The sequence below is a fragment of the Tinamus guttatus genome, unplaced genomic scaffold (assembly GCF_059628265.1).
Source record: "Tinamus guttatus ecotype Peru unplaced genomic scaffold, ASM5962826v1 Tinamus_guttatus_pri_ptg000297l, whole genome shotgun sequence".
Lineage (NCBI taxonomy): Eukaryota > Metazoa > Chordata > Aves > Tinamiformes > Tinamidae > Tinamus > Tinamus guttatus.
In genome coordinates, this window is record NW_028288831.1 from 2803264 (window position 1) to 3091621 (window position 288358).

The 288358-nt window shown below is 44.5% G+C and overlaps 2 protein-coding genes and 1 non-coding gene across 3 annotated transcripts; 2 read left to right on the forward strand and 1 right to left on the reverse strand.

Moving 5' to 3' along the window:
• Positions 1–1211: 1211 nt before the first annotated feature.
• On the forward strand, positions 1212–9378 carry LOC104573347 (cholesterol 7-desaturase nvd; the record flags this gene model as incomplete). The annotated part of the gene is made up of 7 exons (XM_010220538.2): positions 1212–1338; positions 4121–4309; positions 6455–6633; positions 7386–7511; positions 7837–7956; positions 8640–8816; positions 9193–9378. Coding segments are annotated over 7 exons (1077 nt in total), but the record flags the coding sequence as incomplete, so codon positions are not given.
• A 10758-nt stretch (positions 9379–20136) lies between these two features.
• ZNF618 (zinc finger protein 618) lies at positions 20137–176872 on the reverse strand. The gene is made up of 15 exons (XM_088527978.1): positions 176776–176872; positions 101681–101724; positions 84448–84704; positions 78100–78177; positions 71572–71610; positions 56852–56941; positions 55447–55482; positions 54599–54676; positions 53501–53590; positions 46486–46674; positions 43795–43878; positions 42602–42658; positions 28195–28272; positions 23322–23423; positions 20137–22208 (listed from the first exon to the last, which is right to left on the reverse strand). The coding sequence occupies exons 1-15, from the start codon at positions 176815–176817 to the stop codon at positions 20695–20697; spliced, it is 2778 nt and encodes a 925-aa protein (XP_088384104.1). The 5' UTR covers positions 176818–176872; the 3' UTR covers positions 20137–20694.
• Positions 176873–286003: 109131 nt separating this feature from the next.
• On the forward strand, positions 286004–286076 carry TRNAT-AGU (transfer RNA threonine (anticodon AGU)). Its single transcript has one exon. It is a non-coding gene; the product is annotated as a tRNA-Thr (tRNA).
• The last annotated feature ends 2282 nt before the right edge of the window (positions 286077–288358 follow it).

Below are 288358 nucleotides of genomic sequence, written 5' to 3' on the forward strand. Positions count from 1 at the left end.
GTAAAATACTATTACCCTGCAAGTGAAACAGCTTCTAGAGAAAAAAGCACATGTACCATGCAGTAGACCAACCACCTTCATGTGTTCTCTGCTGTATTCTCAATTCCTTACCTAATTATTTCTGAAGCAGGGCTATTATGCCTGAACACTTGTCAAATTTTTCCAACTAAATCAGCTGACTTAATAGAAAATATTATTGTTCTCCTTGGATCTTACCTCTCAATACACTTATATCATCGTGGCTAAAAAAACTTTAATACCAGTTATTCCTAACATTGCCTTTGCGTTTCTGGGCAGCATGAAGCACTGAGTAGATACATACAGAGAACAAGTCAGGTAATGCTGGATTTCGTTGTGAGTGCTAAGTGATAGCTAACCCTTTCCTGTGGGTTTTCCTCACATGCATTATATTTCACTTGCAGAGGCTGTCATTCACTTGACAGTCACTTGGGAGATTTGTAAGGCTTTCTTTTGCATTAGTCAATGGTCAGCTTTGCATTTTACAATACTGAATAATTTAGCATCGTCTTAATCAGATGATTTAGACATCTAATGGTCTCGCTTGGAAGCTGCTTTATGAATATGCTGAAGACTGAAATAAAGGTTGATTCCTGCTCTCTACTGTAGCTGAACATTTAGGCCTTGTTTCCTACCTTCTAACCAGTTGCTAACACAGAAAAAGACCGTTTTTGTTTGTTTGCTTGCTTGCTTGTTTGTTTTCAGGATTATTTAAGGGCATTCTGCTGCAGACATTATGGGAAGCGCCTTGAAAAATCCACGTGAACAAAATACAAGCGCGTGAGCAAAGTTGTGCCTGGAGCAACTTCAGGAAGCCCGAGCAGAGGGGGAACAACCCCCTCCGCCACCCTCACGACGTGCCCGGGAGCCCCGGGCGGGAGCGGGGCCGGTCCCCGCGCTGCAGCCGCGCGGCGGGGCGGAGCGGGGCGGAGCGGGGCGGGCGGAGCGGCTATAACGGCCTGGTGGCCTGGTGGGCTATAAGGACTCGGGGCGGCGGGGCCGAGCGGGCCATGGGCGGCGGGCGGTTTCGCGGCGCGGCGCTGCTGGCGCTGGCGGCGGGGCTGGCGGCAGGGCCGGGGCGCGGGGCTCTGCCCGCCGCCGAGCTGCTCTTCCTCCTGCTCCTCCTCCTCGTGCTGCTCCTCGCGGCGGGCGCTGCGGCGCCGCGGCGGGGCCCGGGGCTGCGGGGCTGCCCGGGGGTGCCCGGGCCGCGCCGCGCCCGCCGCCCCGGGGCCGTCCCGCCGCCCTATCCCAACGGCTGGTACCGGCTGCTCGACTCCCCGCAGCTGCCCCGCGGCGCCGTCCGCAGCATCGCGCTGCTCGGTGAGTGCCCCCGCATCCCCCGCGCCGGCACCGACGGCAACTTGCACCGGGCTGCTCGCTGGGACGTCCTAGCCCGGCCTGTCTGCCGGGCACTGGTGCTGTCGCCACTCGCGCTCCTTGCCAGGATATCAGGGCATCTCTGCCCGAGCTCCTTGCCGGGTACCAGGGCAGCCCTGCTTGGCACCCCCCTACAAGGCACCTGGGCCCGGGATCCCCGCTGGAGGACCAGAGCATCCCTGCTCCATATGTGTAGGGACACAGGGCACCTGGGCATCCTGACCCGGGCTCCCCCAGGGGCTTCCTGCCCAGGGATTTTCCCTCCAACCAGGGACGTCAGTGCCCAGGTTCCCTGCTGGTCTGCAGAGCGTCTTGTTGCCTGGGCACCTCACTGTCCTGCTCCGCTGATGGTGGGGGCTCAGGCTGCTTCTGGAGGAATGCTGGGCTTGTCCAGGGTCCTGCAGTCCTGGCAATGGGTTTGGGCTTGTGTAAGTGCCTTACACCTCAGCAGGGTTGTTTCTGGGTTAAAAATCCCTCTGGCTCCATGGCGACCCTTCACTACTAAGGAATAGTGTTTCCTGAGTGTGTTTTCAAGAGCCTTCCTCTCTTGTCAAGCTTTTCTCCATATAGTGGTAACTATTTAATATTTGACTAGTTTGCTGAACTAATTTATGGTAAAAATGCAATTTTAATTTAAATTCTATTTGTTTAAAATAACTCTTTTTTCCCCCTATAACCATTACATTTGTCTTTTTTTTCTGACTTTTTAAATAACTGTCATGGTAAATTCCTGGGGGAAGGAAGAAGAGATGTCTGGTGAGAATGGGATACCAAAAAGGTGGTGCTCACAATCTAAGGTGCAGGACAGGAACTGCATGGGATGAATTTCTCAGCTTTAACACCCCTGGAGAAGGGAGGCAAGCACAGAAAAGTGCTCCCCTGCCAGGTGTAGCAGTGGTACAAGCACAGATAGGCTGGCAAGGAAATCTACCTTTACTGAGATGACTCCACCTGCCTGTGCGCCAGGGTTTCTTTTCATGTAAAACGCTGTAGGGCCAAGGGAGGGACGCGGTGTCCTGTCCAGTTGTGCACTGGTATGGAAGGGGAACACAACTGACCTGGAGAACTCAGAAGAACATTTAGATCTGGTCATATGGATGTGGCCACTGAGAGTGGGACTAGGTTTCTTGTTCAGCTAACTGTGCTACCCCGCGGTGGGGATGGAGAGAGACATCCCAGAACTGAACACTGACAAATTCTGGCAGGGCAAAGCTCCAGTGAGCACAAGGACACAGATCCAGCTGTGGCGAAAAGCCAGTCTGAGTGCCAGAGCCGTCCAGTCCAGCCCAGCTGTGACAGCTCCATCCCTCTCCTTTCCTCCCCTGCACAGGGCACTACTTCCTTCTGCTTAACTAGAAAACATCCATTGACTTCTACAAAACTCTCAGTGTTTTGGCTTATAGTCCTTGGCTCCCTCTCTCAGAGGGGTGGCAGTTCCTGCTGAGTTGCAATGCAGATTGCCCCTGCATTCCCAAACAAACCCTGGCACTGGTCAGAGCGTGCCCCTGTCAGCAGACATTACGAAAGCTCCCCCAGATATGCAAGGCCATACTTCCTCCTCCAGATGCCCCTCACCAAATGTGACCACGACATTGAAGCCTCACTTCTCGGGTATGTAGGGGAATGGGCTTCTCTTCGAAAGCAGCTATTGCTTCCCATGGCCGTGCTCTACTCTTTGTGGAGCCTCCTTTAGCAGAGGAACTTTGCAAATCTTTTAAAAAAATGTGTCCAACACTTATTAGGTGTGATATGAACAGGTGAAATGTGCTCCAAGAGTTTGCACACCAGGATTAGGGCCAAGAGGTTTTAGAGATGAGTGGGCAGAATTGTGCTGCCTGCTGCCCGGAGGAAGGAAAAGGCAAAGAATGAAGGAAGGAAGGAAATGAATGAGGAAGGAAATGAAGGAGGAAGGAAAAGGCTTCAGCACAGTTGAGTTTCTGCTCTCAGCAGCTTCCACGGGGAGCAGCTACCCAACTCTGTGAGTGCCAGTGTGCTACAAAACATCTGGCCAGTGTGCTACAAAACATCTGGCATGAAGAGCCCATGGCACGATGGGGCTCTGCAATGGAATGTGTTTGAAGCAAGGGCGATGAATCCATGGCCACCAAATTCGAAGTGTTTGCTGCAGCGTCTGCCACATCCCAACGGGGACCCTCTTTTCAGGCAGCAAATGCCTCCTGCCTCCAATTCACGGGCAAGGAATTCTGTCTGGGAATGCTTCCCCCGAGCCCACACCATCTCTTTCCCATACTATGGGCACTTGCAGGCTATCTCCAGCAGCAGCCTGATGCCATCTCGTGGCTGAATAACGGCTCTGGAAGAATCGTATTTCTGTCTTGCAGCTGCTTTTTCTCCAGAAAACTCCAATGTAAATTTTTAACAGTGTGTTTCTCCCCTCCCTTGGCCCTACAGCGTTTGACATGAAAAGAAACCCTGGTGCACAGGCAGGTGGAGTCATCTCAGTAAAGGTAGATTTCCTTGCCAGCCTATCTGTGCTTGTACCACTGCTACACCTGGCAGGGGAGCACTTTTCTGTGCTTGCCTCCCTTCTCCAGGGGTGTTAAAGCTGAGAAATTCATCCCATGCATCCTCTCCCAGGATGCTTCTGGATATCTTGGCACAGGCAGATGCATGCAAAGCATGCAAAAATGTGCCTTACCCGAGCGCTGCAGGTGGGGATGTTGTCTTCACAGAAGACCCAGTAACCTCGTGTTTCTGCCTCCAGGAGAGCAGCTGGCTGCATTTCGCACCCAGGATGGACGGGCCTACGTGGTGGACGCTTACTGCCCTCACCTTGGTGCTAACCTTGCCATGGGTGGTCGTGTCATGGGCAACTGCATCGAATGCCCATTTCATGGGTGGCGGTTTCGAGGAGAGGACGGGAAATGCACCAGCATCCCATATGCTGAAAAAGGTGAAACTTCCCCAAACCACATCTACATTAATGGCCTGGTGTGTCCTCATCCTCATAAAAAAAGCTACTCTACTAAGGAAATGCAGGGTTTTTAAAGGAACTTGCCCTCCATGCTGTCCCCTGATGTCATGCATTGCCCTAATTCTGCTCGAGTTTTCTGTGTCCTCGTGTAATTATCAGTGCTTTCACATGTTAGATGATAACTGGGACTTTAATCTGCTTAAATAACTAGCCTTTCCAATGTGGTAGTGCTGCATTTAGTGTATTTAGCAAGAAATGTATCATCAAAAGAACATTTTTAACTCTGAAAATTTCACCCTGAGCGGTGAAAACAAAAAACAGCCGAGTGATGGGTCCTGAGGAAATACTGGGTTTCAGAATTTCTTTTGTACTCTGCAGTAATAGCCCATACCATGTCAATACTTGGGAAAACAGTGTCTAAATGGCAATTTTCCCTCCTTTTCAGATTTGAAGAGGTCTGTTAGAATCTAGGCAAGCTCTTCAAATACCCCTATCCCTTGAATGCAGTCTGCATTGTGCAGGGAGAACATCTTACATAAAGTTCATATGTAGCAATTTATCTGCTTTCCATAATCATTTTAAATTGTTTCCATAATCAATTTAAAGCACCAATTTTAATGCAACTGGAATCAGCAAGCAAGTTTAAAACACTTTGAATTTTGCTTTGGCTTGGGTCTCAAATATTTTCTTAAATAAGTTCAGCAATCCCTGAGTGGGATAGCAATGAAAATATCAGTTAGTAGCAGAACTCAGCCTTTCTGTCAAACAAACCGTTTCTCTCAAAGCTGAAGAAACGTTTTTTCTATATGTTACAAAATAAACAATTTATACATCTCACCAAGCAATGATTCCTATTTTTTATTTTGCCAAAAAAAATCCAAATTTTTAATATTTTACTTTTTCCTACCCCTATTCACTGGAATTTGATTCCAAGTATCAAGCAGAGAGTTTTTCATTATGAAATGACAAGGAATATTCCAGTCATAGGCAACTGCTTGCCAAAATGCAGCGTTCCACCTGAACCTGCTTTATTAAAGCATTGTTATCTGCTGTGATTAAGTGTGCAAAGCTGCAGACAGCTGCCCTGCTGCTGCTGCCTCCCAGATGGGTTAGGTTGATTTAAACAGATTAAAAAGCCGTCTGTGTTCACCTGGGTCACTTTGAGAGAGGGCTGTGGTGGAGCACGGGGATGGGTGGCTCTGCTGCCCGGTTGGGTGCCAACCCCCTGCTCTGCACAGCGCTGCCCATGCTCCAGAACCCGGCCTGGGCTCCAACATCCAAGAGCAGCAGAGGCAGCTCCTGGCTGCCAGGAGCCTTCAGCCAGGCTGAAGAGCCACAGGGCACCAGATGTTGGCCAGCAAACGAAACCTTCTTTGGAAGAGGTGACCCCCCACCCTGCCATCATCACCAGATCTTCCATTAGCAAGAGCAGCGATGCTCACTTTCTGCCTTGTCTGGCATTCAGAGATTGGAAAAGAAGCATAAGCTCTCCTGTTATTTCACCTCCCAAGTCATTTTATAATTCTGAGTAATAAGGAAGTGTAAGTCTTTCTGCCCTTGCTTGCAAACCGAAGAAAAGCAATTAAGTATTTCCTTGCAGTAAGAAGCTAAATGTTCTGTCATTCTAGTAAATGTAAATATGAAAATGCATTTAATTGGAAAAGCTGCAGATACAGCAGCTGATGATATTACAACAGAGACTGACTTGAACTCAGGAGTTAAGGACAGCTTTTACTTAAATATACCTGTAACTAAGACTCTAACTTTTAACTTACCAAAGTTTGAGGAGGGTTCTTTGATGTATCATGAGTTTACTTATTTGAATGGTTTTAAGAGCACTAAAAGTAGCCTGAAGAGTAAATAGCCATAGTTTCAGCTTATTCCCTAGAAGATTTATGCAAAATCCTAAATTGAAATAAAATTGATGCAAGCAAATGACCTCCTACAAGTCTCAGGATCATATGCTGAGGCTCAGTATGCTGAAACTCCCCTAGAGAGCCTGTGTCACATTAACATCCCCCATGCAGATGAGCTCCTAGCTGCAGTTCCGGACAAGGTGATGTTTAAGCAACGTCAGCCTGGGAAACACCTTTTAACCAAGCAATGGATTAATTTCTTCCGCAGTGCCAGATTTTGCAAAGGTTCGGACCTGGCCCTCCTGTGAAGTGAATGGGATGCTGCTGATCTGGTACCACTGCGACGGGGTTGGCCCGACATGGGCTGTCCCTGAGCAGCGCGAGATCGCCACGAAGGAGTGGGTGTTTCGTGGGCAAACAGAGCATTTCATCAAAGCCCACATCCAGGTAGGGGAGTTGGCCAGGGCCTGGTCCCTCCATGGGTGACTTGGGTACTGAGAAACCATGTCCTAAGGAAGGTGCCAGAGGGCTCAGTGGTGATTCATGATTTAGGGTAACTTGCACCTCTTGCCTTTTCTTTCTTAAAAGCATCTTCCAAGGTTAAGCAGAGAGGAGTTGGAAGCACCATGTAGACACGGGGCCATGTCTGTGTCTGGTGCTGTCTTGAATAACCCAGTTCAGGCACAACTCTACCAGGTAACCAGTGCTCTTGCCCAGCATCACCAGCCAGTCCCAGCACTGACAGCAGAGTTCAGAGCTAGAATTATGTCGCTGTGATACACAGAGAATGCACCATATGTTCTCCAGACACAGAACTTGTACTTTTTGAATAAAGAACAGATGCCCTGTGTATTTAAATGAATTGGTTAATTTACTTTAACTTATAAATATTTTCAATCAACCAACCAAAAATAAAAAAAGATTCTTAGAGAATTGCAGTCAGAATTCTTTTCAATTGAATAATAGGAGTGGAAGATCATGGTTATTTTGCTGTTAATATTCATAATCATTGTTATATGCTGTCAAATGTGCCATGTAGAGCTACCCTTCTTCAAAATGCCTACCTCTTCCATTGGCTGTCTGTGAAAATGAAGAAGTGTGGAAATGTTTTTTGCTATCTACTTACTAAACCACTATGAAGTAGATGATGCAGGTAGGCAATATCCATCAGAAAACTACAAATTGTTCCCCAATGTCAGGAAATCCCAGAGAATGCAGCTGACGCAGCTCATCTGACTTTTCTCCATGGACCAGCTATTCTGAGTGGAACTGATTTGAGATACACAAGGTCCAAGCTGTGGGATTTTATGAAGCATATCTGGAAGGTAAAAGAATTATTATGACACCCCTACTAGCCTATTATTAGATGCAAGTCTCCCGAGCCAGGTCCCCTTTCTGCTTTAAAGCTTTCCATGAGTCTTGCCTTAGCTCCAGTTGCATCTGCTAGTTTTTAGTACAAGCCTCTTTCTCCTGTCTGTGAGACTTTTAGCCACCCTCTCCCCTCTGCTTGTTGCTATGTCATCTTCATAGCCACCCTCTTCTTTTACCACTGTTTTGGTGCTACCCTCACTTGTGATTGCAAAGGTCACACTGTCTTTGTTTGTCCTCTTGTTTTCTTGGATCTTGGGACTAATTTCTCTATCCCTTCAGGCTGAGTGGCAGCCAGAGCCTGAGCCCAACAAGCACTGTTCCCAGCTGCTGGTTAAACATCATGCCACTGTGTTTGGGAAACACTTCTCCTTGCTGGATTTGACTGTTTCAGCCAGGCAGGTAGGTAACACGGTCCATCAAGCACCTTCTGTAGGTACAAGGGAAAGCACATGGGTCAGTGATCCATAGACATGGGTGCCTGACCTCAACTAGCATTTAATCTTTACTGATAACCTTTAATTACCCATGACTGTGTTTCATATTCATAAAAAAATTCATTGCTGCTCTGACATATCAGGCCTGTGGAGACTGGAAGTTGCAGAACACTTGTGAAGATGCAAGGAAAAATATTCCCTGTGTTTCCTGTTGTATTGCTGGGAAGTTTGGTATCCATAGCAGTTTTGTGGGGCAACCCCAGTGGGTTCCACACTGAATCCTGCCTCTGAAGCTCAGGCAGGATGGCAAGAGCCTCCTGCTAATGCCTTGATCTGGAGGCTTTGCGCTAGGAAAGCTGCCTGTCCTGGATCTCTATCCCAGTTCTAGCTAGAACAGTCAATGGCTGCATAAACAGGATGCACTGGGCAGGAGAGAGATATTCACCCAACGCAATGAAAAGGTTCTAGGAGCAGCTCTTGTTGCTGATGGTGATCTCAACAAAGCAAGAGCTTTTTGAGGCAGATGCTCTGTCCTTCTCTGTAGCCCATTCCCTACCATCTTAAACAGCTCTCGGCTTGTGGGAGTTGCTGTACCAGAGGTCTGGGCCACTAGAGAATATTCCCTAAGGATGTTCTGTCATTCTGCAGGTAGGGCCAGGACTGGTTTTTCTGATCTTTGAGCATGCTTTCCTGGGCCAAGGGATCATCCTGCAGACTGTTACTCCCTTGGAGCCTCTCCTGCAGAATGTTGTCCACAAAATCTACTACCAGAAGAACATGCCAGCCATAATCCCCAAGTTCATCCTGAAAGCAGAGTGCATACAGGTAAGGTTTCTGAAGAAGACCAGCCAAAGATGGGCCTTCGAAGATAGCAGATAGAAGTCCCTGAGGAGGAAGAGCTGCTGTCTATCTGGGCTCAGATATATGCCAAAGTGCTGTGGGATAGATAATTTTAGTGCTCAGTATGATCTTTCAGTTTTGATAGCCCAAAGAATTAAACTGGTCACTAATTTTCACAAGATTTGGCAACTCTAGCCCCTCCAAAATGTCTTTCCAGCTTTAACGTTATCAGTTAAAAATAATATAAACATTTCTATATGGTCATTCGGGAGAAATGATAAAAATAAGCCTCATGTGCAGGTAGTGTGCACAGGTTGGTTCACCTTCCTCACCTTAATGTGACCCTCCTTCTTCACTACAGTTTGAACGCGATGTAACCATCTGGAACAACAAGCAGTATCTCCCTAAGCCCCTTCTTGTAAAAGAAGACAGCACGATCCAAAAGCACAGGCGTTGGTATGCTCAGTTCTACAGTGAGAGAAGCCTGAAGTTCACGGCGCCTGAGGACCTGGACTGGTGAGGCCCGTGCTCCCCTGTGCTGAAGGTGGCCAAAGCCACCAGGTGCCTCCTGCCCATTGGAGCTGGAGGACAGCAGAGTTGTGCAGACTTGAGTGATGCAATGAATTCAGGCACAGGGACGTGAGTCTGAGCCCTGGAGCTCCCCTTCATGCTCAGATCATCAAAGGGTGTTAACACATTTGCTCTTACATCTGCACTGTGATGTGTGAACATAAGGTGAACAGACCTCCCTCTAACATTTCCTTGTCTCTCACTGCTGCCATCCCTTCAAACATTGTATGAAATGCCTTTCACATGGCCTTCTCTTACCATAAGTTTCCCTTCCCAGCAAGGCCGGTTGTTGCTTCTGCACCAGCATCTTGACTGGTGCAGAGTTCAGCTCTGCAGAAGCCGTGGCTGAGGCCTACAGAGCAGTCACTATGACCGTAAGATCTGCCTTCTTCCTTCCTTCTGGCAGCAGTCAGGGCAGCCTGGGATTTAGCTTGTGACCATGTAGGGAACACTTGCCCTTACCATATCCATGGGCTTGCTAGCTCATCCTGAGCTCTGCGTGAATGATTCCTCATGCAACTGCTGCACCTGGCCAGGAAGTAAAGAGACTATCTTGATGATAAAACAAGACCAAAACACTCAGAGAACAGTTCTGCAGGTCATGGATGTGAATAAGATCCTGCTTTGAAACACGATGGATTTAGCACTACCAATTGGCTATAGACATTTTAGTCTATTAGCAAGATCACTGGTATCATCACTTACTGTTGCTGCAATCAAAAATTAAGTTCATATACAAAGACTAGGCTGCAAATCTGGGTAAACTGTTCAAATTAATGACCTTTCCAAATAGGATGGATGCTACTGGTGCTGACAGGGTAGGACCCTTGTGCCTTTCAAATTTTGCACTTTATTGAAGCTTTGCTTTCCTCGCTCACCATTAGCCCACAAAGCAGGAGTCAGGAGTGAGGAATGTGCCACCTTAGCACCCTGGATAACAGTGTGCCAAGCTGCCTCCTGACAGCCATTCTTTGCCTTTCATGCCAGGCTTGTGCACTGTTAGTATTTCACTATTAAAGTCTTTTTCTAAACTGATATCATGCTTGTGGATTGTTGTTTGTCACTGCTTTGTGGCATGAACCTAAGGAAGGATCTGTACATGGATGCATTATGCACGGGATGATATAAAGGTCACACGTGAAGAAGTGTCCTGGGAGGTTTCCTTGCATAGAAGATACGATTGTAGAGCCTCTGCTGTCCTTCAGGAGTCACAGGGAATCTCTAGCAGGAGACACTGGGCAACTCGGACAAGGAGCACTACCTGACCAACAGCTTGAGCCACTGTGTCCTAAAGGCACCAGCCTGAGCAGCCCTGCTCAGCCTCACCAGGGACATCCACACTCCTGCCCAGGGCCCAGGACCCAAGGCAGTCCATCCCAGAGCCATCAATTCCTGTCCCTGGGATGCGGTGCCAGTCTCCACCTCTGCCATGTCCCACCAATCCCAACCCAGATGTGTGGGCCTGTCCTGTCCTTGACTCATCCTCGTCCCCATAGCCCTCCCAGCCTTGGGCTGGCCCTGTCCGCACAGCCCTGCCCAGCCGTCACAAACTGTGGCTGTTGCTGGTTATTCTCACCAGATCTGGTCCTGACCTGGGACTTGACATCTCAGCTTGATCTTAGACCAGCTTCACCAATGCAACCTGCCTGACAGTCTGAAGCGGCCATGATCTCAGGATCTGCCCTGTCCATCACACGGTTGGGTGGTGGGACAAGCCCTGTCCTGTCAGCTGTGTTATCAGCTTGGCTCCTACCCCTTCACGTGCATGTTTGCTGGGCACAAGGCCAGCACAAACTCACACAGGTTCAGAGGCTTGACCTGCACAGCCCCCAGATCTCCATCCCTTGTGCAACACATTGGGCTGGGGTCTCCATTCCTCACTGTGCTCCCACCTGGAAGATCCCAAGATGAACACAAATCCAGGGAAGACAAATTGTAGATGACTAGATTAGAGCTGGTGAATTAAATTAGCTTCACTACATTCATCAGTCCCTCTGAAATTAAAGGAAACTATAGGTTATCTCCAGTAGAAACTGAATCCTGAGTTAACATCTTACATACCGTTTAGTTATCTATTATCTATTATACATACTTGGAATTCTAAACAAATCCTGCCTATAACATTTGGGCATCCAATCTTACTGTTTACTGAAATTACTCATTTACATCAAGTCTACTGCAAAATTGCACCCGTTCTTAATACTATGTTCTGATAGCTTTATTAGTGTGGCTCATCCTCACACTTGACTAACCAAGATAATTCTACCCCTTTGCCACAATTATTTTTGTATGATGTCTTTGGATTCTGTTTTTCCCTACCCTACAAATTCGCTGCTGACTTGCTAGAAATCCCCAAAGGAAATCAGAATAGGTCAAACAAAAGGATACATGAAGGGTGGTGGACAGTGCACCACAGATTCGACAGCAGAGGCTTGCACTCCATCTGCTCTGAACCCTGGTCTATATGCATGTTCCACTCAGGACAACTAGCACGTAGTTAGAGGTGGATCTTGGCGTTCTGGACAAACAGCATGAGCAGGACTCCATGTGCAGTGCCCAACATGGAAGTTCTGGCAACGCCATGGTGTTTATGGGCATGGCGTGTCTTCTTGATGGCTCCCAGGAGGTATTTTCCACACAAAGCCCTTGACAGTGCCAAGCCTCACTCTTGTCTTTGCGATCTTGTGAGACACGTTGCCACAGGTCAAGACGTGCATAGTCTCTAAGCAAAGACTTCTGTGCCCTGTGATATTTTAGCATTACCAACAGCTATTAAAGACCTTGTCTTGCAGAAAGAGGAATGAGCCAACCTAGCGCCTGTCGAGTGCCTGGTTGCTTCTTTCCTCCTAGGGCAAAAGCAAGCTGGCAGATGAACCTGCTGACATGAGGGAGAATCTGCAACTGTGCTGGACAGGAACATGGCACGTGTCACCTAAGATTGTTCTGCCCTGTATCAGCCCACATTGCTTTTGCAGCGTAAATTTGAGCAGGCCTGAGCCTGTCCTGGCAGTGTAAACGCAGATACTGCATTACAACAAGCCGACCACCCACCCATCCAGCTGAGCACAGAGCGCCTTGGTTCTCAAAGCACTTTCTGCTACACAAGGATCTTGGTGGTAGGAGAGAAGCACATTTCTGAACAGGCAGGTAGGCTTGAGACAGAAGATGTTCTAGAAACCGGTCTAGGGAGCGTTGAGTGGCAAAGGGATGCAGGGAGAAGCCCAGCGCTAAGTTTTATGACTGATGAAGTCCATCTAAGTGACTCCTGCTGCTCTGTGGGATTTAGCGATGGGTATTTTGTCTCTTCAGACTGAGATGTTCAGGAGCGAGTGAGGTCCCACACGTGTACTTGGAAAATAGAAAACCCCACACACTTCTTTTTTTTTTCCTAAAGGTTGTTTTATTGTAAAACCATAAATACAACACTGACATGAAAATCCTCAAGCAACGGATGCTTTCTTACAGTTACAGTTTGTCTTCTGCCTTGGCATCAACTCTGAAAAGAATGTTGCAGAAACATGTCTCTAAGATACCTCCAAATAACTGAACTCTGGCCTGGAGCTCTCAGCTAGTTTGGAACCTAAGTGGAATTATTCCTTCTCTCTTGTGGAACATTTCCATTCAGACAGCAACAGACTTGTAAAAACAGCAACATTTAAACACCTTGATTTTTTTTTTTAATAATCCTTTTCATTTGACGTCAGTCTAAGTTTCAAACAGCACTGAATTTATTTAGCTGTAAAAAACAAAACAAAAACAAAACAAAAAATCCTAAAAGGAAAAAAAAAATCAGAAGAACTTGAGTTGGCCTCAAGCGTTCATATATCACAATGAAAATCAGCAACTCAACCCCGTGCAATATTGCTCTCTATTGAGTCATTCGATCCACACCAACAATACATGAGACTTCAAACAGGTTTTGTTTTGTTTATTAACACAGCAAGTGTGACATTAGATAACCTTTTAAATACAGTACATGGTACAGTGCGGGGCCAGCTGCCCGCACATTTCCCCGTTATGAAGACAAAGCCAGCGGTGGCGGTTTATAAAAATATCGTGTTGCTACAAAAGTATAAATTAATGCTACCGGTATTAAGAAATATTAAACACATAAAACTTATAAGGATTAAGAAAAATATTCATTAATACCTGTAGAAAACTCTGGCCTAAAAAAGATATTTTTTGTATATTTTTTGTATATTTTTTTTTGTATTTTTTAAGATGACATGAGATTCTTGCACTCGCAGGTAGAGACACACGCAGGTGCATCTGTGGTATTGCCTAGAACATCTGCATCTACAGAAAGTAAGGAAATGCACAAAAGTTACTGAGGGAGGGGAGGGTGAGGAGGGAAAGGAGAACAGTGTTTTCTTGATGAAACAACAAGAATACAGCTCCCAACCGGAGGTTTCAAAAAAATGAACATATAAAGGAGGAACAGCTTCTCTTTTCAGACTGGCTGCAAAGAAGGATTTCCTGATGGTTTCATTTGTTGGTGTGACACTTTCTAGCTACAGCGTGGACCTGAATCCTCCCAGCCTGGACGATGTGTGTTCCTCCTGGAATTACAGCCTTGGCTAGTCACCTGTCAACAATGTTTCAGTTTATCCATTATAGGTTTTCCTTTTAAATAATTAAAAAATAAATTAAAGTCCCTCAAAGGTTAAAGGGACTTTGGAAAACAGCTCCTAAGACTGTTGCTCTTTCCAGAACACATGCCTCCTTCCTAGAGCAGAAAGGTCTTTCTCCGTAGATAGCAAGGAAAATAAAATAAAATAAAAAATCCCTCCCTTCTCCCCTGCCCCCTACATCCTGGAAAAAAAAAGTACCATCCTATCCACACACATTGTAGAGACCACCACAAGAACCCCCAGAAGACTGAAAACAAGCTTTCAAGGCTAGTGAGGCTGGAGGTGTCTTTTTTAAGGAACTTTGGTTGTAAAAAGCAAGGGTTTGACATGCCTGTACTCGTCGATTCCAATGTAAAATATTCCTATCTTAAGGCTGTGCTGCTCACCCGGGCACCAAGATACGCTGACCGCTGTCAGTGATGCTGGAGTAATGGGAAGAAAGAAAATCCTTTCAGTCAGTGGTTGCTGTTGTGCACGAACGAGCCATTTATGTGACTCATTTCAGAAGCTATTCTAAAAATTCAAACTCAGCTGCCTACAGATCATTAAACCCTAGAGGGTCTACTGGATACACCGTTGTCTAATGTGAGCAAAACTCTTCTGTCAAGTTATAAAACAAAGGACTCTAACAGAAATAGTAAAAACCCAGCTAACCAGCCAAACAAACAAACAAACAAATAAAACAGAAAGCCTCCAAACATTCAATATATAAAATTAAATTTTAGGGCAATACACTCTCATTGGTTTACCATTTCTGGCCTAGCATAAGCAAACTATCCCACAGTATTAAAGAGGCATTCAAACTGGAGCTGTGCTTGTTATACCTCCCTGTATTTTATTATTTACTGGTTTGTTCTGTGACATGCCCATAAGCCCCAGGGAAGATGACTGCCCATGGCACGTGGCCATGTCCCATGCACCATAAAAGGGGAGTTCTTATTGCTATAGGGCGACATCTTCCAAAGTATCTGACCAAGGGCCTTGAGTTCCATCCGATGGTTCTGGGGATCCACAACAGCTCCCAAGGACTCAAGACCATGGCGTAGCGCAGAAAAAGCACAGCAACAACAGCAGCAGCAAAATACTCCATACTCTTCTCCACCCCCAGTTTCCTTCACCTTGGCAGTGCAAGGTTTGACAAGACATTTGCTCTCAGAACTGGTGTCACATCCTCTGCCTCTCCTGCCAGTCAACTAGCTCCTTCCATTAGGAAACCTGATTAAGAAATATATTAAGTGCTGGGAAGGGTTTGGTGGTGATGTTCAACGGGAGGATGCGGAGGATGATGCTCTATGGACCATCCTGGACCTATCAGCTGTAGAGCAGGACTGATCTCAACCACCAGGAAAATTACGTCCTACCTCTACATCCAGTCCCTCTTGGCAAGGCCTAAAGCAGTGTGTTGTGCCTTACAGAGTCTGCTCCAGTTATTTGTACAGCTTTGTTTTAAATGACAGGGCTCAGAAAACACTCCCACGACAGATTATTCTTAGAACAGGTTTCTCCCCAGTGAAAGCTATACCAAAATCTTTTTTTAGAGTCTTTTTGTTCAGTGTCATCCATTTTTTTCCTAAGTATTCCATAGGGAACTTGTTTTCTCCTGTGTGTGTGCTCCTTCTGAATGCTCACAGGAGCTTCTCTCCTCCTCCTTTAGCCAAAGAGATTCAATTAGAGATATGATAATAGAAGGCAGAACTACTGCTCTTTCAGTAACTTTTTGGCTCTCTTTAACTTTCTTTTGATTTATCAGTAACTTGGTGCTTTCTAGAAATGAACATTTCAGTATTCTCTGAGTAGCACAATGTCTCGCTCATCCCATCCCTGTGCAACACTACATCCTGTCCCACCTACTGCAGGATTCAGCATGTGGAAATGGTGCTTCAGATGGGGTAAGGCCACACAGATTCATCTGCCTATGCAAGCACATGTAGCAATTCCTACTCGCACGAAACCTTCCATGTTATTGCAAGTAGTTAAAGAAAACAACCAATCAACCTGAGACATCTCACTGAATACTATAATAATACCCAGACATTACAACTTAGAGCTCAAGCAGTAGTTTCAGAATTGTCTCTGCTCTGTTTTCACCGATTCTTGGGCCTTTGAGCGTAATTGCCAAAAAATCATTTGCAAAATTCACTTAAAGGTCCTCATTCCCTGAGCTGCTTCTGAAAGCGTCCTCCAATCAGCAGCTGAAAACACCCAGCAAGTACAATCCAGTGAAACCAGTGCAGGTGGTTTATGTGGATGCTTATCTCAAAGATACATTGGTTTAACTGGTAATTAACAGACATCTGAGTTAGGCAAAGCTTAAACTCATTGCAGGCTTTCGGAGAAAATTTTCTAGATTGCACTAGCTCATATCAAACCAACCACACCAGTTTTCGTAGAGCAGAAAAAACTTTGACAAAAAAAAAAATTTACTTCTGTCTGAAACCTAGCCGGTTCCAAGACACCAACCAAGCCCATCTTGCAAGCCAGACCACTAGAGATATGAAGAGGAGAAAAGACACAGGGGAAAAAAAGATGGGCTCCACGTTCTTCTCCACTAACCATCTGGCTGCCATATTCCCACAGAAACAACCTTTGATTTTGAAGAATTCTACCTTTGTTTCCTACTTCTTGCGTTTTCTATTATTAACAAGGATCTTCAGACAGGACATGAAAGCCTTTCATTCTGAACAGTCCATTTCTGCTGGTGCTTGCTCCCCACCTGAAGACTGTAACCATTCTCAAGCAAGCGGTGAGGTCAGAAAGAGAAGCCTGCAGGTCAGGTGTGGAGCGAGCAGCAGAAACAAATGAATTCTTGGAGGACAGAGACATTTTACATGTCCCAAACACACTTTTCAAATGTCAAACAGAACAAGTGGAAGGTAAATTCCCAAAACCAATTACCACAGCGAGATCCCTCTTCCAAGGACTTCTCCTCCCAACTAAAAGGAAGAAGAATCTCACGATAACTCTTGCCAGCCTCTCCCCTTTCCTGCTTCCTGTCACAGGATGAGTAGCTCTTCTTACACATGTGCTGCTCTACAGAGAGAACTTCTGCTGAGTCAAATGAAGAGTTTCTGAAATTCAGACCTTGCTACAGTATCTGCACTTCCTGAATGAAAATATGATCCCTGAAAAGGGAAGGAGAAACGAGAGCAAAAATTTTGTACGTGGAGCAAGTACACATGGTCCAGATGTGCTTCTCTCCTTTGAACAGACACTAAGCACGGGGCACTCGTACTTCAGATACATGTCAGCCTGTGATCTGACAGAGTACTAATAAGCACTTTTGAGCAAAATACCCTGTGACTTTAAGTAGTCTCATGAAAAGCTATGCAATTTTCCATTGCCTAGATGGAGAAGTGGCTGGCCAGCCAGCTTTTCTTCTCACTGATTTTCCAGGTTACTCAATTTTAGGATTTTAGGTTTTATTTTGCTTTTTCAGTTGCTAAGTTGAGTTTCTAAGTCTTTGGGAGAATTGTGCCTAACAGATATTGCAATGCATTTGCTTAATCTCCATCTTAGTACTAGCACAACCAGAACCAAAGTTGCCTTGGAGGTGGTAGTAACTTGAATGGGGGAAGAGAGCCAGTCAGACCCTCTCTCTGCTCATCACAGCAAGAAAGCTCCAGATCTGATGCCAAGACCATACGGTAAGCTAGGAAAGAGGCAAATGGCTGGAGTTAAGGGTGGTGGTAGCCTCTGATTCTATGCTTTGGCTGTGAAGCCGAGGTCCAGCCCACTGCTATGTATAACCTGGCATAAATAGTTGCACAAACCACTGCAATCTCACCTCATTCTTAATGCCAGCACTTAAACCTATGCTAGTTCTATCTGCCCACTTCCCCATGCTTTATGCTTTGCAGATATAAACATGATAAGCTCTGGAGCTTTCTTTACAAAGGAATGCAAAGGTGTCCTGCCAGATTGACAAGGAGCTTGTGAGTGGCTCTTTGAGTCTCAGGATAGCCAGGTAAAAAGATGTAACATGCCATTAGGAGAAAGCTATAGATCCTGTGCCCAGATCTGCCCATCTTTTGGGCAGCACAATACATGCTCCAGAGCCTCAAAAGCTATTCTTGCTTTGGACTTCTCCTTCAGTGAAGTTTTCTTGCTGTAGCATTCCTTGTTTCCTACTCAGTGGGACCTACAGCATAGCACAAATGGTTTAAAATCAGTTAAGCTCTTGGCTGCTATTTTTTCTTCCTCTCTGTAGTCTGCGAATTTCTACAAGTTTCTCCTGCACTGCAAGTACCCACAGATGTGTTACCCATGTGTCCAGCTGTGCTTGCCAAGCAGGTAGTGTTTATATGGGAGAAAATAAAATGAGCAAGAAGTGACGGCTCTACAGCAAGCAGGTCTGCGAAAGCCACTACCAGAGAAATCAGACCTACAAGTGCCTCCCCTCGTTGGCAGTTCATCTTTAAGTTCTCTTACTCCTGAAGTTGGCAGCAGGCTGGCGTGACTGTGTCTTTTAGAAGTGGGTTAGGATGTCTACACCCAAAACTTGCATATAGGAGATCGTTGGTTTTGCCCTGATACCATTAACAGGGCTGAGAGGTGCTGCCAACCCAACATGTGGACTCTGGCTAATAGTAGCTCCAGCCTCCCAGGCCAAAAGGGCAAGAGTCACCTGGAGAAGACAGCTGGCTGTGAAGAGCTAATCCTCACTGATCTCTATCTAGGGAAGGTCTCTAGTATGCAAACAGTTCTTGTCTGAAGCTTGAGGATCAAGGTACCTGAACACAAGGCCTGAGATACCGGGTGGGTAGAGCTGCGAGCTGGCTGACCGTGTTTGCCATTTCTCCAGTCCTGAGTCTTAGAGCTTCTACTGCAACCAGAAATGGGCTGGTGGGACCTTGGCTTAATGTCTGTTCAACAGCAGCACTTTGAAGAAGGCCCCCAGTCTCACTACGGCGTTGTCAGCAATCAGAAAACACCCCTGCTCTGTTCAAGGGCAGTGTCCCTGGTCAGGGCTGACCGTGCTGCTGTCCAGTCCATCCTCCTAAACCTCCAGTGCGGCTCTGCTGCCTCTGTGACTGCAACTTCAGAGCAAACTATTGGAAGAAGGAGAGATTACTTCAAAAATAATAATTTGCCTCAATTGGCCTCTGGGATACAAATCCCAGTGATTAAAAAAAATAACAGTTTGGCACCAGAAGTTGGGAATCGTCCAAGAGGCACCAAATCTGAGAGCCTGCAGAAATCCAGTCCTGCAGCCCACTGAACTGTGCCTACAGGCACTGGGCACACCTGAGCGCTGGCCTTGGCTGACAACAGAGTGACTGAGATGTTTTTGCTTTATGATGATCTCTAATTGCATTTGGGGTGAGCCAGTACATGTGAATGTTTAAGGGCCTGTGGCCTTCCTAGCCAGAACGATTCAACAACATAACAAGTAGTGTAATGCACTATAGGTATTAAAAAGACATTCGTGCTACTAGAGGAAACCATTCCAAATAAAATGGGAAAATATTCTTTGCACTCAATTAGGAGCACTTACATTCAAAAGGATCTTTGAGCTGATGCACTTCTCTTAAGCTTCCTTCAAACCCCAAGTTCACAAAACTGATGATCTTTGTTCCCCTGAAAAATCATACACCTTGGTTTGTCCTTGGCCATGTGAAGGCTATTTTGAGTGTGTGTACAGGGAAGGTTTACAAAAATTTTAGGCACAAGGGTTCTCAACAGCAGCTATCAGACCCCAACAAGCTTTCTGATGCCCTGCAGACACCAGCATTGCCACTGCTTGCTTGGTTTTGTTGGTTTCCAGCTTTTCCACATAAGCAACTGCTGTGGTTCCAAAAATATGTTATTTAATCATAAATGAGCTGCTCTGTGAACAAGCTTGAGAACCCCTGTTGTGCAGAATTCACAGACAAGCTAATTTACACTGGGAATTTAGAAAAGAAATTATGTTAAAAAAATTCCAAGAAATGTTAACAGATGTTTTCTGCCATGAATCATTTCTCGTAATTTTAAATCAAGCTTGTAATCACTAGAGCTAACATGTTAAACTCAAAACTGGGAGTGGAGACAGAAGAGTAACTTTTGTTGTCTGGGAAATCCTTAAATGAAAAAGTTAAAATTAAAATAAAATAAAATAAATCCTTGAAGTCTCCCTTCCTGATTTCTAAAGATACTGGTGTTCGTAAAACACAGCTGCCCTGACAACATGCACCGTATGTCAAGAAGGCTGAAGACAAATGCCCTCAAGGTGTACAGTTATTCAAAGGAGCAAAGTCCAGTGCAGAACTGGTCTGTTCAATGTAGTCTGATTATCCATGGCAAGATGGCCCAGGGAACAAGAGGAAAAAGGTGGGGTGGAGGAGAAACAAAAGAAACTTCAAGTCACTTTAGATCTCAGCTGCCTGAAGACTTTAGAACATCAGCCTCCCACTGGTCTGCCCACTTGAAAACATTAGAAAGTCTGTCAAGTCCACACACTATCTATGGAAAGGAGCACGTTCCTGGCAGAGGGCTGTCTCTCTCACGTGCTCAGCTTTCCTTTCAAACTTAATTTTATATATATTTATATTTTTTTTATATATATAAAAAAGCACTTGGTTTCCAGGGGCATTCATAATGAGGTCCACAGTGTTTAGAACTTAAAATTCTTTTTCTTTGTTTGGAACAGTGTTTTAAAGTTTTGTTTTAATTAAAAGTGAGTCTTAAAGCATGTTGGACTTCAAAAACATGAGTTTGTTCATGTCTTCTGGACTGAGTAGCCGTCTCCTTTTGATTAAGAGAGCCTGCTCACACATATTTACACATTCACTTCTGGCACCAACAGCAGGCACTGCTAAGAGCCAAAAGGCTAGCTTGGCTAGTTTTGTATGCTTTTGGGTAACACACGACCAGTACTGAAACAGGTCAGGGGTGGTCTGGAAGAGAGGTTCTTGTAAATAATCATAGACTTCATTTTTCCCAAACCAATCTTCTTCCTGAGCTGCTGTGGTTTCCCCTGCTGCCCGCGCTTTCTTGGTTGATGGTTCAAATTCTGTTTCTTCTGCCCAGGACTCTTTCACCTCATTGATCAACTCACAGACCTTGCCAATTATCTCTTCATGCTGGTATGGCGGGACGGGCCGCAGCTTCTGCTGGGGGTCTAAGATCATGGCTACCTTGTGTGCCGAATGGACTTTGAAGTTCTCCTTCAGCGCTTCCAAGAAGAGGTGGCAGAGTTTGCTGACTACGCCAGCGTCATTGGCTTTGGAAGTGAACAGTTTCTCCAGTTTGACGTAGGTGGGCAGTACGAGCTGCAAGGTGGGCCGGCTCTCGTTGCTCAATTCAATCACCGCCTGCTTCACCGGAGCCAAAATGGCTGCAAGGTTGCTGAGCAGATGCTTGTTCAGGTTTTGGATGAGGTTCATCTTCTTGGCCCTGCTGTAAAACTCACAGATCTGCTCATAGCGCTCATGGACGAGCAGGAGGGAGTCGGTCACTGAGTTCCAGCAGGGAGGGGGCGAGGTCTCTTCCAGGGAGCCAAAGGTCTCCTTTGAGAGGCCTGTGGATCCTGCCAAATCTTCACAGACATTCAGGAGCTCGATTACTTCGTGCATATTGCGAGCCTGTAGTGTTCGCTTATTCAGCACACTCTGCACTACTGAGTTCAAGGCACAGGCCGAACACCGCAAGCACATGCCTGCCTTGGAGAACGCAGAGGAATTGACTTTGCAGTCTGTGACGTACACCGTCCTGATCTCTGACATCACAAACTCTGAGAGCACGTTCTGCACCCAATGGTGGATAAAATCACCGTTATCTCGAATATCTACACCTTTAATTCCCAGGACGTAGCTCTTGATGTGGTTGCCTTCCACCTGATAAGCTGTCAAGATGTAGCAAGAATCAGGACCGATGCTCTGAGAGTGGCAAGTGACACCTATGCCAAGGCACGCGTTGCTGCCCAGGGCGCAGGTGACTTTGACTTTCACTTGGTTGTACATCCGAGGCAAATGCTTCAGAGCCAGCGTGTTGAAATTGCCCAGGATTTCGGTGACTGAGAAGGCACCATAGCGAGCTCCGCTGTCCACCAGGGTCTGTGCTAGCTTGATGAATTCCTTCCCGCTCACCACACTCAGAGCCCCCAGGTCAGTGCACATCACCCTCAGGAGCCTCTCGGCAATGTTCTGCCGCTCCTTCTCTGGGATCGCGCTGTTGCCTACCGAACCACTCGCGGATGCTGCAGGGAGATATAAGGAGGGAGAGAAAGCACCAGATGAGAATTGCTCCTCTGCAACAGGAGCCGGGGGGAAGTCACACAACAATTCTGACAGAGACCTCAGGAGGTCCAGTGGCCTATACCACCCAGCAGGTATAACATGCCCAGATGATGAAAGAGGCAATTCCAACCTGGATTTCTTTCTTAAAGTGTTTCTGGATGGAGGCACTTCCAGGGACAGGTTTTGTCCTTGCTTAGAGGACAAGGAGCTTATTTGCATGCTTCCCCTGACAGGGGAACTGAAACTGAGCTCACATCTATTCAGAATTCAGCGCCGCACCAGCAGCATCTTTGTGTTGTTCATTTAGGAACTGCCTAGGTAAGCTTGAACCATGCGAGCTGTTTGCAAATCATGTCTACTGTAATCACAGCTCTACTCATATAGTTAGCCCAGCTGGAAGGCTGAGCTTCCTCCTGCTATTTGTAAGTTAGGCCTTGGTTTTGAGTCAGTTCTTTTTGGAGGAGTTGCTTCCTCCACCACCTTAAATGTGTTGAAGCACTACTTCCGAATTCTTCCTCTGTCAACCAGTGATTTATCTTTTTATCACTGACACTGATATCACTGATTCACTTTTTATCACTGATTCTGAGCTAAATGAATGTCACTTTTGGCCATATAAAACACCGTGTTTTCTTATCACCCTTCTCCCCAGCTGCTTAGCTCCAGAGCTTACAAACTGCCTTTGCTTGGGGCTGTATTTTCGTATTATCTGTGTTGAAATTAAGTTCAGAGGAGAAGTTGGGGATAAATCCACACATGTCTGCCTGCCACATGAAGCAACAGGTTATGCCTATACCACACAGTGCCAAACGGAGTCATTTCTTAACTCCAGGCTGATCTTTAATCAGATCTGGCTGGGAACCCCTGGCTTTAACCAGGGGTTCCCAGCACTTGTGTAAGGGGTATAGGTGTTCTGCTTTGCAGGGTACCATATGAACTACACATGAAATCAAGCACCGTCAGGTGAAGACACTGTACCATGCCCGAGTCACTGCTGCAACCATTTCTGGAAGAATCACTGCCTCAAAGCTGAGGGGTAAGCCCAGGACAGAAGAGCAAACAGCACTACGTACTATTGTTGGCATTGTTTCTTTGGAGCTGTGGTTTCCACTTTTCTTCAACAACAGCTAGAGGTGATCTGGGCTGGCTAGAGGCGATATTGTTTTCATTGTCAGCTGTGGGACAAGAGACACGGATGTGTTAGAAGCACAAGATACTAATGCTTAAAGTACAAAGAAGGGGAAATAGTATCTATCAGCTTAGCATTTACACCTGTGTTTCTCTTCGTGACATCAATCTACTATGCTCTCTTAAGTTGTGAAGTGGTTTTCAGTGAGATAACACAACCCAGTTAGAACCTTGAAAACCCCATCACCTCCCAAACCACAGCTGAACTGACACAGGGTTTTTTGGCATCAGCACAGCTTGAGAAACATCTCTCAGGCAACTGGAGCTGCACACTAGGAGGAATAAATCATGATGTTGCTTCTGCAGCCTGTCTTGTGCCATTTGCTTGTTTTGGAAATGAAAGCAAATGTAACACATTCATCCTTCTTTCTTTGCCCTACTGACTCTCTGCCCTGTGGCTGACTTCTCTTTTCTTTACTGCAACTACTTCAGTTTCCACACCAAATTGAGCCCCTTCAGAAACTTCCCACTCTAGCGAGAGGTCCATTCTCCTCTCAGGCTGTCCATTTCAGCCTCAGATTGGAAAAAAAAAAGAAAAAAATATATTTTTGGAAAGGAACCAAAACATGTTCCTCCTTAAGGCTGCAAAGATAGCAACTCCCTTAGGAGTCTTTGTGTTCATTTTCCTTATATGTGGTGGCTAAACACTTTGCCAGCTTTATGGGATTTTTCAGGTCAAGAACAGTAAATTTATTGTTGTATTCACTCCTTTTCCTCTCCTGGGCCCAAGAGCTTTGCCCCCACCCTGGTGAAGTTTGCCTGTTCTTAGTATACTCTACTACAAGATGAAATAGGCTATGAAATAAGCTGGGTAGCAAAAATAAAGTGTAAAATGAAGAGAGGTGGAAGAAGGAGAAATAATGAGAGAGATGACTAGGCTGAGTAGAGAGATGAAATTAAAAACAAGTAAGACAGAACAATTTCTTCACTCATCACAGCTGGGCTTATCTCACCTGATTTTGGACATCTCTATCAGAGGCACCTCTTCTCAAGATGGTCCCTTGCGACTCCTTTTACACTCAGTGGTGCAAAACAGAGACTGATTCATTCATCCAGCCTGAACCAGCTGACTCCTGTAGTATGAGATCTATCATACTCTGAACTCACCTGGAAACAGTGACCTCCTCTCCACTGATTAAAAAGGGAGTGGAAGGTGACCAGCTCAGGTGGTAACATCTACGGTCTCCAAATACCAACATTCAGTCAAATGAAACCTGCTCAAGAGGGCAGAGCAGTGGGCATCAGAATGAACAGGAGAGGGCAAAGTTACTTTCCTTTGTGCATGGCAATGACCTGGAGAGATCGGCAAGAGCCCAGGGACAAGCAATGTTGTGAAGAAACTCTACTGCTCTCTTCCATACAAACAAGTCCTCTCAAATTTGAGCTGCTCCACATTCTAGCTCAAATCTAGCTGAAGAACAGCTGCAAATCAAGTCCAGAAACACAGGAAAACACAGAGCCAGAGCCCAACCAGGGTAGATCCTGGGACTGCCCAGAGGACTGTACATGCCCGGACAATCCAGGGTATGGTGTCACGGTGGTTTTTTTGGAAGCACTGTCATGCTCAGGACTGTAGTCAGAGGCGGGTGTGGAAGGGACCAGCTCCAGTGAATGACAGCAGATACAGCACATCTGTTTCCCCCCAGCATTTGCTCTACAGCTTACGCCACAAGTGGCCTCAACTGCAACATCTGCAGGTAGGCAAAGGAGAAGGCTGTCCACTAAGTTTGTTCATTTATAGTGGTTCACTTCGGTTCAGGCCTATGAACATGAAGGCTTCCTTGTCTTGGTAGGAGGAATGGTGGGAGACATCCTCTGTTTTTCCTCCCCTCCAACACTTTATCTATTTCACAATAACAGGGGATTAATTATGTGCAAATATCCGTTAGCATTCTATATGGCATTAATGAGATTTGTGTACTTCAGCCTCATCTTCCTTATCAGGCAGTCTACAAACTATACAGATCATGCTTCTTTAATTTCTCTTCATGCCTCCAATCCTTTAATCCAGGTTCATCCTTAGTTGCCCTTCTATTTTTTTAGCTCTAGATTTTAGGGAAGGCATTATATGGTAGCATTCAACCTGAACAAAGTATCTTAAAGGGAGTCAAAGCTGTACATTGCACAGTATAATTACAGAACAAATTCTTTTGCTTTGTATTCTGCTGTTCTATTTCTGCCTTTCAACCTCCAATTTACATTCTAATTGCTTCTTCTCATTGTGTAGCTGTTTTATGGAGCTATAATTTCCCCTTATTACCTTTCAGCCTCCAGATTTAGCCCTCTGCATGACAGAAGTGCCAGTATGTCCCTGCATTTGCTCCTCAAAGCCAGCAGTGCATTCCCTCTCTTTAGTCACTTCCGAGAAGGGCTCAATCACACATTACTTTAAGTTGGCACAGATTAACCATTTGCCTCAAAGATGATCAAGCCAAACTGGGTTTCTGAATGCACTAGCTGAGAGAGGTTTGAAGCATTTCTTGAGCACGGGCAAATTTTCTTGTGCAAACTGCTGCTATGCCAGCGTGGCCAGTATGGGGACCCCCTGCCACCAATTCTGCTGACCACTGCAAGGCCTCTCAGACCAAAGCGATACTGGCGCTGAGCAGTGACTGTTTCTTGGATATCCCTAAGTGCTAACAGGCTAAAAGGTTGCTTAATCAGTCTGCTCTGATTAAGGAAGATTTCCAGAACCAGACACCCACCAAAGCCATCTGCGGTTCTTCCGTCTCATCATTTTGTTTTACCCTCATCCCACAAGAGCTGGAAAAAAAATATGGCAGAGCTCACATGAAGTTGCATGGATTTGGAGGAAAAAGTTGATATTTCCTCCAGACCAAGAGGCCTAAGCACAGCACACAGGCAAGCATCATGTACAGGAAAGGACAGGCTGCTTGTTCACATGGGGCGGTTTGGTGGATGGGCTGCAGAAAGCATTCCAGGAAGACAAAGACATGTTTGTTGTCACTGTACCATCGAGACACTGAGGGAAGGAGCTCAGGAGAACACAGCGACTAACAAACAGACAGAGCAGGGAGAGGTGAGAAAATACAGCTCAACCAGAATAACCCTGAGTAGGGGAAGATGGGATTACACATTGATCCACGTGCATGTCTGCTAATGCTACACATGACAGATACCTGCTTCCTTCAGACCTTTTCCTTGTCCAAAGTAACCGAGGTGGACAAGCCTGGAGGCCCTGGGTCATTTGTGAAGGAGAGAAGGAGGAAGCTGCAGATAGCACTAGCCTAAACTTCTCAGCATCTCACACCTTGCTGGTGAACCGTCATTCTTCCCTTTGATACCCCTAGCCTTGGTTCCATCTCTGCAGCTCCTCTTCTCTACAGTGTCACCAAAGAGCTGTAACTAAAAATGCTGCATTCATTACTGGAAACCAGAACAGGGACCAAGGTGGCCACGACACAGCTGGAAGGCACGCAGAGATTGCCTCTGACCAACGGCAAGGACAGACCCCGTCCGCATGGACCCCTGACAGCCACAACCCTGACGTGAGCTTCACTGCTCCTCCGTGTGCATAAAGTCCAATTACTCCACGCTAACCAGCTCGCACTCTAACATAACATAACATCCCCAAAGATCACCCATAGAGTTTCATAATAAACCGCTCTAAGCGTCTGTTCCTAATATTATGAAGATGACAAATAAAGGAGCTGCTGAACGGCACATGAACGATAACCAATGAGAACTTCACTTGAGAAAACATCTTTACAGATGAAGAACTCAAAGAACGCTTTCATATAAACTAGGATTAAAATTAAAACATGAAACAAAATAAGAACTTCTATTAATTCAGTGTCACAGAACTGAAAATACGCTTTCCCTTGAGCCGCTTGTCCTTCCTTGCCACATTACTCAGGGTCTATTTATAAAGTGAACGTAAATGCAAGCACTGAATATACCCCTTAGCAGAGCATCTGTCTGTTGGAGAACACCAGCCTATCAAAGGTGAAATAATTTCTAAACCTGCCTCAATTTACTTTAGTTTTCATTCAGGAGAAAAAAACCCAGATAATTCTATTAATATGCCAAAGAGTCTGTTTTGACATTTTTGAATATTTCGAATGCTGTGTTCAAAACAGCTTTTGTTTTGAAATCTAAAAATCTTCTCTTAATATTCAGGTAGAAAACAAGAGATGTATTAGGAACAAAATAATTGTTATTCCTCAGAGTACTATTTTGCAGAGAGGTTAGGATGAAATGAACACAACTTCTGAAATTGCACCCTTTTTTTTTACGAAAACACTTCAATCTTTTGTCGAACTCGAGGAAACACAAGAGGAGACTTGTGTAGATAAAGGCTCTGCTGCCCTGCAAGACTGTTTTGCTCTGTTTGCTTCTATGAGAACTACCCTTTCTGCAGGAGGAGGGGTATTATCTGCTGTCAAAGCGAGTGACCCATTAATACCTATGAAATGAGCATTTCCTTGGTACCTTGGGACAATGGGGAGTTTGAAGCGCTCCATGCTAGCGTGGCACACGTTTCTCTGCTCTTTCTATGCAAAGGAATAAAATATGATATGACACACCCTGAGCCTTGCACCGTTGCAGCCACTGCTATGTGCTCCAGGCTTTGAGTATCTTTCTTCTCTTTTTTTCTTTTTTTCCTGCAGGTGAAATTACTGGGGCTTGGGGAAACCGTGAGCACGGGAAGCTCTATTGACACACAACGGGGTCAACGTCAGGCAGCAGCGCAGAATTTGATTCTCCGCTCTAAGCGAGTCAAAGTGCCCAGCTTACCTGCGTGGGACTGCATGTGCTCCAGGAGATTGTTATAAAACTGGAACTGGATTCCACAAGCTCCACAGGTGTAAGGTTCTGTTTGGGAGAAATCAGTTCAGAAGAATTACACAGAGTATGCAGGGAAGCAGCACACGTGCATACTTGAGTTTGTACAGTAGCTGTGCGGTGTCCCAGCGCCCAGGCCATGTCACCTTGGCCAACTTGGGCCCTCGACAGCGCATTCTTAGAGCCCAACCGTCGAGGTCCAGGCTGGGACTCGGGGCAGTGCTAGGGCACATGTCTGCTTCCTGAGTTCGGGTCAAGCATGTAGGCATGTGCTTCACTTTGCACCCGTGAGAAGGTCCTGGGTGGCACAGGGACTGCTCAAGCACTAAAGTGAAGCACCTGCAGGTGTCTTTGTACGAGTGGGATCGTAGTCAACTAATGACTTGAGAAGCCTCAGGCTGACCAGCAGCAGGGTGTCCTAGCCCATGCCTGCTGCAGGTTGCTTTAAGCATATTCTTGTTCTTTTAAATCTCAACGCAAAGTAATGTGAATTCATTTTATACCCCGTTCTGTCAAATTCCAGCCCCTGGTGCCGTTTTGGAATAAGACAGGGAACACTGGGCTGTGAAAAATCCTTTTGCTTGGAACCCAGGACACAAAGACATTCCTGTGGGGAGGTCGGCGAACTTTTTGTTGCTGTCACCAAGTGCAGCAAGACTGGGGGATGGCGAGTGCTGCTGGGCTCAGTGCTGGCAAGTTGGCAGGGTAAGCAAAGGTGCAGGGGAGGAAGCACAGAAATCAGAGCTGTGCCAGAAGGCTGAGAGCAGAGCAGGAGAGCCGTGTTGCCGGAGTCATATGGATGAGCTGGAGCCAGGGAAGCGCTGGATGTACAATTCCTGTGTAAGCTGCAACATAGGCTTAGTTCTAATCTGCCAAGTAGACTGAAAAATCTTTTTTTTTCCAATGCATCAACCTCATCGTTCGTGTTTGCAGTTGCTCAGTTTAAACAGTAGGAGCTGAGTGCTTTGGCTGGCAGATGTACTACCAAGCTGTGGAGGGATACGTCAACATTGCAGCTTCCTTCTTTACCTGCAGGTATGCCAGCATGCTGCCACCATGTATGCTGTGCCACTGTATTTTGTAACAGCAGAAAGGACAAATGCGAGCATATGGCATATAAACAATTTTGCATGGAAATGCCTGACGCACACGGAGTAATTTTTGTTGCTACAATATATCAGAAATATGTATCTATGTTTTAAGGGAAAAAATATACCTTGATACATTCTGTATCAATGAAACAGAAGAAATCTATTGTTCATATGCAAAAGTGCAAGTATCCACTGTGCAAGAGCCAAAATACAGGAAAGCACAAGCCTGATTTTGCTGTAACCTATGAGATGTCTCCAGCAGGGAGCAAAGAGCATAAACAGTCCTAGAACAGTCACCCCAAGATGTAATTATAAGCCATAAGGTCAGACACTTTGCTGTGACTTTTTCCTAAAGTCTACAGCACTTTGAAACGATGACGCCAATTCCAAACAAAGGGGCTCTGCTCAATTCTTTATTTAACTTAACATACTTTCTTGTGATGCTACTGTTATGTTGATTCTAGTGACACAAATTGGAAATACCATAACTAGGTAACTCTAGGTTCTAGAGAAAAGCAAGAGATTTGGAGGCTGAGTGGCACCTACAGGGATTTCAGGTTGGTAGAGATCAACATATGGACTGGTTATTTCTATTGAAATTATTAGTAGTGAAAAAGTTGTGGTAAAATGCTATAAGAGATAGGATTCTTGCTCTGTTCAGAGCAAGACTGAACAGAGTTGTTATTTTATCATTTAAAATCCTTCTGTAATTATTGGAAAGGAACAGACCTGAAAGAGGTGAAAATCACCACTTTCAGCAAGTATTTCACTACACCAGATATTACAGACACACTTATTTCTCACTGCTGTTTATATGAAGGAAGTCCAGCCTGCTCATTTGGATGAAGAGGTCTCCAACCAAGCGAGACAAACCCCACTTCAGTGTCACAATTAATATTTGATTAATCTATCCAAAGGAGGTCACCTTCAAAGAGCCTGCTGAAGTTTGACAGATCTCTGGTGCCCGTAGCCAGAGCTGCTTGCAGAGCTACCAGTCCCTGTTGCTCTCGTGGAGAATCCTGCCCCAATGACTCCACTGGGAGAGCAGAACATGCTGCACATCTCTGAACATGCTGCACATCTCTGATGCTTCAGATAGTCCAGCACTAGCAGATGGTGAAGGTTGACCCCCTGGGAAACTTTCAGCACTCAGTGTGCCATTTAACACCAACGGGCATGTGCAGCTCCTTCTGCTACCTCTGCCTGCAGTAACCTTGGGCACAGAAGGAATGACCAAGCACTGTATCCTTGACTGTTGGAGTCCGAGGACTCCCTTCTCTCCTCCCAGAGAAGTACACAAACCCCATGATTCTCCTAAACACGTTCCCAAGAAGTCACCAGCACAATCCTTAACCAGCCTCACTTACAGGACACTCCTCTGGGAAGTGCAATTGCCCACATACATCCAATACTCTCCACACAGTGTGTTTCTCACATTTATAGTAAAATAGAAGAGGAAAAAATATCCTCACTGTTCCTTTCCAGTACGTTTTTTCTCACCGAGCTGCTTTATCTTCCTCCTATTTTATTCTCAGCTATTCTGCTGTCATAAAGCTCACCCTCCTTTCTTTCAGCCTCTCTCCTTGCCTCTTCACTCCCTTTCATCCATCTCTGCAGGGCTCTCTGCATCTCCATCCATCGTGTTGGGCCCATCATGGACTCCACAGCCCTCTGCCTCAGACTCTTCCCTATGCCACTACAACACACTGAGTGTGCTCCAGTGAAAGGCCTCTTATTTGGAAGTCTTTTCAGAAGAATCTTTTCCATATTTAACCTGTTTCTGAAAGCTCCCTCTTCTGCTTTGCTACAAAAACACCCAGAGCTGGAAACAAAATCAACTTCTCTATGTGCTTGTCTTTTGTTCTTACCTCTCCAGACCAGCCTAATGCTGGCTATAAGTATGGGTTCACCTAATAAAATGGGAAGAGAAATAGATGCTTTTGTGCTCCCAATTATGATGTTTTTTTTCTTTTTTGGTCATAAAGTATGTCTACCATTGGAGGATGGTATCTAAAAATAATTCATCTGAATGAAATAAATTTGAAGTATTTTTCTTTCAAAACATGCAAAAACTCTCAAGTGAAAAGTGGACTTGAAAGCTAATTTCTCATTCTAAAGAAGGTTCAACATATTCTAAATATTTCCTCCCAATATTCCCACGACAAAAATTCATATAAGTCTATGGTTTTCCACAAAAATAAAATAAGTTAAGGTAAAATCAGGGTAATATTTAAATTCATCAAACAAATCAAAAGTGATGCTTGGGGAAGATGTACAGAGTGCCTTTGAGAATGAACTAACTTTATTTCCCAAGGCTTTCTTGACACTCACACTTTTCAGATTCCAACCTCCACTCCTTTACGTTCCACACTGCAGAGAGCTGGGAATAGTTAGGCCACGTTGGAAAGGCGGTGAGGGAGGCATCCAGAGCTAAAGAAAGAAGGAAGATGGGTCTGAAAGACCAAGAGGAAAAAGGGGAGCTCTGTGTTGGAAGCCAGGCACAACTGGAAGAGAACTGCTCATCTCGGCTTGCACTCTCAGCAAGTAAATCCTCCATTTGATTTCTGCTTGCAGCTCAAAAGTGGAATTAACTGGAAAACCTGTTTGACAAAAAATGCTCTCAAAACTTCTCTCCCTTGGAGCAGAGCCCCTTTCATACCACTGCAGCATCTCTGCTTTTCTCTTCTCCAGAGGGAGTTTCAGCTCTCCTCCTCCTTGCTCAGACTGAGTTTTACAACATCCAGAGAGCTGTTGTCCAGCAAGTAGTTTGAACTCAGCCAGGCGCCCACAGAGTCCCCCCCAGGACAGCAGTCCAGGCCCAGACTGCTTAAGACCAATGCACCCTCTTGGGAGATTTAAACCAATCTCTCTCCTATGCAATGGAATAAAAAGCTTGGGAAAAAAAGGGGGGATTTTCAGACGCAGGCAAGGTGCACATGTGCTTCCCTGCTTCTAGGGCACCCTGATGCAACCATGCCCAGCCCTGCACCCAGCCTCCCCAGCACAGCACAGCACTCCTCCTTTGAGGACATTTCTTTCCACCTCCCATGGCTTTTCTGATCTGCTTGTTCCCAGACTTTTCCTGTCCCACTATTGCTCTTACAATAAGTAAATGCTAGTTAAAACATATGAGGTAAGGAATATAAGTTCTCTAATGCTTCTCCTCTGCAATAAACCTTCAAACTGACTAAGTTAAATATTCACATCTGCATCTCAGAGGGCCAGGAGTTGTGGCAGAAACAACAGTCCTTTTGATGAGAAGGGCAGCCATCCACCCGATGTGCTCAGACAGGCTCCTGGATCCACCCTGGAGCCATCAGCCTTTTTCCAGTGCCAGGTGCTGTGAACTTTCCCGCTCCGCTCCCTTGGCAGGAGCTCGGGCGCAGGGTGTTCCTCACTCTCCGGTTCCATTTCTCCCCGTTTCCACTCTCGCAGGCAGCTGGCGGCTGCTATAACCACGTGCTGCTGCCAGCTGCTCTCCAGCTGTGCACTTGCCTTGCTCGGGGGGTGGGTTGGGACTCTGCTCCACATCTGTAGTAACAGCTCCCAGACCCCACGAGCTCTCCTGGGCTCTTCTAGGGTGCTGGTTGGCAAACGGTACCAAGGGTACATAGGGCTTGGTGAGGGGACAAGCTCTCACACCCTGAACATCTTCCCGGCAGCCTCCCCTCTCCTCCTCTGAAACTGCTGTGCCAGGAAAGCCCATCACCAGTCCTGGGGCCAGGGGGCTTATCCACAATAAGAATTCAGGAAAGCCTGGATGAAAAAGCTGCACGTGTGCTGCCACTCTGCACCCGGACAGCCTCAATCCCATGGATGACTATAATTCACAGCAGGCTGATAGTGGCTGCCACACTCACAGACACCCAGAGCTTCATTGGTGGTACAGCCAGGACTAAAAACCAGCTAAAATTCTCCAGAAAACTGGAGCTGGGCCGGACCTGCTGGCCCTCAACCAGGGAACTCCAGGTGACAGGTTGGTTAGACCTCATTCGCCATGGCCACATAACGCTCTATCCCTTCTGTCTACGTCCTTCTTCCCCTGCTCTCAAGAGGGTGTTGCTGATCTCTGGTCTACAAGTCCTGCAATGCTGACCACTCAACATCTACCACAGCATTCTAGCACATCTCTAGAGGGCTCAGAAGATGAGACCGCAGGGCTGCTCTGTGTGTATTGGGCATCTCCTGCCTCTGCGCTCTGCCCATTCTCACACTTGCAGAAAATTGCCGCAGAAAGGGTTGAAATAGGCTCCAAGTCTTCACAAAAGAGTAGGCAGATCATGAACTGGGCCCTCAGAGAGTTCACGCTGTCACACTAGCTCTGCTGTCTCCTTGGCTCTGTTACTGCTGCATGTTTGGAAGCTTTCTGCAAGACATCAAGCTTGTAGCCCAAATTTGGCAGCAGAAAAGTCTGTTCGTAAAATGGCAAATGTTGCGTGGGCCGTTCCTGTCCACATGCCACCAGAGAAGGCAGGGAGAGTACTTGATCACGAACACATGACAGTTGCCTCACAGCACAGCACCTACTTTGGTCCCCCACTATCCTCCCACCCACCATCATCTCCCAGAACCTGCTTGAGACATCAGGTTAAAACAAGAGCAAACTGCTAGAGATCTCTAGTAGTTTCATTTCACCCTCATTTCCAGCGAGGATGACAGAGCACTGGAACAGGCTGCCCAGAGAGGTTGTGGAGTCTCCTTCTCTGGAGATCTTCAAAACCCGCTTGGATGCAGTCCTGTGCCACGTGCTCTAGGTGACCCTGCGTATGCAGGGGGGTTGGACTAGATGACCTCTAGAGGTCCCTTCCAACCTTCGGCATTCTGTAATTCTATGATTTCCCAGATTCCTGCATTGCTGTTACACTAGGACACAACTGACAGCAGGTCAAGTCTGTGACAAGCAGAACCCCACTGCTCTCACATGGTCATCTCCAAGGTGACAGCGCTGCTCTCCAACAACACGTGGATCCCACTGCACCGAGCTAAGAGCCCAACTCCATAGCTCTTCTGCTGCAAAACGTTTGGGAAATTAGAATGAGCAAAAAATTACCCCAAACATGTGCTGTCTTCCAGCAGGAAAGGGATGCTCTATGGACAGAAGACCTCAGTAGGGTCTGACTCTCATTTTTGAGCCATCAGCAGTGCCAGAGGACTGCAACCATCAAGCGCAGGGTGTTTCCAACAAACTCAGAAGTTCGGTTAGAAACTCAGGCACTGAGGTGTCCCTAGGCAAGGGCATTTCATTCTCCTGCCCAGCTCTGAAGAGCTTTCTTCTCCAAAATTGAGAGGCTACATTGGCTGAGAAGCACAAAACAGTGTTCCTTCCCAAGAAGACTCTTCACCCCTCTCTGCTCTGAACAAGGCTTGGGTCGCCCTGACTAGTTGGCCTGGTGCTCTCTGAAGCCATTACAGAACCTCAGAGCACCAGCAGTTGTTGAATCCTTTTAAATCTCCGGAGCCATGTGGAACTAACATTCACACACAGCTGCACAATTTGAAACATCCTTCCCTGGGGCTATTATTAGACGTTTTTATTAGTGCTTTTAGTATATATATCTGCAGTGAACAAAGCTCCAGAGTAAGACAGCAGGCTGCATAAGCCAAGACTGAGGAAAAAAAAAAAAAGGCATTTGTGCTTAGGTTAAATAAATCACCCTAATTCCCATGTTAACTCATGTTGCCACATCTAAGCCAGAGGAAAAAGCAGAACTCCGTTTGGGGCCAAGAGTGAATACGAGTCAAGAGCTTTTAATAGAAAGTGTCTTGCCATTTAGCAGAAATGCCCCGAGGACACTGTAGGCAAGCTCGATCCAGCAGGCAGCAAACAACCCGTGTCTGTGCAGGGAGGCAGACCCCCCAGCCGTGCACTCCTCCTCCCAGAGAGCGCCCACATTTCAACACTTCCATCCACACTTTGATGAAAAACAAATACAAAATGAGCCAGGAAAGCCTCTCATGGTTTTCTCTCCATTTCCACTAGCTAGTGACCCTGTATCTTCACACACCTCAGGTCCAAACTGATGAAATGATACATTCCAAATGAGCAGCAGTCTCTTAGAAAAATGTTACCATGCACCAGAACTGTGGAATGTTCTTGAAAGCAGAACTTGTGTCAATTCCACCAATCTCAAACAGTACAAGGTGCTACGAAGCATCCTTCAAAATGGGGAGCCTCAAACACACAGTTCTCAAATTTGCTAGCACTGAATTTGACTTCTGTTCCAATGGGAGTGCTCATCTTCTGAATGAAATTCTAATTTATTTCTCAGATTTGTAAATGGGAAGAGAAGAAGTGTTCTCTCCTACCCTGGCCATGTTCAGGGCCTACCACCCCGGAAGGTCCAGGCGCTCAGGGCTGGCTCACGGGAAGCAGTAGATGGTGAGCTTGGAATAGGCAGCATCCCCCCAAAAAACAGACAGGAGTCGAGCAGTAGCAAACCACATAATAACGTAAAGGATTAGAATCCACCTATTAGAAACATCAGGGAGATGGGGCAAAAATCTTGATCGGAGACCACCTGCCTCAGTCCTGAAGAACCTGCTCTGGTGCATTTGCTTGGCCCACACCCTGGGCTCCTGGTTCTCACGGGCAGACTCAGGCCAAAGGGAATCATCTTTGGGAAGCTGTTTAGTGAGTTCAGCCATCGGAACAAGTTTTCCCTTGTGCAAGTGTAAGTCAAACACGGGTTTTCAGTCTTCAAAACTTGGTGTTATAGGTATTGTTGGCATAGTTCACAAAACTGAGCTCCCAAAAGGCTGCGAGTCCAAGCGGTTTAGCACTGAAACACCCTGAAGGATCCTTCTGTCACCTTTTAACCTGAACCCGGGGCTACAGAAGTGAGGCCTTTTATTCTTTGACATCCGGACTCATAATGAAAAGCATTTTTTTCATGAAAAATGCTGCCAGGGCAGGCCAGTAAGGCCGCAGGGTGGGAGTCGCCGCCTATGCGAACCACAGACATCCATCACACTTACTTTGTAAAAGCGAGAAAGGATTTGAAATCAGGGAACTTGTGGTTTCTGCAAAAAAGAGATTTAAGTACTGAGACTGGCAGAGACCTTGCTGCATGCTACGCAGCTCTGCCTAGCTGCTCCCTTATCCTTCTGCTTGCTCTGCATTTCCAGATTTAACGGTGGCAGGACAGGGCTGGCCATTTGCAGCAAACTTCTTTGCATCCAGCTGTGAATTTTCTCTCAGCATCTTGGTCAAGTTTCTCATGAATGCGAAACTGCCTCTTTCCTTCCCATTTGCACATGTCCACATATTTTTTTCTGACATTTCTGACATCGACTGCAGCGAGAGCAGTTAAGCGGTGAGGACTGCTGACAAAATGCGAAGCTGTGGGGTGGGGAAGGAGCCCTTTGCAAATGCTCTAGCTGAGGCCCCAGGTGCCAATTCCCTGATACGTCGTGCACCTTCCTCCACCTCCCTGTGTGCCTGGAAGGCTTGGAAGGAAAACCGGAAGGTTTTTAACCTCGTTGGATGAGGTGACAAGGGAAATGGTACATGTTCCTAAGTGTACGTGTTACTTCAGGGTGAGAATATTTTCTATTGAGCACGGAGCACCGCGAATGGTATCTCTGAGACGTGGCTGAAAGCCTTTGGTCAACCTACAGGGGCTATTCGCACTCCAGGCCAAAGTGCCCTGGATCAGAAGTGGCAAATCTCAGCCAGGGTGGCAAATCTCACAGGGTGATCACCTCAGATCACCCTGTGCAGTTTCCTACAGCTGCAGGTTAGATCCTCTAGTGTCAAACCCATGTAGAGGGGAAGAAACCATGACTGCTAATTATTCAATCATCAGTTCCATGCAGTTGTGAAATGGTCCCAGGTGCAAAGTTCTAAACTGAAAGAGGCTCTCAGGGCTGACAAGACTGTTGCGGTTTGTTTGGACAAAAAAATGGGACTTTCTGGTCAAGCTCAGAGGTCAAGCAAGCTGAGGGTTTGCCCTGAATATGTCAGAAGTTGCTTCCAGAGAGGGCTTCAGCTGGCAGGGCCAGCTGGTGATGAATGGAAATGAAGGCATGGATGATGCTAGGCAGACAAGAACAAACAGTGCTATGGAAAGGTGATGCATGGAAGCAGGATACAGAATGCTGCCAATTGCTTCAAACATCCGTATTATCTGCTGAGGCACCGCGAGTGCCATTTACAGCTGCTAGACTCTGTATCTGGAAGATCATCTTCATTGAAATAGGTTGCTAAGCTGGTCCTGCTGAGCAGGTGAACATTGCAGACTGCTGTAGGTGCCACTCTTTTACCATTTGCGCTCTCGTCCGGTTTGGGGAGCATTGCACATATTCAGTGAGCACAGGGACGCTCACTAGTCAGTCCTGGAGCTTCAGTCTTAAAGGGCTCTCTCGGCATCCAGAAGTGAGAAAGCTTTTCAAGTTAAAAACCAGCACTTTACCCTCCAACCTAAAGCAAACCTGACCTGGAAGGGCAGGACAGGCATATATTATTTAATACATCCCAATGTATTCTCATGGGCACACTTGGCATGAGTTAAATTGTTTTCCAGCCAGTACTGTTAATACGGTCTCCGCTTTATGTTGACTTCCTCTACAAGTGAAAAGTGTTCTCAATCTGCAATAGGAGTTGAAGACACTCACCAAACAGTAATAGGAATTTTCTGATCTTTATAGTCTAGGCCAATGCTCTCCGTGCACTGTATGTTTCATACGCCCTATCCCAGTCAATTTTACCAAAAGCCACCAGCAACCGTGAAAAAAATTGCCAGAGTGTCATAGTTTGCCTCCCGATAATTCAGCTTGTTCTGGGTTTTGCTAATCTTTCACTCCGCAGATTCTCCAGGCTAGATAGAAATATAAGTTCATTCTTTCCTTGCTCACACCCTGGTCTATCAGCGATTCTTCTTCCTATGTCCCGTCCACCCTGGCATGGCACAGTATCTGTGCTTGAAGACCACAATCCCAAGGTTGTATTTCTGGCTGCTTTTTCACAAATCTGCTGACTGCTCACACTGCTGCCTCAACATCTTTCTTATTTATTGTCTTGACGTCCCTTCCAAAGAGCTGCTGTCTCAGAGCTCTTGAGGAACTGGCAGGTTTCCACTCACAGACAATTGCTGCTGAGAGGTTATTTTAACCAAGATATTTTTCTTCCTGTCTACAAATAATCCATTCAACAAGACAAGCCCACAAGTGCTAAACGAACATGGCACCAGAAATGAATAGTTCATTCTGGGAAAGCTTGATCCCAAGTGAATGCTAGGTGGAACCAATGTGGCATATTTATGTGATAGAGTAAAATGACTATTTTAAAAAATGCACAAACAACTGTGTTGCCCTATAGCACCTATAGGTTAGTTAAGACAACATGGGAGCTCCCCTAATGAGGAACCTTCCCCTCCTCACTCCTCATCCATTAGCAGGCTTGGACCTGGTGCCCCTCCAGCTCAAGGACAGCAGCAGCCGGCTCTTAGTCGTGAATCAGCCACCAGATGACAGATACCAAACAATGAATCCAGGCACTTGCATGGAATTTATATTTTGCACGAGTCCAGCTGGCATAACCTGCCAGACAAGCAGCTGTGTCTCCAGGGGCAGAGGCTCTAGCGCTGGTTGTGCTAGCGCCGTGCTGCAGTCAACGATCAAGAACTCTTATGCCTTAAGCATTAGTCACACTTACTTACTGAAGTTTATATCACACAAGTCTCCTATGTTCCAAAGAGGAAATCCAGTCGGACAGACTATATCATCACTGAACTACAGAGAGAGGCCGTAAGAGGATGTACAGTCAACAGCAAAAGATCCCAGTGTTATTAACACACCTGGCTGCCTCCACCTTCACGCATACCATGATTTCCTGCACTTTCAGTACAAAACTGCTTCTTTTTTTGGCTCTCTGGCAGCTGGAGAACCTGCACATTTTTACTCTGCAGCAAGAACATCCATCTGCTCACACCCATTAGCAAAGCACAACATGGATAACAGTCTCAACACGCAGTTTCCTTCACCTGGAAAGTCCGGCAAAAGCTCCTGCTCAGTGTCTTGACTTTTTCCTCTTGGTCACATTACAGGACTTGGCATCAGGACATGATAAGTGATACGGAACTAAACTTGCTGTCACTGCAATGGAAGTGGCACAGGGGGCTCAAGCAGACATTGCGTCTGCTTCCATCAGCACCCAGCGCAGCCTTAGAAAACATTTCAACCATGAGCTTAACATTGATCTGCACTCTGCCTTTTTGCCATTTGTGATAAACTAAAGCTCCATTCTGCTCAGTTATGAAGCACGAAACACTATCTATTTAAGGGATTACATAGTTTAACATTAGGATTTTTTTTCTGTGGCAAGTCGTGAATGAGACGGCTCCTTCCGCTTCAAATAGTATCATGTTGCAGCTGGATGGTAATCAGTATCCATAATATACACAAAGAGCATCCCACAGTGCATTTCCATTAGCTAAACGTAACTATCCTAAGTGTGCTGCATATACAGGAAAGTCAGAAATATTATCAAAAAGGTTTTGCGTTTAGAGCTGAACCACTGAAAAAGAAATACAGCATGTGAGATCAGGAAACGTGTGCTTATAGACCAGCTTCAGAAACATTCACTAAGCACATTCTTAAAATTCGATCCCAGGCACTTTATATTGTGACAACCGACACTTCTCATTCTTTTACAAACATTTTTTACTTATAAATTCAAAGAAGGAAATTAATTGTTTTCTCATCTCAAGATTCACCAAAATGACGACCAGAAGGAGCTTTATTTCTTGAAACCAGCTTTAAGACTTAGATGATCAACAGGTTATGCAATACAAAGGACCAACTCCATCTTTTGTAACTGGTTCATGTGATTCTTTTCTGGCCTTGCTTAGAATCATCATAGAATCATTACGGTTGGAAAAGACCTTCAAGATCATTGAGTCCAGCTCCTGAGTTCAGGAGTGAATAACCACAGGCTTCACGGGGCTTCATGGGACCTTTGGGTGGGCTGCCTGTGCTCCAGGGCAGCCTGGTGGGGCAACCTGCAGGTTCTGGTGGACACTTTGAAAACACTCTGAAAACAGGTCCAGCACTCACAAATTTAATCAAAAAGCAAATTACTGGGCTGAAGAGCCTCTTGCCTGTTAACACAAAGGTTAATACGCATTCACACAATGGGTGGCAGCTCAACAGTCCCTCTCCATCCACTGTGTGCCTAAACCATGCCCCCTGCAGTGATGACTTTCTGCTAGTAGACAGGTTCAAGCTCAGTCACAAAACGGTGCTTTGCCAAGCACAACCACTACACAAATTCTATCTTGATGTTGTTGCACAGGCATGAAGATCCCAGGGTTCCCAGCTAAAGGTACCAGGGCAGTTTGCATTCACTCTCACACGGAGTGGGGCTGTGTGAGATCTTGATTCCATCACTTTCAATTCTGGTTGTCTATTCCCATGTAAGACTCCCTACGGAAATGCTTCCAGGTTTCTTTTAGATGGTCTCAGCTGCTGGTCTCCTGCTCTGCCTGCCTTTCCTCCTCACTTGAGACATCCATCTGCACATTTTGAGAGGGAAAAGCAAGGAGCAGGATATGCTCAACCCCACAGTCCCAAAAGATGCTGCTGTTTTCTTCAGGATCACTACAGCCGAGCCTGTCACTAAAAGCTCCCATCCACATTAAGCAAATGTTACACAGAATCCAAAGTTTAAGGAAGCCACACAGCTCTCAGGCTCAGTTCACCTGGGAATCAACTCCCTACAGCAGCAGGAGTTTGGTGCTTGGCAGCATATGGGAGCAGAGAGGATGGAAGTGTCTGTCCCTGTCATTTGCAACCACATAACCAGCAGCTGCGTCTCTGCCTGGGTGGCATCTACTGGCTGGAGCACAACAGAAACGCCAGAGTTCCTCCTAGGAGCCTGTGCTATGCATGTGTACACTGAGCTCCATACACACCTACCACAACACCGTCACGGAAAAAAACGGGAATGGTGAGGAAAGAAACACATCAGCTTCTGAAAAGTGAAGGTATCTGCTCAGACACTCAAACCCTAGGAAGCCTGTAGAGATTTCCACGGCCTCTCTAATCACCAGTATCATTTATGCTAGGATGGCCACTAAAGCTGCTATCAGTGAGAATATCTGGGTTGACTCCTGAGAAAACAAATAAAAAAGAGATGGCTTGGAGGAAGAGCTGGAAAAGAAGAGCACTGAATGGGACACACAGGAAGCAGCACAGGAAATAAAGAGTCCAGGGAGAAAAAAACATGGCTGGAAAAAAAAAACAGAATGTGGGATAGATAAAGTAATGGGAAAAAGGCAAGAATTTTATATGCTCCCATGCACCAGTCTGTCTTTGAGCAGTGTGTTGGCTTCCTAATGCAGAAAGGAAGTGCTTCCAACCAAGGCCCAACTCCTCTCAAATGAGCCCCAAGCAGACCTCACGTTTTCTGGTTCAAAGACAGGTTTGGGTGAGCACCTTGCAATTCCCAGCAGCCTGCCAGGCCCTGGCATACATGCTGGTACACCTAGAATCACTTCTTATCATGAATGATGATGAGCAAGGCATATGAAACTCAATATTTAATTTATAAAAATGTCTGTATTTGGTTTGTTTTTTACTATGAGCTTTCACTCTTGTGTGTTTTAAAATTTACAGGTTACACACACAGTGATTCAGGAGAAAGATGAGTGTGATGTGAGCAGGTACAAGGAGATGGAAAGGAGGATCTGTGAGATGTGTCAGAGCAACAATGGGTCAGTATTTAAAAGATATTCAGGCCGAACTATATTCTTGACAATATATCATAGCCACACTTTTTTTTTTTTCTTGGACCCCTTGCCACAGATGCATCTCCCTCTCTGCAGAACTTAAGACTCTGCAGCAGGTTTGCAGCCAGAAGGTTTTTCAGTGCAGATTTCTTGGCTATAGGGATCAGTTGTTTGATACAAAGGAAGATGATTCCGTCCTTCTCCCAGCACTGTCTAAGAACAACCCAAAGCTGCTGCTGTTAAAGCGGCAACAGAGCAGTTCTTAGAGCAGTTAGGAACCCGTTTAAAGATGAACATTTAAACACTTGGAAATCCTTCACACAAACCACTCACACTACACACAGACAGGACAAGAACAGTCTTGCTGAGGAGCCAGGGGCCACTTTCCCAACAGCAAGTCAGCTAGTAACTCTGAACAGTCAACATCAGCGATGTCCATGTTCTGCCATTTCTAATGGCCTGGTTTGGCTGACTGAGGAGAGGCTCTGCCAAAGGGAACAGGAGAGGAGAGTATAAAGGCCTGAAACACAGAGACAAGCTCACCTGATGGATTCTGCTTACATCGCTTTTCTTTAGGTTTTTCTGTCCCCGAATGAACAGCTGCAATTGTGGTAAATGCTTGGATTAGTACAGGATCAATCCTCATTGCACAATAACCAGTATTTTAGTAACAAACAGGGTTTTTTTTTCCCCCTTTCAGAATCTCCCACTCTGCCGCATATGAGTTTTCCAACACCATTCCTTTTTCAGACAGTTCCACAAGAGCCCCCACGCGCTCCAGAGGTGGATATAAACCCCCCACATGTAACCTGCTGCGGGGACAAATTCCTTCCTAACTCTTGGCAGTTCCTGGAGAAGACAGCTCCATCTCTTACCTGTCCATTCCAGCTAGCAGCACTGTGAACACCACATGATTTAGTCCTCTTGAAAGCGTAAGGAAAGGAGACCAGCCTTTTATGCTAGCATATGATTTAGTTTGCATGAAGATGCCATTATATCTGGTATGTCTGTTAAACTCTAAGTGGGGAGTATAACAGTGGTAGTGTCCCACTTGAAATCAAGGAAATACATGGATGGGATGAAAGTAAGATCTTGCAAAGGAAGCTTTATAAATGTCCTACCTAAATAAAACTGTCTAGGATGGGAGGTTATGTTCAGTTACCATCATTTGGATGTAAAATTCGAAGGAAACCCAGGAAGTGAAGTAAATTTCAGTTCCTTCTGGCATATCTATTCTGCTCTCACATCTATACATCAGATACACTGTGACCTCCCCGGAGCAAATTCACAGGCAGCTGGATTCTTGTTTACAGTGAAGTGCAACTATATTGCCACATTTAGCGTCACCATAATATGCAAACTGCTATTTTATTTATAGTCCTCAGAATTCTCTTGCTTGTTGAAAATCGATTTGCTTCACAAGGACTTCACTACAAAGAATGAGTACAGCTTCATCCCTATCCATACTCCACCTTTTCTGCATCTTTGTTCCCCAGTAAAAAGACTGTGCTAAGATACCTGGATCTTGGCAGCAGCATCCACACACCACAATTCATACAGGCTCTGGAGTGCCAGAAATCAGGGGAGGATTGGGAAGAGGACTATACCCCTAGAAGGCCGACAGCTTGCAAGCTTTGCAGAAGGTACCCAACAGATAAACCACCACCAATCACAGCTGAATCCTGCCCTGGAGAGTGATGTAGTAAGCAACAGCAGGAGGGAACGGACACACTTACCGCTGGAGTTCTGAGAATTGCTGTTTGTTTCTTCAAAGTTGTTTTGCCCTTTGCCTTCCACTCTCCTGCTGAAAGCACTTTCTGCTGGGTGGAGAACAAAGCATGGATGGTGACTGGGCAATACTGGACACAGAATCACACAAACAGGAGGCAGACAACACGTTCCCGTGCCACATAATTGTATACCCTGAACACAGCAGAAAGGTTAAATTTCTCATTCTGGAGGCAAATGGGCCAGATTCATTGAAGAGATAACAGGCAGATATTTTTTTACAGTGTCTTCTGGCAGAGGTGGCCTGGATTAACTTCCAGGGAGCCCAGAAACACCAGTCCTGACTGAAGCAGAAGGGTCATGGCTTCCTCCCCGCCACCAAAAAGAAACCCCTATCACACCCCTGCTATGACAATAAGCTGCCCTCAAAGCCTCTGGCACAGGTGACTATGTCTGCAGGTTGAACTCGGGTCCTCACCACAGCTCACAACAGTGTCCCCTACTGAACCGCTATGCCAGCTCTCCCTGGGCATCCTCATCATCAGCATCCCCTTCCCAAACATCTTCCCTGAAGACCTCAAGGGGAGAAGTCACCAGTGGCCTGGAAGTCTGCCCACAACTTCGAGAAGGGCTAAGGCAGCCCTTGGCCCGTCGTGTTTTCCTCGCTATCTTGTGGCTGCCCAAGGCCCGGCGGGCAGGTCCCACTCCTCTGCGCCGCGCCAGCACGGCTCCACCAGGCTCAGCAATGTGCAAACTGCATAGCAAGGGAGTTCGGAGAGAGAAACCCTAATGCATGAGTGTCAGTGACATAAAACTCCTCTGAAGATCCGTTTCAGATCATTATTTTAATTCTGTGAACTGCCAAGCAGTCAGAAGCTCTGTCTTGACATTCATAAAGAGGTCCCAGGCACGTGCAGCCTCATGACCTCCTTGCAGTGAAGCACAGCTTAGATACAGGGTCTTATATCTCACTTTGGCTGGAAGAGACCTAAGTTGCATGAAGCTCCCAGCCCATGAATGCAACCCAGTCAGTCCTTAATGGGAATATCCACTGACTGGTCAAATCCTCCCAGTGTTGAAGAGGCTCCTGAAATTCTCCAACTGTAACATTCCTAATTCTACCCAAAACACAGGAAAACATAAGAGCTTGATAATCAATTCAGGAGTTAAGCAGAATCACATAAAACAGGGCTGAAAAGGACCAGGAGACATTATCTCATCCATCTCTTTTCACAGATAAGTAATAGCAATGAGAGGCCTTAAGCAACTGGCAAAACAGATGGCACAGTGGGAAGAGGAGGCCACGGCAAAAGGGATTAAACTATCCTTTCCTTCCCACCTCCAAGAGACCCGGGTTCAAATCCTGGAGACATGGTAGGACACTGGGGTTAAAAAGAGTTTCTTGGAGATCAGTGTTATCAGGCTCAAGCATCACAGTGATTCCTTCCTTCACATGGGGAGAGAACAAGTCTAACTTTTACTTAATGCATTGATATAGTTTTTGATTACAGAAGTAGGAAAAAACATCCCATTACAAAAAACCCCAAACATCTCCCAGTTACTGCTCGGATGAATCTGGCCCCTGACCCAGGAAGACTCCTAGTTAGGCTCTTTCTGTTTGTGTAAGAGACATGAAACTGCAAGAAGCTGTCACAAGTTTAGATAAACAATGAAAAAGGTTCCTCAGCTTGAACTCTTAACTTGGTAGAACTGGATGGACCTTCAAATTAGTAATAATAAAGTAAAGTGATTATTTAAGAGCTGCAATAACAGTATGGAATTTCAGGACCCACAAGCCATAGGAAGACAGGTCATTCACTGTAATATCTGGTAGCTGCAGATGTGCATGACAAAAAATACCCTTGTTCAGAGTACTGTGGCCTCTTCCACCACAGTCACTGGTGCTTCTCACATCTGTCCATGCCAGACATTTCAGGGGCTTTTAAATAGTATCTCATTAACTAGCCCTTCCTCTATATTAAATGGAATATATATCTACCAAATCCACAGATTTAAGAGAACACTTCCCTGCTGTGTGGTAACATGAACTGTGCATCTCTCATTTGTTAATAGTTTTTGACTGCTCTTTTTATTTTTTTTTTTAATTATATACTTGATCTTGTTTGGAAGGAGTGACTGGGGACATGGGGAGGAGCAACTCCAACCCGACTCTTCTGACCTCTCTGTAATGGCCCTGCACCCTTTACTTTGCTCCTGGAGCCCACGTTATCTCTCAGTGGTTCCTGTGAGGAATGTGCAAACACCTGCACTTCATTCCATTTGACTTTTCCCAGGCACAGGCCTGCCTCTGAAATTACCATTTGCAAGAAATACAAGCCAAACAAAACTGAAAGAAAACCAAAAAGCCCCGTAGTTGACAAGCCACTAAGCCAGTCTTGGGCAGCGAGCTCTCCTCTGTGACACCAGGATTTGAAACAGGGTCTTTTGTGCCTTGTCATTAGTATGATCCTTAAAAAAACACTTGCCACTGGAAAAAGGTTTTAAAAACCTACTGCTGATCTAAATTTGGATTTGTACTTTGCCAAAGGATATAATCCCCTCAACTGCTTCTGGGAATAGTTTTTCTGGGACAGTCATGGATGGAGCAGACCGAGTCCAGGAAGGGTCAAAAAGCCATCCCAGGGCAGGACTGGACACTAAGCAGTTAAGAAAGTTGATGGTAGAAAGGCAATTGGTACCTGTGATGGCCTTGCTTCCTGGGGATCCAGAATTTGGAGCGCGGAACATCTGGGATTGGGATGCCGGTGGGACACCGGAGGGGGTGCGGTGCAGGAGGGTGGAACATCGGTTTATTGAAGGCGGTGTTTTTTTGCTGGATTGGCTCGCCTGTGTCTTCACTGCCACGAAGAGTGGAGATCGAGAGAACTCTGGATATGAACACTCAGAACTAGTGCCTGGACAGTCAGTCAGCTCCCAGACCGTGTGTCCTCTGGGAGGATTGCTTTCTAACATCCATGCTCACGAATCCCTTGCACGGGGACCTGCAGCGACTGTGGATCCGCCGATCCCATATAACAAAATTGTTTTCCCATCACCCAAAGGGACAGATTCCTAAAGCTTATTAGTTCCACACCTTTAACTGCCACGTGACCAACCCACTTCTCTTCCAGTAGAAATCACCCCATCCATCTGGGAATCCTAGTTGGTTGGGGTTTCCCTGCACCTCTGTGCTCTGGTTTGACTTCAGTAAAGTCTGAACCTAGAAAGCAGGTTTCTAACGTGCTACTCAAGAGCTCTAAATGGGGAAAAAGTTAAACCTTTTATCCTTGAGCCTTACATATGTCCTAGAGATTTCCAGCTACATTTTTTGTCTCTCTAACCTAATATAAAGAAAAAAGGGTTGTTGGTAATGGGAGGGAAGTATGAGGGAGAGGTCTCATCCCACAGGTCAGGAGAGGTCTTTTGGCTCCCATCTCCAGAAAAATGCTGGCAAGTTATGGATAAATTCTGAGTATTACTGTGATACGCTCTTTGAATGTACCCCAACCTACAAGGAGACATTTTGGTCTCTGCAATGTGCAGGGTGAATATTCAGGAATTTTTAATGCCAAAATCATGTGAAAACTTTTTGGGAGGACAGCCCTTTGTCCAGGCTGAATGGATTAATAAAAATAAACATAATAAAATAGATAACACACACACACATGCAAACAAAAAAGGGGGGGAGGAGCAACCTAATAAGCCCCTACTTTCCTCAGTGGCTTCTTTCATGGAAATTTGGATATAGTTTCTGAAGACAAGTCCCACTCCAACCATCTGCCATAGAGATCCACTAAGAAACAAGGTTCTCATAACCCACAGCCCAAGCTCACTACCGTTAACTTCTGTGTCCAAGTGATCCTATGGAATGCCCAAAACTGGAGGGATAACACCAGCACCTGCTCACCTTGACGAGTCTAACTCAGAACTACCTATCCACGTTGAGCAATCCTCCATCACAGGCTGCTGCAGCAGCCCAGAAACCTCTCTGAAATGGGTGAGCAGAAAAGTGACCTGGACTGGGACTGCTCATCTGCAAATCCTGAGACATTCTAGACCTCCCACTGAACTGCTCTCATGTTTCCCTAACAGTGAATGGCAGCAACTGAGAGTGGTGATGGGTAGAATCGAAGGAACCTGCAAAGAGAGACTCAAACAAAGTATTTGTTTTGTTCGATCTGTTATACAGATTCAAGATGTTACTTCTAGCAAATGCTGGTATACTTCTACAGAACCTTCTATGACAGGTTTTCTTGCAGTCTAAGTGAAGATACTTCTCTGCTTGGTTTCTGGCCAGCTGAATGGGTAGGAGGCTTACTCTTGCTTCCTAGGCATCATTTCAATCCCCATGGATAATCTTCCTTCAGTTGCTGCCAAACTGACAGTAAATATGCAGCCAGGTAAGATAATTTCCTGCATGTATGACGACCAGTTTCCCAAGAGGTCTCTTCCCACTAGTTGCTGTTTTACTACCCATCTACACCAACTAAGAAAAGTAGCAATCAGCCAACAGCATCAGACACAAACAAGGTCATCAGAGATTCTCTGCAGTCCAGACTGTCTCTGGACTGTCTCTGTGAGATCTGAAGGGTGAAATTTCAGCACTATGAAGATCTCCAAAAATGACTTCTTTTTTTCCCATAATTCAAAAACAAAAATGGCTTTTATCTTACATAAACAGACTCACTGTTTGGCCTCAGACTTGCAGGAGCAAGACTCAGCTTTATTCCTATCCCTCTCCAGATATAAAGTTCAAAGATACTCCATCCAACACTAGGCCAAAACAAAGTTCAAGCTAGCAAGGCAAGACTGGATGAAAAGAAAATAATATTAATCCTATTAGTCTGGAGGTTGCTAAAAATGCATGGAAGAAAATGTTTTAGTCTTTAGCTTACCAGATAGTAAATTCTCTTTGAAGACTAAGCAACATATATAGACATGATCATGTAACTCCTCTGTCCTTGAAAACAAGTCTCCACTGTGAAACTCAATGCCTCAGTCTGAGAAAAAGGCCAAGTTCAAGCTATTTTTGCAGAAAAAAAAAATGAGTTGCTGAAAGGTTACAAAAACCTTAAAATCTGCAACCAGACAGTACAACTGGAGACAGCAATATGGACAGATGATCCCGTAGTGGTTGTTGTGGAATTTCTTAAACTTTCTCAGAATGCATCTCAGATTTGTCCCAGTTAAGGCTCATTAACCAGATAAGGAAGGGCAATAGAGCAAATCTAGCTGTTTGTCAGCTTTAGAGAAGGATCAATTCCTTATTCTCTCTTTCAAAAATCAGTAACCTGGAGGAAACTCCAATCTTTGGGGTTCATCCTAACCCAAGACTAGGAAAATAAGTGCAGAATTTAGTCACACTGAATAATCTACAGCTACTTGCAAAACTGTGTGCACTGTGTTAGGGCTGCACAAAACGGCATGTGGTGGGCTAAAAAAGACAGATGATACGTAAAAGATGGCAGACTCCTTCCTGGCAGCAGGACACAACTTAGTGTTTGCCGTGCATGGTGTGATGGCTGTAGAGAAGATCTCAGAGCAACGCTGCAGGCAAAAACACAGCGACCATCCTTGGGTATGCACACAGGGCGCTCCCAAAAGAGGAACAGGAAGGCAACCTGCACGCCCTGGGTCTAGCCGGTTCATGTCATTCAAAAAGCCTGTAAATAGACACAGAATATTCAAAGGAGAAGGCAAGAAGCTAAACAGAGGACGAGAACACCACACCTTCCAGTGGAAGTCCCAAGGCACTCAATGCAAGGCAAGGTGCCTAACTGGGAGAATGGTCACAACGAAGTGACTTGATGGTAGCTCCACCTCTACCAAAGGCAGAACTTTGGGAGTGTGGATTTCTTTCACCTAGCAGAAAAAGTTATAAATAAGAGCCAATGCCTCCAAGCTGGAACTGGATATTTTTAGTTTTGACTTAGGGAAGGTCATAAATCTAACTATCTACCTAACAAGTTGGTATATTTTCCCTCACTCTTAACAGCAAGATTGGATGCCTCTCTGAAAGGCAGACCTCACAGAATCACAGAGTGGATGAAGATGGAAGGGACCTTTGGAGATTACCTAGTCCAACTGCAACTTGAGCAATTATATCAAGGTAAACTCATAACCTATAATTCAGGAATGTCCAGATAACAGAGCAGTTCCTTCTGACTTTTTTGCTTTAATAAGACCTTTCAATGTCCAAGAGATGCATTAATCTACACGCTACGCAGTGGATATCAGATTTTATGACCTAGCTTATTCCAAGTAAAAGGTCTGGTTAATTTGAATATTAAGTTTTTTTTTTCAGAAAGATCTTGTCGGAATAGGTAGGGAAGTATGGCTGGAAAAAAATCATCAGGATGGATCAGACAGATTTATACCGTCATGTCTGGAAAGATTTATTTATTTATTTCTGGAAAAAGAACTACCTATCATGAATATAACAAAAAGAGATGACTTAACAGTGGGTTGAAATTCAATATACTGAGCTAAAACTTCTGGTATTAACAGGAGCTTCCATAGGAAAGATCTGTGCTCAGATCTATTAAATACTTAATGTGCCTTTTCATACACACAAACAAATATTGCCAGTGGGGCCTGTTTCTAAGACACTACGGAATCAGAAAGCAGGGAAAAACATCCTCAATCACAGATTTCACTCCCTGAGGTGGAGAAAGCAAAGAAAAATCATCCAACTCGAATGGGGATCTGTGCTCTTCTCAGTTTGGCAGCACTCACAGTCAAAATGCGACCTGATACCAACAAGGATTCCGCTGGCTAATGGAAAAAGCCACCACGGCCGCTGCCTTTAAGAAACACAGGAAGTGTGTTTTGAAGTACTTTGGATGAAAGCTATTATTTTGTTTCTTTCACAATAAAAGAGTAACTGATCAGACAGGCTTGGTGAACTTCCTCGAGCTTCTCCTGTGTCAGGGTGTAGCGAGGACTGACTGCTCCCTAAGGGACAGGGAGTCGGAGCTGATCACAATAATGACCAAAAATTATCCTGGAAGGTCCAATGAACCTTGCAAAATAGTAGTTCTTTTTTACTCCCATTCAATAATTTTAATTCATTTTTGCAGAAAACCAGAAAGACAGACTTTGAGAGGGAAGCATGGACTTGAGCAGAGAGACTCAGAAAGCTGGATGGGTAATAATAATTGGTGAAGCTCCTTCCTTACCTGCTCCCACTAAGGCTAACGTGACAGCTTTTGTCTCATGATAACAAGAACAAGGCCAGGGTCAAACCAGTCTTAGCTTTATTTCATCCCTTTCTTAGGGGATGAGAAAAGTCTGTTTTGCACAGCATCAAAAGCTGTTTTTTTTACAGCTTTTGTGGGACCTTGGGTTACAGGATGAGCAGAGTATGAGCTATAGTAAGCCAAGCATGTTCTGGCCAGCTTGCCTTGGGCACTAACCAAACCCTCTCCCTTATGCCACCTGGGTTAGTGATTTGTCACTGTAAATCACAAACCTGACTGGTCATGGCAACTAGGAGAGCACAAATGGGAAAACTGTCTATGGAGGAGATGTTTAAAGCTTATGAAAATACTCTCCAGAGTTGCAGCGTCTTCACAGCTGAAGAAAGGCCTGGAAGTCCTCTGCACGTGCTCTCTCAGGGACTGCTGGCTCTGGCCTGCAGTGGAGGCCCTTCTCTTTAGCAATGGCAATTCAGAACCCATGGTGCAAGAACAGCATCTACCCCAGTCTTCAACAACGTGCCTCTTCCTCCTACGAAACTGATGGCTACTGGAGAATCCACAGCTTCCTACACGACAGATCCTTGCTCAAGATAAGGGGAGGTCCTGACTCCTAACCTCTCTTTAGGGCCCAGGTTTTAACTCAGCAGCTTTCCCTTACCCAGTGAAATGGCTTTCTGCCTTCCGCGCATAATAGTCTCAGAGATCCCTAAACACAGGCCTCCAGCAGCCAAAAAGTGGGCATCAGGGTCACAGCACGAGCCCTTAGCCTCATGCTGCACAGATGAGCCACTCTACTCTGCACAGAAAGGAGGGGAGTGTCTGCATGGCCCATCTGTGTCTGCAGTCAGACCCATTGGAGTATCTTCAGGCAAGTAACTCTCACAGAAGACTTAGCTGTACTTTTTTTTTAATGCTGGATAACCAGGGCTGAAACCAGCAGCTGCAACCTACTGCAGGTACTTGGGAGGGTGGACAGATATATCCTCAGTAATAAATCCTCCTGAAATGAGACATGCTGGGAAGATACGAATCTGTTCTTGTTGAGCACAGATTACATGGTTGGTCCTCACAACACACTGCTCCTTAGCTATACAACTGTTAAGTCTCCTTCATTATCTGCACACAGTTGGACTAAAGCCACCAGAGCCTTGTGTTTGAGGGTCCATCTTTACTAGGAGATCAACCTACTGCTGATCACCACCACCAGGTTTTCTCAAGACCTGCAAACGTCTGCATTAAGAACACTGTCTACATTGAGAAGTGGAGTTTGAGGGTGCAAGCGTGTTTAGGAATGACTGCAACATGTGTGGTCACAGGCAAGTCAGTTCCCTTGGATAGATGGGAGATAGCAAGATTAAATCTGATGGCAGTCACAAAGGTAACCTGTGCCCCGAGCCTTCCTCCATCCTCCCAGTCCACCTCCATCCTCCAGAGAACCTGCATGGGAGCTGTCAGGAACCACCAAGACCTGGTTACCTTAAAAGCGATGGTCGGCGGACTATGTTCCTACTTTATTTGTGGAACCCAAGCTGCCTTATTATAATAAAACCTAATTAAAGCTGAATTTGGTGAGGGAGGAGCACGTGCTCCCTCTGCTGGCTGTGCAGCTGCAGAAGGCCACTAAACTAATCCGTCCTCTTCATGAGCCACAGCCCTGGCAGCCGGACAGACACGAACCAGCAAAGGGCACTCATGCTTCCTCCTACTATGAAAATCGCAATGCAGCACAGGGTGAGGCTATGAAAGAAGCATGAAGTTCAGCTGCAAATAACTTCTCTGCTTACTTTTAAAGCATCTGAAACCAGCATGTAGCAAAGACTTCTCTCGAATATTTTACTAGAATTTTGCACTGAATTACACTTAATTGCTTATTATAACCTCCCCTTTGTCTGAGGAGTGCAGATTGTAGTATCCCTCCAGAGTGCAGATCGTAGTGTCGTGTAGTGTGCTGAGAACTGCCTTTTCCTGAGCTCCCTGAAATAAATATTTCATTGCCCGTGATTTAATAGCAAGCTGCCACAGTAATTTACATGATTTTGAAAACCAGTTTGAACTCACTGTCTGCAACAGTTTCTTAGAAGCTTGTTAAGAAAGATGCTTCTCCTCTAGCATGTATATAGGGGAATCATTATATAGGGGAACTCATTATATAGGGGAATCTAGAAAAGTTTGTGCATTGGTTTATTAAGCGCACTTCAGGTACTAGAACTTCTACATAAACAACAAAATCAAACAGTAAATCTCCAGGGAACACATGAAGAATCACATGGATTTTGTTAAAAATTCAGTGACTTTACGGACCTGGCTAACACTACCAGTGCCCCTCTAAGAGGAGATTCCAACTTAGCGTTATAAAGCCCTCTCAGCACGTCATCTGCTGCCCGCCAGCTGCAATCCCACAGAGTCCAGTGGAAGGATCCATAGGAAGGACAATCTCTACTGCAACTCTCGTGTTTATCACCAACCACTCTAAACCACAGTACATAACAAAATAGATCTCCATGAGGATACTCACTAATAGGTGCATGCAGTGCCACATGTTCTTGGTAGGGAGTGTAGTATTTGTACTGCTTGCCACAGAATTCACAGGTATAATTGCCAGTTTCTGTGAAGATGAAATTAAAAGGAAACAAAATAAAAATCAGAAAGGAGGGCAGTATTCTCTCACATAACCATCAGCTTTTTGACTTGTAACACAGGAACCAGGCAGCTGACAAAAACACACAAAAGCATAGCCCCCGAGCACTGGCAACTTCACTGCCCTATAATTTACCCATAATTTTCCCTAGCAGATGAAATAATTTAAGACAATGTCCAGGCTGATATGCAGTATAAAAAGTCCATAAGAACCCAACAAGTTACAGAGGCTACCCCAAAATACAGTAGGTACATGTGCAAAACAAGGATAAGATCCACTTATAAAGTCTGTATCACAGATAACAAGCTCATATCTTCTGGTTGCAGATAGTGAGTGGTGATGGACCACAAGGACAATTAAATCAGGAAACAGAATTGTTAACTTTGATTCCTAATTACAGAACTTTTATATCGGAATTGCAGATTTCTCTTGCAGAAGGAAGGGCTTTTCTGCAACTACTGTGCTAATTCCTGCACGAGATACTTGAAATAATGCAGTGTTCACAGAACCAATAGCAAGGTGCGAACTGAAGTAAAACCTAGGGTTTTAATCAGCTCTTTCCAAAATGGAGGGGATTTCAGAGGGGTGCCTGGGAAAAGCCTGGTCCTTTCTTTGTTTCGCTCTGCTCTGTTTGATGAATGCGCCACAGACGGCGTGCAGGCAACCACCTGTCAACTCTGCCAGTACAGCTCAAGACCCCCTCTAATTGCTGCCAATTTGCTTTTCTCCTGAACCTCTTCCCTCTTCTCTTGGTAGAGCTCTTGTGCAGAAAACACCACAAGTTGCATTTCTTAGGGCCAGGCTGCTGATGTTGAATGTTCATTTGGATGTAGACACATCCTCCAGCACCCCTGAGGTTGCAGCAGCTCTGCGTAATGCAGCGCTCTGGTTTTCACAGAGACACTCCAGTGAGCGCCAGACTGGAAACCCCGTGTGCTACTTATCTAAACTTTGAAGCTGTGTAACAACTCATACTTGGACCAATCTTTTGAAACGGTTCCGGCTCCTCCTCCTTCACTTCATCGGCTGCTATGACGGCCTGGTCATAGGGGTCTGCAAGAGAACAGAACCGGCAAAGAGCTGACAACACCCCCGGGTTCTCCTTCTACAGCAGCCTGGGCACTGAATGCTCCCGCATGTTTAATGACATTTCAATCTGTAACAAGATTTCAAGGCATGAATTACAAACCCAGTGCCTGCTCTGTCTGACTTGTCCCTCCTCCTCCTCCTCAGATGCTCCAGGAAGGTAGCCCACCGCCCCTTCCAAGCCCAATAACGTACCTTGCAGGCAATTAACGTTCAAAAAGAAAAGTAAAAACTGAGGAAGACTGAAGAAACACATTTCAAAGCCTGATCTCTATTTTCTGATTTTCTTCCAGTGCATTTCCCACCTAAAGACGCTACTCTGTCTGAAAGCGGGCATAGTAATGCAGTTGGCAAGTCAGCTAACAAATACTGATCGGTGACATTTTACCACCTAACAGCGACGCTAGCAGCAAATCAGAACCCACCCATTTTGTAAAATAATTGAATTTATGCCTTGGACAATGCACTAAATCACCAGAGACATGAAACGCCTGCTTCTCTGATTTGCAGAAGCCTGATCAATGGTATGGACAACAAAACCCTGGTATCTACTAGGGCTGGGCATCAACCTACTGGCTGTCCGCTCGGCGGGAGGGAGGGAGGATGCTCCTCTCCCTCTGGAATCAGTGAGAAAACTTCCTCAACTCCTGCAAGGATGGAATCAGGCCTGCTGTGCCTGAAGTACTGAATGCTTGAAAAGGTTGGTGAAATAAAGCACACAAAGGATCTCAGCTTACCTGCCCGGTTTTCTGGGGCCCCTTCCACACTAAAAACTAACACAGAATAGAAGAAGGAAGGGAAGAAACAAAACAAAAATTAAATCCTCTTGAATGGCCTTGTTTTCCTCCTGTATTTCACACACTGCTTTAGCATACTTGAGCCCCCAGTCCCTCCGCTTCCCAGCAGCATCCATACAGGACCTACACGAGCGTGCCCAGCCCTAATGTACACAGACCCTCAAGGCCTTTGCCTTAGCACCGACACAGCCCATGTGAAGTGCAGCTGCACACCTGCCTTACGCTTGTGTTGCCGAGATGCAAACAGCCCCTCGGAGGAATTCACACAAATAGTGGCTTTGCAAAGCATGAGGGGGGCTGCTCCCGAAGCTGTGGCCCTCTCACAACCCTAGGCAGAGCTCCCTGAACGGTGGCTATGAAGACACGTTTCAGACAGGAGCAGACACATCCCTTCTCGCAGTAGTTTTTAGTTCCAGTAACTTAATTTTGGCAGTAGGGATGGAGTCCGCAGTGGTGACTGTAAGAGAACGCCAGCTGTACTTAGAACAGGTTTAGTTAGTCGCACATTCCAGTTAAAACCAGCAAACTTTTCTGGGCAATGCTTAGCGTGCAAAACGTGTGCTTTGCTTAGAGACTCCAGCCACCCCAAACTTTCTGCTTTCCAAGCAGCTACAGCTGAAGGTCTACCAGGCTTCCCTCTGCAGCCACATAGGCAGCAAACCTGACGATGTGGTGGTGGGCGCTGTCGGGGTTCACAGCATCCGTGGGCTCCGAGGCAGGGCGCTCTAGATGCCCAGCAAGTGGATGGAAGCAAGCCAAAGACAGCATGTCTTTCTAGTTCTACTATTTCCCCTGCTTTGGGGAAAAAAAAATAGCATCGCTGCTTCTGGAGCGGGATGTCTGCTCCTGTCCAAGTGTCACCAGCCTAAAGCGCATCTGTCTCACATAGGAAAAACTGGCCTCAAAGGTCCACTGACAATTCTATCGGTTCTCTACAAGAGTGGTTACCAAGAAAGAAAGAAAGACCACATCTCAGCTCTGAAATGTGGTTTCTCACAGAAGAACATGTTAGAAACAATCCTGTGAAGTCAGAAATGAAAGCACCACCAAATCTTGTCCAGTCACCAGCTGGGCGGACAGTTTATTATCGTGAGGCGTTGAGCTTTAGCATATCCATTTTAGCCACGAACCTTAATCCAGACAGGAGGCTTGCAAGGACCCCAGGTCCCAGCAGAGGGTGGTATTTTGATGCGTGCGAAGGGAAGCAGGCCCAGCCGCCTTCCTCCTGCAGCTCTGCCCATGGCAGGCGACACATCCGGGCACGCGCTCCCACAGAGCCCCCTTCGGCCTTCCCCGAGCAACCGCTCCTCACCCTAACGTGACCCAGGGCTGAAAGGGTACTCACCATCGACGGCGTGGAGGTCTCTGTGTTCTTGGAAGCAGCTATAATATTTATATTTTTTCCCACAAATGTCACACGTGTACCTAAAATTGTCTGTAGGAAGAAGAAAAAAGGATGCTTTAGAAGGCTTGAGGTGAACGGCGCGCGCCGCCGGCGCCGCGGCTCGGCGGGCAGCCCCACGCGCGTCCCTCTCCCGGCGCGCTCCCACGCCGAGCTCCACTCCGTATCGACCCCAGCACGCTGCACTGCACGGCTCGAAGCACCTCCCAGGGTTTTATTTCTTAGACGGGCAGTTCTACTCTACAGCTGATATAAAACACGCAGTGCTGAAGGCACCGAGCCAGCAGGCATCTCCAAAACCTCTCTGGGTAGGTCAGGACTACGGTGTGAAAGTGCTGGTCAGGACGGAGGGAAACTGGCAGAACTAAACCCAGTGCCAAGAGTTGAGCTGTTAAGGGGGCAAAGTTGTAATACGGAGCTAAGGTAAGGCCTGGATGTGTCTGCTTGCTCCTGCTGCTTGGTTCTCGCTGCTGCTGCTTACTAATCACTGTGTATAGCCACCAATGTACAGTTGTGTCGATCACGGACAGTTACACAGATCATGTAGAGCCAAACTGTAACAAATCCAAACACAACCAACACTCCAGTACACGAAGGAGCAGGCATGAAGCTGGTCTCACACAGGTTTGTACCCTAGACCCCCCTCCTGTCATTCCAGCAAGAGCAAATGCCCTTCCCCACAGCCATGTTCCCCCTCTCTTCATTCTCCACTGAATCCTGCATTCTTCCAGATGTACCAGCTCCTTCCCATGTCCCTGCTGTTCCAGCAGCCCATGCTCTCCCTGGCTCCATGCCACCGACACATCTATTTCCAGATAGGAGATAAAACACAGGCTTCCCATCCTCGGGAACACTCCCTGGGTCTCCCTTCTCTGCCTGGATGCCAACAGTCACCACCTTCATAGAAACACACCGTGTTTGGAGATCTCTGACTTTCCGTCCAATATGACTGGAACTTATCACGTGGGCAGACTGACAGACGATGGTACTAATGCTGTCCGTTTTGGAAAAGAGACTACAAGCCCAAAATACCTCCAAAAATAGAGTTTTATTCCCCCTGCAGCTCTAACAGTGCCATCTCTTAATTGATCTTTGGAGCAGACGTAACGAGTTTTGTGATGTTAGTCATGTTGCTTTTTATTCTTACTAGATCTGCTGTGTCAGGAGAACTACCTTCCAGCAGAGCCCTTGGGAAGCAGCAGGGAAATGCCGCTGGCACAGCTCAGGTTTTACAGGGAACAGGATCTAGGCTGCCCTATGGAGGTCTTAGGAAACTGAGGAAAGACCCTAAGTGATGCTCGGGCGTGTGGCCCAGGCTGCACGGCTGGCAATGCTGTCAGAGGGGCAAGAAGGGGCGATGCCAAAACCTGGAGATGACTATGAATTCTCTGGGGGTCGGGAATGACTTAGGCTCAGGTAACAGAGCACAGTCAGAGGAAAACCTGAGTCCGGGTGCCACAAATCTGAGAACATCTTTGCTTGTCTGCGTGGTGATTTTCCCCTCTTCCAACAGCCGACACAGATCTTGGCGTTCGGACTGAGACCATAAGTAATCACACTGCTGCAACGGGCAGTGTTTTGCTTGCCAGCTGGCCACGAGGCTATTATAGCCAAAAAGTAAAACACATCAAATTTGCACAGCCATAAAGGATCTTAATCTAACGTGTTTTACCTTGCAGTAGGAGGAAGCTAGGAGCGTAACTAAAAACTACTGCGAGCCCACAGAGCAGTTGCTTTTCAGTAAGATGCAGTTGCATCTCAGTTGTTTGTGTTCATGTAACCAGCCAATTAACAAAGTTAAAGTCTTGTTTATTTTTAGCTCTTTGACTCGTGCCTTCACACACACCAGAGCTGCATAGTAAGCAAGCTTTTATTTTGCTTCTTAATAATTTCATTTATTAAAGAAATAAATATTTTAAACTATCATGCATCAGCACAGGCTAAAAGCTCACTTGGGTTCATCACTGCAATCCATCAGTTTACAGTTTCAACACTAAATGAAGAATCAATTTCCACCCTTTTATTCTGTTAGGCAGAGTGGAAGTAGAAGCTATGGTGCTCTATCACAGAAAATGCCAAACAGAGTGAGTGTTAAACAGGTGGTCACCATAACTTTACTATCTGTAACTTAATCAGAGCACCTAGATTTTCCTAGATCTAGGAAATTTCTAAGAAGTCTGGGCGGAATAAGTGAGACAGAAACTAGGTCCATGTAGCCAGATGAAAAGGATTCTCTGCTCAGCCAGGCGCCGCTTAAGGAAGAGAAGGAAGATTAGCGAAATGCTAAGAACATTCAAGCAATAAAAACACTGGTGGGTCACTGAGAAGATACTAACATATCATTCATATTCATTATATAATCTTATGCACTCTACTTCTGGGGTCATGTAACAGCATTAAATCTCTAGATCTACCCAGAAGCTCTCCAATAATCAAAAGAATCTAATTATTGCCAGTATCTGTGTACCTGCTGCGGAAAAATAGAATCAATCTTGGCAGAGAAAATTCATAACATGCCACCACTAATAGGCCCCACATTACTGGGCATCCCCCAAAAAAGAAAGCAGCTTTGTTTTTCAAGTGTAATGAGATGGGTGGGTAAATTGTAGTCCAAGATGAAGGCTAATTCTTCAAAGGAGTACCAAATACTGAGCACTTTCAGTACCTCCATTTGGAGAAAGCAAGCTAATATGGTCTTAATTTGGAAGAGAAGTGCTCAATAAGTGCCAAAATTTGACCAAAACTAAATACTAGGAAAACCACAGCACTAGGACATCATCTTGCAGATTCACAGACATGATTAGTGGCATCCTCTGCAACTTTATAAAGAGCGTGCGGCTCATTTTAAGTGTCTGGAACTTGAAGAAGCCCCTGCTGGGCATGATCACTATCTTCCTTCCTTATGCAGCATGGGGAAAATGAAAATATAACAGAAAATGTTAAATTAACCACATACTCCTGGAGAAGAGGGTTTGCTCATCTGGTCAGGGTACCATTTTCCCTAAGAAGGACCAAACTCCAGAGATGATTATGGTGAAGCATGACATTATGAGGAGAAACAAGAACCTGTTCCACATGGTATAGGTACTAATCCCTTCCTCTGCTCTTTAAGGTAACACTCAGCAAAAGATGGCATGCGTTGGAAACAAGAAGGTTTAAATGCACACACCAAACTACAGCATCACCTGTTAACAGGAAAAAAAGGGCAAGCAACAAACTTGTTTCCAGACAATTGCTTCCCAGATGCTAAGGACTGACAGGCCTATATGGCAAACATAACTTTTTCCGGGTACCCCAAGAAATAACTACACAAAAGCTGGAAGCTTTTTGCCATTTGACTTACAAGTGCAACCTCACTCCTCTAGATCAGTGCTCAGCAAATGCTGCACCTGCAGGATCTCTCATGTGAGTGACCTCAAAACAATCAGACCACTAGCAAGAAAAGCAGCAGAAATCAAGACAAGACAACCCTCTAGACAGCGTATCTATCTTCTTTAGTGGGGTTTAAGTAATACAGTTTTTGGTTTATTTTTTATATAGGAGATCTGTCAGATCCAATAATTAAAAAAAAATTAAAGCAACAGGAGAGGGCTGTGCGACCACAAACCTGGCAAGATCCTACAGAGATCCTACATCTGCACAGAAGGACATCCTCAGATGCCAATCTCACCTGTTTTTCTTTTTTTCTGGAAGGTGAAGAGGGACAGAAAGAAGGTTTGGCAGGTTGATGTGACAACAAAATAGCAGCATCATCTCTCCAGCCATGGACAGCAGCTTGCCAGGCAGTCTGAGAGACACTGTGATGCTCAGTTTCATGGTCTTCAACTGTTTCCTGAAAACGCATGGGCAGATACTGGAGTCTGCAAGAGTCCTGCTGGTGATAAGCACAGTGAGCTGCACTGCCCAGGCATGACTGCCAGGGGAGGCACCAGCTCTCCTGGGATGCCTGCCTTACTGCGGAGAGCTATGGGCAACTCCAGCACTCTGGCGAAACCCTCAGGCAACCACCTTGACCAAACCACCTGCTTCAAAGAAACAGAACAGACGGGACACGTCTGGGACAGGTGCCACACGTTTGCCACGGGGCGACAAAGACTGGCCCCCCTTCCAGAACCACGTCCAGGGCACAGACCTGCCCAGGCAGCCTCCTCAGGGAGGACCCGGGGGAGCTCCTGCTTCCGTACAACCAAGCAGGGTGAGGAAAACCCCGGCAATGCTTCCTCACGTGCTTCTGGGGCTACCAGCCCAGGGCAGCACAAAGACGGCTCCGGAGAGGGGCTGCACCTTTTCAGCAGCCACAGGGAATCTTGGAGGGATGGACACGTTTCTGGCTTCCTGGGCTAGCAGGATACTCCCCGCGCAGGTTCAAGGTTGTTCCTTTGACCTACCATGTTCTGGGGCTTCCTTCTAGAAGCTGGGCTGGCAGCGGGGAGAGAGAAAATGTTTCTTGCCTGCAGACCTCCCCCTGCTCCACCTGCAAATGTTGTTACGAGATTTACACCTGCATTTTACAGTTCAGCAGAGAGATGCCAGGAAAATCAGTTTCAATACACATCAGAGCTCCGCTTAGAGGTGTCTAACAGCAAAGTTCCTTGAAAAGGGAACAGGAGCGAGCCCAAAGTCAGCAACAACTCCTTAAGAGGATTAAGGTATGCAGACTTACATCAGTGAGGATTAAATAATTGCAAAATCCAGAAATTTGGAAAGGGTAGAAACCCTCACGCACAATGGCACAAGCCAGCTCCTAACTGGTGGGGATTAGTAAAAAACCTTCCCCTGGCCAACAACTCCAAAATCACTCTCTTCACGGTCCCTTGTTACCTATCCACAACCACTTGGACCAGGTAACTGTGAGAAACGCAGCAGAGTCGCAGATGTCCACAGGCCTGGCCTAACATGGCCATTCCTGCGCTCCTGGAAGGGGATCCTCAGGCTTCAAACAAGCCGAGAACAAGACTACAAACCCTCACACATTTGGGCCAGACTCCCTGAATTTACGGACAAAGGGTCCAGGCTCTTAACTCAGCGCTGGGTTGATTAATGGCTAAGTGACAAGCCAGGGGACATGGTGCCACGGGCTCGTGCTCAGCTCCTCTGAACCGGTTCAGAGCTCAAACCCGACACCAAAAAGCAGCCGTTGCAGACACGTTTGGTAGCTACAGGATCAGCTTCACCGTAAAGGGCTTCCCAACTGCTGTTGAGGATGTGACCAGCGCATTGTGCACTGCTGCGTCCAACCTCTGCGGCGGCTGCTTGTACTGGCACAACACACGTTTAAACACAGACCATCCTGGGCTTTATGAAATCCTGCCACGTTCGGAAACTTGATGCCAGACTGCCAGGAAATTCCACACAAAAGGGAACATCCTGAATACGTTTCTGAAAGAAAGCTCCCTGCTTTGGGAAAGCCTGACAGTCACAGATTCAGAGCGGCTGTTTGCTTTGCCTTTTTTAAAATTCTTTTTAAAATTTGGGGGAAAGGTTTTGTGGGTTCCACTCACTGAACGTCAAGAGAGAAGAGAGTCTCCATGCTGCTACACATTAATGAATTCCCTTCTCCTGCTTGTTTCCCACTTAAAAATATCTTAATATTGAGTAAAAACACTAGCTGAGGCAGCAAGTATCAGTATCTTAAAGTGACCATATTATGGAGCTTTGCGTCCCCAAAATGAGCATTATGAACCCCGATATTCAGATCCATGACAGGATTCAGACACACCAGAAAATATAATTAACACTGGCAGATACTTTTGCATTCTGATGTCACTGCAGGACAATGCTGAATTCTTTTTTAGTTGCATTGTAAATAAGGGTAAGCTAAAGAATGAAGAAGAGAGAGTGATAACGTGCAGCAGGAGCAGGAATTTGACAAAGAACAGCATTAGTCTTGATTAAAAAAACAGATGCACTTATATATACCTAACTTGATTTTTAAATATATTTTTAAATAAATATTTTAAATACATGCATATATATATGTAAAGGATGCAGAATTTCCCTCATCACGGAGCTATGAACACAATAAAGACAATTCTATTCTACACTCTTTCAGGAATCAAAACGGCTTGGCTGAGAACATACACTACTGAGGCCACAATTTTACAGAGTAAATAGCACCACACAGAGCATCCCACAAAGGAAAAGCCAATCTCAGCTTGACTTTTTTCCCACTGCTTTGGCTTTGACAAGAGACTCTGGCTTTGCTGGGATTTCCAGATGGGGATTCACGGGTAGCATCACTGCCTGGACTACAAAGTAGAAATAAAGGGGATACCTAAATGTCTCAGTAGCACTGGGGAGCTAAAGAAAAGAGCCAAAATAAAATAAACTCGAAATGAAGGATACAGAATCCTCCTCACTATAATTTTCTAAGATAATCCAGACCTCTAACCTTTATGTGCAGGCCAAGAAGAGGTGGTTTTAAGAAGGTAATCCTTGTGTTACTTTGCTTTTCCTAGTTAAAAAGAGCTTTCAAAGTGAAAACAGTGAGAGGTCGGGTGAGGCAAGCAGGATTTAGTCAGCAGTATGAACCACTGCATCTTTTGGTTTTCTTCTTAGCTTGCAAGTGATTAGGAGGTAGTTTTCAATAAAGCACAGAGAAAATGCTTAGGACGTTTCGTTGTTTGTGGGCTCTTCAGGTTTAACATTGCTGAAATGCCAACCCGCGGCTCAGCAGAGAGAAGTTCAGTCTGAAAGAGGAATTCAGAATAAGGAAGAATATTGGTGTTCATTCGCATTTCTGTTGCTACATTTCAAACGAGGCTGGAAAGTGGAATTTAGATCACTCCCTAATGAACAGAAGCGGAATGTTTTTCAATCTTCGGGAAAGCTATCCTGGCATTTTCAGGACAAACTGATGAATGAATGGAACAGTTGGGGATTACTAAAATTCTTACTCTTGTTTTATTAGAATAAATGTCTCTCCATCAATTTTGCTGCCTAAGAGATTTTTTGCAAAGACTTAACACCCAGATGCCCATAAACACTTTCTAAAGGGCCAGTATTTAAGAAAGAGAGAAAATCTTAAATCTTATGTGTGTATTAGTAATTTTCTGCAAAAAAATCATGTGAAATTAATTAAAGACAATTTTAAAACCTCCTTTTCTAAAATGTAGCACAAAGACTGCACACAGCGATGGGTCCTTCCCAGAGCTGTGGAACGGCAGTGCGTGGCGGACACCACACCGCCAGTGCGACTGTATGTGTGTCACCCGCCGGAGCACACTGGGAATGGCGGTAAGGAAAGATCCTCGTGGCTCTCAACAGGCTATGCAAGTGGGAACATCTAGAGGGAAGCCCTGCTGAACAGTTAGGCCAGAAGAGAAAGATCAAATGCATTCTACTGAAAAGCAAAGATGGGAAACCAGCTACTTTCGTAGAATCATTATGGTTGGGAAAGACCTTTAGGATCGAGTCCAACCCTACACCCTTCCACACCATGCTCCTGAATGATGTTCCTAAGTGCCTCGTCCACACATTCCTTGAACATCGCCAAGGATGGTGACTTCCCCACTTCCCTGGGCAGCCTGTTCCACACTCTCCGTGCAGAAATTCTTCCTAACGCCTAACCTGAACCTCCCCTGCTGCAACTTGAGGCCATTTCCTCTTGTTCTATTGCTTGTTATTTTGGAGAAGAGATTGACCCCCCAGCTCACTACAACCTCCTTTCAGGTAGCTGTAGAGAGCGATAAGGTCTCCCCTGAGCCTCCCCTTCTCCACACTACATAACCCCAGCTCCCTCCGCTGCTCCTCATAAGGTCTGTGCTCCAGCCCCTTGCCCCGCTCCGCTGCCCTCCTTTGCACACGCTCCATCAACTCCATGTCCTTCTTGCAGCGAGGGACCCAAAACCAAACACAGTGTTCGAGGGGCGGCCTCAACCCCAGCAAACACTGCTCAGGCAGCGGTGGCACTAGGTTGGCACTAGCAAACACGCTCCCATACAAGCCCACCACTGCAGGAAGGACGGAACACAGTTCTGGCTCTAGGGTCAAAATTTCCTGCCCACTGTAGATACCAGAACATATAGGCCCAAGTTCCTTGTTATTTCCTTAGTGTCCTCTTCCTGCACAGAAATTTATCATTCATGGTCTCAGCCCACCGGTCATTTAAATTTGAAGATGAACATACTCATCTGCAGGAGTTGGGAAATTGGGAATCTAAAGAGACTTCCCCTACTTAAGATGCAAACACATTAGAAAAATAATATCCATTTTTACAGCTCTCCCCAAGGAGCAGCGGCATTATTAAATAAGAACACTGGAAAAATTAATCACACAGTTGTAAATGACTAACCATTCGCGTTAACATCTGTGTGTGGGTGTACGTGCACACACACACAATTTGCATTAGACTTTTAATTGTGTAAGGTATTAGTCAGCTTTACCAATGAACTCGCCAGCCTTGGCTCTGCTACCCTCAAAAAAAGGAAAGGAAATCAAAAGCTAAAATTTATTATAATGAAACATTAAGGTTGCAAATTTGAACATTTAAACTTAATCAAGAAGTGCAGATCATAAAGGTCTTCTTTAATCTTAAATTAACATTAACAAGCTGTTTGCACATCTTTGCACTGCTGGTCAGAACACTAAAATCTCCATATCTGCATGTGTAAGAGCTGGGCAAGAAAATCTTAATTTCTGAATATATTAATTTCATGGTTTAAAATTCACCACCCTCCCAATGCTTTTGCTCATACACTGCATTAGCCTTGCATTTGCAAGACGTATTCTAGCCCACATCCTTGCTTCTAACCTTTTACTGCTTTTCAAAAAAAAAAAAAATCACTTTTAGTCTAAACTTTCTCATGCTTAGTCAGAGCCCAAAGGGAAATACATTTTTAAAATATCAGGCCAATCATTTTTTATTTATGGGGTTGTGAAATATTTACTATGTATTCCATTTTGGGAAAAAAAAAAGGCATTTTTCTTTCTCCTGTAACTAAACAATATCACACAGTAGAGAGACGCCTTCCTCATGGATGTTGTTTTGTACATGGAGGATGAGTGTGAACATATTTGGCTAAGAAACCAGACAAAAAAAATCATTTTATTCCAAGCCTACAACATCCTTAGAGTCAGAGGAGGGTTAGTGTCCCTGTGTGGCACCTAATGTCCTATGCTGCTGGCCCAGCACTCAGGCATGAGCTAGTGCACACGAGCAAGCAGGAAACACAACTGTGTTCCAGTTACAAAAGAGTCCCCTCCTGACCCGTCAATAAATGGATGTGGATTGTAGGCAGCTGCCAAGCACCTGCAGAAAATCCCAAACTAAAACGTACCTCGCACCGAGACATGAAAGCTTTGCCATGCCCAGGCACTTGATAAGGGGGAGAGATCTCGCAAAGACAAATGAACTTGGACATCATCACAGCGCACCCGCTAAAGCAACGTGCCACCAGGCAGGGGCGCAGGAAGCCGCCGTGCCCCGCGCGGGCTGCCCCGCGGCACCAGAGCCACGAGCTTCCCCCAGCCTCCAGCACGTCCCTCTGAACCGGGACGGCAACAGCAGTCCAGCTAGTGCTCCGAGAGCCCCAGGGACACCAGGCTGCCCCAGCCTGCTTCACCACGCTGGGACTCGAGGGACATCGAGTGGCTTTGAATGACATCTAGTTTGATATCACTTCGGTATATAGATATCTATGCTTAAAAGCAGTTATTTTTAACTCTGACGCAGCAGCAGATACTGCAGCATTTCACGTCCTTCCTTGGCATTTGCTCCGACGCGTCACTGCGCGTAGCAGAAAGCTCCACTCAGCTTTTCCTTCCCTAGCTGGCACTGGCAGGACTACCAGCCCCAGAGCTGAAAACATCCTTCGCGTTTTGTTAACAGCAAAACGCTTGTGGTCGCTGCAAGAGGAGGTGGTCCCTGGAGAGCAGGAAACAGTGCAGCTCACCAGTTCCTCAGGCTCCTTCCGAGGGCCAGCTTTGCCTGGACACACTCTCTTTCAGCCTTCATCTCATCCATCCTGGAATAATTTCATATTGTGATGCTTTGGGAAAAAAATGCTTTTCGGGATGTACAGAATAGACCTAAAATCATCATGCAATATCCACAAACCACTTTTTTTTCCTGCTCTTGCATTAGGAAAACACAACAGGGAGATCTGCAATGTTGGGTAAATATAATTACCTGAGCAATGGTAATGCTAATTTCCAAAAATTCTTCGCAAACAGGAAAAAGAAGCTCCAAAACAGAACAAAGGCCAACAGCCACACAGGAAAAAAAAAAAAAAAGAAAAAAAAAAAAGAAAAAAAAAAGAAAAAAAAAAGATTTTTCAGAAGATTTGGGATCAATCATGACTTTGTGGGATTCAGCCCAGAAACTTTCAAGCTATGGCGCTGGCCACAGCAAGCACATGCCTTGCATAAATGGGCCAGGAAAGTTGTTCCCATTTTTCTGCTAGAATTTAAGGCATTAGTGTAGGAGGCTGCAGGGCACTGCCGGGGAAGGGGTGGCTTGGGCTGAGAGAGGGGCTTTGTACGCCCGGCTCACGGGGCTGTTCCTGCAGCGATGGAGTGTCCAGGAGCTGCCTGCGAGGAACTCTGGAGCAGAGGGATCTGCCTTTGAGAAAGGGCACAGAAACCCAGCCCAGTCCCTTCAACAGAACTACCCGTGAACAAAAGCAGGAGATGGGAGACAGGAAGAACAGGCTCTACCAGAAAAACAATCATTAGTGGTCTTCAAACCTCCAGAAAATGTCACACAACTGCCACAGTAACACACTGCGGTGCTGCTAAGAATGAAAGGCAGCAGAGTATCCAAACTAGGTTATTTTAGCAGAATTTCTTTTTCATGCTGTTTTCCTGGACAGCACAGGAAAAGCAAGCGGCTGGTGGCAAGCTAACAGCCTGACCAAGCAAATTTCACCCCCCTGGCTAGTACAGCCTCTGAGCACTGCCCGTTACTGCACTGCTAGACCTTTGTTTTGGTGGTCCTCAAGTTGGAACCAGAGCAGGAGAGAAAAGCAAAGCACGTTGGCAACAAGCTCCGCCGGACCCAGCAAACCCTGCACACTGCTTCCCAGTTTGTTTGTACGGTATCAAACCCCTCTGCAAAGTTACCCACGGCTCGCCCCTGCAAAAGGCTTTAAAGGGCAAGAGCCTAAGTAGCAATACTTTATTTACTATCATATGGTATCTTTAAGGCAGATATTAAAAGACTGCTAGGTAAGTAGTAGTCAAGCGAATGTCAAGACTGTGTGTTGCCAGAGCAAACTTAATGCTAATCCAATAAAGCAAAGACACTAAAAAAGGAAGTAGACAAAGACTTGGAAACAACGTCTACCCACTCCACAGGCTGAACTGAGATTTCGTGGACAACCATAAAACTCACAGTCTAACTTTGCACTCTGCAAGTCAATTATGGTTACCCTGCGTATGTTCTTGGACCCAATTTTCTCTTTCCTATTAAAAAAAAAAAAGAATAATACTGCCAAAATCCAATAGCCTGAATACTACAGTCCATGACGTGTAGCAGAGTTGCAAAACTAACTCGAACGGAACGGGAAGCAGAAGCCTAGTGCTTTCTGGAGAAAGGGATCAGGGAACCGTATTAGGTGACCAGTAACGAGCTATCAGAGAGTGTCCTGGATTTTCTTCCGAAGCAAAGAGCAGCTGGCAGAACAGGCACTGCCACGGGCAGCACTGCTGATAGTGCAGCTTGTACAACGGTGTCCCCAAACTACGACACCTGCACGGAGCACAACCTGTGTCAGGCCCCAGCACAGCGCACGGACCGGTGTATGCCCAAGGTGACGCTTCCCAAAGCCATGGCCCTGGCGCGCTGTCCTTGTGGGCTCCCCTGCTTGCCAGTGTTTTTGTTTAGCTCTATCTCAGGTTGCCAAGAATTCCCTGTGGAATGCAAGCAGCAGGAGGGAGACTGTTTTTTACAGAGTTTGTCACTCCAATAAATATGAATGGAATTTTCATGGAGAATGAAAGGCTGCAGCTCTAGTCCAAACACCTTCTCCCTGAGGAGTTCCAAAAACCAAAAGAACAGACATAAGAGCATCTCAGAAAACGCATGCCAGGCCCTTCTATGGGAACAGTCCATGACCAGGTGCCTAGGAATAAATATCAAATACTGTATTTTTGATCTCCTCCCTTCCTCTCCCCTGCCAGATAAAGTTTAAAGGTTAAACTAGCCTTTTTATTAACATATTAACACTGTGGGTTGCACTGATTTCTTCTCTCTACATTTGGGAATTCTGGTGCTGGACCCTGAGACAAGGCCAGGAAAGTAGCTCCCCAAACTATGTGCATTGTCCCCAAAAGCACATCCTATCTTCAATACCACATGTGTGTCACTTGAAGAATGGTCTGCAAGAAACAGAGTCACAGAGAAACAAACTATAGACTAAAAACTCCAAATGCTAACAAGAACCAACTAAGTGCAATAGTTTTCCCTCAACAGAGCCTTCACAGCTGGGAAGTCTAAATACCAACATTTGTCTTTGAGTAGGCAGTGACAAACCAACTGGCCTCAGCTGTGTCCCTGCACACCCCATAGCTCTGTGCTTCCCTTCCCTAGGGATCACAGCCAGGGATTCCTGCAACAGAAGCACCTGAAGGCCTGGGCCTTCAGAGCTTCACCCTCCATGTCCATCCTCTCAACCAGCCAGGCACAACAGAGACCCGCCGTGGCCAAACGCCGACTTCGTCTTCCAAGAACAAACGTTACCCGCTCTTGGGTAAGTCACTCTGCACCGTGTAGCCAACAGTCAGTACTGCTGTATTCCTTCTGGAACTAAGCCAGAGACCCCTGGCTATGCTGTGGAGATGCAGCATCTCAGATGTCCTCCCCACTCTACACAGAAGCTGCCTTCAACAAAACACCTCAGGTGCCCATCAGAGAAGACAGGAGTAACAGCTGACTCCAAAAAGTGCCCATGGAGATAACTTGAAAAACTTTTACAAACTTGCAGGTCTAGCCCTTGGAACTGATGCCATGGATCATGGCCAGGGAAGGGATAACCTCATCAACACCATTTTAGGAGAGATGCAATTTATGCCCCAGAGTGCCAGGGAGAGGCAGATAAGAGAAAACAAGACCTTCCTACATCCCTTAAACACTGAGGAATTTTGGAAGAAGGCAGGTAACTGTGTCTACACAGCCAAGGTTATCTGAAAGACTAGAAGTTCCCAACAAGACACAAATAGCAAAGGCAGATTTGAACAATGCAAACATCTGTAATAAAAAGGGTGTAAACAGCCAAATTGGATCACATGGGAATAGCAGTGCAGCAGCAAGCAAAACAAAAATAGCAGGAAAGGAAAGATAAATAAAAAAATGCCTAAAATACATGAGGAGCAAACAGACCGACATGGAAACAAGAGAGCCACTGAGTGCAAAATGGAGAAGAGCTGCGTGGAGGCAGCCAGGGTAGGTCAGGGATTCAACGCAGACCCTGAAGGGAAGGCCCAGGATGGAAAGAAGGCGGCTGAACTATTCTATCACAGCAACAAGGTGGGGGAAAGAGGAAGACATTTTTGTCAGGAAATTACAAACATCTGCGCTCAGAAAGTACAGCATTGTTTGAGCAACTTCGCGTAGAGCTGGAAGGCAGGTGCCACAGGCCTGTTCTTCACGGAGGTGGAGGGCTGTGGTGAACCAGCCTCTCCCCAGCCTACCCCTGTCTCCCTGGTATATGGCTTGGGTCCGCCAGCAGCTCTTCAGCCAGGAGAGGGTTTTGGGGGATAGCAATGAGTGTGGGCAGTAAAAAGCACAAACGATAACTCCTGTATCCTGGTAAGGGACCAGATTCCAGCAGTCCTACAGGAATCAAAACAAAGTAATTTCTGCCTTCCTTGCTGCTCCCTGCTTCTTCTCCTGTTATCAAGTGCCTCCTCCGAAGCCTGGTGTACAGAGCTACTACTTGTAGCTGTTGTCTGCTCCCAGTGATTTTTCTCTTTGTCGCTTCTGTTCTCTCCAGCTCACCATGATCCAGCCACAGGAGAGTGAATTTTGTCCATATTAATCCCTTGATGGCTCAGTCAGCACAGGCTTTGCCCATGTAGCAGGGCCACAGGCCCTCACCTTTTCCCTTCCATCCTTTGCTCTGCTTCATCTTTCTCAGCCCAACCATGCTCTCTTGACAAGGCAGAGGTGGCAATGGGGTCCTCTGGTGGCAACACCTCTCTGCCTCTGCTTCCAAGCTGGACTATGAAGGAAACTACCTCCAAAACCCGAGCAGCAGGGACAGGCAGGCTGTGCTCCAGACCCAGAGCGGCCTGCGCCAGCCTGGCTGCCTCGTCCACGCTCCCTGCTCCAGCCCGGACCACCCTCGGCTGAACTCGCCCCGTCTTCCCCGTCTCAGCAAGGAGGGTCCCAAAACACGTCTCAAATCCTACAAGTCCTGATTGCGCCGGGGCCCTGGCAGCACCTACTCGCTCTTCCCGCACAGCAACGGTTACTAAGCCGCCTGGGGAGAGGCTGGCCGTCCTGCGGCCGCGCTCGGGCCACCCGAGGTTCCTCGCGCTGCTCATGGCGGCCGCAGCAGCCAGGCCCGGCCCCGCCGTCCCCGCGGCGCCGCCATCCCCGCGGCGCCGCCGCCCTCTGCCGGCCGAGCGGCGGCGCCGCAGCGGGCGGCCCTGGGCGCGGGGGCCTCGCGCTCGCGCCGGCTCCGGCTCCCGCGGCCCCGCTCCCGCCTCGCGCTCGTACTTACTGCCTTGTGAGGCTCCTTCACCTGAGGCAGCTTCAGTGTCTGCAAAGAGAAAGAGCTGCACTTAGATTTGGCGGCGGGCCGAGTCCGTCTCCTCCGGCCGCCTCCTCCTGCGCAATGCCCCTGCCCGAGCTGATGGGTACAGGCTGCCAGCCGCTCCTGGGCAGCTGTTTTTAAAACACGGTTCCCCGCAGCTCCTAAGGAAAGACACTTGCTCACGTGCTTCCAAAACCTGGGAAGTTTTCCTGTTTTCTGAACTGCCAGAGGCTCGTTTGAAACGTGGTGGCTGCCACGTCCCTGCTTGGAGGCGGCCCGACGAGATAGCGCATCCCGGCAGGTCACAGTGTCCGTCACGCTGGGGTCTCCCTCTGCCAGCGAAAGCCCCGGCCAGCCCTGCGGCCTCCCCAGCCGGCCCAGGGCCGCGGCGGAGCCGTGCGAGCGGCCTGCACAGACGCATCCCCACGGGCTCCTCGGGGGAGCTCATGAACATGCACTCGGTGTTTGCTCCTAGCTGAAACTGCTACCGTGCTCTACGGCTGGGTGAGCGCTGTCCACCCGGGAGGAAGAGTGAGCCCAGGTGGGAACCGTCCTGCCACGGAGCCTCCACGCAAGGCCAGGCGAGCGCCAGCGGAGGCCTCTGCGAGGCCAGGCCACCCTGCTCTTAGAGAGGACACGGTGAGAAGATGGGAGAGGACAACGCGTGTGGTTGCGATAAGCACAGCGCACACCAGGCGACTTCCAAGACCTACAGAAACGCGACGGGCTGAGCTGCCGCCTGGAAAGCAAAACCTAGGGTTAAAAGCCAAGGATGGTGAATGATTCAGATTTCCTGGCCATGTGAACTGCTTCATATTCTTCCTAAACTGCATACATGGTATGTCAGATTATCCAATAACCCAACTACACTTCAAAATATTCCATTTGTGCCTCAAGATCATGTCAACATTACTATGAAACTCACAGCTGTGGAATTTCACAGCATTTTTTATTTTAAAATTTGCAACCTTAAGTAATTAACACCATTTGCATTTAATTTCCTTGCTGTTTCTTAAAAAATAATACAAAATAATGGTTAGGTTTTGTGAGTTTGTAAATTTGTGCACTTCTGCTTTATTAACCTGCTTGAAGTATGCAACTAATTTGGTGCAACTTCATAAACTGAAGAGCCAGATTAGAAATCTTCAACACTGAATGCAAAACCTACACCACCAGCCCCCTTTATTTTTCCACAGCTGCTACGTGTTTCAATTACCACCTATCACTCCAGGAAAGAGCTAGTTTTGGCACAAGGGAATTCTGCAACGTAGTGTCATGGTGTTCATAGACAACAGTGTAAAGAAACCATAAAAGACTTGTACTGCATATGCACCAGGCCACTTTCATCATTTAAACTGCTTTAAAAAAAAGTATTTTAGTCCACCTTAAAAGGGATTAAGCAACATGCAAAGATTTAAGGAGCAGCTATTTTTGAACTATATGTATTTAAAAAGGTTGCTAGTCATCAGATCGACTGAAGTCTTAATGAATAATAGAAAAAAATATGGCCAAACAGCTCACTCTAAATCACCTTTGGGCTGAGACCAAGTAATTACAGCTTTAGAACAAAAGAGTGACTTCTGAGAAAGTTGCAGGGAGGTCAGCAGAAGAGTCAGAATGCAACCAGAAAAGTCGGGAAAAAGTCAAGGGAGAAAAAAAAAAGTTACCTCCTGAATCTTGATTAACTTTGTTTCTAGATCTCCTGCTGCTGCTGAGTGGGAAATCGATACTGTAAAAGAACAGCAGCCTGTAGCACAGCAGGGCAAATGAAACCCCCTCTCCTCCTCCCCAAATGATTTATTCAGTAGCAATAATCATACCAATCAAACCTAACTTTCTTGAGTAGAAAGGCACCATCTTGCTTCAAGAATGGTTCTTTCTCTATCAAATTTCAGCTTCTTACCTCAAAATCATTTTAGTGCTAGAGCCGCTCTAACTCAGACTCCAAAAATATGCACAAGGAAAAAAATATTTTTCTGTATTCAGAGAGTTTGAACTATTTCTCTTCATAGTTTGGAAATTAGGCAAAAACTGTTCATGGAGAATACCAATCCAAAACTTGAAAACCTTGCAGAAGTTTTTAGATCATCAAACAACTGTTGAAATAGAAACTTTGGCTGCAGAAGTCAATTAAACTCTAGCACATTTAGCACTACTCTAACGATGCTAAATTTGACCCTGAGTTGATGCACCCCTGAAATATAACTGAGAGCTGCACTATTCATAGGGAGGCAACAGATTACACTATATAGATTTTAGATTACATTAAATAATGTAAATAAAGAAAAACAACTTGAGCAAAATCATCATTCAAAATCATCAGAAAAGCTTATCTGAAAACAGAGAACTTCCACCAATTATTATACCAAAAGTGATATATCCTGCGAGGGTTAAACTTTGGTCTTGCTATTTTCTTTCATTGGCATTCTGAAGAATTCTCCTTTGGGTAAAAATTTTCCTTCCTTGGCCTCAGTCCAGCGGTTTTAAAATTTACTCCTTGAAAGGCTAATAAACTAATTCCAGCCATTTTTGAGCTATCTAAAAGTGAAATAATTTCCCTGACTTAAAATACACGGATGTTTTGCTGCTGATGTTGCTTAAATACAAACGATACAAAATAAAAATTTCTCGATGACTAATTCCTGAAGGGAATCCAACCCTTTTTAATGGCTTGGAAAAAAAGAAAAAAAAAAAGGCCCACGCAGCCGAACAAAAGGCGCTGGCAGGAGCAGCCTGTTAAAGCTTGGGCTCCATGTGGGCAAAGCAGGCCCGTTTGCTCAGGCTGCAGCCCGGCCAGCGTCTACCACAGTCACCACCAACGTGCAGCCTTTCTGCTCCTGCTGAACTTGAGGGCGCTGCAGGAGGAGGAAGGAACCCCGACCCGGCAGGACTGCAGAGGTCCTCACAGAGGAGTCTTTCAGGTCTGTTGCAAAACTACATTTTATCTTTTGTGCCTTTTGAGGAAGCAAAGGGGAAAGACCACAACCTTCTCTTTCTTTCCTTGATGCAATTTCTTACCTACATTTCTGAATCTTGGAATAAAGATTTACGCAGGGTTTCCATGCCTTAATTTCAGCTTTCGTTATTCAATTTTCAGTTCTCGATTTTCAGTTCTTGATCGAGAGCTGCCTCAACCCCTCGCAAGTGCCAGCTACCAGATTGCTCCCTAAAATTCCCTAGCGATGCTGAGCACCCCTGGGAAGGCTCTATGAACCACAACCAGGCCCCATTTTCCAACAGAAACCGCTCATTCCAGAGCGCAGACAAGAAAAATTTCAGCCTAAAAGGAACGAAGTCTCCTCCAGCACAGCTTCTCTACCATGTAGATTTAGAGAGGAAGCAGATGCTGATTTTAAAACAAAACAAAAAACAGGAAATTTCTCTTGAAACTAATTAAAGATAGCTGTAATTTTTATTCTCTAATGTGATCATGAGTATAGGATTCTTAATGTGGAACTACATAGCTCAGAGAATAAAAAGAAATGCAAATTTTGTGAAGTTTTGCACAGGGAAAAACAAGCGACTAACAAGCGTGAGCTACGAGAAGGGAGCGGGTGAGAAAACTCCCGTCCACGAGCCCTGAGGAGGCAGCGCCAAGGGAGCTCTACAGCTCCAAACCTGTAAGGGCGCCATAAAAATAGAAAAAACAAAGATTAGAAATAATTCCAATTCTAAGTGGAGAGCATTTGGGACTTCTGCTACCTCCCAGCTTTATGACAGAATAGGCATTGCTGAATGATGTAGGAGTTTAGTTTTCCTGCTTCCCAAGTAATTCCAATCATCCCAATTACTTCCCAAGTAATTCCAATCATCAAGTTTAGACCCATCTCTTCTCCCAAAGGCCAAAGCCTCACGACCACCCGCTCTGTCCATCCGCAGGTGGGTTGAGTCCCGCTAGTGACAAAGAAAGCTCAAAGCAGAGCGAATCACCAAGGACCACTCCAGAGGAAGGGGAAGAACAGGTATCTTTCAGCAAGCAGCAAAGAAGTATTTCGACTTGAGACAGCACCCAAAAAGCACTGGAAGAAAGAACCTGTGGAAGGAAAAGAGCCCCTGAGCTTGCTGCAGCTACTCTGATGCTAAACTGGTGACTTTAACCCAGAACCTGGCAAACATTCAGGGAGACGCTGACATAATTTGACCAATTGGTGGGCCAGACTTTGGGAAAAGAGCATCGGATGTTCAGAAAAAACAGCAGGCAAAGAAAAGAAATGTCTAGGCCTTGTCACTGCCATGGCTCCTTCATGGCCCAGACAACAGAGCGGACTGGAAGGCTGCGGGTCCCCGGCAGCAGGAACAGGTACTGAGGGAGCCTCAGTCGTCAGTGCTGCAAGGACAAGCACGTCCAGGACCGCTGAATGCCAACGGGACAGGGTTTTAGCCAGGACATGGACTGCACATACAGCGAGACGAAATGCCAAACGAAGAACCACATCCTCAGCGTATCTGTGACCACAAGTTTATCTCACACTTGTTATGATGGTGCAATACCAGAAGCTTCTTCTATATAAAACCTTAGATACATGTTGCAAAAAAAAAGATTAAAAAAACATATCAAGTGCTGCAGTCATACGATTTTCAGTGTTGCTATTGATACAGGCCAATAAATAATTCTCATTAGATAATAAAATTTAAAAATAAAAGTTTTCCTTTGTCCAATTCTTAAAACTATTACATACATATTCCATAGCAGGCAGGTACACTTCTCATCTTTGATATCTCACATTCTCGGAGCATCACATTTATGGCGCTGCATCAAGTTTTCAGTTTGGTTTCTTGTTGACTAGTGTATATGAATATATATTTCCTTTTAATTTTCATCCACTTAAAGCAATTTCAATGTATTTTAAATGTTACTACTACACGCATCAATTTACAGCAATGTAAAAAGCAATTTTTTAGTTTCACATATATAAAGTGTGCTTCTCTACAACTATATTGAAAACTGCTAATAAAAATTTCCACATTCAAAATTAAAAAAAAAAAACTTCTTCTGTAGCTGCACGTTAAAAAGACTGTGGTGCAAAAGGTCTCTAACAAGTTCATAAGAAAACTATGGTATCAATGATAAATATATGTCAAAAGATCAGGAATGCAACCAGACCATTTGATGCATAGTTTTACTTCATGATCAAAAAATAAGTTGATTTATAAGGAAAAATAAACTGGATCACACACTAGCAGATGACCAATTGATTAGGTGTATTAGTATAGCTCCTGCAAATTCGAACTCAAATAAGGATCCCATAGGCTTGGAAGGGAGAGGGAATTTAAAAGCATTTTTTTGGTCCCAAATCTAAATATTTCAATCATTTTTGCAAAATTGTTGCAATGCTGTGATGCAATACTAAAGCCTCTGTAAGACAGCAAACAATGCTGCTTACTATTTTATGAATTTTTGCTTCAGCTGCAGAGTGCAGCTAAGAGTGCCCTTATTCAAAGGACTTCTAGGAATTTTGCTGGTATTTAGAAAGGAAAACAAGATATTGACAAACAATTCTGCATGTATCTAAGGACACAGAAGAAGGTCTACAGTACTAAACAGCGCCTGATAAACACGCAATCACATCCTTAAAGGATGTATCACGAGACTGATGCCAAACTGAGCATTTAAGAACGCAATTCACTTTTCAGCTGTGCATTTGCTGACTTCTGAGAGTTTAAATGTTTAGGCTTATTATGGCATTAGCATTCACTACATCTTACTCCTGGATTTTCAAAGCTTTCACGTGGAGATTCCCTTAGGCTCTTTTTAGACATTCCAATCAATCGTTATATTAAAGAACGTGTGTGCTGATAATGCTATTTGCAAATGAGGAGTTTAAGCTTCTACAAATCTGACACACATACTTCAAACTTGGGTGAGAGAAAATAAAAATACTGAAAGGCTCATGAAATAGCTTCAAGTCCCTATTATTTTGTTATTTCATATTCTTATTTCTTCAAATTACACTATTTGTAGGAAACGGCCATAGAAAAAAAATCCCCATTTTTGCAATTAACTGACTTAAAATTGGATCGTATTATAGAAAATTCAAATTGAAGTCACTTCTGACAAAGCATGAGAAATTTTGTTCCAACAACACATTCGGAAAGTGACCTCAGCTGAAAGAATGAGTATGGGGGTGGATTTAGAAAAATCATCTTAATTTTAAATACAAAAACAGCAGCATCCCACTGCCAAAATAAAGCAGGGTAAGCAATTGAGCAACCCCATATTACAGGTCTCTGTGAGTATTTAGTAGCAACCACCAGCACTTCGAGTCTTATCCATGAAGAATCTCTTTCTAGGAAGAACAGCAGCCCGCTGGACACGCAGGAACACCCCCGCACCCTCTCCACACACCGACACATCCCAAGAATTGGCCACCCAGCAGATACGTTACAGCCATGGAAAGAGCAGCAGCAGAGGAACCTTCAAGACCTTCCCCCAAAATACATCCTGAGCCTGAACATTACCCCAGGATTCCCAAAGTTTGAGCAGGAGAGAGATACCTCTATGCGCTCGCACATGGGTCTGGAAACAGTTGTAATACTTGTATTTCTTCCCACATATTCCACACTCATAAGACCCTGAAAAACAAGACAGAAAAGCATACATCACCATATTAGATCAGGAAAAAACAGCCTCACCACATACTTATCCGTAAACTGGGGACAAAAGAATGCAGTTTGCAGAGAAGTAATTTTTGGAAGGTTCATGGAGATAAATGCAGGAAATCACTATCCCAGACTCAATTCTTTTTTCAGCCTAATTTAAGATTCCTTGGCATATTACCCTGAACTTACATTTACAGTATATCTTTATAACTTTCTTAACATGAAAGGCTCACTCTCAAAATAGCCAGACTTATAATTTTATAATAATGACTAATATTTCCTATGAACAGAAATAACCTTGAATTACTTTTCAGTAAATTTCTAGGATATGGAAAGGAAAGCTTTTCAGCTGAAAAATAAAAAAAAAGGTAATATGTTATCTTCAGGCACGCAGTTTTCAAAATTTCTCAAGAAGTGCACAGTGGACAAATTTCTAAAGAAACCCACAAAGATTTGGTAAATATCCACCCAGAGGAAACCAAGCAGATACAACTGGAACTTTTGACCTTTGTAAGTAAAATCACATGACCAAAGTAGTCTCTTTTCTCAACTTGTGTATCTAATTCCAGAAAACACACATCTGCAAACAGTCATTTATAATGAAACCAGAGAAATGAGGCTGGGAGAAGAATTTGCAACGATGAAATTATGCAATGAATTTAGCCTGCTAACTTGGCAGACAGAAATTTCTTCAAATTTGTTATCTAAGTTTACTCTTTTTTTTTTTTTCTGCTACAAATTCGTGATTGGCCATCGTAAATTGGCCATCCAATTTATACATCCTTGCAATGTTTTGCATCCATGCAAAATCTACCGCATTTAGTTGCTGCCTATCAGCAGGAGGAAGTAGCTGTGATCCTAAAACAGCTTCCTGGCAGGGTAAGAGCAGGAGGAGAAAGTGAGAGAAGTAATAAGTGGTGAATATTGTTCTTTTGTGAATGTAGTATTTGATTTCCACAATTTTGTATGCAACGTAGCAACAATCCTTCACTGTTCATGCAAAACAGTAAAACTCAGGGACCAGTCACAACCAAATCCAGAGCATTCACACATATATCCTAACAAACCCCAAACATGCTTTTGCAGCAATACTTACCCACTGCAACTAAAGAGTGAGGTCTCTCCAAACAAAACTAACCATGCTTTAGGAATAGACTCCTTATTTTCTTTCCCTTTCCTATATTGCTCACAGCTTGGCAAGAAAATCACTTCCTCTGGCTCAGAGCAGTGCTGAACTCCCTATCCATCAGGAGCATCATTTGGGATTGCCTTCTGAGCTTTGGCAACTAGCTTCATCACTGATGCTAAAACAAACTATGGTAGAATTCACTACACACAAGAGCACACACCAAAAAAATACTCCAAAATACTGCTATTACCATCAGTTGACTATGTCTTGATTTGCTCCACAGACTTTTAATTATCAGAACTAGTTGTATTTTATGTACATAAATACATCTATGTGTGACAATCACCACCTCCGGTCATTCCATTCTGGTTTTTCTAAGCAAAATTCTGGACATCAGGAGGTCAGCAGTATCTGCTGGACCTCGTCTTCCATGTTCAAGGATTGATTATATTCATCATAGTCTCCAAAACTCTTTTCAGGAAACTCTTCCAAACTGGAGTCCAAAAGCCAGCATGGCCAGAAGACAAGCACCCTCCCAAGCACTTGGGCCCTACCAAGCAGTTAGCTTGTGCCCTGCTGTACCAACAGCAAAAACAACAGCGATATTCCCCAACAGCTCCGCACGCGCAGAGACCACTAAGACCTCAACAAAAAAAATGATCAATGAGGAGCTCTAGCCTCACTTTTGTTTCCATGTTTCTTTCTCGTATTGCTTGAGAGATGGACTGTAACACACAAGTTCAGTTCTGCAGTTTTCCATGAACAACATAATCTGTACAAGTGGCTTCTTAGTACCACCCCACTCAACCATGAACCCATGCAGTCCCCAGGGCAAGTGGTTCTGCTTGGAAAGCAAGAGCAGGAACTGAGGGCAGGTTGAGGACCATCCCATCCCATGGTCAGCACTTTGTGCGGATGTCCCTCAGCTCCTAGGTCTCAAGACAAACTGGGACACAGTCTCTGAGGAGGGCACCTCTACCCACATCCTACACACCAAGAGCCGAGCACTACACCACGAAGACAGTCTAGTTGGCAGAAGTTGTCAGAGAAGCTCATTACAGCATCAGAGTCCTCCAGGCACCAAGGGACAACTCAAAGACAAACACTGGGCACTCAGTACACCACGGAATTGAGGGGCAGGGATGCAGATCCTAGAATTACAGAAAGGAGGGATTCTTGCCTGAAAAATGTGATATTAAAAAGGAGGAGAGATGAAATGAAGAAAAGACATCCCCATGTTAAGGCCTTAAAATGAACATGACTGTGCTGCTTTGGACACCGCTGCTGTAGCCATAGTTTGCTCTGGCCTTCGTCCACATCAGGATGTGTCATGCAGGTTAAAGCTGTTCGTGGTAAGAGGGAAGGGTTTGGGTTAGTTGGTGCGTTTAGTTTTGCCAGGCTTTTACTGAGCCTTGCAGGTGGAATCTGTGCAACATTCCCATTGCATCCAGAGCTCGCCCTTGCTCTCTGAACCCTGGTTAGACTTTCACACCCTTCTGCCACGTACCAGACGTGTATCTCAATGCATGGTCAAAAATCCAGGCCTCTGAATATCCATTTTGTGTATAACCAGCTGGAGAGCCATGTTCCACTGCTTTTCCTTCTCAATTGTGCAAAATGAAAAATCAGAAAAGAACCCTTAAAGCAGATGCATTTCCAAAGGATAATGATGGCTGAAGCCTCTTCAAAACATGCAAGACCGATCTGCACCTGTGGCCTGGTAACAAGATGTCAGAGGCCACACAGTGTCTCAAGGCTTTTGCAGCACTCTTTTATTTAGTATAACTAGGGGGAATCCAAAGCACTTGTGAATTAAGCATGCCAAACAGCTCAGTAACTGCGACATGAGCACCATGACATGAATCAAGTACCTAACAGCGAGATTGATAGTCTCAAAGCAGTAGGATTCACTCTCTACTTTTTCTCCGTAACGTTACTGATTTAATGCACTACTTGAAAAATCCTCTCAAATACATTTCCCCCAGTAAATCATGGGCTGGACTGAGAGTTTAAATAGTCACATATAAAATTCCTCCCGATCAACTCTCAGCTATCTCTGGCCTCCAAAACACAAATACTGACCTGAAGGTATTCCCAATGTTACAAGAGGATTCGCATTAGGCAACTCCCCTGTTCTCTCATCTACAACAAAATAGCATTTTTTCTTTCCTTTCCCTTCCTTTCCTTTCCCTTCCCGCTTCATGGTAGACTTGTCTGCCGTTTTGCCCTGGCACGTGGCAGTGTGTTGGAATTATTCAAATGACACTGCTCCAAGGTACATGAAGAAAAACCCAAGCAGGAAACTGCATCTCTGAGCTGCGTGTTGTACACACCAGGTACACACCAAGGGAGAGCCACTTTGCGGCATCCGCTTTGATCCATCATGGGATTTGAGCTGTTTCAAAAGGCTGGAAACAAAGAGTTTGGAGTAGGCCAAAGTTCAGGGAGAGACACTGGTGCCTGTAACCAAACAGGAGGCAGCAGATACCAGGCCTAATTTGATGAAAATGTTAACGTGAGTAACAGTAACCAAGCTGGGAATCTCTTACTTTGCTTAAAGCAATAGTTAAAAATACGAACAGAGAATGCTCCTGCAGGAGAAGCGTGATCTGAAACAAGGCACAAAGGATTTCAGCCAGGTCCCAACGCTTGGTCCCTTGGGAATGTTGTCTGTCACTTGGAGCCACATGTGCTCGAGGGTCTTTGACACTGTCCCCAGCTCTGCCAACACCCCCATGCAGTTGCCAACCCCACCATCCCATTACCAAAGGTAGTGTCTGGGGGATATGCATGAACGTACCAGGAGACGGATGCATTTACTTCTCAGTCATGACTTCATCCTCCACTGAAGAGCACCATATAAAACAATCATTGTCAACACCTCAAATCTCAACTTCCCCGATGAAGGGGAATAAAATCCTACCAACGCCTTGCCTTTCTTCACTGCTGAAGTGATTCCAACACAAGGATACCGGATCGCTTCCCAATAGAGGCTTCAGCAGAGAACATGCAACCTTCACTCCAGAGGCAGGAAGTCCTTAGCTGTTAGCAATCTTGGGCTGCTTAAGAGGAGCAGCAGAAATGGACCGGGAAGTGGCAGGCATGGGACATTTCTATTGGAAGTTGCACAGATGTCTGCAACTATGGAAATGGGGCCTGTTTGTGGTTTCTGTGGGGAGAGGGGACCAGAAGAATTGGCTGGGAACCAGCTGAAGAAACCACAAAGAGCTGATATCTGGGCACTATGGTCTGGCCACACAGAACATACTTGTGGCCAAACAGAAAAGTTATTCAGAGCCACCTCCCCAACAAACAAGAATGACAGGGCTGGATGAACTGAGACACTTAATGGCCTCTTCACAAAGGCACCAGCTGCTAATGCCAATTCCCCCAGGATCAAGTTGCCTTTAGGGAGACCCAGGGTTGGGCTAGAACATCACAAACATGATGCACATTTCATGTGAAGAGGCACTCTGGGCTGAAAGTTCCCCACTTTTCCTTCTTCCAACAAACACTAACTCAGAAATAACTCCTCGCCCTTCTCCTCCACAGCCACCCCAAGCCAGTCCCGGTGCCACCCGTGCGTTCTGCAGGTATGACATTCCAAGGCTGCCCACAGCAGGAAGGCTGCCTGCTGCCTGTTTCCCACTTTGGGCAACAATATAGTCAACTTCATCCAGAAACCACCATTCTGCAGGGACATCATTTGTGGACTAGCTGCTGCTGCACAGCCAGCAGCCACGGGGAGAAAGAGGTGCAAGGTGGCAAACACCGGCTCTAAGGCTGCTTTCAGCAAAGGCTACTAACCACAGCTGAAGGAGATGTTCCCTCATGGCCCAGGCAACAGCCACCTCTCTACCCATTCGTCCTGGTGGGCTGGGGACACCTCCATCCAGGGCTGCCTTCTCTGCCATGCAGTCAGCACCCTCTCGAGGGCTGTGGAGGCACAAGAGTGCCACGTCCCTTCGACTGGCTCTGAAAATACTCAAGTATTTCCTCCCAAATTAGATTAAGTTGGAACAAGTTATGGATTAATGAGCTTTCCCTAAACATTTTTACTCTGCATAAACAGCAGCTATTTCCCACTCTGAAGAGGGAACTGTCTGAGTGACTGTCCTAGCTGGGGAAGGGAGGACAATGATGCTCCCAGAATAGTCTCTCACCTAATGACACAATCCAGGGTTTCTTTCCAACACTGTGGACGATGACCAAGCAAAAAGGAGGAGAAAACCTGAACATCAATCCAAATGGTTTCCCCATCTTTTCTAACCCCCCTCAAGTCAAAACAAACCCTGTGGCAATACTGGGAAGATAAAGTTAGTTTTCTTCCTAGCCCCTTAAAGAAAGCAAGGTCCAACGGTGTCCTCTCCTTTATGTCAACACCTGACTTTGGCTCTCCAACTGCTGTAGGGACCTGCTCCATCTTGGAGCCAATGGAGGAGTCACTGTCAACAAGACTGGTACCTCTTCCAGGATCCTGCAGGAAGACCCTTCCCTGGCGCATGAAGCAGGAGCGGGAGATGTTCTCCTTGTTCACAGAGAAAAACCCTGCTACTTCTCATCGCAGCTGGAGGTAGGGTAGGGACAGAAAAGACTTTTTTTGGAAGCAGCTGGTCTCATAGCCAGCCAAAACTCTTTTTTCCTACAGAATTACTAGTTATCAGAAAAAAACAAAAACAAAAAGCAACTTGTAAAAAAAATGGCTTGAAGCAAAGTCTAATTATTCACAGAAAGCACCCACTTCCCTTAAAATATTTCAACTTTTTCTCAAGCCTTCCTCTGAATTTTCTCATAATCTATGCTGAACCAAGACCTGGCCATGGATTTTGTATCTGACTGGTGAACAAGTGCTTTCAATACGTGAAAAGAGGAGGAGTCTTTCCCCCACAGTTACCCTAAGTTTGGTTGAGTCTTCAGATCAGGTACAAACAGATAACGACAGTTAAAGAAACAGGCAATAACCCGAAGCCAGGATCCAGGGATTAATGTGAAACCCAGCTCAGGTGCATCAAGCAGAGCTGGGCGTTCAGTAACCCGCTTTCCAGAGGTTTGTTCTGCTCCCCACACCTGGGACACAGGGAATCGACTGATGGGGCACGTAGCACAGAGCTTACCGAGTGTCTGCTGGTTGCGAACCCCACCTATGACCACACAGATCTCTGCAGGGACATCTCCCGGCCCATCTTTTATGTTCTTCTTGGAATCTTTGGTGTCATCCTGCCAGATCACCTCTTCAATATAGTCATCTGGTACCTCTGTTTTCACTTTCACCTCAGTCATCATTCCAGCTTCTTCACTGGGTGAGGACTGAGATGTCACAGAGTCAGAGCCCTCTGCCTTCGGGCTCCTTGGGCTCCTCTTCAAGCACTCCCTGAATGGGGGGAAAAAGGAGAAAAAATGAATTCTCATTTTCAAGCTCTCACTTTTTAATCGCTAGAACCTAATTAAAGGTACTTTTGCTTAATGTAATTTATTGAAAATGAGTATGTGAGGTGGTATGTGTGTCTGTCATATACAGAAAATAATTAAAATTTAACCAGATAAAAGTAATAAAATTGTTTGCTAGTAATGAAAACAACCTTAATAATCATAAACAACAGTAACAGTCATAAACAGACTGAATTATTAAAGAAGAACACAGAATTTTGCTCGGTTCCCACCAGGTCTAGGATCACTCCTCCAGCAGTCCTGACATCACACATAGTGCCAAGACTAACCCATGTGGGCAGAGGGAACAACGTATGGTTCTGATATTAATAATTTTGAGCTATCTTTTCCCTTGTGCACTCCTCCATTGGTTAACCTACCACTCTCTTTTAACCCTTCAAAGCAACCTAACTCTCATCCTATGGTATTCACTTGACCCTATTTAACAAATAGTGATGATCCAAAGGAGACAGTAAGCAGAATGTTTATGATACTTGGGGAGACAGACACAAATATCAGAGATGACAGAGAAAATGTGGTGGCCAGGAAGAGATGAGGAGAGGAAAGCAAGGGTCTGGAGAATTTAGAAACAAACTAAGGTAAAAAGCAGGTGCTTTCGTTTTGGAAACAGAATGCTATGAAATTAACTGAGGAAAATAATCTATATTAGTAAGCAATTATTCAAAATCCTTTAACCAAAGGAAGAAAACTGGAAACTCTGAAGTCTCAAGATAACATCAGCAAATTCGGTCTGCTAAGAAAATAGATATTCCGGCAAAAGACAGAGGGATTTTAAGCATGACAGATGAACATTGTGTAACAGGTCAAAATGTAGCTCCTTTTTCAAATGTACCATCCCCTTCATCTAGTATGAGCACCTGATTTTAGGACCGACTATTAATAATTTTCAATATGCAATGCAAAAATAAAATAATTGCTGGTTCATTTTGTACAGAAATCAGAAGAATGAAACATGTAGCAGCTCAGGCTACATAGAAAGAGACTTTTATAAAGAGTGCGATTATTTAGTCACATGGACATAAGGAACAGCTGAAGGTGTCTGAAAAAAATACAAGCAAAGATAATAGACAAAAATAATTTTTTTTTTTCTCTTGAAATGCGATTTACTGACAGGAGTTAGACCATTAAATCAAGAAATGGTTAAAGGGAAAGAATTCCTTGGAAGCCATTGCTTGGAATATCATGGAGAGGTAGAATAAAATGCAAATTAAATTGTTACAAAACTAACTCCTGAAATGGCTTCTGCCACTGGTTATGGAGTTAGTAGACAAGTCAAGATGCTGTAACTCAAAGAAAAAGCGTTGAGCAAGTGAGCCTGTGAGGATGGAGATGAGAGGAACAGATGAATGAAGTGAATGAAGAGGACCATCTTCTGCAATAATTACTGCACAGACTCCTACACTGGCGTGTGGCTGCTTTTCAAAATGGGTCACTCACATCGCACACTCATTATTTCATCCTCTCTTATTACAGAATGAAATGTACAATTAATAGCCCCCTTACAGAAAGAATTAGTCTTGACCTGCCTCCCCGCTCCTCCTCTTCCTCCTCACACATACTGCCTCCCATGCTCCCCCAATCACACCAGGCTTTTACAAGTGAGAAAGATGAATAAAGACAGAGAAAATATGGTTGAAAATCGGAATTTCTGTATGGTAATGTTATTGGATGTCCAAAAGGCCCATCCATCACACAGGACGGCAATGTGCCTAACAGTCCATTCTGCAGCCCAGAGAGAGGCAGCCAGCAGAAGCGAAGTACAAAACATGCAGCAATCAGAAACAGGGGGTATCAATTGCAATCAATCAAACCTTGGAAGTGTGAAATACAACACACTGATCACAGAGGTAGAGCTGCAAGGGGGGAATCCTTCCCTTGCTGAGGACAGGGGAGGAAGAGCAGAACAAATAAATCACTGACCCCACACTTGATGGGCCCCACAATACTCTCACCGAGGGGCAGAAAGGTAAAAGCCAGTAAAAGCCTGGCTTTGTACCTGAACCAAGGGGCAGATGATGGCACAGCAAGATGTTCTTGCTACCCAGCATCACGGCAGGAACCAGGGGATCTAGCAGTAAAATCTAACATAGCTAACAGTGGAGGCTGCGGATACAACTTTCTGAGGAGGCGACAAGTTTGGTAAGAATAGAGAGCCCTTCTGAAGGCACGTGGCTCTGCACCAAGTCACGTCCTGCCACGATACAAATTAACCACACACACCATGAAGGGTTCAAAGGCCACGCGATGCAAGAGAAAATGCCGCCTTCAGCATGTGCCACTACTGAACAGAGGTGTTTCCATAGGGCTTCTGAAGTGACTGATTTGGGGCAGTTTTGTTAATGCTCTGGAATTAAATTAAAGGTTATTGCTGCTGAAATGTATGGGTGACCCAAGGGGGAACTGGGCAGAGAAAAGTGGTTGTGACAAGGAGACCGAAGTTGTTGATCCCAATTGCTGTATGAACTGGGCCCACACAAGCCAAGCAGACCTGGTAGAGTCCAACGTCTTGGAGAACATAGGGTGGACTCACAAATACCCAACAGTGTGTAAATCTGCAAGCCTGGCGCACAGGCCATGTGGAAACCACATGGAGACGTGCTCTGACCTGAAGGACAACTGCAATTCTTGGATACACCCACCCAAGAACACCCACTCGAGAGCTCCAAGAGGGAACCAGGAGGTCATTTGATCTCTATCCGAAGCAGCGATGAAACCCCTCCTGGTGTACTGCATACAGACCGAGCGCCTCCGCTTTCAAAAGGAAATCGGTAAATGTCGAGAAGGTACAAAACAGAGGTACAGAAGTGGCTTGAGCATGGAAAAATAATTTTTTAAAAAAAAGCTTTATGACCTTATGAGACCAAAACAAGTTCAATCTATCACATCCAAAGGGAGACCGAAAGCTTATTTGATTGTGGCATATTATCAAATTCATGGAGAGAAAATAATGCCTTTCGTTAATTTGGCAAGGAACAGAAAAAGAGCTCATTGCTGGACAAAGAAGACAGCTTAAATGAGATAGAAAATATCAGCATTGATAGCGGCCCACTGGAACAACCATTTTTCAAAGAATATCTTGAGAGAAAACAAACCTCTTTTAAGTCTTCAAACCCAGAACATCTGTATCTGACTAACCCCTGGTTACTGGGCTCAGGACAATGTGCACGGGCTTGAAGCATGCAAGCAACCTAACTCGGTGGCCCCAAGCTCTAACGATACATAATCTGCTAGACCAGACTGACAGGCCCTCAAAAACTTTGCTCTTCACACACCCTGACTTTCCATCTCTGCCAAGAAAGTAACTTTTTGGTTGAATCACCTGGTCAGTGGGACAGGAAACCTAAATCTGCAATTAAAAGCAATACTATCCCTCTCACAATGGCCCATGCCTTGTAAATCTGAGCAGATACTCAAGTGTACAGAAGGACACCTGCTCCAAATACTTTAAGAACTGTACTCTGCATAATTTGTGAAGTTCACACCACAGAAAGGCTGAACAAAGCTTGCACATCCTCTCAAAAACAAAGCAAAGCAAAAAAACAAACCGAAACAACAACAAAAACAACCACAGCACTGCTGTTTTTTCCACACCAGATGACACCTTCTCTGTCCTCTAACACTTCCTAGGAGAGATGAGAGCACACGCCAGCAGATGCACGTGTCAGGGAAGCAAACCTGCAACCTCCCACCTTCCACGGCCCTCGTGTGAGCAGCCTGGCATCACGCACACGGTCAAGTGCCGCACGGTCTTTATATATCTTTATATATCTTTATAAAGACTAATACATAGTCTCTGAGAGCACTGTGCTTTGTTCACCACTCTCCTATTTCCTCCTGCCCTTGCAGCCCCGGATGCACCATCCCTAAATGCAGGCAGGTTCTGTTTCACAGTAACAAGGGCCCAGGCATCCGACTGCACTGATGCAAAATGCAACACACCATCCACAGGCGCAAGTGCAATCTGGAGAAGGGCTGTGGGGAGCTGCACCCCGCTGCTCCTGCTCCCACGCAACCCGTAAGCAGTTTTAACTGCCTTTCTCATGACCACTGCTGCTTTGTTTAAATAGGAAGAACTGTGGTCTTACGCCACTCTTATCATTTAACATCTCACAGAGATTTGCTAGCCACTAATTTCAGTTTTAGCAAAACTTTCAACTCACTCCAGTCAAATGGCCTGACAGAACCTTCACAGTTCTGCAAAATACTTTGGAATAAATGCAAGCAGAGGACAAAACCACCCCAGCTCCCGTCTTATGCAGGCACACTAGTCAAATGTGGGGCCCAGCAACTGCAGTTATTTCATATGATGCCCAGCAGTGGATTCATCAGGCCGGTGACGCAGCGGCCCCGTCCTACCTGCCGTGGTGTTTCCAGCCCTGCACACAGAGACCACCTTCCTCATCTCTGTCCTTCTGGCTTCTGCAAAACTGACTACACACAAGAACTTTTCTGAAGACTACGAAGCAGGATCCTGAGCTGGGCAATGGGATCGACTCTTAGCTGCCTATTTTTAACAGTGACAAAGGAAACAGCACCAAATGGCACAGTGTTTGTACCGGTTATTACCCGGACTATGGCTGTGCCTGTCCAAGGTGTTGTCAGGGGGTCCAATTCCTCATTCAGCTGGGACAGCATGACCAAATAATTCCCCAAGCACAAAGGTGGGCGCCTTTCCAGGTGGGGAGGTCCTGCGTGGCCAGACAGCTATGGAGACAGACAGCAGTGACCAAAGGGGCCGCTGCAACATCCCACAGCAGCACACTGCCTGTCAGCATGAGCAAAGCCTGTTTGCCTACGCAGATAACTTCTTCTTTGGAAGAAAAGAGCCCAGAGCCATTGCCATTAGGAGCACCTTCTCAAGCACAGCAAAGCTAGGATCAACCCACCTTCTTGGGTTTGAAGCCAGCAGTCGAGGGAGGGAGCACGGCTGAACAAAAGCTCCTTGCGAGACAGCAGAATCTGAAGCCTGTTGGTTTGGCTGGGGAAACAATGCCAACATCTTCCAGCAAAGCAGGAAAGAAAAGGAAATTACTGATACAGGAAACCTTAACAGGAGGAGAAGAGTGGGAGGACTGCAATTCTGGGAGAAGTAGGCCCTGGTCTCTCACAAAAAGGACAAAACCACCAACAACAGGCAAAAGCATCCACAAGAAAACAAAGTGTTGAATAGAAGAGATGACGCTGGGAAAAAAGGTTGTGAAGCTGAATAGCTGCCATGGTTTCTTTCACAGGGAACCTCAGAGTCAATAAGAAACGAAGAAAAGAAGGGGCAAAGAAACTGTGCTGCCTGGGTATGCCATTCTGAGGGCAAAACTTGTGGATACTGCAAAGGCCAAAGTCTTCTGAGCCCAGCACCAGGGTACAGGCACAGCCACAGCGGCAAAGCGAGTGTGCTCGTGCCTCCAAAACAGACTGTGCTTCTGGGGACAGCACATTCACAGCAGTCTCCAAGGGCAGCCTCAAGCCATCAGGGAACACATATGTGCTGGGCCAGGACAGGTGACCCAATAAAGTATAATTTCTTGACCATCCCTTTGGCTCTCAGATGTTGCATCCTTGCAAACCTGCTGTACAGCACTTGCCCTGCACTGTGCCAAATTTGGTCTCCTCTGTTGTCTAGTAACTCAAAGGGCCTCCATTCAGAGAGGAGGATAAGGCAGGGGCTGGTCCAGAACACACTCCTCCTCCAGAAATCCTATCAGTGCCGCAGCGACAAAAGACCCTTCACGCCTGGGGTAAGAGGCTGGGTGCTGTGCTCAGAACCGCTCCTGCCTTTCCTCCCCTGCTTGCCCCGTAACCAGAGCTGATGCACAACTGCCCACAGTTGGCTGCAAAGGTGCCCCCCAAAAGGGATGAATAAGAACAGCAATGAATTTATAGCTGTGCAGATCCCAAGGCAAAATCATACTGCATATGGGTGTGGGGCAGGCTGAGGAGCAGACTATGCAGCATCCAGACCTTCGGCTAGGTCACAACTTGGTATTGGGTCCTGGAAGCACAAATAGAGAGGTGACCATGTCTCCAAGACCTGTGACTGGGGTGCCCACGGCCAAACTGAGCTCACACTGTGCGAACCAAGACCAGCTCCATCTTCGGAAATCCTATGGGGTGATACCACTGGGACCAGGACAGGCTCTGATACGGTGAGAACTGCCACTTGCTGGAGACAGCCCTGCATGAAACTAAGGGAAAACCTACCCCAGGGTGAGACCCTTCTCCTGGCTAACTGCACCCCAAGGTCTCTCACGATGCTTTCAATGAAGTCCCCAGCCTCACATCATCACCTCTTGTGCGTGAAACGATGCAATTTTACAGTGATCAAATGTAATGATCTGGCGACCAGTTGCCATTCCCTGTGTGAGTCCAACTGCATGTGATATCCTTGGCATGACATCCCCTGGGAAGAGGATATTCTTGGAACAAAAACTATTTGTATAGGATAAAAACTTACAAGAGAAAACAGATTCCAGGTTAACAAAGTGCATAATCGCATCTAGTTTGGACCCTAGCCCCTTCTACAGGATGGATCTAATTTTTCCTCCATGCCCTTGGAATTTTCTATGGGAATGCCATCTCCTTTACCATTCATTGGCTTTTCTTTGTCGAGCTGTGTAGCTTGGAGATCCAGGAGGGGGGTCTTTGCTGAGGAGGCAGAAGCCTTGGGTCCCAGCACTGCCCACATCATGACCCAGTGCTGTGCCCAGACGTTCCTACTGGTGAGCTACTGTTTTCCCTTCCAAAACAGACCCTATGGATTTTAAACATTAAAAAGGTAAACAAACATTCCACTACCCCTGTATATATATCACTTCTCCTAAGTAGGCCACACAGCCAATTACTATATCACCAGTTTTATCATCTCACATTGCTCTTTTCAACACTGCCGCCTGCTTTGATCATCAGACTTTCATCTTCCGATGATGTTACAGTCACTTTAATCTCAAATACAAGAATCGGAAGGCAGAAGAGATTTAAAGAGGCCTTGATGAAGGCTCATCACGGAGAGCGGAACAGGTATGGGTGTGTATGTTCCTCGTCAGCCCGGGTAAGCTCCCCTTCACCGCACACCCCCTTCCTGCATGGGAGCTCACGAAGGCCTGAGGCTTCAGCACAGCCCAGCGACACAAGAACACCTGGATCAATGACTATGCAAGGAAAACATTGTAATTCTACAGAGCTAAGGAACCCAGACGCTGCCTCCCAGGGCAATGTGAGGACCTCTTCCAGATGGAAGGACAGAAAGAAAATAGGTAACACAACCGGTCTCTCTGCATGGTCACAACTTACCACCGAAGCTAACGGTCCCCTTTCTAGCTGCTCTCCTGTAGGAGAAGGGAAGGAGGCGAAGCGGGTTGCAATATGGAGCCACTTTTATCTTCGGGGAACATTTCCTTCAGACTGTGATAAGCGGAACCAGCAAATGGGACCTGTCAGCTGCTACAGCCAGAAGAAACTAGCATTTGCAGTTTGCTTTTTTTCTGATCTAGAGTAGCATTCTCATAAATAATGAAAGTGACTAAAAGCTACTTAAAAAACACACACTCCTCCCTTCTGAAAGAATGAGAGAAAAAAAAACAATTATAAAAGGACATTTCTTCCAGGTAGGAATAATTTGTCATGTAATTCTCTGAAGACAGCAACAGAAACATGTGTGCTCTGTGCTCCCTTTGAGTGATCTGTGATTGCATATTTACTCAGATGGCTTCTAATGAGGCTATTTTTATGGCATACATCCTGCTGAGCTTTTGGGGAGGGGCAAAGCACGACCACTTGAGAAACCGCCTTCCCCGTCAGCTCCTGTGCATCTCCTCCTCAAGAAGACAGGAGAGGGAAGGACATACTGCCTTCAAACAACACCTCCAGTCAAAGCTCTTCTCCCCTCAGCAGCATACTTGGAGCATCTTGATTTTTTTCTGGACATCATTCAAGCTGGAAGAATCAAAGACCCGTTGCTAATGCTTTGATGATACCAGTGGTGGTGATGCCCAGTTACTCCTTAGCAGAGGGCAATATGTGCCCATTTAAACCAGTCAAACAGACACTGATATGGCCAAGGACAGTCCTTGGTATGCTCGTACGGACTGCTGTAGCGAAGAGGCTCATAAAGGTACAGTAATGGGGATCCTATTGTGGACACTTGCAGGACCTTGTTTTGTGAAACCCACTCAAATAACCTCAGAAGGATGACACAGAACAAGCCTTCTGACATGGCGTGCACCAAAGCAAAAGGCTTGCCCAAAGCAAAACGGGCCTGCAATTGGGCTCAATTTTGTGATGTCTGTTGTGGTTTTGGAAGACCCAGTTCTTACCATGACTGCAGCTAAAGGAAGTGGAAAGAAGTAAATGAATTTTCATTTTACAAAGTGATGACGAAAGCAGAGGCTGAAAGATGTAAACATAAAACTTACTTGTTTGATAAACTGTTTGTGGTGGCCTCCCTGCTCCCTCCCCCTTGTTGGCTGCCCGGGTACCATGACTCACACCGAGAGGAGAGGAGGGAGGTGGAGCTGCTCAGGAAGCAGAGTGACCGTCTCGTGCCCTCCTTCGGGGACATATCTTTCTCAAACATTAATAGAAAAAAGATTTCCAAGTTCAAGGTCAAAAGAGAGAAATGACAAGAGTCATTTTTTCCCCGCTTTACAGATGAGCACTTTGTTTCTAGTTTCCGTTCATCTTGTTCCTGCTTTCAGACACTCCCTCACAGACTTCAAAGGCAGAGAGACTCCTCTCCCCATCGACTCCTCTAGCCCAGCCTCCGGAATCACGGCCTTCCTTCGCACCTTCACAGCACCCTGTATCACACCCACAACTACTGTTTGACTGGATCTTTTAGGGAGGCTCTCCTGACTTAAAGTGTACAGTGACCGCCACATTTCTAGGCCCCTCCTATGAGTAATGACCTTCTAAAAGAGGCAATGCACTTTTAAGATGGATTGCTGCCTCTAGCAAATAAGCCACATTCCACTTTGTTTGCCAGAAAAGAAAACCTGCTCCTCCTGGGAATCCCCCTCTACCAGGGCAAACAACCTCTCCTGCTGTCTCTTGAAGTAGAGCAACCCAGATTCCTTAACGTATACTGTAAATACTCTGAAATACTGCTTCCAAATCTTGACTCTTTCCATTAGAAGTGGGGAACTGTCCAAGCTGCATAGCCTGGATACCAGAGCAGGACGAATCATACCAGCAGCATTCTCAAAACGCACACGGCGGCAGCACATGCAGGTGCACTTGTCCAAAACCCAAACTGCCTTTTGGTGTACAGAATGGTAGAGAGAGTTCATGGTCATTGCTCCACTAGGACATTTCGGTTCTTTTCATAACCACCACTTTCCAAGACACCATTGCATAACCGCAAAGAATGGGTTTAACCTCCAAAAGTAAATGCTATAGAAAGAAAAGTGGAAAGAAATTTCTTAGGATATTTTAGGGCATAGAACTCCGATCACTTGCCTTTTTTGCTCTACCTGTGGTAGAGGAGTGAAGACTTGCTAATTACCAGTAAAAGAGCGAGCAAGCATTTCAGAGGGTCTTCCATGTACAATGTGCCCATGTGAACTTCATGCTTCTGCTGCTGCTGGTTACAAACTTTACTCGAGATCTCTGTACTTGTTTTGTTCATGGCCCAAGGCTCTATAACTGGTTGGTTGGTTTTCGTTACCAGGTGTACCCATCCTTTGCCATACAAGACGTTCTGAACACATTAATCACTAAAAAAGTAATCGAAATAAACTGAAGTTAACCAGAACACACATGCAGCTCCTGAGGGCTGTGCGGTCTATTCTCTGAGCAGAACAAATAGATCTGAGGAGATGACGCTAACTGGACATGTAAAGACAATTCCTAAGGAATGAAGAGCAATCTCAAATCTTTGTCGTACTTGGAAGACAAAATGTTTTTCTCTCCCCTCAGAAAACAATCTGAGGTCAGAACCCCACAAAACACCCCTATGCTGGCACAAGTGTAACAGTACCTGCCCTTTGGGTTTCCCTGGAAGAGAGCTTAACAAATATCAATGTTATTCTGGAATAAGAAGACTCAAGAGCTTCGCAGAAGAGAGATGCCTCAAGTAGGATCAGTATCCGCTTCTGAGGGCGGTCAGCTTTTAAGAAGGGAAAGGGCAGTTTTCAGCACCTAGAGCTAATGTGACACTTGAGGATATACAGAAGCAGTGTGAGCACCACCACCAGCCTGAGGACCCTGGATCATCTACCAGCAAAATCGCACGGGGGAAAAACAAACCAACAAACACGAACAACTGAAGTTGAGTCCTCTGCACAAACCTGAACAGAGATCCCCAAGTGCGTTCCATCCCTTGCAAACACCCCCGTGCTCTGACCTTTGCGTAGCAGTCCTAATGTAAACCCACATCATAGCTTAGCTGACTAGAGACGATGACAGCCAGCAGTTAGGGGGAATCCTCCTGCACAACAGAAGAGGGATCCCGAACTGCGGTACGTTCATCTGCAAAGAGGGCTCTTGGCATGCTGTATTAGCAGGGGTGTTGGAGCAGCAACAGCCTAAAGAGGTAATTGAGATGAGATGGTTTTTGAAGAGGTAATACCATTAATGAAACACACTAAAATTGCGGGGGAGGAGAAAAGGAGCAGCATACTCAATTTTTCCAACTATCTCCATCTACTAAAACACACAACCGTTCCTCACAATAAACACTGCTTCACTGAGAGTAACAAGAATTTAACTGTGTATTCATTCCTTGAGAGGTCCTCAGTAGTGAAAAATTCTTTACAACAGGTAAACTACCGGACCAAATGAGGTTGATTTTCACTTAGAAAATAAATATTAAAATAGAAAACAATATAATAGTCAAGAGCCACAAAAAAATTTCTGAAGTATTAGCAAAACAAATTCCTGTAAGTCCCTATTAGGAATATCTTGAGAATTGTTTGAAAAGTCTAACCGATTTTTTTTTTAATGCCTTATCCAATAAAGAATACTCAGTTTCCGCCAAAAGCAAAAGACTCTAGTCAGATAAAAAATGCAACATATGAACAATGCAGGTTAAAACCTTAATTTTAGATGATATTAAAATAGCTGCTAGCATCTTTAAATTTTCAAGCATGGAAATGTCAACAGAGACAAAGAAATTCAAGGAAAAAACAAAGAGAATAGATTAAGGGTTTATTTATATCAGTGAAAGAACGCTACACTGCTCGACTAAGAAATGATAGAGGGGGTGACAACTGTCCACAAACATTCGTAGGTCCTCCAAGAGGACCACGAGAAGCCTCCACTGGACCCCGTTCGCTTGACCCGCCGGTGACAACGCAGCAGAACCTGGCACAAGACAAATGGGATGAAAAAAGCGAAAGCAAAAGACAGACAGAAGAGGAGACAGGACCCTGCGAGCGGGTGAACACTTAAGAGTGATACAAAAGAGGTGGTAGACGTCTGGTTGCTGAAGATACATATGCATTAAGAGTAAACAACGCATGAGAGTATGTGCTACTACCAGAACAACCGCAAGCTGGCCAGGAGAGTAGATGACCTACGGAAAAATGATTTCCTGGAACCTCAGCTTTACTTAAGACATCAGTGCTACTGAGTGTCAGTGTTTTATGGCTCCAGAAAGGCACATTTCTCCACCTCACCGATTCTGAGGCCTTCCAAGGCTAGAAGATTTGGCAAGGTGGTGTGGATTACTCAGAAAACACGCCAGTCCCACTGGAGCCAGGACGTGTCAAAGAGCTATCATCTTTTCTCTTAACTGTATATTTATGGCACCCTGTCTGGCTTTCAGGTTTCAAAGGAACCTGCCTGGCTTTCCTACAGTTTTTCTACTGCTAGAAATACACTCAGCTACTCACTTCTCTTAAACCAGCTACTGGGAATTTTAGAGAGGTTTTTGTGGGGTTTTTTGCTTCTTTTTTAAGATGGGTGGTGAGATTTTTTCTCTAAAGGGGACCAAGATTCATTAAATATATTGCCTAATTACTAATAATTTTCTTTTTTTTTAGTGCAAGATGAATTTCAAGCTTTTCATGCTCTGCCATTGAAAACCCAACATGTTCCCTTCTCCACTTGCACTGTCTCCATCCACCTGCCTCCCCTGGGATGTGGAGCCCATCTCCAAGGATCAGGATGGCTTTATTTCCACGGGCTTCCCAAGGATGGGCCTACGCACACTCAGAGATCGGACTCCCTGAACACTGGGGGCCTGATGGAGCTTTCATCGAAGAGAAAGAGAAGAGCTGGAACCACTGCAGAGGTGACGTCCCCTGGGCTAAAGGAGCTGTCAGGGAGGAGGTGTCTGCAAGGGCAGAACAAGCAATGCTGGTAGCAAGGGAAGGAAACAGAAAGGATGCTACGGGATGAACTGAGAAGGAGAAAGCCAAAGCAGTGTGTGCACCCACCCGCTGTCACCTCCTCCTCCAGACAGAGGGCCATATCCTCTAAACAAGACTGGAACTGCCAGAGCACCAAAGCAGTGTGGCTTGGTCTGGTGTATCGGGAAAAATGTGCCGTGTCAGAGCAAGGAGAGCACCGGGGTGCAGCTTGGAGGACCTCTGGGGCCGCTCGTGCCAGCTCAGCTCCCGCTGCCTTCCTCCAGGTCACACTGCAGAGCCCTTCTCCTGAAGTCTCATGAGCATCAAAGCTTTAAACCCCTTTGGGTTCCCCATCATGGTGCTCTTGAACGCTGCAGTAAAGATGGGTCCCATCTGTCCCGTCACAACAGTCTGGAACCCAGAAGGGCCACGCGTTCAGCTCCCTTTTGGGAGCACAGGAACGGCTTTCTGCACAGCTACATCTGTGCTGCGAGTGGCTTTCCTGGTGGGTGACAGCCATGGTGTAGACAGAGGCTGAGCTTCCAGCTGGCTCTGTTCCCTCCCGCAAACAGATGCTGTTCCTATATCAGGGTCTGATTTATTCAGCAGGAGTCTCACACATTAAGTGCAGTTATGTCTGAAAACAAATCTAATGACTTTAAAATAAATGGCCAACGGAGGACTTAAAACTAAAATTCTTCCTTCCTCTGACACCAACCATATAAACAATAATAATTATATAAAACTGTGCCTAACACATGACTACACAAGGCTCTGGTGACCAAGAAAAGCACACACTGCTTGTCAGACATAATTGCACATTTGGTTTTTCAATTATTTCTTGTAAAGATCCAGAGCCCACCATCTGAATGCTGACATTAATTATTGGTAAGTAGTTAGTTTCACAATGGTATTACAGAGATTCCCAACAATTACCCTGAGGTCTGCTTTTCTGAACGATGTCCCCACACCACCCTCGACTCCCAGCAAAAGATCTTCAGAATTGTCATACAGGCTCATAGCAGTGAATGAATCAAATCCGGTCCATTCACTTTAGGGCTTCAGAAGAAGGTTCAGGAAATGTTCCAGCAGGCCCCTCGAGGATAACTGATGCCCAGGAAGCTCTCCTAATCCAAAAGAACCAGGTCACCTACAGTTGCAGGGAGTTTAGGTCCCTTCCCAGTCCCACTCAAGCATTGGTCTCCATCACTCAGACATATGTTCTAAGAGCTACGTGCCCATCAAGTAAGAAAAAAAAATATTACTACTTATTGTTTGTTACCTTTTCATTTTGTTGACTTTTTTTTTTCTTTCAGAAGAACAAAGTCCCTGATCTAGCTTTTCTAGACCATTCAGGAACATGCAAAACTTTCGTCTTGGTTGTCTTCTCAAAGGTAAACAACTATAACCTTTCTAGCTCCCATAAAAGAAAGGTTTTTTCTATGTAGTTATGTTGCACACTGAACAAACTTATTTCAAAGGTAACAGGTCAAATCAGAGCCGCGAAGGTGGTAAAAATCACAAAATCTTGGGCCTTCAGAGCGTTTAATATTTGCTTGAAACGATAAAACCAACTCAATACAATAAATAAATAAAAATAGGAGCAACATAATTATACGGTCACAATATTAAAATCAAACATACCCTAGTTTAAAAAATGCAGAAAGGTAAAGTTATCCTAGCAACCTTATGAAAAGCTTAAACTTTTCACTGATATAAATTAATAATAAAGCGCTTACACTATAGCTTGTCATTAATGGGACAGTTTCAAGCAGCAACACTGAAAAACAAAATCTTGCATCTCAGCCACTAAAGGCATCAGAGGAGATTTTGTCAAAGCCAATTTTCAACCTTTAGTCAGCAATACAACTTTCTGGAAATACTAGATTTTAATTCTACTTTATTTTTGAAATAGATTTTGCTATTCTTCTTTCTCACCCATCTTTTAGTCAGTCAGATAAATGATAAAATGGATTTTGTTTGCACTTTTTTAATGACCAACCTCAGCACTTATTCTCACTATATTTAAAGAGTAATAAGTCCTGACACTCTGACAGCTACATCTCTTATTAAGGGCATAAATTTGGTACCTGCTTTTGGGAACGTCAGCGTTCACAGCCAGGAAGGGGGCCAGGCCCACAGCGCACAGAGCATCTCCTGCACCCCAGGACAGGGAGGATGCCCACCAAGACCACACTCCCAAGGTGTCTGCTCCCACCTGCAGAACGTGCTCACTAACCCGCTTCACAAAACCGTTCAGCAAGAGCTACAAACTTGAATTTTAAGTCAAAAGAAAGACTTTGGTGGAAGGAAACAGTGTGAAGTTCCTTTCACTTACCTCTCTCTCTGGCTTTCCTGCCAGAGCTTTTTTTCCAGCTGTCCCAAGCCCACAGCACTGCACATACTAAATCACCATTGAACCTCTCCATAATATGATGGTGTGTCCTGGCTTTGCTCTGGACCCTTGTAAGTGTTGACTGAAGTTAAAGCACGCAGAGCTCCCACTGAGTGTGTTTTAGCAGGGACAGTAAGAGCAGCTGACCCAAAGCGCAATGCTCCAGCCTGAGGAAAGGGCAAATGTGCCAGTGGCACTCGGAGGAGCTGCCTTTTCCTGGGGCAGGTACGTGTCCTTTGCTCATCTCTAGGAGGGCCATCAGAGAGCAGGGTCCTCTGCACAAGAGGCCCAACGCTGGCGTGGTTCCCCACTGCGGGAAGCTGCCCTTGCCCTCACCCAAGCCCTACTCTTGTGGGCAACCAGGAGTCCTTCAAAGCTAGGCAATATTCTGCATTACTAAAGAACTCCCGATAAATACAAAACAGCGTTTTATTCCAAAATGATTTTTTCTTACACCCCTAAGATGCTGACACAGGGCGCCGCGAGGAGTGATGGAAGGGAAAGTGGTTGTCACCGCAGGGGAGCAAACGATGCACGAAGTGGAAGGAGGACCTCGCGTGAAGGATTTCAGAGATCAGAAGAACAGAGCTGAGTTTTAACGTGGAAGGAAGAGCTTCACCTGACAGATAAAACTTTAGCAGTGCTTTTAAGTCCCCGACAGCAACAAGAGGGTGTTCAGGAATACTATTAGTAGACACATTATTGCTTGCTAGTGCAAAGGGGAGGGCATGAAACACAGATCGAGCTTTAGAAGAGGAAGGCAGCGTGGTAGAAAAGTGGTGATTCCAGCTGCCTGGCTTCAAGGAGCTTTGGGTCCCCAGATAAAAGCCTCCCGTCTCAAAGGAGATCAGTTAAACTGCAGTGCTCGTGGGCCTTCCCCCAAGGCCAGATGAGACAGCACTGAGGCCAGAGCACATATGTGTGCACAGATGATGGGCCCATTCTGCACAGAAAATGAGCCCTTGCCACCTCAAAGCAGAGACAGCAGTGCTGCGAGCCCAGCGTTACTGATCCTCCAGCCACATCCACGCTCTCCTCACATGGACACAGGCCTTGGCTTCAGCACCTGCCTCCCACCAGCAGCAGCAGCAGCTTCAGGATTGTCCGAGCAGTCGTGACCTTCTTGCCAAGGAAGGAATATGTGAACCTCAGGGAACCATCTCCCAGGTGAAGTGCAGCCTACCAGACCACACTGACTTCTTCCATGGCAGCCAACCTGGCACAGTTTTTCTACAGTTTATATTCCCCTACCCATTGCAATGTAATTCCTAAGTGGTGACTTGGGTACTTCATGGTCCCCACTCTAATAAACTGTGCTTCAAACACACATGGTCCCAGATAAATCAGACTGCTCCAAGGCAAAGCCACTCAGCTCCCACCATCTCTCCCCCATGAACGCTCCTCCTCAGCAGAAGGCCAGCTAAAGCACGTTTTTCCATACTTCCATGTCTTGGTGGCAGTCTTCGTCAGCAGCAGCAATGAACGCTGCCGAAGGAGGCCTTCTCAGCAGATGACCCCCAGGCCGTGGAAGCTGGTGCTCAAGGCTCAGATGAACCAACACCGAAACACAGGGAACTGGGGGGAAATCTGAGCAGCGTGCTAGGCTGTGCGAGCTGCTCCAGGCAACATCAGCAGGCCCGCAGCACAGCCACACTGCATGTCCTGGGACCAGGAATATCAGCAAGGGAAGATCCCCCACAGCACGAACAGGCAGGAGACAGACACGTCTTAGCACAGGGCTGATCCAGTCGCATCACATCCCTCTTGTGGAGCTTCCTTCCTTCTGGAAGCAGCCACTGCCCTTGCCTTCCCAGGCTCGCAGCATGCAAAGAAATCAGAGAGGGCTGGGGGCACAGGGACTCCCTTCCCTGTTCTTACATAGGAACAGGGTGGTCTTCACCCAACTGCCACAGTAGCGCTGAAGATCTCCAGCAGAGGCCCATCCTGGAAGCCCTACGTCACCTCTCAGATGTGGGCAGAGGCCAGGGAGACCCAGGCAGACCACCTACAAACACGCAGCTCCTTGCAGCCCCGAAGGCCAGAGTTATCTTTTGTTAATCTAAGCATTTAGCACCACCTACAATGGGTGCAGGGTTCGTGCGCTCCTAAAGTCCTTGCCTTGCCCTTCTTGGGTGGCTGCGCCTCCACCGCCCCATCTCCTGCTCCAGAGCCAGATCTGCCCAGGACATCCCACCAGGAAAGAGAAACTCATCCACATACCTGCTTGAGGAGCTCCTCCTTCCAGTACTGTTGCTCTCGTCAGCCTAGGGGGCAAAAAGATATTAAAAAAAGCTGTTTAGGATAAGAAAGGCAAGATTGCACTCCAACCCTTCCTGCTCGCACTCTGCACCAAAAATCCTTGGGTTTTTCCATTCTCAATTACACACATGCTCAATTCTCAATTTTGGCAGGACGTGTCATGCACTCAAATCCAACTACACGACTTAAGTTTTCAGTAGACTGAGGGATAATTTAAGACATAGCTCCACAAGTGAGGCAACTTTCTGGGAACACAACGCTTATTCCCCAGTGTACAGCCCACGACAACGTCTCCAAACACACCGTGCTGGTGGCAACTGGTAGGAGACCTCTTGTGCAATCATTTTATTGTGCTACACTGGAGCCTTTCGAGGTTTAAAATAAGAATCCCCTCTTCTGTGGAGGGAAAATAAGGCGAAGACACCCAAATTCAGATGGCCTAAAATTACACCTAAAAGAGGCCATGGCTCCTGTTTGCTCTGCAGGCCTGGAGCCAGTCAACAGGGACACGGGGCAGAGGGACTCCAGGGGACTCCAGCCAGCTGAACACGGCCCGAGGAGAGGAGCTTGCCCGGGGCCCAGCGAACACGGGTGCCAGGGCCACCCCGGGCCCAGCTCCCCGTCCCGACACCCACCGGGCCCCCACGCAGCGGGCAGCCCCCATCCTGGGAAAGGAGAGAGCAGCAAACAAAAGGTTAAGCAACCCTACCAGGAAAGCACGCAAAATGCAAAATTAAACCCGGAATAATCCCCCTTCATCCCAAATCTTGACTCATCCAAGTCCCAGCTCTCCTGGACAAACTCTTCTTAAACACCAGTTTGCAGAGGGTTGAACACTGGACCTAGTCACGGGCTGGCTTGGGGTTTGTTTTCTAAACATACCTGGGCTGCTCCCTAATTAGAAGGGTCAAGCCGAGCAGAGCTCCCTCGGTTAGTTATGAATTGTCTAATTCAATACCCGCCCGCCGTTCAAACCGGATTATCAGGGAGCAACTCCTATTTTTGCCTCTTTGGCTTGCCAGGCACTGCGTCTTTCCCTCGGTTCTCTGATTAGAGCCTTCCTTGGAAAGACAATATTATTCCAAACCCAGAAATTTTATTTCTGAATTTGTGCAAATATAAGTTAAAAGATATTAGTTGCATTTCACATTTTGTGCAAATGGCAGAAACAGGCAATTCATGTGCAGCAGGATGGGGGCTAGCCAACGATTTCGATAAAATAAACCCTTTTTTAATTTAAATGCTAATGCACTGAATTAAAATTTAATAACTGAGGAAATTGAAAAGCCGAGCAGGAATATTGGAAATAAATCCAAGCAGAAACAGCTGAAATTAAAAATTCTAGAGAGTGGGAGGATAGCAGCTAAGCTGTCTTATATGATTACATTTTTTTTTTCAGAAGGAAGGGGGGAAGGAAAAAAAAATCCTATCTTTGGCTGGCTGTAGGGCAGTAAATCGAGAGTGCTGTGATTTATTGCTCAATTTTCCTGAGGGAAAAAGGCTTTCTTTCATGCTGAAATATTTCATAAATTTCAAGCCAGCATAAATTCTTAATTTAAAAGTTATGGAGGTCACATTTAGTGCACTGGTGCAATTCTGAAATCTTAAAGGAATAGCAACCAAAAATTACAATTTGGTTTTATTTTTTAATTCCTAATATGAAATTTTGCTGAAAGAGATTCTCTGAGGTGCACAAAGCAGCAACATACCTTGGCTTCCAGTTTAAGAAATGCACTAGCAATGAAGAAATAAAAATCTAATTCAATTACAACAAGGTATTTTTTATTATTATTATTGTTAGCCACTTGAGGAATTTCTGTTAAAAAATTTCCTCCCTCCATTGCCTGGGAAAAGCCAGAAGGGAGGAGCTGACAGTGTAATTGCTTCTGTTAGATCTCCAATCTTTTGTGAACACTGATATGTTCATTTGTTATACAGCTGTTCAGCTACAGAAAGGATGTCAGAGCACCCATAATTCAAAGCAATCAATCAAAAATTAATGATTTGTCATGCTTACACAATGGAAAAAGAAAAAAAAAAGAAAGAAAAAACCTTTATGGGTCCCTGCAACTGGTAGATTGCTCAAACCCTCGGGGCATTTTCTAGAAGATTAGATCTGTGTGCAAAAAAAAAAAAAAGCCAAAGGAAAAAAAAGCCAAAAAAAAATAAAAAAGAAGAAAAAAGGGAGTCTTAATATACAGCCAGGGCAAAAACCTTGTGGGGTGCTGGGGCCTCTGCATTATCTCAAATCCCTTAGAGATCGGGTACGCGACAACTCCCATCAGTCGAAAGAGCTTTCTGCAAAACTCAACCTCCCAAGTCTCACTGTGAGCTCCACTCCTGAAGCAAAGAGAAGCTGCAAGGGCGCCGGCAATTCTAACTCCGCATTAAAAATACTGAGCATAGAGGTTGTTTAGACAAATAACTTGTGAAAGGCAAGGCACAAAACGCTCAAGTCAAAGCTAAGCCCGCAGCCTAACCTCTGCCTTCACCCAGGTGCACGAGGATTACCATGCTGCACCGTTCCAATGGGAAGATCAAATATTCTATACCAAAAAAATTCAAAGATTTCAGCTTGGGAAGTGTGTAGACCTGTGGGAAACTGTCAGTAAGAAATCAAGGCAATTCTTTGAGGTTGCAAACTTCTTATCTCCTTCTTAAGCAAGCTTTTATATATATATAAATATATAGGGAGAGTGCGTGTATATGTATATATGTATACACAAGAATTTCTTTATAAGAATCTCTTTATAAGCAAGAATCCATGTTGAGCACTTGCTCTGAAGGGGAATGTGTTACAGATACGAAGCGCCTCAACATCCTAATATTTGCCATTTTCTTCTCGGTTATGCACGTATGTTAGCTTGAGTCGCTCATGTGATTTACTGCCTAAGCTGACACAGATATTGGTTTGTAAAGCGTCATGCATGTGATGCATTTTATGTTCTTTTTTTTAGATCTGTATGTAGAGTTGAGAAATTCCCATCCTGAGGTTTTGCAACCCAGCCTCCTAGAAGGGTGTGAAAGGGGAAGGCGACAGTGTGGCCCTCGCAAGCCGACATCCTCCAAAGGACCCGACCAGCCGAGCAATTCCCAGCTCGCATCCCGGCAGGCGGGCGCGTGGCTCTTCCAAAGCCCAGCCGGCCCTGCAGGACCAAGACCCTCTGCCCATTTCACGTCACAGATAAGCAGGGGACCAAAACTCTCTATGCACAAGGGCTTTCTGAGAAGTCCTCAAGTTTACAGAGCTGATAGAAGCTGGGGAACATCAAGTTTTGTCTCAGGAAAAAATAAAAAAGAAACCACAAAAAACAACAGTCCTATATTGAGAAGCTCCAGTTCTACCCAACATGGCCCGTGGAGATGCAGGCATCTCCAAAACTGGCATTTTCCATTGGCCACTTATATGGGGAGAGGCTCAAAACCCACCCCAGCACAAGGAGATTGTTGGACCACCCTGCCATGTGTTGCCGATGGCTGAAGCGATGCCCCAGCCCCTGGTTTGGGCCATTTCGGTCCTAAACATTGAGGCAAATCAGAGCGAAATCAAGTGGAGTGGTCTGCAAGGTCCAGAATCTCTTATACAAGCACATCCTCACCAAAAGGTGCCTCGATTCCCAAAAGCGCAACAGAAACCCTCGGTTCAGCACGCACACTGATCCGCTTCCAAACATGCAATTAAAAGCCAAATTTTATGTAACATCAATTTATCTTGATTAGAGCTCCCCGGGAGCAGGATCTGTTGTGTTCAACATTTGTACCGCACCAGCACAGTGAATCCCAGCCCGGCCTTTCTAAGGCTGCCACGTTATTTAATAATAAATTCCCCAGCCACAGCACTGAGACCATTAATATGTTTCTAAGGGCTGCTATGGGCAGCCCCTGCGCTCCTCACATGAATCATGGGTAGATAATTTCCTCCAATCACACACAATATGTGAAGGTGCAAAGCTTAAAAAAAAATGATAGGGCTTCAACCTTTGCAAAATAAACACAGTTACAAGCTAAATATACATATATATTTCAGAGTTACTAGCAACTGTATATAGGAAGTAAACACAGGGACATTTTACAGATGGGGAAACCCAGCTAGAAGTGTGGTCACTCTTGGCTAACCTCAGCTACCTTACACTGCAACGTTTAATCTGAGGGACGCATCCGGCTTCCTCCCCCTGCCCACGTGAAGGGTAAGGGCACCACGGTGCGATGCTGAGCTCTCCACCCTGCCTCTGCTACGGCTTGGTGGCTCCTGCCTTGAGTTATTCAGAAACCAACTCTCACTTTCAAAAATAACCTCGCTGCCAAGAAGCCAAAGGACTCGGCTTGGTGGCCGTGTCTTTGGTGGCAGGGCCGGCTTGGACACGGCGATGCTTGTTTCTGTGCTCCACTGATTTCCTGCGGACTTTCCCAGGTGACAGCAGCTGCCTCGCTCTGATCCCCACCTTGCTGGAGCCTCCCGCGCCGTGACCACGAGGGCTTGCCCACCACGGTCGGGCAGACACCTTTCCTTGGACGAGCCGGCGTTGAGGGGCCATCGGTGATCACAGGCCACCAAGACAATCCCCCACAGACACCCCCTTCTCTCCTTGCACGTTCAGGAAAAAAACTCTGAGAGAGAAATAGCTACCTCAGTTACTGAAGTTCAGCAGAACATTTTCGTGCTCCATTGGGGCACTGCCCTTGCTGTCCTGTCCTTCACCTCCACGACCCTATCTGAAAAAGCATCCCTCCTCCTGCTCCTCAAACACGGCAGAGAAAACCCACGAGGATGGAGACTCACCAAGGCAGCAGCAACTATTTCAACCAGATTTTTTAAAAAATTAATTTTGCAATGAACCAATTTGGAATCATATATGATCTTATAATGCCTTTTGCAAGCCACAGTATCAATCTATTTAAAATAAAGTGCTGCATTAAAAAAGTGCTATAAAGGCACACAAACAGCCTAGGAAGAAGGCAGTGCAGTGAAGAGCTGCAAGTCCTCATTTTGTCGGCTCCAACCAGAGTTTGCTGAAATGTGTCACAGCAGCTTTTGCAAAGTAGCATCTTTGCAAAGCGTGAAGAGACAGCTTCTGCACACCAGTTTGCCCAGTTAATTTAATTCACTAACTTCTTCACTTTTAATTGAAAAAGCAAAAGCACTAGAGCTTATACTCATCTGCTAAGCTCTGAGCATGAGAAGATGCAGATCAGAAACTCCGAGGGACATCATGCTCTGAAGAAGAGACACTCCTACTAGAGTATAATTAGTAACACTGTCTCTCAGTTATAATCATTTAAAATTCAAAAGATGATTTTATAAGTCACTTTTGTACATCTTTGCTACGTTTAAGGTAGTTTTATTTAAATAATACAAATAAATTTCTATTAAAGTAAAATGCAGAGATGCATAACATGGAGCTTCTATCCATATGTTGCTCAAACAAGTGGCAAGCACAAAACAAATCAAGTGGTAAATAAGCAATGTAGCAGCCACCATCTCCTAAAAAGATAAAGCATTTAAAATTAAGACTCCAAATAGAGGTCTAATTGCCCTGAGAAATGCCTGGAAATAAGTAGTAAAAAGTAAATATTTGGAAAAAGGGCAACACTACATAAAAAAATAAAATAAAAAAAATCAACAGTTATTAACAAATAACAAAAAGCATAACAATTTCCAATGAAATCCCAAGAGGTTTAAGCTTGCTGCTTTGCCCCTGACTGCTTAGCCCGTGATCTAGAGCATTTACACACTGGTGTGACCCGCGCGCGCGGCCGCGCTCAGAACCGCAGCCCCCGTTCCGTCTCGTGTCCCGTGTCCCGTCTCGTGTCCCGTCCCGTCCCGTGTCCCATCCCGTGTCCCGTGTCCCGTCCCGCTCCGGGGGCAGAGCCGGCCTCAGCCCTTCCCGCCCGCCGAGGCTGCCAGCGGCTCCTCCACGCAGGGCCTGGGCTGCCTCTCCAAGCTCCGCTCGTTGCTCTCACCACGGTACTAGCTCATCCGGCCTCTTTACAAAAGGCGTATTAGAGGGTTCACTAAATGATATTTTAATTTTTTCATAAAATCACCTTAGCGATTTGCTCCAAAGCCTCCCAAGTTTAACAAGGCTCCCAAGGCTGTAATTCTGCCAGGCTTTCAACGGAAGAGCCAAAATGGAATCACTGTTCCCAGGGTGACCCACCACGCAAATTCTCCAGGCCCTGTTCTACGGCAGGGTTAAATCAGATTTATTCTGTGCTGCTTGCAAGAGCTCTGAATTGTTTATTTTACCTGAGGTTAAAAAAAAAAAAAAAAAAAAAAAGGAAGGAAGAAAAAAGAAAACGGCAACCTACTTTCTTGAACACATTCTCCAAGACATCTGAATAATTTTAGTCTACACATAAAACACACATACAGTTTAAAAATGAGCCAGAAGCAGACACCCAGCATGGAAAATTTCACCCCAAATAATTAAAATTTGGCAACAATATAAGCAACTGAAATCAGGTCTTGCAGAGGAATGTGCCATAAAAATAACAATAGGCCTGACGACCTGCTCTGTCTATTATTATTAACTTCAGAGCAACAGCAAAGTGCTGTTATTTATTTATTTCATTTCAAATAAAGGTTAAGACACTGGCAGTTTCCCATTTACTTTTCCCTTAAGAGGAGGGAAAAAAAGGAAAGAAAAGAAACCCTGTAACAGTACAAAAACATGTGCACAACACAAGGACCCATAAATACATCCTTGCCATTTTTTTGGATCTTTTGCTTCCTGCTGCCAAAGCCAGGAGAGAACCCAATTTCCTCAGTTTTATGTGGACACTACAGTCTTCCCACATCACCTCTCCTCCAAATTGCTCTTCTCATCCAAGGAGCCAAGGAGCACAGCGCCCACCCAAACTTCGGAAGGGCAGAATGATGTAGGTTGAGCTGATCGGTGGGTCCAAGTCCACCGCCTTGGACTCTGTCCCAAAGAGAAAATGATCTCTGACCCGTTAGCCTGTTGGGTTTCCTTTTCATACCATGCTTTATCATCTTCGCCTGAACAAATTTTTAACAATTGCACAAGGTAGTTTCTAAAAGACGCAGATTTTCCAGGAGGGACCAAGAAACTAATCTGATAAGCGCGACACACTCCAACTTTCTTTGGCATGAGCCTTCTCCTCAGAAAATAACCAAAAAAATAAATCTAAATGGAAGAAGTTTGAGATCTAGCATGTCATGCCCTCCTGGAGTGATGCCGCACCAGCTTCCCTAGAACAAGGGTCCCTGCCCTCCCTCGCCCCATCTCTAGCTGCTGTCCCTGGGCACAGCAGCACGGCGCTTACTCCAGGAGCTCCTGCTCTTCCTGCCTGCAGTCCTGCTGTCGGAGCGAGCTGGCACCGATTCCTCTCTCACCAAGCCACGGATGGGAAGTGGGTCTGGAATTCCAGGTGAGAACTGAAGGAGTATTTTCTAGCTGAGATCATCAAAGGAAAAAGGAAGTGACTCTCTGTCTGAGCTGCAGAGGTGAATGTAGTCCCAGTCTAGGACAGAGAGGAGCTTGCAGAGAGGCGAGCAAGGACTAGTGGTAACGACACCTATAAATCAAAACCACCCAGGGTGGAAGCACTTGGCCATCTCCAGCACCAGATCACGACGGTCACCACAGCAGGGATACCTGGGTAGCATCCTCCAGGTGACCCTGTTTGAGAAGTGGGCTTGGCCTGGAGGATCTCCAGAGGTTCCTTCCAACCTCAGTCATTCCATGAACCTGTGGTACTTGAGACGCGATGGGACCGAAAAGCTCCGGGCTATGCTCATACGACAAGCACCATGAACTAAGTGCCACCCCACTGATTCATCTGTCCACCAGCATTTATTGTGCTGTGACAGTCATCCATAGCTGTTAGGGGTCAAATGTATTTAAACATCTTCTAGACTCCTCAACAGAGCATACAGGTAAGTCTACAGAGCAAGAAGAAAGTACTACGGCAAGGCTGCATTTCCTCCTGGACACGTGCATTATTTAAACCCAGCTTTAGAATAAAAATAAATACATACATAACAATTTTAAAAAATTGTTTTAACATGAAGATCTCCAAAGTTCATTCATAGGAAATTGTCAAGGTTACTTTAACCTGAAGCGCAGTAACATTCTTCCCAGCTCCTACACATCTAATAGACCAAACACTCTTACATTTAATACTGCACTTGGGGACACAATTAACCAGCAGTTCTCCAATTGGCTGTCTGTAAATCTGCATGTACAGAGCGTGTTTGTTTGAGCACACAAAAATTCAAGAGGTTTATTAAGCAGCTATCTCACCCATGTGAACACATATACCAAATTTACACATGCAAATAAACGCCTGTTTGAGTTGGTTGCTCATCATAAAAAGAAATTAGCTTTCGCAAAGCAATTTCAAGCAGGGAAAAGAGCATCACCTAGCCTTTTCCTGGCCCCTGGCCACATCTGCTTCTTGCTGAAGGCCAATCTGTTGAAGAGGATGGGCATCACGAAACATGATGCGTGGCTGAGCCTGCAAACATGACAACTCCATCGGCGTGATTCCGCACCCACGCTGCACGACGCAGCGCTTCCCAGAGCTCGTCTTGCTCCTCGGGAATGAGTTTACAGGCTGGCTCACACTACTGGACGGCCATGATGAGAAGACAAGGCTAATGAGCTATGACGATAGTCACGCAAGAAAATCCAACCACTCTGTGACCTCTCACGATGAGAAACTGCTAAGACTGTAAAGGAGAAGTCTGTGTCCCACTTCAGGCAGCCCCAGGCACTGGATGCATACAGCAAGGATGCCCCACTCTGATTCCAGAAGGACACGGTGGTAAATCGGGTGCCCTCATCCCAACCCACCAAAAGCAGCTGGGATGTCAATCCAGCAACACGCTGCAGACCCCACAGAGCTTCTTCCTCTGGATCATGACTCTTGGAGGACGTTTTGCAATTTCTACCATGAAGAGAACGATGGACTCAACCTTCTTCAATGGATGATGGGAGGACCCACTTCCCACCACTCTCTCCACCCGTGGTGTTGAACGAAAGCGCAGCCTTGCTCCTGCAGTCCAACCTACGTGCGTTATGAGCCATCCGCGTCTTGGCTCTCTCGTGCTCCCATCCCTGTATTACACGGGCTGATTAAAAGCTGACAGTATTTCACTCTGCGATCCGAACAGGCTGGAAATCATCTTGCTCTTCTATAGATTCTCAGGCTCAGCAAAGCCGCTAGGTGCCTCTCTCGTACTATTAATAAAGAAACCAATCAGGAGATTGATAAAACTAAAGGTCAGATATAAGCTGGAGATTTTGTGGAAATACTGAAATGGAAATGATATTTCCACTCTTATAGTTTCACTTCTGACTTGACTTGGAAGTGGACTTGGCCCACTCCATGCCAACTTCCAAATCTCTTTGCACTGGAAGGAATTATTTTTCTTTTAACTTTTTTTTTCCCTCCCATTGTTTGGGCTTGAAAATGGCTGGACTGGATTCAGCTCAAGCTTCTCCCCAAACTCATATCTTGGACAGTTTCAGAAGAGATGCAAAATGCAAGCAGGCAAAAGAAAAATAATGATTTAAATCTAGAAATCATTTTTCTTTAAATTTGATTGTATTTACTTCTTGCCTAGTCTTTATTTCCTTCCCTTGTTATAAGCTTAATTTAATAATTTGGGTGTTTTGTCTTTGTCTACTCAGCTTCCTAGTTGTCTGAATAACTTGTAATTGGATGTTCAGCCCAAAGGTTCCCAATGGAAGAGGTTTAATCCATGCTCAAAATGGCACACCCAGGGTTTTGCTGGCTCTTAACAGGGAGATCAAATGCAAAGCTAGCAGGAAAATCTTTCTGGTTGGCCATTTGTCATCTCGAGCCTCACACACAGCGGATTTCCACACCAGCAAAGCTAAAACCTGGTGAACAGGCCATATGCATCCAAGAGCACCTCCAGATTTACCTTAATGGCCCTTTTCCCACTTCACTGAGGAAGTTCTCACCTACTGGGAACTACTGGACTGCAAGACTAAATCAGCCTCTGGATTTAACACCATCCTGCCAATATTAAGGGACTAACCAGTTTGTTAATGCACTGGACAGCTCTAAGGCTTTTCAGTCTTGAAAATGAAAGAAAAAATTGCCTTTGAGTAACCAAGATCTTCATGTCACCAACCACTTGCTTTGACTCCTAATACTTCAGATAGGCGTAGACATGTTTAAGGATTGCAAGCAGTTGCCTTTGAGTCAAGGGAATATTCATGAGAGTAATTTTATGAACCTGCTGAAAGTACTGCCAGAATCTGTGCTTTGCATTTTATTTTTTTCCTATAGCAGCCTGGTGAAATTCAAGGAGCATATTCTACCAGAATTACACAGAAGGGGAACATTAGATAATTTTTAACTAAAAGTACTTATGTTCAAACAAGTTTTAAAAAGTTTCAACCCCATGTACCTCAGGGTCGTGTCTTTTTTTCTTTTTTTTTTTTTCCAAAAGAATCATGAAATCATGAATTAAATCAATGAAATACACTGATGTGGATTTAAAGACTTTCTCCTTGGCTACAAGCAACTGAAAAATAATCAAAATTCTAATAGTCTTTTCTCATCTCCTGTTGTTAGTGCTCTCCTACTCCATTTTTAAGGAAAAAAAAATCAAATTGAGGGTGAAGAGGAGAAAAAAACATTACTGATTACTTCAAAACTCTCATCTTGTAAAGGCTGGAAAATAAAAGTGACCGGGCAAAACAAAAGAATTCTGAGAATCAAGCAGTTGTTTACAAATGTTATGAGTTTCCCAGTAAAAGAAACAGCTGGAAATATTTTTATAGAATAAATGTATACAAAATGAAACTTTTTTTTTAGTGGGGCGGAGGGCATTATTATTTTTTAACTTGAGGGAAAAGAGGGATAGAGAGCCACGTGACAGTCTTTTACAAATACACTCATTTTTCCAGGTTTCCAATTTCACAGGAAACTCAGGATTTTTTTTTTTTTTTTTAAGATCCTGTTACAGGCAGTTTTCCAACTTGATAAAACAAACATATCTATCAACCTAAGCGTGTATACAAAAATTTTAAAATAGGACTTATCTATACACAAAATCACACAACCTTTTTTTTTTTTGCTTTGCTACAAATGTGCAGTTAAACACATTTTTTGTCCCAAGCAAACTCACGTTTGTGAACAGGCACATGTCTTCCTCCCAAGTAGGTAGGTTTTGCTTTCAAACACAACATCCATGTGCGTTTGGACAACTTGACACACCATGAGTTACCCAAAGTGCAAGAATTGCCAGGACCTCTCCATTCGCACCCTTCCGACCTCCAGCCGAGGTGAAGCACGGGGAGAGGCCGCAGAGCTGAGTTTCATCAAGGCGACTCCTGCCGCGTTGCCGACGGAGCGGCCGGGGCCGCGACAGGCCCTGCCGCCACAGCTCAGCTGAGGGGAGGCGGGCTGACAGGACACCTAACACCACTGCAAGGACAGCTCCAGTAGAAGGCAACTGAGAACCGTTTAATCTAAGCAAAAGAAACCTCCAAAAAACAACATCAGAGCAAACACACCCAGGCCCGTGCAGCAGCTTAACGAGGTGAGATACATGTTGTAGCGAGGAGCCGGTACGTCAGCAGGGGCAAGGACAGGTGGGAGGGGATGTTTGCACATGTGGTTGGGAGACGTGGTTCGGCAGCTCCTACTCACAGCTCCCTTCAGGAACTCTCTCCTCCCTGGCTTCAACGGTGCGGACCAGCCAGGAGATACTCCAAGCTCCCAGACAGTGGGATGTCCGAATTTGAAAGCAGCATGTGGAACTTCTGTAGAGAGTCCAGCGCAGGGCCACAAGGATGATCAGGGGCCTGGAACATCTGCCCTATGAGGAGAGGCTGAGGGAGCTGGGCCTGTTCAGCCTGGAGAAGAGAAGGCTGAGAGGGGACTTGAGCAGTGTCTACAAGTACCTCAAGGGAGGCAGTGAGGAGGATGGGGCCGGCCTCTTTTCACTGGTGGCCACCAACAGAACTAGAGGAAACGGCCGGAAACTGAAACACCAAAAGTTCCACAGGAACTTAAGGAAAAATTTCTTGACAGTGAGGGTGCCAGAGCACTGGAACAGGCTGCCCAGAGAGGTTGTGGAGTCTCCTTCTCTGGAGATCTTCAAAACCCGCTTGGACGCAGTCCTGTGCCACGTGCTTTAGGTGACCCTGTGTGTGCAGGGGGGTTGGACTAGATATCTCTAGAGGTCCCTGCCAACCTTAAGCATTCGATGATTCTATGACTCAGCTCCTTCAGATGCAACTCTGCAACATAGAACCAGCCTCCCAACCTACCCATGGGACTAGAAGCGTATTCCTAACGCAACCAACCTGCAATCGTGGTGTGTATTAAAGCAGGTAAAGTACCTGACAGCAAAATGGCTCAAGAGAAACCATCCCTCTGTTCCCACACCAGGGGTCTGTGGGAAGTCCGCCCTCTGCATGGTGCCAAAGAGGGACCCAGCCAGTATCCAGAGGAACGACCATCTCAGAAATGGATACCACCCATCTGCCTTCACCCATGAAGGAGCCCAAAGTCCTGCTGCTGCTTCCCCTTCCTCATGCTGTCAGATTCCTCGCAAGAGTCAGGGATCTTGAAGATGTCCCAATCCAAGATGCACAGAAAAAAATGTTAAAAACTCAGCCAAGAACATCTCAGTGCAGCCCTTCAGAGGGCTGCGCGCACTTGCGATAGATCCACTGGCCAGAGCTTCATGGGTTTCACAGGTCCAAAAGAGGCTAGTAATAAATTACTTCTTCCAAGAAACGTTCATATAAGTGAAACTCTGCCCTTTAAATCTGTGGGAAATGTGATGCATGTCCCAGAACAGCTGCTGCGGCTCATGGCTAAGGTATCTGGGTTGCAGTGGCAGGCAGTGTGATCCCGAGGCAGAACTGGACATTTGGGAAATGTTGCTTTTTAACTTCTTAAAAAACTTTGGAGAACACTTACGGTTTCTCCATAAAGAACAGCACTGTACAGAGACAAGTATTGCTGAAATTTAGTATCAATCTGAGTTACGTGATGCAAAAGCAAACAATTCTCGAGCTCATGATAACCCATAGCAGAAAGGTGTGTATCTGGAGTTAATAAAAAGCATTGTTAAAGTACAAGGCAGTGGCAAGGGCACACCAGCCGCCCGGGCATGGTGCTGGCAACAGGAACCAAGACGGAGGCAGCACGTGGCCACGTCTCCCTCTCCGCAGCGACAGCCCTGAGCAAGCAGCGCTGCTCCCAGTGCTAGCCCAGACCGTTGTTCACGTAACAAAATCAAAACTCTTGTCCTTTTAAGGAAAATCCCCCTTAACTTATGTCCTTTTATCGGTCCAAACGCAGGGCACGTGTGAGCACCGCTCCTGTGCGCGTAGCGGTGGAGCAGGGCTCAGCACAACGTGCTCCGGAGCAGGGAAACACCGAGGCTCTCGCTAGGAAAGGGAGGACGGCCCCTGGAAAGGGGTTTCCGCACTAAAAAGCCTTCTTGCCTTATAGCGTCGGGATGGACTAACACACCAAAGCTGAGCAAACATTTACCAATGAAAGTTTAACTAGGGGACATCACCTTCACTCACATTTTTGTTTGATTGCATTCTTTAATAGCACGAAACGGTGGTAATTTTACTCGGGAAAGAGAAAAAGCCGAAGCATGCTGATCTCTACGTAAGCAGCAGGGCAGAGGGGGAGCAGGGGGACGGCACACATAAAGCTGGATGAATTTTTCAAGCTTAAAAAAAGAGCTGTAATTACAAGGGGGAAATTCAGATGCAGCTTAGTCTGCCCCGTTCTCCCCAAAGCAGGAAAGAAAGGAAGAAAAGAGAAAAAAAGAAGAAAGAAGGAAGGGGGGAAATTAAGTCAAAAAAAAAAAAAGGCTTAAAGTAGAAATCTTAGATTTTTTTATTGCAAAATAACTCCCATCAGCCAACCACAAATCTATAAATATCACCAGATCAACTCCCTGAGCAGATATAAATAAATAAACAGACCAACCTCCAAGATTGAAAAACAAAAAAGAACAAAACAAAAAAAAATCCCTAGCAGCTCAGTCGGAGGGTTCACTGGCTTCCTGGAGGACTACTGCAGTTTGGAAAATAAGGAAAAAGGAAAAACCAACTGTTCCTGGCTACAGCTGAACCTGCTGGCACACAGCAGCCATCTTGCTGAGATCCGGCTTCCCTCCTCTTGCTCTTCCCAAGTTTAAGAGTGTCACCTGGTCCTACCCCATCGCAATGGCCCAAAGAAGCTGCTTTTCGAGCAGCTTGCACAGGACAAGCATCACACAGGGTTTCAACAGGGACAGCAACACGACCTTCAATTCTGTAGCTCACGTATCGGAAAAAATGAGGCCAGAGAGCTGTAGGGAAATTATTTGCAGCCAAAATGCAGATACAGCAAGACCAACCCTTCTGCGGATTAGTGTCATTTTTGGTTGAGCTATTCATACAATAGACTATGACACTCATTTTCAAAAAGTTAAAAAACACTGACGTTTAAAATTTCCTGATTCACACAGGCAAAACATCCGCCCTGTTTATTTTTTTTTTAAAGAAAGAACTGTAAGATTCCAAGCCCAAACAAAACAGTTGCAAGCCCAAGATTTTAGAACTATGCATCCCACCGTGATATTCCCTATTTTCTCATCAACAACAAAAATTAAAATCAATATATTTTTCTTTTAGCTCAATCTGGAATGTAATTTTTCAGTTTGTTAGAGCCTTAAGAAACCAAAACCCTATTACTTGCACAGTTCAATAGCAAGATAGATTTGTCAGAGCAGTTTGGGAGATCTGCTACCATGATGTGGAGAGACACACGAGTTTTCTTAGGACATCCATTTCATGCCTGCATTTTGTAGGCTGCATCATTAGTGCTCTGAGAAGTCCATAGGCCAACAGCTGCTGCAAACTCTTTCAAAAAGGGAAAAAAGGCAAATTTGATGTCATATATCTATAAAGTAAAGAGAAACCCGTGAGCCAAATTGTTAAAAGATAACTTTCAAATGAAGTATGCATTTCCCACCAGCACAACAACACATCTAGGTGCTGCCAGTGCTGGATAGGGCTGGTTCTGCCTCCAAGTTGAGGAAAGAGCAATGAACCCACTGTAACACACCTGCAGTCCTCTGCATGAAAAATACATTAGGTTTCACCTAATAAATTAGGTTGTTTCCTCCTCCAGATGTGTAACCAAAATTCTCCTACTGTCAATCTTTTCCTTTCCAGTATAGTTCCCCAGAACTGTAAGATGTTCGGCTGCAAAAGCTCCCATGCACCAACTTTCACAAGCTTTTTCGAAGAAAACCATCCTCACTACATTTTGTTCTTTAGCAAAGCCTGATGATGAGCCCACCAATAAGACCTTCTTCACTTTGGCTAGACTGTTTTCCCCTCAGATTATATATAAACCTCAGCAGGACTGGTGGACATCTTTTGGACAAATGGTTTTGTACTCAAGAAATATGGAAACCCAGGACAAAAACTTTCAGGAAAACAAATTTCAGGACTGGCTTACGGCACATCACCTCCCACAGATCACTCTACTGGACATCTGGAAAAATTCTTAGATACAAGAATTATTTTCTGCTCATAACTTTCAAAACAAGCATTTAAAATTACATGAAGCTCTGACAATTCAGGGAGTCTGCAAAAGACAATCTATGGTTTTCAGGGACCCCCTTTAACACCCAAGACAGGGCAAACTCCATTCGCACTGATGGGACCTTCTGCTCTGATGTGTTTTTGCCTCCACACTGACACGAGCTCAGAGGAGGACACAGGAGAGGCTCCGACAGCGAGACAGGGACAGGACACATCCACCCACACAAGGGCAGCGCACAGTGAAAGCCATCAGGGAACCCCATCATTAGAATTACCAATGCTGAAAAGCGACAAACAGAGGCAGCCTGGGCATTTACTACATTCCTTAACTGGCCAATTTAAATGAGGTATCCTTTTAATTTTTAAAACATGCCATATGGATATTCACTTTTAGCAACAAGTACCACTGAAGGGGTGAGCAGAAACCAGAGGGAGGAGTGGACAAGGATTTGATAGAGCTTCCCCAAGCCGAAGGATCCGCTCTGGGTCTGCAGACACTTGGCAATAGGCCATGATTTGTGTTTTCCACAAAGAGAAAAGAGACCAGCAACCTGCACACAGGAACCTGCCACCAGGGCGTTGCTACAGCCCAGCCTAATCACAGAACCACAGAATGGCTGAGGTTGGAATAGACCTCTGGAGATCATCCAGCCCAACCCCTGCACACGCAGGGACGTCTAGAGCACATGGCACAGGTTGCACCCAGGAGCATCCTTTCTCTATCCAGAGAGAGCGTAAGGGCACAGACCCAAGAGCCCACGAGTGTCCCACAGGCAAGCTGTACCATGCCGAAACAACCAGTGTTGGGACTGAACAGAGACCAGAGATAACGAGGCTATTACAATGAAAATACTCCCTCCTCTCGCACTGGCAAGTCACCTGAGTGATGTTACTCAAAATAAAGAAAAACCCATCCTTCCATCCCAGTGTCACGTGCTCTACGCATCCCTCCTTGAGCATGGGGGTTGGACTAGATGATGTTCAGAGGTCCCTTCTAACCTCAACCATTCTGGGATTCTGTGATCTCCTTCGCCTCTTGACCTAGCAATAATTTTGAAGTCAGAAGGCCATCACTTGATCTGCTACTGGAGTCCTCTCCCAATCACAACCCGAGAAAAACTGTACGTAAGAAATGCCACGTCCCTAGCACTTGTAGGTCCTTGCGTCATGGATTGGATGGCTCAGCAGAGTAGAAATGAGATAGAGAATTTCTAATTCCTACTTTTTGGTTTCAAAACACCTCCCTTTTCTTAAGAAGGATCAATATTGCTCTTTTTTTTTCTCCCTATGAATGACACAGAAAGGAAGGTCAAGTTGATAGTCCTCACTACATCTCGATCGCTGGCACCCACGCACTGAGCACTGGGGCTGCATCACCGGGATGGGTCAGACTGCTCGAATGGCACCTCCAGCTCCTCAGCAGAAACACAACAGGCAAATGAAATTGAGCCTGTATTTCTGTAAAACAAAGCACAATCTACAGTTTTATTTGCCTGTACTACAGTATTACTATTTCAGAGCAACCTCAGAAAATCTGACTCTGACCAAGTATTTGGATTCATCAACAAAATTTGAGATGCCCAAGAAGTTTCCTGCCTTGAAGCTTGGAGGGTCTTCATAAAACTTTGTGCCTAGCAAACAGATTCTTGTGGATGCTGTGTGCTCTGCAGAAAACCACAAATGGAATCGAAGTTATTCTGATTGTTATCGTGAGGGCACGAGGCGGTGACTCCCCTTTGCGCCTGGCTCTGTACAGATAGCAAAGGAGCTTCACTAAATTGGCACAGATTCACTACAATAATTCTCCATCAATGTTATTTTGCAGTGCTCTATTTTCCACTCATGCATATGGCAAGGCGGCAGCTTGTGGACTCAGTGTATTGGTCTCTTGTGACTAATTGCCTAGGTAATAAAAAAAAGAAAAACCTATCATACCACAGCTATGCAGCCACTATATTGCAATGTTAAGTGGACATAGTCTCAAATCTCCTGGGATTCCCCTAAATTTGCAGCCGGAAGAGGGTTCAGGAAAAGGACACCTAGAAGGTAAAACTCCACATTGCTTGTAAGCCACTTAAACTGTGACCTCCAGGCTTCCTCACAGCCACTAATGGGCAAACTACGCACTTCTGACAAATTATCACATGGGTATCAAAAATATCTTTACAACAGAGCTTTTATTTCCATATATTTGAAGCTTTTCCCCTTTGTTTCTTCTCTAAACCGGTTAAAATGAGCATTAAGGGATATAATTATGTTGTTAGCTTAATTGCCTACTTAAAGCAGAATCTACAGGGGTTTAATGCAAGATTTGAAAGCGGAGGGGGGGAAGGAAATTGGGATATTAATGGATACTGTTTTAAAAATGAACCTCTTCTGGGGACAAGCGAGTTTGGGGTATCAGGTAGAGCTTGTAGCGGGGGAGGAGGTGAAATCAGCCCACAGCAGCTCCTGTTGCAAGATTTTGTGAAAAAAAAAACTATAAATTATTGGCCAATTCCTTCTCCAGCAGTCTAATTTTGGAAAAATTGACCTAATTAATCATTAAACACCACAAAAAAAAGTACCCCTCCTTCAGTTTGAAACTTTAATGCTATTATTGGCATGACACACTTAAGCCCAGGATCGGGGCTGCTATCTGCTGTGCGCGCAATGCTGCAAGAACCAGCACAACAGCGAGAACTCTTGGTTCCCAAGTCACACAGTGGACAAGCAACAGGTTTGGGAGGACAGAGGGGTACAGAGGGCACAAGGAGAACACAGATTATGTACCCGGCTCTTATTCCCATAGTCCCTGTCTGAAAAAAGGCACCAGGGTCAATACACAAACAAAGAAGGATGCTCATCATCTTTATGGGCCAACCCACCCTCTCCCACACTGGATCATGTATGGGCAGTCTTTTGTATTTATTTAGAAACACTAAGCTAAATCTTCAAAGCTTTCCATGTTTACACAGCCTCATTTAACTAATTTTGTGCCAGACCAAAAAAAGCACAGAGCAAAGTCTTCTAAAAAGCAGAGCAGAGGGCAACGCTTTTGAAGGGTACGAGATGCAGCTGTTGGGTTTCGAAGGCTCCCTCCACTTCCTTGCTGTCACTCTTGCTACATCACATTGCTCTATATCAGGGAAAAGATTTTTAAGGACCAAGTGAAAAACATTTTTTATTTGTGGTCCTAAATGCCTCTAATTTCTACATCCGTTCCCTCTCTTCCTGTGGAGAGTAGCTGTGGTTGATATTATCTTTACTGTCTCAGAGCCTGAGACAATTTGCGAGAACATTTTTGGCCTCCTATAACTAAACTCTATAGATTTAGTTTCTCAGGGACTCTGGTTTGTCAGACCTAGAATTAACCTCACTGCTTCCCCATGGCTTCCTCCCTTCCCCCAGCTGCATTGCTTTAAATAAAGCATGGCTCTACCAGCCAGAGCTAAATACCATATTCCAAACCTCCAGCTCGACTCGGAAATTCAGTTCTGCAGGTTTTTGACAATATTCCCATCCAGCATTTACAAAGGGGTGAGAGCAGGTTAGAGGCATGCAATTCAGGAGGAAGAATCCCACCAGCACATCTACGAGGTTGCACTGCGTGCGTGACCCAGCAAGGGAAAGCTCATAAAAACCCAATAAATACACGCAGGAAAGACCATTCTGCTCCTCTATATTTTGATGGCATCTTTGTCCACAGCGTTTGCTCAGAAACGCAAACGGAGCAGAAAGGAGAGTCACCACCACCTTCTAGAAGGAGAAACAAAATCGTGATGGCAAAAGAGATGTCATCGTTGCACCCAGAAGAACTGATTTAAAGGCCTGAAATCATCTCCTCCTGCTCTGTGCTTGTTTTTTTCCTAAGAGCTTGTTTAAATAAAAATTTTCAAATCTTTAAGAAAATTAAATTAAAAAACAAGCAGTTGTTTCATACAGTCTTTCACACACCGTGCAGAGCTACACAGCACTAGGGGCTGGGAATTCAGAGGTGAGGGAGCTGCGTCTCTCCATGCAAGGGACCATCACCCTCCCGGATCCATTGCACAACCACGGAATTAACTTCTTCCAGGGGGATGCAGGTCATTCTGGGAGCAAAAATTAAGACAAAAAACACACCGGATCAGACCATGGTTAAGTCCTTCCCGTACTAATATGAATGGATCACAAACAAACTGAATGCTGCACAATTGGCCAGATTAAGAAAACAGCAGAATTGAGATATTAAGTTAAAGGGGAAAGACTTTTTAAAATTTGCAGATAAAGTGAGAGAAAGTAAGCGAGGGAAATGCATCAAGAGAAACACGAATCAATCCTGGAAAGTCAAGACAGCAAGCACACGGCACCACTGCAGCTCTGGAAAAGAGCAAACGTCAGAAGGAATTGATCAAAAAAATCTAACTTTAAAGGACCTTACTGGAAACCTAGCCAGGGAGAACCGAGCTCTCCCCACACACAGATTACACTAAAACCACATTAAAAAAATAAATGTAATAGTTGCAAAATCAGAAGTTAGAAAATGCCAAAATTTGGGTGGAATCTACTCTATGTTATAGGTCTTCAGTCGTCTTCTACACTCTGATGCAATCTGGAATTACTTGAACACACGCCACTTTTTCCACAGGACCCGTAATTCTTTTGGCACTCCACTTGATTTAAATAAAATAAATACAAAGGGGGAAAAATGAAAATTTCTAGCAGCCAGGCCAACCACTGGCTGCTGCTGCCACCAGGACTAAGCGGGGAAGCGGCGGCAGCACGAGGCAAACACGAGCCAACGGGCTGCGGGGTTGGCCACCGCGTCCCAGGGAAGCACAAGTAGCAGAAGGGGAAATCCAGATCTTGGCCCGTGTGCCACGCTCCGAACGACAGCCGGGCTCAAAGAGCCCAGAGCCATCTCACACCATCCGAAACAGGTCCTTCTCCCACCATGTTTTCTACATTTCTGTCTGTCTCCCACATTTGTGTTTTTCCTGCTGCGGAGCCAACATTTGGCAGGGGGGACGTGGGAGCTCAGCTCAACCCCGCGGCGCTGCCATGCCGTGCGCGCACGCTCACTGCAGCAACTCTGGCTCTGCTGAGCATCTGCAACTCAAGTACTTTGAGAGGTTAATAATTCAGCCAGATCGGGGTGTTTTTCCACCATGCCAGTTACAACTTTTCTACCAAACACCTTATATACCTATGCGTATATATATATATATATATATATATATATATGTATTCCTATCAGTCTCTAAAAGAGAAAGATCCCTCAAGGAAAAGGGTTGCAGCATCAGCTCTTTGGTTTGATGCCACCACTGGTTGGTCCACAAGTGTTGCACAAGTGCGCAGCTCACAAAAATAGAAAAAAAAAAAAGAAAAAAAAAAGGAAAATTTTCTGACAATCATGGCCCTTTCTGCCTTTCCTGAGCTGCTGCAGTGTAAGGAAGTTGCAGATGGGGACAGAAGTGGACCCAGAAGCGGGTGCAGGTCCAAAGGAGAAGGAGCCTCCTCAACACCTGCTGCTGTGCAGAGAAACCTTGCAACTTTTCCAGCACGGGCAAACTCATTTTCCTCTGAAGCTCATTAATCAGCAAGGGCAGAACTATTTTTGCTGCAATTTCTCCAAATTTCACCCTTAGGCACACACCTGGCTTGGAAAATTTCAGCCCAAACACTTCAGGTTTGGCAAATAGGAGCATGGGGCGTGGGACAAGTTGGGCAATCTTCCTCATCAGTGTCACTGCCAGCTCCGCCACTGAGGCGGAGCAAAGGCCCCAAAAAAAAAAAAAAAAAAAAAAAAGGGGGACGAGAAAGAGGGAAAAGGGACAAGAAGGTAAAAGCTGAACGAGTCATTGTTCGCCAAAGGAGAGGAGGAATCAGGATTTTTTTTGTTTGTGCGGGAGGGGGAGTGGCGCCATAGAGATCCTGCAGGAAGAAAGGTCGTTTTGTTTTTCTTTGTTTTACAAAATGCATCACAGGAAAAGTCTTGTGTGGTGATTAAGTAGTCCCATTAATGACGTGCAAAATGGCTGTCAGTCAGTGCCTATACTCCCTGGGTAAGGCACAAAGTATTATTTTTATTATTCACAAACACAGATGGACCCTCCCACGAGCACCTTGAGTGGAAGGCCACTATTTACAGCCTGCACCAAATGTGCACCTAATTTCTGCCCGCGTTCGGCAGGAAGGGAGCGTGGCAGATGCTGGCTTTAACCTAAAGCCAGGCGCTTTCTTAAATCAAACCTAAAACCCCAAACTCCTCTCTACTTAGCTTTAGCCAGGCAAAGAATCTAAACGCCAATCAGGCTGCCCACAAGAGTCAGGGAATTCAAACAACTTTTAACTATTTGAAGGAAGAGGAGCAGGGCATGAGGAAGAGTGTCCAGACAGAATCTGGATACATTAGTGGCAGGGAAGCATGGACAACGGTGACATAAAATTGCATAAACCATACAAGAAGAGAACAAGCCTTTTCAGTGCTTTTGGTGTAAATTTTCTCCTTTTTTTCTTTTCTTTTTTTTTTAAGTGAAGAAATAACATTGAATTATGAACAAATCAAGTGTCTGGTGACGCTGTTGAGTTGCTAGTAACTCCTGCTTGTGTACTTTCCATACAGAACCATGAAAAAAAATATATTTAAGAATATAAAGCCATGGTGATTGAGTCGCCTAAATTTTGCTTTCAAAAGAACAAAAAGGCACGGCGCTCAGACAACAAGGAAGTAAGGAAGAATTTCAATAACTAGCTCCAATGTAAACCCACGCCCCCCGTTGCCTTGTAGTAACCTATTTCTGCTGCCGTGCCCTGAGGAACATTAACTCCACTCCAAAAAATCAGTCATCAGGCAGGTGTTTCTGCAAATCCCGTCCTACGTTTCAGTGCATTTGAATTTTGTAGAGCATTCTGAATATCTCGACTCACGTTCTCTTACACTCAAAAAAAGAAAATGTTGAAAACACACTGGTTTTACCAAGCCTACTGAAAAAAGCTTGAGCTTCTTCCTCCCAAGGTTATATCTACTTAAGCCGCGTGGGCTTTCGTTTACCCACTCACACAAGGGCTCAAACGGCAAGGATGCTCTGGGCAGGAAGAGGAGCTCGACCCAAGGGGAGGCCCACACAGCATCCGCAGGTCACAGTTGAGGCCACTCTGGAAAACTCCAAGCATGAGGAGGGTTCAGCTGTTCACAGTAGAAGAGAAACGCGCAGCTCTTCTTGCTGGCTGCACGGGAGCTCCAGTGTTAGGATTGTGTCTTCACCCGTAACCAGGTAGGAACCTAGCCCATAATTTAGACGTAGACTTGGAAATTGCATGCTCAGAAGGAATCTTCAGCTTTGTTACACATCAGTAACATCTCTTCAAGTTTCTTTTTGTATTTGCACCAATAATCTTAATTTTAAGGTCACTTTAAAACAGTTTTTGAAACTTTTTGAATGGAAACAGCTCTTTTTTAAGAAATGTTTTTATGGCAAGTCTTTTTTTTTTTTTTTTTCTTCTTCTCTAAAGCGGACCTAACCTACCAAGTCATCCTGTCATCCTGCAAAGGGAGTAATATTTAAGAACACATTAATCAATGTACAAATCAAGACAAGGCCAGCAGACTTGATGGGTTTCCCAACTGGTGAACGTGCCTGCAATGGAGTAGCACTTCTGCTGAGAAAACAAGTGGCACCACTGCACCCAATTTTGACAAAAAGGTGCAGCAAAAACCCCACAAAATAGGTTGAGCTTCCAGCAGTCAGCGCCTCAGAGTCATTTTTATAATTTGTGTTTTTCTTAGATTATCCCAGTGTGGTTTTCTCTTGTTTCCTTGTTGAGCACTATTTAACTAGCGTAAAATATGCAATCATTAAACCATGTGACACAAGGCCAACTGGTCATGCAGAAACGACCAAGAACAGCAGCCAGTCATTTCTTAAATAACTAGTTTGTTGGCAAATCGGTAAAAATAAAATCGCTTTTGGTGAATTTAATTTGAAGCTAGTGATGGATCTTTTGTGGCTTTGGTTTCAGCCTTTGCAAGTGCTGCTCTGCTCTGTTATGTCCAGGCCTGGGAGAAAGCAGAAGCTGCGCTAAATCTATACCACAGGACACTTTGCTATAGGGCACCCTCTGTGAGCGGCCACTATCAAAATGGAAAGAAGATATATGAGAAAGATGACGTTATAAGAGTCTCTGTAGTAGTTAAACAAAAAAGAAAGAAAGAAAGAAAAAATAGAAGAAGGTCTGTCCAGAGGCCTAGGTCTCTGAGCCAGAGTTTCTCTTGTGGGAAGCAGACTTGCAAATTCTTTCTTTAAATTAGATATTGCAAGCTAAGGAATACATGCATTTTCCTGTGCCTGCCTGCTGAGGCCAAGGAGACACTTGAGAGACCTCCAGCCAGGCTACGGGTGCTATCAGCACCTGATGCTCCCCTACATGGTAACGTTTCTCCTATTTCTTTCAAATTGAAGCTCTCTGAATTTTAGTAAAATACCAGGACTTGCTATATACTGATTTCTGAAGGAGGCTGACTAAAAGCCAAACAATCTGGTTTTGACTGAATTAAGCTAAAAACACCAGGCCAAAAGACGAGCAGCCAATCTCATTTGTGTTACTCAGCCTGGCCAGGACCAGCCTGGCCCAAAGGGGTTTCTGACCCGTTCTCCCTAGCACCGACCATCAAAGGGCCTTCAAAGCACCATTTCAGGAGGATTAACTGGCCCTCCAGTTTGCGGGCAGACCTGGGAGGCAGGTGCAAGGCAATGGGCTCCGCCGGGTGAGGCTTCCCCAGCCCAGGCCGGGCAGGCTCCCTGCTCTCCCTCAGCTCCGCGCGCTGCGCCACCACCGCGCTTGCCTGCGGCATTTACAAACTCCACATTACAACGCGACTCCAAACTCACCGCAGTCAGCAGGCAATCATTAACCCAGGGAGAGCAATGGGCGCTGGAGCCTTTGCGCACCTGTCTTACTGGCAAGTTGTGCGAAGTAACACCCCGAACGCACCGGCACGGCTCACTGTCCTTGATGGACCCACAGATTTTGCTGTAAATTACAGGCTGTTTGTGAAAAACCCAAATTAGTGCATGGCACGGAAACCCCGAAACCTGCCTGGCGATGCTGTCACCTCACAGCCGCGTTAAAAGACACGCAGAGAGCCAGAATTGAGCATTAAGATGAGCGAGGCATCTCTCCGCCTTTGCTTCTGCCTCCTATGCCGAGCACCATGTCTTGCGTGCAGAGAAACACAGCGTTTCCCTTCCAAGGTTCCTCCTGTGCCAACTGGGCTTGCAGAACACCACGATGCATCTCCTCTTTTATTTGGGATTAATTTAGTCAACTGGCATTCCTCTGTGCTAATATCTGCACGCCGTGCCGCGTCTCTTGGACGGCACCATGTTTCCTTTGAGGCTGGTGGTTTTGTCAAGGCAGAAAACCCATCTGTCTCTTAAAGAAAAAAAAATCTTTGAGAAGTCTAAGGAAGCACCACGTTTTGAGAGCAAGCAGAGTCAGTCTTTCAGTCAGTAAGTGTTTACCCACTTGGCTGATCTCAGTTTTGCAAAGGCGTTCGCCACCAAATCTGCCACTAACAGCGCAGCTGGCACAAACATTGACTTGTTTTGTTGAAAGCACAAGCACAGGGAGGAACAGAGATGCTCTGGGCTTTCCCAATGCTGATGAACAGGAGGTTCCCGAGGACCTCTCACTGCGCTCAGCTCCTACAGTTGTTCCATAATTTTAAAGTTTCATAAGTGCCCTGAACCAGTTTTTCTTGTTTTCTCACAAATTAGTGGTCACCGCTGAACGCACAGGGCACTTTCACAGAAAGGGCCGTCGTGCCGTGGTGAACGCCTCTGGGGGAAGGTCCGTTGTCGAGACACGCCGGGGCTGCAGGATTCGCCTTCATGCAGGATTTGGGGGCCTTCATGCAAATCCTCCGCTCAGACCCGGCGCTTGGCTCCGCTCTCCCCACACAGGGCCGACAGGGAGGTCCTCGTTGTGAAGCGGAGCTGCCGGGAGCTGCCACGGAGCGTCCCGGGGCGATGGACGCACACCCAGCACCAAGGCCTTCAACACCCACCCTGCCCTTCCTCGGAAATCAGGGTGCAGAGATGTGGAGGTTCACACAGCCCCGAGCTGCTGACCGCTCTGCGAACACCCCGACGGGGAGCAGCGCTGCGCTGGCTGCGGAAACCACCGCAGAGGCTGCGGGGTAGAGGGCGGCAAATGGGAGCGTCGAGGCCCGTTCCACCCCGATGAGCACCGCCGAGACAAGACGGGTTTCGATCTGCGCAAGTCTCTGCACACTCATGGTGCTTCGAAAAGGAGGGCGAAGGCAACGCAGACCCTCCCCTCCCGCCAGCCTAAAGGGCTGCCATTTGGCAGGTGTGAGGGGTGTCCGAACTGGAGAAGAAAATCCCAGAGGGTAACGATTTATGCTCCAGCACCAGTCGTTTCCACTCAGAAACCCAAGGCAGCGCCTGGCCAAGATGGCGGGAGGGATTCCCATGGGCATCACCCCTGTCCTTCACAGCTTCCCACACGGCCAAAACGCACTCGGGGGCTGTAGCGTTCACACGTCTCTGGGCGCTCTAATGCTTTCAGTCACTGTTAAAACCCTCATTAAAAAGCAAACTTAGCAACATCTAAAATAATTTCCCCCAAACAAACAAGCAAGCAGTCGTGCTGCCTTCATTATGGGGGTCACAGCGCACCAAGCAGTGCTTAATATCAGCCTGTAGCCACATCTTGCTACAGGGGAATACATCCAGGCATCCGGTTATTTTTACGTTTTTTCTGTATCGCTGTGTCCACTTACACAGAAACCAGTTTGGGGACACAGTAGAAAATGGAGTTGCAATGAAATCACTAACGTCACTGTCTTGCTTTCAGTTTAAATAAGCTTGAAATGGAGGCTTTGTGATTTTTCAAATGCAGAATTTCAGTTGTCAAGATATATATATATTTTTTTAATACAGTGGAGTTACTTTGTTACAAAATACCGAATGTCTAAACTAAGTTAAAAGTTAAACATGCCACTGCCAAATTTCTGCAAGGCCCATTCCCTATATTAAGAAAAGATATCATAAAACAAACAAAACTCCAAACAACATGAGGTCCATTTTAGCCAACATCCAACAGCAAGACTTCTTTCGCTATGTCTAAATTTCTAATTATATCCACAAGAGCAAAAAAACAAAAAAGTAATTGTTCCAAATCCAATCAGAATCTTTCCTACCTAGTCTCAAGAGACCAAATTTACCCAATCGTGATTTTAAAAATTATTTCCATATGGTAATTATTTCCTCTAAAACACAACTCGCTTCTCTTTTGTCTTACAGTAAAATCCATTCAAAGGGCTAGAATCGAGCCGCAGCCGAGTACAGAACTATGGGACTTCACAACATTTCCAGCCTTGACCCCAGAACAAGAGTAAACCCAAAAGAGATGCCTGACAGCGGAAAACGTAAACCCCAGCAAACTTTTGCCTAGTCAAGTTTGTCCTCATTAGCAATCACACATATTGGCCAACGTCTGTTTAAATGCTCAAAAGAGACAAGAAAAAATTATTTATCAGTGTCCACCACAGCCACAGAGAGCTTGTGAGAACCTTCCCAGGGAAGGGCTCTTGCCTTTCATTAAGGTGCAAAATGAGCAACTCAGGCAGTTTAGTTTGCTGAGCTCTGTGAATCAAAATGAAGATGGTTGCTATCAGTTTGCAGTGAATTCCATGAACTTCTGGTACAAGCTGGAGAAACCCAGGCCGCAAAGGCAACAGGGCAGGCATCCCTGGGATGCTGAAGAGGAAGAATATGACAATTCTGGTCATTTCTGGAGGTGCTTCTAGCACTTCAATTTTATTTTCTCAGCCTCAAGCCTATGCAAGCTGTTATTGACTATTAAAAACGAAAGCATTTCCCTCCAACTCATTTTATTGCCTGTACCAAAAAGTAACTTCTAACAGCTTAACCAAGGTGGCACCTAAGGGGACAAGCACCGACTATATAGGGATTTTACTTCATCTGTCTACAATCTGGATGCTTCCTGTAGAACTGCCCTAATTTTGCTTTGGCACGGGCATGGAGAACACAGCTTAGCGTATTCCCCAATGAAACCAAACACTATTGGACATCTCCAGGAGGATTACATTTTGCTCTAAATAATAACATTAAAGCTCCTGTTATGCAAAGAGCTGCACCCCAGGGAAAATTCACACCTTTTTTTTCTTTTTTGGTGTCTATCTCGGTCCTGGAATGCCAGAAGAGAACAAAATGTGCCTGTTATTTCCACATAGCTGCAACAGAGATGGCTCTGGACTGAACAGGACACACTGAAGAAAGGGATTATTGCTTTCAAAAATGTGAGAGTGCTCAATTGCCTTTGTACCCATAAACTTAAACCGATCCATAAGACAGTTTGCTTTGTCAATACGAAAGTACAGCATAAAGCCTTCAGGCAACAGTTAAATCTCAACATCATTGTATTTATAGTTATGAATAATAAGTACTTTTCCACAGCACTACAGCGGCAAGGCATAATTCAACAGAAATTCAATTTTTAAAGGATGATGAATTGTGATACACTGAGATTTTTATGCTCCTATGACTATTAAGAAGCCCATGATATTCATTTCAGAAAAATAAAAATTGAACTTGGCAAAGTATTGTTCTCAACTATGATAAGAGAGCATCACTACTGGCATTTGCACAGAGCTCCATCATGACTGGGTATGAGACGGGCAAGCTGTAATGAAGGTTGGGCTGCTTTGAGATCGCAGATATCAGTTTGGAAGTCATGAGCATCAGCCTCCTCCTGAGCACCTTCCACAAGGGACTAACAGCTGTAGCTTGCTGCTTTCCTGTGCATCTTTTCCTAATTTATCAAGAAAAACTCAAAGACTGGTTTTCAAGCATTCTCCAGCCTTTTTCCAGTTACTCTTCATTCCACCCATCTCTTTGGTAACTTCCCAAAGAGCATGACAATAATTTCTACATAGATGGCACTAGGCTCTAAATGGATTTGCTCTCTCATCTGCTGGTCCTTCTTAAGGGTCACACAAAAGTTTTGCCCAATTAGGATTTTGAGTTAAATTGTTCTGGGTTCCTACTGTACTACTTCTTAACCCACGCATTACTTTTGCCTCCACAGACTCAAAACTTCCCCCTTTGTTACATCTCTCCTGCCTGTGAGTCAATTATCTTTTTCTTTAAAGCATCACCACAATTCACCTCCTGAGACTTTGTCTTTTTAGAACAAACCAACCATCACGATGAATCACAGCAGCAGAACTGCTGCTCCAAGCGTGGCAGGGCCATAATCAGCTAAAAGCGAGAAAGACACTAAGAAATTCTGAAGTGAGCAATTGCAAGATATCCTGTGCATGAGGATGCTTCTGCTTAATTTGATCAGCTGGTGGCTGGCTTTTACCCTAAACTACAGGGGTTTCTCTCTTTATTGAAAAACTTTCTACCTTATCTGTGTTAACCATGGAGAATTTCTGCATCCAAAAAAGATGTTTTAAAATTCTTATATTGTACCAGTGATTTGTAGCAATTAACTTCATATCTACAAGACTGTGTGTCATTTCAAGTGGACGGATTCACCACCAGACTTCATTTCACCCGTAAATAAAGGTAATAGAGCATTTCAACACATGAAAGGCAAATGCCTTCACACAAACTGGGGGAAAGATGTCTTGTGCTTAGCCAGAGCACCCTGTAGCCAGCTTTTTGTTCCCTAAGGGCCCTACTTAAAGGTATAAATCAGCCCTCTGGACTGATTCCTGGCACCTCATTGCATGTTTTCAGCACAAGGTAGCTCGGCTGCTCACCTCGAACCTGCAGGGACACAACTGCCTCAGGATCTGAACCCCTACCCCACTGCATGAACTCTCCCATTTCATTTTGCAAATGAGCCAATAGCACCAAGCTTTTCCCCTTTTCCACTGCTGGGTATTTGCCAAGAACAGTAACACACACAGAATGTGCCCAACAATATCATCAGATAAATACCTGGAGGTTAAATAAGAAGCCTAACGTCAAGAGAGGCAAACAGCTAGGTGTTTCCCCTTCATTCCTGGTGTTACACACTCCGGCCTCTTATCTTTACGATCTTTCCTTACTTGTACAATTCTGTTTGCTCATCTTCTCTGCTCTTTTCACTGACTGCTCCGGAGTTGCTGGAAATGGGCATGAAGGTCCCACTACCTCAAATGCTCTCCAGCTCTCCCTACACACGCACGCTCTCCTCAACTCTTATTCTCCTTTAAATCTCAACTCAAGGCTTTTCAGTTTACTGAGTCTTTCAGTCGATTTCAGTGGCCTCTGGGAAAGGCTTGCTGGGCCTTTTAATGATGCTTCATGCCATTTGTAACTCTAATCCAACAAATCTTTTATAGAAAACGCGCTGGCCCAACAACAGGGCAGCTCTGTTCGAAGGTCTGATCCAGTATGGAGTCACACAGAGACACGTGACTGCTTGCCAGGATCGCATGTACCCAGTGAACACTGACCACGCTCTTCCCCAAGCAAACACCAAGCGCTCTACCTAGAGTGCCAGCTGACACCTAAGAGATGAGAGCACATTGGGAATGTGGACACGGCCTTTAAAGCAATGGGAGGCGTTAGCATTGCTGCAGGGAGAAAACGGGCTCCTGGCAGCACCAAGCACCCGGGTTGCTCCCAGAGGAGACAGGGAGCTCACCACGCACATGCAGTCCCTTCCAGGCCATTAACAGCAGGGTGTAGGACCACTTGCAAACAGAGGTCGTTAAAGCCTAGATCGAGCCAGAAATTATGAAGACATTAAAGTTTCCACATCACTTTCAAGCAAATCCAAAAGAGAGTTGTTTTGTCAGAACAGCAGGTCAGTAGTCTGATCATCACCAATGCACAAAAGAAACATGTCCAAGCATTTCAAAGACATGGCAGAGTCAGCACAGCTGTTCCTTCTAAAACACAGTATATCAGTGCCCCCAAAGTGGGGTGGACACCCTTTCCTACAATCCACCTGGACCCTTCCCACGGCACCAAGTCCTTCTCACACACCTTTCAGAGTCCTAAAAAGCACAGGGGTTTTGGTGGGCATCCCTAGCACATCCTACTAGAGAAAATGTCAACAGCAGCTAATCTGAAGACATGGTAACACGGGAGAGCGATAATACAAATTATTTATATACAGGAAGCTTCAAAACTCAGTCCCCTTGTGTCTAGGCGCGTATCACACAGTATTGACCTTCCCTCTCAAAATGGTGAAAAACACTATGAACAAACATAGGTTCACGCTGTCAGACCAAACACATCTCAGTGCAGAGAAAGTGGTTTTTCCACACCCTGTGCCAAACAAACTGTCTGAAAATGTCTTAATGAGACGTTTATCCTGCACGTCTTCATATGAGGAAGAAAAAAGAAAACTAGCCTTGTCAAGCAGGCTTGGCATTATTTCCTGATGAGATTAATGGCTTTTGTTGAGAAAGATAACTATTTTAGTGTTAATAGACTTTTCAGGGCTTACTATTACACATATCAATAAAAAAATAAATAAATAAAAAGAGCCCTAAAATAGAAATCAGTGAAAAGACACACTAGGTTGCTTAAAACTAGGTATTTGAGAAATTTTGAAAACTAACTGTAAAGGAGGAATCCTTGTTTCTTTTAAGAGAAAGAAACTCATAAAAGGATTTGATACCTATCAATGATTTACAGGCAACCAGAATGTCATTCCTAGTCATGTTTGCAGAGAACATAAAATTAAAAATTAATTGCAATAATTGAAGAGGACAGGTCACTAATACAATGCCATCTGGATCGATGGTGTGCTGGACTCACTTAAATTGGATGCATTTTTATGCAGCCAAAGACAAGGCTGCACATCCAGGAAGAAAAAACGGACTGAAGTAGCAGATGGACTGGATTCTAAAAGAACAGTTGAAAATTGCTTAATTATTATGGAGAAAACCAAACGAACCCCTGTGCCTCGCTTAAGACCATAGACAAAGAAAAGAGGCAATGTTAGGAACAGGAGGCTCCATGACATATCGACACTGACACAGCAGCCACACTTTTTTGGGTGCTATTTCAGTATCTCTTGCTCCTTAAAGACAACATGGACAAACTGGAAGGGAGAGAAACAGTCTGGAGCACAACCCTGTGCATGCTAGAGCTTCCAAAGCGTGCCCATGTCTCTTCACTGATTACAAACAGCACCCAGAATAGCTGGCACAGACATGGACATCTCGGATTTGGTGAGATTAATACCACTCTGGAGTCTTTAAATCAAAGTGATGTAGTTTTTTATAAAGACGATTTCCAGGACAAGCAGAAAGCAGGGGCTTGCCACCAGCACGGCTGGCCTTTGCAGTGTGGGACACTAAGGTAAGATGATGACTAGGGGTCCTTCCCACCTTGAAGACTGAAAATCTACAAAAAGTGGACAGACCATCATCTTGACTCCCGTTACTACCATTCACACACAAAGCCAAATTCACTCTCTCAATCCTTTCTGGCCTAGGTGACAGCAATCCAAGAGTCTGTTTATCTTTGCTGAATTAGTCAGATGGGTTTCTGTCAAAAACAAAGCTAATTCTCCAATAAATTTGATTCCATCTAACAAAATCTGCATAGCTTGGAATCAAGAATTCTGATTTGGCTTGCAAAACACAGTGAAAGAAAGCAGGAACGAAGTAGCAATTATTTTCTTCCCACTTTATGTCTTACAAACCCCTTTTCCTCCTTGGCTGCCCAATTTATTTTTTATTACTGCCTTAGACAGCAGCTCCAGAAATGAAACACTTAACCTCTGCAAGTTGCTTCTCTTAATGAATACACAGCAGTTTGCTATTCATTACATCCAAAAGGAAAAGCCAAATCCGTTTCTGCTGCATTAGCCAGCAAGGCTGTTAAATGCTGCACAGAGAGTAGTCATGGCGACCTTCTCGGAAAGGAAAACTGGACTTTTCCAAAGGCTATTGTCAGTGCTGAAAATAAAAAAATAAAATAAAATAAAGGATTTTTTTTGGTATTGCTATTTCAGAATAAAATTTAATGCCAGCAAAAGATGTCAGACTAGACAGCAAGAAAGAATAAGTTTATCCACACACCAGTGTAACATAATGAAGGTGTTGAGAGACTTTCCACTCTCGGTTTATTGTTGAGGTACCTCAACTCTGAGGTGGAAGTAACCATCTGTACTACGATGCAGCAATTGATTCACCCATGGACCAAAATCGTTGGTCTCTCTGCTAAGCTTATTGGACAAAGCTACATCCCACAACAAATTTGGTCGGGCCTACCAAGACAAAGCCATCTGGAAGCTACGAGATAGTAATTTTTCTACATCTAAAGAGGACGAGGACCACGCGACTGAAGACAGCTGCGACTGAAAGAGCTCCAACAGCTCAGTAAACATCAATCAATTACTCTAACCATTCAAAGCTATGAGAAACATTGAATGTCTGAAATATCTCAGCCTCTCCCAAACACTAGTTAAGACTCAAAATTTCTGTGTGAGCTGAAGTATTTTTTTATTCAGTTCTTGTGCTAAGGAGCCTAAGACAGAAAGTCTGCGAGAACTAGACGCTTACCCCTTATTATCAGCCTTGCTTTTTATTCACAGAATCACTCCTCCTATTCTGGAAAGGTTATCTAAGTGCACAGGGTCATCCTCAGCCTCTCACAGGTAGTCAAAGAATCAAAAAACAGTAGACATAACTCGATTAGTAAAAGGAAAAATATTAAGAGCATTCCAAACCACTTATTGCTTCTATAATATTATTAAATGAAAACAGGACCTTTCAATTACTTTCAACGCTAAGAAAGGTGTTCCAGGGTGGAAGGAGCCAAGTTACGAGCGCTGTAATGGAGAACACTGCACAAAAGTATTTATGCAGATTCACACACAAGTACCACACTTTTTGCACTTCCACTGACAGCTTTCTACCAGAATGAAAAATAAAGGTTTCCTATATGGCCAGCTACACAACTGGATCCTGCCCAAGATAACAAACACAAGCTTAGCGCAAAAGTTACCATAGCTCGATACAAGCTGTGACATTTGGGCTTGGCAGAAATACAGGAACGGCCCAGACTCAAAAGTTCCAGCTTCGTGGTGTAGCACCTTGCGAACCAGGAAACAAGAGTCTGGACCTTGCTCTGTTCTCCCAAACCCCATCTACTGGGCACTCTTTCACTCTCCACCAAGGTCCAACCTTCAAATGGCCAGAGCCCAGGCTTCAAACCACCCCATGACTTCTTTGGGACAGGGCCCAGCAAATTCTGGGGACAGAGCTGACACTTCCCCATCCTGCTGTGGTTATTAACCAAATGGATGTGCTCTTCAGCCTACAGGAGGTACCCTCAATGTCCATCCTACCACAAAGCTACCAGGCTTTGAGAGCCAGTAGTGCCTCTCTCCCACAGAAGAGCAGCCAATAACAACACTTGCTGAGCAACAAAGTGTGTTGACCAGTCATCAAAGAGGGTTAACCAAAACATATCGCTTGCCACGTACACTGCCAGATCGTCTACTTCGGGTCTCAAGCCATGTCCTTACAAAGTCAACCCAACTACTATTTTCCTCCAGCAAAATATGGGAAAACACAAAATCTGAAAGCAAAGCATAAATCCCTCTTGATTTTGGCAACTATAAAATCTGCGTTTCTCTGAACCCTTTGTATGGCTTTGAGCTTTGAGCAAACCAAGTTGTCTCATTTTCCACCACATTTGTTTTGAGGACCAAATACCTATTCCACACTTTGCTTTTGCATACATAACTTTCAGCCCTACGCAGCTCCTACATGTAAATCTTTCTAAAACAAGATAAGAAAATATTACTTCAAATGGCACAATACCGATTCAGGAGATACATTCTCTCCTAAATAGCTCTAAGACAGACTGATGAAGATCAACAGGAACTCTACAAACATGCTGCCTATCAAAGCCAAGCCAAACTCCATGACCAAAAGGTAGTTTCAAGATTACCCCATTTGCGTTCAAGGTCCTTTGCCTTTAGTGGCTCTGTCATTCAAAGCTACCACCCTGAGGCCATCAGTGGGAACTGGTGCTGCTGGATAACCGTGGTCCTTGTTCTCTGAACCGTAAGCCTGAAGATCTTCAGACATCCCTTGCAAAGGCACAAAGACAAGCTGGAAAACCAATGGAAAGCGTCCATGTCTAGTCAAACCTCTCCATCTTCTTGAAAACTGGAGACTGACTGTATTAGAGCAGTACACACAAGTACTGGATACCAAAAGCTTATTACCATACAAGGAGATACTTCTGGAAGCCATATATAGTGGAATTTTATCCTTTTTTCTTTTGTCTTTGAAGATGATACACATGTGATGTTTGAGCAGCTTCAGCCTCTTGCAGTATTTGGAGGGGGAGGGAAGGGAGAAGAAGAGCTGTTTCTCTTGCAGAGCAGGAGAGCCTCAGAGCAGAGCTCAGCACCATCTGAACATGGTGCAATTGCAGGTCCACACACTACGCTGCCGAGCACTCTCCTCATTGTGTAGCCAACTGATCATGCAGCGAGAGGTTCAAGTGCCACATTTCCAGGTGCCTCTCATCACTTTCAGGCGTTTTTTTAAGGATAAACTTAAGTGACTTCACATTTTAGTTATATTAGGCAGAGGCAAGGGATACTTGGCCAGCCAACCAGCTCACAGAAAGGCAGGATGAGACCTTTTTGCAGCTCTAATCCTGCAGAAACAGAGTGTATAATATGCAACTACTGGTTTCACCTGGACTCTCCACACAAAAACTGGATGGGGACTTCCAGTGCACATCAGGTAACTAGGAATTAAACTGTCAATGTGGCCAAAAAAGAAAGGTCCATAAGACTCACTGGTGATGGGGAGGATTATCTAAACCAAAACTGTTCTTCCCAGAAAAGCTCCCCCCAGCCTCACCATGGACTTGTCTACTCGGACTAAACCAAACCATGCTCCAACTCACCAAGCTTGAACCTTGGGATTTTCCATCTTGCAGAATGTTTCAGAGATACGAGCACTTCTACAGACTTGCCCTTTCCCGTGACCTTCTGTGGGCCACTCAGGGGGCCACAAGAGTGGCTATTAACCCCACCACGGTGAAAACCAGTGCTCCCACTACACCCCTTCCTTGTCAATTAAGCACGGATTCAACGCACAAACTTGAGTGTTTAATGTGCTAATGATCTGGGCTGCTGGGCTACAAAATAGGAAACAGCTGGAGGGCCAGCTCAGCTGAGTTACCATCTCAGCTACATCTTTCACTTATGGAGACCAGAAACCCTGCTGGACCTCTTGCCTCTAATTCAGCACTGGGGAAGGGCATTCACACAATCCCTGACACAGGCTGGGGATGCTTTTAGGAGTTGGTGAAACTCGAGAATAACATCTTGGAGTGGGTTACGTCATGAAGTAAAATTTCTGTGCAAGTGCATACCCAACTCTGGGGACAAGGGGGTGGCAAGGGAATATTTCCCCTTTGCGTGGCTATGCTGTCAGTCTAAACGCTGTTGGTGACAAAAGCTTCCCAACACACGCTCCCCGGTGCTTGGAGAGCAACAGGAACAAGGAAGCACAAACTGTGAACCTATGAATAAATCCTGTCTCATGTCCAGCATTAAACTGAAAGATAAACAGAACTTTAGCTCAGTATAACTCCCGCCTTTGTATCAGGTGAGAACTCAGGAGCTTAGGGAAGGGGAGAGGCTCCGGGTTGTGTCCTGTACACGACCAGAGAGGGGCCTGCAGACCAGGCTGTCTGCACCTCCTAGTAGGTCTCACCTACAGCTTCCTACAGCTAACAACAGACCCCGCTAAGCAGCCAAAGTAGCCTCCAGAGGCTACAAAAAAATGTTCTTCCTGCCCATTGGAAGCAGGCAGTTACGATCCAGAGATGCAAGTGTGCAACCAAGATTTCGTACAAGTTCTACTGGTAACTGCTTGGTAGAAATCTCTGCGAGAGGAGATAACAGGGTTCTTCACACCCACATCTCCACACAGATCTAATCTTCCAGCTAGTCAACACACACAAAGTTTTGCATGTTGATTTAATCCACAGCTAACATTATTTTCATGACTCCAATGAATGAAGATATTCTTTAACAGAATGAAAGCTGCTGGGCCCAATTGGTACTGCAGACACATCAGTCCCATAATAAGGGTCCCCTGTTTATGGATGGAGAAAAAAATCAAGCTAGAGTGCTTCATCTTATTACAGCCAGGCTTTCAGTGTTGTGAACAGAGCAAGTGGAACAGGAGGCACACATGCCACCACACACAAACGAAACGAGCCTCTCTGGCCATTCTAACACTTCTTGGGAGAAAGGAAAGTACCATTAAGAGCCCTCATGGTACAGGTGCATATAGCATTTTAGGGCTCAGCCTTGCAAGGTGCAAAGCAGTCCTGGCTTTGGTCCACACTGGTCACTCTTCACGCGCCAAGTGCGAAGCCAGCTCTTGTACCGTCTTTGCTCACTTGGCATCACGCAGGATCAAGCCCTTGACAAATACCTGAAAAGCAGCTAATATTGGTGAGAAAGATTTTACCAGGCTCAGACCACAGGTCCACCCATGGCACTGTTTGCTTCCCAACAGAAGCCAACAGTGACTAGTCAGAAAGCATACGGAAGTCAAGAAAAGCATATGTTACACTTCTCCCATCCTGGAATAATCTCCCATCCTTCAGTGAGCCCCATTTCAGAGACCTCATGGGCAAGGGGAGCAGTCTGTGTGCTTCATAGCTGCTGGTGCTCGTCAAAATGACTTTCATGGGTTTGTAAGAGTTGCTACATTTTTATTATTTTTAAGATAAAATCCAAAGCCAGATTCTCAAAAGCAGAACAGAGGAAGCTTTAACTCTTCCTATGAAAAAAAAAAATTAAAATGCCTTGCGCCTAAAAGAAATGGAGAAGAAGCTCCTGAAAGGCTACTTGGAGGCAGCAAAGCCATCAGCATTTACTTCCTGGTGCTCAATTAGACAAATCCTTCCCGAGCTTTGAGCTTCCCACTCCCAACCAGGAGCACAACTAGAAGTACTAACTCATTTTTAAATAGTAACAGTGAGGCCCCATTAGCCAGCACAGGGTGAAACACCAGGCTAATGAGCAGAGCCTTTATCAACGGTCCTGCTCTCACCACGGCCTGGCGAGCGCGCCAGGCCCCTGCGAGCGCCGCGCAGCGAGCGCGCGAGGTCAGCCTACGTGAGCCACGCGCTGCCAGAACGCCGCACGAGCTGGGGGGTTCTTTTCCAGCATAACAAGGGCATAAATTTATATATATATACAAACACACACACACATATATACGAATGCAAAACAAAACAAAAACACACCACTTTTCGGCACACTACAGTTACCAAACTTTCCCTTTCTGACATGTGAGATGGCAAGTTAAGCAAGATTTTTGAGCCAAATGTTCAGATTCAAGAGACTGGTAATAAAGCTGGCTGACATCTCTTAGCCCAAGCCAATGCACTAAGTAGCCCCAGTCCCATGTGCACGTAATGATGCACCTGTACCTTAAGGTCTTCTCAAGGAAAAAAAAGTTTGAATTTGGGGATTTTGGTTAGTTGGTTTTTTATTTTTTTAGTTTTTTTTTGCACCATCTTGTAGTGCTTCACTGAGCAAAACTGGAACTACTCATTGCCTCAACTATAATCAGAGAATACTGAGAAGACCAACAGAAGACCAGGCTTCCACTCGTCATCAAGCATGTGGATACTTCCAAAACCTTGCCAAATAATTTAACACTTGACATTTACTATTTTTAAAGCTCTTGGCAGGTACAATTTACAAAATCTATTTCTCACAGAAATATTTTCACGATTTAATAAAAATTAAAATGAAAATCACACTTAAGCATAAATACTGCTTTTGCATCTCTGCATCCAAAATTTTACAGCATAGTAATTAGTGGATGAGAATCAGAAAATGAAAAACAAAATGAAAAGCCTGTTTCCACCTCTAAAACAGAAGAGATGCAACTGCAACACAAAACTGATGTAACTTTTTCACTCAGTTTTAATAGCTATTATTGCCAGTAACATAAGAAAGGAGTCTTTCAATATAGGTTAGTGTTGACTTTCTTCTGAATCTCTTCAAGCAAAATCACATTTAAAAGGCTCAGTACAACTCACGGACCAGAATCAGCTGCTTCACATGTCATCTGAAAGCCCCAAGGGGCGGCAAGATGAAGTTCAGCATTGCTGTACCTGCTCCCACACGAGTAAACACAAAGCCCCTAATAACTCGGGAGGACCCCAAATTAAGTCAGCACAGCAACATCTGAGGTTTTTCTCTTTGGAGGACTCTCAGTCCTACCAAGTAGCGACCACAAGATTTTCACGACTGGCTGATGTTGAAATATGGACTCATGACTGATGCCGCACGAATAACACACAAAGTCGAGCCAGTTCCCCAAACCTGACACTGGTGCAGATTTCACAATATGGGTGAGTTTATGAAATATTTTCTCTCCGTAAATTAAACCCAGTTATTTTCTATTACAAAATAACCTTTTGTACCTAAAGGGACGTCTGTGCTATGCAGATAGTGAAAAGGCTGTGAAGCAGAAACACACGTGAGTCTTCATCTACGCATCACCAACAGAACTTGACCAGCATCCAAGAAGCAGAAGAGGTTGTTAAACTGTCATAGTGAAGAGGAGATTTGGGTACCACATAGAGAACATACTGAATGTAAGTACTCATAATTTATTACCCAGTGCTATGGATATTTCACACCTGCTGCCCAAAAGAAAACAGAAATAGCTCTGGCAAGCAGCATTCAAATGCACAGGTGCTAGTGAATAGTCCTGTTGGTACATGATGTTACCTTCAGCTAAACACATCTTCCAGACAAAGAATTCTCCCCAGTTTTGGGGTGAAAACAGACCTATAGTAGCTGGTAATGTCCTGTGCAAAAACATAGATTTATTATTTGTTGGGAACCTCAAAGGCACATTTTTATCTCACATGAGAACGAGCTGGCATGCCCTGAAAGACTCTCCTGCATGTCCTGGGTATCACAAATTACTTGGTAGAGATGGGAAAAATGCGGTCTCTATCAGATGCATTGGATGACAAATAATCAATTCTTTACAGAGTAAAAGGGGAAGCTTCTATTTCACAGTTGTTTTGTACCTAAAGGACGTCTTGGCACCGACTCTTAAATATGCCTTTAATACTCTTACGGGATTGAGAAGACTCTTTGGGGGAATCATTGAGTGTTACTATAAATATATTAAGAAATGAAATGGGAACCTGCTCCCACTGAGCTACAGTAGCATCTTGCGCACTCCATTACGGACCTCTAAGTTCAGGGAAAATCTTGAATTTTCATCAGAGATAACCAAAAGGTCAGCCTTTCTTATGGGATTTCAGCCATCTGAGTGCCCTTTTGAGCTACAATCTTGAAATTAGGAATAATTCATTCATTACAGGCTGCTGATTACAGGGGGGGAAAAAACAAGAAATTTGACATTTCTTTCCAGTTCACCAAAAGGTCAGTCTACTGATTTACAAAATTTATATTAATTTTAACTCTGAGGCTGTCACATTGGGCATGAGGCATCCAATTTGGAGAAATTAAGGTCACTTAAGGTCTCCAGTTACATTTATCATTTTGAATGCAGAAAGTTCTCAAAGGCAAAGCAGAGGGAGTCAACAGCCAAATTCATCCAAATTGGGTACTGCTGCCAATTTTAATTCGCTAAAATGCATTTCCATTTAAGAAAACCTAGCCTTTATGTCCCTTCTTCCACCACCTTACCAGGCATCAAGCATTTCTGCAGGAAACAAACACAAACTCAACTTCAGGCTGAAGCATCTCCCATGGAAAACTAACAGTCCTCAACTCCCATGGCTATTTATTTGGGCTCCCATTGACCCAGTGGGAGCTGACACAAGTTCTGTGTGACATCCCCAGACAACTCAGCCTCTCAATATCTCCCATTCAAAGCTTAAAAATGCTGAGAGGAGATGAGGAGGAGGAGACCAAAAAGAAAAAGACTTCTTTCACTGTCAAAAAAGAGCAAGGCATGCTTCAGAGTTGACTCAAAGGCCACCAGGGGAAGAGTGGGAGGTATCTCCAGTAAGCACGGAAAACGCTGGGAAGCACAAAGCAAGGGTCTGACCAACCCTCAACAGGCACTGCTGGAGCTTAAAGAGCAATAATAATGGCCCAAATGCAAAGCTCAGAGGTCTCATGCTGCCTGTTGAGCCATTCAAGGTGCTTTGAAAACTGGAAAGAAAAATCAAAGTTAGAGGGATCCCTCACCAAACAAGTCAGACCGAATGAGTCTTGCGATCAGCTGAGATTTATGAGGTTTATTTGTACAGAAGGGGCCTGTGAAGACATGCAGCTCAGTAAAGCTGACCTAGTGCAACTGCAGGATTCCTACTCAAAACTGCAGGCTCCTTCAGCGGCGCCGGGAAAGCTCCACTTTACTGCTTTTCACCAAGGTACTGAAGAACCTGACTGCCAACGAGCTTCTCAACCAGCCCTCTTGCAGCTGGTGGCCTTCTACACACAAGGAGAATTCAGGCCACAAACGAAGGACTCATCCACATTTCCTGCTCCTGTCACCAACCCAAACCATCTCCCACAGCTGTAGGAGACATCCTAGTCAGGCGGAATGGCTCCGAGTTAGTCTCTAGGAGGTCAAGGGAGGGGATCCTGCCCCTCTACTCAGCCCTGGTAAGGCCGCATCTAGAGTATTGTGTCCAGTTCTGGGCTCCACAGTATAAGAGGGATGTGGAGCTGCTGGAGAGAGTCCAGCACAGGGCCACAAGGATGATCAGGGGCCTGGAACATCTGCCCTGTGAGGAGAGACTGAGGGAGCTGGGTCTGTTCAGCCTGGAGAAGAGAAGGCTGAGAGGGGACCTGAGCAGTGTCTATAAGTACCTCAAGGGAAGCAGTGAGGAGGATGGTGCTGGCCTCTTTTCAGTAGTGGCCACTGACAGAACTAGAGGAAACGGATGGAAACTGAAACACCAAGTTCCACAGGAACTTAAGGAAAAATCTCTTGACAGTGAGGGTGCCAGAGCCCTGGAACAGGCTGCCCAGAGAGGTTGTGGAGTCTCCTTCTCTGGAGATCTTCAAAACCCGCTTGGACACAGTCCTGTGCCACGTGCTCTAGGTGACCCTGCGTGTGCAGGGGGTTGGACTAGATGACCTCTAGAGGTCCCTCCCTTTCAACCTTAAGCATTCTGTGATTATATGAATAAAGCCAGAGTCAAGGGCAAAACCTCAGCTGGTGCAAAACAGGCTCATCTACACCAGGCAGTGCTTTTGCCCTTTTTTTTTTTTCTTTTTTTTTTTTTTTTTTTTTCTTTTTAATTGAAACACTGCTCTTTTTTTAATTTTTTATAAAGACACACTCATAAAAAATTGAATAGAGGTCTGTTCACGCTTACTAGGCAGAAGACTGCTCCGGTTCTTGCAGTCTTCCCTTGCAAATAGGAGCTGTGTACGCTCAGTGCTCTACTACTTTATCCTGCATTTTTATATAATACTCCTGACATCATTTTCTCGTTCAAGTAGGAAAAAATTAAGGAAGCCATCTTGAGACTGTGATAATTTTTGCTCCAGTTATAACCTGTACCCATCAAATGCTTTTCCACTCTACCTGTGTTTATTCTGCAAGTAGTTTTAATTTTTTAAACTCCTTAAATAAGTCAGACTTCACTACTTTCCTTTTAGAAATATAGTTCAACCTTTAGTTACACATTAAAAGACCTTTGCACAGTAACTAGATTTTAAAGTAAATTACTAGATTTCAAACAGCTTAAAAATATTAGTTCTTCTCTACATTCGAGCACATTTACTCCAAAAAAACCAAACAAACCAAAAAAAGCACACAAATAAAACCCACAATTGGACATTTGTGTTTCTCTGCTTTTTAATTTAGTAACTTGTGAATTCATGCATTGACCTAGCTGAGCAAAGGGCAAAGACTACTAAATTCCAGAGCCTATTAGATATTCAGTTACTCATTCAAGGCCTTCTGCAGAGTTTTTTTTTTTCCTTTTTTTTTTTCCTTTTTTATTTTTTTTTAAAAAGAGACTTACTGATGAACAGAGGCAGATTTTGAAATGATACTATTAAATTAACAAACAAAAGCGGGAACGAGGTAAAGCGGGTACGGATTAGCTGCTGGCTGTGCTGCTACGGGTTGGCACTCATTAGTCCAATTACATAATATTTTGTTTTGGCCAAATTCAAAGGCAGGAGAAGCGGTGAGAAAAATGAGCTGTTAGGTAAGAGTAAATAAGGAAGAGGTGAGGGATGGGAAGAAAGAATTTTTTTTCCCCCCTGAAATTCTGCCACTCCTGATCTGAGAAGCTTCTTTAAAGGCTTTTTTTTCCCCTTCCTTGGAGGTGAAGTTGGCCTTACAAGGGAACTGCTCCACTGGGGCAAGAATATTGCAAATAAGGAAAATATGGATGGGGGGAGCCCGCGACCAAGGGAAAGGGCAGGGGCAGCAGCCTCCCCCCAGGCTGAACAGGTTGATATGTTTGCAGCAATGCCCGGGAGCAAGGGCGGGCACACGAACAAAGGCAAGAAAAAAATGAAATAACTTGAAATTTCCCTGCCTTCTCCTTCCTCCATCCCTAAAAATCACATTGCATTGAATCCCAAACCATTTTGAAATTCTGCTAGTTTAGAAAAGATTGAATAAGCATGTAATTAAATTAATTACAGAATCACTGCTCTGCATCCTACAGGAGGGAGAGCAGCAAAATCAACCAAATGGATTCCAAATCGCTCCCTAAATGCTTTCAAGTTAAATAAAACTGCAGAAAACTATTTTAAGCCACTTAAAACACAGTCCTGAAAAGAAATTCAAACATTCACCCGGTTTCCTTCCCCACCGCATACAGCGAGACGGCTGTAAAGCACAACCCGGGCCAGAATTTCCCTTCCTAAACAAACAACAACTGCTCTAAGCTTGACGGCCTCTTCCCTACCCGCAATCCCTGCCTCATTCATCACCAATCCTCTCCCATCAGCAGCTAAGGAGCGGGGCTCCTATAAAGAGCAGCCTCAACCAACCACCCTTCCATGCAAAAAGACAACAAATCAAGGCCGAAGATCAAGCAAAGGTGTCTAAGATACAAACATCTCCAATTAGGGTTGCTCCTACACCATGGGCCAACACCATGAGTTGTGCCAGTGCCTCTCCTTCAAACAGTGCCAACCCTAGCATGACATCTGCTCTCAGGCAGTCAACCAAGACAGACGTGTCTCCAGAAAATAATTTATCCCTCAACTAAGGCAGATGTCCAGGATCACAGGAGCTTCTTTCTCCCCTGAATTATAGGGAGTGCAGAGTCAGTACCTACAGGCCTATTACAGCTGTGCAAGATAAAACCCACCACTGGAAAACACAAGACTACAAGCAGCAAACAGGCCCTGGGGCCACCACCCCCGCTTGCCCCGGCAGGCAACACCAGGAGAGCAGGCAGAGGCTTCTGAGAAAGCACCTTCCGTCTTTCCAGGAAAACAGATATAGCCTTCACTGCTGAGGGAAAGACTGTCTTTCTGTTAATGCTTAATGTTCACAGAATCACAGAATTGGGTTGGAAGGGACCTTCAGAGATCATCCAGTTCAACCCCCCTGCTCCAGCAGGGACGCCCAGAGCACGTGGCACAGGGTGGCATCCAAGCGGGTTTGGAAGATCTCTGGAGAAGGAACCTCCACAGCCTCTCTGGGCAGCCTGTGCCAGGGCTCTGGCACCCTCACAGGAAAAGTTCTTCCTCACATGGAGGTGGAACTTCCTACGTTTCTACTGACACCCATTAGCTCTCACCCTGTCACTGGCCACCATGGAGAAGAACCTGGCCCCATCCTCCCTACAATCACCCCACAGGTACTTGAACATGTTAATCAAGTCTCCTCTCAGCCTTCTTTTCTTCAGACTAAACAGGCCCAGCTCACTTAGTCTTTCCTAATACGACAAATGCTCCAGTCCCTTAATCATCTTTGTGGCTCTCCGCTGGACCCTCTCTAGAAGCTCAATGAATGTTAAAGTAGTTTTTCACACCACCACATTCACAGAGCAACAGGTTAAAGGCAGTTCCGTTCCCGTGCCAGGCTCCTTCCAGCTCTGGAAGCAGCAGAACCCATCCCCAAGCCCCTTCAAGGAAGGGGACATGGCAGGAATTTGCCAGGCTCACACGGTTTGGCCTGAAGCACTGCTACTCTGCAACTACTAGAGTTCCAGCAGAAGAACAGTAAGGACAGGGGCCATTGCCCTGTTTTCCATTAAGTTTCAGAAAAGAGTCTTCTGGGTAGAGGAATATCCTGGGACGTCTCCTATGTGTGTCCATACTTGCAAGTGGAAACTGTCTTCTCTAAGGCTTAATGCACCCAAGGCCCAACTTTCCGGAGGATGCAATTTACAACTGCTAGGAGCTCTCTCCCCTCTGGAATACTTCTCATACAAAGCCTGCAACCACAGGCCCCAGCTGCTCGCCTGGCAGTGCAGAGCTCCCATGCATCTCATCAGAAGCTTTGCTGTCTGCTGTCATAACATACATCTTGCTACCTCAGCCCTGCAAGTTGCAAAGTGACACAATGTCCCCCTGATGAGTAGAGCCTTGCAAGGCTCCTCAGGAGATCAAACGCGTCCAGACGCACGGGTGAAGTGGGTACTCTCACATATCTCTCAGCAACACCTCTGTCCTGTGGTTAAATCCCAAGCCCAACCACAGCAGGGCATGCGACCACTTTGAGGAAACGAGTAGGGTTGGGTCAGGCCTGCAAACTGTAGAAGTTAATCCAATTTGCGCCAAACAAGGGAAGTAGCCTCTTCCACCAGCAATGCTGCTTGCAGAAAGTCTGTCCACAGTCTCAGTGGCTTCAGAGAGTGAAGACAGCAGCAGCCAAAGTTGGTTTTGTCCCCTATCCACCACCAGGTATCGCATTAGAACCCAAATGAGCGGTGCCAAAGATGAAGAAGGGCTAAACAAGCAAAGCCTGGGGGCTGCTTCCACTGCGCCCAAGAGCTGAACACATCCTCATGCATCAGGATGCATTTGTAATGTTGCCACCATCACGCATCACTTACTCAAATTGAAACCTTTTATAAATAGTCATAACTGCAGGCTCCACTGAAAATACTTTTAATGTGCTGGTGGTCTCCACGTCAGCAATAAATTGCAGTGTCTCCTGATGGGCACAGACAATACCCGATGTGATCACCCACAATCTACCTCTTGAAACTCAAGGTAAATCTGCAGTTTACTCAGAGTTACCAATCCCTAAGGGTTGGTAACCTCTAAGCTAGCGTTTCTTGAACCAAGCAGATGTGAGCAGAAACAAAGATACCAAAGGAGATCTCTAGTCTCCTGTGACTGCTAGAAAGGCCTATCTTGTTCCAAGGAAAAAAACAAAGCAAATTATTAGCTGGTGTCAGGACCTGCAGCCACATGCACTGCCTGGCAGATATCAAAAACATCTGGCCGCTGTTGTTTGTCATGAGCCCAGCAGCCACCAAGATCAGCAAGAACTCAGTGATGGGATGATGCCCCCAAAACACCACCCAGGCCTTTCCTTAGCCCAAAGGCAGCTGTAGTGAGCAGACCTTCCTGCAGCCATCACAAGGTACGATCCTGCATCACCTCAAGCAGCGCCTGGCACCTGGGACACGTACCTCACGGCTCCTCTCCTGGCCCAGAAGGGACATGAGGCACCCAACCCACCACGGTACTGCACTACTGCAACATCTCCCCCAGCACCGTTAGCACAGATGGAGACCGCTCGCACGGTACAGAGCCCACCAAAGGCATTTCTAAGTGTGAAATGCTCCTCTCCTACATCCGCCTGGTCATCTTCAGGGTCCGAAGACCCACTCACCTCTTCCCAGCATGATCAGGCCAGTCTTGCAGCTGTCCCATTGAACTAAGGGCCTGCATATCTGGTGGATTTATGCTCCTGATGGCTTGGTCTTTGCTTGCCCCCCACCCTGCCTCATCCTCCCATACAATTAACCCCATCTGCATAGGAGAATAGCAGCAAAGATCTTCACAACATGGCCTGAAAATTTCTGAATGAATTTGATAAACTGAGCAGCAAAAAACTGTCAAGACCAGATGGTGCTGAACAAAACTTCCAAGGAAAATCAAATAGGAAATGGCTGAACTATTCCTTGTGCAGCATAACCTTCTGGTCTGACCAGACCCAGTGCCCGAAGAAGGGGAGGTGGCAAACCTGACCTTGGGATATTTTTACGCATCTCTCAGGTAGAAATTCAGGGAACTAAAGACCATGAACAGGTGGATGCACAGAAACCACTGAAAACAAGCAAACAGCCAAACCAGAACAGAATTAGAAGTGAAGAGGAGGAGGGAAAAAAAAAACAGTATTTTATATTTTGAAATGCCCAAAACATGGACATTTCTCTCCCTATAGAGCTAAGACATTCTACTTGGATAGAGGTGCAGTATTTTGTACAACTGGGTTGTATGGCTCACTGGGGAAAGTCCTTTGAATTAGGAGGAAAGGAAGCAGGCGATGAATTATGTGGTGTTTGACCTCAGAAACGGAAATCCATTCAATTTTGCTACTTCATCACTCCAAGCCCTGCAAGCCGCAGTGCCAAGATTTTTGTCAGGCCTGGTACAGAAGCAGAAGCAGGCAGAAGCCATGGTGACCACATCTCAAGCAGAAGCTTGAAACATCTGTTAGCTGGGAGAATGGGGCACAGGCGTGTGAATTATATCTTCTTAATATACTACTGAAGTAGGCTACTTATGTTTTAAAAAGCCAGATTTTGATGTAGTAGCGCTTTATCCCAATAAAACCCTCTTTTTAATGTTTCAGTTTATCTAAAAAGAATTCTGGCAATAGAGTGAAAACTTCCCTTCGCACAATTTCTCCAAGATTTGAAATTGAGCATGGGGGATACAGAAAAGCGCAAAGAAAACCAGCAGCAAATGCTGTGGTTCCTGCAGCAACCCTTAGCATAAATGTAAGCAACGCGAGATGTCTTGATAAGCTATTATATATAATACTTGGGGTACTGTATGCTTTGGGGAGTCTAGTGCAGCTCTGGTTACCAACACTTTATGAAAAACCCTACAATATAAATGCAGGGAGCACCTTATTTCTAAACTCAGGACTGCTTGAGGATCAGCAGTCACAGTCCTCATGACACAGCAAAAAATACTGGAAAACAGTATGGCAGATATTCATACTGCAAGCCAGTCTAAGTGAAAAGTAGTAACAGATTTTCACTGTAACTGGAAAGCCCAATTGGTTCATTCACGTGCATCCCTGCAGTAACGCCAGCAAACAGAGCAGAGTTTGCTCAGAAATGAGTTTGGTCCCTGGTGAAATTATGTGCTGCCCTCCATTGACACTCTTGTGATAAAGAGGTTTCACACAAAGAAAAACAGCATTTCAGGAGATGACTCTACCTGAAAAACTGATAAGATTGTCCTGATTCTTAGATTTTGCCCTTTTTCCCTGAGGTACAGTACAGAGCGAAGTTCGCTCTGCAGCAAGAAAGCCTCCAGAGAAGTAAGGAACAGAAAGTTGCTTTCATCTTATTTCTTGTTAACAGCCTTTTATGTACCCAGGCCAGTAACAGCTTAGGAGGTTCTCGCAAGTTTTGGAAGAGCTAGAGATATATGTTCTAAAATCACCTTGCAAGTAGGAGCTGCCTAGGGAGCTCCTCGCTTTCCCATTCCCTTGGGCAAGGGCAGATTAGGAAGCAGTAGGCCCACCACAAAGGTCCATCCCACCATCAAGGTCCATCCCCCTCAACCTGTGCAGTTCCAAATTTGCTGAAAAGCAATTGCCCCCTGGGAGCAGCACCTGCAGACAAAAAGCCCAAGCGCTTGACTCCTGCTTGCAGGGAAGGGCTGGATACACTGCTCCCATTTCCCCATCCCTTTTCTCCCAAGGATTCTGCCCTTTGTGAAGCAAAGTGGATGGGTCCATCTGAAAGATGCTGCTCAAGAAACATTTCCGAGTGGGTCTAATCAGACAAAGCTGTTTTCCAAAGGGGGTAGTAGGACTGCAAGAGCCTGAGGGTTTCCACATGCCTTGGAGGTTGTCCTCTAGGACTGCCCTGCAGGCAGCTGCACGAAGAACCGTGGGAGAGTTCTGGCACATGAGCAACTGCAGCAGAGGGATGGGAAGAAGCCGAGATATGAATATTTATATATGTTCATTTATACAGGAATACAGAGCACACACTAAAACAAAACATTGATCACTTAAGCACTGGAATGACTAAGATCTACCATATTTCTGGAAAACAAGTGCTCCAATGTTCACTCTAGGTTTAAAACTGACTGCCTGCAAAGCAGAAGCTTACAGGACCCTGCCGTGAAGCTGCAGGTACAAAATGCAGCTAATGGGACAAAAATCAAGCAGAGGCCACCAGGTAGCTAGAAAAGTGAATGTGCAACTTGATGACGTTTTTGTTACAAGACTGGGCTCACTCTTTGGCATGACAGGAATTCACAGGGGTGTCCAGCCCACGTCCACATGCAGAGCACGGTGGGGTGAGACCTTCAGGTTATGGCACCATCCAGGACTCAGAAACGCCAGTTCTGCTTCCCAGCTGTGGCTCAGGCACCCTCTAGGCCTGGTTTATCCTTCAACTATTTGTTCACTAGGTAGTAAACTCTGTGACTACACAGTGCACAGCACTATGAGACCTGACCTCAGCTGGCACATTTAGGAGCTAATCTGAAGCAAACAAAAGAGCCACCACTATCAAGTGGTGCCAGAAAGGTGTCAAACACTTGCTGCTGTGACCACAGGAGGATTAAGACTCTAAACTCAGTCCAGGAAGATGCCTTGCCCTAAAACACTTGGTAAGAATGAAGTCAAGGCCTTTGCTCTGCACACTTCACCATGTTTACCTGTGGCCAAGAGGGGCTTCAGGTGAGACAGCCACCCCAAGCAGCCAGGCACCATCAGTAGCACAGCTAGAGAAACAGGGAGTCCATGGATTGCAAAGCCCACCTGTGAAGAGGGTATCTAAGATGCAAGAGAGGAGCTTTCACTGTGTTAAACAGCGGTGACACCAGGGCCCAGGTCTGACAGCAAACCTGCAAACTGCACCAAAGCTGGTTCCACCATGGTCACGGGAGCCACAGTCCTGTTCCTGACGCACAGCACGAGGGTCTCCTGAAAGAAACTCTTCCCGCTCCAGAGGGGCGGCCTTTCGGCTAGTTCCTTTTATTTTATTTCTGCCACAGTCCTCAGTCCCTTTCACCACTCAGGAGGTGGGTGCACAAGCAGCTTCACTTGCCAAATGCTACAGAGTGGGGTATGTTTCTCCTCCCACCCTCACTTCTCCTTTTCCTCGTGCCAGCTCCCCATTTGCAGCACCCATCCACAAGCCAATACTCACTACCCGGGCAGAAAGCCCCATCTTCCCCTCCACACGTATTTGTGTGTGTGTGTGCACGCACTTTTCCTGGGTTAGGGAGATAAATCAATTCACGGCAGGAGCTAACCAAGAGTAGCCCATGAGACGAGCAGACATGCTTGGACAGCAGGCACAGGCCCAGCACCTCCATCTTCTGGCACCGCGCGCTCTTGGACTGTCTCCCTGCCCAATCTCGCAGGCTTCGCTGCCACCACCACCTCCCCGCCACGGGAGGACAAGCAATGGCATTAGGCAGCAGAGCTAAGATCCAGCAAGCAAGGGCTAAGGGAGCTCCCACCTCGAGCTATTCAGTAACACTGCCAGCAAACTAAAGGAGGCCCTAACATGCTGGTCTGCAGTCAGACTGCACTTGGAAAATACACTTCATAGAAAGTGCATTTCTAGATCTTAGCTATTTTTAAGGGAAATTCTAGATGCTTTTGAACACGAATGCATGACATCCACAAACGTATGTCAAGCCAACCAGTCAGTGGGTTGGACCTGGTAGTTTGACACCAGGTCTTTACACTTCCGAGCACCAGCAGCCAAGCACAAAACGAGGCTGGAGCTCTATCCAAAGCCACGGTCCTCCTGCAGGTTGCCAAAACACACAAGAGCACAGCCAGTGCTCTCGTGGATCTCCAGAGGAGACATCAGCTGTTCACAGGAGGTCAGGATTCACTAATACAGCTTTGAAAAAATACCCAACAGTTCTGATGCCCGCTGCAATGCAGTGCAGGTTTCTGCAGGGTTGTCCTGCACATGCTTTCGTAAGAGCTGATGCAAACAGGCCAATTAGCGAAAGCTCACTGAAGTGACAATTTTACTGAAAATGTTATCTTGTTTTAAAGATTCCCAACTATCCTTTCATGAAGGGAAAAGTGGAGAAAAAAAAAGGCCTTAATCTCTAGAAACAGAAAGAATCGGTATTTCTTATTTTTTAGAATATTTCACTTCAAATCCAGTAACAGGGGAAAAAATGTCTTTGAAAAACAAGATGGTTTTAAGTTATCTCATGAACAGAATAATTCATGCAACAGAGCTCACGTGGCACCTGCAGCATCTGAGCACCTCAGGCTTATTCACTGAGATAGCATCTCCATCTCCTGCAGGAGAAAGGTCTATGCAACTATCCCCTGTGAGCAGATAGCATCACGGACACATTTGGGTCTCGTAGATCAAGGTCTCCTGAGAGCAAGGAATCCAAATGGGGCCTCCTGCATCACAAAAACATGTTGACATGTTGCTCCATTAACTCTATTGACGTTGTGATTGCAAAGACATCAGCATTAAGACACTTCTGTCAGTCACTTCACTCATTCCCTCTTCATTTCCATTTGGGCAGTTGGGAGGGACAATCCCCTCCAAAGTATGTGTGGGGGAATAAATAAATGATACCAGCATTGTAGTGACTTTTTTTTTCCCCCTTTTGAACCAATGAGTCAAACCAACGAGTTCTATCAACAACATTCAGCCCCCAAAGATACCAAATAATACATCAGCACACTTTAGCAAACCTTGCACACCCACCTCCCGTTTGGCTTGCTCCTACGTACCCCTCAATCTCTTCCCTTCCCCTGTCCATCCTATCCCTGACATCCTTCATAGCATGACAGTGCAGTGCTCATCCTAGAAGTGTCCCCTGGCAAAGTGTCATTGCTGTTCTTTAACTGATAGAAAATAGTGTCTGTGATCACATCTTCCTTAGTCTGGCATCACTGGCACAATTTCCAGTGCTGAAACACCATGCAGACTCTGCAATAAGTCTCAGCCCATCTGTATCATCAGAGGCAGCAACTGTGGACATTTAAACAGCAGCAAGACCCTGCCATCCTGGAAAGACATCCTCCATCTGAACAAGCTGGCTGGGACCTTGCTGCAAAGAGAGGATGGGACTGGTGGCTTTGCTTGTGATTTGGGCATTAACTACCTCAGCTCAGAGTCTCTCTTCCTCCGTTTGAGGAAGTTTCTTATGCTAAATCTGCACCATAGAAATAGATATTCTTCCTCCACTTGCCCTACCAGCTCTGTCTTGCCCAAGCTAAGCTCAGCTCTAGACGCCCAGCAGAGCATGCAGCAGGTATCTGAGCTGGCTTGTGGGCAGCAAAGCAGCACAGCACAGGGCCGCACAGATGGGCCTTGGTGGCCTGGGGACGCTGGTGCTGCTCCCCTCACCCGATCACACAGACCTCCTCAGGCTCCTCTCACTGTCCACCCACAAAACAGGCATAAAACTACCCAACCTCACAGCAGGGTTGTAAAAGCACATGGCCTCCAAGTCCTCTGTGGCTCCCCCATCAAGGCTCATCAAGATTCCCCACCAGGATTCCATCATGGAGACTTGATGCACTCTATGAGATGGTTCCCTGTCCACTGACCAACTGTGGAGAGAAGGTGACCTTCCACAGCCCGTTTCTGGCTCTGCGATCTCACTCCAAATAAAAGCATGCATTCCCCAGGAGGCCACAGAAATGGGAAAGAAGCTCTTGCACAGTCTAAGACAACAGATGTAATCTAATTTTCAAGCTTCCTCCCCTCAATTATCTTCCACCAGGAACACAGGCAGGTCACATCTGAAACTTTCTCCAGGATTTGTTCACAGCTTTTCCTTTCCGTGGAAAGGACCAGAAGAGCTGGTAAGAAACAGAGGCAGAGTCTTGCACAGCCCAAAATCCAAGCCAAGTCACACAATAAGCCCTGCCGTTTCTGCTTTCCCCCAGCTTAACGTCTACGCTTCCATAACCAGGTCACACCTCCTGGTTTGCTCTTGCTCCCAACCAGGCCTCAGAATCAAGTGAAACTCATCACCTCCTGGTTGCTCTTTCTGTTCTCAGAGGAAAGTATCTGATGACCGACACCATCCATCTAACAAGTGTAGCAGTCAACTTTGGGGCTGGCTAGCTGCCATGAGAATTACTCCAACAAAAACAAGGAATTCAAGACCAGTTGTGCCAAAATTTTAAGTATTCACTAACCAAAACATCAAAAGATACACCGAGAAAATAAACACCCCATCCAGAATATCAAGATAAGTAATAGAAGGAGCACTGCACCGATCAGATGGGATAGGAGCCTGGAGAGAGCAGGCTCAGGGCAAGCCTCAGCGCACAGCTCTGATTTCCCTGCCACGTAGCCTATGTCTAATGAGTCACACATGATACAGGGACATGAGGCCAGGGGCTTCCGTCCCCTGGAACATCCGTGCACAACCACCAGGTGTGCTCGTCCTCCGGCCACGCAGGCCAGCGGCACGGGGTCTGCAGCACCCACGGAGCAGCCTGCGCAGCGCCGCGCCATCCCCTCCATGGATGCACTCCCGAGCTCCTGCTGTCACCTCTCTGGGGGCGATGGCTTCAGGAGCGACCTCCCTTCCTTTCCACTTCAACACCAAACTTTCTTCCCCACTGATCACATCTGCCAAATTGCTGAAGTTTTCTCTCAAGATCTGCATTTTTTTTTTTGCACAAATATCCCTCATTTACTGTTTTTTTGAGTTTCACTTTTCTCCCTTTGAATTCACTTACCATTTTCCTCTGGTCATAATTTGGCTGGAAAAAAAAGATGAAGTTCAAGGACATTAGATTTGAGGAAAAGAGGAAAACAGAGTACGATAACAGGCTCTGGAGCTCCCTTGTCTTCATTTCCCTCAGCCGAAACACCACCCTGGACTCATTAACACTTAAGGCAGGTGAAAATAAAGGGATTTATCATTAAAACAGCATGAGCATATGAAAAACATTTATTCCAGATCTGTTGGTACTTGCCAAGTATCATTCTAAGCCCCTTCTCTGTATGAGGAGCTCTTTTACTTGTAAGACTATAACTTTTTATCTGGGCTAATAACATACAATCTGAAACCTCCTAAACCTCATTCGAAAACTTAGGTATTTGACATTTAGGACATATCCCCATTCCATTAGAAAAAAATAACAGCTTAAAGAACACCATATTGTTAAGGAAACAGCCATCATTAAATGGGCTAATTGCTTATCTGCTGGTCACCCAAGACCCCAGGTGCGAAGTCGAGGAGCTACCAGGGTCTCCTGCCCTGACAGCTCATTCCTACAGCCAAAGGATCTCCCTATCTCAGCGTCTGCCTACAAAGGAGGAACGGGCTGTGCAAGGGAACAGCGACCAGCAGGCACGAGGGCTTCTCCAGCACGAAGACACAAAAGCAGAGCTTGTGCAGAGAGCGGCATCGAGACCAGCGCACAGCTGGACACCTCATTCAAGCAGATGGAGTTGGCAACCCCAAGCTAAACACACACAGGCAGCGCTGGGAATCCGAACCACTCTGCGTAAATGTTGTAACGTTTTAAGGGACAAGTCATAATCTATGAACAATAGATTTGGTTACATTCCCAACAAAGCAAATTCCACCCTCCAGTCAAGATGGGAAACCATCTAACCGACGCTTGTTGACATGAAAAATAAGTCTATTGGTGAGGCATCGTCCGTGCAACCACAGCACCCCATGAACATGACTGAAGGGCTGCACATCGCATTTGCTTGAAATAGTGCTCATTCCCTTCCCAATTTGTTGAAACCCAGATTTGGGTGGCAGCTGGATAAAAAGCAGGAATTCACCGCCCGAATCCACAGAGGCACCAGGACTGGTCTGCAAGCAACGGGAGCCGCTGGACATGGAGACAACTTCTCCAGGCAGCTTGATTTGATGCTGTGACCACTTATCTGGCAGAACAACACAAGGAATTAACCCTCATAAACTCACAAAGCAAAGCACAAGAAGGTCGTCCAAAATCGCTAATCCTGCTCGCCACGTCAAAATAAACAGTTAAGCCCACTTGTCAGGGCAGGCCAAGAAGAGCCCACAGATCTTTCTGCCCAGCAGCATCAACCAGAAGAGTCTTCAAATTTTTCAGTAGTAGAATGAACCCATCTCTCCAAATGAAACATTAACCACCAATGTGGCATCAAGATAGAAGATGGCTTTTAATTACATACATAAAAGAAATCACAACACTGCAGCACTACCATAAGAGCAGCTTGCTAAAAAATAAAATAAAATAAAACACAACACGTTTCTAGGCCCTCTCTGCAGATTTTTTTTAAAAAAATACACACTATATATATATATATTTTCATGTAACCATACATAGTAGGCTTTCTTTTTTACATAACTGCTGGCTTTTATACACAAGTTCCATGATCTTCAAGCCAGAATGCAGTCTGGCTTGTGGCATTACTTGAATTTACATGCCCGAGCAATTTGGAAACGGAAGCTTTGGGAGGCCAAGCATCCAAAAAGCATCCAAAAAAGGTGTTTTTTTTTTTTTAAAATGAGGAACGCCCACTTCCAGGTGACAGGCTTTGTACTCCTATCAAAGGAGACAAAAATATATACCTGACAGTTGCAAAGGCTGTAAGAAAAAGTCAATCCTTCAAAATTCTCCATTACAACAGGTCACCTTTATACGTAACAGGTGAGTGCAGCAATAAGACGTTTTTGTTGTGCAACATGAAGACCTCAAGCTTCTTGGCAAGTTGATCTACCTCTCAGTTAAAAACAAAACAACAACAAATCCCCACAAAATTGATGCCCAAGTGTTCTGCAACCCTCTCTCCTATCTGTGGAATTCCCAATACATGACACAAACTGCATCCTTGGCTCAGGCATTCCTTGCTGCCGCAGCAGCCCTGAGCACCTATCATGACACGGAATGGTCCATGTGCAGATCCTTTGCTCCCCTATCTGCTTCCTCCACCTCCCGTCATCTTCGGTGGCGAGGCTTCCTCTGCTAGCTTCTGTCTGCACCAAATGGATCTAAAGAACCCTTTGAAGTCAAAACAGTCTTAGCAATTAGATCCTCTCTATTTCTTTCTGCCTTTCTAATTATCCTTTTAACTGCCTTCTGCTTATTTTAATAGATCTTCCTATCCTCCTCCTTACCAGACTGTTTATATTTTTAAAAGCATACTGCTTACTGCTTCTAATACTGTTTACATCTTCACTTACATCTTCACTTAGCCACCTCAGCTCAACTGATGCTTTTTGCCCAATTTCAGAGCTAACTCGAGAAAATTTCTTCTCTGATCTCTAAAACACTTTGTAAATATCTCCTTCCCCCCCCCCTTTTACAATACATTTCCTTCACATCTGGGAGAGGGAATGAGGTTTCCTCCAGACCCACGAGGCATTTTGAGAAAATCCATATTCCTATATATTGCTTTAGGCACACTTCCCTCCACTGCCCAGTGTATCGCTTTGGCATTAGAAATATTAAGCAGATTATTAATGACCGTGTCCCATGTGCTCCCTAACTACCTCATTCATTATCATTTCCTGCCTGAAAAAGTAAACAAATAGCCTTTTGTGCTCAATGTTACTATGAATTGCTATGAATTTCATTAGCTATCTCTCTACTAAGGGGAAAAGCCCACGTTGCAGGGCTGTTAGCTCGGGGCTGGCTGATGCCGCTGCGTCCGCCCGGCCAAACCGCCCTGAGCGCTGGGAAGGGAAAGCGCCCGGGGCCCGTGACGCAAACCCCAAATTCACACTGCTTTTGGCTAGCAATTCCAAAAGGAAAAACGGATGAGAGCTGAGAAGGAGGGGGGGAAATGCCCATCTTTCTTTTGGGGACATTGGGAAAACTACTAACCACATTTAATGATACCCCCAGACAGGAGGACACCAGGTAGGCAGCAAGATCCGGAGAGGAAAAATGCAGAAGTGTTACAGGAGAGGCAACGAGGGAACGGCTCCACGGTGTATTAGAGGAAGGATCCCTCGTATTTTGTCTTTCCTGCAATCCTTCCCTAGCCATCTGCTCCTGGGCACCGGGGAGCTGCACGGCAGACACAAAAAGTGAGATCTTTTGTTGATGCACAGAACAGCCATCCTCATGGAGCAGCCGCAGCGCTGCCCTGGCTGACTGCTGGGCTCGCAGGCGCCTCCCGAGCACGAATTCCAGAGAGAAAAAGAAAAGTAAAGACACCAAGGGATGCGGAGGCCACACTTCCCCTTGGTAGCTTGTGCAAATGGATAATCTCCCTGCTGTTCCAAATTTCCACCTCCTGCTCTTAAAAATATTTTGCGTCTTCATTTTGTCATTGCATGTTTGAATTCAGCTTCCAGGTATTGTTTCTTACTACATGGTCTGCTAAAACAGAGGGCAATTTTGGTACCTGCTTTTTTGTTTGTTTTGTATTTTGTTTTTTTAAAATGCACAGAGAACTGGCTCCACAAAGATACAATCAACAAGTCTTAAAAAAAAAAAAAAAAGAAAAGAAAAAAGACGTGCTTTGCCAGGGGTAGTTTCCCAAACTATGGAGCATATCCCAAAGTGTACGGGACCAAAAACCAAACAGCACTTTCTCCAACTCACTGAATTGCCCCATTCCTATCACACTGCATCTTCTCCCACCTTTCAACATCCTAATTCCAGTCCTCCCATTTTCTAAAGAGGTATAGTATTAAAGCACTAGCAACAGGAAAAGATAAAATATCCTTACATGCATATAGGTCTCTCCTGTAAAACCATGGATTGCGTTACCGCATTGCCCATTCCAAGTCCAAGGTCTGGTTTGGGACTTCTGCCCATTAATCCATTCTCCTTATCCCAAAAGCACAATTTCTGGGAATCCAAGAGCTAATTTATAAGAGTTTGATGCTATATACAGGAGTTTACTGCAGAAAGCTGCATGATAGCTCAAAACCAAACAAAAACAACATTGCGCAGGCTCAGCACACTGCACGTCCTCCACTGCTCCCAAAGAACAAACTCTGTTTGATATTCCCACAATTTCCTTCCCTACGCTTTGCTTTGCCCCTCTGCTTTGTCTTTCACTGACTACAACTGCAACAGTGCCCGCCTCTTCTGGAACATTCCCAAAATACTGAAGTGTATTAGGAAAAATATCAATACTGCCATGCTTCCCAGCAGGTTTTTGGGAGACTCCAAGTATCACCCTCGTGCCAGATTGCTGAAAAGTGCTTTTAGCTCCACGCTTCTGCCTAACACCCTCAACAGTTAACGATGGACCAGGAAGCACTTCCTGACATGCGAGACAAATATATCATACCTCTTCTCCACAAATAGCAAATGGTAATATTTATTAAACATGCCTAGTTTTTTGCATTATTATGCATGTTACCTCTCCTCAGTAGCAATAAGTCTATGCAAACCATTATTAGAATTTCTTTTGTTCTTAATATAAACACTTTCTTACTGTTCTTCGCATTAACCGTCACCATTCTTTCCCCTCGTGCTTTTAACTTCCTTTATCAATTCTCCGCACTTGCTAACTTCTAATTCAAGGATAACTGTCATCCCTTCGTTTTGTTATTCCCCTTTTCCATCAACTCCCACCAGCAGAGCAATGCCCAACTCGCGCGGCGCTGCTCCGCAGACCCATGCGGAAGGGTGGTCAACGGGGGACAAGGCAGCAGAGAGAGGAACCTCGGGTCTCACACGGCGCAAGCTGGACCCTAGTTTTAAAGGGGTTTTAGACTGGAGTCAGATCGTGATTTCCTTGCTGTGGACCATCCTTGGCCAAAAGCTGCACGTGAAAGGACACAGGAGAGGATGATGGGTCCTGGACACAAAACAAGTTGTTCAGGGAAAATCTAAAAAGGCTCAGGACCTAAACAGCAGCTTCTTCTGAAATCCTACTAGAATCACCTATATGTCCAGGTGGTTGAGAGCCTCAAGGAATGCCTGGGAGTTAAGTAGCGCTTACACTAAAGGAGAGGGAGCTCCTAGAAGAAAGTCAGACTCCATCAAAACCAAAATGGAACAATATGCCAGCACACAAAGTTCTCCAAAGGACTACTTAAAGTGAAGACTGAGAAAACACCAGTTCAGGTAAGGCATCTTCTACTCATGGTGTCCTTAACATACTGCATTCTTGAAAAAAAAAAAAAAAAAAAAAAAAAAAGCAGCACAGATATTTAGCAAGTCCAGGTAAGAGACAGGAGAACAGACTCAAAGCCCTACAGTCCACGTAGGGCTACACTCGCTCGGCAGAGCAGCCCGTCCTGTCCGAGCAGCAGTAGTGAAGCCAAAGAGGTTTATTGTGTTTGTCACCCTGGTCCGTAGCGCAGGACCTCGCTGGCCTGGAGCACCATCCAAACAAGATCCCGGTGGCGTAGCCGCCAGCAAACTGGGAAGGACTGTGGCACTGTCTCAACACCAAGGGACACCAAAAAGGCTGCAGGCCATTGCAAGGGTAGAAAATGTAATAACAGTAATGGGGCAATTCAGTTAGGTCCACACAGACTTGCAAAAGCCATAGTTTGATGCAGAAATGATAACCTAGATGCCATACACAGCCACTCCTGCCCAGTGCCATGTGCTCTAGGGTTGGACTAGATCTCTAGAGTTCCCTTCCAACCTCAACCAATCTGCCAGTCCATGATCTTCTTGTCATCCAGGTGAAAAATGCAATAAAATCCAGGCAAAGAAATGAAATTGTTGATTACCTCTACCGTGTCACTCGTGGATAATCCAGAGACAAGCAGCAAGGAGCCATGCTCTACAGGAGACCACTCTCTGCCCACCAAGCTCCTCAGCCCATATTAGGCCCAGATGCTCCAAAGCCTCAGCCATGACCCAGCTAGTCCTCTTGGAGCCTCTCGCATTGGTGCGACTCAAGAGACAACAACCAAAAAGCATCTTGTAACAAGGAAACAACTCAGCCAAATCCAAAACTCTGCAGCACACAAAAGCCACATACAAAAGGAAGTTAAATGGAGTTGCTAAAAGGACAGAAAGCTGAAGGTGACATGAAGAACTTGGAGATGTTTATCACCTGCCAAAAGGGGCTGGTTGGAGAGAGAGAAAAAAAAAAAGAGCACAGTTAAACAACAGTGAAAAGAGCCGTTAGAAACACAGAAACATCCTCAGAAAGAAATCAGAATAAGAAGAATGTAAACACGTAAACTTGAGGAAGCTAACTTTAAAACTTAAGACATCAACCAAAAAAAAAAAAAGATAGGAAATCAGATTGATAAAGGAAAAAAGCTAATGAAAAAAGTAGTAAACAAACACCAGCAATTACTAGCAGCTGGTACAAATCAAGCACTTAAGACAGATAAAACCACAGTATAAAAGTCACAACTTCTTGACACCAGTGCTTACTGAGACCTCCTTCTGGACTCTTGTATTCATCAGGCATGGACTGAATATCTGCGTCACACTGATGGGCCACAAAAAAAAGAAAAAAAAAAAAGGCAGAACTGCCCCACAAAATTAGCAATATGGAATGAATAGGGCCAGACAAGATCCACCCAAGAGCTCTAAGGGCATTAAGCTATTAATATTACCTAACACAGTATCACTCTATCAACCTCAGTACCCAAGAAACAGAAAATAACCACTGTGATAGCACTGCTTTGAAAGAGATACAGGGGGTTACAAACCACAGAACATGATTTTTGTACTAAAAAATTAGAACAGTCATTAAAAAAAAAACAGTAAATGTGCACACACAAAGATGATACTTCAGGAAAAAGTGAGGATCGTTCCTGTAGACGGCCATAACTTACAGAGGCTGAACGAGCACGGAGAAAAGGATGAGCAAGTGAGTGATGTCATGTACTTGAACCTCCAAAAAGCCTCCGATACATTTTCCAGACTCTTACAGCAAGCAGCTTTAGGACACTTCCACACACACAGGATAAAAGAGGAAGTCATCTCATTGATTTACAACTGATTAAAGATAGAAAATAAAGGGTAGGAATAGTTCATTACCACAGCAGGGTCGCACCGACATCTGTTCAATACATCAAATAAGATTTGGAAAAGGGATGAGAACTGTGGGGCAACAAAGTTTGCGGATGAAGAAACATTCCGGGGGACAACCAAAACCAAAACTGACTGTGACAAGTTGCAGAAAAGTCTCATGAGAAGAAGTGAGTGGGCGACAAATTAGGAGATGAAATTCAGCATCAATAAATGCAAAATAATACACCGGGGGAAAAACATTTCCAACATCACATACAAAATATCAGTCTCTAAATTAGTCATTAGCATTCACAAAAGCAGCCTAGGAGTCACTGAGGGTACTTCTCTGAGAACATGAGCGCAGTGCTGAAAGGTAGTCAACGGAGCAAGTAAAATACAGCTAATTAATACTAAAGAAACAGAAAGTGTGCCACCGTATTACGCTGAATCCTCAGCACGCTGCACAGGTCTGGACTGCAGCTCAAGAACAACTGTAGAAGACAGACCGAAAGCAGCAAGCAGAGAAGGGCAACCAGGGCAACCTAGGGAGAGCAGGGCCGGTCTGCACACGCGCTGTCCACAAACACGCGGAGAGGTGCACGCTACAAACATGGGCATGGAGAAGGGCATAAAGGATGGCTTGTCACTGCATCTCCAAACAGAAAGATAGGGAACACTAAAAGCACAACAACAAATATCCCCCAAAGAAGTTCAAAGCAAAGGAAGACAAGCGTCTGCCACACTTCTTTTGACCTAAATGAACTGCAGACAAGGTTTTGGAGGCCAGAAACATGCCCAAAGAGAACTGGGAAAGTCACAGAAGAGGCATCCAAGCAAAGCCTAATGACCTCAATGCTGTAAATGGTCCCTTGGACACAGGAAGACCCTAAATCACAAATAGCTGGAGCCAGGGAGCACGTCCCAAGGCAAGGATAACCCCCTGCTTGGCGTTGCTACACTCCTCACTGCAGATATTCCCGCTGCTCCAACGCTGTGCTGGCCAGGCCGTGGACCCATGACACCCGTTCTTCATTTACCTCCTGAGCAATCTTCCTGGGCTGGAGCCCATGCTGTGTACTAAACACTTCGTGCCCCAAGCACATCCGTGAGCACGCCGGGCGCTGCAGCGCTCAGGACCCCGACACGAGCCACCAGCAGCACTCCGTGAGGACGCTGCCCATCCTACCGCCTTCCCCAGGGCTGTATTCTGCCTCCATAGGTCAGAGGTGCATCTTGAACACACTGCAATCAGCCAAATCACTGCCTCAGCCTTCAGTAATGCCAAAATACTGGTAATCCACATCACAGAGAGTTCTGGTGCATATTGACAACAGGATACAAGAAACTCCTAAACATCGGGAGCAGCATTGTGAAATAGTGATGAGAAAGAAACAGCTGTATGATAAACCTGCAGGAGGGGAAAATCAAGCTATTATTAGTAAAGCATCTGTCCTGTACTTGGAGCTATAGAAAACACAGGTATAGGATGATTTCTGCTCCGCAGGGCTTGCTCATGAGGCAACACAGGCGGGAATTTGAGATACTGTTTCTTGTTGCTGTTTACTTAGGAGGTCACCACTCAACATCTGGAGATGGAGGAACGTCAACAGAAGCTGCCAATGGCTTCATCACCTTATGGAAAAAATGCATCCCCTGTAAGGAAGAAGGCAGAAAAGTATCTGCAGGGAGCAGGTAGGTAAAACTACCTCAACCTGGGGCTGGCCCAGCGAAGGAGCAGCAAGTTCACATAAAGAGATGGAGTCAGAAATGTGACTTACAGCAGAACTTCCACACGGCCTCAAAATACAGAGGAGTAAGTGTATAACACGGGAATGCAAAACATTTTAGGAAAATACTGGAAGACAAATCTGTAGAGGTGTCCAGGAGGGGAAAAAATCGGTTATGATCCAACATTTCCCTTTATTAATAGTTCTCACACAGAAATTAGCAACAGTTTTAGCCTGCTTGCTTCTTTCCTCTACAGAGGGGCAGCACCACAGCTGTAAAGAACTGAAACTCCCAAACCAGCTCCAGAAAGAAAAGAGAGCCCCAAATTCTTCGAGTTCACGGCTCACTGTGTGTCTGCTTGAGACAAAAAAAAAAAAGTTTGAAAGTTACAGTGTCCCAAAAAAATGTTTTTGCAGTTTGCTTTTGAAAAATTTCCTATGGCTTTTTTGGTTTGTGGGATCATTAAAATAGCTGAGCTGGGATCGTCATTTACTTCATTGGTTTTGCTAAGAAAACAGCACCTTCTGGTAACAGCGTGGACCTTTGTGGGGGGGAAAAGGTTCTCTGTAATAAAATGGGTTTCAAGTATTGATATGCAAAATAGATCAAAAAATATATTAAAAAAACTATTATAATGTGATCAAAGTTTAAAAAAAATAAATAAATAAAACCACACATGCACTTTGGCAGAAGGGAAACTAAAATGTATTGCTCCTGATGCCAGAATGGTTACAAAGGAAAGCATATACTCACGGAATATATGCCCTGTATTTATTACATAATGTCTCTCTTGCCATAGAGAGAGTTAAGGTAGAAGGATTGTGTGTTTTGGAAACAACATTGGCCTAACACTTGAAAATTACATAAATCCAGAGGAGACAGATAACCTCTTTTTTTTTTTTTTTTTCTATTTTTGGGTGGAAGGAAGGAAGAGCCTTGAGAAATGTAAATATTCTAGTGCCATTTTTCCTCCAGAATGATATTTTACTCATGATAATATTCTTTTAATAAAACTAAATCCTTCTGTCCTGCCTAGGTAGAGGCTCAAGTACAGGAACCCTTTTACTGACTTCAAGCAAAGCTACCTGGGGGAAAATTTAACCAGAAGCAGAAATCCCTGCGAGACTGGTACCTATGTGAATTCCTAAGCAGAAAAAGAATTAAAGCATTGAAGAAAAAACTCCAAATAAACAAACAACAGAAAAAATATCTTAGGAGAAAAAAGTCAAGATACAAATGGAAAATTCCTTCCTGGCTCCATGGATGCTAGTCGCATATTTTATGCTAGAAGCTGAATATCATAAATTTTTACATATATATTTAATTAGGTTAATTTGTAAAACGTAGACATATGTCTGCTTGAAGTAGACAGGAACATTTCATATTATACATTTTAAATATCACATAATGAACTACAATCACAAACATTGTTTATGCTGGAATGGCAAGGCCAGAGAGTTCTCTGCAAAACGAGGAAAACACAAACACATACAGAGTTAGACAAACAAACACGCACAATATGGGGCTGCTATCTGAAAGACGTTATCAGAAGCAAAAAGCAAATGGAGCATTTTCAGCAAAGCCTTTTTTTTTTTTTTTTTTTACTAAGTATTCCAATTAAGACAACTGCATAAAAGAAAACTAAGAATGGAAACACACGCCTGGTTTTAGGAAAAAGGCCTCCTTTTCCTTGATTTTGGGGTGTTTTTTCTTATTTATGAATGACAACATTATTTCCATGAGCTGCAGTAGATTCCAATGGGCTCGTGCCTGCCTTGGCTGTAGTCTTGCTGCTAGTAGCAGACAGTACCATGGTGCTCAGACCATGCATGATATGACTCCACCTCATAAATGCGGTCTGGATATATTTTGTTTTTACCTAATGCAATTTATCTGGATCCAGAGACATGCCGGCTGGGGGAATATACGTTTTGAAATCATTAAGAAGAGACATAATCTCTCTTTTGGTTTTTTTTTTTTTTGGTGGAGGTTTTTAATTGAAAAACAAATAAATATCAAAATCATATTGTGATTTTCAGCCCAATTTTGCCTGATCTAACAGCCACGCAGCCTGGTAAAACCCCAGTGAAGCAGAAGACACTCCAAGGCTCCCGCACGGCCTCCTCGGCCCCGCTTCTCCTTTCCACATCTAGCCTCACCGGCCAAGCTGCCCCTCTCCCTCTCTCCCAGTATTGACGTTCCTCATTTTTCCTTTGCATCTTCCTCCCCAGGCTGGTCCCGGCCCCACACGCTCCTGAGCGCAGCCCTCGCCGCGGCGAGAGCGGGTCCCATCCAAGGTTGTCTCTCCAATAACATCCCAACAAACATGATTAAGGAGAAACGCTAATTCTAACTGCTGCTATCGCCAAGCAGCTGAATTTATAGGCCTTTAAAATAAAGACAGATAAGATGGTAAAAATATCCCTCCCTTGGAGTTAATATGTAGTATGCCTTGGTAGGACTAACTCTAAACAGATAAGTGAAGCCAGATGCTCTGGAACAGTCTAAACACAACCAGGAGTCAAAATACGGCCCGACTGAGGGCTGCGTCGCCTTCAATCATTAATTTCTCCATTGGCAAAGTTCATCGGGAGCCTTGCTGCCCCGCGCCGATTCCAGCGGTGATTCCCACCATCCATCCCCGGTGCAACGTCCTCCTGGCCTCACCATTCCCCCTGCGTCACGTCCACCTCCGTCACCCCCTGCCACCCAGCCCCGGTGACCGATGCCATGGGCTTCGGCACCCCAAGAGCCAGCCCACGGGCTCGCGTTGACAGTGCAGGATGGCCAGCGGAGGAGGAGGCCACCCGCACCGTAGCCGTCCTCAACGCTGCTACAAACCGAGGCCCAGCCGTGCCGCCCAACGCAGCTCTCCAAAATACACACGGAATCCAAAAGCATATTTCATCTTCAGAGAATAATCATCCCATGTGCTTACCATTCACCTTCCTACCCTCCAATTATGAATATCCTAAACGCTGGTAAAAGCCACCAACGGATTAAAGAGCATCAGGACTCAAATTACTGATTTACAGCCAGAAATCAGTAAACGCTCCTGGTTGTGCAGCTGCAGATCTACCAAGGCAGCTTGTGCGCACTGGAATATTGTCAGCTCTGCTTTCTAGCTACACTAAACAGCCTACAGGCTTTTAATATAAGAAATCATACAATTCTGCCTTTTAATCAAAAGGGCGGCTGTAGCTGGATTCATTCTCCCCTCCCGTAGCCAAGTCATTAATGCTTAACTGGGACGTTTAACTTGAGGCTTTGATTTTACGAGTGCACCTCACAGCGTCAGCACCAGCTCACCCTTGCAACGTGCTGTTATTTGTATCACTACAGAGCATCCTGGAGCACGGCCATGACCACGTGTCGCTCCTAATGCCACGAACGTGTTTCACTTCTGGTTCTCTTGCACTAGCAGTGCTGTTGATTTTGACTGCAAAGTTTTGAAAATCAAGGTTTAATACTTCTAAAAATATACGGAAACTAATTAAGCACTTACACTAAAACTGTTCTCAACATACGGTAAACAGAACCCAAGTGACAGGCCTCAAATGCAAGGATACCTAAAGCTCTTTGGAAAGCTTATTTCTGTTGCTATTTTGAGATAGCACAAGATACTACACCCACATAATGAAAGAAAAAGAAGTTAACTCTAAAAACATTACTCATTGGCTGAATATATCCAGTACAATGAATTCACAAGCATTAAAACCATGCCTGAAACTATGATGGTGCCATCCAGGGACCAGAGCAGGATCACGACCACACTTGGCCCTTCACAGCTTTTACCTACAACACTTGCTCAGCAAACTGATACCCACAAATCCATGGGCCCTGATGGGATGCACCCCAGAGTGCTGCGGGAGATGGCAGATGCCATAGCTAAGCCGCTCTCCATCATCTTTGAAAGATCCTGGAGAACGGGGGAGGTGCCGGAAGACTGGAAGAAGGCCAATGTCACGCCAGTCTTCAAAAAAGGCAAGAAGGAGGACCCAGGCAACTCCAGGCCAGTGAGCCTCACCTCCGTCCCCGGAAAAGTGATGGAACGGCTCATACTGGCCGTTGTCTCCAGGCACATGGAGGACAAGAAGGTGCTCAAGAGCAGTCAGCATGGATTCGCCAAGGGGAAATCTTGCTTGACTAACCTGATAGCCTTCTATGATGAAATGACTGGCTGGATAGACGAGGGGAGAGCGGTGGATGTCGTCTATCTCGACTTCACCAAGGCTTTTGACACCGTCCCTCACAACATCCTCCTGGGCAAGCTCCGGAAGTGTGGGATAGATGAGTGGACAGTGAGATGGATTAGGAACTGGCTGGATGGCAGGGCCCAGAGAGTGGTGATCAGCGGTGCAGAGTCTAGTTGGAGGCCTGTGGCTAGCGGGGTCCCCCAGGGGTCAGTCCTTGGTCCAGTCCTGTTCAATTTATTCATCAATGACCTGGATGAAGGCACAGAGTGCTCCCTCAGCAAGTTTGCTGATGACACGAAACTGGGAGGAGTAGCCGATACCCCAGAGGGCTGTGCTGCCATCCAGAGGGACCTGGACAGACTGGACAACTGGGCGGTGAAAAACCTCATGCAATTCAACAAGGCCAAGTGCAAGGTTCTGCACCTGGGGAGGAATAACCCCAGACACCAGTACAGGCTGGGGACCGACCTTGTGGAGAGCAGCTCTGCAGAGAAAGACCTGGGTGTCATGGTGGATGATAAGTTGACCATGAGGCAGCAGTGTGCTCTTGTGACCAAGCAGGCCAATGGGATCCTGGGGTGCATTAAGAAGAGCATCTCCAGCAGGTCGAGGGAGGTGATCCTGCCCCTCTACTCAGCCCTGGTGAGGCCGCATCTGGAGTATTGCGTCCAGTTCTGGGCTCCACAGTACAAGAGGGATGTGGAGCTGCTGGAGAGAGTCCAGCGCAGGGCTACAAGGATGATCAGGGGCCTGGAACATCTGCCCTATGAGGAGAGGCTGAGGGAGCTGGGCCTGTTCAGCCTGGAGAAGAGAAGGCTGAGAGTGGATCTAATCAGTGTATATAAATACCTCAAGGGAGGGAGTGCAGAGGACGGGGATGGTCTCTTTTCAGTGGTGGCCACTGATAGGACTAGAGGAAATGGCCGGAAACTGAAACATCAAAAATTCCATAGGAACTTAAGGAAAAATTTCTTAACAGTGAGGGTGACAGAGCACTGGAACAGGCTGCCCAGAGAGGTTGTAGAGTCTCAAAACCCGCTTGGATGCAGTCCTGTGCCACGTGCTCTAGGTGTCCCTGCGTGTGCAGGGGGGTTGGACTAGATGATCTCTAGAGGTCCCTTCCAACCCTAAGCATTCTATGATTCTATGATGATTCTATGAACTGCTTCAGAAAGGGCTGATGAAATGCGTGTTTCTACACAGCTCTATCAGCTACCGAGATATTAAGCCTTGTGCGATAAACCCCCTCGTTTTTATAAAACAATACATGGTGTGTACGAGCTCACCTGAAGGTCTATACAATACCCCAAGCTTGCTGGAGATCTTTATTTGCCATCGATATGTCGAGTCTCTCAGACATGTCATATATGCATAAACACATACACACACATATTGATTCTTCATCCATATTATTACTTCTCGATGGCTTCGGCAGCTGCTGTCCCCATTGCGAGCGACTCCATTTGCTGCTCCCCTTTATAAGCCCCTTATCAGCACATAAAAAAATCTCCCGGCGTTGCTCTTTCAGCTACGGCTCTATTTTTCACCTTCTGCTAGCCAAATATAGATGTGCAACAAACAAAAGTACTGTGTGTTACAAGCAGGGAAGGCCTTGCCTATATAATTAAATCTTTTGCAGGTACAGTACACTAGCTAAGCCTTCCAAGGCACACATTAAAACAGTGCTTTCGCTGTATCGGTTAGAGAAATAAGACCTAAAAGAAATATTCCCCAAAAGAGCTACACGAGCAGAACTGTACTGCCACTGGTCTATTCCTTCTTGCAACACAGAAACCCCTCTGCACGGGGCGCTTGCTTGGACAGGGTTTACAGAGCGGGTACAGCGGTGACAAGGGGCACCCCGCGCAGGCCAGCGCAGCCACCCAGCCGGTTTGCCAGGAATGATCGTGCACGGCCTTCCTGGTGGCTCTGCCAAGGACAGGGGTGGCACTGCAGGGAGCGCAGCACCCCATGCACCGGCTCTGCCCGCGGCCTGCAACCTGCAGCGCAGGGAAAGGAGCAGCTTCAACCGGCACGATGCAAAGGGAAGGCTGGGGCCCAGCGAAGGCAGCGCAAGCAGCACTGCAATTTTTTGGTATAAAGCCTGATCAGGAGGCGGAGACACCTGGAGCATGGCATGGCGCCAGAAACCCTGGTTTTACCTCTCCCGGGCAAAAAAAAACAAACAAAAAACCCAACACAGCCACCCACTTCTGTGTCCTCTCTGCACAATCTACACTCACCCACAACAGCTGGATCCTGGAGAAAAGGCCTGACGGGAGCCCATGTAGCATTTAGAGATGTACTAACGAACCTAAGTTAAGTGTCAGTCCATTAACCCCCAAAAAACAGATGTAAAGCAGAAAAACTCTCTTACAGAACTTGTTTAAGTAGGGATATAAATATATGTTAGTATCAAGAGTTTGTCTTTCTACAACAACTTGTACTCAGACTGTAGCACACTTCCCCAAAATACACTGCTCTAAATAAGCAGCTTAACAGTTCCCCACTCAAAGAAGGAAGGAAGGAAGCATCTTCTCCTTAAATTCCTTTTCCTGGCTTGTCTTGCAATGCCCACTTTAGGAACAACAGCCAAATAAGTAAAACCCATGTAAAACAGACAGACAAAGTCATATAGTTTGCCTTCCACCTTCAAGTAAATTTATACTTTCAATATTGCCAGTGTATAACAGCCACAGTGCAAATGACCCATACCCACCAATCCCGTATCCGATCAGAACGGTTCGGAGTCCAGGAAAACAAGTTCTGTATGGGAGAAGCGCGTGCTGCTGCCCCCCGCCTGCAGGGAAGATCTGCCACGAGCTCCACTCCACGCACCAACGATGGGGTCAAAACTGCTCAGCAGGACGTGGTAGGTTAAACTCCTCCCGGCAGGACAGCTTGGGTGCAAATACACAACGGTAACACAGAGCATCCAGTGTGACCCCATCCCTGCAAACACCCCATCCAAGGAGCGACGCAGCAGCTACCGCTATCTCCAGCGCACGTCCCAGGAAAGGAGCTGCTCCCGAAAGGAAAGGTCCCACAGCCCTTCCCTCCGCACCCGTCCAGGGCCCCTTTATCACTCATCCAGAGATGACACGTGCAGGAAGGTCTCGGATGCCGCACGACTCTCCGCAACGCAGGCGCGCTACGAGGAGCTCCCAGGGCCCTTGGGAAGCGCCAAACCCTCCTGCTTCCAACCATGCTCCTTGAGCCACAATCTTCCAGAAAATGAGCTGCCACAAGAGCGTCCCATCAGGTCAATTTGCTGTTTGTTATTTATGATTATTTCACATCCTCTTAATTAAACGTTCCTCAACTGAACAGCTCCATTGTCTGAATATTTAATAGATCTATATATACATGTGTATATATGCACACATTTCAACTGCGACTAGTATATATGTATACTAAAAATATATATTTAAGTGCATCTTAAAATATATTTTTATGTGAGTGTAATGTATATATTATATGCATACACACATATAAATAATTTTCTTTCCGCTCCCGTTCTGCTAGAGCTTCATTCCTGACTTTGTACATCAGCTCTTCAAGAAACCTAAGTCACAAGCGCTGCCTCTCCCAAGCAGGACACACGCTCAACACCTTCCCCATACAACACGAGCTGCCATTTTCCCGTGTCCCTCTCTTCCCGCTCCTCGTGCTATGCCTTAAAAATCCATCCCGCATGTGACGGCGGATGAGGCAGAGCCACTGTGACAAGCCGCACCAAAGCGGTGTGCCACTGATAAAAGACACTCTGCAAATGGTTATTTTTCATGCACCATACATGGTAAACAGCATCATTCATTGCTATTCCCTTGCCCCAGACAAATCAATGATTGTTAATGCAAAGTCAACACGTCCAGATGTAGTTTGCATACTAGTTAACCACTAAATTGGCATCGCATAGTACAAAACAATCAAGAGACATTCAAGAAACCAAACAAAAGCAAAACCGAGGCAGATGACTAGCAATTAATCCATAAAAGACTTTTAAAAATTAGAAACTTCTTCCCCACAAAACTCTGTCTGACCAAACTCATTCCATGGCATGGATGCAAAGCTGTAAGACGTCATGCTATAGTTTTAACCTCTCCAAAATTCAGGAATTATGAGAAAACAACGCACTGACGTCCACTGCCAGAAAAGCAAGCTCGACCCGCGGCCACGTTCGCAGCCATCCCCGGGCCGCTCACCCCCCGGCCCTCAGCTTTTCCATGATTATTTGCCACCCTATCTACAATTAGGGCCTAGTCCTGCAAAACAGTCCATAGAAGCCTCCTTAAGGGCAACGACAAACAGCCACGTAAGCAACTGTGGGACTAACCCTTTCAACTTTGGGGAATAACCCTTTCCATTTTGAGGCGTTTTCTCCCTGAAAGCTCCCAGCACAATTAGTAAATAATTTTCTGCACGGATCCAAGGACGAATTCCTAGAGCTCCGTGCCATTTTTGCACACGAAGGCTGCGCTCCAGCAGACCTCTGCGAGACTCTCCGCGCGTACCGGCGGCCCCAGCGTGGAAGACGCCAGCCCAGGCCTCACCAGCGGGGACACCAGCGACGGCGCCACGTCCTCCACAAGGCACTGACGGGAGAAGCCAGCACGAATCCCAGGCCTTTACCTGCAGGAGCTGCACAGCAGGCTTAAAAAATGGTAATACTAATAAAAAAATAAATATTAATCTTTTTTCCAGACGCTAATTTCCCTGCCACACTTGCATAACCCAAAACTTCACCGTGCATCACCGGAGCCACGTGACTGAGCCCGTGGAGCTGCACTATTCCTGGCATGGCATTATGGCAACATATATACTTGAATTATTCTAGAGCTATGTGAATAGGATCATAACATTTTATACCACACTTGTGTAAATATTATCTACTGTTTTAATAATATTATGTCTATTTTCCTGCTGCACTGAGGACTAGGTACTTGAAATGCTTCTTTTTTAAAAATACATTCCGGTTATGTCACGAGGAATAACGTTGATATCGGTTTACACGGCTTTCTTCCCCCCCCCTCCCCCCTTCCCGTTCTGTCAAACAGTGATTTTTTTTAAAACAATAATTATTGATCAACTTTCCAGAAAAAATAAAATCCCTCTGGAAGCAAGACTGCAATGAAAAATTACAAAAAAAAAAAAAAAACCCCATTGCAAGGTTTCTTGGAGAAGGACACTCGCATGCAGAAAGGTTAAGCTCAGAATCCCATTATAACCTCAACTGGAGCTTTTCATCACCAGCGAAACATATAATGGCAGCCGTTGTTAAAAAGAAGCTGCCACGCACAGAGGTAAAGGCTGTGAAGGCTGCAGCACGCACACACCTCCGGCTCCGCTGCATCCCCCAGGTTGCAGCCTGGCACCAACGCACCGCGTGCGAAGCCTCTGCAGAGGAGGGGACGCGCCAACGCGGGGAACACGGCGGCCGGGACCGCACGGGTGCCCCCAGCAGCGCAGAGCGGATTAGGATGGATGCAAACTGGGCCTTACAAGTTTCAATTCCTATATTTCAGGAGAGCACGATAAACTTTAAAGATAAAGCCATAAAAGGTTAGAGTTGTGAGCTAGAACTGAATACATGTCATTATTTATATTTAACGTGCGGTGCCCATCGATTTTCTACCCCCCACCCACACACTGGGGTCTCCCACCAACCTTCCCCCCGAGATTTCTGAAGGGACATGGGGGTGGGCAGAGGAGTGAGGGAAGAAAGGAAAAAGCAGCCTTAAAAGATCTCTGTTACGGAGGGGAAAAAAAAAAAGTACAAAATCTTCAAAGAATTACAGTTAAGCAGTTTATTTTGGTATAATCATAGAGTAAGTTAAAGTTCTGGGGTACAGCTCAAGGAAGGGAATTCCTGGAGAATAAGAATATGAAACAGGCACCACGTTTAAGCTTCCTCGTTGAAACCATGAATAAAAAATTCTCTGGGATTGTTTAATCCAATTTAAAGCATTGTGTATAATTTTTACCCATATGTGCCACTCTGCTCTATCATCTGCACTATTTACTTTGTAACTATAGCCCTTAGTTCATTATTCGCTAAAAAAAGAGATCCAGGAAGAGGGTGGGTCCTTGGGGGGGACGGGGGAGGGGGAATAAATGCAAAAATATAAATATTAAGTTGACATTTCAGGTTATTTTGCCCTACAGCCAAGAATTATCCGACTTTGCAAATTTTTCCATTGACCCCCCCAGCAGCAACCCAAAATGTAAAACAAATAAATGACAGCAGGGTAAAAAAGCAGACTCTGATCCTGAAATTTATCAGCAACTTCTAATTTCAAGTATATATCAGGTTACAGTGAAATTAAATCAAAACAGGAGAGGGAGAGAAAAAAAAGGAAAAAAAAAAAAAACTTTTAAGGGGTTTGAGATTCAGATTTGAAAATTCATTCCAGATTGAAATTTAATTTTTCTTAAATGGATGAATTAAGGTGTTTAAGTGGGGGGTTCCCCACAGTTACGGAAACTCTTTCAAGTTCAAAATTTTTAAAATGTCTTTTTCAAAAAAAAAAAAAAAAATGCTGCAGCTGTGGAGCCAGCCATCTTGATATTTTGTCCCCATTTTAGAGAGGAGACTGTGTCAAGGTTGGTAAAACTCAATGTTGACCTAATCTTTCCCTTCCTCTCCCTCCCCCACTTTTGGGTGGAAAGGCCAAGTATCTCTCCTATATTGCTTTTTTTTTTATTGAAACAATGAATGTTTCAGTGCTCTTTTGTTATTTATTTTTAAAAGATCAATACCAAGACCCCAGGATTCAAGGGCAACCCTACAATAACAAACCAGTGTGTGCACAGTCCCGGACTCACAGGCACCCCCTTAACGGCACAATAACATGAGCAGAGCAGTATAAAAATATATTAACTAAGAAAAAAAAAAGAAAATGAAAAAAAAAGATTTTGATCTCAAACTCCAGGAAGGCTTTGTACTAAGAGTCAAGGAGAAAAAGGATTTTGAAATTATGAGAAATATCTTAACAGAGCCCTTGAAAGGCACTTTAGTTTTACTCTTAAAAAAAATCAAAATTACTAAATCTGTAATTAATTTTTCACAATATTGTTAATTATGCACATTCACATTATCATGGCGGACCTTGTAATAAACCTGTGCAAATACTAGATTTCTCTGATTCACAGTATGTAGAATTTTTACAGTGTTTAAAAAAAAAAAAAAAAAAAGGAAGGAAAAAAAAAAACTATGGAAATTTTTTTTCCTTTACAAAAGAAGGAGGAAATTAAACCCTGGAAACAATGTTTTAATTATGCCAGGAGAAACCATCAGAAAAGCCAAGAAATTCAAAAATAAAACTGACATCTGACTCTCAATTTTGCCTGTCCTCGTGTTTTCCTGGACTGCGTTATGAACCTCATTGTTTAAGGGCAGTTTTGCATGAAATCCAAAAATCACCAAAAGGAAAAAAAAATTGGGTGTGTCCACAAGCAAATTTTCTATGGTCTAATTTTCCTGCAAAACTCCTCATTTGAAACAAATAACTTTCGAGCACTGCAGCAAAAGCAGCCTGGGCACGGCATGCCAAATAAGTTCAAAATTACAATGAATCCAATTCCTAATTGCTCCATAATAGCAATTCTCCTACTTTCCCAAACTCATCGTTTTATTGCTGTTAATCCCTCCGTGCCCACCTCAAACTTGAATTTGCCTGAGCCCCCAGCTGCTTCCCAGCTCTGCTTTCACCCCAGAGAAGGGGGAGGCAGAGCCTGAATTCATTCAAATTCTGGCTTAATTTTCATTTACATATTAACAGGGCTCTGCTTCAAAAAAAAAAAAAAAGAAAAAAAAAGGCACAAAAATAAAAAATTGCCCCAAACCCCCTCCAGGAGTTGGGACAGGAGAGAGAGCCCAAACCCGCTGGGCTCCCCTGCACCACCACAGCAGTGCAAACTTTCCTAAAAAAAAAAAAAAAAAAGAAAAAGAAAAAAAAAAGAAATAGCAGAATATTTCCTCGTTTTTCAATTTTGATTTTTTTTATTTACGAAATAGTCTCCTCTAGGTGGCGTCGTTTTAGTGGAAAGAAAAAAAAAGAAAAAAAAAAAGAAAAACTACCGTTTGGGAGGAAAATTAGGAGGAAAAAAAAAAAGAGAGAAAAAAGAAAAAGAAATTGAGAATGGGAGAGGGAGGAAGAGGGCCGGGGCAGCGGGGACGACCGAGAGGGAGAAGCGGGGCCGGGCCGGGCCGGCGGGAGGAGGCGGGCGGGGGAGGCCGAACCGGGCCGGGCCGGGCCGGGCCGGGCCGGGCGTGCGGGGCGCGGGCCGCGGCCGGTGGCCGCCGACATGGCTGCTGCGCCGCTTTGTTGTGCGAGGCGCTCGGCGGGGCCGGGCGGCCGCGGGCTCCAGGCCGCGGCGGGCGGCCCGGGGGGCGCCGGTGCCGCCGTGCCCCGCCGGCGCCCCCCGCGCACTGCGCTAAAGCGCCGCGCTGCCGCCGGGGCTCCGCGACGGGGCGGCTGCTGCCCTCCCTCCCTCCTCCGCCTCCCCCCGGGGACGCGCCGCGCCGCGCCGGCCGCCGCCGCGTACCTGCGCTGCCGCCGCCGGAGCGGAGCCGTCCGGCTGGTTCATGAGGCTGGGGCGGCGGGAAGGCGAGCCCCGCTCGTCCGGGGCCTGCGCTCCGCTGCGTGCACAATGCCGGCGCCGCCGCCGCTGCTGCTGCTGCTGCCTCCTTTCCGCCCTCCTAGGAGCGGCGAGTGGGGGCGATGCCCCCGCTGCGCGGGTGGGCGGCTCGCCGGGCTGCTGCAGCCCCCCTTCCCCCCGGGGGCATGGGCCGGCGCGGCCGCCGCGGGCACGGGCGCTGCTGCTGCTAGCGCCGCGCCGCGCAGGGCTGGGCGGGCGCCTCCCGCTGCCGAGCCCGCGCCGCCGCCGCCATCACGAGCCGCTCTGGGGGCAGCTCCAGCCGCAGCACATTCGCATCAAGCGGCGGCAGGAGAAAGGGGCTGAGTCTGGCCGAGCCCAGGCGCCCGCGCGGCCGCGGAGCCGCGCCGGCCGCCGCGCTGCCCTCTCCGCCCCCGCGCGGCCCCCAGCCCGGCCCGGACGCCGCCGCCGCCGGGAACGGGCCCCGCGGCCGGACACCGCCCCGCTGCCCGGCCCGCGGGGACTACTTTTCATTTTGAGGGGAAAAGCCCTGCTCGGCTTCGGCCACGCGAGGCCCGCTGAGCAGCGCCCAGCCTGGGACCCCGCTCCCAGGCGGTACCTCAGGGAGGGCTACATCCCCCTCGGCCCCAAATCTGCGGGGTTGCGGTGCCGGGGAAGGGGCAGCACCGCAGCCGCCTCAGCATGGAGCGTCAGGGCCTCCCTCAGCACCTCCCCGCTCAGCTCCCTGCTATTGAACATCCCGCTCCCACCCAGCTTTGGCTCCTTTTCGGCAGCGCATGTGAAGTGAATTAGGGCCAAGTACTGGGTTTCCCTCTCAGAGCAGCGGACGGCAGCAGCGTGTGTCGGGATCGCGGCCCAGCGCTCAGAGCAGCCCTGGCCAGGCCACGTCCCTGGCTACCATCGCGCTTCCCCAGGCTAGTGCTGCGGCCCGGACACCGCGTTCAACAAGGGAACCCAGCAGGGCCGAGGGCGCCGCATGGGCAGGGTCCCACCATGTGCCTAGGCCAGGCCTCGCATGCGCCCTCAGGCTGTCAAAGCTGCTGCTGGTGGGAGGAGGTGACTAAAACCCAGCCGGCTTAGGCAGGGATAAGAGCCCAGGCTCCAAAACAGCAGACCCGGGTCTCACACGACCTCCTAGAAGGAGAAGGTTGCAGTTACGAGCTCTGCCATCCCCTGCACGAAGCACTTTCCTGCGCAGGACAGCGAACATGGGGCCAGGCAGGGACCGGTCGCAGTCAGGGCAGGGCTGTCTCTTGGGCATGTCACCTCTCTGCCATGCCTGCTGTTGGCATCACCTCTGCATTCTCCCTTTGCCTGCACACCTTTCCCTTCCTTCAAAGCAGGCTTCGTTCAAAGTTGTCTTTTTATCCCAAACTTCAGTGTCCCCTCACGGTTTGTGGACACTACTTTAAACTGAAAGAAATCCTGCATGGTCCAGGATGCCCAGTCTGCCCTACAGGGATGATCCTGCAACATTTTATGCCTCTTGCGCTTCATTTTGCATTGGAAGGGTCTGCATCTGTCAACCGCCTTGTGCAAATTAACCGCAGAGCTGGGGGGTGCAGTAAAGGGACACCCGCGCTGCCTGGAGAAGCAGTTACCAGCAGGCGCTCGGTGTGTCAGCTTCCCTCCAGCCTCACCTCTATGCTCTCCTCTGAGGACCTCCCAGGCCTTTTCATGTCCTCCCGCTTTCTCTCCTGTTCCCAGGCAACCCCTTCCATGTTCTCCCTTTTTCCCCCTTTTTCCTCCTTCCTCGACCTCTCCAGCTCCTCCTGAACACTTCTCTGTCTGCCTGATCCTCCCTCCTTGTCCCATGGGACTCCATTTCAGCCACCCCAGCTGCAGTCCCACTTCTCTATCTGCTTCCTCCCACCTCAAGCTCACTGTAGCTCTCCCTCTCCGTCACCTGAAGCTTATCAACCTGCAACAATAGGTCTCATTTTACCTTGAGCAAGGGCAGTATCTCCCCAAGGTGCAGGAGGCAGAAGGGAGGAGAAGCAAGCAGCTCTGCAGCCTCTCCACCATCTCCTGGAGTGACCCAGCAAAGCTGAACAGCAACATCAGAGCTTGGGAGGACATCTCAGAGTGCCCCAGCACCTGCTTTCCTTCTGTAGAAGCCACATGTTCTCATGTGCTCCTGCTGACCTGCTGCCATGGCCCAGGTGTTCCCATGAGGGACTTCTGCCAGTAACAAAGCAGGGGGAAGTCTCCATCCCATGTTGTGAAGCTCAACTGTCATCATCTGCTGCCGCTGCTGCAGAGCTTCAGGCTGGAGCTTGTTAGGAGGACGCGCACTGGTGACACTTGCTTCTGCCCCGTGAAATTTGCTCTTCTACTCAACAAAAATCAAAAGAAAACATATGTTAACTATAAGCATATTTATATCTTGTGGATACCCATTTTTTTCTCTCTCCCTTGTGAAGCAATGCCAAAAATCATTACTAGCAGTATTAATAAAATAATCTGAACTCACAGATTTGGCTGGCCCAGACCATGAAACCCGGCTAACCCTCAGGAGTAGCACAAAGTTAAAATCGGTTCTAACACCGATTTTACTCTTGTTATATAGACTAAAGATTCCTTCAATGATACTGTACAATATAAATTTATTTTTCTTAATATTTTTGATGCAGATTTCATTCCAAAATGCTGTACAATCAGATAATGCAATTACAGAGCTAGATACAAACAAAGGGGCAAGAGAATCAGTAGAAAAGTGAGATAAGGAAAGATTTTTTTTGAATGAGCTTAGAAATGCTGTAAAAAGTGAAGATGCAAAATGCACTTGTAAGGCGCTTTCTCTCCCAGCATCTGGCATGTGAAGGCAAACAGAAAGTAATCCAGCTCCATCTCCTCTGTGAACAGGAATAAAGCAAAATAGGGAGTATAACTAAGTGTAATAAAACAGTCTGAGGAAGGTTTGGGAAAAAAAAAAAGTACAATTTTGATGCAAAATTTACAGAATATGAAGGCAAACATTATGTCTGCAAAATGAGGAATTGGCTAGAGGAGAAATGCGGTAATGTTTAGGAATGCTAATTTGCCCAAGTGCAGTTCCTCTGCCTTTGAGACTTCTTGCTACGGAAAGCGAAATGTTTTTAGGGGCAAAAAGCACACAGTGAAGTAAGAAGGACACAAGAATTTGAGCTCGGATGTAAGAGCAATGTATTCCTCTTTGGAGGCTGGAGGTACTTAAACTGCAGGCTCCCTCAGAGCAGAAGATTTCCGTGCTCCGTGGTAGTTGTCCACATGAAGGTGGAGAACTCCTGAGCTTTCTGGGAAACCCCTTCACTACTCTCATTCAAGTCACAGCTGGCGTAGGAGACAAACATGTCCCCGCATCTCCATGTCCTTCCTTGTCTGGGGCAGTTTGAAGCATAGGGAGCAGCAGCCCTTTTAAACGTGGTAGATAAGAAGAAAGTTGTGCACTGACGTTTCTGCTTCATCCCCAAACACTGTGTGTGCTGGTACACGAAAAAGGTGTAAATAACCTTTTGTCTGATGGCTAAACCAGTCATTTATGACACCTACTCCTAAGTACACTTTATAGGGGGTTGAATCTTCTCTGCTCCTTTTACCTTGACAGAGAAACCAGGCTTGCTGCTCAGGCTGTGTTCATCCTCACAAACGGGCTAACAGAGCTTTGGCAATATCTTCAAAGAAGGAGGGAAAAAATCACCAGGAGTCTCAATTGATATAACAGATCCCATGTCACGGCTGAACAAAGTTGGTAAAATTAAAACCCAGCATCCAGCCTCCTGCTCTGCAAGGGGCTGGGTGAAGGATGTGGTCCCTCTTGAGTAGGATGGTGTAAAATGTTTTACTGCACAACAGCATTTTAATAAGGGTGTTCATATGTAACTTTAAACTGTGTCCTTGAACATCCAGCATTGATTTAAATGTGTTCAGCGATGGAGAATCTATCACAACTCTTGGTGAGCTGGCCAACCATTAATCACCTTCAGTGCTAAAAACCAAAGCTGTGACTCACCTAAACCTACTTTGGTCCCATTATAACATTGACTGCTAAAGAGCTTCCCATTGTCATATTTTCATTAGCCACATGGGCAGATTATCCCTTTTCCTTCTCTTTGGGGCTTTCTTTTCTCAATAAGAAAATTACAGCTTTTTCAGCTCTTTCAGCTCTCTTTCCCAAACCTGCTCCCAATTATTTTAATTGTGGCTACAGAAGGGTGGTGGAAGCACCATCCGAGTTATCTCATGCTTTTTATCTATTCTTTCACCAACCGTGGGGCTGGGGTGCTGGGGCCACTGCGTGAACAGTCCCTGGAGAGCCCCCAACTCTGTCTCAGACTTCTCTGTTTAAAATTCTCCTCTCAGGTGATTTGGCTCAAGATTGTTTTTGGCCTTGTGAAACTGTCCCTTCCGAATCAGCAAGTGTTTATATTGCTGAACTTGGAATGTATTCTGTTTGCACAAAACAAATATAATCAGACTGTGATTACCTCCACCTAAAGAACAGCCAGTTTTTGTCTGTCAAGATGAGGTCTAATACAGAATTTCTACAGTTTGAGAGAACATTTTGAGTTAGGAAATTTCTGTTGATTAAGTCTAAGAAATTCCAAGGACATTTTAATGCTGGCATCATGTCACTCAGGCTGAAGTCCTTCATGGTAAGGTAGCCTTTTCTCCTGCATATAACAGATAAGCAGTTAAACAGTGCTGGCCTATCATTCTGGTGGGATTCGGTGGGCTTGTACCTGCTGACTGGTGCCAATTTGTCTATATTCCTCAAAAAATGACTAGATACTAAAAAGCTATTCCTGTCTGAGGTGCCTTTAAGCCTGATTTGGGTGACAACAACTGATAGACACATTCCAGTGGAGGGAATATCCCCACCATGATTCAATACAAGGAAGGAAGGAAGGAAGGAAAAGGAGGAAGGAAGGAAGGAAGGGAGGGAGGGAGGAAGGAAGGAAGGAAGGAAGGAAGGAAGGAAGGAAGGAAGGAAGGAAGGAAGGAAGGAAGGAAGGAAGGAAGGAAGGAAGGAAGGAAAAGGAGGGAGGGAGGGAGGAAGGAAGGAAAAGGAGGGAGGGAGGGAGGAAGGAAGGAAAAGGAGGGAGGGAGGGAGGGAGGAAGGAAGGAAAAGGAGGGAGGGAGGGAGGAAGGAAGGAAGGAAGGAAGGAAGGAAGGAAGGAAGGAAGGAAGGAAGGAAGGAAGGAAGGAAGGAAGGAAGGAACGAAGGAAGGAAGGAGGGAGGGAGGAAGGAAGGGAGGGAGGGAGGAAGGAAGGAAGGAAGGAAGGAAGGAAGGAAGGAAGGAAGGAAGGAAGGAAGGAAGGAAGGAAGGAAGGAGGAAGGAAAAGGAGGAAAGGAAGGAAGGAAGCAAGGAAGGGAGGGAGGAAGGAAGGAAGGAAGGAGGGAAGGAAGGATAATGACTAACGGGCATTTTAATGCTAAAGTTACTCAGTGGGGTTCTGCACTGTCACAGCTGCTGCCCCCCATGCCAAGGCAAGTACTTTGCAAGTACATGTATTTTCCTGCTTTTTCTGAGCCTGACCTATGGCTTGATCCGCGAAGCTGTTGCGATGTGGCAGTCACACAGCTGTGGTTGCCATCAGCGGGCACAGCGGGGGCTTGGCACCACCGTCCGATCCCCGGCCTGGAAGCCTTGAGCTGCACTGGGGACCTCGGCATCCCATCAACATGGTCCTGTCACTGATGACTTGCTGACTTTGATCTGTCTTCCTATGTACAAAATGGGGTGACGACAATACTCCTGCTCGTGAGGGAGCTCTGCACTCGTTGCAAACATGGATGTGGTCTGTAAGTGGAGCCTGGGGCTCCAAGTCAAATGACCAAGTTAGAGACAAATACTCACTGCAGTCCTCATTTACTGAGTCTGGTTCTTCCCATGTACCAGAGGAGTCCTGGGTATCATAAACAGATGTGATGATAGGATTAAAAATTGTCATAATATGCATAAGAGGACTGGTTTTGCAAGCTTGACTTTCACCATATTGTATTTGCATGTATTCTAGCCTTTTTTTTTTTTTTAAGGCAAGCAACATAAGCAGTTTCTCTTCTGTATTACTGTCACAGTCCTCACAACATCTATCGAAGCACGATGGAGTGCCCTGGGAGTTGTAGTTTCTTGAGTTATTGTATCAACTAGGTTAGAAACCAGAAAGGGCTGGAAGGAGGAATCGTTTAGTCTCTTGAAGCCCGATTGCAGCATGTAAGGAGCTCCATTTTGCAGAAGTGCGGCCGAGGATAAAGCTGTGCCATGCTTAACTGGAGGCAAAGAGCAGTTCAGTGACCAGGATTCTGCATTAGGCAGTTGTGCTCTGTTTCCAGCCAGGATCCTCTTGCCGGGACACCAGTACTGTGGTCGTGAGGAATAAATTAATGATAGCAGAATTGTTCTGTTCAAGAAATATCTCTAGAGCTCACAATCCCCTTAATGCTGCCCCAATGCTCATGCATCAGCGTCAGAGATTGTGCCAGCAGGAAGCGTGGGATCTATTTCTTTATCGGTGCCTGCCGCAAAGTTTGAACTCCACGTCTGAAATGCTGCAGTCGAGCCCTGAGCCCATGCGGGTCTCCAGAATGCAGAATATTTCTAGTGTGCTGCCATAAATAAGGTGGAGCAGGTAAACCACAGTCAGGAAATGGCAAAATGTCTATTTATAAATCGCCCGTATCTGCAAAGATATTTGTGAGGCCAAAAAAAAAAAAAACCAGCAAAAAAACCCACCACCTCACTCTTCCTGACCCCGTTGGCAGACAGTGACTACTATTTACTTCACTTTGAGGCACTAAAACTCATCAGAACTGCTTGTCAAATAGTTATATAATATGAAACATTAGGTTGTATTTGTCCTCGTCGGCACAGAGCTGCTCACAACCTTCTCTGCTTCGTCCTCTCCCGTGTTGCCCGAGACCCAAGTCCTGCCTTGCGGCGTGTTTAGCCGCGTCCCCGTGCAGCTGGCCGCGGTGGCCCGGTGCTTCCAGCGGGTCACACAGAGCGCCGCGTGGGATACACTCTAATCCCTTAAGCGGAGCCCCGTATTTTTCCCTGACACATTTTGTGCTACACGTCTGTTCTCAGTGACTGCACTATAAATCTGGATACGTGCACTCACCAGCATAGGAGCTAGTTTTGCCTTGAAAGGAGAACAGGATCGCAGCTGGCGCACACACGCGCTCGAGACCCCGAGAGAAAAGCGGCAAGATCAGAGCCAACAGCACAGATATCCTGGTACCCAAGTTTCTGGACTCTGTAGCGATCTTGGCCAGAGTGCTGATGATCAACCCCAAACTTGGGAGACTCCAGTGTAAGCAGTTGCTTCCTCGCTGATGGATTGGTCGCGTGATTTTGACGCACGCGATGCTTTGGGTGCACGTGATGCTTTGGGTTATGCCATATTTTGGGTGCACACGATGCTTTTGGTACCTGCGGTGCTTTGCTCACCCTGCTGTATGTGATTTTCTGAAGAGGCAGGAGCTGCGCATGTCCCAAGAAGTGGCTGGACTCTAGGAGCCAATGAAGGCATGTGTGAGCATGCGCACACATGTAAGTACCTATATTGCATATATTAAAAATAAACCTTGTCTTTAAAAGCATTAAGTCTGTATAAACACCACGCTTTTCATAGCAAACTGAAAAGCAATAAAATCCCAAGGCACGGATGTCTCTTACCCACTCTTTAATGGCCGTGCACGACGCTTACGCTGACAGTGAGAGATTGATGGCTACACCACAGAGCTTCCTTCTGCCCCCAAAATACGATGCACTGTCTAACTCGGCAAACGAATCATCCTCCCTTCGTGGTGGCAGATCCCAGATTGGGGGTCCATAGGGTCGGGTGGCAGCCGAAAGTACCTGGCCACTTGTCTGTATGGGAGGAAGATGATGGAGGTCACACTGGTCACACACATGGGAGGCGGCGTGTTGGGGATGTGACCGAAGATGTGTGCTCAGCATATGGGGTGTGACTGTATCCTATAGAAAAAAGTGTCCGACAAAATTTAGATGTTGAAGAAAATGGGATTTTAATAATGGACTAACCTGAAATTCCCCAGAAGGTGGATATTTGATCCACACTTGGGGAGCTATATGCTTAGAAAGGGATACAAAGCGTTCTTCAAACAGAAAAAGGTGAGTTCCTGGGCTAGTCGAAAAATAATACACACTATTGATATTTCTAGAGAGATGTAAAGTTGAAAACGACCTTGTATTGAAAGATACATCATCATTTTTGGAATAAGTTAAGATTCCAATGTTTTGTAGCTACCCCACGCTAAGCAGTTATAAGCGCAAGGAATTGGAAGTTAACATTATCCTTAGAAGTGCATGCAGTTCACCCAGGAAATCCTAACTCTGCCGTACCATGCAACCATCATCCGAGTATTACAGAGAGACTGGAGTTTTCTGGGCTCATAGTCAGATTCATCTGTCTTCTCTTTACAGTGTCATGACAGAGATATTAATATTAAGAATATTTGCATGCCTTAAATTGAGTCTTTCTGCTTTAATTATGTAATTATGGAAATTGCTATTTAGGGAACCATAGTTATGGCTATGTTGGATTTTGCACTTCAGGCAGGCAAACAATCTCTCTGTTAAAGGGTATTTGCTGCAAAATCCGAGCGTCTACTTTTTGAATATCGAATACATGTCCTGGGTAAGTATTTGCAAAATCATTAATTAGTTTATTAGTTAAAACTGATTTAAAAAATCATCCTGTAGCAAATCTAATGCATTGTGTCAGACCTTCCCTTTTTTTTTTATTCCTCAAGATCTTATTAAGAGAATAATGCAGACTCTGCAAGCTTCCTATATAATTAAAACTCTCTGAAATCCTATATATACGTTTCACTTGAAGAATGTATTTTACAATGAATGGTCTCCTATGATATTATGCTTCATAACCGATGGTTTATTAGGCACGGCTGGTTTGGGAGCTTTTTCTCCAACATCCGCCATAAAGATTTGTCTTCTTTCAAGGCTGTGTCCAGCTCCTGTGGTCACTCAAAGCACAGTCACAAGCTCAAGCCTGGGTCACGTTGGTCAGCCTGGCTGCCTGGCTTCAATGAAGCAAGAATTAACACAGCAATAAACTCCATGGACTTCAAGCAGACAGACTTATGGAAGCCTGGAAGTATGGAAGAGATGGTCCTTCAGCTTTATTTGCAAGATGAATGTAAATTGTCTCTTTACATTGCTCCAAGACATCTAGTAAGTTGTATAGGGGCTGGCGGGACAGGAGGTCGAGGTATGGAGAAATTTCCTAGGTACTTTTACTGCAGCAAATAGAATAGGCTAAATACATGAGTGGGTGATAGAGCATAATTAAGTTTATTAGCCCTCGTCTGGTGTGATCTGAATTATTCATGCCGGGCTTCAGCCATGTGAGCAATGTGCCCATCCCAGGCGTTTGCCAGTAAAACCCCTCCCGCAGCACCGCCGCGGCCGGACGTCGCCTCCGAGAGCGGCCCGCAAAGCCCCACCGGTTCATTCGACATGAAGAGCCTGACCCAAAAAGCAACATATTATTTTTATTTATAACTCTGTCAAAACAACTAACTCTGCTGGGGCAAGCTGCCGAGTTTGCGCTACACACAAGCAAATCGTAAAACTGGCCGAAAATCCAGGAGTCTCGATGAATATCATGCCATAAAACTTAGCATTTCTGTAACGATAATAATCACAAACACTGCTTAGCTCTCGCTGAAGTTTGCTATCCCATGGGGATGAAGTAAGGAAATGAGACACCAAAACTGGCTAAGTCAGACCAGGGCAGAATTTAGCAAGGAGCGGAGGGGTGCAGCTCCCACCGGTGAGCGCGGCGCGCCGGGCTCCTCGCAGGATTCTGCCCGGGCGCATTCCCTTCCCGAGCACCTGCGTGTTCATCCCAAGCCACCAGGTATTTCCCAGCAGCAGGGTCACGCTGCAGAGGGGCCGTGCGTGGCCTCTTACCCCACTGCTGCCATTCAGCGTTCCCAGCAGGATACTGCACATCCAGTGCATGGATCCAGTGCGTGTGCATATTTATAGGACAAGAAAGTAGTAGTGTGTGGCAACTAGTGTGATTTTCAACAGTAAATCACTTCCAAAGGAGTCTTCACTCCTGCCATAAATAGCCCCATCCTCCCTGTGTAAAAGAGAAGCTCCTGGATTGTCCAGAGCCGCCAGGGATGCGAGTCCAGGTTCCCTGAGGATGCAAGCTAAGTTTGCTTGGTGGAGTTGACGGCCAGGAATTCCTCACAGCCCTATCGAAATTCCACTCTACCATCCCGAATTCTGGCCATTCGTCTCCCCAGGAGTAGCCAAGTGCTATTCTTCCTCCTATGACTTTGCGCCTGTGCTCGTAAGTTAGCAAATTGCAAATACAACATTAAATAATGGCAAATACATACTCACAAACAAACAAATATTTCCAGTGCTTTATTAATAGAATTTTGATAGCTTCATTAGGTTGGTGAAATTTCGAGATACTTAATGAAATAATGCTTCATTCCTCGGCTTGTGATATAAATTCTAATGAAATGCGCAATTCCAATTCATCACCAACAAACTGAGATGCTCTGCTCAGAAGGCACTATCATACTGCCAAGGTTTTTATTTCCTTGACGTTATGATCTTAACAATTTTATTTTAACAGTAAGAATGGTAGTGCCTAATAAGTTAAATGGCAGAATAAAAGATTCCTCTAGTAGAGAAAAAGTATATGTTTAGGTGAAAGAGACTTCAGAACAGATTATGGGTTGTTTAATACTCTAAATATGACACATTAATATCTACTCATTTAATACTATAATTTTTTTAAGTTCTTTTCACTAAAAGATGATCTTTATTTCTCTGAAAATTGCCTAGTGGAATCCCCACTTGTGCAAATGAAAAGTGACTGCTGCACACCAAGAGCTAAATGCTCCAGAGCGCAATGGAGCTGCCCTTAAATGAACAAAGTAAATGGAAAAAAAATAAGTAGAATTAATATTATTAAAGATAATAATATAAATTATTAGTAGTATTCTATTAAGGTCAGATTAATCCCACTACAATTCAATTGGAATAATACATTGCAATTTATGCAATCGCAAATGTTTTAACATTTAAATTACCTTTTTGGCATTCTGGAAACCTGTATTTTACATTACAGAGAAGTCCAAGCCTTTCCAGTGCCAAGATCAGAGACCTCCCCGGCTGTGCTCCCCTCTCCTGCTCCTCTCCAGGGGGTTCCCCAGCCTGGAGCGGGGCGAGCACCACAATTTGAGGTCTGAAAGGGGAGCCGGTGTCAGGATGACCTGTGCAGACACCGTGTCTCTCTGCCCCCTCTAGGGGCTAAATTATGAATAGAAGGCAGTTCAGCTGCAGCCTCTCAAGGAGCAAAGCTACTGCTTTGCCTCTGGATGCTGAACTTCATCCCCTGAAGTGTGGGTCTGGGGCACCTAAGAGGCACAGACCCCCCTGCCTCTGAAGGTAAGAGTGCTACTTCTGGGGCCGGCCGGGTGACTGCATCAAAAGTCACAGGGGATATTTAGAAACCTGCAAAAGTCACCGGGGGTGTTTAGAAACCTGAATGGGTTAGCAATGAAAGACATAGCGCTCTTGCCCGGGCGAGGAAACTTTGGTCCCCACAGCCGTGTCGCTGCATTTCACCTCCTGCAGTGATGCTTCCCAATGGGTCGTTCCTTGGCCCTTGTATTGCTTATAGCAATACCTCGTGTTGCTGCAGGTTTGTCAATAGCAAATAGAAACTGAAAGCTCTTTTGAAATACTTGGGATTCGTTTGGGATTATCCAGATAACCAAGCAAGAATCAGTAACTTCGAGTTTTGCTGAATATAACTTATTCCTGAAACACTTGTCGTTCTTCCTTCTTCACTTTCTATTGCTTTAAGACCAGAGGAAGCTCTTTGAGACAGCAAATATCTTATTTGATGTTTGTGCAAAGCCTGGCAAGGAAGCCCTGTTCCCAAGGGGGAACTCTAGATACTGGAGAAATGCAAACAGCAAAGAAGCCAGTCGGGAAATTTTTAGTCAAAATAAGTTTTACAACTGCCTATGGGCGCAGGAGCCACCTTGGCATCCCTTGTTTTGCAGCTGGACAAGTGTATGGTCACCGTAGTGGGCCAGTGCTACTGTTGGGGGTTGCAGACTTGAATCCTTCCTATAAGGAAGGCTACGGCACCAAGCAGGGCTGTGGCCGGACCAGCTCCCCTTCTTCTCCTCCCTTTCCTCCACCAGTCTGCACTGGGGTTTTTCATTCCAGATGTTCCCAGCATGAAGTTGTCAAATCAAAACAGGACCCAAAACAACCCTTTCTATGCACCCTGTTTCCTTGGGCAAGACATACTTCGAGTTCCCCAGCTCCTGCCCCTTCTGCTTCCCTGGCATGAGGGTGGGAAATACAGGTACAATTTGCTCTCCTAGCATCGGTTCCTCATCCATTGGCAGCAAGGACAGGTCAGGGAGATCGATGGGATGGTGTTTCAGAGCCAGGGTGGTGATAGCCTGTCCCCAGCCGCCCTTCAGCAGGGTGCTGAGCTCCTCCTGGGTGACGGCGGGGAAGGAACCTCGAGCCCCATGTCCATGCTCTCAGTTTTGTCTCTGCGAACTGCAGTGCAGACCTACACTAATCCTGTTCTCTGCTTCATTGTTTCTTGCAAGGATAAATATAGCAGAGACTGCAAGGGACTCGGCTATTTTAATAATGGTGGTTATACAAATAATCTAGACTTTAGATTAAAAATAATCATAATTGTCTTCTTTTTTCAGAATGTTCCGCAACAGCAGGCTAGCAGCCAGCAGCTGTCCCTAGATAAAATCTATACTAAGTAAGAGAGGGCAATTTGCCATGATTTTTAAAGACATGGTTTCTAAAGACAGTGAGTACAATGACAGAGGACTAGTGAGGCAAAAGCGATCTGGCAAAAACTCATGGCATGATTCACAACCATGACCAAAGGGTGGCAAATGCCAAATTTCGAATAATTCAAGCAACATGCAATCTACACTTTGTAGAACTTGCCAGACTCAGCATCCTCAAAAAAAAATTGTAGACTCTGAATTTAAGCTTCCTCCTATGCCTGGAGGAACCTATGAGCTTCTTGTCCAAGATAGTGACATTGACATTTTTGGATCTTCTTTGTGCCACTGTTGTTAAATTTATGATCCAAATTTATCATTTTTGTGATTTTTTCAAGTAATGGGTATACATTGCAATGAGGTTTCTTTTTTGTTGATAGTAAAAATTTCTTAATATCTATAAGTCACCAGTTGTTATACATTTCTTTAACGTTGTTTGGCTTCCCTTATCAATTTTCTACCACACAGAAATATTAAATTGATTACTAGTTCCCCCCCACTTTTTTTTTCTCTTCTGTATAGGTTGTTTCTGTTTCTAGTTGCTGCTTTCCTTTTCACCCAGAGAAAGCTCAAAATCAAACACTACTCTTAAAAATTTAATGGAAATGTAACTTTTTTGCCAGGTTGTGAACTCTTGGTAGGAACTTTCAATTTTTCACTCATTTACTCATGCATTTATTTCTCTTCTCAGTGAGTTTCACTCACCTTTTTATTCAGCTTCACAGATTCAGGGAGAAGCACCAGGTATATATTACTGGTTGGGACTGTCTTTTATTATCCCCTAATTAATGTAATCAGGTCATGATCACTGGTCTCTAGGCAACCACCGATTTCTAGTTCAGTGATCAATTCATCTTTATCCATCATAATAAGATCTAAAATAGAATTACCCCACATTAGGTGCCATCCCTTTTGTGTTAGAAAATTATCATATATAATTTTTAGAGATGCCACTAGTGTTTTATTACTGCCTGCAGGAGGTCTTCAGTATTCACCTCCCACACTAATGTCCTATGGAAAAGGGTAAGTCTTCTTCTGACACCCTACAGAGAGGTCCACTTGGCATGAGGCAAATGATGGCATGTACTTGTCTGGAACCAACCTCTTTCCACAATGTTAGTTATAAGATTGCACCATGCACATACCACTCCATCTTCTCATTTCCTCTCATTTATGGCCATATAACATATTACAACTGTTTTCTTTATTTCCCTATCTTGCTTCAGTATGTTCATGAACTCCTGAGTTTTCTCTTGTGTCACCATTATCCCTGGCTGTTTGATCCCACCTACTTCTCCTACTTTCATATGACCCTCCAAATTGCACATCTCTGTCGCTGCACAGTGCCAGACAAGCACAAAAATTCTGTAGGCAATGATCAAAAAAATGGAAAATCACATTCCCATCAAAATAACAGAGGGAATCCTCTGTTGGAGGGAATCCTCTGTCTGTCCCATTATAGATGGAGTCATCTATAATATGCAAACTGTAAAGATTTTTTGAAATATTTCTGATCAATTAAGATAACTCCAAATTTTGGGGAGTATAATGGAAATTGGTGATTTTAAAAATCAGTCTTACTCAATGCAGCTGACTTTTAAATCAACATTTCCATCGTATTTCTGTTCATTATTATTTCCCATTGGTTGTTTTTAGACTGATAAGTCTTTGGAACTGAGATTGCACCTTATTTTATGTCTGTATAGATCCTGGGAAAGAAGTCCTCTTCCTGTTTGGCCTCTTTGAATGTCCTTGTACTGATATGGTAAAGAAATCATTAATAGCAATATTCAGTTTCACAAGGAGTCTGTTGTGGCTGTCAGCAGACCAGGGCTGGCACAGCACAACATAGCCGGTATCACCTACAGTTTTGAAGGCTGGGTTAGATCTTTTGGAAGCTTTTTGTGCTAATGTGGACAGCTGATTTCAGAACACACAAGCAGGAGGGATGAGAGGCCGACCACTGAGCTCATCAGGTCCATGTAAGGCAATCAACAGAGCATCTATTCTGCATACCTGATGAGTCAACATGAATATGTCACCCACCACTCCTTATGGCAAGTATTGCACCATGTCTTGCCAGCTCTATAGCAGGTGGTGTGGGTCACCCTTGCCCTGCTGCAGGTAGATGTTACAGTGGGTCCTGTGTACCCTTCCAGGGGGAGAGTAAGAAGTTGGTCTCTGCCCTCAAGCCTCTCTGTCTTGTCCCACTGTCAAGGGGAATACTCGAAACCAGCCACATCTGTGGGACCCTACAAATAAATACTTCCAAGTATATGTCAAACTGCCTGAGCAGAGGGATAGAAAGATATCTGGATGACAAATAATTAGAATAATTATTTGAAAATCAGTAACTGCCTGAAACAGTAATCGATTGACCTGGAGACTTTTCAAAATGAGGTCTATACTAACTGGGTTAGTGGAGTTCAAATGACCACTTACTTAAAATTTGCTCTGGATAACCTTACATTTGCTTTCAACCAAGGTCCATCATACTCAGCAGCCTACTCTGAATGGCTGATTGCCCCCTGTTCAGGGCTGTCTCCCAGGTCATTGCTGTGGAGAACTTGGAGACATCCCAGCAAAGAAATCAAGGGACATATGAAGAAAAGCATATGTCACAGGAGGAAGGCTTGGCTCCTTTTTCAACAGGAGAAATCCTGGAAGGATTTGGGGTCTGTAACCCCAAAATATGGCCATGCTGGATGGCTACTGCGGAATAGTCTTGTTTACAGAGGCTTCTGGAGGAAGATTGTCTCTCAAAGAGCTACGGAAAATTGAATGTTTTATTTTTGAACTCCAGCAGGTTTTTAGGAAGAGATGAGTTGCTCAGGAACAGAAGTAGCTGTGGATAGGACTGTTTTCTCAGATTAAAAATAAATAGATAAAGGACTTCACAGGTGTGACCTTGTATGGACTGGCTACATGAAAACTGATCACTGCAAGACCACCTTTAAAATGTCCAGCAAACACTTGAAGAATTGAAGATGTCCAACAGTTAGCCCACAGCATTAGTGATGACGTGACTTCCCCTCTGCTGCAATGTGGTCCAGCTTCTGCAGTGAGTCTGCTCTATTCTCTCTGGGAGAAGGAGAAGGTGATGGAGGAGCAGGGCACAAATGCCAATAGGAAGGAAGAGGAATGACACACACAGAGGAATGAGAGTCAAGAAATCTCATTCTCTTCCATCCTTTTTGCTGCTGCGTCCATGAGATGCAAAGCCTTTCTTCCTTCCTGCTCCCATCATTGCAAGGAGGTGAGTCAAGAGATGTCAAATTATTGGAAGGAACTTGCTGCTGGGCATGGCCAGCCCATTGCACAGACAAGGACACTGCTCTTGTCCGGGAGGTTCTTTGTCCAACGGCTACGTGTTGATCTAGTGCTGTTTACCAGGACTACAGCTTTGTGAGGATCCATGACAAATGCTGCTAGCTCTCTCCCTCCTATCTGACAGCTCTTTTGCCTCATAGCTTCTGCTTTGAAGCCCATGCAGGATGCTGAGTCCCATCGTTGCAACTCACAACACATCCACAATGTGTGTGACCAACACCCCCTGCTACAGGTCCCACCTCATTTAGTGCACTCCTGTAGGAGCCCCCCATGCCCTCCTTTGAGCCCTGCCTGCTTTCCCTGGCAGCTGAGGCGATCTGTGTTCGTACTTCATGCTAAGTTTGCAAAGTGCTTTCGGATCCAATGACAAGTGTTGAATATTTAAAACAGAGGAGAGGGAAAAACGAGCAGATAGCTTCCAGCTGCTCGGCCTGCAGCTGATCAGTCTCTCCTCTGCAAACCTGGACAATCCTCCTTCCCATTTCACATTCAGCCAGACTGTTTTCTTTCTTTTCTTTTCTTTTCTTTTCTTTTCTTTTCTTTTCTTTTTTCTTTTCTTTTCTTTTCTTTTCTTTTCTTTTCTTTTCTTTTCTTTTCTTTTCTTTTCTTTTCTTTTCCTTTCTTTTCCTTTCTTTTCCTTTCTTTTCCTTTCTTTTCCTTTCTTTTCTTTTCTTTTCTTTTCTTTTCTTTTCTTTTCTTTTCTTTTCTTTTCTTTTCTTTTCTTTTCTTTTCTTTTTTAACTTCTCTGCAAGGAAAACATGAGTATGGACAGAAAGGAATGTTACAAAGAAAGAGCATAATTTTTCTTTTTAGTCCAGCAATCTAAATAAAATTAATAGATTTAACCTGATTTTTTTCTTCATATTGACAGTCTCTGTCTAGTCCCTCATTGTTTCCTCTGGACTTGAATTATGGTGCAATAATTCACACTGGGTTGCATGGACAGCACTTGGCTTTTAGCCTTGTGCCTAACAGTGCTCCAGGCATGAATTATTGTACTATAATTCACACCTTGTCATATCTGATTGCTGGAACATCCCCTAAATGACAAAGCTAGATTCATTAAGTAGAAATTCAGTCAAAACTTGGGAAAGGCAGCTGATGGCAGGAAGGACCATGTACTTAAGATCTTCATCTGTGTCATTTCAATCTAGAAAGGAAGAGCCCCAAACAATTAATGCAGGTGAAGAGGTTTACACATCCATGATACAGTGCTTAGGCAGTGGTGTGACTACTGAACAAGGAGTCTGCTGCCCGTGGTAAAGATGTATTTGCACCAGATCAGACAGCCAGTCCCCAGGCACCTGCATGGAAGGTTTGCTAACTCTCCAGGTTCTCATTCTGACCAGCCGGTCTACGTCACTACTTCTTCAGGACATCAGTAGACATTCACATCTAGAAGATACTTACAAGGTGGCCAAAAGTCACACAAACACACACACACACACACACACACACACTTACTCCTTCATTGTGCTTGCCGTAAGTTACTTGTGCAAGAAGATCTTTGAGGCTTTTCCCTGTACCACAAAGCTCATAGAGAAGCCTGTATCAGACAATGCTGAAAGAAAAGGTGCAGCTTTGCCGACACTCTTCTCTGAGTACCACTGCCTCCCAGACCCCAGCTTGATCCCATAGCCAGGGCTAGAGGAATACATTGGCCAACCTCCCTACCACCCTTGGAGGGCCACCAGTATTGCTCCTGCCTCCTTGATGAGCCATGTGCTTTTTTTAGACTGCCCTTGGGAAGACACAGACACTTAATCTAGGGGGAGGATTGTTTTTTTGCAGTCTGAGTTCACAGAAAATCTGCCTTTGGGGAGAAAAGTAGATTTGGGGAGAAATGGCCATTTTGACAAATACTAGTAGGTAGTTGGAAACTCAGCAGAGACTAGAAGATGCCTGGAAGAGATGAATCACAGTAAGTCTCACACAGGACTGTGCACTGTGAGCCAACATGCGGCAGACAGCGTAGAAATCTACAGTGTGCTAAATGTGGTCCCTCACATAAGCAAGAATCTTGCTGCTGTTTGGAGTAGTTGAAAGGAAATCACTGCCAAACATCTAGGTGCTTAAAACAGCACCAGGCATCTGCTGTGTGTCAGACAATTCACACCTTTCATGCCCATTACAGTTTTAGACACTTTATTCTAAATATTCCTCCCTACATAGCCAATGTGTGAAGGAAGCAGCTTGTTCTCAGATGGTTAAGGGAATTTCTCCCACCAGAGCTCTTCTGGCTCTGCCACGTTCTTCCCTCATCCCTCCCTTCTTGGTATGGGCTCACTTCGAAATAGTTAATGGGGCAAAGAAGTGGCCATTTCCCTGAGCTGCTTCTTCCTGCCCGTTGACCAGCTCTGCTAGAAGCAGTGGCATTAGGAGCACTCCCAAATCCACTGCAGGCAAAGCGAGCTCACATGTGTCTTCCTGCCATCAGAGCTGCAGTGGAGGGAACAAATAAGGAATGACAAGTGGCTGGATGTGACAGGATCTTCAGCTGAGCTCCGTTTCTTCTACAGAAAGAAAAAAAAAGGCACATAGAGCTCAATATATCTTAGGTCTTGTGGTAACAACTGATACTTGAAAATTAGCAACTGGTCCTCAGAGTGAGTTTTGCTTTGTTATGGTAGATGTCTACAGTCCAGAGTGTTAGAGTCCTAGGCTGTAATTTTCAGGAGCACACGCACTAAGCACTGAGATGCCTCCTTCAGGAGCAATGTCAAAGAGCATGAGATACCTTGGCTTAACCTGTGCCCTCAGGACTGTAGGCAGACACTTTGGTGGGACAGGCTAGCAGCCTTTGAGCTATTTCTGTTTCTAGGTGCACGCACTGCGCTGAGACCCAAATCTCATGGTGGTTTCATCTTAAAATGAGAAGGAGAGTGACAGTGCCAACTAGTTGGCCTCAGGCTGTAGAGATGAAATGCCACAAGTAGCACGGCCCCAAACCCATGGACTTCCCCAGGTTCTCATGTGTTGGACATTCATCTTGCCCTAAGTTAAATGAGCAGCTGGAGAAAGTGTAGGACTCCTGTCACCAGCTGGCATCCTGGTACGGTGCACTGGAGACATGTCTGAAAAAGATTGTCGCTGACAGACAGGAGTGCAAAGCAACTCCAGGTGAGGTGGCCCCTTTCCACTCACACACAATCATGAACAGGATGTAAGAAAAATGCTTGTGGAGTCTGAGGCACAACTCATCTCAGGTTAGTGATGCCCTGGATCCCACTGAATCTGAACTAGCTCTCCATTGACTATAAATGCAGCAGAAGGCAACAAGCTCAGATGAAGGCACATCTTAGAGAAGTTATAAATCCCACCAGCTGGCACACATGCTGCATCCAGCTGGCAAAGAGTACAGAGCCCTGAAGAAGTGGAGACAGCAGGGGAAACCCAGGCATCATGTAACCCTGTCAGGTTTGGCAATATTTGCGTTAGTGCATTAATTCAGTTCAATGCTTTCCTGGTGGAATGTCAGCAGAGCTGAAGCATCAGCTGCAGAAATGTAAATATTGTTTACTGACAACTGGCAATAGCCATGTGTTACGATGAGTTGTCCATTAATTACTGGATTAATAATCAGTTAAGACAGCTTATTATTTAGTGGTTGAGTCTTCACTGTCATCCTGGGTTATTATACTAAAGATTGCTATGCATGCTCCCACATAACGTCACTGCTCAGAGCAGGCATCATCCCAAAGGGAACACAACCCTGCCTGCTTCCTTCACCCACCGCTGAAATCCAAGTGCGGTGGCAAACCATCATCAATTGCCATAGGACGGAATGCAGGTCAGGTCTGGAACTCTTCCAGGACAGTTGTCATCACATTCTCAGTGCAGACCTTCATGCTACCTTGCAGCCAGTGTGAGGCCTGCAGTGAGACATGGCAGAGCTGGGCAGGAAAGTGCTTCAAGCAGGTGAAACAAACTCAGCCAAACAACAGTAACTATGGTAAGCAGATAGTTTATGTGTCTGACCACAAGGAATACTTTCATCTGTTAAAATCCCCTTTGGGATATTCTATGGGCCTGTCACTGCAAGAAAACAGGTTCTTTCCTCCAAGATCGTTGACGTAGCTTATTACTGAATACTGATCTGTTTGCAGATGTTCTATATTTTCCTGACATGAAGTTTCTTAACATTCCTTTTAAATTGTCTTTATGCTCACAATGTTGATGCATAATCTCTTTTTTCCTTGAAAAGTTACTGTAAGTGCCTCGTGCGATGATGAGATGAAAGCCTTCTTTGTGTTCCTGCCAATCCCGTTTGTATGCCGCTGTTTGTCACCTGCAGATAAAAGCTCCGGGATGTTGTTTAGAGCTAGTCTATGAAGTAGAGACTCAACTGGAGGCAAGGACAGGAGGAAAATATTAGCAAAGCAACCACCTAATTCTCCAGAATCTCAGCACTAGACATTGTGAAGCTTTGCCCAGACAAGCACTCTTACCTAAAGCCTCTTAGGGTGGCTTAAGTGAATATATTACACTTCAAAGAGAGTACACACAAGGCCAATTCCTGTAACTCAGATGATGAGTAGTAACTCATTAAGCTGCCGTAATTTTTCAGTATGTGTTTACTTACATTTTAAGCACCCAATTTTGTGCAGATTAAATCTTTTTTTTTCCCAAACAGAAGATGTACTAAAACATTTAAAATTGTATTAAACTCATGAAAACCTGTCATATTGACTTCAGCCTCACTTAAGAGCAATGCATTTAAGTGATGAAAAGATGTCTACACATCCTTTCAATAAGTATAAAACTAAATTTTATTTGCTTATTTTTAGCTAATTAGAAAATGGTTTAAGCTTTAGGGAAAATCATTCATTTTGAGGGCAGATACGATGTTCAGAGACAGACAGAGAGCAATGTGTAGTCACACTGATGTTAATTTACATCTCTGTTACTTCATTGCAAGAAAGCATGGATACATTAGGAAGCAGTATTTCCTTTCTGTTGTATTGGTGTCAATAAAAGTAACCTGAAAACTTTGCTGCATGACCACTTGCACACAATAACTGCAGCCTGCATGACTTCCGTGCACATTTGTGTGTAAACCAGCCCTTTCTATAGGCCAAAATACTCCCTGTTTCAAGAGAAGCGAGACTAGTAATATAGCTTTTGGGCATGGCTCTCATGACTCGGCGCAGCTGAAGCTCTGTGCCCTTGATGGTTACTTTGAATGCCATCACCACACACCACCCTGCCCTTTCCATCGCATTCTACCTGCCTTTCCCTGCCAGGAAACTGCATCATTCCTCACTCTTAGACCAGCACAGTCCTACAATACCTGCTGGAACCACCTCTCCTGTGGCCACTGATGCTGTACTGGCCAGCAATTTATTAAAATGATGTGAAGAAAGAATTTAAAGAAGGCTCAGACCAGGTGAAGGCCTTTTTACTGAAAGTACCAGGGCCACATGGATGGGATCTTTGGCTTCTCCACAAAGGTAACCTTTAAACCCCACCAGACTCTTCAGGCTACTGGAGATTAAGGCCATGCCAAACCCAGTAGCAACACTGGAAGTCACTGCTGCATTCAGCTGTTTGCCCACAAGCCAAAATGTCATATGTAGGAACTTACAATCTCTTCATTCTGCCTGTGGTGCACAGCATATTTGACAATATCTTAAACCAGTTTGTTTTGGACAACTTAACTGCAGATATTTCTATTGGGTTAGTGGTGAATTGTGAATTGCACTACCCTAAATAGTAGTGCAGCTTAATACTAGCAAATTTGTAGAGTGAAATAGTTGCTGCTGGAGATTCAGCATCCGTGTTATATTTATTTTGGGGAGTTATTCTGGACTACCTCTAGTCTGGTCCTGTGGCCAACGAGTGGGCGAAGAGCACTGAACGATGCTACAACACATTTTCTGACTTTGTTTAATCTGAGAGGATAACACTTTATGTGCTCTAAGTTTATTCCACAAGATGAACCAGATATTGAGCTTTGATTGCAGCAATTTGGAATTTATCAGACTCATTTACAGTGTATCCATGTATGCATGTGAGGAATATCAGATGTTAGAGAGCTTTTTAGTTTAGGGGAGTTTTTCGTTTAGTGGGAAAGGGCATGGAAAGAATAATTACTGACAGGTAAATCTGGTTATATTTGAGTTGGAAACTGGGCACAAAGTTTAGCAATGAGGGCAATAAACAATTGGAATCAACCGTCCAAGAAAGAGCTGGCCTCTTGTCTTCTTTGGGGTGCTAGTCCAACAAATCTCTGGTCCCAGTCCAGCGGACACAGGATGAAACAGGATGGTCAAGAAACTCCTTTCTCATTGCAGTTTCAGTATAGCACATGGCTTCTTTCTCTGGTGGAACATCTCATACAGACCAAGGGACCAACAACCAGATCGATCCTTTCCATATGTATACCCCAAAGAGGATCACAATCTTTTTCAAACACTGTTACCTTTTTACTTGACAACAACTACAAAAAATTAACAATGGCATCTCTCTTGCACAGAATTTCAGGACAGATCCTGAAACATAAAAAGAAACAAGAAAGAAGAATTTCTTAATGACAGCATTACAGTCTATTGCTGTTCGTATTGAATAGGCTGATTTACTTTTGTTGATCTTTACCTCAGCAGGAAACAGAAGGCTAGAAGTTCAGAGGCAGATTCTGTCTATGTAACAGAACTCTAAATATCAGCTTAGCAATGCTTGAGCTATAACATGAGTGGTCACTTCACAGCTTCCATTTTAGCCCTTTCTCAACTTTAACTTTTTTTTTTTTAACCCTGTGCTTTGAAGGTCATTGAGATCTTGTAGTTTTACCTGGAGGCTCATCCAGGTAGCAGCACCTGATTAAGAGAGATTTTATTTTCAGAAAAAAATGTGATTTTACTTTAGATATCAAGAAGCAGAGAATTCACCAAATCCCTTTGTATTTTGCTCCAATGATAAATCACCCCATGTTAATAAAAATTTGCACATTAATTCTAGTCTGAATGTACTTAGACTCCTGCTCTAGTGATGCTCTGCTCTTTGTGACTAGGTTGAATATGTCTCTGCCACAGGGATCATCTAGGAGCATTGATTGAGGCAATTCCTGGACAAGCACATAGATTGAGGGAGTAGGCAGCCACACTCTTGCAACTGAATGTGATTTAAGAAACCATGGTCTTTCTTTTGGAAGCCACCATGCAGGGACCAATCAAGACGTGCTACTAGCTCAATGTTTTCGTAAGGCTGCCAATACATCTCAACTAAGAAGGCGTAACTGGACTGGACTTGAAGCAGCTGCTTAACCCTGCTTGAACTGAGTAGCAGGTGCATGTTTGAGTGCAGGAGTAGATAACCTTAAACTCCATTTACTTAAAGAAATTGTCTAATCCATAGCAAAGAATAGCTATTGAGCTATTTAGCTCATCTTTGTCACCTAATAAAACACCATCCATTTGAAAATGTGCTTTTGCATACATTTTGATGAGAACTAGTTAGGTGAATATAGGCCAACTCTCTCTATTCAGTTTTTCTGTAAAATGCCAGGAATGTGTTTTTAGTTATAACTTTCTGAGCATTTGAATGTATTTGTCTCAATTGTTATCCCTACAAACTATTACAGCTGCACTCGCTACTGACAGATATGAGGAAAAGAGTTAGGAGTGCAGTGAGATGGAGCACGAAGAGGAGACCACTCTATGAATTGTCTATTCTGACAGCCTGGAATGAGATGCCCAAGCTATGAGAAAGCCCTAGCTAGGGAAGCAGAAGATATTAGAGTTCCTGCTTGTGCTGCCCAAGAGTCTACCTAAACGCAACTGAACCTCTTAGGACTAGAGAAGCCTGATGCCTGGCAGCTCCTAATAATTTATCCCTAGAGTTCATATGGCAGAAGAGGCTACAGAAATGGTCATGGGATTGTAGTGACTGGGCACCATCACCCCATCTCCTTTCCTACCAGGTATGTGGAGCTAACCTCAACTTCGAGGCATGCCATGAGACTCAGGCAGAAGTTTGGTATGCTCTTCAGATGCTTTTCAGTCCTGAATCCTTCTCTAGATCCTTCTGCAGAGTGTGTGGTTTAAATCAAAGCTAGTTGCACTCCAGGAAAGAGCAGTGATTATCCAAGATCCAAGCTCTGGCTATTCCATGGCTCAGCACCTGAGAGGCTCACAAGGCTTGAGCAGGTGCTTGCTGACACACACACTGTGGCACTTCCCCACTAAGCCCAAGTTTGCTCTGCCTCAAAAATCTTCTCAGCAAGGGGCGCAATATACCCACAGGAGAACAACCCAGACGAGTCATTCAGGATCGAAGCCCCTTGGCTGCTGGGTTCAAGCATCATCAGAGAGTGAGTGTGCGAATACTGAACACACATGCAGGCAGCCTGTGATGGGAAGAGCGACCACTGGGCGAAGCAGCAGAGAGAATTCTGCAGTGCTGTCATACAGGAAGGTACACAAGATCTTTGCAGATAACTTGCAACATGGGGCTTCCCAGTGTGTGTTGGGATTTTCCAGTGAGGTGGGGTTTGCTTCTGTTGCTAAAATATTCCCCCAAGACAGATGGTACATGAGAAACCCAGGAAATTTAAAGCTGTCAAATGTCCAGAGTCTTTCTTGAAGGGAGTGGCTGACACTCCTGAGGGCTGCGCTGCCGTTCAGAGAGACCTAGACAGGATGAAGAGCTGGGCAGAGAGGAACCTCATGAGGGTCAACAAGAACAAGTGCAGGGTCCTGCACCTGGGGAGGAATAACCCCAGGCACCAGCACAGACTGGGGGTTGACCTGCTGGAAAGCAGCTCCACAGAGAGGGATTTGGGAGTCCTGGTTGACAGCAAGTTAATCATGAGGCAGCAATGTGCCCTTGTGGCCAAGAAGGCCAATGGGCTCCTGGCTGCATCAGGAGGAGCGTTGCCAGCAGGGCCAGGGAGGGGATCCTGCCCCTCTGCTCAGCTCTGGTGCCACTGCACCTGGAGTATTGGGTGCAGTTCTGGGCTCCCCGGGACAAGAAGGACATTGAGCTTCTAGAGAGGGTCGAGCGGAGAGCCATGAAGATGATTAAGGGACTGGAGCATCTATCGTATGAGGAAAGACTAAGTGAGCTGGGCCTGTTTAATCTGGAGAAGAGAAGGCTGAGAGGAGATTTGATCAACATGTTAAAGCATCTGAGGGGTGACTGTAGGGAGGATGGGGCCAGGCTCTTCTCTGGGGTGGCTGGTGACAGGACAAGGGGTAACGGGTGTCAGTTGAAACATAGGAAGTTTAATCTCCGTATGAGGAAGAACTTCTTTCCTGTGAGGGTGCCAGAGCCCTGGCACAGGCTGCCCAGAGAGGCTGTGGAGTCTCCTTCTCTGGAGATCTCCAAACCCACCTGGATGCCGCCCTGTGCTCTGGGCATCCCTGCTGGAGCAGAGGGGTTGGACTAGATGATCTCTAGAGGTCCCTTCCAACCTCAACCATTCTGGGATTCTGTGGTTCTGCAAATGGCATGCCCAAAAGCAAGAGTGCCATAGCAGCATACAGAGAGCTACCCAGAGAGCTGCTATTTACTTCCAAACCACCTATAAACCCCCAATGCCTCAAATGCGAGAAATCTGAAGTGGTACCCCACTGCTTTCGGGAGCCCTTCCGCAGTTAGAAGTCATGCCGCCTGTGCCAAGAAGCTCATACTGATCATGGCCACACTGCACACAGGAAAGGAGCTTAAAGGAGAGTCGGTCACCTCCATGCTTGCAGAGTTAGCTGGAAGCAGAGTATGAGACAGTGTTCAGTCAACACAGGGGTTAGCCCCAGTCTTGGACCACAAGCTAATGTAGATAGAAACTGAAGAAAGTGACTCCTCTTCCAGGCTAACCTAAGGGGATGCATGCAACTGCCTGGCATTAACGTGCCCCTCTGTCTGTCTGCCACTCTTCAGGGGGTTTACACTTTGCTGCAGCCTTCACAGCAAACCCTCCCAGACCGGTGCAAAAACAAAAAGTCTTTATTCAGCCTTGCAGGAGATACTGATGCAGGGGAGTTTCCTGTGGGTGGCTTAGCTGTTTCTGGTGCTGCTGCTCTGCATTTTGTGCTAATGCTCTGCTTGATAATCTGATGAGCAGTAAATAAATCTTTGCTCCAAGCACAACAGACATCACAAGCTTTGATTCCATGCAGCTCTACACCGGTAAAACAGCATTGAAATTTGGAGTGTGACGTTGGCATAAAGCTGGGGTGATGCAGACAGTGCCTCCACCAGTGTGGCTGTGACTTAGCCTCTGGTAAATACTTGTGTGGGTGCTTGTAGCTACGAGGAATATCTTGTAGGTCTTAGCTAGTAGAGAAAAATAGGAGTGAGAAGACTCAGGTCTGCATGTCCTGCAGGGTCTCAATGTATCTTAGCTGAGCAGTGGGCCAGCTCACCCAGAGAAAGCCATGGGTGTCACATCGCACCTCTAGAAGCCCTGTGGAGTCCAGGGGATGACCCCGAGGAGGCAGAGAGCTCACGGATCCTCTAGCAATACTAGAGTCATGCTGAAATATCTGATATGAGCGCTGAGAATTTATGCTGAGAATATGAATCTTCAGTAGAAATGTAGTCCCAGGTCAATACTGCACAGTATTTTACAGGACTGACAGCAGGATGCTCTGAGTAGAAACTCAGCAGGCTGGCAGGCAGCCCTGGAAGGGATGTAGCCTGTCTGGTTCACATGCACTGTGGCTTTCGAGCCACAAGTATTTCAGCCTGTGTTATGGCAAAGGCCCTGCAGGCAGCTACAGGATTGAATTGATGCAAAAATGCAAAAATGCATTGTTGCATTTTTTTTCCTTTGCTGGAAAACTCTATAAATGTTCTTTGATTCTTGAATTTGAAGTGTACTATCTAAAATGAAATCCAAATGCTTTAACTGTGTAGGGAAACATAATTAGTAGCACAGGACAGAAAACTAAGCTTCCCCTGTAAAATGCATTTCAGTATTTTAAGAGTGGAAAAAACAGGAAAAAATAATTCAATACAATAATTTTGAATCTGCCTAAATGCTTTCAGCATTGCTTCTTCTAGATTTCTGATTTTTTTGTGCACTGTTAGTTCAGGGTCTATATTTCTAGTCTATTCTCAACTTCATAAGGTATATTTTATTAATGAACACTGCATTACAATTTATAGTATAAAATAAATCTATAAAGGAAAAGTCCTTCTAAAAAGAAAATGAAAAAAAAAACTTGACAAAAAGATGAAAAATGTTGCTGTCTGTCATTATTAACTGTGGACATAAAAATTAGGTTTGTTTTTATTCAAATATTTCAGTAAAATCTGAATATTTATTGAAAATTATACAGCCCTATGGAATGTTTTGATTTTGATGCATCTGCTTTTTAGGATACAAATTCCAATCAGTTCTGAAAGTAAAGGCAAAACACAGTACTCTGGGTATGGCTGCTTCTCAGGGAAGAACGTTTGCTAACCTATGTAAGGGGAATTCCAAACTCTGCATTTGCAGGGAGATGTGGTATCACTGTTGGCACTTGGAAAGATCCTCATACCATTGCCTAGGTGCTCAGAAGAGCCAGAAATAGAAAAAAGTTCAAATATTTGAGACTTCTAGGAGTTAAGCTGTTGGACACTGAAGACAAGCCAGTGCGCCTGCTGTGATTGCTGCTGTTGCAAAATACATACTCTCTATAGCAAGGCAATTGAAGGGATCAGCAAACCCTTTACAAGGCTCTCCAAGTGGTTCTGCTGCAGCAAGTCAGAGCAAAGTGGCTCCACTGCTCTGAGACCAGGGTGCCCGTATGGGCTACTCAGTCCTGATACCTGCTCCAGCGATGCAAAAGCTGTCACTAAGATCACATCAGAAGGGATTGCACAGAAAGGTTCAGCCCAAAGCAGAGGACACAGAAGTGCCAGACACAGAACCTGATATACAGGGATTGATAGTATCTGTGCCTAGCTAATGAGATTAAAGATTACCCAGCAAAGGGGTGGAAGTGCCCTTCCAGAATTGGATCAGTGACTTGCTTCTGCGGTAGGTTGGGTTGGAAATTAGTGCCCTGCATGTCCTAACGCACCTTTGGACAACAGCCAATTGAAATCACAACAGTATGGCCAGTTTTTTACATTTTCTTTTGCCAAAGTCATCTTATCTGTGTGGGATGCAGTGCCATTTCTCTTTTTTGCCATAGAAATAGGCCATTGAGTACAGCATGTGGCAGAGATCAGACATTCACCAGGCGAGAAGAGATTTATCTGAGATGTCCCCATCTCTGTGAAGGCTGACATGGACAGAGGAAAGCCGAGCTACACTTCACAGTGTGATACCAAGATGGCTTTGGCTAAGCTGTCATGCTTGTGGGGTAACAGACTGGGGCTTCCCTATTACCTCAGTAGGGACAGAAATAGCTTTATCTGGAGGATATCTCGTGATCATAAGGCCATAAGGCATGGCAATGCTCATGCAGTTTCCACATGGCATGAACATCTTCTAAAGGGATGAACTTGCTCGCTATTTTCTGTTCATTTTACTGTGCTGGGCAATTTCCACCCAGTGTGAGGAATCATAAACAAAAACACAGTTATGCACTGTGAACAAGGAAATAAAGACAGAAGCATGAAATATGAAGGATTTTGATTGGAAAGTTCTGCAAGTCTAAATATATTTTTTTTCATCTGAATTTACATCTGGCAACAACAGAAATTGCTGCCTACCAGCTCCCGCTCCGCAGATCTACCCAGGTGGGCTGTCTGCATCCCTCATTTGTATTTCATCAAGGGAGGTTCAGCGTGCTGTATCAATCCTTTGCCCATCAGATAGGAGTGTAAAGTACTCAGCTAATGCAAATGTATAGTAAATCAATAACGTGCCACTACTAATACACTTTAATTAAAGCACAACAGACTGCAGCTCCTCTGCAATTACAAGGAATGAGAATTGGCTGATTTGGCATCAGGAAAGGGCGTATCAGATTTGAGGATAAAAGAAAATCTGTCTGAGAAGAGGACTAACATGTGGGAGGGATCTAAACAAGGAGCGGCGAAGTTCAAAGGGAAGAGGCACAAGTTGGAGAAAAACAGCGTGAGCGGCACTGCCGTAGCACATGTAGAGACTAGAAACATCCCATGGGCCAGTGAGATGGAAGAGGATGATGGGAAAAAGCAGGGCCTGTGAAAGAAAGATGAAATGCAAGGTAACAAGTAGCTGGTTGTAACTGAGACTCTCAATGACTTATTAAAATCTACCTTTACAAAGGAAATTTCAGGAAACAATTGACTAGGGAGGTGCTCAGGAGACAAGAGCTAAAGGGAATTCACAGCTGAGAGGATGTCTTGGGAATGTGGATCCAGCCTAACTGCTCAGGAGAGGTGGTCTGCATCCAAGACACAAAGCGCATTACAAACCTCGCTACTTTGTTAGTGAATATGTGCAAAGCCCCTCAGAGGAAATCCCACATTGAGACTGGGGAAATGTATGTATTGAACTCCCTTGTACTCTGCTGGAATCTTGGACTCCAAATTTTCTTAATAAATTAATTCATAAATAATGGTGGGTCTCTAGAGTGGAAATCCAGTGCACTGCTCTGCTCTTGCTCTTCAACCTGGCATCGATCCTCCTCCTCCTCCTGCATCCCATTGCATAGAGGGGAGGATTCCCGGCATGCGCTGGGTGTACTGCGCTACGTGGGATGATTCTTCAGTTGTGCAGGCCAAGGTGCCACCAGTGGACTAGTAAATCCTTTCATGGCTCCCATCAAAATCTGCTCACCTGGCTCTGACACACACCACGTTCATTACACTAGCACTGTCTTCATAAGGCTCTTCTAGGCCACTGGTGATGGAAATACCACTTCTTACAGAGCAAAATGAGATTTTGATATGACCTCAGGATCCCAGAAGCAAGTGCCTCAGGGATGAGCTGCTCATGTTTGTTCTTTAATCCAGCCCTCCTAGAGACTTCAGAGCATACAGCATTCTGCTCAGATATGTTAATTGAATTTTAATTGAAACTGGTTGGCTAGAAGCTCTCAAAGGGCTTATGCACAGGAGAAATGACAGTAAACCAAGGAGAGCATTAGACTGCAAGGCAACAACGTGGACTCATTAGGCCCCTGTGAGGGCCAGGCCTTGGTCTTTTTATCCCTCCTGTTCTGGGCCAAGCCGTGTTAGTGATATGGCTTTGACAACAGGAGAAAATCCATCTAAAAGCTACATCACTCAGTAGGACCAGGAAGGGTGGGGCAGAAAGACAAAGGTGACTACATTCAGGAAGAAGGGGCTGGAATAGGAAGAAAAAGCATTACAGTATTTAAGATGTGTAGCTCCTCATGAGCTGTAGCCCACTGTCGGGGTCAGGTGGCAGGCACCAGTATACTGCAGCAAACTCTCACATCACCACCAAGCCCTGTGGTCTTCCAATAGTCTTACAACATCTTCTCTCCCCTTGTGTAGGATTCCCTTCTTGGCATATGGCAGGTCTCTGGAAATCCCCAAGAGGTAACAGCTGATTGAATCCACATGTTATTGAGATGTTATTCCTGACATATTTGAATGAAGTACACTTCTCTCTGGCTCCTTGCGTAAATGATAAGCTATATTATAGCTACTGCATGAAATTTGAAGTAAATAAATTATGATCATTTTCTGGTAGGATTACTTCGGATTTTTTTTTTCCATTCTATCACTGTGAATTGGTTGTCTGTGGGCAACAACTCCATGATATAATAAGCACAGCCTCTGAAATACCTCCTTGAGAATTAGGGTTCTATAAATTAACTGATTACAGATAAAGCCTAATTATAAATTAGGTCTTATTATCAGAGGCTTTTGAACTACAGCAAATGAACTAAAGCTGTAGAAGCAGAAATATTTCAGTTAACCATGTGAACTCTGACTAATATCTGAAGGATTGAGCTTTGTAATGCTCCTTGTCCAGCCCCAGGACATTAGTATAAACTTTTACAAAAACAGGCAGGACTACCTCCTGAGAGCGCCCTCCTACACTCATGGGTCTAGTGAATTCAACTGTAAACCTCTTTATTCTTTATTCAGCTATAAACTTCTTTATTCCCTCCTCCCTGTTGGCCAAGGTGATCCCTCCCTAGAGCTGAGATCATTTTTCGTCTGTCTGAAATAACACCCAACAACGTAGTCACTGAGAGCAAAGACGCTCAAGGGAGGAAGTGTGGGGCTGCAGGAGGCAATGAATGGGAGGGCCCAGGGACAGCTTTTCTCCCTGTTTCCTTGGAAAAAATTCTAATTGTCACGAGCCGCTTGCTAACCCTTTTCTGGCAAATCTGCACTCTGACCTTGGAGGCACTATGCACACAAACACAGCAGCTGCAGGACTGGAGATGAAAAGAAGTTTTGTTCGGTGATTTAGTCTTAGCCTAACACTTTTTCCTTATTCACTGGAAAAGCAATATTTCTCTGCCTACTTCCAGCTGATCTGTGTCAACAGAACTCTTGATTTTCCAAGAAATGCTCTATCTTGAAGAAAATTCAAAATATGCTAAACTTTTCCTGGTAAAACTAGTAAAACCAGCTTCTCTTAAAACTTTGGAATGCATGTCCTACCATAATCTTCTTTACAACATTTCCTCTATTCCTATAGGTATGAATGGGAAATACTGAAAACTCAAATGGTGAAGTCAAGCAGATGGGTCACGTCAGGATGGAATCTCTTGGTCCAGAGTGCAGGTGGAACACGGCCGTGGAGGGAGGGTTCTGTGAGAACAGGTTGATGACAGTCCCATCAGCTGATGATACCTCATTGACCTGGCACTGATGGAGCATGGCAGGAGTTTATAGTAAAAGTGTTACAATGCCTGGCTTCAAGATCAGTTTCTCTGATTCCTTTGATTTTCCAACTCTGACTCTCTCTTGTGTTTTGAAGTCAGCTGTATCTCTTTTGCTTGTGAAACTGTTCTGCTCTTGCATTATACTAAAGCAGGAAATCCTCTGATCCACTGGAGATTTCTCTTTGTTAGTGGGGATTGTGAAATTCAGTAAAGGAGAATCTAAAATGAAACAGTTGAAAATTGCAGTTTCTTGGGGTGTTTTAGCCACATTTGGTGCCATAACAGAACTCTATCAAGCAGTGCAGGAAAACATGCATTTATCTTGGAAAGTGCATGGTTTTCAAACAGGTGATTGCTGAATACTGACTGAGGAGCAGATTCCAATGCCTTTGAAGTTATTGAGAAAATAGAGAAAATAACACCCATCTGCTCCTCCAGTATGGAAAAATCATCATTTGGCTTTTTAAGGACATGTTCCCCAAAAACCTATTTTCCTTCCTCCGTAGTAGAAAGAAAGCGTGAAGATGGGATAAGATTGTTTTCATGATGACAAGGATTAGCTTCCTCTATTTGCTGGTGCAACCAAACATTTAATTATAAAAGCTCCTGAAATTAAGTAGATGAGAAAATTAAGATGAATATGCCCATTTTTGCCAATACTGTGAAATGCTGTTACTCTGAAAGACTCATTTCATTACAATATACTGTAACGGAACGTTAACAATCACATAATGACCTTAAAACCTGCTTAGAATGCAGAAACAGGTCATTGCTGTTCACTCTCTTAAGAAAAGTTATAAGCCCCTAAAAACTGACTTTACAATGGAAACGCTGACAGACCTTTAATTATAGGAGCACAACATGTGACAGCATAATGCTACGGCTCAATTTACAGACTTCTAGATTGTAGAATGCTTCCAGGATATACATCTGTTTGAAGGTCACTGAGTTGTGTTGCTCTCCTTTTTTAATCTGCTGTGAAGTATCATAAAAAATTCTCACTTATTTGGAGTTAGATTTCTGCTAGCATAGAGTTAAATGAGTTGTTTAAATCAATTTGACTAATGCAAAAAAGCTTTTTTAGTGTGGTTACAGTGACCTATTTCAATTTAGCTTAAATTTCTCCATAATATTTTCAGGTAAGCCAAAAGAGGTCTGTCTGATATGGAAATGAGAATGCTCACTGCAGCTTCTCTCAGGTTGAACAGAATCATGTTGAAAGGATGCTCTACGCTAAATGGTCACAAGTCTAATCACAGACAAGTCCCAATGCAGGGTGAAGCCTAAGAATAACAGAGAAGTTGCTCACTGAGTGGTAGCTCTGAAAGATTATTCCTGCCCATCACCACCTGTCCCATCCCCTCTCTTACTATCATCCAAAGACAAAGATTTTCAGCTACTAGGACCCCTTTGGTGGCCCACAAGTCGGGAAAAGGTTAGAAAATGCTGTCTTAAAGAAAGTTTGCATGGCAGCTCTGGAATAAGCTTGGTCACCTCCATGGCTCGTACATCCACATGCCCTTGGAAAGGTGTGACTTCAGCTGCAGTCCTGATCCGGATCACATTTACTGCTCTGTTTTGCCATCTCTTCTGGGCGCAGGAGTTGCTTTGCAAAGTGGGTCACATGAAAAGAGAGCCAGTAGGGCTGTAACACCTCTTCCTAGCGCATATCAAATGCTAAACTCTTGTTTGTTTTTAAAAACATTTATAATTTATCATGAGAAAGCAGACAAGCAGAGCTGAGTTTCTGTAACTGGAGTTTCTGTTGCGGTTTGATGGCGGGGGGGCACAAATATGGTAAGAGATGAATCCTCTTGCGTTCCAGCCGATCCTCAATGGTTAGAGGGACTGGGGGCAGCTGGACTCATCTCTTATTAGGCTTACCAAATACTGTGGTAACTATAGGTCCGACTCTGGCAGTACCAGATTCACAAACAGTCTGTCAACCATAGGTCCAGTTGCCTTCCTACGAGCAAATAGAGTTCCTGAATAGTGTGATCAACTGTAGGCCCTACTCTAGCAGTATCGGATTCACAAAGAGGTGACTGTAGGTCTGTTGACTGTAGGTCTGATTGCCTTCAAAATGAGTAGTCGGGTTCACGAATAGCACAATTTATTCAAATGCAACAGTTAGAAAACAGGATGTCAGTATAGGAAATTCTCTACTACAGCGTGAGGTTCTTAGCTACTGCCTAGTGCACAAATGTGCAATCATCACTCACCCAGAAGATGGGAGAGGGCTCTCAATCTTGAAGAGTCTCCTCAGGCAGCATCCTGACCCGAGGGGAGGAAAGGGGTTCAGCCTGTCGACTGATCCAGAAGTTGAGATGGAGTCTTCCCTCTCTCCTCTTCCTTCATTCCCCGTTCCTTCTTCCCCAGTTCTTACCACCCCATTCTTTCTACTATATCCCTCCTTAGTTCACCTTTTATGTATTTTTGTTTACATTTAGGTGGAGCTTGAGTGACTCTAGTCATACTTACTTCCGTTATTGATTGGTTTAAAAAGTCTCCTTAGTTAATTGAAAATCTAGAGAGCATGCTCAGTGAGGAGTAATCATTCCTTGGAAATGCATAACTTCTAGGATGGGGTTGTGTATTGGTATTATAATGAGATTAGAAGGAGGAGAAGTTTGAGCAAAATCCATCAAAAGGGACTGATCTGCTGCCATTGTTGGCCCAGCACCAGACATCTTATCATACTATGTGGCTTATCAGAAGCATGGTATGAGCAGGCTGCCATCTCTGCAAGGAGTGCAACAGAGTTTGGCCATGGTGTCTTCACTCCGCTCCACCCTCCAGTCACTCGTCATCTGCACAGCACTATCAGATTACCCCCTCCTCAGAGAAGCCAACAGCATTTGGCCATGGTGTCTCCATTCTGCTCCACTCTTCATTTACTCTTATTAATATGTGCTAGGAGGGCAGATTATGTTGCCAAGATAATTGTGGAGAAGTAGATTCTGTACATACCAACCATCCTGGAAGTAGTAACTGTCTCTCACCTCAAGCAAGCCTCTGTAATGCCATAACTTCTTCTCTTAGGTCCTAGTTTTTCTCTAATTTCCCCTTTCTCGGGCAATTCTCTCACACTACCATCTCTTCCTTTTCTCATTTCTGATTTTTTTTAACCAGTATTTGACGATCCTGCGAGTCACCCTGCTTTGAAAGGATCAGGGGCCTTGATGGCTTTGCCTTTAGTTCTCACATTTCTCAGTCATCAAGACCTGCCATTTCTAGGCAATTTGCAGTGTTATCCTCAAACACAAGAGCAGAAGAGAGCAACAAAAGGACTCAACCAGGCACCAGCAGACTTCTCACTACCATGACCCTGAAATCTTGACCTTAGAAACAGAGTAATGTTGAGCACGTCAGACTCCTGCATAGGAGTCGTTAGCACATTTAACAGTTTAATGTATCCAGGGGCCACATGGCTCCAGCTGGAAGAAGTGGTCAAGGAACCCTAAATGTCACGATGAAGGATGAACACTGTGACACCGGCATGGAGAACCTCTACTGAGCTCTGAAGATCTGGAAATCGAGAGCGGGTCCTGGCAGTTCAGACAATCCATGTCAGGAACACTGCCTGGAGTGTCTTCCCTTTGAATTTCTCTTCAGATGAACTGCAGGACCTGCAGGAGAGAAATATCCCCAGCTGTCTGAAAAAACATTATAGGCTGTTGCACATGGAAGCCCAGACCTTTCATTAAAACTTCCTTATTAAATAATGAATTTCCTGTAAGCAGTGTTTCAGGATGAAAGCTTAGCATGAGGTTGTCAGAGAAATGACCGCATGTGACAAAGCGGCTGAAAAATGCCAGAAGAATTTGACAAATTGATCTTCCTGAATCTTCACTGAGAAATACAGCCTTCACAACAGCTTGGTGGGGATGCCAAACAACCTTCCATTACACCGACTTCAAGAAGACAACTTCACATGTTTCTCAAGGAAGAAAAACTCACATAAAGAAGCAGTTCAGAGGAGAATGCAGTGTGCCTTGCAGATGAGGTACAGAGATGACCTTGGCTAAAGGCAGGCAGGAAGGCAGAGCTCATCTCTTATCAAAGAGCCAACTAATTCAAAAAATTTCATGAGCTCTTCCTTTGCTGTAGTCAATGGCCATGGAATTATCAGACAGCTGGAGTGTGTCATACAAGCCTCAACAGAAACGTGCAACCAGAGCAAGGGCATGAGAGCCATCAGTGATGCTTACATGAGGGTATTTTTTAGAGGCATCAAAGGCTGAGTACAAAGCTGGTCAGAGCAGCTGGTATTTCTTTACCAATTTCTGCTGTTTTTAGATACACTGGGGCTATTGGGTCACCCTTAATCATCAAAAGAGGCCATATAGTAAGGAGAAAGAAGGACAATCTGTGAGTGTGATCAGGCTACTGAGAAAGAATTTTCAACCACCTGTTTCCAGCTCCTGTAGTTGGACGCAGCTAAAAACCTTTTGGAATTATATATCTGTGCTCTGTCTCTGCTCCCATGTGCCCTTCTTCTGAGATTATTACAAATGAAATGCAGCTGGCATTGAGTCTCCATCAAACAAGTCCCGATGACTTTTCCTGCGGATGATGGGGCTGAAATGATCCAAAAGAGGCTGAAAGTTTAATGCTATACTGGAGATTAGGGGTCTTGGTATATGTTGTAGAGAATGTGGGTTAGCTATCTTGGAAATCCCAGTAAGTCTCTACAAAATGCCTGTTGTGCATATACAAACCCTATGTTTCGTATTTCTCAGTTATTAGACAGCATGTGAGGTAGAGCAGGTGGTACAGCAGCTCCTGGAAGGGGAGGGTGCTGTCTGGAGGGAGATAGGCTTGAGATGCTTCCCCAGGACTGTCAGGATATCACCTTGTTGCTAGCAGAAACAAGGAAACTCTGGGAAAATGTAAACTGAGGTTCCTTTGGAGGGTGTTCCTCTGTAGGATTTACCTCTTAAGCTGCTCCATCAGGTCAAAAATGTTCCTCTGGCCATTTGGTCAGCCTGGGATCAGAGGTGAGCAAATGGTTCTGAACCACAGCAGTGTTTGATGATTAATGCCTGTTTTTTTGCCAGCAGACACCTTCCAGTATTGCAAAGGTTTTGGTTTTCTTCTTCCAACTGTGTATGTTCTGCGTATTGAAAATGTCTGGTGCTAAGACAATAAGATAAATGCCAGTGCTCTTTGCAGATGAAATCATTGCCTGTGAGCTCTCCTGTTGTCTGTGGGCCTAAGTAGGTATCTAGCTATATTACATTATTGCAGGTTTATACATAGTGTTCATGTGGAGCTGCAGTAAAGGCCATTTTGATAAAAGCAGAAATTACAGCAGATATTCTGCACAGATGTTGCTGCCATTGTCCTATAAAGATCCCACAGTGTGTTTAAAAGTAAGATTTCAACCACTGTGATGGGCTCCTAAGATCCTAAACTGTCTGTAGAAGATTCTTAGACTCCTTTTTGGAAGGAGGAAAGCACCAGAGTTAGCTGTGGCATCCGCTCCACTTTCTGACCCAAAAGAAATCACAGAAGGATATTCAAGGACACAGAATATATAGGACAGGGTTCAGGAGACAGTAAAGCAAAGCACCATGGATGGGGAAGCCTGGCATATGTGCAGTGTCTATGAATGCACTGGTATTTTCTTCAGTTTTCTACTTGCCTTTGGTATCACTTCATAGGATGCCCTCGAATACACCAGCAACCAGAATGGCCTCAGCTTCTCATGAAGAATTGACATTTCTGAGAACCCCTAGAGCCTGAGCTCAGCTGGACAGCCCAAGAGAGGGGCCATACATCCCAAACTATCCTGGTGGGGAGAAGAAGTGAGAATATCAATAAAACCCTTACATGTGCTGGCCCCTAATATAGGAATGTTGCCTTTGTGCTCACAGGTTGGATGTATCTTGCTGTAAACTCTAAAAACTGCTAGATTTACCCATCCATCATTTTCCATTATTTGCTGGGGAATGTTGAAAGAAATCCTTGCACAGCCAACCACTATTGGGGTAGGGGGATGCATTATTCCATATTCCTTGCTGAGCTTTCCCTTGTTACTGCTGTGCTACCATCCACTTCAAATATATAGACCAAGGGTCTGGGCCTGCAGAGTTCATGGCTTGTACCTATTTGAACATCATGTCAGATATTTCTGGTTTTACAGATTTCTAGGTGGTCTTGTTGAACACAAAATGGAACTACTACCCTCAACTCTGGTAGCTGCTGAGGTCTGGGGTGTTCTAATACCCTGAGACAAGCTGGCAGCATCTCCCAGAGCTAGCAGGCATGTGCTTTTGGCCCAGCATTTAGATCCTGCGAGTATGAGAGTTTATTCCTTTCCTTTGTCATGATATTCCCTTCTCCGCTCATCTGTTTCCAGGGGTGTTTGATGTCAGGCTTGCATAAAACATGGCATCATACATATTAATTTTCTAATTTGTGTGTGTGGTCAGTGCAGGCCTTGCTGTGTTACATTATTCTATGCTAATTGGGGTCTGTAATACCTACAATATTCACCACTTCTTCCCACAGGCTTACTCCTGACATAAGAAAGAAGAGTGTGTTGTCCTCTAATACAGCAATATAAACCACACACTCCATAAGATTGCTGTATTTACCCCATATTTGTAGAAAAAAAATGCTGCATCCTTACATCTAGGTTGCCAGGCATTAATATTCTTTTACTGCTGTCATTATAGGGGAACCATAACACAAACAGTATACTTTTATCACTACAAAGTGACAGGACTGTAGCTATATCTGTGCTAATATGCTGCATGTTGCCGTTCAAACAGCGCAGCGACCCGGTTCAAGACCACCCCCAAGCCATTTGGTCCATTAACTAGTTGACACCAATGTGATGGACGACAAAATGGCCTTTATTGATGGGTAACAAGGTGTTATATAGCTAAGGTTTACAACGTCACATCCGTCTGCTTACATCATAAACTAACACTATTGGCTATTAGGGGCTCTATCTTTCCGTACAGCACGACATCTTCCGGCCGCCGGACCTAACTACCTGCAACAGCTGCACTGTATAATAATTACAAATGCTTTTCATATGTACACTTTTCTTTGGAGAAAGAGAGAGAGAGAGAGACCTGGGTTTCTGTTCTGGAAGACGCGCTCTCACCCAAGCTTCGGGACTTTGCCTCCTTACTGGGGTAAAGCCCTGGCTGACACAGAGGGATCAGACCTGATGTGGCATTGGCACCTCCTGGCTGGAAACTGCTGTGGAAAATCACTGTGGAAAACGGCTTTCCCACCTGGATGGACTAAGGATCTACAGTCCTCTGCCCCTGGGGCTCCTGCTAATGAAAACATTTGAATACGCACGATCGGGTCCACAAGGGTGACAGATACGTCTCACTCGGAGCAGCAGACTCCAGAGCAGGTGAAGACCTGCAGCTCCAGGTCTCTGCTGAAGGGAGGGATGCAGCTCTTGGCATCCGAGGCCACTTACTGGCTATAAAAAATTCTCCGGTGCTGTTAGTACCTCCTTTTTCTGTGCTTTCTCCAACTCAGACATTCTCTCTGCATTGACAAATGTTGTTATCAGGGTCCATGCAGAGATTCATCCTTTTCCACACCGCATCATTTGTGAGCTGACTCTTACGCAGTCTATTTCCATCAACACTGTAGGAAGATAAATACTTCCCTGCTCCAGGCCAAATCCTAGGTGTATAAACCAGCATCAGTCCAGCAGAGATGCCATGGGCAGAATTATATTTATTCATGTAAGACGGACATCCAGACACCCAGCTGCAATCCCATAAGGATTCTTTTCAGCTCTGGTGACCTCTTTAAATGTCTCACTGGTTCATTGTAAAATAGTCTTCTATTTAAAAAAAAAGAAGTTCGTATTGCCCAACTTGTATGCAGAAAAAGAAGCAGATAGATCTTATCATTGTGTTGTTGCCTTTTTTTTTTTTAAATCTTGGGACTCTCTTTCAGCAGATTCCAATAGCAACAAGTAGCAATGTCTTCATGACTCCCTTTGCGCATATGCACTAGCATTTATTTTGCTTGTGGCTTCTTGGCCAGCTTAAGAACACTCCACTGTCCCTCTGCTTGTCTATAAATATTTCAGTCACTCAATCATGAAGTCAAAGCAGCACCAGGTCATTTAGCTCGTTCACCATAAATAAGGAGTAGTGGAAGAAAAACTACCACTCTGAGTAGTTCATAATCCATCAGTGGATAGAAATATGTTCCCATGATAACCACATTTGTAATAACACAGTAGAAAACAATCTGCAGTTAATTTGTAAGAAACAAGAAATACACTGTTAATGAAATAAATGGTTAATCATGTATCATTCGAGCTGCTTTGGTGAATTACTGCAGGTCTTGCCCATTTCTGCAGAAAGCTCGTAATGTATCACACTATTTAACCACTAGACTGAGCTATTGCAATGGACTCCTGGCATTAGTGAAAAGGTCAGGTCAGAACGCATATTTTAAGGAGACTATTTTAATAAAGCAGACATATTGAAAGACAGCCTTGCATGTGCTCAAAAGTTTGACCACTTCTGCTCCTGTCAGCATGCTCAGGACATGCATTTTGTGCATATATCTTCATTTGCAAAAATTTTCCACTTAAATCTTACTGCTTTCTCTTTTAAAGGCATCATGTACTACTACTCCTACTTTTCCAGCTCCATAGGAATTCAGCTCATCTGCTGCCTATAGTCATCCGATTCTCCTGCATCAGGAGTAAGACATCTCTACATAGACCACTTTCTGCTGGTGAGTCTCCAAATTACTTAGTTTTTTCTATCTCTTAGTGATTTGGTACAGCTAAGCCAATAGCTCATTTCCTAATATTAAAAAATAGAGATACAAGAAAAGAGTTTTTTCCCTTGTGGAACTGGTTAGGGTTCTGATCTCAGCAATACTTTTAGAAATATTGTGGAGGTTTTCAGAATAGTTTTGCTCAACTTCTAAACCAACTTTTGCTAGAAAAATGTTGCCAACACATAAACATTTCCAAGAAATCAAGTACTTTTAGGAACACTGCTGCTAATGCTTTTTGGTGTACAATTTATGTAGTAATGACAGAGTACTGATACCAATGGAGAAGCAACATTAGGGAAAACTTTCAAGTCAAGTAAGGCAGAGAACTTCACTGTCTCAAGAAGTGGCTCACAGTTCCTATGGACTGAAATTTCATGCATATATGGGAGGAAATGACATACTGGTTATACTCTATATTCTATGGATAGGCCAATACCATGACAGAGAATGAGGCTATCAAGCACTAAGAGAGAGTAATCTGTCGGGACAGGAAACAAAAATAAACATAGGCTTTATTTACTGCCATGGTGATTAGTCAATGTTACAGAGGGATATTTGCAGACAGTGCAAGTGGCCATTTCTTCAGAATATGAAAAAGGGAAAGCAGCTTTGGTATGGAACAGTTCAGGAGAGCTGGTCTAACCATCAAGAAGCTGCTCCACAAAAGTGACAATAATAGACAAAATTTCAATAGCCTGTAGGAGTGAGAAAAAAAAACAACTAAAAACAACTGAACAATTAAAAAGAACAACTAACAACTATCTCCTCCTCCAAAAAGGAAAACCTAAAGAAAACAAACAAATGAACAGAAAACCTAAAAACACTCTGATAAAGTTTAAACAGAAATGGAAAAAAAAGCAGGCTAGTTAAAAGGAAATTAAAAAAAATGGCTACAAGGAAGACAGAATTAAAAGTGCTTCGGATACTTCTGAAAGACATTGAATTAGAAGCTCTGGAAAATTATCAGAAAATCTTAAATGGTCAGAAATAATTCTAGCTATTTTATATAGCAGCATAAAAAAGCCACTAACCTAAAAAGATATCTTTCAAATAAGGAAAATAAACTTTGGCAAGTTAATGTAAAGCCATAATAAAATGAGCCAATATTTTTTATTTGAAGAACAGCTTGCTAAAGACATAACACTAACAACAATCTTTTTTCAAGCATTAGAAAGAGAACACATGCCATAGGGCTTCCATAGCCCATAGAAAATCAGGACTCACAGGAAGAATAAAAAGAAGAGGGGGCACAGCCGCAAAGTTAAATAAACTGCATCACTAGCTTTCAGCTGCTTTTCTTCAACTTTAAAAAAGACAGTTGGCACAAGAGAAAGACTGCAGAAGTCCTATACAATCATAAATGACAGAGAAACATTGAGTAGAGAACAGCTGTTCCCTATTTTCCAAAAGAAAGAAACCGAATGAAATTATTAGGCAGGAGATTTAAAATCAAGAAAGGAAAGTTCATCCCAACAAGTTTTAGAACATGATGTCTGAGCGTGTTGTAGAGTCCAAGGTATAAACATGTTTAGAAACAGTGAAACAAATTCATGGAAGGCAAGAACACTCTCTGAGCCATGACGATGCAGAACAGCATCCAGCCAAAGGTCCTTGAGCCCACGTCGTGCTGGAGGCAGGGAGACTGTCTGAGGAAATACCAGTCTACGGTGTCCTGGGTCTCTATTCCCTCCCTGAACATCCTGTAGAGACAGTTAGCAGAGCCAGGATACTTGGGTGGATGGAGGTGACCTAATATATTTGTTGTTTTGGTCCTTATGTAAGGTTTATCACTTCCACACTATAGTGATTCCTAGTTGGGTGTTTTGAAGGGTTTTTAATAAAAGCATCATTGACAGTAGTGGCCAACAGTGATTTAGAATTTCTGATGACAGATGAAAGAGCTAATCTTTATTCCATTTAGAGGACTAAAAATACGATCAGTCTTCCAAAAAATGGGGCATGTATTTGTCAACACTTTGCTAGAATTTTAAAAATGCTTTTTTTAGAATATACGCTGTTGTCAGTTCTGATTCAAGAGTGACATGAGCATATATCTTGGTGTGGAGGACTTTTTTTTTCCAGTAGCTCCATGTTCTAGTGAGCTTATCATGAATCACTGAGCAAACATCATTGACACATGCTTTGAGAGCAGGACCTGGCCTTGACAGTTTCTGCACAATCGTTTGACTTTCCTCTTCGTTCTTAGCACTATTGCATTGAAAGCTCCTTCTGCTGGGCTGTTTGATCCTGGTGAGGGTATAGACAATTTTGGTCATTGAAACAGCTTGTCTTGCCTAAGCATATTGTATCTTTTAGCATAATAGCTTCTCTTAATGGATTGAAAAATACTGACTTACTATACCCTCCAGAAAATTCAAGCCCATTTGAACACGTAAATAAAGGGTAGGATTCCTGTACATTGAGTTTGCAGCCGCTGGAGGATTTATTTCTCACTCAGTGAATTGTCTTTGATGCTGCCAGCAACCTGTCTAGTAGCTTTAGATGGATGAAGGTCCTCAGTTGTGTAGGTGACCCAGCTCGCACATGCGCGGCGTCCCCTCACCCTTCACTGCCTCTAACCATGACAAACCACCTTGCGATTCAAGTCCAGCCTCCCCCAGCCAAAAATCCCTCAATAGTCCTAATATTTAGAGATGAAAAATGAGGTTTGCAGAGATCGGAGCTCAGAAGTGGCAGGGCCTAGGCCAGAGATTGGTAACAGCTGGATGATCCAGGACGACAAGCAAGAGGAACATCAGGCTGTCCTCACTCTCCCAGATGCACCAGGAGGGAAGGATGCTCAAGGGAGATGTGTCTGTGTCCAAGAGTTTCATGCTGAAAGTCCTGGACAGACTGCCTTACCAAGTGAGCTTTCAGCAACTCCCTTCAGCACATCTCTCACTCAAACCCTCCTTCAGAAACAGAACACAACATTTCATTTGTAATTATTATTTTGAAACAAAGCAAAACAATCTTGAATATGATATCAAATAAAAATTAACAAGAGAAATTTGAAGTTGAATAGTGAAATTGCATTTGGAATTCCCTCTGCAGAAGCTGTGAATTTTTCAGAAGGCTCTATCTTAAAATACTACATTACTGGGCCACATACATACAAATTTTTTTTTTTTCTTTCATTTCTTTTTTTTTCTTTTGCCCCAGAACAGGTAAATCACCAGTTACTGATATTCATCTAAGAGCAGTCAGGAAGATGAGGAGCCATTATAACCCTGGTGCTAAGCTGCCTCTTCATGAATTATCCACCGTGCTCACTGCATCTTCTGTGGAAAATTTGCTTTTGGTTTCCTGAAAAGGATCTTCAGTTCTGACAGAGAGAGAGAGAAAAAGGGAAAAAGAAGTTCTGGGAACCTCCTCTGCTTCATGGGGATGGTGGAAGCATACAGCATGCTGCTCTCATCTCCCTGTCTCAGACAGAGCTTCCTGATTCCTATGACAGACCCAGGAATATTTCTGGTCCTCAAAGAGAAGCCAACAGTACCAATGCCAGAAGCCCCTGCCACTCTTTTGCCTCTCCACCCTGATTCTGCATGTCTTCACCAGTGCTAAATTAGACTGGATTGCACTTTTCCCACTTTAGTAATTTAGATAAAAGTAACATTTTGTTTGAGAGCTGCAGCAATTATACTCTGGGGTTTGTGATTAACATGATTAATACTTTCTCGATCTCCAAATGTTCCCCCCCCTTCTGTTGCAATCAGAGTCTTGTCTTTCAGTGACACCACAGTGGATACCATTCCCCCAAAAAGGGACTTTGTGTATAAATACTTATTAGGGAGAGTTGCATGTGCTTAAGAATAAACATCTTGGAAAAAAACAGAGAACTGTATCTCAATGCATTAGTGTCTGTATCACATGAAAAGGCTGTCACTTTGCCACCCAGGGAACTAATGAAGATCCCAATTATACAGCAATAAAATATACATACGCAATACAGAGGGCCTTATACATTTTTAATTTTTTTTCCAAAGCAGAATGCAGAAAGAAAATTCTAATTAGTGATTTTTGTCGTTTTTAGATAAAAAAGGTACACAGTTGCAGGGAACGCCCAGGAGCTGCAGTCCAGCCCCAAGCCAAATCACGTCAACTCGATCCACTGGCCTCAATACTTCTCCTGACAGCAGTTCCCCACTCCCTTGCAGGACCTCTGGGAGGAGGATACCACTCTTCTTGGCAGTGATCCTGGCAATTCCACTCGCTCCCGCACTGTGCCATGATATCTCCCTCTCCCTGATCCCAAGAGCCATTTAGGCAGGCAAAGAGGTGCTTGAGTCAAGCTCCTTATGTCAAGCCCAACTTTCACGTCAGCTCTGCGTTGCAATGAAGTTTTCTCCTCTTTCAGAGAGACCAGAGCTGTGAAGGTTCTGTCTTCAGTTGAGCATCTATGGCAATTCCATGCTCTGGTGAGAGCAAAGCTGCTCTGCAGTATGACAGCGGGAGGACAGTGAAAAGTCGTCTATCCTGATATCACCCTTACCTTGCGACTGCCAGTGCTGGGGGACACTTTGGCCACCCAGCTCAATTGCTGGTCCCAGCCAAGCCCCAGTGCCAACTGCATGTGTTGTCCTCTGGAAAGAAACAGAGTGGGGCTTCCATAGAAAATTCTTCAGCTTCCAGCAAAAATCCTCTTCTTGTCCCCACTCTTTCCAAATGCAGACCTGGATTACCTCAAGGAGACAGACACAGTGTCCACAGTGTCCATGTGTGTCCATGCAGGTCACCACAGCTCATCTGGGGAACACTGAGAAAAATAACCCAGCAATTACATGTACAAATATCTGAGGGGAGGATGTATAGAGGATGGGGCCAAGCTCTTCTTGGTGGTGGCCAGTGATAGGGCAAGAGGTAATGCTACAAACTGAAACACAAGAAGATTTGTCTCCATATGAGGAAAAACTTCTTTAATGTGAGGGTGACAAAGCCCTAGAACAAGGTGCCCAGAGAGGTCGTGGAGTCTCCTTCTCTGGAGATCTTCCACACCCCCCTGGATGCCACCCTGTGCCACGTGCTCTAGGTGTCCCTGCTTGAGCAGGTGGGTTGGACTAGATGATCTCTAGAGGTTCCTTCCAACCTCTGTAATTATGGGAGACGTGGAACTGAGCTTCTCCATGCCAGACCTGTTCGTGAATAGAATAGGAAGCCCAGCACCCTGCTCCTCAGCTCCATACCCCTCTTCAAAAATTCCAAGCAAAGAGGCCGTGAGAGGGCCATGGAGTTGAATTTTTTTTCCCACTCTGTCTTCGGGTGTCTTCAGTTAAGTGATTACATGGCATTATTTTCCATGGCTTTCCTGGCTATCTTGCCCCAGTAACATAGTGCAGCAAGGAGCTGCCCACATTAGCATAGGAATATATTTTCATTAGCTACATTTGAAGAAATGCTTGACGTCTTTGAGAATTAGTTTCCCCAGAAATATATAAACCCATCAGTCTGAGACAGGAATTCAGTTTGGAAAGTTTCAGGTAAAATATTGAAGCTTTGGCAATATTTTAAGCAATAGAGAATAGTGTTTTAAAATGGGAATTGTGAAGCAATGGAAGCATAAAGTGTAAAGCAGTTCTGCCAGCTCCTAAATGACCAGTTGTTGCTTTCTGAAACCTAACATGTAGATGAGTGAATATATTACACAGTCTGTCCTATGTCCCAAACTCCATCGTCATTTAAATTTTAAAGTCACCGTAATAAGCTGCATAAATGTAAGGGGAAAATAATTATTGATTATTGATGATGGCATAGTTCTGCAAAGTTTTCAAGCATGCAGACAGCACAGAAATTATTACTTGGATGTTACTCAGTGAGTAGGCTCTGGGCATGTCAGAGCTGTGACAGATACAGGGTCACTATCATCAGACATTGCAGGAACTTTCACCTGAGATGGAACTTCATTTTTCAAGTGTGGAGGCAGCAAAAATGTTTAAAATGCATATTTTAATGACAGCAGTTGAAATTTTGTTATTTATGCAACTGATAATAAGATGTCAAGGAAAAAATTTTAAAGGAAAATTCACCCTCACGTAGCCTACCTTCAAATAGTGGGCCACTTAATTTTGACAAAAGAGGTGCAAGAGACGCACCTCTTACTGGAATTCATTTCAGACTCAATAACTAGCCTTTTGCTGAATAACACATTTGTTGCCTGTCATCTGTTTCACTGACTTTCCAGCTCCTAAGCGTTTTGCTGAGTCTCTCTGTAGAAAGGTAGATATGATCCCCTCTCTATTAACCTCCTGTAGGGATACTGGTGAGCTCCATGAAAAAGAATGAAATTATTCCGATAGAGTAGATGAGAGGCTCTGTTTTCCTTTTAGCTCATTTCAAAATCCTAGTATATACCTGACTACCTTCCTAATTACTGTTATCTTAGTGACTGTGCCATTTTTCAATCGCAAGTTGAACTGAAATAAAAAGCAAAGAAAGTTTAATTAATTAGTTAATTATTTTCCCCTTTTTAATAAAAATATCATATTCACAGAAATAAAACAGGTGCAGAGATAGATCTTGAGGCCTGGTCACCGCTGTACAGCAATTCTGCTGCCCACCTCCATGGTCATGTGCCCTTGAAAAAATAGGCTTTTCTCCAGGCTGTTTTTCCCCAGTCCTCCTGTTACATAAAGGAGTAGTTAACCAGGCAAGTAAAGATGCCGGAGCACTGGATAAAGGGTTTCAGAAGGCTGGCAAGAAGGAAAGTTTTGAAGAAAATAAATCTAGTGGGAGAAAAAGAAGAACGATGACTTTCTGGATGGTGCCTCAAAAGCATTCAAGAATGTAGGACTTCTTTTGAAAATGTTAAACTGATGCAAATGATTCCCAAGGGGAGATTTACCACTGGAAGAGTGCCTGGCATCCAACAGTGCTGCTGGAGCATATGCAAACTCTCAGTAGGAGTGTGATGCTCTGTTAATGTCCAGTGAGCTAAGTTTAAGTCCTCTCTAAGTTCAGGACCAAGTTATTAGACTGTCTGAAAAATTATACTTGGAGTCAGACAAGCCGGTTACAAAGGCTCTTTCTAACCCTATGAATCAACAGGAGTCAGAGCAAAAATAGTGCTCTGGGTGATGGGCTCATTCAGCTGGTGTGACATGAGCTATCAAAGAGAATTGTGAAATCTGTCCAGTAGTTAGTACAGGGCATACAAGGATTTGATTAAAGCACCATGTTTCCTTTGTAAAAGTCAATAGTCAAGCAGCAACATAGTTTTCATGGACTTGAGAGGCAAATATAAGAACAGAATAATTTAAAAGAAGGGATGGTCAATGCATATCAGTAGATTCTGCCCAGATAGAGAAAAAATATATGCATATATGCATTTATACCAGAGGAGGAGGCTGTATAACTGTTTTACAGGTAGCCAGGCTATGTAGGGAGATATTCAAGTATTTGAAAGACAAAATATTTGCAACAGTAATATCTAGAGGCTGAACAGGCAGCATTGGAAAAAGCGTTGTTATTTTTTTTCATCCTAGTGACTTTCCAGTGCCAAGGTAACTTCTGCAATTATTCATATGGAAAACATACAGCAAAAATGATCAGTTATCAGGTTAATCTTGCACCATCTAGCTTTAAAAATCCCTTTGAGTTTTAACCTCTTTTCATTTGTTCCACATTTTTAATTTTGCTCTGACCAAATTGTCTCTAACTGGTTAGGTACTGCAGAGGGATCAAACTTCTGGGCTGATAGGTGCTGGTTCATTGCCTTTCTTTGCCCTGGGAACTCCCCTGCCTGCTCTTGTTTCCCCCAGTGCCGCCCTCAAGTTAGTATTCAAATAAATATGCATTACTGGGCCTGCGATTTTGTATTCTGGTTATTTTTAGAATTCTGAGGTTGAGATTATCTGACCCCCTGTCTCCAGTGCTTTGAGTGGCTTCTCCACAGATGTGATCAGCTCCATTTTCATAGACTGATTCAGAGTAGCCTCCTGCTGTTGCTTTTGCATTCAACATTTTCTTCATTAATGAAAAATGACACAAAATATTCATGTAGTTTTGGTGCCATATCTGGAAAATCTTTAATCTCCACTATCACTGATCAGCAAACCCACTTTTTCTTCTCTTTTTATTTATAACACAAATGAGTCCTTTACAATTGGTTTCAATTCAGCTTCAACTCAGCTTGAATTTTATCAATTCTCACCTTTTTCTACGCCTACTGAGATTCAAGATGTAAGTCTATTTGCTGCTCAGTACTTCCTGTCCTTGTAGCGTCTCTGCTTAGTCCTAACAAACTGTTGGATTAGGTTACTCATTCTATTAAACCTATAGCTCTATCCTTCAAGATTTTTCCACTTGTCTGGGATGTCATTTCCAGGTACTTTTGTATACTTAACTTCAATACATGCCAGCTACTTCCTCACTTAAGTCCCTGGGTTGTTCAGAACAACTACCTTATTTCTTTTGACTTATTATCATCTGTCATTTTTAAATGAAAAACCTTTTACTATGATTAACTGAGGCTTCCATTTGTCTAAACTGCAAAAAATCAAAACAGAGTCATTTTATTGACTGGCTCTTCAAGTCAAAACCAAATCTATTGCAGTATCATTTCCTGTTGGATCAAAAATTTTGGTGTAGGGTATTGTCACAGGCAGGAATATCTGGTTCAGGCCAGTACAAGGAAGCTAAAATGTATTGTGAACTGAATCCCACTTGTCAGATAGATTATGATCCTGATACAGATGGAAGAGTCAGCCATAGTGTCCAGCAACTCTACCGTTACTAAAACATCTCCTGATGTTCCTGAAACAGCATGAGTGCCAGGAAATGTCATTTCTCTTGGGTGCTTTCTAAGTAGAACCTGCATCTTTGGTTTAAGAGGCAGAAGGTGAGGCAGTCTCTTAGGACCACAGAGGTACAGCTGTTTGCACAAGAGTCTCTTACAAGGTGCTCACAATTTTCTTGCAAGGAGCAAAGAATGGGAATAGGACCTAAATTAGGGGATGATCCTCATCAGAAAGAAATACTACCAATGGCTTTTGCTGCCTGCAGGGAGTGTGACCTTGGACAGGGATGGAGTCCAGTGGAATATCCTGACAATGATAATGGAGTTGAAAACCTTCTGTATTTCTCAACTGACTCAAAAACCACAGCAAAGGCTCACAGCCAAATCCTGTCTCATAAACATTTGTGTCTCCACAGCCAGTACCCGCTGGTATCACAGCACTATTTGCCCTAGAGTCAGTTTAAACTATTCCATCTGGATCAATTCATCTCCGCTACTTACACCAGCAACTCCAGAAATATGAAACGTTTTTAGCTTTTTATTTTAAAATATACTTGTCTCAGGAATTTACCTATACGCTTTCTGTGTTTCTCCAGTGAGAAATTAATGTGTCTGTCAACAGATGCCCTTCCATTAAACCTGCTCTTGTTTATTTTAAAATAAAAGGATGCTGCCACACAGACCCTAAAACATGCAGTGTTTTATGTGAGAATCTGAAAGAATATTATATGTAAATGCATATTTCCTTGCTTCTCTCCTGAATCTCATGAGACTCTTCCAGGGAATTTCAGCTGGCAATTACTTTTCTCTGCATTAATGTGAATAAAATCTTTTCAACTACAAAAGTTTCCTCATATAATACACAACCCTTTAGCGAAGTATACCTTAGAATAAACTAAGAATACACTAAACTAAATAAAGCTGTTCTTGTCCCAGCTCCTCTGCTCGCACAGTAAAACCTGCAGTCATACACCCTGGCCCATGTTGAGCAAATGTGGCTACATGCAATGTACAGATCCCTGAGCAGAAATCCCAGGTGTGAGCATGCCTGAACACACTAGATCAGGTCTGAAAACGGGATCTTTGTCCTTGCTGCCCCACCACAGTTTTACTGGAGGGTCAGAACCATGCAAAAATAGTCATTCAGCAACAAGTTCCATACTGCTTTGTATAAGAAGTGACACTTGATGCCTTGGGACTATTGTGGTAGCATAGACACCGACAAGACTAAACACTGCCATTGCAATAGTATCGGTCTTGGGCCCTACATCACCCCACTGGACAAGGCTGTCTCTCCTCCATCCTCATCGTAGAATCATTATGGTTGGAAAAGACGTTTAAGATCATTCAGTCCAAACGTAAACCCTTCAACACTACGCCTGCTAAACAATGTCCCTTAGTGCCTCATCTACACAGTTCTTGAACAGGGACGATGACTCCCTCCAGCACTTCCCTGGGCAGCCTGTTCCAATGCTTCACCACTCTTTCTGTTTAGAATTTCTTCCTAATGCCTAACCTGAAGCTCCCCTGGCACAATTTGAGGCTATTTCCTCTTGTCCTAGCTGTAGGTATTCTGGAGAAGAGATTGACCCCCCCGCCTCACTACAACCTCCTTTCAGGTAGCTGTAGAGAGCAATAAGGTCTCCCCTGAGCCTCCCCTTCTCCACGTTAAATAACCCCAGCTCCCTCAGCTGCTTGTCATAAGGTCTGTGCTCCAGCACCTTCACCAGCTTCATTGACGTCCTTTGGACACACTCCAGCACCTCAATGTCCTTGTAGTGAGGGGCCCAAAACGGAACACAGTGTTCGAGGGGCAGCCTCACCAATGCCAAGTACAGGGGGATGATCACTTCCCTAGTCCTTCTGGCTACACTGTTCCTGATATGAACCAGGATGCCATTGGCCTTCTTGGCCACCTGGACGCACTGCTGGCTCATGTTCAGCCAGCTGTCAACCAACAACCCCAGATCCTTTTCTGCTGCGCAGCTCTCCAGCCACTCTGCCCCAAGCCTGTAGCGCTGTGTGGAGTTGTTGTGACTGAAGTGTAGAAGCCAGCACTTGGCCTTGTTGTGCCTCATACAGTTGGTCTCAGCCCATCCAGATTCCTCTGTAGAGCCTTCCTACTCTCAAGCAAATCTACTCTTTCTCCCAGCTTGGTGTCATCTGTAAATTTGCTGAGGGTGCTCTCAAATCCCTCATCCAGATATTGACAAAGATATTAAAGAGGACTGGCCCCAGCACCATCCTCTGGGGAACACCACTCTCTGTCCCGCTACACACAAAGCAGAAGAGCTGAAAAGACAATCTATGTCTCCATTATGTTTTCTACATTCCCCATCCCTCATTGGAAAGCAAGATACAAGCATTACTTTCACGTATTCTGGCCAGTCCTGCTATCCAGGTCGTAGTCTCCAAAGCCGTATGGATTGCAAATCTAATGTGAGTGAAAGAAGAGGATGATGTTGGGTGATGGGTGTGCAGTGGGTCTCCTTGGAGCATGAAACGTGGGCACTGGCTTATCAGAAAATAACTGTGATAAGGAAGTGTGTGTTCAGTCTCTAAGGCTGCTGTAATTAGAAGTCCTCACTGGAATTCTGGCTGACCCTTAGCTTCATACACATATGGATGTCAAATGTCGAACTGTCTCCCCAGCTCCAGCAAAACTGGCCTGACGAGACAGACGCTAGTTAAAGTAAAACAGTCTATTGGGACATCTGGCATTCAGCGTAATTGTTTATGAGACTAAACTTGCCAGAACCAGCAGCAGGCCAAATTGGAAAGAATTAATGGCTAAATATTGGGGAATTATCTGGCTGGAGCAGTATGACCCAGCCTGGTTAATTAGGAGCTTGCAATGAATATAGAATTGCTGTTAATTTTAACTCACCGTGCCTTTCCTGAGGCGAAACAGTGAGAACATAAGTATTATGTGGTTTGGTAAACGGTGTAAGGGAAGGCTTAATAATTGTGCATTTTCTTTATCTTAACTGCTTCATCCTTTCTTTAGCAGAAAAACACTCATTTCAGACAGTTAGGTAAACAGATAGCAGTAAACACAACAGGATTTGGTCCTAACTACCATTTTAGTGCCCTCAGCAGAGGGTATTCAGCGGAGGCAGTGAGCCTGCCCGCTGCACACAGAGCAGTCTCCCTGTCTGCTGAGGGCTCCCAGCCCCTTCCTGGTTTCCCTCACTTGCTGCTGAGTTTCCCTCTCTGTAGAGCGTGAGCCAGTTTGCTGCTATGGCAGGAGTCAGGGAAGGAGAAGCGGAGCAGGATGAGAGCGAGGCACCCCTAGGCCCAGGAGGCACTGACGCAGCGGGGCGCAGTCAGCAGGGTAGACAACCCAAGCCCCGCGCCCACAAGAGCCGCCCCCAGGGAGCGCGAGCGACCCACAGCGCGGCCGTTCGCGCAGGAGCGAGCTCTGCGGCGCGTTCACTGTGGTAATTACTCGTCAGAGGGCCACGTCTGCACTTACTAAGAAGGAGATGGGCACCCAGACTGACTGACTGGCAAAGCATGAGGCTGTCCATGTGTTGGGCTGCAAGGAGTGCCATAGACTGACACCTCCTTTGGACAGCCTGGTGGAGAACAGCTGCGTGAGGTGTGAGCAGGTGGAAGATGTGCTCAGCATGGTAGTGGAGCTACGAGAGGAGGTTGAAAGGCTAAGAAGTATCTGTAAGTTAGAGAGGGAGAAACAGGGGCAGGCACCAACAAGTGCACCACAACAAGCAACTACAGACTCCATCCCCCAGCTGACACAAGGAGGGAGAAACCAGAACAGCAATGTATGGATAAAAGTCCAGACTTACCATTGTAAGAAGGAAAGAAAAAACCTTCTCCCATCTTACCCTATCAGGTACCCCTAGTCAATAGATACGAGGCCCTGGAGGAGGAAGGGCAATCAGTAGACAGGGTAGGTGAGAATCCATCTCCTCCAAAAATAGTATCACGATCAGAAAGACAAGCCTCGCGTATCACTACCACAGGTATGAGGCAGAAAAGGCGGATTGTAGTTGTGGGTGATTCCTCAGTTCAGGGAGTGGAGAGTCCAATATGTAGGCACAACTCTCCCCTAAGAGAGGCCTGCTGCCTTCCTGGGGCCTGGGTTAAGGATGTCACGTGGTTACTTCACAGCCTGGTTAGACCCACTGACTGTTATCCATTGATGATCCTACATGTGGGAGGACCACATGTGGGAGGACCACATATGGCAACGTGCAGCCTGAGAGGGATCAAAAGGAACTTTAGGGAATCGGGGCAGATAATTAGGAACTCAGGAGCGCAGGTTCCATTTTTCCCAGTGATGTCAGCAATATAGAAAGAATAGGAGGATATGCTCCATTAACACGTGGCTCCATGGCTGGTGTCATCACCACAACTTTGGTTTCTTCAGTAGCAGGAAGCCTTACACAGCGGCAGGCATGATGGAATCTAACGGGATCCATCTTTCTCAAAGAGGGAAGAGCGGCCTGGGACATGAACTAGCAGGGCTCATCAAGAGGGCTTTAAACTAGATTCGAGGTGGGAGGAGGCTATCATTGGGGAAGTAGGTTATGGGGTAGGTGATGGCCTGCCATGCCACCCACAGCCACCTAACTCTATAGCCTGTTTAGGGCGCCCCAAGCCTGAAGAGGCTAGAGGGGAAAATAAGAGACCTTCTGAAGGCCCCCATGGTCAAGTTCCAGCTTCCTCAGCTAGAAAGAGAGGCAAATTGAGTGCCCAACTCAAATAATTCTATGTAAATGCACACAGCATGGAGAATCGACCAGGGGAACTGGAGATTGCAGGCCCATGATCACATTGCAATTACTGAGACATGGTGGGACAGCTCTCATGACTGGAATGTGGCCATGGATGTCTTTAGGCTTTTCAGAAAGGACAGGCCAGGAAGGTGAGGTGGTGGAGTTGCTCTTTATGTGAGAGAGCAACTGGAAGGTATGGAGCTCAGCATAGGGGAGGATGAAGAGTGGGTCGAGAGCCTGTGGGTAGAGATTAAAGGGCAGCCAACAGGGGCAACACTGTTGTGGGAGTTTACTACAAGCCAATCAGGGAGAGGAAGTGGATGAGACCTTTTACAAGCAGCTGCAAGAAGCCTCATGATCCCAGACCCTGGTCTTTTACGGGACTTCAACCACCCTGATGTCTGCTGGAATAATCACACAGCTAGGAGCAGACAATCCAGGAGGTTCCTGAAGAACATTGCAGATAACTTCTTGATGCAGGTGGCTCATGAGTCAACAAGGGCAGGGGCATTGCTAGACCTGATACTAACAAACAGAGATGGTCTGGCTGGAAATGTGAAGGTTGGGGGCAGTCTTGGCTGCAGTGACCATGAGATGTTGGAATTCATGATCCTGCAAGGAGGAAGTTGGACAAGAAGTAGGATTGCAATCCTGACTTTAAGAGAGCTAACTTTGACCTCTTCAGAGAGCTCCTTGGAGGAATCCCTAGGCAAGGGTCCTAGAAGGAAAGGGGGTCCAGGAGAGTTGGCTACTATTCAAACACCACTTTTTTCCAAGCTCAGGATCGGTGCATTCCTAAAAGAAAGAAGTCAAGCAAGGCAGGCAGGAGACCTGCATGGATGGGAAAGGAGCTGTTGGGTAAACTTAATGAGAAAAAGAGCAGGTAGGTAATGTGGAAGAAGGGCCAGGCCACATGGGAAGAATATAGGAACATTGTCAGAGAATGCAGGGTTGCAATGAGGAAGGCCAAGGCCCGTTTGGAATTAGAGTTAGCAAGGGATGTCAGGGACAACAGGAAGGGCTTCTACAAATACATCAGCAGCAAGAGGAAGACTAGGGAAAATGTTAGTCAGCTGCTGAATGGGAAGGGTGCCTTGGTGACAGAAGGTGTCAAGAAGGCAGAGTTACTAAATGCTGCCTTTGCCTCTGTCTTTACTGCTAATGCCAGTCCTCATGTACTGAGCCCAGCGTCATGAGAGAGAACCAAGAGAGAGGAGGACTTTCCGCTGGTCAAGTAGGATTGGGTTAGGGATTATTTAGGGGTGTGCAGGGGCTCCTGGATGGAACCTCTCTCTCGGACTTCTTCCTCAGTTTAGAATGTAGGTGAAAGAGTTCTGGAGACTCTACTATCTGGTGAGGGAATTCCCTGAGGTCCAACATCATAGTTTCTTTCGAGCATGAGTGCTGTAATGTAGAGAACACAAAGGAAGCAATGCTAAATACATCATAAATCCATGCTGTTTGTGTAGATGATTAGATAGATCAATCTATAAGCAGATGAACGTGGTTGGCTCCATCAGAAAAAGATAGATGCTTTAAGTGATGTCCACAAATTTTCAGTAATCCTTTCCAAAACGTCTTTGGCTTCTGTATGATCTACTCAGGCTCATGATTACTTAGGGGTTTATTTGGATGGCACCTTGAGATCAAATGGGGTTCTTTCGAGTGAAATCTTTCAGCTCATTAAAGGTGATGACATGTGTACTCTCACATGCTGTATCCATTAAGCCATAAATGACTGGCAGTTCACAAAGAGCAGAGTTGCCTGTGGTAGATGTCTGTGATAAGACTAAAATCATCTCTATCTATAGTAAGAAAAAAACCACCACAGTCTGGCAGTTGTTTTCCTCAACAGACTAACTGAAGTCAGTTTGGATATTAGACTATTGCCTTTGGATCCTTTCCATGGAAACATTCAAGGTCTGGGACATTGCCTGGCAAGAGAAACCTGCACTTACAATTCTCTTTATATATTAGCACTGATTTGGGGCAATCAGGCTGACCTCTTGGCTAATGTTCCCATTTTATAGTTGCATATCTTGAATTTCACTGTTCTTAGACTATAACGAGTGTACTTGAACTGTATCTTTGATCTCCTCAAGTAATGCATGGCTGACAATTATTCCAATATTAGGGAGTGAAGTGCATCAATGCAATATCCCAAGAGTGACACACTGCTTGCTTTCTTAACTCAATCTTCACAAATGTGCTTGAAAAACCCTTAAGTCACTCAGCAAATTCATCCTCCATTGATCCAATGATCAACATATTGCCCAAGTATGGCATAATGCATGAAATTCTGGAAAACAGAGCTACTACAAAGGGTTGAAAGTTTCCCCTTATGACAGAAAGTTCAGATCAGAACTTGAATACTATCCTGAATACTATGACCACTAGCCTAAGGTTAGAGCTGATTTTTTTTGCACTCCTGTTAACTTCTAATAACAACAAAAATTTTGGAAGCGATACAGAGGCCTGTGCCGATAGGAGGAGTTCCACATTTGAGACTAGTTCTGCTCCCTCATCAAGCAATACCTTCCATGTGCTAAGCTGTATCCTCTAGCAAGAACATCCTGTACGTTCCACCAATATGTCTGGTTCTGGCCAGTGTCAAAAACGAGCACCCTGACGCGACCTGCCTTAGTTTACTTTTCTTCTGGGAACTACATAAGCTAATGATGATGTCTTTTATTGCATCGATGCTCAGCAGTGGAAAACAATCCAGAGCACTACCTCTGTGCAACTTCCAGCCTAATTACTCAGTCTTACCCGAGTACTTCCTTCCTCGCATATTCCACTTATTTTAGGACCTTATTGCCTTGATCCAGGTGAGCTGACCTGAAATCTTTTGAGAAGGAAAACTAGTTCTGTGACAGTTTCCAAATGACCTTTCTCTCATAATAGAGGTATTTAAATTCACCTCACATTTTGCAGTCTTAATACACCATTCTTAACAGCCATAGGAAAATATAGTCTGACTCCTGTAATGAATTACATGTACAATATTATTTGTGGCAATGTATTTTTCCTAGAAAATTCAAAACATATCTGCTGAGACATCACTTGGCTCCTGTATCTCCTGAAGTGAAATAAAATCCTGAGTTTTTTTTCTAATAGCTGTGAAATTTCTTAGCAGGCGTTAATAAGAAGAGTAAAAATCTTTTCTCTTTTTCCCCCCCAAGAAATAAATTATGTTAGACTTTGAAGGGAATTTTGGAACCTAAAGATGAAGAAAGATATCAGGTGGTGTTTAGGAAAACATCTAAAAACTAAACACATTTTTATTTTGCTTGAAATGCATTCTTCACTGATGCTGTGGTACATTTTATATAATTTGTACAATAGTATATTTCTTCTTAAATATTTAAAAATCTTCTCTACTGTCTGGAAATCTCGTTCAGGAAGATGTCATTTTAGCTTTTCATCAACCTTAATGGATATATTTATTGGTATGTATTTTAAAACAACTGAGCTTTCCTTACTCAGCTGGTATCAATTAGAGTTGCAGAATTTTTAGCTCTCCAACCCAAGAGTGGACCAATATCAGGTAGATGTCACTGTTGATTTACTGAGTGACCTAGAGCAGGGTGAGATGTACTGGCAGCATTTTCTACTCAGAACTATTCCTTGGCTTGCAAGGACAAGGAGGGGCTGAGAACCTGGGTGATACCTGTGTATAAATCTGGGTGGAGGGTTTAGAAGCTGAAGCACAAAGCTTATCAAGCTGCACAACCCACTCCCTGAAAATGCTTCTTCTTTTTTTTTTTTTTTTCATATTTGCACGTTTCACATTGGTCATGTGGAGTATTACTCTTTCAAGTATAAAAACTGATGTAGTCATGAAGTAGTTGGAACCAAATAAAAGGTTTTTTTAATAACAATACTGTAATTCTAGGCTCTGGAGATTTGTTGTAACAGTGACTCCAAGTACAGAGAATACGTAGAGCAATTGCAACTGTTGTCTGCTTGCATCCTCAGAAGAAAGACATGTCATAGCCCAGTGCTGGACTCTCTCCGGTAGCTCCATGTCCCTCTTGTACTGGGGAGCCCAGAACTGGACACAGCACTCCAGGTGTGACCTCATCACCACTGAATACAAGGGCAGGTCAAATCCCTCAACCTGCTACCAACACTCTTCCTAATGCACCCCAGGAGACCATTGGCCTTCTTGGCTTCAAGCTCATTACTGCCTCATGGGCACTTTGTTGTCCACCAGGAATCCCATGTCCTTTTCTACAGAGCTGCTCTCCAGCAGCTCAGCCCACAGCCTGTGCTGGTGCACAGGGTTATTCATCCCTAGTGCAGAACCCCGCAGTTGACTTCGTTGCATTGCATGAGGTTCCTATCTACCAAGTTCTCCAGCCTGTCCAGATCCCTTGGAATGGCAGTACAGACCTCTGGTCTATCAGCTGTATCTCCCAGGACGGAGAGTGGATTTGGATGTCTCTGGTAGAGGCCTGGCCAAGAGGAAGGCTTGCCTGGCATGATGGTGGCTGAACTGCAAAACCTCTCAGGTTTCCTGGTCTCAGGAATCAGATATGCAAATGTACTCCTACACAGAAAATTGGAAGTTGCCATAAAATGAAAACAAAATGTTAGTGGGGTAGATGAAGCTGAGCATTGGAAGATCTGAGCTCAGCATGCTTGCTGTATAAAGATCACCAGATGCTTGGAAGTTTTAACATCAAAACCAAATAATTCTTTCTATGTAGGCATGCTCCATATCAAGCAGAAGTTACAATTTGCTTGGCGGGAGCTCTGGCTGTGATATACATTGCCTATGTTATGTAGAAAGGCAGGCTAGATAATCATGAGCAATCCTTCTCACCTGTGACTTGCATCTTCTTTATCTATCTTCACCAGTTTATTTATGTCACTTCATTTATTCCTCCACTCAGTCCTAGGCAGCTCACGGCATTTAAAAACACAATTAGAAACTCAGCATACTGAGTGTTACTCACAGGACCAGAACATTTCAAGTTTACCACTTCTGCACAGAAGTAAAATTTCTCATTTTCCAGCCGTGCCTAACACAAGACTCCAGCTACACTTTCCAGCTGCCATCAAACCCTCCACTCATAAACCATCTACTGCTGAGCAAACATAGCCCTTGCTAGAGGTCCTGGAGACCCTCTCTTCTTCAAGACTCTCATGAGGTCTTGCCATGTGTTCAAGGCATGAAGCAGTAGCCAGCAATAAGGCAGATGTTCAAAAGGGACTGTCAGCTTGATCCATTGCACATCCCTAGAGCGTGCCCCCAGGCACTGACCGCTGCCACTCAGAGATTTCATTAATTATAGAGTCTCCACACTGATTTTTCAGACATTTTTTAAAAGGACTTCAGCTCTTGAGCATGAGCTGTGCGTAATATTCTACCTGCAGTTATTTGCGTTGACAAGATGCACCTGTGAAAATGGAGGCTGCGGTCTGCAGAGCCGTCCCTGCACTGCTGCGGTAAACGTGATTCCCACTGATTTCCCACAGCATCAGTGTCACTGAATCTAGCTTGGTTCAAATAACTGTGATTACAGCCTCACAGCCTGAATCAGCCTATGATTCAATTAACAGCCTGATTAGTAAGACACTATTCCATTCTATAATTAGATTAATGAGAGCATTCATTCAGAAGTTGTTATCTCACTTAATAATGACCTCACTGATTATTCTATCTCTTTTAACTGAGTGGCTGATTTTGATTAAAATAAATATAGCTCACAGCACCTGGAAATTCATTCTTCTATTAGAAAGATTCTGATAGGAGGAGATTCCCTTTTAAGAATTTTTTGAGAGTGATTAAATATTTTGGTCCTCCTGAGGCTGAATTTTCATGTTTTTAAAGATGATATTTTTGAGATATTTCATGATAAATTATTTATTAAGTCCCATATTTGTATTTGCAATACATCTTTTCCTACTTTGACTGTGTGAACATAATTTCAGCAGAAATATATATTTGCATGCTATGCTGATCTAAGAAAAAAACACCCACAATTGTTTATACCCACAAACAATTTTGCACACACAGAGACAAGTTATATTGAACCTCATTATTCATTTAATCCTGGACCTTACATAATAATTCCTGATTTGTGAACAGACACAACCATCAGCCATCTCAGCAATTTAGTCTATCAGATCCCTGCTGTTTATGATATTATTTGGTGTATTAATCTGATTTACAAAAGCTGTAAGAACCAGAAACCACAATGTCTCCCCATTTCAAAATGAAGAAGGCAAAAAGATAGGAATAGTTAGCAGGTTGTAGAAAAGGCAAAACATACCTGATTGGTTATCACATTCCCACAAGTAGCGATAGCGAAACTCCGTCCTACTATTTCAGATAACTTCAGTCATGTCAGCAGCAGAGTGAATCCGAACATTTCCATTGGGAGCTCTCATTTGGGGAAATACCTTAGCAAGACAGAAATGTCTCTTTATCCAATAAATAAATAAATAAATAAAACACTAACTAGCTTCTTCAAAGCACGTCTTGCCTGTGGACAAGCAACCACTGAAGGAAAATCATGAGAAAGGACCTGCTCTTCTTATGTGGCAAGGGATGAGCTGCAACCACATCCTGCCTGTGGTCCCGAGGGCAATCTGTGCTCCCTACCCAAGAGATTTTCAGGGAAGTCCTGGCAATGGGTGCTCAAGGCTGGATGCCTGCTTTGTGCTTCACCTTTAAACACAGGGGCCTCACTCTGTCTCGGCTACTGCCCTTTTGCATTTCAATTCTCGCATACAGTATTGCAGTGTGAGTCACTGGGTTGGTGTGCTCCCGGCTTGGAACAAGTCATTTTCCGAAGCTGCCTGAGAAATGCATGGTTTTGCTCCCATTAAAAGCAATTACATGGGAGCACAGCAGTCCAGGGCTGGCTTCATTTGCAGCACAAGCTACTCTGGAGGAGGAGAAGGGAGAAGAACAGAGGCCATTTCCAGAGTGGAGCATGTTCTGGAGAAGACACAGGTAGCCACTAGCGGCCAATTTTAAGCCGGTTAGTATTTCACAAATTTATGCAGCCTGGTTCCTTCAAATTTAGATGCAGCAAGACAATGCCAGCCTGATACTTAAGCTAACATCACCATCAAAACTCATGACTGAAAAAAGGAAGGCAAAGTTCTCACCAGTATGGTGCAGTTAGCTAAAAGGACTAGGGTAATGCAGCCAGGGAGATGGGATCATGCCTGTCACCCACTTGTTCCTTGGAGCACTGTGTCCACTGTACGGGAGACGACCCACTGCCCGGGCAGCTCTCCCAGGGAGGTCACCTGCTTTGCCTCCCATCCTTCTCTCTTTTCAGAATAAACACTGTGTCACATCCGCTCATCTCAAACATCCTTGTGAAATGTCCACAGTATTAAATTCCATCCTGCCTTACACCATGCATGCTTTACATTCCCAGCTTCTCATTTCCTGAATTTCCCTTTGGTAGCCACATGAAACACATGCACATGTTAACTATAACTGTTTCTAATTCATTATTAAATGATTCCAACTCATCAGATCTGCCTGCGAAGCCTGAATCCTGCTTACACTGTTTGCCCTGGCTGCCAAAATGCCTTTTTGTAGCTCTGAGACTGAAGCAACAGATCCTGGCAGAGCTGAGGAGGAGGACTCTAAAACCCAGACTTTGGGTTTCAAACCCTGTCAGGGTTGGTGCCCTACCAGTTCTGTCAAAGAAGACAGAATCACAGAATCAGAGAATTGTTAAGGTTGGAAGGCATCTCTGGAGAGCATAGAGTCCAACCTCCCTGCTAGAGCATATGGCACAGGGTCGCATCCAGGCGAGGTTGGAAGATCTCCAGAGAAAGAGACTCCACAACCTCTCTGGGCAGCCTGTTCCAGGGCTTTGTCACCCTCACAGTAAAGAAGTTGTTCCTCATATGGAAATGGAACTTTCTACATTTCAGTTTGTACCCAGAGCAGACACCATATAAGAAAGATTCTAATTTGATCAGATACACTTGACAGGAAAGATACACCTGGCAAGGGGTAGAAGTTGAAGACAAGAGGTTGGATCAGCTGAATCTGTGACATTTCATTTGCTGAACAAAAGCTTCATCCTTCTTGCTTGAATTCCTCAGCTTATCACATTCCTCAACCCTCACTTTAGAACACAGGGTCCAGGTAGCTATTACATGGGAGGATTTGCTATGGGTTGTATGACAGCCTCAGGGCAAAAGTTCATTTTATGGACAGCCTGGTAGCAAAATCTGTTTTAAACAATCCTGTTCTCGCACAGCTTGCTCCCACCCTGTGCCCTTCAATTCTGCTTCAAAAGTAATTTCCCTCCCTAGTTCTTTTTTTTTTCTCATATATATATATAAATGTTTACTTAAAGGTTAAAAAACCCATTTCCTGTGAATCAGAGGATGAATCTGATGTATGTGGAGCTAAGGTGCTCTGTGGACAAAGACCATAATGAGGACCAACATTTGGAGGTACGTTCTAGGTTTCTTAGCTGAAAGAGTGGAGTGCGGTAGCCCCCAGAAGACAGACACCTCCAGAAGACAGTTTTTCCTGCAGAAAGAGTGCAGGTAAGAGGAAACTATCTCTACTCTAGCTGATAAAGGAGAGGAGATATGCTGTATTAGACCCTCAGCTTACCTCTCAGCTTACATCTGCTTCTCTTCAATTGCAGTCAAATATAAAACTCAGAAGCAGCAGATAGGCAGACTTGTAGACTGGTCAAGACTGACCTGGCATTCAGAGAGAGACCTTCTTGAGATTTCTGCTAACAGTGAATGAGTTAGCCATTGTAGCTGAGAGGAATAGGGACTGAATAAAAGAGGAATAGGGACTGAACAAAAGTCCCTGAAAATAGGGACTTTTATTTTGTGATGAATTTGTTCAAATTTGGTGTCTGTCTGAGGATGAGGTAGATCTCCTCCAGGTTCATTTGCCTGTAGTGATTTGATCTTATAAACTCCATAAATTACAAAGGTCCAGAGATGTGAAAATTGTATGAGTTGGTCAGATAACTCATACCTGTAAGTGCAACTGCTCACAAACAGGCATTCTCCTCAAAGGTGGGAAAAACACAAGAAGTTACTGTTTGGCCCACATTTCACTTGTCTATGGGCCAGCCTAGTTCTGCCACACAATTAAGCATCCTTCAGAGTGACCAAAAATGAACTGTCCCAGAGAATAAAATACATTCTTATCACTTACTTGAGCATTATTTCCTCTGAAATTGCATACATTTTCAAAGCTAGAAGGTCTATTGATCACTTGATACACACGAAGAAGAAACAATGTTTGATAAAGGATAAATAAGTTTAATGCTTTTTAACTTTTCTTTGCCAGAGTGGGAGGGAATTAAATGTGGTATTTCCTCTTCTCTGATCTCAAGACTTAGAGCATAGTTCAGTTCAATAGTTGCTCCATAGAAAAACATTTTCAGCGTTGGTTTCTCTTCATGGCCACTCAGCTTCTACTCTCTAAGCTGTTACAAGTGCTTAGCTACTTCTGAAAGCCCAAGAGGTGTTTTTGGACAAAGCAGAACTTGATTTTTTTCTAACACAAAAACAACAACAACAACAAAAATGAACATGGACTTATTTCCATTTGCAAGTCCCCTGTGAATAGCCAAAGCACTGTTATATGGAAACTGCTCTACAGCAAATAGCCCCCTGTTTTCATTGTGGTTTTGAGGAACAGAACCATAAAAATACCCATAGAGCTGGATTGTGTCAAGTCTTAAGACTCAGAAATGTGAGGATTTTTTATTTTTTCATGACTGGGTAATGGCAATTCTGAACATTTTCAATTGAAGTGACACAGTGGCTTGGCAGAACCTGTCAGCTTCCCCCAGAAGAACATGAGTATTTCTAAAGGAGCACGAGTACTTCTAAAGGAGGTTGCAGAATGTTAATTGCCTATGGATCCTGTAAAATGAGAACTAAAATACCAAAGGTTGCTAGGTCCCCATCAGTCATTTTTTTTTCCAGAATTCAGCCCAGGCTGCAGCTCAGACTTATTAGAAAGGTAAAAGACTTGTTTTTAAGTGCCTACTAGATGCAGGATGAGACTTGTCCCTGTCATTCCCTTCCAGACTCAGGTCAGGAAACACTATCTCCATCCACAGAATCTGTGCAAGACTGACATTCTCCTAAGCACATTTCTGATGTGCAACCTTTAGAGGCTTTACCGGAGAAAGAAATTAGAAAGAACACATTAAAATCTGTAAAATAAGAAGCATGAGCTGAAACAACTGGCTCTGCATGGAAACCTCTTCTTTTCTCCTCTCAGTGCCACTCCAGTATGTGAGAGAACAAATTCTGCCCCATTTACTTCAGTATAACCCCCTGAAACCCAGATATGCCACTAGTGAGTTGACTTGCTACCCAAAATTTGGAGGCTGACTTTTTAATTCAAAAATTATTTTCAAATATAGGGGGGAATATTCGCTTTAAGTGTATGTGATGATTTCAGCAACCATGACAGAGTAACATTTCCAACCAAGCCCTGTCCCTCCTGAAGAGGCAGATATAGTATATCTGTCACTACCTACTAACGATCTCAAAGTCTGTGTCTTCACCAGATGTTCTGTTTGATGGTGCCAAGTTGTTCAGTCTTATTTAGCCTTGCTCTGAAATAGCAAACTGAGGTAGCGAAAACAAGATAGCCAATGTGCTGGACAGATGAACTGAGCTGGTTAGTTAAAGCTTGGTGTATTCTGCTTCCACCGTGTTCCTCTGCCAGATCTTGATTTAGGTTCTCTAGAACTGGGTTGCCTATCTGCATGTTACTGTGTAGCCTCCTCTTGATAGCTATATTGCTAATATGGTGGAGCAACATGTTGTGATTTATAGCTGGTTCTGCTATACCAAGAATAGCGAAGTATGTTAGCAGAGGTCTGAGTTTGCCACAGGGGAAGTGCAGGTTGGATTTATCTTATCTTGTTTGCTCTGAAGAGTTATAAAGCACTCATGATAAAAAAGGGATAAGCCCAGTATAGATGCCCAGTGAGATAAAGACATGATTAGTATTACACTAGTTTATCAATACAGGAAAGGCTTTAATCTCTGTGCCCTTAAGGAAAGACTGAGGAAGAAAATAGCTCTAGATTTCTCTCCATGTATTTCAGTATTCATGTTATGGGGAAAGACAGAGGTCAATTCAATGATTGTGGTGGAAAAAGGGGTCCTGGCAGGCAGGTAGTGATTGCACTGGCCAGACAAGGAAGCCACGGGATCACCCTGCTGCTAAGACAGGGCTCACTACGTCTTTGACACTCTTCTTGCCCTCCTTCTTCTCTCTTCTGTCTTCTGGACCAAAGTGCTCCTAACAAAATTGAAATCAGATCCTTTGTAGGAGCAGAGCTGGTCTTTTAAAGCTAAACCCTCTAAATACAGGGAGGATTTTGAGCAAATCACTTTCACTCAAATCAGCCATAAACACTTCAGGTTTTAGAAAAAGTCTCACCCCCTGAGGGCAGCATTAGCCAACACAGTTGTGAGCAAAGGACTTGACGTCCATTCACTTTCTGCTACTGAACAATCAAGTACCAGAATCTTTTATGCATTTAAATGGTATTCACCTAGCAAATGGCAATTGTACCACTATTATAACCTACTGCTAATGAGGAGGCAATGCTGGTTCTTGATTTCTGGGGGGCTAAATCCTGCAGTTCTTACACAGTTTGCTGGAAAGAAATTGACTTCGATGAAAACTGAGGGCTGTAAGATGGGCCATTATGGTAGGGCATTAAATGGCACCTCACTATGCAGAACTCACGCCATAGGAACTGCCATTTTTTTCTTAGCATAAGTGCTTGCAGTTGTGCCGAGGCTGCTATTTAATTCAATCACTGGTTACATTGTCCAAATTAACTTCTAGGATCAAATTATAAATATTGAAAATAACCATAATTCTGCTTCCCAGAGCAATCCATGGTTTATAAAGGACCCAACCTTCTGTCTATATGTATAACAGTATAACAGCTGAAGTCAGTAAAGATGTGCTAATTTATAACAAGGGACCTCAGCAGCTCATTAATTTTGCAAATCAAGCATTTGGACATTGGGAAATGCCTTCAGGAAATGTAGCCAGGTTTCTGGTGCACCTTAATTGCCCATGTTCATTATGTTGATTGGTGAACAGAGATGCCACTAGAGTAAAAGCTGAGGTTTGCACAGTATTTAGCAAATGAGTTCTTCTGAAGTCTGTTTTATATGGAAAATTGATCAAGATAATTATAATACTGCAATTTTACCAGTGCAACTCCCACTCACGTTCCATCTTTTTCAAGGATGCTTTTTCCAGCTTAGTCTCTTTGCTTTGCTTTGAATGCAGTGCAAGATGAAACAAAAATCTATGCTGCACATGAGTGTTCATGTGAGAAGTCGTACTTGTAGGTGTATAATTACACTAGTGGAGTTAGATTGGTGAATTTTCCTTTGAAGGCCATGTGCTGAAGTCCATGTGCTTCCTTGCATTTATTCGAAATTTTTAGAAGTAATTCTGAGATTTGTTCTGACTTGATGGTGCTAAGAAAAGGCATTCCTAGGGTTTAGCACCTTCTAACAACTCTTGTCGATTATGGGGTTTTTCTTTTAGAGCACGCCTTGGACTCAGTGTGTCAGTTTGTGCTCTTCTAAGAGACGTGACCTGCTTGGGATACACCTTAGCTATGTCTTTAGAAGTCATCAGGCTTCCAAAAAACAGTTCTGATAAAGTTAAACTGATAAAAAGTGGGATCTACAATGAGACTCAAGCTAAGAATACTGTGCTAGGTAAAGGTAATATCCACATAAGCAGCAGGACCGGAATGCTTCTGCAGATGAGACTGCTGATAGGTGGTTTAACATGTAAAGGACTGCATCATGCCACTATTGACCCAAACAATACCCCAAACCACAGAAGTGTGATGTGTCACATGCCTTTCATCCATATCTACACAGTGGGACTGTGTGTAAAAGAATCAAGAACCTGAAAATCTCAGCAAGGTCAGCATATGATTAAATAGGTTTCTAAGTATCACCCCAAGAAGCCCTATTCCAAACACTAACCTAAAATCAAATTTGGCTCTTTTTATCCCATAATCCTATCACCTAACACTAGTGTATGTTTGTCTTAAAAATAAATATAGAAAACAAAATTCAAATCTTATGAGAATTCATCCAATGTTTGTAAAATAAGGGATCTCACTTATCGTTTCACTCCCTAGAGGTGTAGATTTTCAGCAAAAGAGGAGAATGAAGTAACCGTGAACCATCAGAATCACATGTTTTTATGTTGAGGAGGGAAATGAGGATTTATTTCTCCCAGTTCGAGTCTGTGTGTCAACCAGTGGATTCCCTCGTCTTCTGGATCACTTAGCATAGACCCATCAGAAGATATTTAGCCAAACTGTTTTGAAAAAAAAAAAAAAAGGCCCAAGTTTGTGAGCAGATTCAAACCACTTAAAACTGCATTTTTCAGCAAATACCTATTTTCTTTCCATTTTGTCCAGCCATTGTCCAGGCAGGATCCTAAGCAGAGAGGAGCGTCAGGCTGGGTTTAATCCATGCTTTCTACAAAAACACACAGTATCTGAGACCCTGCAAGAGAAGGTGACTCCTAATCAGAGCATTAGTGAATGTCAGAGGAGCCTGTGGGCTGGATTTAAACAGCTGAAGAGCTATTTAGGCACTGAAACCCATTTGCGGAGGTAACCAATGACCCTCGCTGAAATAGTCATAACAAATTTGAAATGAGAGCTTTTCTCTACTGCTAAAGCTATGCATAAACAGCAATAAATATTTCAAGTGAAATTGTAATGTAAAAGTCATATTTTTACAGCCCTTCTCTTTCCCATGCTAAAATGGAAAATCTGGTATTACATGGCGTTGTAATCTCTGAACATCTTGCAATGATATTACACAACCATTTGGCCTGCCATGTGAGCAGGGGTTATTTGGCCGTATGGCCAATGGATCAGGCCAACCTACAATCTGACATTTCCAATTTCTTTGGTATTTCTCTTTAGAACTTCACTCACCATTTAATATAATATTTGGAGGAGTTTTCCAATTAAAAAAAAAATAGAGAAAATGAGCTTGGAGTCATTTTAGCCCCTTGCATGGGCAACTGTCAAAGTCAAGGCTAATAAATTCATGAAGTCCCCTGGCACTGATGTTGTTAAATTAGCAGATGGCTTTGTATGAGTGGACCAGCTATCTGATGACAGCGGGAGAAGACAAGAGATCCAGAATAGAGGTTATGCTTAGCACATGCTATCCTATTTTTTGTGTCTGTTCTTTTGCTAACCCTCCTAAATCCCAGTACCAACAAGCTTGAATACTCATCCAGACAGCTTTAGGATGGATATGCATTTTTTTTAACCATAGTTCTGATCAACAGTAGTAATTTGTCAGACCCAATCTGAAGCAGACCCTGTTGGTTCACAGCCCAAGTTAAGAGAAACAGTGAAGTTACCAAAAAGTGAAAATTGTGTCTCCGTGAGAAGTGTCAGCACACTTAGGTGTTGCTGTCTGTAGTTTTTGTTGGTTTCTACCCTAAACCTGTTCCACTGGATTGCATTTATTACTATGCCACTCTCTGCATTTTGATTAGTTAATTTTCTTTTAGCAGTCTGCCAAAAGGAAAACACTTGTCAGTACTCTATGATGTGGGGTTTTTTGTGTGTGTTTGTGTGGTTTTCGTATTTGTTAGTTTGTTTGCAATGAAATGTGTTTCTAAAACATTCTGGTGCAACTTGCTGTCTGAGACACCAATAATTCAACATAGGTGGAATTATTTTCATGACAATCTCCTTGTGTTGCATGGTATCCTATTTTTCTACTATACTTCTAATATTTCTTTCTTTCTCATTTGTTCTAAAGCCTGAACTTCACTGAGGTTGCACTAAGGATCTCCAGATGTCTGGATCACCCCTTCCCCTGTCATTTTATACAAGTTTAATGTTTGCCTATCTATGTGCACAACACCTCACAGATTCACTGAACATCCTCACTGAGTTTCTGATTTCTTATGCCACTTTTTCTGGAGTTGTGACTTGATTTTGCCATATCTTCTCAGGTCTGCTGTATGGGCGGTTGGGCCAAGCCCCTCAAATATGTCTCAGTTCTGAGGTCTCCAAATATTTCAACAGGACACAGGAACTTGAGCAAGCATCTGGGGCACTCATCTGACCATATATGCAGTCCCGGGTTCCAGCTGCTACAGAGATCTGTCAGTTCAACACTCCTTCCAAGCTGAGAAAGGGACTGGCCCTCATGCCCCCAGCTGTGCCAGTGCTCCTTCCACTACAGGAAGGCCCCATGAAGGGAAGTGGGACCCTGCATTTGGCTCAGCAAAGACAACTGCCCCTGTGGCTTTGAACAGCTATAGATTACATATATTAGGCAACCTAAATATCAGTATGCATTGGCCCAAGAACATTTTAGGTAGCTTCTCGAGGCCCTTCATACCACCAAGGATATCAGGAAACTGAACAGGAACAGAAACTGCTCTTCATAATATAATGATCATGATCACTTCTGGACTGGAAAAATAGCCCTGCCCTCATTTCTGAAGAAATCGTAAAAATCTGGTTAAGCAATATGTTTGAAGACATTCTGAACAACTCACAGATGTTGCAAGATGGAAAAAAAAAAAAAAGACCAAAACTGTGGAATACATCATTTGCACCATTTTACTGGCCATTTGACACCAGACTACTCACAAATTCTGGGATGTTTCCAGACAGGAAAAACTAGTTCATTTTATTTGGGATTCCAACCTTGTTTTTAACTGACAGGTCTTCACAGGGAAAGTAAAGATGAACCCATCCTCCTGGCCACAATTGCTGTGGTTTGCTACTTGCTTTTGTTGTTGTACAGATCTGTTTTCTTCAAGAGCCCCAGGTTGCCTGTGTGCTAGAGGATCACCTCAAAAAGTAAAGTCCTTCGTGTCTGCGAAGATCAGGGCTTTGGATCTGTTTCCACATGCGTCAATGGTGAAAAGGTTTTCATAACAGGTAGTTGGGATGCATTAAGGATGCCACATTGACCGATCAGGTTTCCTGCTCATACTGTTTGCATAGGACCTTGTCCTAAATTGACGGAGCTTTGCCATTAACTGTGAAAGTAATAGGAAGTGGCTGCAAAAAAGTTTGTTTATTCAGTCATGGCAGCTGATGATTGAAGTAATATTTAGTTTTTTTGTTTGTTTGTATGCTTGTGTTTTCCTAATGTTACTCTTCCGAAGCAGCAGCAGATTTAATTTGATTGAATCTCGAGGTGAGCAACATCTTCCAGGCTATGTCTAGTGGTGCATCTGTGCAATGTCAGCTCACCATTTAACACCAGTTCTGTCCAGATCGAGCATGACCTTTGATTACATTCCTGCTGGATTAACCAACCCATGTGACCTTGTATTAATACTTTCTGTTGGCTGTAAGACAGGAAATACCAGATCTGGCAGAAAGCCTGTCAAGGCAAAGTTCCTTTGCAAATATGTCAAAGAAATTTGAACTTTCAAAGTGCTTTGTGCCAGGTCAGTGTTTTGCATGAACTAGTATTGCTCATTTTTTTGATGTAGAAGCAGGTGATTTACTATCTCATGGGCACTTTTGTAATGAACTAACCTTCCCAAGCTTTTGCAATATAAAAGACTACTATTATGGTCATTTTACCAATGAGCGATGGATCTTTTATCAGTTTGATGGCTTGATCTCAGCATATTAGCTCATTTGTTCCAGGAGGCAGAAGAAGAGAAATGCATGGGATGAAAAGAGAAGAGGGGAAGAAAGAGAGAAAGAGACAAAATAATATGTAAAACCACACAATTCATAGAACCAGAATGGTTAAGGTTGGAAGAGACCTCTGGAGATTGCCTAAAACCAAAACAGAGTCAACTGGAGCAGGTTTCTTTAGGCTCCAAGCATATAAAAGAGTTATTTGGACAGATGCTCCAAAAGGCCATAGCGGTGCCTCTGCGCCATTTCAAATCTCCTCTAGCTCTGTCCTGTTCCCCAGAGCATATGGAGATCAGACACAGCAGAGTTACTAACCTCTTGTAACTTCCACTAATTTTACACTCTTAGGCACTCTTGAAATTATGTTTAAGGTGATCATCTAGGTAAGTGACCTTTTAGACAATGGTAGAAAAATGTGTCAGCTATTGCCCATAGCAGGAACCCTAAGAGAAATCCTATAAACTATGGGCTGAGACCACAAGCAGACCAACAGGACAGCAGTCTGGACAGCTCAATAGGAAAAACACCCCAAAATGACTGTACAGGATGTGGAAAAATAATATGTCAGATGGCAATAGCATTGTGAGTTTGGTTTGGTAAGAGACAACACAAATGGATTAGACCAAAGTACATCCAAAATTAGTACTTTGAAGACAACAGCACATCAAGTGCCATGCATACACCGCTTGTACAAGCTATTGACAGGTATTTATGAAAGATTGAAACAGTATATTTGGGAAGTTCCTCATCTTCTGTTGGTGCTGATCACTTACTGGCATTTAGCATTGTACGTTTTCTGTGTATTTTAAAACAAATCCAAGTGAATATACTCCCCAAAGCAATAATTTTCTTGCAGCTTCTTCCTCGTGCACTGAATCACAGGACAGCTGACTCCAAAGTCCTTCTGAGGAAATGAGGAAGGATAGGTTGGATGAAGCCCCTTGGATCTGGTAAGGTTGAAACTGGCACTTTCACTTCTCACAGTAGGATAGGAATTGGAATATAAAATCAGCTTCAGTTAAAAGGTCAGGTACATAACTCTTCACAGCTCAAGGCACAAATTTCCATTTTTTTCTAACTTGTTAAATCTTTGGAGAAAGACTCTGTCTTTCCAGTTGTGGTATTTTATGGCAGAAATCCTCAAAATCTTGCATGCAGCAATGAGACAATCCACAAAACATGAAATGTCACTCACTAATTATGTTTTATTCTTGACATCATATCTGCTGATGCTGATTGCAGGATGCCTTGAACCAGAAGGAGCTCCCAACTTACAGCTGGTCAAATTCTCCACTATGCCAATGATTCGAAATTTCCCTAATATTCTGAACTGGAACAAAATCAGATGTTCAGATTTGTGAATTGCTATTCCTATTTTTGTATGTGGTAGTAATGCAGGATTACTCTGAGACAAAGCCAAACAGGCCTTGTCCTCATCTCTGTCTCAACAGTATGGTGGTACTGGAGGACACTTGCTATAAACCTTTTTCCATATATATATATATATATATGAAAGATATGTCTTCATTTAAAAGATGGGTGAAACACCTAAACAGCCTTTCTGGGGTAGCACAACTTATCCTTTTCCCAACATGAATCAGTCTCTGTCATCAGTAGGAATGCTACATGCTGAGTTGACCATGCTGATAAAAAACACCATTACAGATTTTGTTAAAGTGGTGCAACTTATATGAGCTCTCAAGTAGCTTTCAGCCTTGCTCATAATAATTTAAGCATCTGTTGCTCACGCAAAATCAACAGAACAAGGTTAAAACTGGTAACAGTGTCCACACAAATATGCAAACATCTTTAGATTCACCTGGTGGAACCTCTGGTTGCAAATAATACCTGATCTTAGACCAGTGCACGGCAAGCTGTGCCAATAAACCTTAAAGGCGCCTGCCAGTCCTGAAGTGGTTCTGCCTAAAAAGAGGATGGTTTGGCTCTCTTTGTAGTCAGGACCTGTTCATCTGTATTTATCTGCAGAGTGGATATCGTCAGCCAGCAGAGTGCAATGGGGCATTCAAATGCATCTTTGCTAGAGATCTTGTGGCAAAGCTACCTTTACCAGCAGGTATAACACCCTGACTGTGCAAAGGGAAGAAAGTAGTCAAAAATCCAGATATTATCTGATACCTCCTGTGCATACCTCCTGTGAGGTAGTGAAGACTACCTCACCCAATCGACTTTTGAAGCTGGGAACTACCCATTGCATCATGATGCTGTTGATGTCAAATCCAAGTTCTTGTCTGCTGCCAAAATCTCAACAGAGAATTTTGCAGCAGATTGTTTAAACAATATTTTGAGAAAGCACTACTAAATCTCAAACTCACACATCAATGGAAGGCTGATGATGTTGATCCACAAAACATCACAGGACTCTGATTCTTAAATTTATTTCACTGTTTGTGTTTGAATTCATTCACTGAGCACAGAATCTACACTGTGATATTACTGTATTGCATGAATATTTTAACATAGTTAGTGTTTTCACTCTTCCTCCAAGAAAAAATCCCTCCAAGCTTCTTCCTACCCCCCCCCTTTTTTTTTTTCTGTTTCCCTGTTTGCCTGTGTTGTTGTTCCTACCTGATTTTATCAGATCTTTCTAGTATGGAGGAGTTTTGTCCTGAACATTTTGCATTTTGACCTTCACAGTAAAATGCTTGAAAAAGATTCATTTTGCCAGTAAAGAGTCACAGAACTGTAACAATTCAACCACATAGCAAAATAAATGCCATCAGGTTTGCCCGGCGTGATTTGCCGTTTAGAAGCCCTGCTGCTTAATCCTTACTGATGTTAGATGCTGCATTCCGTTCTCCTCCTCTCTCCCTCCTGCTGACAGTAGCTCTAGTCAAGGTAGTGTCGCGGTGATACCACAGCGGAGAGTGTTGCTACCCTCATCTGTTGGTCATTGCATGACAATGTGGAAAAGATTTATTCTCTGGAAGGAAAGCCTCAATAGTCTAGACATCATTAAATCAAGAGAGGCTAATTGCAACTTCATTGCCTGGAGATGGTAGCAACAAAACTACCTATATGCTTACTTTCCATCAAAGTGCCCAGAGGTGGTATTTTGAAGGCGTCTATTACTTTGGTAAATATTTATATACTTGGATAGAAGGAGATGGATGTATTTTCCATACATAAAGTCAATGAAGTACAAACAAGATCATTAGTAAGTAAGCATTAAAAAAATCACCTACATCAACAGTACAAGAGCATTTTAAGGTGCGCACTCCTGTGTAACTTGTATCTAAAGTCCAAAGAGAGCTGACTGAGATCTCTGCTGTACTGAAGTTTGTTTCTGATACATCGGGGTGTTCAAGGAAAGATCTAGAAAGCAGAAGTAGTGGTTGTACACCAAGGTGGCAGGCAGGATTCCTGAACCCGCATCAGTCCTAGCAAAATCATGGAAGAGGCAGAATCAGTTCCAACTGCTAAAGAAAGCAGAGCTAGCAATATCCTGAATGTCAATCAACATGGTTTTATGGAAAAATCGGCCATTTTAAACAAACTTGATTTCCTCCTCTTCTCACATTGCACTTATGACTGTGGCTCACATAAATGATGGACTGTAGTGTGCCAGAGTCTACAACCCAAGGGAGTGATGGAGCTAACAGTCAAACCTAAGCTAATTTGAATTAAGCAGAAATGTTCTGATACCATGAAGCTCATTTCAGATGAATTGTGAGTATTTTCTCAAGTTTTCAAGCAGATTTTTCAGCTTAACTTTTGTTTTGGTTACACTGCTCTTATATCAGGTGAGTTTTCTTGCTTCTACAAAAAAGTACTGTACTCATGTATATCAGTAGTGCAATTAAAAGGCCTATTAATGCTGAGATATCACAGGAGATAACGGAAATGTGGTGTTCTCCATAAGCTGGGAATGGCAGGGAGGTCTTCAGAGGTCAGGTTTTCCATCTTTAATCATTTTTGCTGTTCTTTGGATTCTCCCCAGTATTTTTTATTTGGCACCCAAAACTGGATACAGAACTACCAAACTCCAGCTGAGGCTTCTTGAATGCCAAGTAGAGCAAAATAATTTCCTTCTATATCTTATTCCCATGTGAGTCAGGAGGTTGTTAAAACCTCCTGAAAAGAGATTAGCTTCTTTGCAACAGCATCTCATTGCAGGTTTGGAACACGGTTGTGACTGACTGGGCAGTTACTGTACATAACAATTTGATTTTCACTACTTGGTTTCACATTGCTGACACTCCTCCTCCAATATATCAAGATCTCTGTGAACACTAATGCTATCTCACAGAGTGCTCTAAAGCACTCTCAGCTTCTTCCCTTCCAGAGGAAATGGATTTCACAACTATGCTTCGAATGCCATTATGTACATTATTAAAGAAATGTTGATGAGAGTCAAACCTGGATTGTACTCATGGATAATGTTTCCCATATAATAGGACATCAGTTATAAACAGTCTCGATTTAGGCTTTTCCAGACAGAAGTGCACTCTTTTTTTTTTTTTTTTTTTTTTTTGTTATAGCTTTCTATTTTGTTAAACTCATGGTGATAATTTCCAGTGGGATACAAGGAACTGATCATAGAAATATGGATTTTTTTTTTTTGGTTTAAGTGTATTCCTGTCAGTGTTACTGGGGCTTCTGCCTATGAACAGCACAGTTAAGACGCTTCTCCATTGGTGCATGGAAACACACTGAGAAGGTGTGTGCTCACATATGAGTTGTTGTGGAAATGTGGGTGCTGGGGATATATTTGACCATTCTGTGTCTTGGCACATCTATGTCTACCCTCTTGGCACTGAGCAAAGGCAGACCCTCCTGCCCCTCGTCTGGAGGACAGCCACCCTGGCACCCTGGTAAGGCAGTGGAGAACACCACAACCCCCATTTAAAATACAAACCCCCTTATGTGATCACAGCATCTAGACCACAGGGACAGCTCTTACTCAGGCAACCCAAAAGGGATATCTGTGGGAATGTGTCTTCAGTTTTTTTTTTTTTTTTTTCCCTCAACCTTTACTATACCAGCTATTTCTCTCCCAGGAAACAGCATCCTATGAGTCCCAGTAGAGCAAAGCTGAGGTTGCTTCACCTGTCACTTCACTGAGACATTTTTGCGCTTGAGGATCCTCTGCGAGCATTCCTGCACATTTTGTGTATGGGAGTGACGGGAGTGCCACTGTTCACAGCACATGAAGTGACTTGGTGCTTTCTGATGCTCCCGGAGTTTTTGTTAGCAGTGCAACATGTGGCTAGTCATCACTGCACTAGAAACATAACCCTCTCGCCCTGTGGTATTGGGAAGCCTAGTAAGCATCCGCAGAATGACTTGATCTGTACTATTTTACAGACTCTTATTGTGCTGTGAACTCAACTGTGATTTCACACACAGTGATTGCTTTGCTCTCCAACTTGCTGGGCTGACCTTCAACCTCCAAACAGTGTTGGCTGGGCCCAGGAGCATCAGAGAGCCTCCAGCCAAACACAAGTAACATCAATTTGGGCTATCAGGACTGGGCAGGTTGCTATGTGCTGTTCTGGTCATACTTCTGGTCATACTTCTGGAAATACTTCTGGTCATTACAGCTCTGGAATTTTACAACCCTCAAGAAACTCTTCAATGAGTTTGAATACGTTTTATCAAACTGGATATAGATCAAATTCTTTAATGTTTTAAACTAAATCTTTATCAATAGAAATTAAATGATGAGATTAAATTTTAAGAAATTTGGCTATTTTGTGGGTGTAGTATTCTGTACGCCTTCTTGCAGTATTCCAAATAAGAACAATTCAATTTCTTGCATATTTGGAAATATGCCAAAAAATGGCATGAGAATATCAGAATAGATTAAAATCAAAATAAGTAAACATCAGAGTGAGTTAAAATCTGAGTGAGTTATTGCTAATGACTTTCAACCTTCAGTTTAGTTTTCCTTTAAAAATAACTATAAATTCAGAATCTTTACTGGAAACTAAGTGAATATGAAACTAATCCCCTGAGACTGGCTTCAAATTTCAGCTCTAACATTCTTTTTTTTCTTTTTGTGTGTAAAATAATGGAAATGAGTAAAAAACAGTGGAAAAAATATCATTTTTCTCCATGAACACAAAGGTATTAAGAATAGATGCAACTTGAAAAAGGTTTTTTTTTTTTTTTTAATTTTACAAAAATCAGTAAATAGACTGAGATATTTCAGAATATGGGGAATTTCTCTCATTGCTCCCAATGAGTGTAAAATCACTGAAAGATTTCACCCCAAACCAAGTTGTTTTGGCTTGATTTCTAAGATTTTTCTTCCCTTTATTAAAAAAATAAAAAATCTATACAGCTAAATTTGTAATTCAACCGCATGACAACCAAGAGTCAGAATTGCTCAGATTTTTCCATCCATTTCTACCCATTTATTCTTTTGACAACAATTTGCCACAGGCCTAGACCATCCTGAAACTGGATTTATGCATTAAAAAAATCCAAATACAATAGTTGCCCTATTCTAGCTTAAATTTCAAGAAGGAATGCTAGGCCCCTCTTCGCATGTTGTTCCTCTGCTCCCCAGTTCATACACGGAACTGCTGCTGCTGTAGATAGGATAGTTAAAGTTTATTTGAAAAGTAATTATAGGACAGACATCCTTAAAATCTAGAATAATATGCTTACTAGCAGCTAATACAATTTTTCCAAGAGGTATAGACTTCAGAAAAATTCTAAGAATCACTATCAAAAATAGCTCACATATTTTTAAAATCTTGGCTTATGAAAACTATATTTTTCTTTGAATTCTCCAGCTCTTGGTTTATATTTAGCTTGTCATATTGGGTAACATCAGTTGCAGGAGTTTATTATTGGAAGTAACACAGTTTGACTGATGCAATGTGATGTGATAGGTCACAGTCTGATGTTTCTCTGAGTTATTAAAATGGTTTAAAAAGCTGTAGCAAAAGGAAGCCTCCTTTGAAAAAGAGGACTGATGTTTGGCATTAGCCTGTTCTGGTTTTATTTTTTATTTTTTAAATAGAACCTAGCATACTACAGATTCAAGTCAGATTTTACCTTCTGCTAAACCTGCCAAACTCCAGTATCAGGATATGACACATTACAACTGCATCCATGACTGTAGGCACAAGATCTGGGTAATAAAACATGCAAATTTCCATGTTCTCAGCTCCTCTCTGGATATAACTGCTTGTTTTTTCCTCTTTGTACCATCAGCAGGTGTTTCACAAGACAATCGTTCCCTGAACTATACCCATTCTTCACATCTACTTATCCAAGGAAGAATGTGGGAAAATGAAACATACAGAGGAGTTCCACAAGAACATGTCTGTTCCTGTTTCTCGGACAGTTATTGGCCTCCACTTTGGGCAGGGAGGTGCTGGGGAGTGGACTCAGATGAGTTATTCTTGGTTGCCACCATTGACACTTTGCTCACCTAAGGTTCTTCTTATAGCTACCCTGGGACCCTTTCCTTGGAGTGGGTTTTCAGCCCCCCATTCAATACAGCTGGGTCTCTGTGATAGCAAATATTACACAGCATCTCGCTACTAAAATCCAGACAAAGCCTCCAGGAAAACAAGATTTCCGCAGTTCACCACTGCGCTAGTCAGGAGGAGAGTGGCCTGGTTTGTGGGCCCCTTATTTTCATGGAAATAGCTAAAATTCATCTCAGAGACTGTAGAGAGGGAGATCAAGGGACCCCATTCTCTCCCACTTCTGTGGCTAAAGTTATCAAGTTTTGGTGGAATATCTCAAGACACCCCTGCACACAGCTCTGGGGCAGCAGCACCAGGGCCAGGGTTCTGGGGTATTTTGCCACTTGCCAGTAAAGCAAAAGCCACAGAAGAAAATGCACTAATAGGCAGAAGACAGTTTTTATTTAAGGAAGTATCCTTTAATTTGATTGTGCATTCCTCCCTCTTTTTTTTTTTTTAAATAATTTCCAGATTTAAATTAATGAATTAAAATTTACGTGGAAGAGATTTACCATAATATTCAGAAGATCTTGTACACATGTTCCCAAGGACCAAGTTACACCAGGGAACAAGGATTCCTGTGTAATTAGAGGGAGTAGTAATTTTATTGCCGAGAAACTCCACTTCCTTTCCTACGCAAATGCTATTCCTTATGCAATCTCATCCCTTCTTCCTTGTTTTAACATACTGTTACAGCAGTAACAGTGGCCTTCTATGCCAACATTTTCACTAACTGTCTGTTTATTTGGGGTTGGTGTCAGTGGTTGGGACAACTAATATGCTGAGTTCATCTTGAGCTTAGAATGGGACCTATACATTCAATCCAACCCTGGTCTTGCTGATATTGATTTACCCCTGACCTTAGCAGGGTCCAGGCTTCAAAAGTGGGTTAGATTTCTCTGCCTCAAATACACTAAAATTCAAGTCAGGAGAGTGGAGTGATCCAAAAAGAAAGGGGGAATTTGGAAAGTGGAAGAAATATTCCAGGAGAGAATGATATTTCAGCATGGACTAGTTGGATGTGTAAGTCAATGTCGTAATAACAGTCAGGAATGGTACTCACTATTGCTCGCAAGTGCTCATGTGCAAGTGCCCTATTTGACTGGCTAGTAACATCTGTCATTTTGCATGGAAATTCCCTATTTTTGGTCATTTTTTTCTGACTTTTAAGTAAGGGAATATTTCAAAATAATATCCACACTTGTTCAATTTTAGATTGAACGCATAGATTCGTTTTGAGAGTATTTCTAAATTAACAATTTTGTATAAATGTCTTTTGACTGATCTTTTGAAGCAACTGAAAAGAAAAAAAAAACAGAAAGCAAAGGACATCCTAAAGCCACTGTTTGGACAGTCTCTGCATCATTCCTGGGCTGCATTCAACTCCGCTCAGAGCTGGGCTTTTAAATGCACTTAATGCCAAAGTACAAGTCCCAGCTTTTCAAAAGCATTTAGAAACTTCATTCCCTCCAATTTCTGTGGAATTTAGATGTTCAAGTATCTTTGAGGATTACCCTTAGGCATCTCTGAATAGCAGAACTCCATCTGAAAACAGATATCGCAGTAAGAGAAGGGTTTTCTTGTGAAGACAGACTTCAAAGATTGAAACTGTTACATTTTGAAGGAGACAAAAGAAGTGGGGACTAGATAAAGTAATGAGAAATAATGAATGGTCTAGAGAAAGGAAGTCATTTTCCTATTCATTATTTTCATATTTTGAACACCAGAGGCTATTCTATGAAGCTGAATGACATGAAATTTAGAAATACTGAAAGGAAATTCAATAAATGATCACTCTGAGGGACATGATGCCACAATGCAGCCTTGAGGCCAAAATTTTAGCAGACTCTACACTAAAAGAAGTACAAAAATAGATTTTTCTTTTTGACTTTTTCCTAAAGAAAAAAAGAGGCCTGAAAAAATTAATCCAAGATGAAGAAATGAAAAAATAATTTTAGTTTTTCCTGGAATACTAAGTTTTCTTTTGAATGCTAGTGAACATTGCTGAAGCTGGACCACTAATGAACACCCAGGCTGCTACTGAAATCTCAGTGTACAAACTGAGGTATTGGCACAGAGACACATCCTATCGCCATCACTTCTGCACGTTGACAAATGCCCAGTGAAGTCCTGGGCAGTGTATGCAGTAGATGCTGAGCTGGCCTTCCCATAGGTGTTTTTTCAGGAGCTCTGCATGTGTTCTGTGCTCAGAATTGAGTCACATATCCACAAAGGTTTGAAGCAGAGAAGGAAAATGTAGTTCTGTAGAGTGGTCAGGAAATTATTAACCCCAAAAATGATCTCATGTTTGCCAACTAGTTTATTTTAAAAGAAAAAAAAATAGGGAGCAAAAATTGTCTTTCTGGGCTGTGAACACACAGCTGCAGGCTCCTCTTTAAAGCAGAGATGATGGAATATTAACTAACTCTTGGAAAGAAATTAAAGACCTTCAGTTTTCATAGTCAACAACTTCCAAAAATAATTGAAAAGAAAGAAACCAAAATACAACTTTTCTTTTGTCTTGTGCAGTCAGCTCAACACTGATGGATTTCCTAACATGGATTCATCTTCACTAACATTAGTACCTGAATTACCCAACTCTCATTACTGTCCATTTTCCAGAGAGAAAAGCACCCTAGAAAACTGTTCACTTCTCTGGATGAGGTGGGCTCCACTTTGAGGGCACCCTAATCTCTCTGCTAACTACAGAGACAGTCAGCACTGAAGAAATCTCAAACTCTCAGATGACTCAAGTGAGAGGGGAGATATCCTGCCATAACCCTTGCAAGGGGTCTTAAACATTGCATGCTTTGTAAGGCTGAAAACATTTTAGTAACTGTAAAAGAAGAAACTGCAAAAGAAGAAACAATCCCATAGATGAGATAAGATATTTACACTCACCAAGCTTTGGCAATGTGTATCCAAGTCTTTCTAGGGAAGCAGTGCAGCAAATGGCACTGGTATTTTCAGAGTTTCTTGATATTGGAATAACAGTTCATATAGCATGTCCAAATACACTGGACTTTAATTGGTTTTTACATTGCAATCAGGAAATCACATCATTTAGACATATCCTAAAAATGCATAAAAGAAATGCCAGCGCTCCAAATTCAGCTGCTATAGTATGTTAGTACGTTTGCTACACACATTTTTCACAAGTAATAATGAGTGACAAAAATAACTGACCTACTTATAACTCTGCAAATACCTGTACCTCACATTCGGAGGCAGTGAAATCATCATGGAGACATTGAGAACAAGTCTATTCTTGAATACCCTTTTTAAACTCTTTTTAAATTATTCCAATTTGGGCATTTTTACCATGATTCTTTTTGTACACTTCACAATTCCCTGGAGCTGTTTTTGCAGTTCTAGGCACATCTGTACGGACTGCAAAACTATCAAGATCATTAATATTAGAAGACTTGGGCTCTCCCAGTTGTGGGAAGTCCATTCTCATGGTGATAACCTGCTCAATAGGGTCGACTTGCCTGTACTATGCATCAAACCAAGCCTACACATTTTGTCCAAGGCATTTTCCCCCTTCAAGCTGAGATGGCCCATTCTTCTGCAACTGGGAAAATGGCCTTGAACTTCCATAGCACTGAGCTGCAGATCCAATTTTGAGGATCCAGGGTGTTGCTGGCTCTCTCCACAGCGTTGTTTTTCACTCTGCATCTGGTGAAAGTTAGGAGTAAAACCTCCTGCATGAAAATAAAGATCAGGTGAGGTCCTCTTATTTGGATATGAACCCAGCAGATCAGGAATCACTTCCAGTTTAGTCATTGGGACCTATCAAGCACAGCAAAGATCTAACCTTGAATGACCTCCTCACAATGCCCAACAAACCCTTCAATACATCTAGAGCTTATCAACTTCTCCTCCTCCTCTCCTCTCCAACACAGGTCTCTCTTCAGCTTCTGCATGCTGCTAGTCATAAGGCCCTTAATGCTCTGGGAGGTAATGAATATCCACTGTCACTTGTCACTTTGGTGCCACTTGGTGTTTTATTGTGCAGAACTCTACAGTGTGATTCACCTGTCTGCATTTAGATGAATACAGTGTAGATATCTGCTATGTGAGCAGGATTTTTCAGCAGTAGAAATGCAAAGAGTAGGAAGTGGAAATCTTTTCATTCTAGTGCAGGTGGTTAGGATCCTGCACTGGATTTGCCCGTTTATGCCTACATCTATAGGAATCCAGGCCCATGGGAAGTTAGACAAAAAGAAAAAAATAAAGAGAAAAAAAACCCACAGATGACCCCTTTTAGCCTTAAACTCTAAAAACATCTTAGCAAACATTGTATTTTTTTTCTAGTAAAGCACTGGAATTGGTCAGCAGGTTAGCGCATCAAGTAGTAAGTCCTCTGGGAGGAAATGTGCATCTTGGTGAGTACGTCAGGGCCGGGAAACAGTCTCACAGCCACAGCCTGGTTGTCTAGCTGCGTTCAGGAAGCAGCCGGTGTTTGTGCAAGTACCTGTGTCTGCCAGCAGACATGGGGTAGCACAGCAGGAGAAGAAAGAGAAGGTGCTGCCTTTGGCTGCCTTAAGAGTTTTTTTGTCAAACAATATATTTCCTTCTACAAATGTCATTTTTTTCCCCCACAGTCTCTCACTTTTCAGGTTACACAACAAAAACACCATGCCACTGTATTTCTCTGTTGCTGGAATATTATCCCAGCAGTTAGTGAAAGCATTTTTTAAACTCTGATATGTATATATATGTTTATACAGGGGCACTTCAGTAATAGATAACAGAGTTTTGCACCTACTTAGACAGAAATCATCCAACAGTTGAGTAAATTCCTTAATCGTGATGATGCCACAGGACACAGACTTCTGTCTTGTGTATTTTGGTTGGACAAAACTTGGTTAATTTGTATTGCAAGTGGCTTTTTTTTTTTTTAGGCTATAACTTTGCAGAAAGTAAAGTACAAATTGTTAATCCCCTAAAAACATTTAGCCATCTCTCTTTCTCAGCATCCCCCAATTTATGCAGCAGACCTAGCTACTGATGGGAAGAAGTCTGTGCAGAGAGCAGACTAGAAGCATCCGAGGTGATTCTGCTTTTCAACGGCAGCTCAGCTCACAAATCCCACCTCTATATTCACAGCTCATCAATTCCACTTTCATATACAAAATTGTTCAAGCAAACACTAGCATAAAAAAACCCAAGATGTCACCATCATCAAACATTTCAAGCCCAATGCTCTCTTCACAACTCAAAGCAGGAAGACTTGCAAACATCTAATACAAGCAGGAAAGATGAATAATATATGAAAGAAAAAGCAAAAACCAGGAAACAGTCAGAAGTCTGAGCAGCTAATTGCCGTACATTTCCCATAACAAACTGACAGACAAGGAAACACATCTAAGACGGGACGGATCATGACAGCAGAGGTAGCAAGTTATAGCAACACCAGAGCTTCGAAGAGAGAGACCATGCATCCCTCCTTTCACTGAGCACACAGGTCACACATAGTGACAGTGACATTGCTCCATGCAGACAGAAAACACCCTGCCCAGCATCCTCTACAAAAGCAAACTCATAGGTATGCAAATTTGCAAATTTCAGGACGACTATGTTAGCTATACTAACTATAAAAATGGATAACTTCATGTTAATATTTACAAAAGACAGTGTGAAAAAATTGGGGGACTAGTGCTGCAATGGGAAAACAGAGCCAATTCTCTTTCCAGCAGTTTTGAAACCAGAGATTCATTCCCCACAAGAAGAGCACCTCAAAAGCCCTGTCCACATCTTACCCTTTCCCCCCTCTTTTATTTCCTTCCTTCAGTCTCTCAGCTTCAGTCTGTGGCTGACAAAATCTCCCTTCTCTCCTTCCTTCCTTCCTTCACGTAGATCAGATGTGTGCAACCATCTCAACACGTTTCAGGTTCAATTTCCCCCTTATTTGCCACACCAAAATGAAACCAGAGTCAGGCCAACGATTGTTTTGCTCCCTCAAGTTAACACAGCAGAGAACATCTCACACTTCTCATAGCCTCACCACGAGGCCGCACATCTTCCCTGCAGCTTTGGGAGATGGCTTTCCTGCTGCATCCCAGAGGACACAGGCAGGACAAAAGAGCCGCTGTGGAAACCAGCTGTGGGTGAACATTTTGTGGTGGATGGACATTTTGGAGACCATCGTCATTTCTAGCGGATATGACGACCCTGTGCTACAGATCTGAATAGAGGCCTGGAGGAACCACACTGGATTCCTTTAGAGAGAAGTTTCCCTGCTCCCAGGGAGGTTGAGGGCAGCTGCTGTTTTAAATGCTTCTGAGGGCTTCCAAGGGATTGGGTTGAACCTGGTGTCTCTGGGCTCAGCATCCTTGGCAAGGGGCCATCACACCAGAACAAAAGCCTTTGGGGTTTGTTGCTGGGGCTTTGGCACCTTTTTTTTTTTTTTTTTTTTTTTTTTAATATAAAATCTGTCCCTCTGCTCTCCTGCTTTCTCAGCAAGCTCATGCCCATCTCCGTTCCCGCATTGGCAGTGCCGTGTGCTGCAAAGGCAGCGCTGCTCCTCACAGCTCTCCCCGCTCACTTAATTCCTTAGATAGCTTTCTATACCCTGAGCAGCACATTTGTTAGTTGACAGGTTTTATTTTATATTTCATTTGCCATTTGTCAGCCCAGTAACACAGATTCATATTCCTTTTTGATGTTTCTGTGTTATCTACAAACACTTTAAAGTCACAGCATTCGCTCTTCTCCTTGCTCTGAAGCTCACATCAGCAAGAGCACCTCCCTCTAGTGGTCTGAAGGCCACTTCTTAAGACGCGAAGCAGCCTCCAGATGCTGAGGGTCTGTCTAGCTTCAACAGATGCCAGCGTCCTAGGACGGTGAGCAAGAAGTGCTGTGTATGAAAAATGCCCAGGACTCCGTCCTTTGCCAAGTATGGTGTGGAAGATGTGCTCTCACCGTGGCCGCCCGGCAGCCAAGCCCTTTGTGGAGACACCGTCCCCGGCAGCCTCAAGGGCTGTTACTCACATTGCAAAATATGGAAATAGGCGGTCCAGGTCACATGAGAAAGTCAGGTCCCTGTTTCACGGTCCTAAAAATGTGTAGGACTCTGTTAGCATGGAGTAATAACACACTTCTGTTCCTGCTGTTAAGCCAAGGAAACTAAAATTAAGAATCTATTAAAAGTATGCAAAGATCAATGAGCTTTATCTCCCCCCCCCCTTTTTTTTTGTTGCAAACGAAGGCCGTATTCAGACACACAATATCTGAGATCAGTGGCAATTTTCTGTCCAGCTCCATGCACTGCCCTTAGTGCATTAACAGGCTGGGTATTCTAGTCTGCATCCAGCACAATACGCACTAGTGATCCTGACATGGGAAAATGCACTGGAAATGCATTGCACTGGAAAACACTGCAAAATTCACAATCTAGAGTTATGTTTTATAATTTTTCACAACCATTGATGGACGTATTTCCTAAACAGATAAGTTCACGTACAACCTTCTATCTCATTGCAAAGCCACAATATGGAAACATGTTGATTGAATTTGAACATGCATTTTCATAGTATTTTAACACAACTATCAGATTTTGCTTTTCTAAAAGCTGTTTTGTAAGTCTGAAACATTACTTAAAATATAAAAATAGTTAAAGATATTCTTTATTCCAGCTCATTTACCTGAACAAGTTGTAGGGAAGGCAGAGAGGAGACTCAAATCTCATCTCTGGAACTAAGGCTGATGCCTAGACATAGCATTTCACCAGAACAATTACTTTAACCCTCCAACACAGCTAAAGTCAACATAAAATCCACTTAAGCTTTTCTGTAAAGAGAATTAAACAGCTCATTCTAGTATTTGTAAATTCTGGTATCAAGCATGTAACAATGAATAACATCTTATAGGATATAGGTTGGAGAAGAAATGGCGCTATTAATAGAAGGACCCAAGTATTCCTGGATAGAATTGTGACCATTTTCTTCATCAATTAGTCATGGAAACAGTGAGAGGTGGATGCTATTTTAGACTTAGTTTTGGCAAGTAATGAAGACTCGGTAGAGAAACTGGTAATAGAAAATAACCTCGGATTGCATGATGAGAATTAATTCAATTTGAATTAAAGGGAAGGAAAAACAAAAGAAAAGCCTGTAAGTGGCTTCAAAGAGGGAAAACTATGAGAAATTAAGAAAACTACTTCAGGAAATCAGTTGGAGACAGATGCTCAGGGAGTCAAATGTGGAGGAGGTATGGGGATTTCTTTAAGTTAAGGGTCCAAAAACATATGGAATTTGCAACCCTACAGAGAGGAGGAGGAAATTGTGGGGGAAGCTCCCAGGCCGAATGCATAACAACCTCAGGAAGGATACGAGCGGTGAGCGGAGAGCTCTGAGGACTGGAAAAAAAAGGACTGGACAGCAAAGGTGGGTACATTAGAGAGATGAGGAGAGCAAATATCAGATGTGGATTATGTCATGAAATAATGTGGTGAGCTCTTAACACAAAAAGTGGTGCAAAGTTTGTAAGTGTTTATGAGGAAAAGTGTTTATATGAGAAGATCTGGGGCTACCTGATACTAAGGAAGGATCAAGTCTTAAGACAATGATATGCAAGAGCTCTACACTAATAAATCAAATTTTGATTAGAAAAGTTGGAACAAGAATAAGAACTTTAATTGGGCATTCCTATGTCTGACGAGAAAGCTAAATTAGAGACCTTAATGCACTGAATTTCTGCACTGAACTGAGAAAGGTGATACAGAAGTAGGAGGTAAGTAGAAACACTGCAGTTTGAGATCAATAACAGGCATGAGTTTAGAACAAATTTTGAAGGAAAGAAAGATGTAAAAGTAAATAGAAAATAGGAAAAAAAAAAAAAACAAAGGCAACACTGATTCATTCAGGATAGCTCAAGACATACTAACCCAGCCTCCTCTTTCAATTAGATATCAGATATTCCAAGCAAAAAAATAGAGATTTAATCTGTGTGGACTTCAGGGAAATATTTGATGCAGAGTCTCCTGGGAAGTTATTATTTAAGATGGAGAAGATGGGGATTAGTGCAAGAATTGTAAGGAGCTAAAGAACTAGCTAAAAGGGGAAAAAAGGAACTCTCAAGCTTGAGAGGGAAAGTGACGAAGTTACAAGATTCAACTTTGGAACATATCAAACTGATCTTTTACTCAGTGACCTTGGCAAAGAAAGCAGAAATGAGGTCATGAATCTTGGTGCTGACACAGAATTGGGAGGTGTGAGTAGTTTTGTGGAGGATCAGAGGAATTTGGTGATTTTGAGGACTGAAATAATAGAAATGGGATGAAATTCCAAAGTAGAGGTTTAGATTGTGCATTTGTGATCTCAGCACCAGAAGTTCTCCTGCATGATAGAGCTTCCAGATGGAAAACAGAGAGGCAGAAGTGTAGCTTGATATATTTGTTGTATTGCCACTATCATGATGTAACTGTGCAAACTCTAGGAGGTATGAGACAGTATCAAATACAGAGTTTCAAAAAGAGATATTGCATATGAATATTAATGTACAAGCTGCCGGCGAAACCTCATCTGAAGTACTGGGTACAACTACTGCTCAAAAAAGGTGAATAGAAATTGAACCATGTGCTGAGAATTGGCAGAAAGAATATGTTATCCAGGAGAAGATAAAAAGCTCGATTCATGTAGTCACACTGGAGGGAAAATGATTCATCTTTTTAAATTAATCAGCAGAGCAAACTTTAGGGAAGAAAGGGGTCTCTAAAGAGTAATGCTGGTATAAGACCAGAGCTGTGTAAGTGGCTGTGAACAAATTGGACTCAGAGTTAAAAGGTCCTGTAGCAGCAGTGGAGTCAAGTCAACGAAGTCTACCATCAGAAACCATGGTGATAGGACACTCCATGGTTTTCAAACATGCCTATTAAAGGGATTATCCAAGATGATAGCCAGAGACAGCCCAGATGGCTCAAAACAAGAAGGACCTCCCTCACAGGTCAGGGTTTCTAAAGACACTGTAAAAGGTATATGCATTCCCTCAGAAACACAAATCAGAGGGCTTTTTAAAAAAAAAAAAAAAAAAAAAAAAAAAAAAACACAAACCTTTGATTTTAGGGCAAGAGATGAAAGATTTCTTTTTTTTTTTTTTTTTTTTTTTTTTTTTTTTTGATGACTGCTATGAAGAGTTTAGTGTTTGTTCTCCCAAAGGAAAAAAATCATTGCTCCTATGTAGGGAGGTAACCGTCCATTTAGCCTGCAGAGACTTAGAGGACAGCTGTATCTGAGTTCAAATGAACAATCATTTTACTGGCACTTGTAGGCTTTTGTCTGACCTGCTTCACTCACCGTTAACATTATTAGCATATCACAAAAGACATCAAAATGCCCTTAAGCAGGTGAGGTAGCACCAGAGGGTACAGAGTGGTGATGGGCTCAGGGGTTTGCCTCAGAGCAGTCAGGCACAGGGGTCAGACCCGATCCTGCCACTGCAGCCCTCTGTGCCCATTCTGCATCAGCTTGACCCAGCACCACCACTCTTAATGGCCTAGCTCTAGGAGGCACCAAAATGGCAACCTGGAAAGGATTTCCTCTTGCTCTGTTGCCCAGAGCTGAGCAGGGACCAGCCTGAACCCAAGCTTACCTGCCACTCTTGATGGATACCCATTGATCCCTTCCTGCATGACACAGCACAGACTAGGGCCAGTCCTTGGCATGAGGAGCATTGCCTCAAGCAGGTCACTCACAGAGGTCCAGGCCCTCAGTGTCAGCTTCCTTAAAGCACTTTGTGAAGAGAAGTTTCTCTACCCTCCATGTGGAAGCACATTCAGGATCAAGTCTTCTCCTGCAATACACCTCCCTTTCCCGTTTATATTTTTAAAACAATGCTCAAGGGGCTCTACCTCCAACACAGCAGGCCCCAATTAGATTTTCTTCTGGCTTTTGTGTTGCTTACCAGAGAACATACCCCAGACCACAAGGACACACTCCATCAGCCTCTTCTATAGATTCCCCAAACACTTCAGCTGTCCTCTGTGGAAACAATTGGCTATTTCTCTACCTAGATCCATGTCTCTCAGGAGTGCCTGTCATTAACTGCTATCACATATCCTGCAAATGCTCCTTGCTCTAATTAAGAAATAATTAGTGACTCCAAAGTGTGAGGTAGATTCCCAAGTTCTTTGCTACATGAAATAAGTATCTAATCTATCTTCTTATTTTTGATTTCAATTTAAAAAGATAATATTTCCTTCTGGTGTCCTTGTGTCTGCAGTGATAGTACTCACCAGTCATACTTATCATAACCAGTCATACTTATCATAAAAGTTTCTTGATTTCTCACAATTATCCTCCTGTGAAAAAATAAGAAGACTAAAAGCTTTCCTTCATTTTCTTCCTGTCTCCTACATTATCAGCTCTATGCCCTGATTCAAGTAAGGCAGCTATTTGCAGAAATACTGCAACCACAGTTTACGTTCCCACCTGCAGCCACTTCAATCACCTTGTTCTTCAACACTTGTTCCAAGTCCTGCAGGTCCTACAGTTCAGTCCTCTGCTCAATTCTCACAGCAAGGTCAGAATTAAGCTATCTTTTGTGTTGCATGGAAAATAGTGTTTTAAATCTACATTTTGTGTTTTCCTAATAATTAGTAGTTACACAAAGCTTCCTGCTGGGGGAACTCAGCTCATTATTTCTGGGTGCCTTTAGGGTATAGGCTGAATTTTGTTGCAATTCTCACACTTTGGTTTTGGCAGGCTTGATGTGTGAAGCCTTTAAATGAGCATCCTTTGCTTGGTTGATTTTTTTACATTTGTTATGGCCAAGGCAGAAGGAAGAGGAAGTTTGGGCAACAAGCAACACCTTTAATGCTGTCTTTACAGGTTGTCCTCCTCACAGGGGGCACATGAAATTCTTCCCAATATTCTCCTTGCCCCTCTTCTCTACCTAGACCAGGACCTGGGGGAGTGACATCAGCTGCCAGCCACAAAGACTATTCCCCTCAAGAGCGAACCCTCATGGATGGGCTTCTTCTTGTTGCTCCCATTCCAGGTGACCCCTCATATGCTGAGAGAAAGGCTGATCTGGGATAACCCAGGGGTACCAGCTACTGCAAAGGCATACACCCTGGGCAGAAACTAGAGTTCCCTGGCTCCAGGGTGGTTTTGTTGGCCCCCCTGAACAGCCGTTACAAGCCACAAACCACCAAGGGACAATGTGGCTGCAGTTCAGCTAAGTTTCATCAGTGACATTTTCCTCTCACAGTATTCCCTGTATAGCAGGATCTGGAGCTCTGTTGTTGCCTTAACACTTTACAGGACTCTGTGTGGGTGTTTCCAGCTGGCAACTCAGCTCCGTGGGTTACCAGAGCCCTTGAGTTTCACTGTAGGCCCATTGCTCACTTTGTGCCTCGCTGCATGAGTGCATCTACCTCTAGATGATTAGAATCAGGTCTATTTCTGGATACCCTTGCCCAAGTGGATAGGAAAATCTCCATTTGTGTGGGTTATTGGGAATTCTGCTATGGGTTGATACAGCCCATATGTTTCTGCTGAGCTGGTAAGCACTAATATGTTATTTTAGAAAATAGTAGTTATTAGCTTTTACCATGGAAAACTTGCATTTGTGGGACTCTATTTTTACCACTTCATGTTACCACTATTTCTACCACTAATTTATTCACTAGGTTAGAAAAAATGTTGTTCCATGAATTGTAACTGTTATGATGCCAGTACTGAGTTTATCGTGGCTCCGGCAGTCTCTTAATGTGGAGCTACTATGTCCCATTTCAACAGAATATTTTTCTATAAAATGGCCCAGACAGCTGAGCTAAGTAAACAGTGAAGGTAACTGGTTGATCAATGGCTTTCAATGAAAAAAAAAAATTAAGAAAAAAGAGGGAGAGGGCTCAGTTTGGTGGTGGTTTTCCGTAGGGAAATTCCAAGTTTAACATATTTGCCAAAGTATAAAACAATGGCTGAGTATTCATGGAAATAATACTGAATTCCAAAAATTCTCCAAATTTTGTCTTGAAATATTTAGATTTAAAAGTTCATTATTTACTACTTGCTATGCTCTTGACCAGCTTTTTTTGCGAAGAAGTCTACATTTTTATTTGTGATGCAGTAGGATTTCTGCCGCCTAATTTTTGCCTTCTCAAGGTTTGGTCTCTGGTTATCTCTGCAGGCTTCACTGGTAGGAAGGAGAAGAAAGATGTACTTGGAAAGAGGCAAAAGATAATCTGCAAGCCTGAAGGCCAGCATGGGAGTTCAGTGATACCATGTGAGTCTGCACTCCTGTGTGGTCTACTCCTCCTCTTACTGTGGTTTCCAGTGGAGGTCAGCATAAATCTAATGCACAGAGTGGGAAAGAAATTGTTTCTTTCCTGCTTCTGCATCTTCCCAGGTGTGAGCTCTTCACATGGAGTCAGACAGGATATTGCTAGGAGAAGGGAGTCAGACACATCAGCATTTTCCTATCCCTTGAAAGGATTTTTACTGTGTTCCCAACCTGAGTGACAGAGGCAGCATGAGTGATGGCTGATTCCAGTGCTAGATATAGGCTGCTGTATCTAGCAGCCTTCTGCTGGCTTTCACAGCACATGCTTGCTGCACTGAAAGCCTAATACTAAGAGCTGGGTTCAAATACAGAGATTTTGTCGGGCCTTGCATTTTCTGGTTGCTCTTCTGTGGAGTATTAGATAAAATTCTCATGGACAATTAGAACTAGGAGAATATTAACAAAGGAGAAAATTATGCATTGAACATTTTGCTTGCAAAATTCACTGAATAAATTATTCAGATTTAATGTGGAAGAATAATGGAGGAAATAATTGAATAATGAAATATCGTAACTTAATGGACTGTTCTATTATTAATTTTATGTCTTGGCCTAATACAATAGAACGGAGAATTAAAACAAAACAAAACAAAAGGCCTGTTTTCATGAAAAAAGAGCAATGTGTCTGTTTATGAAACTGTGCACAGCACTCATGAGTTTCTCATAACTCTTGTAACAGCGCTCTTGCATTGCTGCCCTGCATTGATGACTGAGATATTGCATGCAAATCTAAAACCTTCCGTTTTTATAATAATTCAGGGGGAAAAAAAGTCTGAATTAGGTCAGCCTAGAACACCCTTCCATGCTATTACAAACAAACAAACAAAAAGAGAGTTTTTGGACAATTCTGTGATTTTTAAAACCCTAAGACAAGCACTGATTGCATGTTAGAGATTAGTCTGACCTCCACCTGGCTGCTATGTCTGCAGTGGTGTTCTGTGTACTAGGTGTTTCAGGATCTTCCTCCTTACATTTAAGCACAAACATTCATGTTCTAGAGAATTGCCTTGTTTTGCTTTCTGGATTCAACAAAGCACTTCAGTATGTTGATTAGTCTAGTGAAAAGGAGTTTGGAGTGATCTGGTGTATTATGGAGGAACCTGGCAGTGTGCTTTGCCATGAGATTTTCTGGTAAACCCTCTTGAAGATCTGGAGAAGCTACTGCTTGCCCTCAGATGACAGGGTTGGGTGGACATGCAGGGTGGTGGTGAACCAAATGGGCAACTTGGATTATTTTCAGCTTTTCTGCATGAGTTGTCCCTAATTACCTAGAAGAAAAGTCTATGTACAAACAGCTGGGAGCTCTGTGCTCCTTGAGACCTGGCGCCTAGAGTCTCTGTTCTTTTACATAATAGTAAGCAGAGGAACACTTCTGAGAAGAATTTGTTCCTAGGATGGATTCTTCTTTGCTGTTTCCTGAGAAAGCTTTTCCTCTTTTGAAGAAAGAACATGACTTCACACCGGAACTTAGGGTTTTCCAAATAGGCTTCTGCATTTTGTTTCTACTGGCTAATGAGAAAGGGCAGAGGGTGCTTTTAGGCAATGATTTGCTGCCCTGTGTGGCCATCTACCCTCACATCTTACTAGCTAAGACGTAGCTGTCTAGCAGAGTTCACCTCCAGACTGCTAGTGCCTTAAGGTGTCTCCATATAACCCCCTCTAGGTTTACTGGGTGTCTGAGCTCCCAAAATAATCCTTAGAAAACTCATTGATTGTAGAGCTGGAGCTATCCAGCTCACTGTAATGTAGGGGCCAACACCTGGCCAGCTGAACCACTGGACACGTCAAGAGCATAGCAAGATCGCCATAGACTTTTGAGGAAGCATCTACACTACCTCCTAGGCGGACGTGTGAATTTAGGTTTCTGGAATAGGTTTATAATCTGAAGCTGAATCCTCCCCAGATATCCAAAGTCAAGTGAGATGAATCCCCCCTCCAGGAAGGCTGGATTTCTTAGCAAGATTCCTCAGGTTAACTGCAACAATTTGAGGGTAGGAGCCTGACCACTGAACTACACATTATCTCTGTGGGTCCTAAGCATCCACAGTTTTTATTTCATCCAAGGCATTGCTGAAGCTGATTCCTGATTCTGGTCTTTTACCCCAGGATACATATGGCTGAGGTGCACCTCTCCTTGCATGCAGCATGAGGGTAGTATTGATGTGGACCCTTGTAGCAAGGCTTACATTTCATTTCATTAGTTACCATAACTGATGAACCCACAGAGGGCCAGTATGTTCTTTAGCAATTAACTGAACTCCAGAGACTGTAATTTGTCTTGTTCATGTTACAGCACCAAATGAATTTTGCTGTGTTTAATAATCATTCTAAAAGCAGATCACAGAGCTGGGAGGGAGGGAGAGATCATATCAATCATTTGTTTTCTAACTCTTTCAAGGAATTTCCTACTGTGCTTAATTTCTTGCTGGTGAGTCCTACATGAGCCTCGGGAAGGCAGGCACTGCTATTATTACTCATTTTTTTTAATCATCAGAGGAAACTATTTAGCTGTACCAGAAAATTAACATGCTCCCAAATTCAGGAGGAGCCAACAATTGGGAAAATGCAATTTTCATGGACACTGTCATATTAGTCTAAATGGTATACTTTAGGGCATTTTCATTTAGGGTTTTTTTAAGGAAATTTAGCTAAAGCCCCTGGTATTCTTGCTGCAGAAATTTTTTTTGGGGGGGGGGCATGGGACTGGGATATTATCCCACTTTGCACATGTGACAGAGAGAAAGTAATTGGCTTGTCCAAATTCTGCCAGGGATACTTAAACGTCCCGAATCCCAGCCCAGGACCCAAGGTTAGCGAGGTACAAGCATGCACTTTTGCTTGTAGTAGAAATAGTACTATTTCTGCAGCTCTGTCCCTTCTCAGCTGATTGGGGAGGGGAATTGGCCATAGAGAAGGGACTCACAAAGTGGAGAGTGAGCAGGATTTGCTCTGACTAAAGAAGAAGAAAACTAGCATTTGCCTTGAAAGACAACTCGGCTTCAAGTAATTGTCAAAAATCAATGTAGACAAACTATCCCTATTCACTAAAAAATACTGTTTCTACCTCATTCCACCTGAACTCATCCAGGATGGTGCCCACTGGCAATGCTCCAAGGTCAGTCTCCCAAATTAAGAGGAAAACATCTTCAGACAGTCCTCTAGAAGAAAAGGATCTCCCTTCAGCCTGTCTGCCTTGCTCACCCTTTTAAAGTAATTGTCTGATACCCATTCACTCAGCTCCTGAGCTGCATACGGACAAACCTCCAGGACATGCAAGTCTTAGGACACTCAAGTTGTATCCCAAGGAGAAAATCATACCCACTCTGTACTTCTCTCAAAATTGCACCACTCTTAACACCTGCAAATCACCCTGGAGTTAGCATGAAAAAAAAAAAAAAAAAAAAGAAAAGGAAAAAGAAAAAAACAACAGTAAAGACCCTTGATGATGCCCATTGTAAGTTGCCCTCGGAACATCCTGGAGGAAACTGTGTTTTGTGATGTTAACAGCAGCCCATATAAAGACTTCATAAAATTCTACACAGTTCAGTATGGGTGGTGGGAGCAGGGGGGGAAGCAGGAGGGGGTGGGGTGGGCAGGGGGAAGTACAAGGGGTAGTTATTGGCTCATATAATTTCTTCCAAAGACTCCCCCCAGGAGCCAAAGGGCTTTCAGAGATACTAATACCCCCATCTCAATAAATGCCCTTGATCTGAGCCTGTGGTAGGCGATGCTGGCTGTGTGATTGGCGCGTCAGGGGGTATGCTGTGTTTGCAGTCGTGTGCTGCTTCTCCCATTTGCCCAAATGCTTTAATTAAGGCCATGTCTCAGGATCTCAGCCCTGTGCACAGAATTCCCACCGCTCAGGATGGTGCCTCTGATGCTGCTAGCTGGCAGGAAGGGCCGTGAGATGGAGGTGCAGAGGCTGGAGGCTGTGCAAGGTGCCCAAGAAGCCCTGGGAGCTGCTGGAAGGTGCGGGAGGGAGCCCAACCTGCAACACGGAGAGAGCCAGGCTCCAGGAGCACTCAAGAGGCCCAAGACCTGGCTCTGCCTCTCTTCTCAGCAAATGTCACCTTCCAGATCATCCTTACCCTTCAGAGCAGCCTTCTCACAGTGCATTGTGCTCTCCTCAGTGGGAATGTCTGATTCAAAAAATGACCTGGGCTCCTGCTCTGATATCCTTCTGATGTGCTATGTCTCCGTTGTAGCCACAATTATCTCATTTAGGAGACAACAACACCCCAGGGGAGGCTCACCTGCTTTTTTTCCCTGCTCTTCAAATGCATGAAACTGAAAAGAAGCATCACAAAGGAAGTTTCCACAACTATGCTGAACTCTCAGACCTATTTGAAAAAGAATTAGAATAACTTGAAAACAATGCAAAACATTTAAAATAACTATTCCGTTTTCTTCTTCCTTCTTGTCAATCCCTGAGAAAAAAAACAGCAGTGATTCAGAATTAGTTTGGTTCTTTTTTTTTTTTTTTTTTTTTTTTACCTCTTCATAACTTTAAAAGGAAGTTGCAAAAGAAGTTTTGAAAATTCATACAGCAGAAAGGAAGGAATTAAGGAAACAAAAGAGAGAGGAAGAATTCCACTATGTTTAGTGGGAAAATAAAGGACAGACAAGACAAAAACAGGCAAAAGGGTCAGGACAAAAGTCAAGTATGGGAACAATAAAATGGCAAAAGAAAAAGTTTAAGGTCTAGAAGGATTCTCCAGGCAGCTTCAACTTCTGTGAGAAGGAACTGGACTCAGAAGATCCCCTCCAGGTTTGACTGGACCAGCCCTCACCAAAGCATCCTGCCCTCTGGGGCCATGGATTTTCCTGCCCTTCTCGGCAGGATCTTCCTGCCGAGATCCCTCCAAGCTCAGCACCCTGGTGCCAGCAGCGGAATTCTAGGTCTCAGAGGCAGGACATGGGCTGCATTCATCCGAGCTAAATGGCGTCACAGGATAGGCCAGTTCGGATGATCCATGGGGAGCGCATCTAGTTTAAGGTCTCAGGATTCAGGTTTGGGCCCCCATTTCCAGGCAAGCACCAAGCCTGGAAGAAGCAAGCGCAAGAAAGCGAGCTTCAGGTGTGCACTAGAGGGCACTCCTGCCATGTACAAGTTGTGCTGATGCTTCCCAGAAAGATTTAAGGTCTTTCCAAGGCCAGAACACACCGGGAAGACATAATGCAGCACCAAGAGGAGGGAGAAGGCCTGCAGCCCCCTCCATCAGAGAGACTGCAGTGGGGAAAACTCTCATACACTTTCCCTCCTACCTCCTCTCCGTGCAAAAGCTCTTGCTGCACTCACAACAGAGATGTCCGAGGAGCAGCTTCCACCTTCCTCGGAAAAGCTAGCCCTGCCCTGTGGAGGGGTTTCACACAGGGAGGAGGAGGCTGATATTTCCTGGGCTGTTTCAGGGCTCCGCAATCTGTGAGAGAGGGACACAGGCACCAAGCACGGAGGTTTGTCCCCATGCAGCACCCTTTTGCCTTTCCCATGGAGCAGGATGTACTGCTGCTCGATCCCACCAGCTCTCAGGTGGACTTCTTAGAGCAACATCATCTGATCATGCCTCCCACCTGCCTGCAGTCCACGAGGACTCGCTCTGTCATCCCCTGCAATGTCCTGGGCTTAGCAGAGAGATTTACACTTCTCCAGCTCTAAGCACCCAAGAAGTCCCTTGTCCCAGGCTCACCAGCTCTTGCCTGTCCCTCTAGCCAGAGACCTGCAGGCTTGTACCCCTGATGTTCATCGCTGGTGAAGGCACAAAAGACACTGTGATTTGCAGCAGTCAAAAATGCAAATTCCACTGAACCAAAATCAGCTAGTCCTGGGAGAGAGCTCTAAGGAGGAATCACTTATGCTCTTGTTGCCCTAGTTCTTCCTCTGGTTCTTCTGTAAATGGGTGCTGGTCTGTTCCAGCGCAGCTGCACTTTCACTCTTGCATTGACTTGCCATGCAGTGCCAGCCTATTAATCTTCTGGGGCAAGAACCACCAGTTAATTCCCAGAACAAGCATTTCTTGCCATGCATATGGTGCCTGATCTTGCCTTTGCTGCCAAAATCCAGGCTACAGGGATCAAATTCCTTTGTGTTATTTTAATTTATGTTCAGGGTTTAGTTCAGATGATATGAAATATATATGGCAAATGCACACCCCATAGCTTCACATCTACTACACAGTACTGCTGAGCATCAGACAATAAATTTCCTGTCTGCAGCCAGTTTGTTTATTAAGACTACCAATCTGCCTGGACTGGTGCTTGGAGTCTGACACTGATGCTTGAAATTTCTGTTTTAATCACCTCTGTCCTGTCCTTTCTTTGGGGATAGAATAATAAATTCTTGTGGTGCCTTAATTAAAAAAAAAAAAAGAAAAAGAGAGAGAGAGAGAAAGGATCAAATTCTAGTTTCCCAAGGAGCTGGAAGCTAAGTTGTCTGAATGGCTTCACTATGAAGACTTCTTCATGCCCAAACTGAGCATCCTTGAGCTTATCAAATGATCTCTGCTTGCATTTTGGTAGAGCTTCAGGATTGATTCCTCCTTAAAAAAAAAAAAAAAAGAAAAAGGCAATGAGTGCACCAGGTAGACAGGTCACTCTGGAAAAAATGATAGATATGCATTTCTATACCTAAAGCTACACAGTCCCCAGCTGATGTGGGAAAGACCAGGTAAATATTGAGCTTACAAGGCCCAAACATTTCTCACTGCAGCGATTTTCTTTAAGCCTGATGATTTTGGGGACTGTTATTCCCCCATCTCTGAGCCTGATGTGACAGACCCCAAGAGTCTGTGGTGACACCTGAAGTTCTCTGCAAATGCTCCTTCATTAAACCTACCTACAGGCCTTATTCCCACGACTGATTTCTACCTGTTTGTTTTGAAGCACTTCTCTCCCAGGCAGTTCTGCTTTCTCAAGCTACACAAAACACGTGTTATTCTGTGCTGGCACAAACGGACTGATAAGAAATTTAACATCAAGGCCTACTCAGAGAAGACAGAAGATTGTCACAGATGATAGTCCCAAGGACAGGAGCTTTGCACATGCAGTGTTTCTCTCTCATGTGACAGTTATTCTCTTCTGATATTTTTCCCTGGTAAGATGTTAGAAATCTATGCATGGAATTCAGTGTCTTCTGCCTGCCCCCCACGTCCCACTCCCAGCTCACTGTTGGGTGGATTCATACACAGTAATTTCTGAGCTTTCTGCTCCTTTCGGCCCATTGGAGAAAAGCTCCAGAAGATCTTCTTCCAAGTAGCCACACACCTGGTTCTGTTCTGCTCTGTGATGGAGGGCACATGCAAGGGCTGGTATTGAACACACAGAGCACAAGCCTTCCGCCCTGCTTAAACCACTGACCTTTTCCTGGGGTTCTTCAGCATATATTTTGAGAAGGCAGAATTTAGGATGGAAAGATTATGTTTTAATGAGCTAGCAATCACAGCTAGTGCTGTGTCTCAGAGGAATTCATTCTGCCTCAGTAGCACAAGGAGCAGGTAGCTAGCTAGATCCAGACAGGCTGTCAAGAGAAGAAACTTCCATCCCACTTGCATTTAATGCACAAGGCACACGTGTAGCTGCCATAGGCCTCAGATCCTGGAGCTCAGAGGACTGGAGGAGTAAAATTCAGTCTGTAGGCTTTTCTAGACCCATAAGAGGGCAAACTGGATTGGGAGACCCTTTCTTCCTTTGAAGTTTGTTTTGTAAAACAGACAAAATAGGAGAAACTCTGGAACAAGTCTGGGGGTTGGGTCGCATGAAATTCAAATGGCAATATTTTAATTACTGCTGCAAAGAGTTAATTAAAACAGAGAAATACTGTCCTGGATTCAGATGAAAAACAACCAACCCCTCTCTGCCTGGTTGCTGTTCAAGGGACAAACTGCTTTGACCAGAATGCACAGAGCACGCAGCTCTGCCCCCAAACCATATTCCTTGGAGTACTTGAAACAACGTGTTGAAATTAGGCTGTGGCAGCCAGCAGTCAGATGGTGCAGCCTGAGTCAATGCTCCGTTAGCAGCACAACAGCAGCCTCGAGCAAGCCGTGGGGAGAAAGGGGCCTGCATGCTCCTGGAAGCCAAGCAGCATCCATTCCTTGTCTAACCCCAGCCACCATTCAATTGGAGGTGCCTTCACCTGCAAGCCTTCTACTCTTGTAGGACCTGGCTAGGCCCTCTAAGGAAACCACTGCTCAGCACATGCTGCTGTGCTTACATGTACACATGCTTCAAAAGTTCCTTTAGAAAGCAAGATGGGGCAACAGGCTTTGTAAGAAAGGCTGGTTCCCACCCTACAGCAAACACTGGCACACACAGTAGCACTTGGGAGTGCAGCATAAAAAGTTCCCAGATTTTTCAGGCATGCCATCTCTGCTCCTCAGTTGCTCCATGACAAGATAGCGCAGAAGCAACCTTTTAGGTCCCAAGATGCAGATAACATGTAGAGGCACCCTGACAGACAACACAGAAGAGCAAGCTGCTGGAGCTGGTATGAGAACCCACTACTATGTTCTCTAAAGCTTGAGCACCTTCCATCTAAACAGCTTTTAACACCACCCTACCAGTTTTTCCAGAGCCCAAATGCAAAATGAAAAGCCAGACCTGCCAAGTCCACACTTTGATCATAAGGCTTGTGACACAGTTTGCACCCACCTCTGACCCTGCAGAGAGGAAGGGATCTCACACAGTCATCTACCTTCCACCTTCTGGAAAAGGTCCTCCTCAGGCATAGGACAGGGCTGATGAGAGAGTTTGTCTGGTGTGATATTGAATCTCAGCTGTTAACATGAAAAACATTTCAAAAGACTAAATAGGGATAAAAAAGTCCCTCCAATCCCACCACTTTGTCTTTTGAATGATCAGCAAACACCCCTAACTACATTATAATTGATTAGGACACCATCTGTTTCTATGCTCATTTGTAGAGTTATTGATTTGGGGTAAATCCCTAGAATGTTTATTTTGTGGACAGCTTGTTCTGATCCATGACATTCATTCTGAAATTAGCCATCCATTCAGTGGTAACTGCATCCCCAAAAGGAGAGATCCAAGCTCGCCGGGCTCTATCTGCTTTAGTGCACAACCCTTGCTCTTGGCTTTCCCAGCTAACCCTGCTCAGGACTGCCAAGCACAAGACCCAAAGTGCGACATCTCCTCATTGCTTTTTCACAAGAAGGCACATTGTCTCTTCCCCTTAATTTAAATCTGTTGACTTTAAGCTAGACACATTTCATTTGCTGTCATGCTTTACTCATTAAATCCCCCAAATTACTGTTTTTACTAACATGCTCTTTTAGATACTTTATTACTTAGCTAAATTTATTTATTTACAGAGAGTGGCAGAAGAGAAAGACAGCTGGAGCAGTTGTTTGCTAATAGTCATCCAAACCACAATGTGATAGCCACACCAGCAGAGCAAAAGCACTGTATTTTGGCATACTTAAAGTATGTTGTACAAGTTCTGGGCAAAGCAGCTAATGGGTCGCTCAGAGAAAGACATTTCCCCAGACGTGGGACAGATTTTCAGATTTCTTAATTGTCCTCAGATATTGCTTGTCCACATGAATACAAGCCAGACCCCCTCAAGCAGAGATTTAATGGTGTGAGCAGCACACTGCAGAAACTCTGGAGTGATTCTTGCAGCATGTTAGCGTCTAATAGACAGGATTAGCAATGGGTTCAATTGCAAACCACTAAACTCTGAGTAACTGATTAAAAAACTGAGACAAAACAAATGCTCCTTTAGCTTCTTCATTCCTACCAGTCATTCAGATGTGTTAATGTTTTCAATAGCTTCACGAGCATAGCACAAGGTAAGATGAAATTATGTGGATGGGGCTTTGTAATGGCCTAAAGGATAGACTACTGCCTTTGTGAGATACCCAGAGGGAGTTTTCTCCTCCTTTCTGACATAATACCAGAAATGAGTCTGCTTGTTCTAAGAAGTTCTAACGGGAAACAAAGATTTAAGGGATAATTTCATGAGGGCATGCAGAACAGGTTTTTGGGAAAACCTGGTCATGCTGGATGAACTATAGTTTGCTTAATCCTAGAAAAGTGCCACAGGCTAGCCTAGGATTAGTTTGGGCAGATGACATCTCCAGGTATTGCAATATCCCAGAGTGGAAAAATGGTGTTGAGAAATCAATGCTTCTCCAACTGGTTGGTGTTCAGTAAGGAGGGGAGTATCCCAGGGTCCACACTGAGACCCACTGGATTACATTCTCAGCCACAGGGGTGAGTCACAAATCCTCTTTTCTGCTTAGCTCTGGCAGACTCAATAATGAATTGAACACATCTGGGATATCTCACACATCTTGTCCACAGCTAAGTTTCCTCCTACATTGTTCATGAACATCAGCAATACCCAGGCGGGAGTCAGTGTACAAAAACAGATGAATATTCACCATTACACAGCAGAGAAAGGCACCTTGTTTGGTGGTCTCAAGATATGGCACACATTTTCTTGTCCCATCCATACTGCCTCCAAACAGTGTGCTCCTTCTGCACACTGTGAACTAGGTCTGAGCTGTTTAACTCAAGGCAACAGCAGAAAATTGATCTGGTAGACAACTGAACATCTTTTTTTTTTTTTTTTTCACCAGATTAGCAGAATGGATCAGTTGAACTTGAGTTCAGAAGTACCTGAGCCTGCACAAGAAAGAAATTGGATTATATAGGGAGCCACAGGATTGGGGGAGGAAGGGGAGCTGTCAGCTGAAAAGATTTTTACAATGCACAGTTTCAAAGCTACTATTTAAGGTACATTAATTCTAAACACTTGCCATGTGCTGATGATATAAGTACAACAGCAACAATTTGGAGCAAGCCTCCTAAAAATGAAACAGTGTGAGAGATCCTTATCATCAGGCAACTGGAGATGTACAAGAACTCTTCTAATATATCTAGCGCAAATCTCATGGCACTGTGCAAAATGTAGCTCTGAGTTCGACCATCTGCTCTGGTTTCCTGCCTTACACTGATATTGTAGTCCAGCAACATTCAGGTTGTCAGCGTAAATGTGACTTAGCCACTGCCTACAATTCCCAATGGGTTTTACAGGGAGAGATTTTCAGCTACAGGGTCAAGACATTACTGCAGACACCGGGGCTAGCCCCATTTCCTCTTATTTTTTAGTGCCTCTATTTGCAAGAAAGCAAATAGTTTGTCAGTCTCAACCTCAGTAGGTTGAGACTAGGTTTTCTAGCATAAAGCATGCACCCCTCTCAGTTAGTAATTTCAATTTGTTGCATTCCTACTATTATTTTTTTTCTGAAGAGCTGTGATGAGCATTTGAGCTTTGAACTGTCAGTGGTGCTTTGCTTTCCCAGAACTTTCATCTCAACCTTGCCTGACAGCCTCAGAGAACAGAGATGAACAGGGAGCAAACCCATCTGCCCAACAGTGTTGGTGACCAGCTTGTAGGTCACTGTGGCTTGTGAAGCTCCACTCTCTTGTTTGTACTTTTTATACTGTTGAGTCTATGTATCAGAGAATGAAATGACAGTGGCATTGTTGGCTTATTTGCTGGTTAGAATACTGTGTTTTATGGTGAAGATGCAGTACAGCTTGTAATTCTGCTGAAAGGAGTTACTTAGATTGGAACAGAAGTATAAATTCTTATTTTCATGCACTTACATTATTAACTGATCCTAGTAATTATTGCATGAAAGCCTGTGATATATTGAATCCCTTATCCTGATGTCAGGAAACTGCTATTATTTCTTCTGTTACAATTAAAATGTAGATCAGCATTGAGACTTATTCAACGAATTCAAGTTATTTTTCTTCTGCTTCTCTTCTGCAGCCAACATGAGTGCTTGGGGGACTTAGTGTGGCTCAGAAATGGTTAAGTGCCTGTAGCTTAGCAACTCATCTGTAATTAAGGGCATCTGTCTATATAACATCCTCCCCTATTATGGGCGGTTGTGCTGACAGGTGCTAATGGCTGCCATTAGAGGAGGTTTTGTTCCCAGACAATGACAGGGCTCGTTAGAGGCTGTGGCTGTGCCAGGCCTCCCCTGGGGTCCAGGGAACCATCAGGTCCTTTGTGTGCGAGGTACCAGCTGCCCGGAGCACCAGCGGTGGCCCTGGGCTCAGCACAAACCCTTGGCAGCCATGAGGTGCCCATGGCAAGGCTTGACCATGGCAGGGCAGGATGGGGCTGGTGGCTTGCAGCATGAAGCCACTAAATGCAGAGAGTTTACCACAGGTGCCAGCTAAAGAACAAAACCCAGGATTTCCGGGAGCTGCAAGCTGCTGGTGTGATACTACAAAGTCCTTTTATTTTTCATGATTCCAAAGTGTTCTTGAAAATTCTTGGGAAGGCGAGCTGCTTTATGTCTGCAAATCTCCTTAGGTGAACATAGCACTAAGAGCTACACTTTGTTCTTCCTGCAAGTCAGATTTGTTACTTGCTTATCTGAAGGGGGCCAAGGGTAAAATTTTGACTGTTTGTATTGCAAGATGACCCTTGGGAGAAGTTATAGCAGCTTAAAAAGGGACATCCACATTCCAGAAACAGCTCTTGTTCACTCAGCACAAAGGAAAAAAATGGGCATCCTTAGAACAAGATGCTTATTCCAAACCTCAAACAATATCTTCCAGAGCTAGAAACAAGTCCTAATGGGTTCCACGAAAACTTTACTGCAGTACTTTAAAGGGAACTGACAATTTTAAGGTAATGATTGCAGTCGGTCATCTCACAAATATCAGAAGGCAGGAGAAGTCTGGGAGAGTCAAACCAAATTTTGAGGCTTAACTTTAGGCCAGAAGGAACCTCGTGACCATCTACCATTGCATCAGCTTTTTCAGCTTTAACTTCATCTTTCCACAGGCAGAATAATTTAAGAAAATAAGTCTGTAAGGTATGACTGCACATGAAAGAACAAAAAGGTTTTCCTTTTTTATGCATTTGATCAAATGTATAGCAGATTTTTTTTCTCAGATTTCCTACAATTGACAGCATATATAGCTTGCCAGATTGTGATAGAATCATTACCTGGGTGCAACGCATGCTATTTGTGTAGTCTGTCATTTTATTTTCAAGCTGTCATTTGTATGATAAGGTGGTCTCACATAAGCAGTATCTCCTTGAGGTCAACTTGAATTAAAAGTAACCCACTAAACCCACTGCTGCTGTTTTGCTAGAAATCCAACAGGATGTAACAATTTCTTTTCTTGTATTTAAACAACCCTATAAATCATGTTATCAGAGCTCATTGCTGCTCCAGGATGGACCCTTCCAGGTACAGAAGGCAAACATCTCAGCTTTGCTTCACTGCTTGAGTTCAAGAGATGCTGCCCGTTGCTGAGCTTTGACCTTTACAATGTGGCAGGAGTTCCCTGTCCTGTGCCTCCCCTTATATGACTTCTGTTCAGAAAATAGTTTGGAAGGTTGCTAAAACTATCCACAGTTCATGCCAATAAGATCTAATTTGTTGTATACAAACATTTCCACTTTGTATCAATTTCCCTAATCTCTGGGTAAAAGCAAAGAATGCACTGGAAGCTTTTATTTTCCACGAAAAGCAGAAGCATTTTAGCTGTCAAGTTTTGCTTTTCATACTCTGCAGCTAGAAGATAAATCTAAGACAAGTCGACAGCATTGTTAAGCATGCTGAATCAGACAAAACACAGACACATAGACAGCAGCCATCTGATAGGAGAAATAATTTTAAAGTGATTTTTTTTCCTTTTCTTTTTTCTCCTGTTGGTTGAAATCTGCACTGTGTATTAGGGATCCATCTCTAGACTGTTATTGCCAAAGTGGTCACGAGATATATGTCCGCTGCAGCAAAGTAGATAAAATTCAGGTGACGGCAGCAAAGACAGCTATTGAGATGCATACCGCTATGAGAGCAAATACCAGCCAGCAGGATGGGCTTGACCAGAGGAAAAATCATCAGGAGAATTGAGATAGCCAACTGCCTGTATTAGAGACATATCTCAGCCACACAGGGCTTGCTGGGATAGAGAGATATTAAGAAATACACATTTTATCCCCAAGTTATGCAATTGTATTAATTTCCCATACCTCACCCTGGTGAATTCCTCAATCCTCAGAGTTGTCACCATCTCCCACAAAACTTTCTTTATCCCAATTCAAAAGCAAACAGTTAAAGATATTGGCCACTTGTAACAGGGCCAAAGTAGCCAGCTTAGGAAGTGCTGGCCCTAGATGAGCATTAATCACATCTGAGGGTAGGATAGCTTCTATATCTTGCCACATAATAATAGAGGATCTATTCCAGAAGAGAAGTAGGGTTATGCCAACAGCTCAGGTATGCATTTTGCTTACTTATCATTTATTAGCTTTTTTTTTTCAAACTGAAAAAGCTTCTTCTGTAGAAGTGCTGGGAGAAAGCATTAGATCTTTTTGCTAATCAAGTGTTTCCTGGAGCAGAAGCTAAACCATAACATTCAGCTATAAATGTTGCTAAAATATGGACAGTCTATCACAGTAGACAGTGAAACAGAAAAGCGTCTCTGATTAAAGTATTTCCCACTGAAAAGAAAACCCTAATGCATGCATTAGCCATAGTACCCTGGATAACACTTTCATCAGGGTCTTGACAAGGCCCTAGATGGAAAGGCTGAGGATCAGATGTTTCAGGTCCTTTGGACTCCACCAGAAGAATGGTCTGTTATTACCAAGCCTGTTCTTAGCAGTGGTTGTCTGCACTGCATGGACCTAGGAAATAATTAGTAAATTCATACATTTATTTCCGCTTTAGCAATTATTATTCCTTCTTTTCCCTTAGCTACTTCCATTTCACAGCAGCCTCCCCACCAGAGTCCCCTAGAAATACCTTCACAACAATGCAGGAAACAGATATAATCATTTTGCTTTAGTTCATATTGTCTGCCCAGCAAGCCAGGCATTCAGTCTGCACTTTATTACCAGTCCTAACTGAAGGGCTGCAATATAGTTGGTGATCTTTTACCAGCCCTGGAGACCCGTCATAGCTTTCTAACATGGAGAGACCTAACTAACCTAACCGCTATCATCACATGTCTAATTAGGTCAGAAAACACTACAACCATGAGAGTGGCAGATTTGTTCTTAGGACACTGGAAGTGATCTCTTTGCAGTAATTTTAGTGCTGGAAATGGAACAGCTGCTAGTCTTGCACACTGCAGGCACTTAAGCTGATAATATCTGCAGAGCTCTACTTGGAGCTTGATGCAAAATGTTCTGGTCACTTGTTCTCTGGCAAAAGCAAGCACAGACTAGAATCCGCGACAGGACAGGCTTCTGGAATGGGCAGGGATGGTGAGAAACATGGAGGGGATAAACACCAGAAAGGAAGGAGAGCTCTCCAAACAAAGGAGAATGTAACTTCAGACTGAAGGGGAGTGAAAAGGACATGATCATGCAGAAACCAAAATCAGGAGATAGCCCCAGGCTATTCAGACAGTGCATAGAAAAGACTTCAGAAGAGTTCTCAGTGTTACACGGGTCTGGAACCACAGTGAAAATAGAAGTTTCTTTGGAAACACTGAGTTTGAGAAATACAAGTAAAAAGAAGTTGCACCCAGGAGAACAAGTCAGCCTTTCCAACACACAGCAGCAAACTCTCCCATTTACACCACTCCATCGCTTTCCATTATTAGAACCATTTATTCTTCAAAGTGCTCCCAGCACCCCCACACATTTAAGCCATATTATTGTTCAAATTGGTGTCTGAAAACAGACTGCATCAAATTATTTCACCTATTGCCTTCTGCCAGCCAGTGTCTCTCATGGCTCAGCCATGTGTTCCTAGACTACGAGTCCAGCTGCTCTTGTAAATCGTGCTCCAAGCACATGTACTTACATGGGACATTCAGAATTATTTTATTGGTATATGTCCTCCCCGTGTGCCCTCAATGGGCTGCTTTTGGCAACATTAATACGAAGTTGTTCTACTGGCTTGGAGCTTCTTTGTGTGTTTATCCAATGCCAAGCCCAAGCAATGAACCCATGCCAGGTAATTCGTCATTTCTCCCTAAATGCTATAGACAGAACCATGCTCTTGGCTTGCTGGATAAAGGGCTGAGAATTGCTTTTCAGCCCACCTAATGAGGGCTTGTGTTTTTCTACACTGGGAGGAAGGACAGTCTTAATTTCCGATTTCTTTCAAAGACAGCAATTTTCTTCCACAAAAAAGATCAGGCATAATAGACACATCATGGCCTATTCTGAGTCACTCTTTAACCATTTGCACTGATGTTTTCTTTCTTCTCATCTTCCTGCTAAGGCTCTGAGACTCAGCATCCTCCTCAGCTGCTGCCGTACCATTTGCACCCGCTATGAGAAACTTCCATGCCCAAGAGTTTCACACATGGCCAGAAAGCCCTCTCCCCAACTTGCTGCAGGCTGACAGGAGTCTCCGTGAATTTTAGCCTTAAATTTGAGGTATTCCAAATGGAGCTCGCCTACCCCAAGATTGCAAGATTTGACTGAATTTGCCTTGATTTAACTTGAAGAAGCCAAGGTATGGCACACAGAGTGAGGCTCTGCAGGAAAGGAGCTTCTTACTTGTCTGAAAATCATCCAAGTGATGGACTTACTGTGCAACATTAAAGGAGGAGGCTATATATGAGGTATCTCAACCATCAGATCCCAACTGGGCTCCTGCATTTTCCCATGTATGCAAGTATTCGTGGGGAATTTAGGCTTCCTAGCAGTGGTAGTAAATGGGGGATGAGATGCCCATTCCTGCTGCTGGATACATGCTTTGGAAGATTTCTCCTGATAGAAACACCATGCCCTAGCGAAATATAATCCAGCTACTTTATATGAAGCAGTTTCATTGAGGAATCTCACGTCCAGGTTAAGCATACCTGTCAAGTCCTGTGTCAAAAAGTTGTGTAAAACCAATGATTGCAAACAATTGCCATGCAAATATAAAAATTAGCAACAGGAAAATGTTCCTTATGTCTCACAGGTGCGTTAATAAGGGAAGGGTTGGAATGAACACTTGATGTGGTTCTTATAACGCTCCTTTAAATATTTGCAAGAAATGAAACAATAGGGAGGGATCCTAAAAATTTGGACATCAAAGAAAGCCCAAGAAAAGTGAAAATGTGCACTGTAGGCACAGTGGACGTGGCATATTCCGGGCTCTTAAGAAAGCATCTACGTGTTTTAAAAGTCAAGAAGAATCAACAGGAGAAAAGTAAAATGAGAGTTTTCAAAGGAAAGCTATGGGATGCAAAGAGTTAGTTTTTATAGAATTTTAAAATTTAACTTCCTTTTTTGGTAAACTAATGGAAAAACGACTAAGAGGGAGGATATCACTAACTCATGTTTGCAAATGAGTCTTCCCAAACTACTTGGTCAGGGAATGGGGATCTGTGTATGATTCTTGGGATTCTTTCTGGGATGAGCTCAATAACAGTAAAATCAGATTTTGTGTTAGCTGTGGTGTGTTGTGTGAGCTTTGTGACTCTGACTTTCGTGTTAGGACCATCTGAAAAAGGGTGAAGAAATCTTTGAATTTTATGCTAGCGCACTTTAGCAGAGCAGGGTTTGTTTTTCTCTGGAATGAATGGAAAAAAAAATATTTTATGAAATGTTCCTTAAGGAAAAATTTCATCCTGTCCAGAGGCTCCATAGCTCAGGGGTTAGAGCACTGGTCTAGTAAACCAGGGGTCGTGAGTTCAAATCTCACTGGAGCCTATGGGTATGCATTTGTAAGAAAAAAATAAAAAGAGGAATTGTTTTGTGTCCTCCTAAAGATAGCTTATGTAATTTTCAGAGGAACCACCCTGACTTTAGAAAAAATAAAAACAACATATGGTGATTATATCAAATGACAGGCAGTGAGAAACAGAGAGAAATAACAATGGTCATATTTAAAGCTGCTAACGAATACCTCTAAATATGTTTAAAGAAGTACAGAAAGCAGAGATAGGAAGACCCTGACACTGTGAGATTTAAAGCCTTGAGGCCAAGCTTCTGAACCTCACAGGCCTTGCAAAGAATCTGAAACAGCTGCTAGAAATTCACAGACAAATCTGGCTCAACGTTTCATGCTCCAACAGGACAATAAAATCATTTCTCCAGAGCTCAGAAATTACAGAGCTGGCTGAAAAATAATAAACATGGTTTGTGGAGAAAAAAATAATATTAGTTATCAGAGTTTTTTCTGAGGAGGGGCTGGAAGTTTCCATTTTTAAGAAAAGGGGAAACCTAGGAGTAAACTTTTATTTTGCTTTTTAAGCTCAGTGAATTCCAGCTCAGATATATGCAATTTCATACTCTACCTTTGCACGTTTTTCATTTTTTGCTCATTTTCAGATAGACTGGTTAAGTATTTTGTGCCACTGAAAAGAACAAAAACAGTAAAGAAAAATGACATTTCAGGATTTGAAAAGAGCCTTTTCCCTTGAGGAGAATGGGAGTGGGTGGAGAAGGCTCAAAAGTGTAAATTTTGGTCTCATGATCTGGCCATTTGAGAAAGAAATCTTTTGAGCTCCCATACCCTTGCAAGACCAATTTCCCCATGAGTTGACTGCGTAACCTGCTTGCAACTATGAGCAAGTAAATGGGGTTCATCTAAATGTAGCATTGTCCCTGCTGATGGAGGCCACCACCCAGATGCTGGTGCAGCCCCAGGAACATCAGCAGTCACATAAACCACCACAGCAGGAAGTCAACAGATGCTGGACATTTCCTCCTCTTTTGAACCATCAATCAGTGGCCCTGCTGAGTCTCAGCAACCTGGAGGCAGATACGGGATGTTAGGAGAGACAGGTCACTTGGTTGCCCCTCTTCATCCGTTTCCTTATAGTTGAGTTTTCAGAAGCAGGAAGCATGTCCTACCCAGCTGTGGTAGGTTGATGTGTTTTCTCCATGTAAGAAGTGGCCTACAGGAATTTTCTAACCTCTGTTTGTATATGTCACAGTATGGATAAAGAAACAGAAGTCAGCAGGGTTCCCATTAATCTGCAGCCTAATGAACTAGCACAAGTTACTCTTATTGTAGCCCAAGATACTGGAACGTGGAGAGATGTGGCAGGATTTTACTAAATGGGAATTTCTCTCTAGATTGTTGCGCCCAGATGTTTGTTTACCCACTACTTCATTCCAGCTTATCTCTTTATTTTGCTTTTATATGACACTGCTGAGCAATATCCAACAAGATCTTTGTGGCTCAAGCTCATTTTTGCGATCAGGCTCATGGTTACAGCTTAGCTGAACCTGACAGTGATGAAAATGATCCTTTGAAAAATTAATGTCTCTCACCTCTCTGCAAAAATGAGTAATGGTCAGGATATGTTTTTGCTGATATCTTAATCTGCACACTAATTAATATTTATGTAAAAGTGCCTTCTACCCCTGGTAACCTGCTGCAGTGCATAGTGCCAAACATCCTGATCTCACTTATTGAATCAGGGTGTCATACAAAGATGACTTCTAACAGTAAGTCATCCTCGGATCCCTTTAAGATACATTCCTTTTTTTTTTTTTTTTTTCTTTTTCCCTGGTGGAAACAGAGCTTTTTGAAGATAGAGATTCACAGGAAGGGCCATGAGGGCAAACTTCTTCAGACCCATGTCCTGAAGCCCATGTAAATGCGTGAAGAAGAAAGGCTGGCTCTTCATCATCTTCATTGATCTGTATAATGGAAATGCTTCAAGCAAGTTCCAAAATGCACTAAAGGTTGCATTACTGACCTGTAACAAGGTCATTCTGCTTATGGGCTTCCTCAGGAAGGGCTCTTTGAACTCATGACCTGCCCTGATTCAGATCTAGACAGTCTCTTACAGCTTTTTTTAGAAAGATATAAAAGCATCTTCCTGTATGTCCTAGAAAATTTGTTTTTTTTCATAGTTTCCTAAAAACTTCATAATAGCATTTCTATTTTTAAAAAGTATTCTAGACACCGTAAATTTCTTCAGCATGTTTTTCATTCCTGTGTCTCCCTCCAAAGGTTGCATCAAGCTAGAGAGAGACAT

Coding starts and splice junctions, on each gene's coding strand:
- ZNF618 (XM_088527978.1), bottom strand. CDS start 176,817: ATGAACCAGCCGGACGGCTCCGCTCCGGCGGCGGCAGCGCAG. Junction 101,725..176,775: donor CTCCGGCGGCGGCAGCGCAG/GTACGCGGCGGC, acceptor TTTGCCCCCTAG/GCTGACGAGAGCAACAGTAC. Junction 28,273..42,601: donor ATGTAAGCAGAATCCATCAG/GTGAGCTTGTCT, acceptor TCTCCCAAACAG/AACCTTACACCTGTGGAGCT.